Raw genomic sequence first — 288358 nt, 5'->3', positions numbered from 1 at the left:
GAGGGGGCAGCTAGATGGCGCAGTGGATAGAGCACCGGCCCTGGAGTCAGGAGTACCTGAGTTCAAATCCAGCCTCAGACACTTAACACTTACTAGCTGTGTGACCCTGGGCAAGTCACTTAAACCCAATTGCCTCACTAAAAAAAAAAAAAAAGGAATGGGAGAGGCAGCTAGGTGGTGCAGTAGATAAAGCACTGGACCTAGATTCAGGAAGACCTGAGTTCAAATCTGGCCTCAGACACTTGACACTTACTAGCTGTGTGACCCTGGGCAAGTCACTTAACCCCCATTGCCTTGGGAAAAAAATGAATGGGATAATTTCTGCAAAGTAACTTAAATTCCCTAGGGAAAGATTTATAATAAAAGCATGTTTGAGGGATTAATATGGTGCTCAATCAAATAACTATCCAAAATTTATCCAGGTAATGTGGAAATTAAAATTCTTCTGTTGATAATATCAGGGAGTTCAAAATATGGATTCCTCAAATTTGGAATTCTGTAGACAAAACTCATGATTTAAAGATGGTAGATGTAAAATAGACCTTTTCTTGAGCAATTCTCTCTTTTTTTGTTACCTTGACTCATTCACTCCATAAGCATTGAGTTTCTATTTAGCATTGTCAACAATCACTGACTACCATATATTCCAGTAGATTGCCTATGCAGCTCTCCAAATATCCCTTCTCTTGGTTCTTGATCAGATGTTAAGTAAATAAAGCCATAATCATGGAAATTAAAACTATATAGCTTAGCCCTTACAGGGAGTTCTTCAGAACTTTGGAGATAGTTCTGGAAGCACAAATTTGGGGAGGGGATTGGTAAAAAGAAAAAAAATTTTCTTCCTTTCAAAAAAAAATTATAATTTTTTTCCCATCATCAGAAGTCCACTTTCTCACCCTCTTACCTCAACCACACTCCCAATTGAGAACAAAAGAAAAACAAAATTGCTATTAAAAATGTAACCCTCAGCTAGTTTGCACCTTGGATAGAACACTGGCTGTGGAGTCAGGAGAATCTGAGTTCAAATCTGGCCTCAGACACTTACTAGCTGTTGTGACCCCAGGCAAGTCACTTAACACTGATTGCCTTAAAAATGTAACCCACAGATAGCTGTCATGCCCATTATACCTAACATGGAGGTCTCTATATCTTGTACCATTTCTATGGATATAGCTTCCTTTCATTGGCTACCTGTATCTTTAAAACTGGTGAGGTGGAACCAATTGCTCTTTTTCTGCTATACTTTTCTACTTCTCTTTCCTCTCTCTCTCTCTCTCTCTCTCTCTCTCTCTCTCTCTCTCTCTCTCTCTCTCAGCCACTCTTTTTTATATTATTTTTAAAAATGTAATTTAAAAAGTTCCCCCCAATTACATGCATGAAAGGTATTTTTTTTGAGTTCCAAATTTTTCTTTCACCCTCCCTTCCCTCCCCACTCCCAAAGCCAACAAGCAATCTGATATAGGTTATACATTACAATCATGTTAAACATATTTCCACATTAATCATATTGTAAGAGAATTGGAACAAAAGGGGAAAAAAAGCAAGAAAGAATAAGCAACAACAACAACAAAAGTGAAAATAGTATGCTTCAATCTGAATTCAGACTCCATAGTTATTTTTCTGAATGTAGGGAGCATTTTCCACCATGAGTCTTTTGGCATTGTCTTAGATCATTGTATTTCTGAGAAGAGTTAAGTCTATCACAGTTGATCACCACACAATGTTGTTGATACTGTGTACAGTGTTCTCTTGGTTCTGTTCATTTCACTCAGCTTCAATTCATGTAAGTCCAGGTTTTTCTAAAATCCATCTGCTTATTTCTTACAGCACAATAATATTCTATTACATTCATATAGTCATAGGGACAGCTAGGTGGCACAGTGGATAAAGCACTGGCCCTGGATTCAGAAGAACCTGAGTTCAAATCCGGCCTCAGACACTTGACACTTACCAGCTGTGTGACCCTGGGCAAGTCACTTAACCCTCATTGCCCCACAAAAAAAGAAAAACAAACATTCATATAGTCTTTCCCCAATTGATGGGCAAATCCCTCAGTTTCCAATTCTTTGCCACCACAAAAAGAGCAGCTATAAATATTTTTGTACACGTAGGCCCTTTTCCCTTTTTTTATGATCTCTTTGGGATATAAACCTGGTAGTGGTATTGCTGTGTCAAAGGGTATGCACAGTTTTATAGCCTTTTGGGCATGGTTCCACATTGCTCTCCAGAATGGTTAGATCAGTTCACAGTTCTACCAACAGTGCATTAGTGTTTCAATTTTCCCACAACTTCACCAACATTTATCATTTTCCTTTTTTTGTTATATTAGCCAATTGGATGGGTGTGAGGTGGTACCTCCGAGTAATTTTAATTTGTATTTCTCTAATCAGTAGTGATTGAGAACATTTTTTTCATATGACTGTAGAGAGCTTTAATTTCTTCATCTGAAAACTGCCTGTTCATATCCTTTGACCATTTCTCAATTGGGGAATGACTTGTATTCTTATATATTTGATTCACTTCTCTATATATTCTAGACCTTTATCAGAAACATTGGCTGTAAAAATTGTTTCCCAGCTTTTGGCTTTCCTTCTAATCTTGTTGGCATTGGTTTCGTTTGTGCAAAACTTTTAAAATATAATGTAGTCAAAATGATTCACTCCACATTTCATAATGTTCTCTGTCTCATCTTTGGTCATAAATTCTTCCCCTCTCTATAGATCTGGCAAGTAAACTATTCCTTCCTTTTCTAATTTGCCTATGGTATCACCCTTTATGTCTAGATCATGTACCCATTTTTACTTTACTTTGGTGTACAGTGTAAGTATGATGTACTAGTATGCCTAGTTTCTTCCATACTATTTTCCAGTTTTCCCAGTAGTTTTTGTCAAATAGTGAGTTCTTATCCTAGAGTCTAGAATCATTGGGTTTATCAAACAGGAGATTGCTAGATTCATTTACTGGTGTGCTTTGTGTGCATAACCTAGCCCACTGGTCTACCTCTCTATTTCTTAATCAGTACAAAATAGTTTTGATGGTTGCTGCTTTATAATATAGTTTTAGATCTGGTACAGCTAGGCCACCTTCCTTTGCCTTTTTTTCATTAATTCCCTTGATATTTTTGATGTTTTGCTCTTCCATATGTATTTTGTTATTATTTTTTCTAGCTCTAAGAAACAATTTTTGGTAGTTTGGTATGGCATTGAATAAGTAAATTAATTTAGGTAGAATTGTCATTTTTATTATATTAGCATGGCCTACCCATGAACAATTTATTTTTTTCCACCTGTTTAGATCTGATTTGATTTGTGTGAAGTGTTTTGTAATTGTGTTCATATAATTCCTGGGTTTCCCTTGGCAGGTAGACTCCCAAATATTTTATATTATCTACAGTTATTTTAAATGGAATTCATCTTTCTATCTCTTGCTGCTGGACTTTGTTGGTCATATATAGAAATGCTGATGATTACGTGGATCTTCAACTTTGTTAAAGTTGTTAATTGTTTCAAGTAGTTTCTTAGTCCATTCTTTAGGATTCTCTAAATATACCATCATGTTATCTGCAAAGAGTGATAGTTTTGTTTTTTTCCTTGCCTATTCTAATTTCGTCAATTTCTTTTTCTTCTCTTATTGATAAGGCTAACATTTCTAGTACAATATTGAATAATAGTGATGATAATGGACATCCTTCTTTCACTGCTGATCTTATTGGGAATGCCTCTAACTTATCCACATTGCATATAATGCTTGCTGATGGTTTAAGAGAGATGCTGTTTATCGTCTTAAGGAAAGTTCCATTTATTTCTATGCTCTCTAGTGTTTTATTTTTTGAGTGTGTGAGGCAATTGGGGTTAAGTGACTTGCCCAGGGTCACACAGCCAGCAAGTGTTAAGTGTCTGAGGTCGGATTTGAACTCAGGTCCTCCTGAATCCAGGGCCGGTGCTCCATCCACTGTGTCACCTAGCTGCCCCCTCTCTAGTGTTTTTAATAGGAATGGGCACTGTATTTTGTCAAACACTTTCTCTGCATCTATTGAGATAATTATATGATTCTGGTTAGTTTTGTTACTGATGTGGTCAATTATGTTGATAATTTTCCCAATATTGAACCAGCCTTGCATTCCTGTTATAAATCCCACCTGGTCATAGTGTATTATCCTGGTGATAAATTGCTGTGATCTCTTTGCTAATATTCTATTTAGGGGGCAGCTAGGTGGCACAGTGGATAAACACCGGCCCTGGATTCAGGAGTACCTGAGTTCAAATCCGGCCTCAGACACTTAACACTTACTAGCTGTGTGACCCTGGGCAAGTCACTTAACCCCAATTGCCTTACCGAAAAAAAAAAACCCAAAAAATATTCTATTTAGAATTTTTGCATCAATATTCATTAGGGAAATTGGTCTGTAATTTTCTTTCTTTGTTTTTACTCTTCCTGGTTTAGGTATCAGCACCATATTTGTCTCATAAAAGGAATTTGGTAGGATTCCTTCTTCACCTACTTTTCCAAATAGTTTGTATAGTATTGGAATTAATTGTTCTTTAAATGTTTGGTAGAATTAACTTGTAAACCCATCTGGCCCTGGAGATTTTTTCTTAGGGAGTTAATTGGTGGTTTGTTCAATTTTCTTTTCTAAAATGTGTTCATTTAGGGATTTTATTTCCTCTTCTGTTAATCTGGGTAGTTTATATTTTTTGTAGATATTCATCCATTTAATTTAGATTGTCAAATTTATTGACATATAGTTGGGCAAAATAGTTCCTAATTATTGCTTTAATTTCTTCATCTTTGGTGGTGAATTCACCCTTTTCATTTTTGTTTTTGTTTGTTTGTTTGTTTTGTTTGTTTTTTGTGGGGCAATTTGTGTGTCTTTGCCTTCTGGAATATCATATTCTATGTTCTCCATTCCTTTATAATTCCTTTAAAAAGTTATCTGCTAAATCATGTGTGATTCTATGACTCCTTGGTACTTGAATTCTTTCTGGTTGCTTGGTTTTTGGCTATGATATTTTTGAAGTTTTTATTTTAGAATTTCTTTCAGAGAGTACCTGGGAGATTTATCCTATTTCTACTTTGCCTTCTGGTTTTAAGAGATCCTGGGCAATTTTATTTTAAGATTTCTTGAAAAAATGATATGTAGGATCTTTTTTTTTGGTTATGGCATTTAGATAGTCCAAGTAGAGTCCATCATATTCTTAGTTCTCCATTTCTCAATCTGTTTTCTAGTTCAGTTGTTTTTTGCTATGAGAAATCTTCCACTTTTTTCTATTTTTAATGTGTTAGTTTTGTTTTTCTATTTCTCATTGTTGCACAGAGTCACTGACTTCTATTTGGTCCATTCTAATTTTCAGGGAGTTTGTTGCTTGGAGAAAATTCTGTACCTCTAGTGCCAATCTGTTAATTTCATTTCTAATTTTCTTCCATAATTCTTTTACATTTTTTCTTCATTTCACACATTTAAACTTTTTTTAACTCTTTAAAAAAAGATATATTCATATCTTATAGGAATTGTAGTTGAATTTGTGCACAAGCTGTGTTTTTCTTTGATGTTTTTCTTATAGATACTTTAGAGTCATTATCGTCTGGGTTTATGTCTTCAACATCCCTGTCATTATAATGGGTTTTTATGTCGTAATTATTTTTTGTTTGCTCATTCTTCCACTTCCCTTTCTGATTTTGGAGTTTATGTTAGGGCTGGGCTCTGCAAACTTCTGAAGGGGAATGTCTGGGCTGTTTTGCTGCTTTCTTGGGCTATTGAATATTGTGTTATTCCACAGTTCAGGCCAGAAACCTTCAATCTTTCAGTGCTTTCGAAATGGTCTGATCCAGGGCAAAGTCTAATTGCTGCACCCCATCCTCCCATCTTAGTCTAAACTCTGAAAGTTCTTTATCTGAGTTTGAATTTGAGCAACAGGCCCGTGGGCTTGCTCCATTTGGAGTTTCAGTATACTGCTATTGGACTCAGCCAGACAGAAAGTTCTGTTGGTTCAGAGTGACAGAACTGTAAGCTTCCCTTTGGTCTGGGGTTTCTGCCATGGTTAGTCTTTTGAAGCCTCCTGACTGGACTGGATCTGTAACTGAGACTCTGTTGCGTTTTTGGCATGAGTCACAGAGCTGCTGTTGCTTTCGAAATTGTTCCTTACTCAATAGACTTGGGTCCATGTCCACCCTCATCCTGGAACATCACCTCTAGTACAGGTCACCTACTCAGTTTGCCAAAGATTTGTGAACTGGAACTGGTTACTAAGTAAGAGACATGTCAGCTGGCACCAGTTCTTGTACCTTGCCTAAACTCCTTTGTGCTAGATCTGGGACCTCTTCTCTGGGCAAGTCTATTTACCTTTTTTGTATCTCAGGCAACTTCTAATACTGACCTATTAAGTTATAAACCATTGAGATCTACATCAGGGAGGATTTTCAAATTCTGATGAAATAAAAAGTCCAATTCCTATGTTGCAGAGCTGCTGGCTCAGGGACCTGGGGTACCCTCTCTCACCTAGGGGGACTTAGCTCTGGGTTCATAGAGACTGAGTTCATTTGTAGTTTTCTTTTCTTCTCTTGCTTATTACACATTTAACCGAGAGAACAACTCTTGGGACAATCACTTAAATAAATCATAGTTTTGGCCTATATCTGAGATCTCTCCAAAGAGATTATCAGAGTACTCAATGTAAAGAGTATATCAGGTATAGGACAGCTATTATTTCCTCCACTGCAAAAGAAATGCTTAAAACATAAAAGACTCATAAGCATACACTGACAAATACTTACAATGTGATACTATAACACTACATATTATACTCTCTTGAGAGGTTGATAATTAAAACAGTAAACTATAAAACACTTTGTGGGATTGCTGAACAAGCCTTTCACCTTCACCATGACTCTATACTGTCTGAGCAAGTCACTCAGCTCTTCTGTTGAGCAAGGGGATAGTTTCTAGTAAGTAGTCATCTTCTCTAAGAAGCATCATAGTAGCTACAGGAAACATTTCTCCCTAAACAATCAGCACCCAAGCCCATTAGTTGCTGATCTTTCTAACTTATAAGGATGGGGTACTTAGGTGGCCCAGTGGATGGAGCACTAGCCCTAGAGTCAGGAGGATCCAAGTTCAAATCTGGCCTCAGACACTTGACACTTACTAGCTGTGTGACCCTAGGCAAATCACTTGACTCCAATTGCCTCAAACATTTGGGACCATCTCCTGTCACCCTGATATATATCTTGCTACTAGAACCAGATGGCTCTGAAGGAGAGAGTAAGGCTGGTAACTTTGCACAGCCCTGACTCACTTAAATCCAATTCACTGCAAGTCCTGGCATGACTTCCCCAATGTCATGGTCCTCCTGGAGAATGAAGGACAAACAACAACAACAACAACAACAACTTATAAGGATGTAGCCAAGACTATACTCATCTCTGAATCTCAGTTCTATCACCTGTGCTCAGGAGAAAAAACAGAAGAGCCCTTTAGGAGTTTAAAATCTAGCTGCTGGCTCACTTAGATAAGCACATGCTCTTGCTATAAATCATAACTGCCAGAAGGTGGGAAGCCCCTCCCTGCCCTTAAAGGAGATGAAAGGGAAAGCTGTCAAAACCTGAGCCAATGTTCAGAAGAGAGCAAGAGCAGAAGGTATCTCTACTTTTAATTTCCACTGAGTGGTTAGTTGTTGTAACTCAGGAGCAATTCTACTTCATACAGCCCCAACTGGAACTTCCCCTAAACCCCAAGGCTGGGGGAGGAGTCAACACGTAGGGACCAACCAGAGACTAAACAGAGACCTCTGATTGCACATACCCTTTATCAAGATGCCAAAGCATATGCCTCACTGGAAGCAGCTAGGGTGAAAGCTCTGCCCTCCAGGGCCAGTAGCACAACCAGAACACCAACAGCTGACAGAGCACAGGCCTATCCCCAGGCATATTCCATGGGATGGTCATTCTCACCGCTGTTCACATGAAAGAAAGATCTTTGATTTCAGAGTGAGGATCTCACCATGTGGATACATCTGAGGGAATTGTCTGTGGCACATAGATACTAAGTGACTCGCCCAAAGACACAACAAATGAGACTCAGAAGCAAGATATGAACCTAGACCTTGTCGACACCAAGCCCAGAACTCTACAAGGTACCAAGCTGAAAAAAATCCATTCATAGCAATGTCATTTGCTAATTTGAGGCATCACAGATAACTATTGAGAAAATCAAACACACAGTAAAAAGAACCATTAATTGCAACCTTTGTTGACGATACTAGTGAATCCCCATCCTCACCCCTTGCCACCTTCACTATACATACATGACATGACATGACATGACATGGTACTCAACCTCTTCGGTGGTTACATCATTTAGGGAATAGTTTAGCACACAAGTTGAAGACCAGAACTATGAAACTCAGAAAACTTGGTTCACCCCAGCTTGAACACCAGTAAAGCCATATACCTAGTCCTATGCTTTTCAGCTCTTAAAGCCTCAGCACTGTGCCATGAAAACCATGAAGACTAAAATGTATGATTCCACATCTGACTTCCAGTGGTGGTTTTGACTTCAACTTGTGATTGTCTATGGTAGGAATTAGAATGCAATCATTGTGTTCCCATCCTATTCTGATGAAATGTGTCTACTAGTTCTATTTTGTGAAGTGATTATAAATAGGTTTCTCAGACACAAACACTTGTGAGGAGAAACCACACCAAAAAAACACTTCCACCAGCTGGGCCTCTCCAGACAGATCAGAATCAAAGCCTCTACTTGGTTGGCACCAAGCACACTGGGTGTTTTTGAAATGAGCCTCATTCCTGCTTGGCAGTGCACATATACTGGCTACCCATAAAAAGGACATGTTATCCTTCCTTGGCAATATATACAAAAGAAGTGGACTTCCTGGATAATAAAACCTTAACCTTCATTTAAGGCTCCTTTCTCAGTTTTCTACTGAATTAAGGAGAGTGATTGTTGCCTTTGCAAATGGTAATAAACAAGGGCATCTGTAGTGAATATAAAGCTCCCTTTTGGTATTAGGTGCTAAGTTAACAATTTATAAATGTATGGGCCATTTCCTACTAGAAAGCTAATGAATTCCAGGGCTTTGCTTAAAACAGGATTCATGCACAGCCATCTTCCATGGGAACAGAGAGGGGAAAAGGCAAGTTATCATTCTGTCACTTTGCCAAAAGCCTACACTGACTTTGGCAAGTGAGTACACTTCAAAACCCCATCCATGGGAAGGAAATTGTTGATAGTGTTTCCAAGTGCACTCATAGCCAGTTTATGCAGTTTCAATATGCTAGAGCATGCTTTGAGTGTAGTGTGCCCTAGAAAAAACACACACATATACATATACAGCATTATACTTTAAAAAAATGACTACAAAGAGTAGGATAGGAACAGATTTATTTTCCCCCCTTATTTTTATTGATAGCCTCAATTTTTAAAAATATCACTTCTAGGGTCAGCTAGGTGGTGCAGTGAATAGAGCACCAGCCCTGGATTCAGGAGGACCTGAGTTCAAATCTGACATCAGACACTTAACACTTACTAGCTGTGTGACCTTGGGCAAGTCACTTAACCCCAATTGCCTCACCAAAAAAAAATATCACTTCCATTTACAAATATATCCCTCTTCCTTCACCTCCCCCAAGAGTACCTAGGTAGCACTGGGATAGACTGTTGGTCCTGGAGTCAAGAAGAGCTGAGTTACAGATACCAACAGAAGTACAGTAGAAGATGGGAGGCCTGAACTTGAAGGGAGTGTTATTTTTTTGGGGGGGGGGCAGGCAATTTGGGGTTAAGTCATTTGCCCAGGGTCACGCAGCTAGTAAGTGTCAAGTGTCTGAGGCCAAATTAGAACTCAGGTCGTCCTGAATCCAGGGTCAGTGCTTTATCTACTGCACCACCTAGCTGCCCCAGGAGTGTTATTCTTATTTGCATTGGAGGTTTTCTCCTTCCCAGTTGGGAGACTGGGCTGAGAACAGGAATTAGAAAATGCCTTGTGCTGATATAGATGGAAGTGGTTGCTTTGGAGTAGATGGAAGATACCCAGCTAGTCTGTAGAAGCTTTTCCTTGGGGAATCCTGTTGTACTCTGCAGGAAATGGAAAGCTCAGGGCACTATCACACTCACAGTCTGAGGTCTTTCTCACCTGAGGAGCAAGTATTAGTTTAAGTACCTGGACATGTTTAGCCTGGGCAAGAGACTTAGTTTGGACATGATAATTGTCCCTCCCTTCCATCTACTAAAACGTGGCTTCCCCCTGATGACATACTTTCTAGTGCTGGCTGTACCTTTATTCATTCTCTTCTGCTCACTGGGTGAGACAGGAGAGCAAAAATGCTCCCTGCTCCCCATTACCACTTTGAAGTTCTCCCCCTTCCCTATCACTCAGTAACTTCTCTGTCTAAGCTTCATCATCTGTAAAATGAGTGAGTTAGACTGGAAGGCTTCTGTCTGAAAATATACACAATTGTTTCCCATCTCTGGAAAGAAGGGAAAGCGTGAGGTACCTTTTCTCACATTTTTTCACCTTTTCTCCAGGGCCAAGCTTGGTCATTATGATTACAGTATTCGGTTTCTTTTCCATTTACCTTGTTATAGTCATTGTGCATATTGTTTCTCTGATTTTGTTTACTTCACTTTGTATCAATTGGTGTAAGTCTTCTCATGAGCAGTTTCTAAAGATATATAAAACAGGAGTGGCCACATGGCAACTAACATATTCCAAGTTCACTAACGAGAGAAATGGAAATTAAAATAAAAGTTTTACATTGCTCCATACAAACTGGTGAAGATGAGAAAAGATAAGAACAAATTCATATTGGAGAGACATGACTCCTTCCTCCCTCACAAAATTGTATACTTTGATGGACAAGGTTTCTGTAATAGAGCTATTTGCTCAATTATTTTTCTTTGTCATGGGGGGGGGGTTCAATGTGGAGGAAGTTAGGTATAAAATAACTGTGATTATAAAGAATGAAGAAATGTGCTTTTTTATAATTCAAAATTTAACATACCAAATAAAATGAGCATGTCCACACACAAAGTAGAAAAGAGATTGTAAATGAAACTGTGAATCTATAACATATAATATGCTTCTCTTTTTAAGTATACAGTAGATTCAAGATAGTAATGTTCAGGGTTGTCCTGCTTGTCAGTGTTTCCTTCTGACCTTCTTTCTATTTCTTTCTGTGCATTTTAGAAAATGCTTCAATAGCCCTCTTTTCTTTCTTTCTTATTTTTTTGGCAACCATATCACTTTTCCTCCTTTCCCTCCACTTTCTCTCCAGTTAAAAGAAAAAAAAGAAAAGAAAAAACCCACTTGTAACAAATGTGTGTAGACATGCAAAAACGTCCCCACATTGTTCATGTCTGAAAACATGTATTTCATCCTGCACATTGAATCTATCATCTTTCTGTCAAGAGGTGGGTCGCATACTTCATCAGTCCATTGGAATTGTGATCGGTAATTGTACTGATCAGTTTAAAATTTTTTCTAAGTTATTTTTCTTAAAAATGTTGTTAATTTATAATTTTTTCTCTCGATTCTGTATTAATTTCCAGGTTGCTCTGCAACCATCCATTTCATCATTTCTTTTAGTGCAATGATTGATATTCTACTACATTTGTATATCATAATTTGTTCAGCCATTCGCCAATTGATTGGAGTACTCCTCTTACTTTCCAGTTCTTTGTTATATTCCCCCATATGTGTATGTATAATATATGTACACACACATATATATGTATTAAATACACATATTTTTATTTATAGGTCTTTATTCTTCTTTTCTTGATCTTTGGGGTTTCATCCTAATAGTGGTATTGCTAAATCAAATGGTATAAAATATAACATATCTTTAAATACATATGTGTGTACACACATAACATGTTCTAGGAAACAAAAATTTTCTTCTGTGCACAAAATTTGGTTTATATTCCTTCCCTTCTAAGCCTTCCCCTTTTTTGGGGGGGGGGCGTCACAGGCAATGAGGGTTAAGTGACTTGCCCAGGGTCACATAGCTAGTAAGTGTCGTGTCTGAGGTCAAATTTGAACTCAGGTCCTCCTGAATCCAGGGCCGGTGCTTTATCCATTGCGCCACCTAGCTGCCCCCAAGCCTTCCCCATTTTAAACCTCTCTAAACTTCATTTTTTACAAAGTTAATTGGATTATATTCAACCCAATTAAACTTGGTCAACAAAATAGACACTCTGTTTTTGCTGCCTTGCCAAGCTTAGGGAAGGGAAACAGTTTACTTGAAGTCATCACATTCCTGGATAAGTTTCAGATACAGTTGGGTTAAATCATTTGTTTAAAGACACATAAAATCAGTGGCAGTGCTGAAAACAGAATGCTCATCTGGTTCTTTCTAGAGTTCTATCAGACCACACTATTTCTTTTGTTGTTGTTGTTTTAGGAGAAAGAGGGGCACATGTAGACAGCAATTGTTTCAATAGTTTATCTACTCTAGATGTACAATGCACATTTGAGGATGTGTTAAATCATTAGGATGCTAATGATATTATATTGTTCAGTCATTTTCAGTTGGGTCCAACTCTTCATAACCCCATTTGGGGTTTTCTTGACAGTTACTGGAATGGTTTGCTATTTTCTTCCCCAGCTAATGATATTAAATAATGTGTCTATTGTGGGGGTTGGAAAGTCCCAGGATATACCCTTTCCTTCTCCTCTACCCTACCCTTCTATTTCTTCCCATGTATTGTTACTGCTGATTATATTTTTACTCATCTTGAGTAGAGATATAAGAATATTTTTTACCTGGCAATAGTCTGTCACTGACTAGAGTTTTTCTGGGTTCTAGAAATAGTTTTAATAGACTAGTTTGGATAAAAATAGGCAAAATTACAGAATCTAAGAGTTAGAAGGAATTTCAGAGGCTACCCAGTCCAACTTATATGGGAGAAAGAATCCCTTCTTTAACAAACACAATAAGTAGACATCCAGCTGGTGCTTGAAGACTCCCAGTAAGGGGGAACCCATTATCTTACAAGGAAGCCTTTTCTATTTTCTGATAACTCTAATTTTTTTCAGTGAAAAATCTATGCATTTTATTCTAACCTCTTCCTCTCAAAAGAAATGTGTGTGTATTTAAAAATAGGCCCAGACTTGCTATTTCATTAGTAAAGGCTATGTACATACAGACAAAATTGTACTTCCATTGTCATTGGCTCAACATTAAAAATAATGATTTCAACCAGATAGGAAATCTAGCATGCAAATTTCCTCTACTAATACAGATCCACAACAAATATGTAGCTTATAGTATTAATATCTTGTCTGGGGAACTTAGAGACAAATGGTTTTCCCCATAGACACTGGTTTACTATGTGCCATAGGGAGGATTGAAATAAGATTATTCTCAGGGGCAGCTAGATGGCGCAGTGCATAGAGCACTGGCCTTGGAGTCAGGAGTACCTGAGTTCAAATCCGGCCTCAGACACTTAACACTTACTAGCTGTGTGACTCGGGCAAGTCACTTACCCCAATTGCCTCTCTAAAAGAAAAGAAAAGAAATAAGATTATTCTCATTGGTCAGGCTTCTATCCATTACACCATATTGACTCTCAAAAAAAGTTCTACTAATAGCTTTTTTTGTTTTTGAGCTTTTTTCTGTTTTAATTGTTAGTGGGCAAAACATTTGCTATCTAATTGTTAATATAATAGGGGTTTGAGGGGCAGCTAGGTGGCACAGTGGATAGAGCACTGGCCCTGGATTCAGGAGGACCTGAGTTCAATCTGGCCTCAGACACTTAACACTTACTAGCTGTGTGACCCTGGGCAAGTCACTTAACCCCAATTGCCTCACAAACCTATATATATATAATATATATAATATTATATATATATATAAAATAGGGGTTTGAAAACTGATTGGCATTCTGGGATTGCAGTTGAGGTATAAGCTTCTCCTCCCAGCTCCAGGAGAGATTTGAATTATTATGATTTGAGTCATGATGTAGTGTTGGATTATGCCTGGGAGTTTTGGGAAAAGGATACATAGTCCAGAGGAGGACATATTGAGAAGAAAGACCTGGTACTGTGAGACCTGAAATAGCAGCAGCAGCAGCTGTGATAGAAGGAACATCTTCAGCCCCAACCTGGGACTTAATGAGCTGAGGGGGAGAGGGGTAACAAAAATGGTGATCAGGGGAAGAGACAGGCAGGCAGACAGAGGTAGTGGGCCATTAGTTCATTGAAGGATTTTGAAATAGAACTTGGACCAAAGTCTCAAGTTGCCAATTGTAATTGACAAGAAGTGACACAAGTTCTGAAAGGTTTACTCTTTTTCCAACTTCCCTTCCCTTTGCCTCTGTAATAGATGCTATTATTCAGGTTGTCCCCAAAATCAGGGTGTGTAAAGCTTAAAACTGCACCCTGACCTTTGGGACATCCAGTAACTTCATGTTTCTTTTTATCTATCTTTTTCCTTTATCCTGATTTTGCTTCATTTGGCATCATAGATCATGAAGGCTTGTATCGTATGTCTGTACAATTAGTTCACATTGAGCAATAGGAAATGGGGGAAGCAAAGGGTTAGCTAGAAATACACAGAATGTAGGGTGCCAAGCAATTGGGGAAGGGCTGAATAAATTATGGTATATGAATGTAATGGAATATTATTGTGCCATAAAAATTATTAATGAAACATTTTCAGAGAAACCTGGGAAAACTTGTACAAATTAATGCAAAGTAAAATGAATAGAACCAGGAGAACATTTTTACTGTAACAACGCTATTGTAAAAAGTTAACTACTTTGAAAAACTTTCAGACTCCAATCAATTCAATGATCAATCATTATTCCAGAGGACCAAAGAGAAAAAATGCTACCCATCTCCTTGACAGAGATGACAGTCTAAAATTGTAAAATGAGACACATTTTTGGATATGGCCAATATGGGAATTTGTTTTGCTTGCCTATTCATATCTATTATGAGAGTTTTGTTTTTCTTTTCTACTGGGGGAGGGTGTATAAAGAAAAATAAATAAATGCACCACTGTTGAAAAATAAAATTAGGAAGTTTTTTCTGACTACAATCCTAAATCTGCCTTTCTATAACTCCTATCCATTACTCTTAGTTCTCTCTTCTAGGGCCAAAATGAAGAAATCTAATTCTTCTTTCATATGACAGACCTTCAAATACTTAAGACCATCTATCACATCCTCTTCTACCCTAAAAGACTTTTTTTTTTTTTTTAGTGAGGCAATTGGAGTTAAGTGACTTGCCCAGGGTCACACAGCTAGTAAATGTCAAGTGTCTGAGGCCAGATTTGAACTCAGGTACTCCTGACTCTAGGGCCAGTGCTCTATCCACTGCGCCACCTAGCTGCCCCCCCAAAAGACTTTTTCAAGCTAAATATTACCAGTTCCTTCAATTGATATTCATATGTCATGGAATTAAAGGCCTTAATCATTCTTATTGTTCTCCTTTGTATGCAATGCAGTTTGTCAATTCCCCCCCCCCCCCCCCCCCCCCCGTTTTTTTGTGAGGCAATTGGGTTTAAGTGACTTGCCCAGGGTCACACAGCTAGTAAATGTCAAGTGTCTGATTTGAACTCAGATTTGAACTCAGGTCCTTCTGACTCCAGGGCCAGGGCTCTATCCACTGTACCACCTAGCTGTCCCCTGTCAATGACCTTTTAAAAATGTGGTTCCCCAGACTTAAGATAATAGTCCAGATGTGGCATGATCAGGGATCAGAATGCAATAGGACTCTCACCTCTCTATTCCTAAATGCTATACCTCTTTTAGTGTAGTCCTTCTATTCCCCCTTTCCCCTTCCATACTTTGACTAGAGAAGGATCTTGTGAACTTTGGAAGGTCAAAGGATTTTGAATATTTTCTTCTTATTTGAATCTATTATTTTCCCGATCGAGCTTCCCATTAGCATACTGGTCCTAACAACTTCCCTGGATTAATTAGCTGATTGATGAAGCAATATCTGCATTGGAAGTCAATAACAAACCAGGGGAACTTCATGAATACCCAATGAAGAGAAGAAAAGAACTTCTAGCATCCAGGAACTGTGAGTTACTCTTTTTGTCAAATGTGCTTTCTAAGCTTGAGCTTAAGTCTACTTTTCCCTGGACAATGCATTTGTAGGTAGGAAAAGTGTGTCATAGACTTTGGTCGGGGGCGGGGGGGGGGGGGGGGAGGGAAGGGGAATGCTTTGAACAGAGTGTTGTTACTATACAACCATGATAAATACCTCTTTCTAAAAGCTAAAGTCTGGCTGACTAATAGATATGAACTGAGAGTCACTGGGGAATTTCTGCACACTGATAGGAGCAATAGTATTATAAAGACACCCTCAAACACATCAAGGTAACCTAGAACCCCAAGGGGAAGTGTAGTAGTCATATTCTAGTGACCCAGCCTCACAGTACAAGTGGGTGTTAAAAGAGAAAAATCTAAAGCACGCACTACTTTTATAAATCACTTTGCAAACCTTAATACACTACATAGATATGAACTATTGCTATTATAAACTGTTCATTTTCAAATTATATTGACCAGTAAGTTGAGGCAAATAAATTCAGCTCTCTCTCAGGAGGTTGTCCTCTTTGGCGAAGCCTTCACAACCAAAGCCAAATGAAGGAATTTAGAGAATGTTTATACTTTTTTGTATCCCCAGAGTTTATCACACAGTAAGTGCTCCGTAAGTGCTGGTTGATGGAGGAATGGATTGATTATTTATAATATTCAGAGAGCTATGTGGATCATTGCATCAATTTTCCTTTTCCCTTTGCTGCAAGAGCCTGTATCCTCTCTGGGCCCTAGTGTTTGTAATTAATAGTAGAAAAAGAGAAGGGAAAGCATCCAGTGTTCTTGAGGTTACTTGGTGCCTTTGAAAATCTAGATATTTTCTTAAGAAATTAGTTCCGAAATGAAACCACAGATAAAAGTAAGAACAAGACATCCAGTATTTCAAAATGTTCTGGACTTAAAAAAAAGTTCTTGAAAATAAATGTCCATAAAACCAAGACAAAAATGTTTTTCGGCACTAAACTTGTGTCTTTCTGTTTCTACTAGACATTGAAAAAACACTGAAACATGACAAATTCCCAAAGTATGTTTCTCTAACCACTGTGATGTTTGCAGGCAGACAAACAGAATTTATGTAAGTTCCTGGAAAAGAAAAGGTTGAGAACAGCACTTAACTCTGTAAACCATAGGTTCACTTGTCCTTTGTCTTTGACTCTTGAGTGAATCTGGTTTAACTATCTTGGCAGTTCAAGACCAGGAATCAGAAACTCGTTTAGATGTTTGCTTTCATAACTATAGTACTACTATGTTCTCACTATCAGCCTCAGATTCCCAGCAGGGTATCTAATAGCTAAAAGGGACCATACATACTTGACCAAGAAAGAAGCCCATCTACTATCATACTGACAAGTGGTCATCCAGCCTCTCTTTAAATATCCAAAGTGAGAGGTAACTCTTTACCTCCCAAGGAAATCCATACTATTTTTTGATAGCTCTAATTGTTTAGACTTTTTTCATCATTACCCAAAGCCTAAATCTTCTTTCCTGCAACTTCTAACAAAAGCATCTCATAGGAAATGGTACTTGAGCTGACCCTTGAAAAGAGGTAGGAGTTCCAAGAGGTAGAGGTTATGAGAAAAAGAATATCAGGCTTGGAGGATGGAGGTGGAGAGAAAATGTTGTGTACAGCGAACATTGAGTAGGTGGTGGTGGTGGTGTAGCTGTGGTATTCATAATATGGAGCAGCTAGGTGGGTAGAGTTGTGGGTTTTGAAGTCAGAGACTCATTTTCCTGAGTTCAAATCCACCCTCAGACATTTGCTACCTAAGTGACCCTGGGCAAGTCTTTTAACCCTGTTTGCCATAGTTTTTCATCTGTAAAATAAGCTGGAGAAGGAAATGACAATCCACTCTAGTATCTTTGCCAAGGTCAAGAAGAGTGAGACAAGACTGAAACAATTCAATAACAACAACAGCAAACAACCAATTTATAATATAGCTGCCTATAAGGCTAGACCTGATGAAAAGATTCCTCTGGGGATAGATTTTGACAGTTTATGCCATTTTACAAGTCAGTAGTATGAATCTGATAATGTAGCACATAATTTTTAAAAAGCTACAACTAAAAGTTTATGCTTCATAGCAAACTTCTAAGGAATCATCTTAGAGATATTGTCATAAAGGACTATCATATAGTCTCCATTTTTCTCCACGCAGCTTTTTAGAGGGTTCTTTGACCTCTATAGAGAATGGTAGGTATGACCTTCTAGTCTAAAGAACACAAAAGTAGTTCCTAGGAGCCAGGTTCCTAAAGCAGTAATTATTGAGGATCACTATGGCCAACCTGGAAGTCTAGCCAGAATAAAACAAAGAAAATTATCAAGGTTCACTTCCTTCTCCCAGGCTACAGCCTTCCCTCCCCTAAGTATTATAGTCCAGCTCCAAAAGATAGAGGTGAAAGGATACAAATAGGGAACTTTCAAAAGCCTGCAAGCTATCACTAACTGAATGGAAAAATGTTTCAAATCACTAAGAAAACAAAAGTAAATTAAAACACCTCTGAAGTTTCACTTCTGAAGTTAAAACACCTTTGAAATGGACAAAAATGAGGAAAGATGGTAAATATTGGAGGAACAGTGAAAGGCATGGCTTTCTAATGTTCTATTATTGGAGCTATGAATAGGTCCAACCGTTTCAGAAAGCAATACGGAAGAATACCATAAAAGTCACTAAATTGTAGATGGCATAGTGAAAAGAGCACTAGACTTGCAGTCAGGAAAGCCTGAGCTTGAATCCTGACTCAGACACCTACTTGCTGTGTGACCCTGGGCAAGTCACTTAAACCTGTTTGCCTCAGTTCTTCATGTGTAAAATGAGTTGGAGAAGGAAATGGCAAACCACTCCAGTATCTGTGAAGAAAACCCCAATTGAGGTCACAAAGAGACTGAACAATAACACTACCACTGCCAAGCAATGTGCTATAAGATGAGGACACCAAAAAAAAAAAAAAAAAAAGGCAAGACACTCTTTGCCCTAAAGAGGTTTACCATCTAATGGGGATACAACATGCAAATATATACAAAACTCCTGGTTTTTCAATGCTTGAGGAAAGATCAGGAATCAGGAAACATGTAGGTAAAAGAAGCAAGCAGAGTATATTACAGTATCTATTACTAAACAAGCACAGGGAGGGGAAGTTGGGGAGTTTTTTGGAAACTTCCCTCAGTCCTTAAAGAAGTAAATGTAACACACAGTTCTTTGTTTCAAGATAGCTACGGAATTCTTGATGATCCACCTCACTCCCATTTCCACTGTAGCTCTGTCCTCATTTCAATTTTTTCTTTCCATTTCTTTTTTCCAGGCCTCTAGCTGCCAGTGCTTTCCAATGTCCAATTTCACCTGGTAAATCTCAAGCTAGCCTAAAGCTACAGCCTCCCTAATCCTCACTTTCATTCACCCCTCTCAAAGGCTGTGTATGTCTCTTTTAAAACGTCAATGAATGACCCAAGTCCTCACCAATCGAAGAGTGAAATGGTTCAAATTATTCTCATCACTGAGAAGCAAATGTTTGTGACTCTGAACTTACAAATCACAGAGTGCCCATCAGTTCTCAAACTCATATTAAATAGGTGTTTTTTCCCATTATTCATAGCTTTATTGTCACTTTGTTATTTATAGTTCTCGTCAGGAGAATATTGGTTTTGAGAAAATGGGCTTTTACAATAGTGAACGACTTGAGATGATTGAAATTACTGAAAGCACTATACTTCACAAATACAATCTATCTTGATCCCCTCCTCAGATCTAGGCTAGTTCATTGTCTATCTGTAATCAATCAATTAATCAACAAGTATTTAATAAGCACATACACTATGCCATGCTTACATTCTAAGTGGAGAAATACTATATACATATATAGGTATATAAGAGAATTATACAAAGAATTATAGATACAAGGTAACCTTAGATGAGAAGACACTAGCATCAGAAAAGAGTAAGACTCCTTCAGAAAATATCATATAAACTGAATCTTTTTTTTTTTTTTGCAGGGCAATGAAGGTTAAGTGACTTGCCCAGGGTCACACAGCTGGTAAGTGTCAAGTGTCTGAGGCCAGATTTGAACTCAGGTTCTCCTGAATCCAGGGCCAGTGCTTTATCCACTGTGACACCTAGCTGCCCCCATATAAACTGAATCTTAAGGGGGATTCTTCCAAATGGAGGTGAGGAAGAACATTCCAGGCAAGGGAGACTTCAGTTCAAATGTATGGAAGTGGGAGATGGAGCATCACATAAGGAACAGCAAGCAGACCAATATGGCTGCTCTCCATGGTGTGTGGAAGAAGAACAGAAAGGCAGAAAGGGGCCAGGTTGTACAGAGTTTTAAATGCCAAACAGAGAATTTATATTTGATTCTAGAGGGAGCTCTTGACATTTATTGGTCAGATCTGAACTTTAGGAAAATCACTTTGCCAAATACATGGAAGATGGATTGGAGCAGGGAGAGAGTTGAGACCGTTAAAAGGACTATTTCAATAGTTCAGATGAGATAGGATAAGGATGTGAACAAGGGTGGGGGTTATGCTAGGAGAATATAACTGATTGATGTTATGTAGATAGAAATGACATAATTTGGCAACTGAATGCATATGTAGGGTGAATGAGAATAAGGATTTAAGAATGATACCGAGGTTCTGAATGTGTTAATAGAAGGATGGTGGTTTCCTTAACAAGCAATAGTAAAGATAAAGAAAGGGAGGTTAGGGGAATAATGTTGAGTTTCAGATGCCTACAGGATATCTGGTTCTAAGTATCCAATTGTCAGTTTCTGGTGTAGTCGAAAATAGGAAAAAATATCGAGATTTGGGAGGGGTCATCAAGTGAGAGAGTGTAGAGATAAAAGAGAAGGGGCCCGGATTTGAACTCAGGTCCTCCTGAATCCAGGGCCAGCGCTTTATCCACTGCTCCATCTAGCTGTCCCCAGTACACTTTTTTTTTTATCAAAGAAGTATTTTATTGTTTTCTAGTTACATGTAAAGATATTTTTCCTTCTTTTTTAAATAGAATTTTATTTTTCAAAATATATGTAAAAACAAATTTTAACATCAATTTAAAAAAAATTGTTCCAACTTCTCTTCCTCCTCCATTTCCACCCCCCACCCACGAGAACTCAAGCATTTCAAAATAAGTTATACATGAGTAGTCATGGAAAACATTCCCACATTAACTAGGTTGTGAGAGAAAACAGTCAAAAAACTCCCAAAACTTCAGACTGAGGAATTGTCAAAGAGAAAAAAATTAAAAAAAAAAAAGTTTTTCCAGGGGCAACTAGGTGGTGCAGTGGACAGAGCACCGGCCCTGGAACCAGGAGCACCTGAGCCCAAATCCAGCCCCAGACACCCAACACCCACCAGCCGCGCGACCCTGGGCAAGCCACCCAACCCCAATTGCCTCACCAAAAAAAAAAAAAAAGAAAAAGAAAAAGAAAAAAAATGTGTTTCCAACTATTTTCAGATACTATCACTTCTTTCTCTGTAGATGGGTTGCCATTTTCATAAGTCCTTCAGGGTTATATTGGACCATTGCCTTGCTGAAAATAGCCACATGCTTCCCAGCAGATCATCTTACACTATTGCTGTTATTTTGTATATAGTGCATTTCACTCTGCTTCAGTTCATGTAGGTCTTTCCAGATTTTTCTAATAGTATCCTGTTCATCATAACCTAAATAAAGTACCTTAAACTTGACAAAGAATTTTCTTCATATTAGCCCAGCAAAGTCATCATAACTATTTCCCTCCATCCTATTCCCTTCTCATGATATTTATTCTATTTTCTATCTTCTTTTAAACCCAGTACACTTTTAAAAAACCGACTTTATCACTCTAGTTTGGAGAAAGCATTTTTGCATTGCAACTGATTTCACTGAGGATACTTTATAGGAATCAGTTCATTAATTATAATGACATTAATAATCTGTGAACAGGAACATTTGGAGAATCATAGATCACATGCTTTAGACCTATAAACAAACTTCTTGTTGTTCCATAGTTTCAGTTGTGTCTTATTCTTTGTGATCCCATTTCAAGTATTCTTGGCAAAGGTTCTGGAGAGGTTGTCCATTTCCTTCTCCACCTCGTTTTATAGATGAGGAACTTAAGGCAAACAGGGTGGAGTGACTTGCTCAGGGTCACACAGCTGGTAAGTGTCTGAGACCAGATTTGAACTCAGTTCTTCCAGACTTCAGGTCTGGTGCTCTATCCACTGCTACTTTAAGAAATGAACTTTCTTGAAAAATAAAGTCCAACCCTCTCATTTTACAGATAACAAAGCAGAAATAGATAAAGTTTAAGGAATTTGCACAAGGTCACAAAGATAGGATAATAGACAATTCTGGAAGGGACCTTATAGATTATCTGTTCCAAACTACCTATTTTACAAGTAGAGGAAACTGAGACCCTAAGCTGTAAAGTAACTTACCCAAGTGGCACCTAACCGATAGATTGCTGGGCCTAGAGTCAGGAAGACGGGTTCAAATCTCCTCTTAGACACTGTGAGAAAATGGGTAGTTGTCTCTTCTCAATGAGGATATAACAGTCAATCATACTCCTCCTGTCCTGTTTTTAGGACAAAGGTCTCAGATCCTCTCCTCCCCCTCTGGCTAACAAAATCACATGGTTCAAGGAGCCCTGTTCTCAATAAGGTCTGCTCTGGAGTTGTGTCCATATGAGGAAGAATAAGGTCCACTCCTGAGTTATGCCCATATAAGAAAGAGAGATGGTAATACTGCATTCCAATTAGCTGGTTTCTGGGTGTAGATTGTAACCCTTGAGTAATCAGACCAATGATGAAAAAGAGAAAGGTCCATTCACATTGGGGACTAGGGTTTAAAACCGGGCCTGTGAGCCCCCTTTCTTTGCACCCACTAACTGCACACTAGGGTGCCTCCTTCTCACGAGAAGGAAAGAAAAGAGCCTTTGTCACATCACTGCTGAGTTTCCGAGAATTATTGAGAAGAGAATTGTTTTCCCTCACAGACACTTAATTGCTGTGTGACCATGGGCAAAGTCCCTTAACCTCTGTTTGCCTCAGTTTTCTCTAGCATAAAATGGGGATAATAATAGCACTTACCTCCCAGGGTTGTTGTGAGGATCAAATGGATGATATGCATAAAGATAATGTTTATGTATTAGCCCAATGTCTGGCACATAGAAAGTGCTATATCAATGCTTATTTCCTTTCTTTTCTTTCCCTTCTCCTCTAAGATCACCCAGCTAGTAAGTGACAGGGCCAGGATTCAAACCCAGGTTTTGATTCCAAATCTAGCACCATTTTTACTCCTCCATTGCTATAGTCAATAGTAAAGAGACCGATAATATCACAGCTGATGTCTTGACTTGTTCAATAATTAGATTTAAGTGAGGCAGAGTTGTACAATGTCGAATTCTTAACTCCAAGTCTAGTTTTTCCCCTTCCATGCTGTCCTATACCATTCTATCTTGTCATTACAAAAGAAGATCCTTCCTTTGCTTGAATATTATTCAAAACATCTTCCATGACACTGTTGAACACTCTGAATGACCATATGTTTCTCTATTTTATATTGTCTGTGTTGCCAAAATAGAGTGGATTAGTAAGCAAAATCATATGTAGTCTTATTTGTTATTGAATCTTATATGATTTGGATTTATATATACAAATTCCTTCACTGAAGTGAGCCTTCAAGGTTGTATTTTATTCTATGATGTCAGATGCTTTCTTAAAATAAATACAATGATAGCCTACCTATTTCCTTCTTATATATTCATTAATGATATTGTGAGATTTAAAATTGGATATTAGATCATAAATCTCCCCTCTTTAACCTTTCCCTTAATTTATCTCCCAGACTAGTAAATGGAAGAAGCTTCTGGTTTTCTAGTTAGAGCTTTATTGTGTGGTAGCTACCAGGTGATATTGATTAGAGGGATAGGAAAGTAGAAATACAAAACAAATAGTCTTAAGTCTAAGCTTAGTCTATATTACATATAAAACTCACCAAAAGCCCAAGGCCACCTTTGGGGAGAGAGAGAGAGAGACTGAGTCAAGCGCGTGCTGCTGCTAACCGTGAGCCGGGCTGAGTCGAACTCCAGTCAGCGTCTGTCTATGCAGCGCAGCCAGGAGACCAGCAGAGCAGGAAAAGGATCCCACTTCCGTTCTCTCCTTGCCTTTTAAGCTCGCACCCCGGAAGTCGAGTGCTTAGCAGGCGGACTGGTGTGCGTAGCTCATGCCATTGGTCTCCTCCCCGAAAGGGTGGTCCTTAAAAAAAACTGGCGTCTCTCCATTATCGCTAACCGACTGTTAAAACTTTTTACCACAATATCATTAATATATACTTAGACTATTCTCATCAAGAATTTATAGAGATCTTCTCTTTTACTTTTTTTTTTTTTTGGATAAAAGCCCATTTCTGATCTTTTCCATTCTCTTAAGGGCTTCCCCTTTTTGAGATATAAAGAGGCATCATTTCTGAACAGTTTCACTTTGTTTTTTCCTTGAGCATTGATTTTTTTTCTGTATGTATTTATGTATTCATATCCTATTAATCTCCCCAATGCCTCTATTTATTTGTTTGTTTATTTTTTTTTTAAAGTTCAGTTCCAAGTTCTCTCCTGCCCTTGAGCCTCTCCTCTACTCATTGAGAAGGCAAACAATATTTTATTTTTTTAATAAATAAAAGTATTTTATTATTTTCCAATTACATATAAGGATAGTTTTCAACATTTATTTTTATAAAATTTTTAGTTCTAAATTTTTCTCCCACCCTCCCTCCCCTCCCTCCTCCCCAAGATGGAAACAGTCTGATATAGGATATATATGTGCAATCACATTAAACATATTTCTACATTAGTCATTTTGTGAAAGAAGAATCAGAGCACAAGAGAAAAAGCTAAAAAAAAAAAAAAGGGAAAAAAACCAGCCCCAAAGTAGAAACAGTATGGTTCAATCTGCATTCATAATTCACAGTTCTTTTTTCTGGATGTTGAGAACATTTTCTATCATGAGTTCTTTGAAACTGTTTTGGATAGTTGCACTCCTGAGAAGACCCAAGTCTATCACCACTGTTCATCACACAATGTTGCTGTTACTTGTACAATGTTCACCTGGTTCTGCTCCTCTCAGTCAGCATCAGTTCATGTAAGTCCTTCCAGTTTTCTTTGAACTCCTCCTGCTCATCATTTCTTACAGCACAATAGTATTCCATTACAGTCATATACCACAACTTGTTTAGCCATTCCCCAATCGATGGGCATTCCCTTGATTTCCAATTATTTGCCACCACAAAGAGAGTTGCTATAAATATTTTTGTACATGTGGGTCCTTTTCCCTCTTCTATTATCTCTTTGGGATACAAACCTAGCAATGGTACCACTGGGTCAAGTGGTATGAACAGTTCCATAGTCCTTTGGGCATAGTCCCAAATTGCTCTCCAGAATGGTTGGATCAGTTCACAGCTCCACCAACAATGCAGTAGTGTTCCAGTTTTTCCATGGCTTCTCCAACATTTATTATTTTCATTTTTTGTCATATTAGCCAATCCGAGAGGCATCAGGTGGTACGTCAGACTTGTTTTAATTTGCATTTCTCTGATCAGTAGTGATTTAGAGCATTTTTCATATGCAATAGATAGCTTTGATTTCTTCATCAGAAAACTGCCTGTTCATATCCTTTGACCATTTCTCAATTGAGGAATGACTTACATCCTTATAAATTTGATTTCATTCTCTGTATATTTTAGAAATGAGGCTTTTATCAGAAATACTGGTTATAAAAATTGTTTCCCAGTTTTCTGTCTCCCTTCTAATTTTGGCTGCATTGCTTCTGTTTGTGCAAAACCCTTTTAATTTAATGCATTTTATAATATTCTCTATCTCTTGTTTGGACATAAATTGTTTTTGTCTCCATAGATCTGAGAGGTAAACTATTTCTTCCTCTCCTAATTTATCTATGGTATCACCTTTTATGTCTAAATTATGTGCCCATTTTGATCTTATTTTTGTATAAGGTGTAAGATGTTGGCCTATACCTAGTTTCTTCTATACTATCTTCCAGTTTTCCCAGCAGTTTTTGGCAAATACTGAGTTCCTATCCCAGAAGCTGGAGTCTTTGGGCTTATCAAACAGTAGATTACTATAGTCATTTACTACTGTGTCTCCCGTGCCTAAGTTATTCCACTGATCCTCCACTCTATTTCTTAGCCAGTACCAAATAGTTTTGATGATTGCTGCTTTATAGTATAGCTTCAAATTTGGTATGGCTAGCCTACCTTCCTGTGCATTTTTTTCATTAGTTTACTTGATATTCTTGACTTGTTGTTCTTCCAGATGAATTTTGTTATTATTTTTTCTAACTCTATAAAATAATTTTTAGGTAGTCTGATCGGTATGGAACTGAATAAGTAAATTAATTTAGGTAGAACTGTCATTTTTATTATATTAGCTCAGCCTGTCCATGAGCAATTGATATTTTCCCAATTATTTAGATCTGATTTGATTCGTGTGAAAATTGTTTTGTAATTGTGTTCATGGAGTTCCTGGGTTTGTCTTGGCAGGTAGACTCCCAAGTATTTTATACTATCTACCATTACTTTAAATGAAATTTCTCTTTCTATCTCTTGCTGCTGAGCTTTGTTGGTCATGTATAGAAATGCTGATGATTTATGTGGGTTTATTTTATGTCCTGTAACTTTGCTAAAGTTGTAAATTGTTTCAAGCAGTTTTTTTGTTGATTCTCTAGGATTCTCTAAGTATACCATTACCTCATCAGCAAAGAGTAAAAGGCAAACAATATTTTAACCCAATGCCATTATATATGAATGCCATTATTATGTTTTCACTAGTACTTAAGCTATTGAGGTGGTAGCCTCATTGTTGATAAGAACAAATTGCTATGGAATGCCAGAAAATCTGTTTGTTTTCATATATGTTTGCTAGTTTCATCTACAGATGTTCCTAAAATAATCTGCTTTAGCTGGATCTAATGCAAAGTTCTTTTTGGGCTCTCTTCTCGTTAGCCACTTTTCTTTGTTAGCCCTGAGAGGATATTGGTATTCTCAATTTTTTCTTCCCACCAGAAGGGGTGCAGTTGAAATCCTCACAAACCATGCCTCCACTGGGCCAGTAAGAAGATAGAACTTTCTTTTCTAATCCCTTCTTTATTTCCTTCAAGTAAAGAGATGAATTTTTTTTCCTCTTGGACTAGTGCCTGCTCCTATAGAAGCAGAATGGCTCCAATTAGCTCATTCTTTTAGTAGAAATTTAAATGAGCTCTGAGAGACTGCTAAGTGGCTCAGTGGATAGAGTGCCAGGTTTAGAGTCAGGAAGAACTGAGTTCAAATCTGACCTTAGACATTCACTAGCTGTGTAACCCTAGGCAAGTCACTTACCCTTGTTTGCCTGTTTCCTCATATGTAAAATAAGCTGGAGTAGGAAATGGCAAACTCCTCCAGTATCTTTGCCAAGGAAAACCCAAATGTGGTCACAAAAAGTTAGATATGACTGAAAAACAGCAAGTGAGATATGAGTTAAAGCTATTCTTGGGAGAGTTATATGATTATTCACAAAACTAAACTGTGACAGCTCCCAAGGATGTGTTTTAACTTCATCCCAGAACTTCATGGTCCTAGCATAGATAGTTATGCCTTTTCTCAATCTTCATTCTCCTAGATCTCTTTACAACTTTTTATACTGTTGATCATTCTTGCCTCCTTGATACTCTCTTCTCTTTAGGTTTTTGGGGCACTACTCCCTCCTAGTTTTCCTCCTTTATCTAGGTCATGCCTTTTAACCTTAGGTATTCCATAGGGTTTTGTCCTGGGTCCTATTCTCTTCTTTTCTCCCTCTATACATCTTCATTTGGTGATCTCATCAGCTTCCATGAATTTAATTACCATCTCTATGCAGAAGATTCTCAAATTATCTATCCTGCCCCAACCTTTCTGCTTATCTCCAATCTCACATCTCCAAATGCCTTTCAGATATTTCTTTTTTTGTTTAGAATTTTATTTTCCAAACTATATGTAAAAACAAATTTTGACATCAATTTTTAAAAACTTTGTGTTCCAACTTCTTTTCCTCCCTCCCTTCCCACCCCCCACCCCCAAGAACTCAAGCAATTCAATATAAGTTATACATGAGTAGTCATGGAAAACATCCCCACATTAGCTAGGTTGTGAGAGAAAACAGAGAAAAAACAAAACTTCAGATTAAGGAATTGACAAAAAAAAAGTGTTTCAATCTGTTTTCAGATACCATCAGTTCTTTTTCTGTGGATGGATTGCAATTTTCATAAGTCCTTCAGGGTTATATTGGATCATTGCCTTGCTGAAAATAACCACGTGCTTCCTAGAAGATCATCTTACACTATTGTTGTTATTTTGTATACAGTACATTTCACTCTGCTTCAGTTCATGTGGGTCTTTCCAGGTTTTTCTGATAGCATCCTGTTCATCACAACTTTTATATAGTACCTTAAACTTGACAAATAATTTTCTTCACAATAGCCCAGCAAAATAGGTACCATGCATTTTGCCATTATAGTCAATCATCATAACTGTTTCTCTCAATCCTATTCCCTTCCCATGATATGTACTCTATTTTCTATCTTCTTTTACCCTATTCTTCCTCAAAAGTGTTTTACTTCTGACTCTCCCCTCCCCTGCTCTGCCTTCCCTTCTTTCACCCTTCCCTCCTTATCCCTCTTCCCCTCCTTTCCTGTAGGATTAGATAGATTACTCCTCTCAATTGGGTGTGAATGTTATTCCCTCCTTGAGCCCACTCTGATGAGATTAAGGTCTTTGAGCTAATTCTGTGTTCTAAATTTTTCTTCCTCCCTCCCTCCTCAACCTTCCCTATGAAATCAAGCAATTGAATATGTCATACATGTGCAGTTATGCAGAACATCTTCACCTTCCTTGAAAGTGTTTTGCCTTTTACTGCTCCCTCCCCCAATCTGCCCTTCCCTCCTTTCCCTCTTCTCCCCGCCCCCCCCCCCATCTCCTTCCCCTTTCACTTTCCCTCAGGGCAAAAATACATTACTATACCCACTTGAGTATGTATGTTATTCCATCTTTTTTTTTTTTTTGGTGAGGCAATTGGGGTTAAGTGACTTGTCCATGGTCACACAGCTAGTAAGTGTCAGGGGTTTGAGGCCGAATTTGAACTCAGGTCCTCCTGAATCCAGGGCCAGTGCTCCATCTACTGCACCACCTAGCTGCCCCTGTTATTCCCTCTTTGAACCAATTCTGATGATAGTAAAGTTCACTCACTCTCCCACTCCTTCCCCCTCTTTCCCTCACCTCCATAAGCTTTTTTCTTGTTTCCTTCATATGAACTACCTCTCCCCAGTCCACCTCTCCCCTTCCCCCTCCCCATGTCCATTCCTCCTACCCTCCAACCTCATTTTAAAGATGTCATCATGGGTTAGCTAGGTGGTAAAGTGGACAAAGCACCAGCTCTGGACCCCGGAGGCCCTGAGCCCAAATCTGGCCCCAGACATAAGACACTCCACCTTGTTTGTCCCACAAAGAACAAGGATAAACAAAAAATGAATGCTTTACACATATCATCCCTTCATATTCAGTTCAGACCTGTGTTCTCTGTGTATTCCTTTCAGCTACCTTCATACTGAGAAAGTTGTTATGAGTTCAAAGTATTATCTTCCCATGTAGAAATGTAAACAGTTTAATCTTTGAATATCCCTCATGATTTCTTTTTCCTGTTTACCTTTTTATGCTTCTGTAGGGTCTTGTATTTGAAAGTCAAATTTTCTATTCATTTCAGGTGTTTTCATAACAAATGCCTGAAAGTCTTCTTTTTCATTGAAGTCCCATTTTTTCCTCTGAAAGGGGCAGCTAGGTGGTTCAGTGGATAGAGCACCGACCCTGGAGTCAGGAGGACCTGAGTTCAAATCCAGCCTCAGACACTTAACACTTACTAGCTATGTGACCGTGGGCAAGTCACTTAAGCCCAATTGCTTCACAAAAAAAAAAAAAAAGATTATATTCAGTTTTGCTGGGTAGGTGATTCTTGGCTGTAGTCCCAGTTTCTTTGCCCTCTGGAATATCATATTCCATGCCCTCTGGTCCTTTAATGTAGAAGCTGCTAGATCTTGCTTTATCCATCTATATCTATATCTATATATATCCATCTATATATCTATATATCTTACTGTTCCACAGTATTTGAATTCCTGTTTTTCTAGCTGCTTTCAATATTTTCTCCTTGACTTGGGAGCTCTGGAATTTGGCCATAATATTCCTAGAGGTTTTCCTTTTGGGATCTCTTTTGGGAGGTGATAGGTGGATTCTTTCAATTTCTATTTTACCTTCTGCTTCTACAATATCAGGATAATTTTCCCTGACTATCTCCTGGAAGTTACTGTCTAAACTTTTATTTTGGTCATGGTTTTCAGGTAGTCCAGTGATTTCAAATTATCTCTCCTGGATCTATTTTTAAAATTCATTTGGATTTGCTTTACTGTGTCTTAGTTTTTCATAAAGTCACTAGCTTCCATTTGTTCAATCCTAATTCTTAGGCAATAATTTTCTTCAGAGAGCTTTTGTATCTTCTTTTCCATTTGGCTTTTCAAGCTGTTGACTTTTTTCTCATGACTTTCCTGCATCACTCTTATTTCTCTTTCCATTCTTTCCTCCACCTCTCTAAATCTTCCTTCTATCTCTCCTACTTTCTCTTTAAAGTCCCTTTTGAATGTTTCCATGGCCTGAGACCAATTCATATTTTTCTTGGAAGCTTTGGATATAGGGCCCCTGAAGTTGCTATCCTCTTCTTTGTGTTCACCTAGATCTTCCTTGTCACTAAAGAAACTTTTGATAGCTCTCAACTTTCTTTGCTTGCTCATCTTGCCATCTTTTATTTGACTTTTAACTCCCTCTTACAGTGGGTCCCTACTTCCAACCTACACTGAGCTGGAGAAGGAAATGGGGAAAACCCCAAAAGGAGTCACAAATGGTCAGACACAACTGAAATAACTAAACAACAACAAAACTAGAATTAAGTGGGGCGGGGGGGGGGGCGGTGTTAGGAAAGACTTGCTGTAAAAGATGGGATTTTAGTTGTGATTTAAAGGAAGCCAGGGAGGTTGGTATTTGAAGTGGAGGAAGAGGAGCACTCTAGGCATCGGGGACAGCCAAAGAAAATGCCCAGAGCAAAGAAGTTGAGTGTCTTGTATGTGAAAGAGCAAACAGACCAGTGTCACTGCATCAAAAAGTACATGTTGAGGGAAGCCTGGAAAGCTTCAGAGGGTCCCAAGTGTTTTGGTTTGAGGAAGGGCAGGTTTTTCTCTCACCTGGCCTGTTCTCTGGTCTGAAGATAACCTCAAGCCTACTTGTTAATTACCCAGCCGGCAGAACTATGTGTGCTGTGATTCTTAGCTTCAATGAGGCTGTGCCCCTCACCAACCTGGGCCTCCCGCAGCTCAGGATTTTTTTCTGGTTCCCTGCTAGGGTGGGATAGCCAAATTCCTCCTTGGGTCCCGCAGACACCCTTATTCTCCCCTGCTCCCAGCCAGCTGTTCAGCCCTCTCACCCAACCGTAAGCTCAGTTCCAGAAGATGCCTGTGCTGCAGCTGATTTGGAGGCTCAGGGGTCAGTTTCTCTTGCGCAGCATGTCTGGGGTCTCTGTTGGTGTGATCAAGGGGTTGGACTCTGCTTGCAGCCCAGCACAGCCCCCTTTAATCTGGAAAATAATCTCAGCTATCTTTTTGTGGGTTTTGTAGCTCCAGGGCTTGTTTTATTGCTGTTTTGGGGGTTGTGTCAGGAGCTCTGTGCATTTAATGTCTTTCCTCTGCCATCTTGGCTCTGACTTTTTAAGCTTAACATGTCCAAAACCAAACTCATTGTCTTTTCCCTTTTCCCCTACCCCAGTCCCTACCTTCCCTTTTGCTATAGAGGGTAGTATCATCCTCTCAGGCTCACAACCTAGCAGTCATCCTCTGCTCTCCCCATCATACTCTAACCAGGCCTATCAATTTCACCTTCACAACATCTTTCAAATAGACCTCCTTCTCTCTTCTGACACTGCCACCACTCAAGTGCAGACCCTTACCACCTTTTGCTTTAGCTTGATGGTGGGTCTGCTTGCCTCAATGCTTGCCTACCTTAATGCATCCTCCATTCAGTCACTAAAATTATTTTCCCAAAGTACAGATCTGATCATGTCACTTGCTCTACTACTCAATAAACTCCAGTGGCTTCCTATTGCCTCCAGGATCAAATACATAATGTTATGTTTGGCATTCAAAGCCCTTCATAACCTACTCCCCTCCTACCTTTCCAGTCTTCCCTCAACATGTACTTTTTGATGCAGTGACATTGGTCTGTTTGCTCTTTCACATACAAGACACTCAACTTCTTTGCTCTGGGCATTTTCTTTGGCTGTCCCCCATGCCTAGAGTGCTCCTCTTCCTCCACTTCAAATACTAACCTCCCTGGCTTCCTTTAAATCACAACTAAAATCCCATCTTTTACAGTAAGTCTTTCCTAACACCCCCCCCCCCCCATTCTAGTTTTGTTGTTGTTTAGTTATTTCAGTTGTGTCTGACCATTTGTGACTCCTTTTGGGGTTTTCCCTATTTCCTTCTCCAGCTCATTTTATAGATGAAGAAACTGAGGAAAACAGGGTGAAGTGACTTTCCCAGGGTCACATAGCTAGTAAGTGCCTGAGGCCAGATTTTAACTCAGAAAGATGTGTCCTAGCACTCTATCCACTCTACCACTTAGCTGCCCCTTAATTTTAGCGCCTTTCCTCTGTTAATTATTGCCCATTTATTCTGTTTATAGTATGTTTGTATATATTTCTTTACATGTTGTCTTCTCTATTAGGTTGTGAGCTCTTTGAGGACTGATACTGCCTTTTGCCTCTTTTTGTATCTCTGGTACTCAGCACAGTGCCTGGTATAGGCAGGCATTTAACAAATATTTATTGATTGATTGAGATACCCTGTGAAATAGAAAATCCCTTAGAACAATTCCCCCCCCACCTCAAATATATCATCTCAAGTAGTGAGCAATGGTAGATATAAACAAAGCATTTTTAATGTTGCTTACAGGTGCCAAGCATAAACTCATTTTACAAAATGGAATCAGGCTTATAAGGTATTATATACAATACAGGATACAACAAAAGACAGTGTTGTTTTGTGGTTTTTAGTTTTGCCTAGATTGACTAGGGAGGAGAGAGAGGCAAGAAAAAAGATGATGAAGATATCCCTCAACTTCTTAGCTTTGCAAATGGGGGAAGAGGGAGGAGGGAGGAAATAGAGAATACATAAATTCAATAGATTCCAGAAGCAACTCAAGGCAGACACATTCAAGCAAATCACAAATTCTTTTCAGGCAGATCACTCCTTAAGCAATCAATGAACCTATGAGGGCCAATATGGAGCATTATTTGGGTGACTCGCCTTAATATTGGGGTCCCAGAAATATGAGGGACCTTTTAGGTTCTATCTCTGCTCTGAACTGCCCTTTTTAGATATTTCTCCCAGGCCAATAAGAAAGGAGCCTCTAAGCTTTAGTTCACAAAAGGATCAGATTTTATTACTTGGGAATTAATTAAACAACAAAGGTAAAATTAATAAGAATCAAAGATAAGGAAATAGGAAAATAGAAATACAGATAAATGCTCTTAACTCTACACTTAACCTATGCAACCCCAGACTGTTTCCAATTAAGCTAGTTCAAAGAAATTTAGGGTTTTCTGTAATTAACTCACCAACCCCGGACAGTCTACAGTTGCTCACACCACACCAAGACAGAACAAACACGTGACACCGCAAGGGGAGTCTCCAGACAGAGAGAGCCGAGAGCAAGCTTGAGTTCCAGAAGAAGCCTAGCGTTCTGGAAGCAGCCTAGTGTTCAGGAAGCCCCCCTCACCTCCCTTCAGGGAGTGTTTCTCTAATTTTTACCACATTCCCTGCCTTTGTTTCTTTAGAAAACCCTTATGGGTTTGCCGATGAAACAGCCAAAAATAACAGAATATAATACCCTATGCTAGCAAACAATATGTTAATGCCAATATAGAAAAGGGAGAGAGGAAAGTTTTGTCCAGAGGGGCTGTCCCTCATGAACTGACACTTTGACACTGGCTTTGCAGAGGGAGGGCCTCTGCAGAGAGTACATGTTACAGATGGTGTATATAATAACAGAAGGAAAAAACAACAAAACAAAACTGTTCATTTTAAGTCTCTGAGCTCTTGTCTTCTTGGAGTGGTAAGATGTCATCAGGAGAAAACTGGACTCTGGTCTGGAAGGCTGGATTCACTTCTTTAGCTGTTGAACAGCTGGATTTTCACTAATCCTTAGCATAGCATTGTCAATGATCAAATTAATACATTCCATTACAAACCATAGAAGGGTCCAGATACTCGGGATTATAGTATATCCTTTAGTCCAGTTTGAGTAACATTGTCCTTCACTGGCAATAAGCTTACACTGCTGGATTGTCTATCTGCAACCTTGTGTCCCTCTTCTCACAGCTTCAAAATCCCTGTCTCTCTTCTTTTATATGGCTTCTACCTTTCAGGGTCCTTCCGTTTCTCCTTCCAGCTGAGAAAACTTCATTTCCCAATAGCCCCCACATAAGACTACATATTATTTTGTGAGGTTATATTTCTTGTAACCTCTTAGTATCCTCTTCAATGATGTTTTGAAACATGAGCTTGTACTCTAAGCATCTGTTGGCTTCAGTTGCCATGTCTCTTCCTTTGTCTAGGAGACAATATTTACTGGTCAGGCAGTTTCTGGTTTCTTTTGGCCAGGGAAATGTTTTGTCCTGTTTTATACTTCTCTAAGAAATGATGATAGTGACTAATGCAGAAATATGTTTGATATGATTGTACATATATAACCCATATCAGATTACTTGCTGTCTTGGGGAGGGGGGAGGAAGGGAGAAAAATTTGAAACTGGAAATCTTATGAAAACAAATGTTGAAAACTATCTCTACATGAAACTGGAAAATAATAAAATACTTTTATAACTAAAAAAATAAATTTGTATGGAAATTGCATGTAAAATACAGAGTACTACAAAGGAAATAAATTATAATAAAATATGGTTATCAATTGAAAAGTTAATTTTTAAAAAATGGTGATAGTCAAAGTCAGTGCCTTTGCTTTTGGACATTTCTCATTTTTTGGAGTCCATAATTTACTTTGAAATGATGAGACCAGAACTACTATTCTATATAGCATGTTCTTAGCTTTATCTTTCCTTATAATTTGGTGTTTATTTTTAAATCAACAAATATTTAAGGAAAAGTCATGCTACTGTCAGAAAAACAAGTCTGAAGGCATGCTTCACCATCATTTTCATATGCAAAGGACAACATTTTCTATGTTAACAGTGCTGAGCAGTGCTATCACTACAGTGGTCATTAATACACAAGATGAGAGCTCTCTGAAAATTCCCATTTGTGTTTATCCCTCAGGTCATGAATGGGAGATAGTACTCAAAGGGGCTTGAAGGACTTTTTAGCTAGATAATTTCTTCTCTTTACAAACAGAATACTTGTTATTCTGTAAGGAATTTTAACTACCAGATAGCTGGAACAAAATCACCTTACAATTTAAACCATTTGTACAATGTTCCCTGTAACAGTCATCTTTATAGAGATTCTTACTGGTATAACAGCACTTACTCTGACTCTCACCACCTAAAGGCCAGGTATGTTAAATTTTACCCATCTCCTGGGGTTTTTCTGATACCATTTAGGGGCACTGAGGGCATCTACTATCAGTTCTAGCCCCCATCCACAGTGTTCCTCAAATTTTAGGAGGGTATGCTGTACCCTTAGTTCCATTTAATTACTTAACATTCAGATAAGTTTTTTTGGGGGGGCTGGATGGGGCAATGAAGGTTAAGTGTCTTGCCCAGTGTCACACAGCTAGTAAGTCTCAAGTGTCTGAGGCCGGATTTGAACTCAGGTCCTCCTGAATCCAGGGCCAGTGCTTTATCCACTGTGCCATCTGGCTGCCCCCAGATTAGTTTTTACGAAGGAATATTTACTTCAAAGGAAAAGCAAAAATAAACATACAAACATTCCCTTAACACTTTGGACGCATTCCCCATCTACTACCTCATATTCTGGGGAGGAGAAAAGGATTAGGCATACAATTTAGCTCAGTTCCTATATAGCATAGTCCCATGTTCCAAGTCCAAAGCCCTGGCTAGGCTCAAATCCCAGGTACCCTGACTCCTCAAGGCTTCACTGCTAGGCTGGCAGCAACATCCAGCCATGGATCCTACCTCCAAAATTGCTATGATAAGTTTCCATGCCCAGGTAGATTCTACTACTTGCACCTAGAACTGAAAAAAGACTAATTAAACAGACCAAAACAAAGTCTCAAGACTGTTTCTCGTGGGGTGGATATGATAAGAGGAGAGGAGAGGAGAGGAGAGGAAAGGAGAAGGTAGGCTTCCTAGTTAGTCTGTTCATGGCACCATACTCTGGGTGAATATGACTTTTGCCTTCTCTGGATGTTGCAGTAAAGAGAGTGTCCCAGTCTAGAAGTTTTTAAAGCTGCCAGTAGAAAAATCTATTGCTACATAGCAACTGGTTTTGTTTTTGTTTTTTTTTTGATAAATCCAAAGATTTCAGCTATTGGGGCAAGAACTCACTATTATTTGACAAAAACTCTTGGGAAAATTGGAAAGCAGTCTGGCAGAAACTAGGCAGAGACCAGCATCTCCCATCATATACCAAGAGAATCACAAAATGGGTACATGATTTAGACATAAAGGGTGATACAACAAGCAAATTAGTGGAGCATGGGGAAAAACCCCTCAATTCTATAGATAGGGTAACAGTTCATGACCAAATAAGAGAGAAGTTTCTGGGAACTAAAATGCATAATTTTGATTACATAAAATTAATTTTTTTGCACAAGCACAACCAATGCAGCTAAAATTAGAGGAAAAGAAGGACACTTGGAGGGATGACTCTTTGCAGCAAATTTCTCTGATAAAGGTCTCACTTATCTAAAATCTAGAGGGAGCTGAGTCAAATTTATGAGAATAAAAGCCATTCCTTAATTGATAAATGGACAAAGGTTATGATTAAGCAGTTTTCAGAGGAAGAAATCAAAGCTATTAATAGCCTATGGAAAAATGCTTTAAATAACTAATAATTAGAGAAATTCAAAGTAACAACTCTGAGGTATGACCTCATACTGTCAAATTGGCTAAAATGACAAGCAAAATGACAAATGCTGGAAGGGATGTGAGAAAACAGGTACACAAACATTATTTGTGGAGCAGTAAATTAGTCCCACCATTCTGAAAGCAGTTTGGAACTATTCATACCCTTTACCTCAGATATATTGCTACTAGGTCCATACCCCAGAGATCAAAGAAAAGGGGAAAGGGCATGTGTGTACTCTGTGTGTGTGTGTGTGTGTGTGTGTGTGTGTGTGTGTGTGTGTATGTGTGTGTATTAGCAGTTTCTCGTAGTAGCAAAGAATTAGAAATTGAGGGGATAGTCATCAATTGGGGACTGACTGAACAAATAATGATATGTGAATTCAATGGAATACTATAAGAAATGATGAAGGGCAGCAAGCATTATATGTAATGGAGATAAGTTAGAGGCCTTCCCAATAAGACCAGGGGTGAAACAGGGATGTACATGATCACCTCTATTATTTAATATTGTACTAGAAATGTTAGCTTTAGCAATCAGAGAAGAAAAAGGAATTAGAGTAGGCAAGGAGGAAACAAAACTATCACTCTTTGCAGATGATATGATGGTATACTTAGAGAATCCTAGAGAATCAACTAAAAAGTTACTTGAAACAATTAACAACTTTAGCAAAGTAGCAGGATATAAAATAAATCCACATAAATCATAAGCATTTCTATACATGACCAACAAAGTCCAGCAGCAAGAGATAGAAAGAAAAATTTCATTTAAAGTAATAGTAGACAATATAAAATACTTGGGAGTCTACTTGCCAAGACAAACATAGGAACTCTATGAACACAATTACAAAACACTGTTCACACAAATCAAATCAGATCTAAATAACTGGAAAAATATCAATTGCTCATGGATAGGCTGAGATAATATAATAAAAATGACAATTCTACCTAAATTAATTTACCTATTTAATGTCATACTAATCAGACTACCTAAAATTATTTTATAGAGCTAGAAAAATAATAACAAATTCATCTGGAAAAACAAAAGGTCAAGAATATCAAGGGAATTAAAAAAAATAATGCACAGGAAGGTGGGCTAGCTGTACCAAATCTGAAGCTCTACTATAAAGTGGCAGTCATCAAAACTATCTGGTACTGGATAAGAAATAGAGTGGCGGATCAATGGAATAGGTTAGGCACAGGAGACACAGTAGTAAATGACTTTAGTAATGTATTTGATAAGCCCAAAGACTCCAGCTTCTGGGATAGGAACTCAGTATTTGCCAAAAACTGCTGGGAAAACTGGAAGATAGTATGGCAGAAACTAGGCATAGGCCAACATCTTACACCTTATACAAAAATAAGATCAAAATGGGCACATGATTTAGACATAAAAGGTGATGTCATAGGTAAATTAAGAGAGGAAGGAATATTTTACCTCTCAGATCTATGGAGAGGAAAACAATTTTTTTTTTTTGGTGGGGCAATGAGGGTTAAGTGACTTGCCCAGGGTCACACAGCTAGTAAGTGTCAAGCATCTGAGGCTGGATTTGAACTCTGGCCCTTGTGAATACAGGGCTGGTGCTTTATCCACTGCACCACCTAGCTGCCCCCAAGGAAAACAATTTATGATGAAACAAGAGATAGAGAATATTATGAAATGCAAAATGGATGATTTTGTCTACATTAAATTAAAAAGGTTTTACACAAACAGAAACAATGCATCCAAAATTAGAAGAGACAGAAAGCTGGGAAACAATTTTTATAGTCAGTACTTCTGATAAAGGCCTCATTTCTAAAATATATAGGGAACTAAATCAAATTTATAAGAATCCAAGTCATTCCCCAATTGAGAAATGGTCAAAGGATGTGAAAAGACAGTTTTCTGATGAAGAAGTCAAAGTTATATATTGCCATATGAAAAAATGCTCTAAATCACTATTGATTAGAGAAATGCAAATTAAAACAACTCTGAGGTACCACCTGACACCTATCAGATTGGCTAATATGACAAAAAAGGAAAATAATAAATGATGGAGAAGTTGTGGAAAAATTGGAACACTACTGCATTGTTGGTGGAACTGTGAATTGATCCAACCATTCTGGAGAGCAGTTTGGAACTATGGCCAAAGGGCTATAAAGTTTTGCATATCCTCTGACCCAGCAATAACACTATTAGGTCTTTTTCCCAGGGAGATCATGGAAAAGGGAAAAGGACACACATGTACAAAAATATTTATAGATGCTCTTTTTGTGGTGGCAAGGAATTGGAAATTGAGGGGTTGCCCATCAATTAGGGAATGGCTGAACAAGTTGTGGTATATGAAGGTACTGGAATACTGTTGTGCTATAAGAAACGATGAGCAGGTGGATTTCAGAGAAACCTGGAAGGACTTGCATGAACTGATGATGAGTGAGACGAGAAGAACCAGGAAAACATTGTACACAGTATCAACAACATTATGTGTTGATCAAGTGTGACAGACTTGATTCTTCTCAGCAATACAATGGCTCAAGATAGTGCCAAAGGACTCATGATGGAAAATGTTCTCCAAATCCAGAAAAAAAAGAACTGTGGAATCTAGATACAGATAGAACCATACTATTTCTATTGGTTTTTTTTTGTTGGTTTTGAGGTTTTTCCTTTTTCCTCTGATTCTTCTCTCATAACATGACTAATGCAGAAATATGTTTAATGTGATTGTACACATATAACCTATATCAGATTACTTACTGTCTTAGGAGGGGGAGGGAAGGAAGGGAGGGAGGAAAAATTTGAAACTAGAAATCTTATAAAAACAAATGTTGAAAACTATCTCTAAATATAACTGGAAAATAATAAAATATATGAAAATAAAAGAAATGATGAAAGGGATGGTTTTAGAAAAACCTGTGAAAATTCATATGAATTGATACAGAATGAAGGGAGCAGAATCAGGAGAACAATTTATCCAGTGACAGCAGTATTATAAAGATAATCAACTTTGAAAGACTTAGTAACTCTAAGTAATGCAATGACCAACCACAGTTCCAATGACTCATTATGAAACATGCTATCCACCTCCAGAAAAAACCAAACCAAACCTGATGTACTCAGAGTTCAGGTTGAAGCATATTTTCTTTTCTTTCTTTCTTTTCTTGATTAAAAAAAAATGGCTAATATGGACATTTGTTTTGCATGACCACATATATTTGTAATGGGTTCTATTTTTCTTGTCTTCTCAGTGGGGTTGGGAAGGAAGAGAGTTATAGAGAGAATTTGGAACTGAAAAAATTTAAAAATTAAATAATAAAAACAAAGTCTACTACTACCCACATGGTAATATAATGCAGAATGTCTTCTCCCAAAAGCTGGTCCCTCTATCTTAAGTGATCTAGGTATGCTTAAAGCTTAGCAAATTGGTAAAGACAAAACATAGGAATTATCAGTGTTTGAGGGATTGTAGAAGGACAGGCACACTGATGCACTATTGATGGTGGTGTAATTTGATCTAATCATTCTAGAAAACAATTTGGAGTTATCCTACTAAAGTAACTAAAGTATCCATTTTTTCCTCCCAAAGGAACCCATTCATTGGCATATATCCCGAGGTCAGTGACTGAAAAAAAGAGAAGGAAAAGAATGTTCCGTATACACCATCATATTTATAGAAGCACTTTTTAAAGTAGCAAAGAAGAAAAATCTGAAATTGTAAAGCATGTATAAACAAAAGTTGAGAACTATCTTTACATGTAACGGAAAAAATAAAATATCTCATAAAAAAAATAAAGTAGCAAAGAATTGTAAACAAAGTATACTCACATTGGAGGATGGCTAAACAAGCCAGGATATGAGTATAATGGAATGGGTAAACAAAGAAGATGAGCATGGAGTAGCATGAGAAGACATTATTTGATGTAAAATGAAGTAAAAACAGGGAAAAAAAACATACAAATGACTACAGCAATGTGAATGGAAAGAATAATAACCAAATAACTGAAACTGAATGTTGTGAATTTATAATGACTGAGATTAAGCCTCAAAAGATATATGAGAAGGAAAACTATGTGTGTGGAAAACTGCACCTATCAGGCTTTTTAGATGGTTAATTTTGATAAACTGTTTAGTTTCTCTCTCTCTGTCTCTTTGTCTCTCTCTTTAAAATAATTGATTGTTTTCTGGGAAGGGATAGGAAGAGGGACATATTGTGAAATATTGGTGATATAAAAAGGATATTTTTTTAATTAAAAAATTGAATAGGTCAAGGATACAACCTTCCTACCTCTTAGATAAGTGAAAGAAGTTAGCTAAGAAATTTTACCCTTTCATCCAAGTTTTATATGAGTTAAAACCTATGCTTCCCCAAACCAGCCCTTGGGACTTCTGAGTCTGTTAGATCAAGTATAATGACAGGCCAAACCATACCTCCCCCAAATGTCCTAAAGAATGATCTGAAAATTATAACATCATAATGCTCTTCCATTACTTGAAATGCCTTGTCCCACCTGGGTGTTTGGTTCCATTGTTAGCTTATGGTTGTATTGCTGCTTCCATTATGTTTAGGTCTTTGCGAATTATGATGCTGATGTTATTATTTTCATTATCATTTTTCCTCTTCAGTTCAGCTTTCTACATCCCACATGTGGTAGGAGCAACATCTGAACCCCTTCTCTCATTCAGGTTAGGCTAGTTTTATCTTAAAAGGTTTTGACCTCTTTCTCTTCTTTCAAGATGGCGGACAAAAAAACCCCAAGAGGAACTTAAGAAAAAAAGGACAAAAAGGAAAAGAAGGCCAAAAAGGAAGATGTGGTCGAGAAGGTGGTGAAAAAGCCTCGGAAGCATTGCAGCAGCAACCCGGTCCTGGCCAGAGGAATCGGCAGATACTCAAGGTCTGCCATGTATTCCCCGCAGGCCATGTACAAGCAAGCGCAAATACGCTGTAGCCAAAACCTGGGTTGAAAGGAAAAAGAAAGAGAAGGTGCCTGCTACCATCTCAGAGCCAGTTGGTGGGGATAAGAATGGAGGAAACCGAGTGGTGAAGATCCGCAAAATGCCTAGGTATTATCCTACTGAGGATGTGCCTAGAAAGCTGCTAAGTGACGGCAAAAAGCCCTTCAGCCGCACATGAGGAGACTCTGATCTAGCATCACCCCAGGCACGGTTCTGATCATGCTCACTGGCCGCCACAGGGGCAAGCGAGTGGTTTTCCTGAAGCAGCTGGCTAGTGGCTTGCTATTGGTGACTGGATCTCTGACTGTCAACCGTGTTCACCTGCAAAGAACTCATCAGAAATTTGTCATTGCCACTTCTACCAGGGTTAACCTTTCAGGTGTGAAAATTCCAAATCATTTTACTGATGCTTACTTCAAGAAGAAGAGGCTCCGTAAACCTAGACACCAAGAAGGAAAGATTTTTAAAATTTAATTTAATTTAATTTTATTTTTAGTGAGGCAATTGGGGTTAAGTGACTTGCCCAGGGTCACACAGCTAGTAAGGGTTAAGTGTCTGAGACCGGATTTGAACTCAGGTACTCCTGAATCCAGGGCCAGTGCTCCATCCACTGCGCCATCTAGCTGCCCCAGAAGGAGAGATTTTTGACACAGAAAATGAGAAATATGAAATTACAGAGCTTGTGCAAGACTGACCAGAAAGCAGTGGACTCTCAGATCCTGCCCCAAATCAAGAAGATTCCTCAGGTAGTGGCTACCTGCGTTCTGTATTTTCTCTCTCCAATGGAGTCTTTGCTCACAAAACTGGTGTTTTAAATGCCTGTCAGAGAACTCTTATTTAAAATATTTGGAATAACAAAAAAGTTTTAGATTTTGAGAAATTCCTTCAGAGTTGGTCGTTTCAGCAGACTAACGGCTTAGAGTATTGACTTCACTTTCTCATCACCCGAGTACAAAAACATCACTAAGACCTGGAGGCACTGGTGTGGAAGTTTGGCTGGAATATCACAACGAATAAGGTAGGTTATGGGAGTTTGGCTCAGCCGAATCAACTTGAGGTGTCCTCATTGTCTCTTCTTGTTGAATATCCTTCTCCTTCTCTGGCTAAGTAAATCTCTATTTGTTAACTCTTGCATGTGACTCATGCATGTCTCATTTTGTTTGAATATCAAACTTAAAACTACCAGGGAATTGGCCTGAACCAATAAGTTTATCTTGGAAAATAATGAGCTTCTTGAAGTGGGGAGGAGGATGGGGCTGGGCAGTGCAGAAGAAGGGAATTGGCTGTAACTTTTGGAAATGCCTAAAGAAATGGTGGTTCCTTACTCTGAGGTAGCCCCAAACTGTGAGATTAGACTAAATTGGCCTGCACTCAACAAGAAGAGAACATACTGTGTTCTTTTTTTTTTTTTTTTTTTAGTGAGGCAATTGGGGTTAAGTGACTTGCCCAGGGTCACACAGCTAGTAAGTGTTAAGTGTCTGAGGCTGGATTTGAACTCAGGTACTCCTGACTCCAGGGCCATGCTCTATCCACTGCGCCACCTAGCTGCCCCGAACATACTGTGTTCTTAAAAACCATACCTTGAAAATATAATTGAGGTAAACTATTTTAGGCCCTCCATCTTTCTTGGGCCTCCAGCTTGGGCCTCCAAATTTTCCTAAGTGATCTTTTCAGAATCCAATTTACCTCCACCAGCAGTCTGGAAGGACTGGATTTGGGGAGATGAAGAAAGACAAACTCAGAACTCCTGCTCAGCCCTTGCAGAGAAATGGATGTCTTTTTGTTGTGAATGTTATCACCCAAGGGTGGCCTCTTTCAAAAAGGCCTCTCTCGGCCTTAAGGGAAGAGAGGAGAACGAAATAAGCATTTATTAACCTCCTACTAGCCTGCAAATAAGCTCTTTTATTATCTCACTTGACTCTCATTTGAGTCACATTAGAAAAAGTTATATCTGTGTAAATGATTTTGAATGACTTGTTGTCCCACAGTCCTCAATCTTATAATTATATATGGACATAGCTAGCATTAAGGAGTAGCATAAGGGATTCCAACTGTGAGACAATGCAAACCAAGACAGATCCCTGGAATTTTAGGATTGTCTAACAACCGTGCTGAGGAAACTGAGGTTTGTTTGTTTTTTAAACTTGGAATTTGAGAGACTAACCACAATTTTGCCACAAGGATTTTGTTCTGATTCTTTGGTGCTAGCCAGTGGGGAAGTGCTTTAAAAGACAATGCTATATTCTTCCCAGGAGCCCAAAGACATTTATAAAATTAGGGATATGGACAAATGTGCCAATTGCACCCCCATTTAATTAGCTGAGGTCTTGCAGGGTGTTGCATCAATTTAAAAAGTTTCCACTCTCACTCCTCAACTGTGAACTATAATTCTCTCTCTGTTGGGCTTCTACTGAGGGGCCTGTGAAAAGCATAGGACTCATGGTCCAGAAACGTTTTTTGTATTGTAGCAGAAAGGGACACAGCTTGTATATGGGAAATAGAGCAAATTTATTGGCCTAGAGGAGGAATCTGAATACAGGAGGGCAAAGGCAGCTCAGACCCTCCTTCCCCCTCTCACCCTCAGTCACTTTCTTTATAGATCTTTATAGGAGTAAAGTCAGCCCTGCCATGGAGCAGAGTCAGGGTCCTGGAATGTCTGGGCTTTAGTGCTCGGACCTACAACAACACTATTCCAACATGGAGCAGAAGAGCTTGGGCCTTGGTAATGGTTGTTGCAGACCCTGGTGGTGAGGGCTTCAGTCAGAGGCAGTGGCCCTGAAGGGTTCTGGCTGGGGGACAGCGGGCAGAGATGCAGACCCCATCAGCAGTAAACAACAGCAGGCAGAGACATGGGCTCTAGTACCAGCGGTAGCATCCCAGTGGTGAAAGAGTGGGTGCTGGCATAAGCAATGACAAACGGCTGACCCATTGCAGCCCATTGATTACTGTAAAGTAAAACTAATTACCCATCCATGTTGCTGCCAGTGTAATACCTGATGATTATGGTATACTTCCTCTCCAGGGAGGGCTTAGAAGACAAAGGGATGGCATTATTGGGAGGGAGCTTGATTTATGGCAATGAGGGAGAGGTGAAAATATCTAAGCAGCCTCCTCAGAAGTGAGGCAGTTAGTTCTTCAGAGGCCTTTCATGGGGCAAAGATTTTGGATTTCACCAGGGTGACAGTATGGAGTAATTCTCCATGACCTGTCATGAGGATCAACAATTATGAAGGAAGTATCATTGATATTCCTATTATTGCTTCTGCTAAATGGTTGCCTTTTCACATTGAGAGACCCACTATGACCTGCAAAGATTTTGTACCACCTACTATATGCACTGAATCATTTAGCTTGGTCCTCCCTGGGAACTTACATGCTTTTGTTTTGGTTGTGTTTCTGTTTCAGTTTTTCTCTTTGTCCTTTAATGCTACCTGTATCAGGCCTCTACTGCTACTTGTATCAGGCTTCTTGAATACTAGAGGTCAGAGTAAAACAGTAACAGACCCCAAATCATTTCCAAGAGGTGGAAAGTGCTCTGGAAGACCTCAAGGACTTCTCTATTATAACACAGAATATCGTAGGAATATTAACCCCTCCCCCATGCAGTTTTGGCTAATTTTTTTGCTTAAACATTATTGAGACATTTCTCCAGATTTGTCTGGCTCAGGGAACTAACAACTCAGACTATTGACTTCATATGAGTACAAATCACCAGTGTGAACCTGGGGGAGGGTGTTCTATGAGATTTGGCTGATGGTTCACAATACAGGCAAGGGAGCCTTTGCTTAGTTGAATCCACATGAGATGTCCTCAATGATTATCCTTGTTTGTTTTTGTTTTTGTTTTTTTCAGGCAATGGGGGTTAAGTGACTTGCCCAGGGTCACACAGCTAGTGTCAAGTGTCTGAGGCCAGATGTGAACTCAGGTACTCCTGAATCCAGGGCCGCTGCTTTAACCACTGCACCATCTAGCTGCCCCCCAATGATTATCCTTGTTGAATATCCCCTGCTATGACTAAGTAAACCTCTATTTTGTTACCTGTGGAATGCCTTAAATAAGTGTCTCATTTTGTTCCAATACTGAACCTAAATTACTCAGATCAGACCCTTTCCAGAAGACCACACAACACTGCAGATATACACCAGTCATCTTATTCCCAAGAAAGAATGGGAGGATGGGGAACTCAGTTCCTCTTAAGTTCTCTATAAGTGTTGTGGAGTTTTCAGTTCCCATATAAAGGAAGAAGGGATACTTCTAAACAGCCTCTATTTGCCTGTTATTAAAATTTTGCTGAAGGCTTTAGACTGTGAAGGGTTAAAGAAATGCCGCTATTTTATAGTTGATTATAGATTACTATGTTACCTTTAATTCTTTAACAATGTTGCTTTTTTTTCAAAGTAACTATCAGGTATCTGTGGAAGGCAAAGTTATCTGGCCATTAATCATTTCCTCTCCACCACCTCCTTCCTTTTGAAAAGGGACAGGGGTGGCTAGGTGGTGCAGTGGATAAAGCACCAGCCCTGGATTCAGGACTACCTGAGTTCAAATCTGGCCTCAGACACTTGACACTTACTAGCTGTGTGACCCTGGGCAAGTCACTTAATCCCCATTGCCCCACAAAAAAAAAAAAAAAGGACAGAGTTGATCCGCCCAAGACATACCTATCTCTTCCCATATGGCTGGTTCAGGACATGACCTTCTCTTTGGTCATCAGTTGCTTCACTGCTCTCCCTAGCTCTTAAATTACAACAGTTTGCTTGCTTTTAACCTGGAAGCAATACAATGACCCTCAGGACCACTTCTATTATTTTGTTAGTTTATGTTAGACAAAAGGTATTAATATAAGCATCACAGCTCAGAGACCGTAGTTAGAAAAAGTGACAGGTTTGTATCTATATCCTATTTAAATTCTAAGTATTTCCACCTAATCCCTGGCTTCCTCTATTCCCTTTTGCTTGTTATATAATAAGTATATAGACAAGCAGGATCCTCTCCTACTAGCCTACACATAAGCTCTTTTATTATCACATTTGAGTCCCATTAGAGGGGGTTATATTTGTGTAAAATATTTGGTTTTGAATGACTCTTTGAAAATGGCAAAACAGCTGAACCAACAGTCCTCAGTCCTATAATTACATATGGACATAACTAGTATTAAGGAGTAGCATAAGGGACTCCAACTGGGGGACAATGCAAACCAAGGCAGATCCTTGGAATTTTAGGATTGTCTAACAACTGTGCTAAAGAAACTGAGTTTTGTTTGTTTGTTTTCAGGGAAGGAGAGGGTCCTAGGGGATATATTTAGGGGAAGGTATTTATTCTGAAACTTCCATCATAACAATCCTGTAATACTTATATACTATAAATATTATTCTCCTAATAAAGCCTTTATAATCTCTAGGTATCTTTATCTCGTTTCCCCCTTTTACAGAAGAGTTGGTTCCCTGAGCAAGACTACATTTCCCCTTCCCCCTCAGGATTCTAGGAATACTCCTGAGGGGCTATAGGGATATCTTTTGAAAAAGTTTAAATATATTTTTATCTATATCATTAAAATTGACCAATTATATATATATATTTTTTGGGGGGGGTTGGTCAATGAGGGTTAAGTGACTTGCCCAGGGTCACACAGCTAGTATGTGTCAAGTGTCTGAGGTTGGATTTGAACTCAGGTCCTCCTGAATCCAGGGACAGTGCTTTATCCACTGACCAATTATATTTACAAGTTTTTCTAACATTCATTTAAAAATATTTTGAGTTCCAAATTCTCTCCCTTCCTCTTGCCCCTCCTCTACCCCTTGAAAAAGCAAACAATATGCTATTGATTATCCATGTGAAATCGTGCAAAACATGCTTCTATATTAGCCATGTTGCAAAAGAAAACAATGCACACAAAACAAAGAAAAAATAGTGTTTTTTAAAAAGACATGCTTCAATCTTCATTCAGAATTCATCTGTTCTCTTTCTGTAGGTAGATAGTATTTTTGATTATGGTTCTTTTAAGATTGTCTTGGATCCTTGTCTTGATCAGAGTGGCTGTCTTTCCCAATTGATCACTGTTACAAGATTGCTATTACTGTGTATAATGTTCTTCTGGATCTGCTGACCACTTTGCATCAGTTTAAATCAGACTTCCCAGGTTTTTCTGGAACCATCTTTCTTGTCATTTATTAAAGCACAATAGTATTTCATCATAATCATACTTGTTCAGTATGTTCCCCAATTATAGGGCATCCCCTCAATGTCCAATTCTTTGCCACCACAAAAAAGAGCTGCTATAGATTTTTTTGGATAACAAACATTTTTATTTAAAGTTTTGAGTTCCAAATTTTATCCCTCCTTCTCTCCCTTCCCTCATCTCCCCTGAGGCAATAAGCAATCTGATACAGGTTATATATGTGCAATTATTTAAAATATTTCTTCATTAGTCATTTTGTACAAGAAAACATGAATAAAAGAAAAAAAATGAAAGAAATAAAGTGAAAAATAGCATACTTCAGTCTGTGTTCAATCTACATCAGTTCTTTCTTTGGAGGTGGATAGGATGCTTCATCATCAGTCCTTTGGGATTGTCTTGGATCATTGTATTGCTGAGAATAGTTAAGTCATTCACAGTTCTTCATCAAACAATATTTCTGTCACTGTGTACAATGTTCTTCTGCTTCTGCTCACTTCACTATAGATCAGTTCACATCAATCTTTCCAGGCCTTTCTGAAATCATCCTACTTGTCCTTTCTAATAGCACAATAATATCCCATTACAATCATATACCACAGCATGTTCAGTCATTTCCCACTCGATGAACATTCCTTTGATTTCTAATTCTTAGCCACCACAAAAAGAGCTGCTATAAGTATTTTTGTACAAAAAGGTATTTTTCTCTTTTTTGGGATGTCTTTGGGATATAAACCTAGCAGTGGTATTACTGGATCAAAGGGTATGCACAATTTGATAGCCCTTTGGGCAAATTGCTCCCCAAAATGGTTGGATCAGTTCACAACTCCACCAGCAGTGGATTACTATCCCAATCTTCCCACAGCTCCTTTAAATCCAACATTTTCCTTTTTTGTTGTATTTGCCACTCTGATAGGTGTGAGGTGGTACTGCAAGAGTTGTTTTAATTTGCATTTCTCTGATGGATAGTGATTTAGAGTATTTTTTTATATGACTATGGATAACTTTGATTTCTTTGAAAACTGCCTGTTTATACCCATGACCATTTATCAGTGGGGGAATGACTTGTATTCTTATAAATTTGATTCCGTTCTCTATATTTGAGAAATGAGACCTTTATCAGAGATACTTGTTGCAAAAATTCTTTCCCAGTTTTCTGCTTTCCTTATAATTTTGGTTCCATTGGTTTTGTTTGTGCAAAAGCTTTTCAAATTTATGTAATCAAAATTATCTATTTTATAATACTCTCTATATCTTCTTTGGTCCTAAATTCTTCTCCTTTCCATAAATCTGACAAACTATTCCATGCTCTCTTAATTTGCTTATGGTATCACCCTTTATGTATAAATCATACACCCATTTTGACCTTATTTTAGCATATGGTGTGAGATATTGGTCTATACCTAGGGTCTGACATACTGTTTTCCAGTTTTCCCAGCAGTTTTTGTTAAATAATGAGTTTTTGTTCCAAGAGCTTGGATCTTTGGGTTTATCATATACTAGGTTACTATTGTCATTTCCTATAGTGTAATTCATGCCTGTTCTGTTCTACCATAGATCCAATGTTTTGCTAGGTCAACCTGGTCACTTAGGACTTAACTCTTCACAAGGATTAGCTGTTCATAAAATCTGACATGGACTCTAGCTGCTGGACTTGTAGTGGCTAGCTCTTCTGACCTTTCAAAGCTCACAAGATTTTAGTTTAGTCTTATATCCCTTAAGGGCAGGAAAGAACAAATGCAAAGGGACAAAGAACAGAGATTTGTATTTACAGGTCCTAGTGGGGAGATTAAGACTTAAAGCCTTTCTCTTTACCCAGAGCCTTATAGTATGTCTTCTTCACTTGGAATCGCCAGTCAGGAAAGAAGGAAAACCCTGGCCTGTTAATGCTTCTTAAATTCATGACCCATTCCAGCTCAGTTACCAACCAAAAAATCTGTTTCTTCACCCCCTGATGAGCAGATCAGAAAAAGTAATCTCTGTGCATTCCCTGAAGCCCACATGGGGCTTGCAACAGCTGAGCATGCTGAACACTCTGATAAAGATTGGGTTTGACTAATCCCCTGTTACATTAGTTTTGCAGAAGAGAAAACTGCCCAAGGTCGTTGACTAGGCTCAGAGCTGGGATTCAAACTCTTGTCTCCTAACTCCCAGTACAGTTCTTTTTCTACTATACCAGGCTACTTCTTCAAGTTTTAAATTGAAGACAATGAGTCCATTTTTACTTCTCTTGAGTTTTAAAGGAATATCCAGGTGTTTGAAAATAAGAGATTGAGTCTGATGTTCAAGTTATATAGGACTCCTTTTGCTTTTTCTGGCATTATGGTGTCTGTACTTTGTGACCTTTTCATCTTATTTTCCACCAGACTTTTGGGATAAAGAGGTTTCTTACTGAGAAACAGAAGCAAAATCATACTGTTCCTTATTGGATTTGCATGAAAACTGGTGATAAGATCATGTACTACTCAGACACTAGAGAAGAACCAAGTCAAGTTTATACAAATGTGATGACATGTATTTATTTTATACCGTGTCTAAACACTTTACAATGTCATCCTGATGAGAAGTAAATGCCACTATCTTCCCATTTGTGAAGCTGTTTGTTAAGGTACTGTCAGAAATGAACTTGTTGAAGAAATCAACCTTGCTATTTTCTTTTCATGTATTGTGTTGATAAATTCAGTAATAAGTAGGTATGTGATATAAGAAAAGACATAGGGGGTAGCTAGTTGGTGTAGTGGATAAAGCACTGGCCAGCTTACTAGTTGTGTGACCCTGGGCAAGTCATTTAACCTTCATTGCCCTGCAAAAAAAAGATATACTATAGAAATGTTTATTGAAGGAAAAATAACTACAAAACAATAAAAAAGGAATATTTCAAAAATTTTAAAAGAACAATATTGGTCTAAAGAAAAGCTAGAAGACACTTCTACCCACTCCTTTGCAGAGGTGGGGAGGTCCATAGATGTGGATCATTGAATATGGCAGATGGTTTTTTTTAATGTATTGGTTGATTTTACTGAATCCCTTCTCTTTGTTTCTTTTTTTTTGTTTTTGCAGGGCAATGAGGGTTGAGTGACTTGCCCAGGGTCACACAGCTAGTGTCAAGTATTTGAGGCCAGATTTGAATCCTCCTGAATCTAAGGCCAGTGCTTTATCCACTGCACCCCCTAGCTGCCCCCTCTTACTTTCTTTTCTAAAAAAAAAAATCCATTGCTTTAAGGAATAGTTGAATAGGAAAAGTTATGGGGAGATAATAAAGGTAAGGTAAAGATAAAAATTAGAAGTAAATTTAAAATGAAAGGTAAAGGTAAGGAATTAAAGGTAATAGGGAGAAATCTAGGTGGTATATAAAGAAAAAGTTATCTATTAAAAATCTATTTTAAAAGACATAGGAAATTGACCCAGATATGAATATGAACCATTCCCCAATAGATGTGGTCAAAGAATATAAAGTTTTCAAAAGAATAAATACATACTATCAATAACTATAATGCTCCAAAACACTCTGAGGTATCACATCACACCTATTTTGGTAAAGATGATTACAGAGGATAACAACCATTTAGAGAATAAAGAGTAAAGAACATAGGGGTTGGGATAAGGGTTGGTCATCCCATGGCTACCAGCAGTGCAATTTTATCTGTAGCCAATGTCTGCCACACCTGCAGTTCCTTTCTTCAAGAACATGAGAGATGACTTGTGAATGAACACGCTGGGAGGGGAGGTAAGGCAGTTTATCTGAAACAGCAAGGCAATGAGAGAGAGAGAGACACAGAGAGAGAGAGAGAGACAGAGAGACAGAGAGAGAGACAGAGAGAGACAGAGAGAGACAGACAGACAGAGAGAGAGAGAGACAGAGAGAGAGACAGAGACAGAGAGACAGAGACAGAGAGAGAGACAGAGAGACAGGGGCAGAATGAACTAACCAAGTTAAAGCACACCACCTTGACAACCATTTCTCCTATGACCTTTATGAAGAAAGACAACAACCCTGAGCTGAAGAACCTTAGGAATAACAGCATCCCCTAAACCATCAGACCTGCTGCCAGCCCAACCCCTAAAACCATTATTGAGGTAAGAAATCTTTATGGAGAAGGGGCCAACCTTTCCCTTCACTATGAGCAACAGCTGATAACTTTTGAGCAATTGCTAGTAATAACCCAGAAAAGAAAGTTCTTGTCTCCAAAGTCTTTGGCACTGCCAAATCAGCCAATTAGTCAATAAACATTTTATTAAACATCTATTATCTATTATGTGCCAAACCCTCAGGATACAAAGAAAGGCAAAAGAATCCCTGCTTTTAGAGTTCATGGTCAAATGTAGAAGACAACATGCAAATAACTTTGTACAAATGACTATCAATGGGATAAACTGGAAATCAAGAGAGGGAAGGCACTAGCATTAAGAAGGATTGGGAAAACTTCTGTAGAAGGCAAGATTTTTAGCTGAGATTTGAAAGAAGGCAGAGAAACCAGGAGGCAAAGGTAAGGAGAACATTCCAGGTATAAAATATGGCCAGTGACAATGCAAAGAATAGGGAGATGGAGTGTTGGATGGCCAGTGTTACTGGATCCAAGAGTGGGGATGTTAGGTTTAAGAAGAATTATAAATTGAGGGGGGAAGGTTATGAAGAGCTTTGAATGCCAGAGGTGATTGGGAGCCTTTGTAGTTTATTGAATGGTGTGGGGCAACATGATCTGACCTACGATTTAGGAAAAATTGCTGTTAGGTGAATGGAGGGTGGACTGGAATGGGAAGAGACTTGTAGCAGGCAGACTAACCAGCAGGCTATCATGATAAGCCAGGCATGAAGCAATAAGAGCCTGTACCAAGGTAGCAGCAGTGTCAGAGGAGAGAAGGGGGCATATATGAGAGATGTTATGAAGCTAAAATTGATAGGTATTGGCAACAGATTAGATGTAGGGAGTGAGAGAGAGTGAGGGATTGAAGATGTTACCCAGGTTATGAGCCTGGGGGACTGGGAGGCAGGTGACAGTAATAGGGAAGTTTGGAAGGAGGAGGAGTTTAGGAGGAAGTGTTGAGACATCTAAAGCTATCATGTTTGATTTGTCCAATAGGCAGTTAGAGGTGAGAGACTGGCAGTCAATAGAGAAGTTAGGGCTGCAGAAGTAAATTTGAGAATCATCAGCCTAGAGATGATAATTGAATCTATGGGAGTTGATGAGATTATCAAGTGAAATAATATAGAGGGAGAAAAGAGGAAGGCTCAGCACAGAGCCCAAATGGTTCAACATCAGAAACCGATATGATTTTATCAGTGAAAATGACATTAAAGAAGAAACATTACCATGTGGTTTGCTACTGAACTGTAAGGAGTGAGATTTTTCCATCTGACTTGCAACTGAAGCCTACCAAATGTATTGTCTCTCCCCATTAAAATGTGAGCTCCTTAAGAGCTGGGACTATTTTCTCTTTGTACACCCAGTGATTAGCAGAGTGCTTTACATATAGCAAGTGCTTAATAAATGCTTTATTCATTCATTCAGATAGAAACAGTTACTTTTAAAGGTACTATGGGATGGAAAGCACACTAATGCATGGTAGGTGGAGTTGTGAATTGGTCCATTCATTCTGGAAAATAATATGGAATTCTTTAAGAAGTCATGAAACTTTTCATTCCCATTTTTACCTTAGGAACCCTCTACTATGCACAAATTATGAGGTTGAGGACCTTCTCATGTATAATACACACACACACACACACATACATACATATATCCGAATGTTCATAGTATCACTTTTTGTGGTAGTAAAGAATTAGAAGCAAAGTAGGAGCCAATGGATGGGAAAAGGGCTAAATAATTAGTCTCATATAAATATAGTTGCTCCACTTGCCTTTCCTGGTCCATTATTTCTGGCAGGCCCTGGTCATGCTTTACTCAACTCCCTATTCCCTGACCATCTTTTTGAAAACCTTGCTTCCTAGATCATACATCATTCACAGAGGATTTTATCCCTTCATCTCTGGAGATTCTGCTCTGTATTGACACTGTCTCTTGATGCTTCACTTGGTTTACTATTTCAAGTAGACTCTAGTCTTCCTTCTCTTCATACCCCTCTCCATTTCTGTAATCATGATGAAACAAACTGTCATTCCTCCTGATAAGAGTGTGCCAATCTGCTCCCCTGTAACTCCACTCACCATTCATGTATCTTTTCAAAGTAGTCTCCTGCCTGGTCACTTTCTCTTAAGCTTCTTGAGGGCAGGGGCTATCTCTGTGCTTTCAGAACATAGTACTTGCCACATAATAAGCACTTAATAAATGTTTCTTTATTAATTTATAAGAAACGATGAAGGTCTATATGAACTAAGGAAAATAAGGAAAGTGGAACTAGGAAAACAATTTATACAATGACTACAATGAAATAAAAGGGAAAAAAGGTAACCAATCTTGTATTAAATGTAACAGTCTTGGTCCCAGAAAACAGATGAGAAAATACAAAGGAGACTAAAGGTGAGGAATGTTGTATGCGTGCATATCGTCAGCTAGATTTAGCTCAAGTTTTATTTTTTTATAAGGGAAATTTTCCCAGTGGAAGTGGGAGAGCCACATGGAAATGACTGTGCTGTAGAAAACACATCAATCAAACTTTGAAAAGAAAAAGAAAATGAGAGACAAGTTTAGGTGAGAGGGCTTAACTGTAACAGTGACTATCCTGGACTTCACTGCCTGAAAGCCAGGTATGTTACATTTCACCTCTTCCCTAGGGTATTCTGGTACCCTTTACTGGGCTGGGAGGGGTTCTGAGTCTCTTGATATTATTGGCTCAAGTCCCCACTATTAGTATTCCTCAAATTTTATTGGTCTTCTGCACCCCAGTTCCATTTAACCACTAAACAGATTGGCTTTAGCACAGCTAAAACAAACATATAAACATCCCCACAATACCTGGGAGACATTTCCTTCCCCCCCAACCCCCCCATCCATATCATCTCGGTGTCTGATGAAGAAAGGGAGTTAGTTTTTGTTTGTTTGTTATTTGTTTGTTTGTTTAACTAAATTCCTTCTAAGTTCCAAGTCCTGTGCCCCTCTGGGCTGTATCCTGACATCCTGGCTTCTTAAAGCTTCCCTGTTGGGCTAGCAGCAAAGATCCATCCTGGAATCCTGCCTTCAAAGTTGTCATGGCTCTGGCCCCAGCATCTGGGATGTCCATAGCCTGTAACTAGAACTGAAAAGGACAAACTAAGCAGACCAAAACCCAAAGTTGACTTCTCTAGACCACAAGACCTAAAAGGGGAAGGAGATAACCCTTCCCTCACACAACTTCATGATGCTTATCCTGACTATACCACTCTGGGTAGTTTTTAAAGATGCATCCAGTTGGGTTACAGAGCCAATCTGTAACAAGCGGAAGCTAGCACCCACTAGGGAGAGAAACAGGATATCTTCTCCAAGAAGCACATCCCTGACTTCTCCCACAGGTGCCTCCATCTAAGGTAATCTGGGCATGTACAAAGTCCTTTTACAACTGGTTATTTAGATTTGCAGATATTATTCAACATGTAGAAAGGGTTGATAAGGGAGTTCCTTGTTGAGTTCAACTCAACTTGATGAGTTTTCCCAGCAAGGATATCCAGACTTTAGAAAATTTGATAAACACCTACCCATAGATAGTATAGACCTGCTCACTGTCACTTGGTTAAAATGAGAAAAGCGAACCCAAGACTTGGCCTAGATACTTCCCCTTTCTTCCCAATATGTGTAATTGGAAAATTTGTGCTATGGTGAGCAGTCCAGAACAGATAAAATAATTTTTAAAAAATCTTGTGAGCTATGCACTCCCCCTCCCATGCGTGGCAAGTAGTCTAGCTTCTACCTCCCTTTCCCCTCAACACCAAATGAACCAACAAGAGATATAGGCTCTCCCAACATCAAATTTACCCTTGGAGTGGATTACACAGTGGATAGAAGGGGCCTGGAGTCAGGAAGATCTGAATTTCAATTTGTCATCAGACTTTAGCTGTCTGACTCTGGGCAAATCATTTCACCCTATTTGCCTCAGTTTCCTCATCTGTAAAATGAGCTGGAGAAGGAAATGGCAAACTACTCAAGCATCTTTGTCAAGAAAACCTCAAATGGGCTCAGGGAGACTCTGAGAGGAGGACATGACTGAAATGATTGAACAAAGTGAATTAGAAGACAGCTCTTCACTATCCAGTAAAAGATTTAACCTTCTCCACTGAACTCAATGTGGCAAATCCCCTTTGGTGGAGCCCCACTCACCTTGGGGGGAGGGGGAGGTATTGTCTTTTTGGTTTTGGTTTTGTTTTCAAGCTAGACAATATGACTTAATTGTGAGTTAAGAATTATTTGGTTTGGACTGCTTGTCCCAGGGTCACACATACATGTGGAAAGTCCTCATGGCACACAAAACTGGGAGGTAGGAACTTCCCTTTTGGGTTTCTTTTTTCCCTCTCCCACCTGTTTGAGTCATGGAGAGGTAGAGGCAGTCAGCTTTTGCACTCAACAGCTACAGGCAGCCTGGGTCTCCCTCCCTCGCCAAAAGCTCGGCCAGACATCCAAACCATGCTCAGAACCTCAGACTCCATGTTTCTGGGTAAGAACTTTTGTGTTTGTGTGTCTATCCCTTGCCAACAGTCGACTTTTCCATGAGATGGGCAGCCGGCGTCTCCCTCCCTTGAGAAAACTGAACCTAATGTCTGAACCATGTTCAGACCATTCTCCTTAGACAAGATGATATCTGGGTACACCCATGGGGCAGAAAGGGAGTGTTCCAAAAGGTTCACCTCTGGGGTGCATCCTAAGAGATTGGACTAAATTAGAACTTACAAATTTGAAAAAGAAATTCATGATCTATTATTGTAACAGTGTTTGGCCAAAATATCAATTGGAATCCCAAGAAAATTGTCCTTTACATGAATCTTTCAACTATAATACCATTTTGCAATTGGACAAGTTTTGCAGGTGTGAAGGGAAATGGACAGAGATTCCATACATACTGGCTTTTATGGTTTTAAGCCAGAAGTCAAAAGGAAAGGAACAGAACAAAATATGCACAGCTAAACCAACCGAATCTAAGGAGGCTATGGATAACCCTAAAAGGCCTCCTTCCTCACAGGAATTCAATGATTTCTTAGATGACTGCCTCCTGCTGATAGAAAATCACAGCAAGTCCAAGTGATTAGCTTACCTTTCTGGCACACCTTCCTCCTCTGTGACCCCATCCCCTCCTGCTCTTCAGCCTCATTCCCTACCTGTTTCTCGCTTCACCCCTTCTTCCCCACCTACTTCCATCCCTATGGGTCAACCACTGTCATACCACTCTATGACTGGGACTCCTCTTTGCCCACTGGCTGATCTCAGAACCAATTTTCTGTGCCCTCCACAGCCAAGCTCCAACCACACTTGGAGTGGATGTCAGTACTCTTCTATTTGCCTCACATCGGGTGCCAATTATGTTGTGGGGAAATAGGTGGGGGTTTGGAGTAGGGTTAGAGGTAGGGGTCCTCTTTAAAGAATTACACCCTCTTGCACACAAATCCAATTAGAATAAAGTAATAGTTTATTTAGAGTGCTAGGGAAAGGAAAGCAAAAGAGAAATCCTTGGACTTCTCATGAGGAGAAGGCATATAGCATAGAGGTGTGTCTCTGAGATACCTATCTCCTCAAGCAGGAGACAGGCAGATACTTTTATAGAGGACTGATGGGGGTGATCATCTGACTGTGGAAAGTTCCCTTATTGGGAGAGGATCATCCCCCACTGGTGGTGGCTGGGGAAATTGGGTGAGGGGTGGCTTTGGATCTCTCAAACCATCTCTCTCCTCCTCCTGCCACAAAGACAGCAGCCACACCTAATCTCATCTCCCCAGGGTTGGGGGAGACTGGAATGAAGGGTGGTGGTCCTGGAGCTAGCTCAGTCCTGATCCAGTGCCACTTATCTCTTTAGGTGTGTTTGTTCTTTGGTTTAGTTTCTCAAGAAGGTTCTTTGATGTACCCCAGAGAACTTCTGGGGTACCCAGGGCCATTCAAATGAGGTAACCAGGTACATAACAATAATAGTGCTGGTGGTAGCAACTGCATGATGTCCAAGTGACAAGGTAACTTCCATGCTCGTTTACTCCTGCCTGACTTCTCCCCTCTTAGATAGATATTGTTAATAGTGAGGCTACCCAGACAACGTGTAGTTAGAAGAGGAAGCAGTATTTCAAGGGGATTTTTTTTTTGGTGAGGCAATTGGGGTTAAGTGACTTGCCCAGGGTCACACAGCTAGTAAGTGTTAAGTGTCTGAGTCTGGATTTGAACCCAGGTCCTCCTGAATCCAGGGCCAGTGCTCTATCCTCAAGGGGATTTTTTAAAAACTGTAGTTAACAAAAGATAAAGATACTCTTTCTGAAAATACTGCTGTGGAGTCCCAAATTACTTGTTAGGCTACTGTGGACTGCAGGATTTTCTTTGTGAAACAGGAATATCCTCCCCGTTTCTGAACCCTCCAAGATGCCACTTGTTAATTTTTTGGACTCCCACGTTGGAGAAGTATTTCCTTGGATTCCAAAGAAGCTTTTAAAGTCCCCTTCAGTAGTGTCCAGGGAAACGAGCTCACAGTTTTCTGTTTTGCTGCTGAGGTCTGCAGGGATGCAGGGTGGGGGAGAAGGAAGTGAGGTAGGAGGGGGTGCTGGAATGAGGAGGTCGAGCCTTCAGAAAATAGACAGTTCCCTGACCCCCACCACGCTCATTTCAGAGATACTCTAATACAGATAAATCACACCCATGGGCCAACCTGACACTCTACTGGCTCGGACTGCGTTGAGAATCCAGAGTGACATTTTACTGGGGTTGAATTGGGTTGTCAAAGTTTGGGGGAGCGGGGGACGAGGGAGCTGGGGGTTTGGACTGCGGCGTTGATTTGAGTTTAGGGTATCACGTATACCGGCGGAGATGTCTCTGCTTCGGGTGCCAAGTGAACCCCAGAGGGCGTTCCTGCAAGACGCGCTGAGTTCCGGGTAGTTTCTGGGCTAGTGAGTTAGTTGGAGTTTAGGGTCCGAGGAGTTGTAGACCCGAAGCCTGGGAGAGAAGATGAGCAGTGTAGACATGTGATCATCCGCGGCTGCTGCTGTGGTGGCTGTGGTAGTGGTGGCGGCGGCGCTGGGGCTGGGGCTGGGGCTGCCCAGAAATAGCAGCAGCTGGTTTCCGCTCCCTGGTTGGCTAAGAGAGAAAGACAGAGACACACAGAGAAAGAGAGAGAGAGAGAAAGAGAGAGAGCCCGAACAGTAGAGAGGAGCCGGCAGCGGCGGCGGCGGCGGCGTTGGCTGCGCGGGACACCCGGGGGACTCCTCCCGGAGGATGCAAGCCCCCTGCCCTGCTCCAGCCCCAAGCAGATGATGGCGATACGGGAGCTGAAAGTGTGTCTTCTCGGGGTGAGTCCTGGCGTCAGCGGCTCTTGCCTGCGGAGACGAGCTAAGGGGACCGGCTTTTTTCCAGCCGAGAGGGGGCGGCTGTGGCCTCGGGACCCCCGCCTCTGTCCTCGAGCGGGAGATGCCTTCAGGGGGATCCCACTAGCCCCAGCGAGCTGGGGGCCTAGACTCCCTTCTGGCCTTCGTTACTCCCGCGCCTCCCCCCCCCCCCCACGCCCCAGCTGGGGTCCCGGGACGAAGCGGGCCCAGGGAGCTTTCTTGGCTTATTGCCCGCCCCTTTTGGCTACCTTCCCTGGACCGGCTTCCTGTAACTGGGTAGCCCTGGGACTGGAGGGTCCCCTCGGGGGAAAATGCCCCCGGAACCGCTCTCCATCTGCCAGCGAGGGTACCGGGGAGTCCCGTTTCCGTCTTTGGAGTGCTTTCTCCTCCACCCCCTTACTCCAAGCCTTGTTGGAGGGGCTTTCTCCATTGCCTTTGATAATTTCCTTCCGGCTGAAAATAAATTAGTTTTCAGAGTAGCCTGAAATTCTCTTTCATCCTCATGGGAGTGATTTCGTTTATTTATTCATTTACTTAAAAAACCCCACAAAAACTAACAACCCAACAACCCGAGGTTAAGATATCCATTAAGTGTTTTCAAACTGAGTACGGCAGTGGTTGAGAGGGTGGATAAAGAATGTGGTTGGTCTGGAAACCTTTTGTGTCGTGGATAAAACAGCAGGCTAAGAAAGTCTTCGCCCCCCCTCCCCCAAACTACTACTTCCCCTCTTTCTCAAATCTGTTCTTTCTTAGCATAAAGAAGAACTGTTTAAGCTGCCAATGATGGAAAAGCCATCGGAGAGGCTGGCCTGTGTCATTCACAAGGAGGTCCACTCCGAAAGTTCCAACGGGACATTCGCCCAGGGTTTAGGGTTCCAGGGGCTTTTCCATCTCATCCCATCCCACCTTAGAACCCGTCCTTCCCCCTACCCGTTCTTTAAAAAGAGTAGTGTCTTGGCACCCTTCCCCTCCCCACTCCCCTCCCTCCCCTCCACCACAGATACACTTTGCAAAGATGCAGCAGCTTTTGACATCTGTGGACTCCTGCTAGCTGGCTCCAACTAATCTTGTCTCCAAGAAAACTGCCTCCCTCCACCAACAATAGCAGCAAGGGAACACTCATTCTTGTTAGCCTCAAAGAAATGTTAACTATGAGCTGTCACTAGATTTCCAAGAAGTGAATAAGAGGAAATGATCTTTTAAGTCTCCATCCACCCTGTGGCTTTTGTAGGGAGAAGACTGGGATTGACTAGTGTTTACAAAACTGTAGTGCCCTCTGGACTGTGTTTTGAGGGGGGTTCTGGAATCTCCGACTGGATTGTATGGCTTAGCTTCCTTTTCTCCTATCACTTTTGCCATATCCTCAGCAAAGAGCTCCTCAGCCTCTTTTACCCAATTGTGCAAATAGTTCTATGTTTACGTGCCATTTTAGACTCTCTGGTGACTTTTATCAGAATGCACATTTGTAGGTTCTTTTTTCCCTCACCTTTAGCCAGAGAGTCTAATATTGTCTAGACAGAAATTCCAGGGATTTCATGTCTCCTTTTGTGGGATAATTTCAGTTTTAGAAAGGCTATCAATGACTTAGAAGGAATGTGGTGCCTTAAGTAGTTGAAGGTATTGGAAGTATACTTAAATTGTATGACTCGGGCTAGAGGGTGAGAAAGATGTGAAATAGGCCAAGTTTGCACCACTGTTTTGTGACTCCCCTTTGACAAAGGATAGTAGGATTTTAGAATAGGAAAATATCTTCTATATAATTTAATCCAACTCTTCCATTTTACAGAGAGGGAACCTGAGGCCTCAAGAGATGAAATGACTTGTCTGAAATCAGAGGTAGTTTGAATCCAGATCTTCTGATTTAAATCTAATACTTTCTCCAATACAATAGGTAGCTCTGCCCTCTGAAGGAAACCCAGAATAAAACTATTCTCCTCCCTCACAAAAAGCTCTTCAAGTATTTTATATCCATCATGTCCCTACTTAGTCTTATTCTCCAGGATAAAAATCTCCATGTATCTCAATTGTTCCTCATATGACATGATTTCCAAACCCCTTCTATCTTGTTGTTCAATTATGTCTGATTCTTCATGACCCCATTGGTGGTTTTTTGGGCAGAGATCCTGGAGTGGTTTGCCATTTCCTTCTCCAGCTCATTTTACAGTTGAGGAAACTGAAGCAAACAGGATTAAGTGACTTGCCTAGGGTCACACAGCAAGTGTCCAAGGACAGCTTTGAACTGGAGAAGATGTCTTCCTGACTCCAGGCCCTTTGCTTTATCTGTTATGCCACATAGCTGCTCCATCTGCCCCTAGTCACCCTCTTCTAGATACTCTCTGGTTCAGGGGTTCTTAACTTGGCTATGCAGATTCCCAAAGGATATATGGGTAGATTTCAGGGATATCTGTGAACTTGGATAGAAGAAAAATATCTTTTTAAAAAATTAACCTTTAACTGGAATATAACATTTCCTTCAATGATGATTTTTAAAATTTCATTAATTTGAGGAGTCTGTAAGTTTCACCAAGCTGCCAGAGAAGTCCATGACTCACAAAAAAAGTTAATAACTCCCGCTCTAGTTAGATAATGGTTCCCTTAAAGTATGATGTCTAGAATTGTGTATATAGTACTCACAGAATTATAGATCCTCTTGAGGTTAATAGCCTTTTATCTCCCAAAGCACCTCGTTCTCTACTGCTAATTAGAAGGCTTAGGTACTATTCTCCTGTTGTGTGATATTGTTGCTTATCTATAAAATGGGGATAATAATACCTCACCTGTAGAGAGCTTACTAGGTCATCTTTTGAGATTCTTTCCAGCATTACAATCCATAATTCTGTCACTGGCAAACCTATGAGTCTAAGATGATTTTTAGTTAATCTGAGGAATTAATTTGTGTAATAGGAATTCTACTTTGATGTTTCATTAGGATGTGGAAATAATCCTGGGTTCTTGAAGGATATACTAGTGAAATGTCAACTTTGATGAGTTTTACTGTACTGGAAAGGCTGGCTTCTAATGCAATTGAGTTTGCTTTCCAAGGACAACATGGGCTAAGGATGAAGAGGCTCATCACCAGTATGTTGGCCATTCATTAGGTGATGAATTCTTTGGTCATGGCAATCCAAGAAGGAAAAGAAAAGTATAAATTAGCCCTTTCTCAGTCCACAGTATCCTTCATCAGATTCTGTAGTGAAAATGACAAGGTAACAGGGACACAATGACAAGGATCACATGGTAGACTACTGAAGAAACTGAGCCATAGCAAAATTGATATGTATTTTTTCATAAATGAAACAGATTTAAGGAAGTTGCAGCCAAATGTAAGGATGGTTCACTGGCTGTCTTGTAGAATCAAATAAAGGAGCAGGCTTTGTTGTGTTTTTAAAGTCAAGAAGAAAGATCATTTCATGGTTCATTTTGTCATCTCCCACTCCAGTGCTCATGATAAGCATAAGAAAAAAACTAAGATGAAAATAATTGCAGGTTATATACCAACATTTGTTGTAGAGGATGAGGAGGTGTCAAAAGTTTACAAAGAACTTTATAAGACCCCTAAAATAAATCATTATACACTTGAACACTTTGGTGGTTTTGGTACAAAAATGTACATGGGAAGAAAAGTGCAAAAGATAGTTTTATATGATTATATATGAATACAGATTAGTATTTATATATAAAAATATGATTTTATATCAGGAAATTAAAGTTCTTTAGAACACAACTATTTCTTTGAATGCTTTTTTGGAGAAGGCAGTCAGGAGTCATTGAACATGGTAAGCACCAAATAATAGCACAAAGAATGAAATGGATTATGTTTTAGCAGATTAGAAACAACTGGCTACTGAGTTAGGAGTCATTCTAAATTAGCATTCATACCATCTACTTGTTAGAACAAATATCAAAATCAGTACTTAGAAGAAAGTAGAATATAAGATGTGTCATAATTAAAACAGTTCTAAAAAGTTATTTAAATAAGCTCTTACTGTTGAAAAATGAAAAACAGAAAAAGGGATAGACTTTAACAGAGACTATGACCTTAAATCATTTGAAGCAGTTGCCACGCTTGGTAGGCTAAAAGAACTTAAAACTACTACAGGCAACAAACACTTTATTTCTTTGCCAGGTAGAGATATAGTAGTTCTAAAGGTAACTCTAACTTAGAATATAAACTCATTTGTAAAATTTTATGTAACTGAGTGGTGGATGATTATGAAAAGCATTGCCTTATAAAAAAGCAAGGTAGAGGAAAAAAATGGCTCATAGAATACCATGGTCTCAGAGGAATCAAAATGGTGGGTCATATAAAGAAAGATGGAAAAATGCATGATGGGGGTGTAGTGGCTATATCATGTTCCAGCAATAATTATAGTAACTAACATTTATGCTGCAGTTTAAGATTTTTATCAATGGTCATTAGAGATATTAGTCTCTGTTTTTCTTTTTTTCTGTTTTGACTTTCCCTAGTTTATGTATAAAGACAATTTAAACTCTAACATCAATATAAATTGATGAAGGATGAAAAGAGCAGGTCTAGGAGAACAATTTATACAATAACAACACTGTAAAGACAAGCAACTTTGAAAAAAATTCCCTGCCAGTTAGATGACAGATTTTGGCCGAATGAGATACACATACAAGTGTGACACACATACACACACATATGTTTGTATACAGCCAGTGAGGGAATTTGTTTTACTTGACTCTGCACATTTCTTATAAGAAATTGATTTTTCTTCCCCCCCACCCCATGGAGTAGGGAGTGGGAAGGAGAGAAAATAGATTTCTGTTAATTAAAAAAGTTTAAAATAAAGAAGTTGGGGGTATTACAGGTGTGGGATATTGCAAGCACTTTCAGATGAAGTCACTATTAATTTTGTTAAATTGTTTTACTTTGAGGATAATCTGTAAATGTTTGTAATATAAAAACAAAAAAGACATCAATAACACTAAAAATATTTACAAAGGGGGCAGCTAGGTGGTGCAGTGGATAGAGAACCGGCCTTGGATTGAGGAGGACCTGAGTTCAAATCTTACCTCAGACACATGACACTTACTAGCTGTGTGACCCTGGGCAAGTCACTTAACCCTCATTGCCCTGTCAAAAACAAACAAACAAACAAAAAACCAAACATTTACAAAGCACTTTATAAGAACCTCATGAGGTTTCTATTACAGGTGTTTTTATTCCCATTTTTCATATGAAGAAACTTGGACTCATAAAGACTAAATGACCTGCCTATTGACACACATCTAGTAATAGAAACTCAGGATATGAATCCAGGCCTTCCTGATCTCATGTTCAACATTCTTTATACCATACCATACTGTCTCTACAATGTATCTCTATTAATTGTGTGCACAAAGAAATATAAAAGAAATGGTAAATACTGGAAAAGGAGGAAAGATAAGTAACAAGAGTATGATAACAGTTGAATAGCTATTGTGCTACATTGGTACATATACAATGCCAGGAAATTTAAGAGGCAAACCCCCCTGGATGGTGGATAGACCCTAAATGTAGGACTTATGGATGGATTGCAACCTCTTTTGTTGAAGAGATTATCCACACTGATGAGATCATAAATCCATTGAAGTAATGAAGAATGGAGGAAAGGAGATTGATTCTTGGGTTTCATTCTCTCCTTCCAAGTAATGTGACTGTTTTATGGCCTTCTGAAGACAATGTCTAACCTTTGTTATCTAATTCTTAGGAGGGAGTTACAGGTAGGAGGTGTCCACGATATTTTTTTTTTTGCAAGGTGGATCCTTGTAATGGCCCTCTAATCATTCCCTATTTTTTTTTTTTTTAGTGAGGCAATTGGGGTTAAGTGACTTGCCCAGGGCCACACAGCTAGTAAGTGTTAAGTGTCTGAGGCCGGATTTGAACCCAGGTACTCCTGACTCCAGGGCCGGTGCTCTATCCACTGCGCCACCTAGCTGCCCCCAATCATTCCCTTTTGATCACTTTGTACTCCTCCTACTGACCTTAAATGTACCTTTCTACTTATTTACACTGTGCACAAATATTATTAACACAGAGTATTATTTGTTGAACACTGTCTGCATCTTGTAGTTTTGAAGCCTTTTCTAGGCACATAATCTCAGGTTCAAAGATTTAGAACTGAAAGGCATCTGGTTCAACCCTTTATTTTTTATTTTAAAATAAACAAAATTCTTTATTTTTAAAGTACTTTTTTTTTGTTTTTTGTCTTTATATTACAATCATTTCCTGTTACCTCTCAAGAATGAATCACTACTTGAGATTCAATGACATTGATAAAAACAAACAAACTACAAGCACACAATTAAGCAAAAACATCCCAAAGGGAAACCTATTACTTCTTTACTTTCTTCTCTGCTCCACCACTCTGCCATGAGAAAGGAGGTATGTTTCATTATCTTTTCTCTGGAACTTTCAGTGGTTTTTCCATTATCTATAATTCATCTTCCTTTTTAGTGATATTGTAATTCACATTATTGTAGTCACTGTGTATATTTTTGGCTCTGCTTATTTTTCTCTGTATCAATTCATACAAATCATCTGAGGTTTCTCTGAATTTCTTATATTCTTCATTGTTTACAGTAATATTACATTACATTCATATGGCATGGTGTTTTTTAAGCCATTTCCTAATCAGTGTTAATTCATTTTGTTTACAGATCTTTGCTGTCACAGAGTGCTACTATAGATATTTTGTTATCTCCTGGACATTTGTTTCTGTCTTTGGCTTAACACTCTTCTTGGCATATAGTATGCATTTAGTAAAAGCTTGCTGATCAATTGATTTGACTTCCTTAGTGTAGATACTCAGAAATGAGATTTCTGGGTCAAAGAATATGGACAGGATAATCCCTTTTTCTGTATCTTAAGGTTGACAAAGTGTTTACTTAAATTTTTTAAAAATTCTGAATCTAAGCATCAAAAAAGGACCTTTCCATATACATAGGAGGGAATAAAAAGGGGATACTTTTGAAATTCCTTCTGTTCTTTTCTATACATTTTCTTTTCTTTTTCCAAGTGATTGACTTTCTCTTGCATAACTTCCATTTCTATTCCCAAGTTTTCTTCTACCTCTTTTAGTTGGTTTATAAAATCTGTTTTGAGCTCTTCCAAGAGGGCTTTTTGGTCTTGAGACCAATTCCTCTTCCCCTTTAAGGTTTCACGTGTAGGCGTTTTTGACATTGTTGTCCTCCTCTGAGTTTTGATCCTCCCTGTCACCATAGTAATTTTCTTTCTTTTTTTTTTTAATAAAGTATTTTTTTCCCCATTACATATAAAGATAGTTCTCAACTTTCGTTTATACAAGCTTTCCAATTTCAGATTTTTCTCCCTCCCTCCCCTCTCCCCTAGACAGCAGGTAATCTGATATAGGTTTTATATATATATATATATATATATATATATATATATATATATATATATATATATATATATATATATTACATAATAACATTAAACATATTTCTGCATTAGTCATGTTATAAGAGAAAAATCAGAGCAATGATGAAAAACCTCAAAATAGAAAAACAACAGCACCAAAAACAAAAGAAACAGTATGGTTCAAGTAATTTTCTATGATGAAGGTATTTTCTGTTTCTTATTCATATTTTGGCCCCTTTCATGCCTTTTAAAGTTGAGTTCTGTTCCTGGAGTACAGTATGCACTGTCCCAAACTTCTGTTGCTGGAGTCCAGGGGCTCAGTCACTGGCTTTCTGCTCTGGGGCTTCAGCCACTTGCAGCTTGCTGCACTGGAGTGGCCCAGCCTAGTTAGGCTTGTTGGGAGACTCACAACTGGCTTGCTGAGCTAGGACCTCAGGTCCTCAGTTGCTGATGTTGTGGCTAAGAGCCTTTTGCTAGCTTGCCCAGATACCCTCTGTGCTGAGTTGTGCTCCTCTTCTACCCAGGTGAGACAGACCTTTCCTCAAGACCTTCTAGGTTGTCTTAAACTGGAAGATTGTTTGTAGGTTTTGCAGTTCCAGAATCCATTGAGAGATTTAATTTAATGTTGTTTCTGAGAAATTTGGTAGAGCTCAGGAAGCATCCTGGCTTTACTCCACCATCTTGGCTCTGCCCCTGGAACTCCTTTTCCATTCATTTTAAAGATTTGAGTGGCCTTCTTTCTTTGGCATTTGTATTGCTAACTTCTTGCCAAATCTCTTCCCACTCCCAATTAACTGGGAAAATAACAAAAAACTTCATTGTAAAAAACATAGTCAAGCAAAATGAATTCATTATGTGGCCATGTGCATTATATGCTACTTTCTATAACTTGTGTCTTTTACCTCTCTATCAGGAGAGAAATAACATGTTTCATCATAGGTCCTCTAGTTTGTCACTGTATTGACTGGATTTCTTAAGTCTTTCAAAATCATGAAAAAATCAATTTTGCTGTGTTTTTATAAATTGTTCTCCTGGTTCTGCTGCTTCATTGTCAGTTTATACCACCTAGGATTCTCTGAAATTATCTCTTTTATCATTTGTTAACAGTGCAATAATGCTCAATTATATTCATGTACCACAATTTGTTCAGCCATATCCCAGTTGTCTAAAGTCTATCCAAATTCCCCAATTGAGAAATGGTCAAAGGATATGAACAGGCAATTTTCTGATGAAGAAATCAAAGCTATCTATTGCCATATGAAAAAATGCTCTAAATCACTATTAATTAGAGAAATGCAAATTAAAACAATTCTGAGGTACCACCTGACACCTATCAGATTGGCTAATATGGTGTTAAGGGTTAAAATTCTAGCTAAACTGTCTAAAATATCTAATGAGTGGTCGCCAATAAATTATAAGCTTTAGCAAGAGTTAGACTTTTAAGCATTTATTAAGGAGAATAAGAATTTGGTAAAGAGAGAGAAAGGCCTAGATTCCTATCTATTAAAGGGAGAGCACATTTCTAGCTCCGCTCTCCACCAGAGTCCTCAGGAAAGAGCGCGAGACTGAGCGCCAGTCTCTGCCTTCCTCCTCCCACTAGCCCGCGTCACTTCCTGACGCCAAAGAAAAGACTCCTGGTCTTGCCCTCAAAGACCTTCGTTTCATGGGCGGAACTCTTCTACAGTAAGTCTCCAGCAGGTGGCGTCATTCCAATCGTTACAATGGCAAAAAGGAAAAATAAATGTTGGAGAAGCTGTGGAAAAATTGGAACACTAACGCATTGTTGGTGGAGCTGTGAACTGATCCAACCATTCTGGAGAGCAATTTGGAATTATGCCCAAAGGGCAATAAAGCTGTGCATACCCTTTGACCCAGAAATACCACTATTAGGTCTTTTTCCTAAAGAGATCATACAAAAGGGAAAAGGACCCACATGTACAAAAATATTTATAGCTGCTCTTTTTGTGATGGCAAGGAATTGGAAATTGAGGGGTTGCCCATCAATTGGGGAATGGCTGAAGAAGTTGTGGTATATGGATTTTTTTTTGTTTTTTGTTTTTGTTTTTTTTCAGGGCAATGAGGGTTAAGTGACTTGCCCAGGGTCACACAGCTAGTAAGTGTCAAGTGTCTGAGGCCGGATTTGAACTCAGTTCCTCCTGAATCCAAGGCCAGTGCTCTATCCACTGCACCACCTAGCTGCCCCACAAGTTGTGGTATATGAATGTAATGGAATACTATTGTGCTGTAAAAAATGATGAGCAGGTGGATTTCAGAGAAACCTGGAAGGACTTGCATGAATTGATGATGAGTGAGATGAGCAGAACCAGGAGAACATTGTACACAGTATCATCAACATTAGGTGTTGATCAACTGGGATAGACTTGATTCTTCTCAACAATACAATGGTACAAGATAGTTCCAAAGGATTCATGATGGAAAAGGCTCTCCAAATCCAGAAAAAAAAGAACTGTGGAATATGGATGCAGATTGAACCATACTATTTCTTTTGTTTTTGGTGGTGGTGTTTTTCTTTTCTGAGGTTTTTCCTTTTTTGCTCTGATCATTCTTTCATAGCAAGACTAATACAGAAATATGTTCAATGTGATTGTACATATATAACCTGTATCAGATTACTTGCTATCTTGGGGAGGGGGGAGGGAAGGGAGGGAGGGAGAAAAATTTGAAACTAGAAATCTTATAAAAACAAATGTTGGATACTATCTCTACATGTAACTGGAAAATAATAAAATACTTTTTTTTTTGCAGGGCAATGGGGGTTAAGTGACTTGCCCAGGGTCACACAGCTAGTAAGTGTCAAGTGTCTGAGGATTTGAACTCAGGTCCTCCTGAATCCAGGGCCAATGCTTTATCCACTGCGCTACCTAGCTGCCCCAAAATACTTTTATAATTAAAAAAATAAATAAAGTCTATCCAAGACACCCTCCTGAATCTAACCCCTCTCCTTTCCTCATCAGAAAGCTCATTTTGCTTGCTGTTATTACCTTATTAGTATTCTCCTCCCACATAATGACTTCTGCTTTCCCCATCTATACTTTTCCCCTGTTGAGTTTGATGTTTTTCTACATCAAATTCTTTGTGTTCGTTTGTTCAGTTTTCCTTTGTCTATTTTAGATAAGAATGAGGTTCACCTAAGACTCGTTCTTCTCATTTCTTTCATACTTGTATACTCTTTTTCTCACACTTTCCAATAGGGAGTTGGATGGCCTACTTCCCATTCAGGTGACCATCTTCCATTTTAATCACATTCCTTGCATCATTTAGAATTGAAACATAATACTAACTAATATTTTTTTTTACAGATAAATAAGAGAAACACAGAAGTTAACCTGGTTAACTCAGAGAACTTGCCCAGGGACTTACTGGTAATAAGTGGCATAGCCAAGATTTGAACCCAAGGCCTTTGACTCCAAATCCAGTGAACTTCCTTTTTCCCCCTAGTTCTTATTTATTTATTTATTTAAAACAAAAAAAATTTTTTAATGCAACAAACATTTATTTTATTTTTTTCCAGTTACATGTAAGGGTAGTTTTCAACATTTATTTTTATAAGATTTAGAGTTCCAAATTTTTCTCCCTTTCCTCCCCCCTCCACAAGACAGCAACCAATCTGATATAGGTTATATATGTACAATCCACAAGTGCTCTTTTTATCAGTTATTTCTATGGGAGTGGATAGTATGCTTCATTATTAGTCCCTTGGGATTGTCTTGGATCATTGTATTTCTGAGAGTAGTTAAGTTATTCACAATTGCTCATCAAACAATACTGCTTTCACTATGCACAATGTCCTCCCAGTTCTGCTCACTTTGCTATAGATCAGTTCATATGAGTCTTTCCAGGTTTTTGTGGAATCATCCTGTTTGTCATTTCCTATAGCACAATACCATTCCACTACAATCATATAGCACACCTTCTTCAGTCATTCCTCAATTGATGGACATTCCCTTGATTCTCAATTCTTAGCCTCTATAAAGAGTTGCTATATTTTATATACAATTTTCCCCTTTTTCTTTTTTTCATGATTACTATTGTTAACTGTTTCCCTCCATCTTATTCTCTTCCTCATGATATTTATTCTATTATCTATCTTCTTTCACCCTATCCCTCTTCAAAAGGGATTTGTTTCTGTCTATCCCCTCCCCCGATCTGTCCTCCTTTCTTTTGCCCCTCTCTCTTTATCTCCTTCCCCTCCTATTTTCCTGCAGAGTCAGATAGATTACTTCACCCAATTGAGTGTGTATGATATTCCCTCCTTGAGCCAGTTCTGATGAGTGTTAGGCTCATTTACTGCTCAGATTAAATAGATTACTCCATCCAATTGGGTGTGTGTGTTAATCCTTCTTTGAGCCAACTCTGATTAGATTAAGGTCTTTGAGCCTATTCTGATGAGTGTAAAGTTCATTTACTGCCATGCTCCTCCCCCATCTCTTCCCCCACTCAATAAGCCCTTTCCTGTTTTTTTTCATGTGGGATTTCACTCCATCCTACCTCTGCCCTTCACCCTCCCCCAGTGCATTTCTCTCACCCCTCAATTTTACCCTAAAGATGTCATCATGGGGCATCTAGGTGACACAGTGGACAAAGCATCCACCCCAGACCCTGGGGGACCCCAGCCAAAACACAGCCTCAGACACAAGACACCTACTGAACAACCCCAGGTATGTCGCCCAATTTCAATTTTTTATGGTTCTCTAGGGTCTTATATTTGAAAGTCAAATTTGCCATTCAGTTCAGGTATTTTCATCACAAATACCTGAAAGTCTTCTTTTTCATTTAAGTCTCATTTTTTCCTCTGAAAGATTATACTCAGTTTTGCTGGATATGTGATTCTTGGTTGTAATCCCAATTCCTTTGCCCTCTGGAATATCATATTCCATGCCCTCCAGTCCTTTAATGCAGAAGCTGCTAGATCTTGTGCTATCCTGACTGGGGCTCCACAGTACTTGAATTCTTTCTTTTTGGCAGCTTGCAATATTTTCTCCTTGACCTGGGAGCTCTGGAATTTGGTTATTATTCCTTTTAGGATCTCTTTCAAGAGGTGATCAGTAGATTCTTTCAATTTCTATTTTACCTTATGCTTCTAGAATATCAGGGCAATTTTCCCAGACAATTTCTTGGAAGATGATGTCTAAGCTCTTTCCTTGATCATAGTTTTCAGGTTCATTACACAGGTAGACCAATAATTTTCAAATGATCTCTCCTAGACCTATTTTCCAGGTCAGCAGTTTTTCCCAGAAGATACTTCACATTGCCCTCTATTTTTTATTCATTCGGATTTGCTTTATTGTGTCTTGGTTTCTCATAAAGTCACTGGCTTCCATTTGTTCAATCCTCATTCTTAGGCAATAATTTTCTTCAGAGAGCTTTTGTATCTCCTTTTCCATTTGGCTTTTCAGGCTATTGACTTTTTTCTCATGTCTTTCCTGCATCACCCTCATTTCTCTTTCCATTTTTTTCCTCTCCCTCTCTAACTTTATCTTCAAAGTCCTTTTTGAGGGCCTCTATGGCCTGAGACCAATTTGTATTTTTCTTGGAAGCTCTAGATATAGGGGCCCTGATGTTGACCTTTTCCTCTGAGTGTGCACCTTGATCTTCTTTGTAACTGAAGAAACTTTCTATGGTCCTCACCTTTCTCTGTCTGCTCATCTTGCCTTTCTTTTGCTTGACTTTTAGCTCCTTAAAGTGGGACACTTTCCCCAGGCTGCACTATCCCAAGTTTCAGGAGGTCCCAGGTGGTATGATTTAAGGAGGATCAGGTTTTTCACTCACCTGGCCTGTTCCCTGGTCCATAGATGACTCCAGCCCAACTTGCTAATCAACCAGCTTTATGTGTTGTGGTTGTCACCTCCAATGAGCCTGTGCCTCTCCCCCATCTGGGCCAGTGCTACTCAAGCCTACCTTCTGGTTCCCAGCCATGGTGAAAAACCCAAGTTCTGCCTCAGCACCAGCATAGACCCCTGTAATCTCCCCCCTGCCAAGGGCTCAGCCCTCTCACCAGACTGTGAGCTTAGTTCCAGACAACACTGGTACAGCAGCTGATTCAGAGGCTCTGAGGGGTCTCTTTCTCTGGAGAGGCCTTCCTGGGACTGGATCTGTGTCAGTGTGACTGTGGGGTTGAACTCCACTCCTGTCTTGGCACAGCAGCTCCCTCCTTCTGACCTTCCAAGCCATCCTTGGTTGGAAAATGATCTCAGAACATTCTTCTGTGGATTTTGCTGCTCCAGGCATTGTCCTATGGTATTATTTGGATGTTTTTTGGAGTGATTGTGTCGTGAGTTCGGGAGCTCACTGCCTTTCTTCCACCATCTTGGCTCCACCCCAGAAGTCCTCCAGTGTGCTTTTCATGCTATCTTTGGTAGCCTTACCTTCTACTTAGTCTATCTGTCAATAACCTCTATCCTATACCCTCTAGCCTACCTCTCTCTCCTGATTGGCCTTTCTTAATAGAAGTATAACAAGTACACTACCCATTATCTGAGCTATTATCTGAGGTCTCATTTTATACCTCAAAATGAGGTCTATAATACAACCCCAACACTCCAAGCTTCCATGTTGTTTTCTAAATAGCTAAATCCCTCAGTAGAACTAATGATGCTCAAAATGAGAAAAGCAGAAAGAGCCAAACTGGCTTTGGAAATATTGGCTCATGTGATCTAACTAGAGAGTCTGGAAGATGCCTAACTGGTCAGTTTTAGGTGTTTGGTGAAGATTTGGAGCATTCTTCTAGGCTAAAATTGAGTTTTAGCAGAGATACAAGAAACCTAGGCAATTATCCTTAGCTTTATGGTTATAAGGGTCTCCCCTTCTCTTGGTAACAAGGGTGTGATAGAGCCAGCTGTAACCAGTTAAATTATCAGTGTGAGCATTTACACTCCAGAAATCAGCAAATTTTATAATCAGGACTTGATTTATTGCCTTGTTGATTATCTAGACTTAAGAAAGTGAGATAGAAAATTTGATGACAATGCAGATTAAATTTAAAAGTATTCCCTGCATGCAATTTTTTTAAAAAAGAAAGTTGGTTGTTAAACATTTACCAGCACTTTCTTGCTTAGTGATATCTACTGAGAGAGCTTTATTATTTCTGAATTGGGGATGTATGTTGCTGTCTGAGGTAATAATGAGGCATATTGACACTCTTTGAGCTACCTTTGTCTCACCTAACCCTGGATACCTAACTACCTAGGCTCTTTATTTCCTTGTGTTTCCAGGATTTCGCAGGAAGTTGGATTGTCTGAGCTCCTGGTATTTCATAGTACCACTGGAATGGGATTGTTATGGAACATTAATGGCCATGTAGCTATCTTTGAATAGCTACTCAGTGGTCTTGGAAACCCAGGGACTCAAGGGCATTACTTGGGTTTATTTAAATTACCTGTTGAAAATATTCAGCTTCAATTTTTTCATCTCAGAAGTTTTCTTGAAAATAAGTTGAACAAGTGGCAGAAGGGTTTGATGAACTTGTGGTTTGCTGTTGACCCCATACTCAGTATGAGAAAACTAGAAGGTGTCAGGAGTTTTAAAAAACCAGAAATGCTTCTTAAGTATTGCCTTGACAAGGCTGACCATACTGGAACAGACAAGTACTGAAATACAAGAGTGTCCATCCAATGGGATTACAGAGTAGTATTTAAAGATTAAAGCCACAAAGGGGGCGGGGCAAAGGGGCGATTTGGGGGAGGGGAGTTTTTGGAATGGATGGAACAGGGAAGAAGGACACTGGTGCAGGTTACATTGCCAGGATCAGTTTAGGCTGGTTTAGGGTGGCCTGGGCTGTTCTAGGCACACGGTTCAGTCCCAGGACAAACCCAGAGGCATTTGGGGAAGAACAAGACTTTGGTCCATGTTTCTTTTTGGTGATTGCTCAACTCAGGTCTTCCTCTAGATATGGGAGTTCAGCCAGTGCTACAGCAGAATCAAAGTCATTTTCACCATGCCACTTCCTGAGATGGTCATTCAGAAGGGTGGAGTCGCTATGGTGCTATATTGTGGGTTGGCATAAGAAATGAGATGGGAATTTTTTTGGAGTTTTGCAGAAGCCACAGATGAGACACAAAGGCCAGTAGACAACACGGAACCTATGACCAAATACTTAACCCAAATTTTACAATAAGGTAAACATTCCATAGAAGAAAAAGAAGAAATTCAGACTTCTCTGGTACAAAGGGAGGGCCAAAATTTTTTTACTTGTGTTTTCCAGATTTGGGGGGGAGGGGATGCTATGCCCCTAATACCCTGTGATGTGGAAGAGATAACTGAAAAGTGTTGTTGTATATGGTGGCGTGGATCTGTGGTTTCTGCTACAGGGGAGGCAGAAGTTGGTGGGTCTCTTGAACTTGGGAGTGCTCTAGTGCAGGGCTTCTTCAACTTTTTCCACTAGCAACCTCTTTTTGACCAAGAAATTTTTACTTGACCCTGGGTATATAGGTATATAAAATAGGTATACATAACCTTTTAATGTTGCCAAATTTCTTGTGACTCTCACATTCAGTTACATGGGCTTGCAACCCAGAGTGTTTGCTCTAGGGTATTCAGTACCAATATGGTAAATACTGGGAAAGAGGAGGGTCACTAGGTTGCCCAAGGAAGACTAACAGGAAAAGGGTAGAAATGGATTAGGTTAAAAAAAAAAGGATTAGGTTAAAGCTCTTGCATAATCAGTACTGGGGTTTAGTCTGTGAGTGCCCATTGCACTTCCATGTATGGTCAGATAGGGCCTCCCAGTTGGGGGGAAAAAAGAAAGAAAAGAAAAAAAAAGAAAGTAAAGTGTTAAGCACATAGGTTGTAAATTGGTACTGGTATTAGGAAATAGCTTGGATTACAACCTTAAAAATAATGAGTTAGGAAAAAGTGACACTGGATATAGTTTCAGGCCTGGAGTTGTGAAGATCTAAGTTCAAATCTGGTCTCAGACCCTTACTAGCTGTGTGACTCTGGGCAAGTCATTTAACTTCTGTTTGCCTCAGTTTCCTCATCTGTAAAATGAGGATAATAATAACACCTGCCAGGATTGCTGTGAGGATCACAGCTATTGTCAGTCACTTAAAACATTATTATCTTTTAAAAGCCCTAAAAAAGCAGCAGCTTTCAAATCCCAAAGGTTTCCCAGTATGCATTTTCTAACATCACCACCACGTGACATGGATGAAGGAGAGGTGTGAGGATTTTCTCCTAGTCTATTATTTATTCTGTAGCATGTGGATATAGATGTGTTTAAAAGCTCCTTCTGGATAGAATCCCAAAGAGCTTTATATTTGGCCTTTGAGTTGTCTTGACAACTAGTTAATGTAGATATTTCTACAACTTCCAGGCTGACAAGCCCAAATAGAGTCAAAGTGCTCTGCTTCGCTCCTCTCCTCTCCTCTCCCTCTCTTCTTTTCTTCTCTTTATCAATAGCCTGTGGAAATATAGCCCTTTGTGCTTTTGTCAAAATTCTCACAAAGGAGGAGTTGAAATCTTGGTATCTTTCCAGAACCTTTTCTACATCTGTATCCAACTTGTGGTCCAGAAACAAGCTGTTTTACTAGGATCCTTTCAGAAGCTCCTCAACAATATTTGCTTCTGATTGATCAAATTTTCCCCTGGATTAAGTTGGATGCATTATGGACCCCCATGGTTGAGTTGGTGACTCTGGGTACTTCTCATGCAAAAAATTGAAGGTATTTCTTAAGAACGTCCCTGTGGGGCAGCTAGATGGCACAGTGGATAGAGCACCGGCCCTGGAGTCAGGAGTACCTGAGTTCAAATCCGGCCTCAGACACTTAACACTTACTAGCTGTGTGACCCTAGGCAAGTCACTTAACCCCAATTGTCTCACTAAAAAAAAAAAAAAAAGAACGTCCCTGTGGAGTGGAATGTTGGATGCTTCTGTTTTTCCTAGTTGCTAGAGTGAGCATATCCTCAACTATTGGCCCCTTTCTGCTGTGGAAAATAGCAATGATTCCAATAGAAGAGAGGGACTTTGAGTTAGAAGGTAGAGGCATGGCAGATTCTCAATGTCTCCATAATGGAGTGATGATGCTGATGCCAGATGTATACACATATATACATATAAATATGTATGTATATACATATGTGTATACATCTATATATAGGTGCGTGTATATATACATATGCATACACACACACACACACACACATATATATATGTACTTGACCTATTATTTTACTGCTGTAGGTAATACCTAGGAAGGGAGGAAACTTCTCTCCCTAATGCAGATCAGGACTTGCTTTCTATTTTAAGAGTAGTATAGTAAATTCATTATATTACCTTCAAAACTTTTCTGCTTGTCTGTGTTTTCTTCTGAATTTTCTTCAGTTTCATGCATTAAAAAATTATTCAATGACCCTCCTTTCTTTTTTTCTGACAACACAATTCCTAGCCTCTTCTTTATGCCCTTAATTCTCCCCAACCGAAAAGGGAGAAAACCACAATTTAAAAAACTATGTATGTATATATACATATGCATAAATATATACCTATATATGTAGATATATAGACATACATATATTATATGTGTGTACACACACACACACACACATACACACAAAAAGTCAAGGAAAGCACATTCTCATATTGGTCATGTTCAGAAATTTGTGTCTCACTCTGCATTTACCTATCAGGAAAAAGTGGGTAACCTGCTTCATCACTGGTCCTCAGGAGTCATGGCTGGCCATTTCATTGAACAAATATTTAAAGTGTTTCAAAGTTGTTTTTCTTTTAAATGTTGCTATTATATAAATAGTTCTGTTGCTGCTCTTTTTACCGTGAATCACTTCACATAAGTCTTCCCAGGTTTCTGCCAAATTGCCCTTTTCATCATTCCTTATGGAGAAACAGTAGTTCATTACATTCCTATTCCATAATTTGTTCAGTTTTCTTCAGCCCTTGATTTCTAGATCTTTCCTACAATAAATTGAGCTACTATTGATATTTTTGTAAATATGTTTTTCCCTCCTTTTTCTTTAATCCCTTTGGGGGCATATGACTGATATGGTATTACTAGATCAAAAGGTATACAGCTTAGTGGTTTTTGGAGTATGGTTCCAAACTGCAACCTATTCATAGTTTCACTACCAGTGCACTGTGTGCCTGTTTTTCCTTATCCTCTCCAACAATTGTCCTTTTCCTTTAAAATTTTTTTAGGGGAGCAGCTAGGTGGCACAGTGGATAGAACACTGGCCCTGGAGTCAGGAGGACCTGAGTTCAAATCCGTCCTCAGACACTTAACACTTATTGACTGTGTGACTCTGGGCAAGTCACTTAACCCCAATTGCCTCACTAAAAAACAAAAAAACACACACACACACACAAAATATAAATTTTTTTTTGTCAATATAATGACAACAATCATCTAAAAACATTTCTATTATATATATCTTGGATATGAGACCTTTATCAGAGAAACTACTGCAAAGGTTTTTTTTCCAGTTACTCATTTCCCTTTTAATTTTAAACTGCATTGATTTTGTTCGTGGAAAAACTTTTTAATTTTATGCAGTCAAAATTATTCATTGATTCTATTTATTCCTTGTTTGGTCATGCATATTTCCCCTAATGATAGTCATTTCTTATAATTCTTTTATGTTTACAATGTGACCTTTTATACCTATGTCATATATTCATTTGGGGCTCATCTGCTAAAATGCTTTCCAGTTTTCCCAGCTTTTGTCAAATGGTGAGCAGGAACAATGAAGACTATATTCAGCTTTAAAAGACTAGTTTGGAAAGTCCCGTGACATTATTGCTACCTATAACTTGTAGCAATAATTTCAGAATCCTTTGCCCTGAAAACCCCAAATGGGGTCATGAAGTGTTGGACATGACTAAAACAACTGAACAACAATTATTAAGACAAAAATTTCAAGTTAAAATCAGAGTCCAATCCTCTCATTTTACAGATGAGGAAACTGAGGTAAAAAAGGTCAGATGATTTGCCCCAAACTACACAGATAATAAGTAGCAGACTGAGTATCTGAACCTGGGTTCTTGGACTCTCAATCCAGAACCCTTTCCATAATATCATGCTGCTACCCTACAAGAAAAGATTTTAAAGACTTGACTAGCTTATTTAAATTTGTTGTTAATCCTATCCACCACCCTTGATGAAAATTGGCAAAGTAAAATGGGGGAAATCCAGAATACTAAAAAAATACATTATTGTTTTTACAAACCTAGTTTTCCCTGTATAAGTGCCCCTCCTCTTTCCCAGAGGGCCATTCTTTATAACAAAGTATTTGGAGAACAAAGGGAAATGAGAAAAAAAATTCAACAAAACTGATCAACACAGTGAAAATATCAGTCTTGTATACAGTACTCTGTATTCACAGACTCCCACTTCTGCAAAGGAGCGGAGAGGTATCTTCTCATACATGCTCAGTGGGCTTAGGTTTGTTCTTTATAGAAATCCAGTATACCTTAACACTCTTAGGGAACCAACATAACTGGAAAAGGAAGACTGTGCTAACTATGCCATTGTCCTCATTCTTTTCTTGTTGTTCCTCCTTCATTCTTGAAGAGGACCAATGACATCATGAGGGTGATGTCTTGATTTGCATGTGAATTTAATCTAAAGGGCAGCTAGATGGTACTGTGCTGGAGCACTGGGCCTGGAGTCAGGAGGACCTGAGGTCAAATGCAGCTTCAGACACTAGCTGTGTGACCCTGGACAAGTCAACTTAACCTTGATTGCATCCAAAAATAAAGAATTAAATATAAGTGAAGCAGAGCTTTGCAAAGTCATCAGCCTCACTCTCTCCTCCATAGTTATTAAAGTCCAGTGGTAAGACATAAATAATAATAATAATAATAATAATGGCTAGTATTTATATAGTGTCTACTATGTGCCAGACACTGTGCTAAGTGCTTTTAAGAATATTGTTTCATATGATCCTCACAACAGCTCTAGGAAGTAGATGCTATTATAACTTCCATTTCATAGATGAATAAAGTGAAGCAGACAGGTTAAATGACTTGCTCAAGGTCATATAGCTAGTAAGTTTCTGAGGTTAGATTTGAAGTCAAGTCTTCTTGACTCCAGATTCAGTGCTCTATCCTCTGTATCATCTACCACCAGGTGCATTTGGAGTTAGGAGACCTAAGCTCATATTCTAGTTGACACTATATGACCTGCACAAGTCACTTAATCAATTTAAGCCTCAATTTCCTTATTTATAAAATGAATATTATAATCTGGGCACTATTAATCATTTAACAAACACTTATTAAGCACCAATTAATTGCCCACTACTGCACTAGAACCAGAGATACAAATCAAAAAAAGAAAAATAGTCCTTGCCCTAAGAACTTGATATTTTAAGGGGAAAGGCAACTGTGTATATATCTATATAGCTATAGCTATAGCTATCTATCCATCCATCTATCCATCCATCTATCCATCTATCTATCTATCTATCTATCTATCTATCTATCTATCTATCTATCTATCTATCTATCTATCTATCTATCTATCTGAGTGAGAGAGAGAGAGAGAGAGAGAGAGAGAGAGAGAGAGAGGTATATACAAAACATATATAACAGATACAAGGTCTCCTCACAGGGTAAGACACTAGCAATTAGGAAACCAAGGAAGGTCTGATGCAGAAGATGATACTTGATTATTGAAGCCAACCAGGCATTCTAAGAGGAAGCAGTAAGAAAGGGCACATTTCAGGCTTGTGGCAGTCTGACCAGTCCTCAGTCTCCTTAGTTGGATATTTGTCCAGGTCATGCCCATTAACCATGGGTGTTACCCAAGGCTCTGTCCTGGGACCTCTTCTCTTCTCCCTCTATACTATTTTCGTTGGTGAGCTCTCATCAGTTCCCATGGACTCACTTATTGTCTCAATGGAGATGATTCTCAGATCTTTTTATTCAGCCCTAATAACTCTCCTGAGATCCAGTCTCACATCTCCAACTGTCTACTGCACATCTAGAAGCAAATGTCCTGTAGATACCTCAACATGTCCAAATCTGAATTCCTTATCTTTCTGTCCAAACTCTCCCCCCTTCCCAAGTTCCTTATTACTATTTACATTTTCCCTAACCTCCTACTCACCCAGGCTTGCAACATAGGTGTTGCAATTCTAGACTCTTCACCCTCTTTTGCACCCCTCTATGTTCTCTAATTGTATGTAAAATATTTTTAAAAGTTTGATTTCCAAATTCTCTCTTTCTCCACCCCTCCCCACTTATTGAAAAGGCAAGCAATTTGATAATGATTTTACATGTGAAATCATGAAAAACATATTGCAAAAGAAAACACAAAGAAACCCCAAGAAAAAGAAAGAACATTAAAATAGTATGCTTTAGTCTGTATTTAGAGTTCACCAGTTCTCTCTCTGGAGGTGGGTAGCATTTTGACCAATTATTTGTTAAGCCCTGTTGATTCTACCTTTGTAGTATGTGTTTTATTCTCACCCTTCTCTCCACTGACACTGTCACCACTCTCATCAACTCATGTCTGAACTATTGCAATAGCATTCTGATTGGTCTCCTGATTTAAATCTTTTCTCACTCCAGTCCATCCACCAATAATCTTTGCCACTAAAAGAGGCTGAGGCTGGTGGTTGATTGCTTGAGTTTAGATATTGTGGGCTGCAGTAAGGGTTAAAGTCCCATTGTGTACTAAGTACCCCACAGATCTAGTGAGTCCCTGGGAATATGGGGGTTGACAATAAGTGGCATAGGATTTCAGGGGAGGGAGCTAGTTCCTACCATTGAACAAAAAGAATTTGAAATCAGGCTTGGAAGATGGTTAAGATTCAAATAGGTAGATAAGAAAGTGAAGAGCATCCATGGAAATGTAAAGGTTGGCCAGCTCTTGTATGTAGGAAGCAGTGAGAGCTGAAGCTAGAGTGAAAGCTGTAGAGGGTCTTGAATACCAGGAGTTTATACTTTATTTTTATTTATTTATTCATTTATCTATCTATCTATCTATCTATTTATTTATTTTGGTGAGGCAATGAGGATTAAGTGACTTGCCCAGGGTCACACAGCTAGTAAACGTCAAGTGTCTGAGGCTGGATTTGAACTCAGGTCCTCCTGAATCCAGGGCCGGTGCTTTATCCACTGTGCCACCTAGCTATCCTAACAGGAATGACATTCCCGATCCATTTGTAGTAGAATGCTAGACCCAGTAGAGATTTGCTCTGATTCACTCACTGCCATCATGACAGATGACACATTTCCAGTATAGTTGATTGGGTTAGGGTTGTAATTTCTAGCCTAAGAGTTGAGACTCCATTTCTTTAGTGCTAATTATTACTGTTGTTGATTGTCCTTCATTCTCCAAGAGGACCATGACATCAGGATGATAGCGTGACTTGCAGTGAATTGGATTTAAGTGAGGCAGGGTCGTGCAAGGTAACCAACCTCACTTTCTCCTCCAGAGCCATCTGTGTCCAGTGGCAAGATATATAGCAGGATGACTAAAGATGGTTGTGGATGTTTTAAAGCAGTTGGGGTTAAGTGACTTGCCCAGAGTCACAAAGCTAGTAAGTGTCTGAGGTAAGATTTGAACTCAGATCCTCCTGACTTAAGGGCCAGTGCTCTATCCAATGCTTCACCTATCTGCCCAGAGCCAAAAATGGTCCAAAGAGAAGAGCTGGCTATAGACTAATACAATTTAATACTGAATTTCCTTTCTACAACCCATTGACCATAGACATTGTATGACTTTTTAGGACAATAGGATTTCATGGAGAAAGTAACACTAAAGAATCTATAATACCAACATCTCATTTTATAAATGATGAAACTTAGGCCTAGAGAGGTGAAGTGGGTTGCCTAAGATCATGTAGGTAGTAAATAGTAGAACTGGAATTCCAACCCACGTCCCCTGACTTCATTCCCAGTGCTTGCATTCCAAAGGTGAGTCAGTCCCTGGGCACCACCAGGTGGATTACAATGTAATGTTCAGAGGTGTTTTTATTTTCTGCAGGTCTACCTGTAATAACAAGTTGGGATTCTTCAGTCCTTCTAAAATTTGGGGATTTTTTGAGGGATATGGGGAAATATAATTTGTTTGAACAACAAAAACCCAACCCCAAAGCAGTTATTTATTGATTTGTATAGTTTAAAGACCTTTATAAAGTAGCCAAGTAGTCAACCATGACTTCATGATTCCTGGCTGAGTTTCCCACTATGGCAGACCATTGTTGGTATAGTACAAGAAACATAGGTTCTGCAGGCTACTGAACAAATGACCAATGTCAGAGAAGCCTGAACCTGATTTATATTGAATTATTTTAAAAAATGAAAGCTTACATTTATTTAATGCTTTGTAGGTATGTAGGACTTTCATGCCTTATTTTACCTAATCTTCACATCAATCTTGTGATGTAGGTAGTCTATAAATTTATTTTCCTCATCTTATAGAGGAGGAAATGAAGTCTCTGAAGGGTGAAATAGTTAGCCCAAGAGTCCCATAACTAACAAAGGCTTATGACTGTTTCTTTTTTTTTTTGGTGAGGCAATTGGGGTTAAGTGACTTGCCCAGGGTCACACAGCTAGTAAATGTCAAGTGTCTGAGGCCGGATTTGACTCCAAGAAGGGACTCCAAGGTCCCTTCTAGTTTTAAATCCTATGAACCTGTGGACTAGAATCCTGACTTCATAGTGCTAGATCCATTGTTATTTCTACCTGCATCATGCTGCCCTTTCTATGGACTTTATGATAAGTTTTTTTGTTTGTTTGTTTTTGCAGGGCAGTGGGGGTTAAGTGACTTGCCCAGGGTCACACAGCTAATAAGTGTCAAATGTCTGAGGTTGGATTTGAACTCAGGTCCTCCTGAATCCAGTGCCAGTGCTTTATCCACTGCGCCACCTAGCTTCCCCCTTCCATAGACTTTATACAATTAAATTACTACCTCAGGGTGGCCTTTTCACTTTTTTCCCCATACATACACATATACATAAACATAAACACACACACACACACACATATATACATATATTTATATTTGTGATCAATTACAAAGTCTAACCTTGATTGAGGAGGGGGGCAGCTATTATGATAACTACTGTTCAGGGAGCAGAGACTTCTCTCTCCCCCAACCCCCACAAAACCAAACCCTCAAATACCAACCCATCCAACCCAATGGACACCTGACTTGGATGATTATTTTGGAATGCCGTTAAAAACATTTTCATTTGGGACTAACTGAGAAGAAGCTAGTTTGAATTATAGAATGTTGAAGCATGGTATAAAGGAATGATCATTGAGTTACCTGGATTGAAATCTTTTTTTTCCTTTTATTATTATTTTTTTAATTAATAAAGTATTTTATTTTTTTCCCGTTACATGTAAAGATAGTTCTCAACTTTTGTTTATACAAGCTTTCCAGTTTCAGATTTTTCTCCCTCCCTCCCCCCTCCTCTAGACAGCAGGTAATCTGATACAGGTTATATATATATATATATATATATATATACATAATAACATTAATCCTATTTCTGCATTAGTCATATTATAAGAGAAAAATCAGAGCAACGATGAAAAACCTCAAAATAGAAAAAAAACAACAGCACCAAAAACAAAAGAAATAGTATGGTTCATTCAGCATCTATACTCCACAGTTCTTTTTTTTTCTTGGATTTGGAGATCCTCTTCTATCATGAGTTCCTGGAACTCTTCTGTACCATTGCATTGGTGAGAAGAATATAGTCCATCACAGTAGATCAACACTCAATGTTGATGATACTGTGTACAATGTTCTTCTGGTTCTGCTCATCTCACTCATCATCAGCCCACACAAGACCCTCCAGGTTTCTCTGAACTCCTCCTGCTCATCATTTCTTACAGCACAATAGTATTCCATTGTATTCATATACCACAACTTGTCCAGCCATTCCCCAATTGATGGGCATCCCCTCAACTTCCAATTCCTTGCCACCACATAAAGAGCAGCTATAAATATTTTTGTACATGTGGGTCCCTTTCTCCTTTCCATGATTTCTTTGGGAAAAAGACCCAAAAGTGGTATTGCTGGGTCAAAGTGTATGCACAGCTTTATCGCCCTTTGGGCACAATTCCAAATTGCTCTCCAGAATGGTTGGATCAGTTCACAGCTCCACCAACAATGCATTAGTGTTCCAATTTTCCCACAGCTTCTCCAACATTTATTATTTTCCTTTTTTGTCATTTTAGCCAATCTGATAGGTGTCAGGTGGTACCTCAGAGTTGTTTTAATTTGCATCTCTCTAATCATTAGAGAGTTAGAGCATTTTTTCATATCGGAATAGATAACTTTGGTTTCTTCATCAGAAAACTGCCTGTTCATATCCTTTGACCATTTCTCAATTGGGGAATGACTTGGATTCTTATACATTTGATTTAGTTCCCTATATATTTTAGAGATGAGGCCTTTATCAGAAGTACTGGCCACAAAAATTGTTTCCCAGCTTTCTGCCTCCCTTCTAATTTTGGATGCATTGCTTCTGTTTGTACAAAAATGTTTTAATTTAATGTAATCAAAATCATCCATTTTGCATTTCATAATATACTCTATCTCTTGTTTGGTCATAAGCTGTTTTCCTTTCCAAAGATCTGATAGGTAGGCTATTCCTTTCTCTCCTAATTTACCTATGGTATCACCTCTTATGTCTAAATCGTGTATACATTTTGACCTTATTTTAGTATAAGGTGTAAGATGTTGGTCTATGTCTAATTTCTGCCATACTATCTTCCAGTTTTCCCAGCAGTTTTTGTCAAATACTGAATTCCTATCCCAGAAGCTGGAGTCTTTGGGTTTTAACAAACACTACATTACTAGGGTCATTTACTACTGCATTTCCTGTGCCTAGCCTATTCCATTGATCTACCACTCTATTTCTTAGCCAATACCAGATAGTTTTGATGACTGCCGCTTTATAGTAAAGCTCCAGGTATGGTACCGCTAACCCACCTTCCTGTGAATTTTTTTTTCATTATTTCCTTGGATATTCTTGATTTTTTGTTTTTCCAGATGAATTTTGTTATTATTTTTTCTAGCTCTATAAAATAATTTTTAGGTAGTCTGATCGGTATGGCACTGAATAAGTAAATTAATTTGGGCAGTATTGTCATTTTTACTATATTAGCTCTGCGTATCCATGAGCAATTGATATCTTTCCAATTATTTAGCTCTGATTTGATTTGTGTGAAGAGTGTTTGGTAGTTGTGTTCATAGAGTTCCTGGGTTTGTCTTGGCAAGTAGACTCCCAAGTATTTTATATTATCTACTGTTACTTTAAATGGAATTTCTCTTTCTATCTCTTGCTGCTGGACTTCGTTGGTCATGTATAGAAATGCTGATGATTTCTGTGGATTTATTTTATATCCTGCTACTTTGCTAAAGTTGTTAATTGTTTCAAGTAATTTTTGAGTTGATTCTCTAGGATTCCTTAAGTATACCATCATATCATCTGCAAAGAGTGATAGTTTTGTTTCCTCCTTGCCTATTCTAATTCCTTTTTCTTCTCTGATTGCTAAAGCTAACATTTCAAGGACAATATTAAATAATAGGGGTGATAATGGACATCCCTGTTTCACCCCTGATTTTATTGGGAAGGCCTCTAATTTATCTCCATTGCATATAATACTTGCTGATGGTTTTAGGTAGATACTGTTTATTATTTTAAGGAAAGCTCCACCTATTCCTAAACTCTCTAGTGTTTTTATTAGGAATGGGTGCTGTATTTTGTCAAAAGCTTTCTCTGCATCTATTGAGATAATCATATGATTTTGGTTGGTTTTCTTATTGATGTGGTTGATTATGTTAACAGTTTTCCTAATGTTGAACCAGCCCTGAATTCCTGGTATAAATCCCACCCAGTCATAGTGTATTATCCTGGTGATCACTTGCTGTAATCTCCTTGCTAATATGTTATTTAATATTTTAGCATCAATATTCATTAGGGAAATTGGTCTATAATTTTCTTTCTCTGTTTTTGATTTGCCTGGTTTTGGTATCACCACCATATTTGTGTCATAAAACGAATTTGGTAGAACTCCTTTTTCACCTATTTTTCCAAATAATTTGTATAATATTGGAATTAATTGTTCTTTAAATGTTTGGTAAAATTCACCTGTAAACCCATCTGGCCCTGGGGATTGTTTTTCTTAGGGGGTTCATTAATGGCTTGTTCAATTTCTTTTTCTAATATGGGTTTATTTAAGGAATTTATTTCCTCTTCAGTTAACCTGGGCAGTTTGTATTTTTGTAAATATTCATCCATTTCATTTAGATTGTCAAATTTATTGGCATACAGTCGGGCAAAATAATTCCTAATTATGGATTTAATTTCCACTTCATTGGTGGTAACATCACCCTTTTCATTTTTGATACTGGTAATTTGGTTTTCTTCTTTCTTTTTTTTTAAATCAAATTAACCAATATTTTATCTATTTTATTGGTTTTTTCATAAAACCAGCTCTTAGTTTTATTGATTAATTCTATAGTTTTTTTGCTTTCAATCTTATTAATTTCTCCTTTAGTTTTCAGGATCTCTAGTTTAGTATCTAATTGGGGATTTGTAATTTGTTCTTCTAGGTTTTTAAGTTGCATGCCCAATTCATTAATCTCCTCTTTCTCTTTTTTATTCATGTAAGCATTTAGAGCTATAAATTTTCCCCTAAGTACTGCTTTGGCTGCATCCCATAGATTTTGGTATGTTGTCTCATTATTGTCATTCTCTTGGATATAGTTATTGATTGTTTCTATGATTTGTTGTTTGGTCCATTCATTCTTTAGAATGAAATTATTTAGTTTCCAATTGATTTTCATTCTACTTTTCCCCGGCTCTTTCTTACATGTAATTTTTATTGCATCATGATCTGAGAAGGATGCATTTACTATTTCTACCTTTCTACATTTGACTATGATGATTTTGTGCCCTAATACATGGTCAGTTTTTGAAAATGTGCCATGTACTGCTGAGAAAAAGGTATATTCCTTTCTATCCCCATTCAATTTTCTCCAGACATCTATCATGTCTAACTTTTCTAGTAATCTATTCACCTCTTTCACTTTTTTCTTATTTATTTTTCAGCTAGATTTATCTAATTCTGAGAGGGGAAATTCAGATCCCCCACTAGTATAGTATTACTGTCTAATTACTCTTGTAACTCATTTAACTTCTCCTCTAAGAATTTGGATGCTATACCACTTGGCATATACATATTTAATATTGATATTACTTCATTATCTAAAGTACCTTTTAGCAAGATGTAATTTCCTTCCTTATCTCTTTTAATGAGATCTGTTTTTGCCTGTGCTTTGTCTGAGATAAGGATTGCTACCCCTGCTTTTTTTACTTTAGCTGAAGCATAATATATTCTGCTCCAGCCTTTTACCTTTACTCTGTGTCTATCTCTCTGCTTCAAATGTGTTTCTTGTAAACAGCATATTGTAGGATTCTAGCTTTTAATCCACTCTGCAATTCTCTTCCATTTTATAGCAGAGTTCATCCCATTCACATTCACAGTTATTATTACTGACTGTCTATTCCCTTCCATTCTATTTACCCACTTTGTACGTTCCCCCCTTCTTTTCTGGATTGAAATCTTATCCCAGCAATTTACTAGCTATCAGACCTTGAGTAAGACCTTTATCCTATGTGGGCCTCTTTTTCCTTTCTTGTAAAATGAAGCAGTTGAACTAGATCTCCAAGATCCTTCCAAGAAGAACTCTTTTGTATTATGAACATAATACTGATCCACATGCAAACATTTCAATGAAAAGGAGAATAAAAAGATGGTAATTTAGGAACCTAGGGACTTATGTTATATGTGGGTTTTTAAAAAATGTCTATAAAATTTATATAGAAGCAACATGATATAAAACTGGTCAACAAGCCAGGAAGGCAACTCTCAAAGATTACAAGTTACAGAGAGGTTGAGAATTTGCATTGATTGTCCAGGAATCTCCTCTATAAATGACATCACAAATTATTTCCATTTTCTATTGGTTTAAATAGGGCGGTAACAAAATTGTTCTATTTGTGCTCCCTTGGAGACAGGTAGGTGTGCAGTGGATTGAGAGTTGAGCCTGGTGTCCACATGCCCTAAATTCAAATTTGGTCTCACACATTTACTAGCAGTGTGACCCAGGACAAATCACTTAACTCTCTTTCCTTCAGTTTCCTCAACTATAAAATGTGGATAATAAAAGCACTTACATCTCAGGGTTGTGAGGATCAAATGATATAATAATTGTAAAAAGCACTTAGCACAGTTCTTGACACATAGTAGACCCTATATAAACATAAATGTTTATTCCCTTTGTCTTTTTATTTTTTCTGTGTATTCAAAAAATGGCTTAATGATGTTTTCTTTTTTCTTTTCTTTCTATCCATTTTTTTGTACATCTGCTACTCTGTACTAATTTACCACTCATTCCCTGTAACAATTAAGCATAGTTACGCAAAACAAATCAGCACATCTAGCCATTTGTAAAAATGGGCAGCTAGGTGGCACAGTAGGTAAAGTGCCAGGTTGAAAGTCAGGAAGACTCATTTTACTGTGTTCAAATCTGGCCTCAGAAACTTATTAGCTATGAGACCCTGGATGGGTCACTTAACTCTGTTTACCTCAGTTCTTCATCTGTCAAATGATCTGGAAAAGGAAATTGCAAACCACTCCAGTCTCTTTGCCAAGAAAGCTGCAAATGGGGTTATGAGACTCAACAACATTTTCTTTTCTTTTCTTTTCTTTTTTTTTTTGTGAGGCAGTTGGGGTTAAGTGACTTGTCCAGGGTCACACAGCTAGTAAGTGTCAAGTGTCTGAAGCCAGATTTGAACTCACGTCCTCCTGAATCCAGGGCTGGTGCTCTATCCACTGCGCCACCTAGCTGCCCCAACATATTTCTTTTTGCGCCTGTAGTCCACAGCCCCTCTGCTGAGAGGAAGGAACCAGGCTTTATCATCAATCTGCTGATGTCATAATTGGTCATTGCATTGATTAGAGTTCTTAAACCTTTCATAGTTTTTTCCCCCAAAAAACCTTTCTAGCTCCAAATATTATAGTTATATTAGAATAGAAGTTTAGAATTGCGAGGGACCTTTGTTATTGTTCAGTCATTTTTTAGTGCTGTCCTACTCTTTGTATTATATACTAACTCTCCTTGGGGGTCAGTCATGCCATTGGGATTATCCACCATGCTTTCTTTTTCCATTCTTTTTCTTCTGCTACTTTTGACTTTCCAGCCACTCCAGTGATAATTTGTTTCTCCACCAGATAGGGGAGAGGGGAGGAAGGGGAAAATGGAAAGCTAAAGAAGACAGTAACAGAAGATATGATGTCTATGTCAGTCACTTTTGATACATATCACCATTTCTATAAATAACTAGAAAGTGAGATTTTTGTCTTTGGATTTTATTCATCTGTGACATTTTGTCCCTCTACCAGTTTTAACAATTAATAAGCAGTTTAGAGCCCATCCTTTTTGATGGAAATGTACAAACTGTGACCTATGTGGTGATCCAACAAATAGCAAGCTATCATGGATTGTATGTGAGTTTGGTGATGAAAAGTCCCTCCCCAAATGGTGCATATTATATGGTAATAATAAATAACTGTCAACATTTAATGTGTTAATGCTGGCACTGAACAATGATGCCAGAGGTTTCATTGGCAGGTGTAAACTTATGCCATCTCTAAAGGGTAGAATGCAAGTACTTTGAACATAGGGACCATTTCTTTGTCTCTAAGGTTCCTAGCACAGTGTCTTTCTACATAGCATACATCTATCATGAGGAGGCAGTGTGGCATGGTGGAAAGACTATTGGATTCAGAATCAGAGGATCTGGGTTCAAATCTCAACTCTGCTACTATAAATGTGTTCTGAGGCAAAGTTAAAACCTATCAGCATTTTAGTTTCCTCATCCACTAAATCTGTGACCTGCTTAGCTAATGTGATTAGTTAAATGAAAAATAATAGAGCTATTTGATAAAGTAAAAAAGAATATATTAACTGCCCAAAGGCAAGTTTAAAAAGTCTTGAAATTAGGGAGAAGCCACTAGTGGATTTGGTTTAGGTAGAAAAAGAGCCAAAGGTTAGAATATTGTAAAGAAGCGGTGGGAAGAACCTGGAAAGCCATTGAGTTAGGGTTTGGGTCTTGAGGGGAACAGTTCTAATCTAAAGCAAAGATAATTTCAGGGCCCCACAACAACAGCACCACCACCACCACAACAACAACCACTAACTACTACCCACTACTTAGTACATGAGAGTAACAATGCTGGCTTTGACAGGAGTCTGAAAAGAGTAACAACTGAGATTGTAGGATTGTGCTGATTAATTTGAGATGTTCAATGTTGTTGTTCAGTCGTGTCCAACTCTATGGGGACTTTTTGTCCATGGGGTTTTCTTGGCAAGGATACTGGAGTGGTTCGCCATTTTCTTCTCCAAATGTGTGCCCATTTTACAGGTGAGGGAGGAACCAAGGCAAATAGGGGCTAAGTGACTTTCCCAGAGTTACACCGTTAATGTCTTAGGCTGGATTTAAATTCAGATCTTCCTGACTCCAAGCCCACTGTTCTACCCATTACACCAGGGCTTAAACTTTTCCCACCCATGACCCCTTTTGCCTGACAAATTTTTATATGGCCCTGGGTATTTAGGTATATAAAATAGGTATACATAACCTTTGAACTGTCACCAAGTTTTTCACAACTCCCACATTCAGTTATGTGACCCCATAAGGGGTTGTGACCCCCCAGTTTTTGCACTGTACTACATAGCTTCCCCCAAGATGTCAAACAGCAGTCTGGTTGTTGAGCTAATTTTTTATCAAGATTAGTCTGCCTTAATCAACATTATCATTATTTACCTGTATTGAGTATAGCACTACACCTTGACTCAGTTCATGATACTTTCCACATGACACATTCTGTTCAGGAAACACTGTGTGGAAACAACCAAGTGATGAAAGAGTCAGGAATGAATAGCTCACAAAATCATGAAATAATATAATAGAGATTGAACAGAAAAGAAGATAAAGTTAGAAGAACTGAATTGTGGCTGGAGAGGAACCTCCCTGGTACTGAGGCTTTAAGTTATGATAGGATTATTTTTAATTTTTTAATTTTTTTGTGTGTTTTTTTGGTAAGGCAGTTGGGGTTAAGTGACTTGCCCAGGGTCACACAGCTAGTTAAGTGTTAAGTGTCTGAGGCTGGATTTGAACTCAGGTTCTTCTGACTCCAGGGCTGGTGCTCTATCCACTACACTACCTAGCTGCCCCTTATGATAGGGTTATGAGTTTGCATCAACTGCTGGAAAAACAAGCAAGTGATGAAAAACCACTTTTCCAACATCTACAGCACTTGTGTATTTTCCATGTTGTAAATCTTTCTTCATTTTTTCCACTTCTATGTGAATGTGATCACTTGCATTGGAGTCCATCCAGAAAATACTAAGTCCGTGGGAGTCTAAAAGTGACAGATGAACTGAGCCCCAGATACAGTTAGTCTTAAAAAGACATTTTCCCGTCAGTAATTAATATCTGATGCATAGTGCTGATGTCATAGAGTAAGGTTAGAAATATCTGAGGCATATGCCTGGACATTACAATGAATCAGGAAAACAAAAGAATGAGCCTGGGTGAGAAAATATAAACATTTATTTTAATGGTGGTAAGAACTAATGTAGAAACACCTGATAAATTCAAAACCCACTGCAAAAATTACCCCCCAATTGTGCTATTTTCACATTATTTGATCTTTGAAAATTAACTTTATAACCAAGAAGTATTGATTCAGTACTTTTTTATGTGTCAGAGATACTGTTAAAAATTGTGTAGGGTATGATTCCTGTCCTCAAGGATCTTGAATCTATCAGGGAGATAAAATATATCTGAAAAAGTTAAATGTAAAAATATATGACTAAATATGAGTGAAATGTACAATAAGTGGCTACAATCTGTAGGAGAAAGGGGTTAAGGAGAGATGTGTGGTAGAGCTGAGACTTGAGTTAACTCCTGTGGGATGGTTCAGGTAAGAAATGGAAAAGAGGGAAGAGAATTAGAATTAGAAGAGAATTAAGTATAAAGGACATATGAAGAAAGGATGTATCTTCATCTGGAGACAGAACTGATAAATATACTATAATGTAATATAGTATATATATATATATATATACATATATGTATGTATACCTATACCTAAACTATACCTATACCTACACCTATACTTATACCTACACATACACATACATGTACACATACACATACACACACATATATTTCTAGTTGTCTAATGGTGTTTAATCTGTTACCTAATCTCTAGGGAGGAGTAGGGGAGGGAAGAAAAAAAGGAAAAAAAAGAAATTTACATGATAATTTTATTATCTATTTAAAAGAAATAGCAAGTTGTATATAATAGATTTGCAGTTTCATGCACAATCATCTTTTTTATTATACTGTGTTATGGAGATGCTTGTTTTATTCTATAAGTTAAAAATTATAAATAAAATAATATAAAACAATATAGTATAATAATATAATATATAACAATATATTATAATATAATAAAAAGAATATGGCAGATGATATTTTAAGTGAAGGAAGGTATGGTAGCAGTTAAAAAAAGTTTATTATAAGATTATGATTTTTTAGGTCTGCTACTTCCTTTATTGTTGTCCATTGCTCTCTGTAAGGCTGTGAGGCAATGAAGCATAGTGGGTTATGTACAAATCCTGGCTTTGGAGATTCGTTGTACTCATGCTGAAGTTTGGTGTTTTCAGGGGCAGGGAGATGATTTGGAAAGGTATAGAAAGAATAAAGGGGAAGAATGTATCTTTTCTCCAGGAAGCAGAATCCTTAGGGAAGTGGCTCTTTACTCTGGCTACCTTAGCTACTTAACCTTGAGTGAAAGTAGGGGTGAGGCTGGAGTAAAGGCAGGGGAGGAGCTGGTGAGCTTGTTTGCCTGGTATTTCAGCCTTGGCGATGTTTTGCCCTGGCAAGCTTTTTTTGGTGGAGGGGTGGGGTAAGCAGTGGGCAGGGCATCCTTGGCTGAGGGTTGAGGGCTGAAGTATGTTCGTCAAGCAGGGCAGGTCGTGCCCTCACCAGCTCTAAGGGGAAAAGTGAGTTACTTCTTCCCTATCCTTTTTTAACATCTTAGAGGAGCTAGATGACTAGACAATGATAGAAAAGAATAAGCATTGGGGGCTAATAACTTGAGAAAATAGTTACCTGTGTGAATACAGGAGAACTTCAAATACTTAAAATAAACATCATTATGTCTGGAAGCCCTGATTAATCTTTTGAGAGTGTTTGTTCAAAAAAGCCATGAGGAACACTCTCTGTAGCAAATCCTGAGGTGTGAATGGGAGAGACAGTTGGCTCAAATGCTCATTTTAAACAATGAGCCTGTGAGGCCAGGAAATGGTGGAATCAGGGATTTGGCTTGAAAATTTTCTTACAGTCTTGGTTTTAGTGCTTTCTTGAATGGTTTCCAATTCCTTTCCATTATTACTTTTTTCCCTCAGAAATTTCAGGTGGAATTGTTTAGTGAAATGAGATAATTACCTTCTGACAGAACTGTCCTTATATAAAAGTTTTGGGAAAGGAGGAAGAGGCTATTTGTAAACGGCTTACTGTGTTTCCAAAATAACAGTTTCTTGGGAGATTTTCTAAAATTAATACTTGGTTTTAAACTAGGAATATAAATCGTATTCACTTTGGCTGTTTTTCAGAACAAGTTTTAAAGCTCTGTGGTCTGCACATATTTGAATCACACTTAGTTCCCTTTAGATTGACAAATCCCTTTCCAGATGGTATGTAAATATTGTTCTTACTTATTAAGCTACAGAAGTCACTGGATGGAAGGCTTGCATAGAGAGGTTACCAATTCAAACTGAAACTTTCCTGACAAGAGAAAGCTCTTCCTGGTCAGCCACGATAGCCAGAATAATGGAAGTGAGAGAACAATTCAGGGTCAACAAGGCCAAAGTTAAGCCACCAAACCAAAGTGACAGGCAGGTACCAGGGTTAGTTAAGAGGCTGGCATGGGAGATTTGGAGATGAAGATATAAAGTGAAGTAACACAAAGCAAATGGAATGTAAGAAGAGTCACATGGCCAGACCCAAGTTAGGAATGCTAGAGGTGAACCTGAAGGGATTGGAGAAAGTACTACCTCCCATTAAAGGTTGATTATCCACAGGATTGATTAACAGCAGAAGGAAAAGAAAGGAAAAGGACTTTTTATACCTGGCTTCATCTAGGAGAATTTTCACTTTTTCTAGACCCTGGTTTGTAGGTTAGCCTACCTACTACTTAGCAGGCTCCCAACAAAGGGAAAAGAATTGCAGGGTCTACTAATGAACCTCACGAGGTCTCTTGTACCAAAAAGACTTTCCAGCTGAAAGCAGAGGTGAGGTCAAACTTAAAATCATAGAATTCAACAGACTTTTTTTTCCCCAGTAAGAAAACAGTACCTCAGAAGGATTGATAAAACAACTCTGTGAGGTAGGTGCTGTTATTATTCTCTTTTTACAGGTGAGGAGACCTAGGCAGACCGAGGTTAAGTGACTTATTCAAGCATGAGAAACAGCCAGTAAATGTCTGAGGCAAGACTCAAACTTACATCTTCCAGACTCCAAGTCCAGCACTCTATCCTCTGAACAACTTAGCTCTGCTGGGCACATATGACCCAGAAACATGGAAATATTGACAGTGCTTGGTGTGTGATCAGCTAGTTTCTGCCCTTTATTGTTTTCCGGATTTGGATTATGATTTAAGGATCCAGGAATATTGAGGGTGAGATCATTCAGTCAGTCAACAAACATTTATTAAGTACTTATTATTATGTGCCAAGCCCTGTGCTAAAGTTGGGGATGCAAAGAAAGGGAAAAACACCCCCTGCCCTCAAGAAGCCTATATTCAAATGGAGGAGACAACACACAGTTATGTCCATAGGAGGTATATACAGATGAAATTAGAAGTAATCTCTGAGGCAAGGTACTAATATGAAGTGGAACTGGGACATACTTTTTGTAGAAGATGGGATTTTATTTGAGACTTGAAGGAAGACAGGAAATCCAGAAGGTAGAGAGATGAAAGGAAGCCCTGTTCCATTGCACAATGCTGCTTCTTACTTTTGCTATATAAGTTATTTTCTGTGAATAAATGAAAAATTGTTTTGTGTAGGGCACTTTTTATGAATCTAGGACTTGCTTACATCTGCACCCTAAAATATACAGCTATTATGATGAATGAACGAATGAAAAAGGACTATGTTAATAAACACTGGGTGTAATAGAAAAATCAGACAGTCACTGCTTTCTTCTAAAAGGAAAAGACAACAAACCTAGAAAAGATGAAAGAGTCCCCTGGTCCTTTAGGGTGCAATAGCAAAATAGATGATAATGGTGATGTATCTTTTTTTTTTTTGGTGTCATTTCCACTGACAGAATAAGTGGAATTATTTGACAGTGGCAAGGACTTTGATGGCCAGAACTTTTTTTCTGGATATGTAGTCAATGCAGCTACAGTATATGCAGAAACAGTTGCTAGGCTACATATTTCAGTAAATGTTCAATATCAATTTATGGATGGATGAGTGATAAAAAAATTCTCTCTTGACTGTATGTACTCCCCTCACTTTCAGCTACTTTGATCTGTCCATTTCCAAAATATTTAAATCTCTTTTTGTCCAGTTTTAAGTTTTATAAGGATTTACAGATACTGAGAGCAACTAATGTGGCAGCTTCGTGGCACAGTGGATAGAATTCTGGTCTTGGAGTCAGGAAGACGTATCTTCTTGGTTTTAAATCTGGCCTCAGACATTTACTATCTGTGTGACCCTGGACAAGTCACTTAAACCTGTTTGCCCCAATTTCTTCATCTGTAAAATGAGCTGGAGGAGATGGCAAACTTCTCTAGTACCTTTGTGAAAAACAAAAAACAAAAAACAAACAAACCCAAATGGGGTCATGAAGAATTAGACATGACTGAACAACAACAGAGTAATAGAGTATCATTTACCTAAAAGGCACTCAGTTAATATTTATTGATTGTTATCGGGTAGATACTTAATGCTAATTAATGTTATTGTTTAATAATGATGATGATGATGGTGATTTTGAGGGGCATAAAAGTGATAATAAAGATGTTTTATATACTAAGTTCCTACGTTTCTCTCCAAGTGTAGTGGTGACTTTACTCTGAAAAAATGTCTACAGTTTTGTTTCAAATAATTGTTGGCCATTTGTTTCTTTCATATGGAAAATTACTGATTTTTCTTGTAACATTTGAAATTGTTTTGGTAACTGGATGTTTTAGGAAGCATTTACAAAGGAAAATGTGACGATCACTATGGGTTCATTAAGAACAAGTTATGCCAGATTAATAGCATCTTCTTTTTTTGAGGGGGGAAGCAATGAGGGTTAAGTGACTTGCCCAGGGTCACACAGCTAATAATTATTTTAAGGAACCAAATTCTGAATCCCTTTATTTGTGGTATTTTTTTTGGACAGGGCAATGAGGGTTAAGTGACTTGCCCAGGGTTACACAGCTAGTAAGAACAGCATCTTCTTTTTGACAGAGTTATTAGATCACTAGAATACTGCAGATGCAGTGTATATGAATTTTTGCAAAGGATTTTAGGAAGTTTCTCATAATATCTTTATGGACAAGATGGAGAAAATTGGATTGGATAGCCATATAGTTAGGTGGATTTGGTAGTGCCTGAATGATCAGACACGAAAGGTGGTATTTAATGTAACCATGCCAAGTGGTGGGAGCATCTCTAGTAGACAAAGCCATCACAAGAAATTTTTACATTTGGCAAGAAGGGTGTCCTTAATTTGGGGAGGGATGGGGTAGAAAAAGATTCTGGATTTCTGACTTGGAAGAAGGTAAAGTGGAAAAAGGAGCTTACCCCAGAAAGTCATGTTGTAGTCATTATTTGGATTACCTCATCCCTACCATGCATTTATATATTGGGTCACCTGAACTTTTGCTTATTTATTATATGTTTGTGTATAGGTATACATGCATACATTATACAAAATGTACATATATTGTTTTGTCTATTATCTGTCTGTCTATCCATGTATCCATCCATGTATCCATCCATCCATCCATGTATCCATCCATCCATCCATCCATCCATCCATCCATCCATCCATCCATCCATCCATCCATCCATCCATCCATCCATCCATCCATCTATCTATCTATCTATCTATCTATCTATCTATCTATCTATCTATCTATCTATCTATCTATCATGTAGGAATAGGGACTAGACTTGTGATTTCATTGGTATATGGAACTCTAAGATGAGGGAATTCCCTCTATCAGCGCCAATTAGCAACTTCTCTGCAATATATGGTCATAGAGAATTGTCTGGGGGATTTGAGAGTTTAAATACTTTGTCCAGGGTCACCCAGCCAGTATGTATTATGGGTGGGTCTTGAATTCTAGTCTTTCAGGCTTCAAGGACAGTTTTTATGCATTATGTCACACTGTCTCTCATGTTTAATGTATATGATATATGTACACACACACACACACACACACATATATATACAGATACGGATATTTTGCATAAAGAATTTCAATAATCGATAGATGGATTTACATGTTCAGAATGTAAGCCAATTAATTAGTTTTAAATAGCAAGCCAAGGTGACACTCATTATTATGACTTTCTACTGATGATAGATTATGGAATATAACAAGGTCAAGAACATTAAAATTCAAACACAATCCTGTGAAAAGTGCAGTTCCATATGTCAATTTAATCGTACAACTGTTTTTTGCCAGCATAGTTGCTGACTCCATCTGTTTCAATTTAAGATTCGCTCCAATCATCCCTTCATAACTGGTTTAAAAAAGACCCAAACACCCTTTTTTCCTACAGGCAACACAGATGATAGTCTGTGGCTTGTTCTGGGGGGAGGGTTGGGAGGGCGGAGGAGTAGGATGAATGGGTAAAACAGAAATTATATTCTCAGCTGAGTAGATATGGTGCAATGCTGATTTCTCTTTGAGAAACAATTTGCCATCTGACATCAATTTCAGTCTAAGGTAGGCAGTGCTGAAGAATGCTGTAGTTCCTTGTGACTTCCTAAGCAAGTCACCCTCTGGCACTTCTATTCCACCAAAATGTAGTCAATACAGGAGAGGTGTTTACTTTGTCATTCTGGTCATGAGACACTACCAGGTATCACAAGAAATGAATCTTCTATCAGTGACAATTTGGCAGCAAAAAAAATGGAGTCAAGAACAAGTTGTTCTATAGCTATTTTGCAATTTTAAGGGATGATTATTGTTTTTTCCTGTGAGTGGTTGAAAATACTACATAACAAGTAAGGATCACTAAATAGGTCAGAGGAACCCAGGAGATCTGGCTTTCCTTTTTTTCCTGTGTAATTGAATGGTTATAAATAGTGTTTTGTCTTCCTGAACACGATAAACAGCAAGACAGGATTACCAACAACTAGGTCCTGGCATGTAGCCAAGTCCACCAACATTTGAGTGATGCTTGCTGCTAAGGCAACTCTACTGGGGCTTTCCATATGTGAAGAATGGGTGACACCAGGATATCTAAACAGCTGCTTTTTGGCCATCAAAAATAGGACAGCTGCAAATAGGATAGGGTCAGGAGCAACACAACAAAGCATGAGTTCAAATAACATGGTAAAGTTTTGGATTGCTGGGGAAACTGGTGGATGGGCCAGTCTAGAATGAAGTCCCCAAATGAGGTAGTTCTTTCAGAATAAACACGTTGAGGATTATGGGGATTTGAAGAAATTGAGTAGCAACAGCAAAGTTCTACAAATGTAACTCACGGATTTGAATTTTACCTGTTCAGAGTTTATGCTAATGCAGACAAGAACTTAGTTAAGAGTGATCACTGTATGATCCTCGGGAAAGGATCTCAGAAGCAGTACAAATGAATGGCATAAGCAAAATTATAAAATGATTTTTCCCCCCTCCTAACTAGATGAGATGATCTACTATTTTCAAGTCTTTTAGAACTAACCATTTATATACAAGCTGTGGTACTGTTTTGTTTGAAGTGCTGGATTGAAATTATTGGCACAATGGATAGAGGGCTGGGCCTAGAGTCAGGAAAACATGAGTTCAAATCTGACCTCAGTCACTTATTGGCCATGTGATCATGGGTATGCCACTTACCCTGTTTGCCCCAGTTTCCTCAACTATAAAATGGGGATAATAATAGTACCAACTTCCCAAGGTTGTTGTGAGGATCAGATGAGATAATATTTGTACACCATTTAACACAGTTCATTGGCACACAGTAGGTGCTATGTAAATGCTAGCTATTATTGTTGTTATTATTAATTTAGTCCAACATCCATTAGGCAATAATATTACCATGGTTTGCATTGCTGTGCGTACGTGAAATCAATAAAATAACATTTCTTTGAAAATATTATATAATTCAAACTTTAACCATTAATGGTTTTTTTTTTAGTACCTACTAAGTCCTAGGTCCTCTGCCACATGGCAGGGACCCAAAATCTGCAATATGAATCCCTTTTCCTCAAGGAACTTTTAATTTAATTAAAGAGACAAGATGTTGACAGAAAAAGATAAATTACAAACCAATGTAACCAGAGCCATAACTAGGAATTGTTTGTTCCTAGAGTATGCCTAGGTGAGGAGGGAGCTCACCTGGAGTGTAGCTGCCAGGAGAAGGAAACATTCCTTGGAACACTGTGTGGTTTAAGTAATGCTGAAGAACTGTCTGCTGGTCGGGAGATTCAAGTGTTAGAGATGTAGCCTCAGCTGTGGAGGGCTGGGGGGGTGGGTGGGGAGGAAGGAAGAAAACATCAGGACAAGGTTGCTGACTCTGAGGGTAAGGCTGGGCAGAGAAGAATTCATCTGAGATGTGCCCCTGAGTGGGAAGAATCTTCCCAGGGTATGGTTCCTTCTTTGGCAGCATCTCTGAAAGGCTGATTAGCTTAGCTGAGCCTCTAAAATATAGACAGACATTAACCTGGTTGGCATTACCAAGGAGAGTCTCAAATTGGCTTCTGCAGGTCTCCAGTTGTGTCCTTCCAGTTTGGTGGCATTGGCTATTATTCATATTCTCCATTCATTCATCAAAGGCAGCTGGGTGGCCCAGGAGATAGCGAGTAGGTCAGGAAGACTTATGTTCAAATCTGCCTCAGACACTATCTACTTGTGTGATCCTGTGCAAGTCATTTAGTCTGTTTGCCTAGATTTCCTCATCTGTAAAATGGGAATAATAATAGCACCTACTTCCCAAAGTTGTTTTGAGGATCAAACAACATAGTAATTATAAAGCACTTAGTTCAGTACCTGGCACATAGTAGGTACTATATAAATGAGCTATTATTATTGTAGCCATTTGTTGGAGATATTTCAGGTTCAGTTGCAGACCACCATAAATAAGTGTATATTACAATAAAGTGAGTCACACAATGTTTTTTAGTTTCCCAGTGCCTATAAAAGTTATGTTTACAGTATACTGTAGTCTGTTAATAATATTATGTCTAAAAAGTTAATGTATATACCTTTATTAAAATACTTTATCGCTAAAAAAATTGCTAACCATCATCTTAGCCTTCATCGAGTCATAATCTTTTTGCTGGTAGGGGGTCTTCCTTTGATGTGGATGGCTACTAACTGTTCAGGGTGATGGTTGCTGAGGGTTGGGGTGGCTGTGGCAATTTCTGAAAAAAAGAGAGCCATGAAGTTTGCTTCATCTTTTGACTCTTCCTTTGACTTGAACACTTAGAGGCCATTGTAGGGTTATTAACTGACCTAATTTCAATATTGTTGTGTCTCAGGGAACAGGGAGGCCTGTGGGGGAGGAGAGACAGAGAGAGAGAGAGACAGTGAGAGAGAGAGAGAGAGAGAGAGAGAGACAGAGAGAGAGAGAGAGAGAGAGAGAGAGAGAGAGAGAGAGAGAGAGAGAGACAGAGAGACAGAGACAGAGAGAGAGAAAGAGACAGAGAGAGACAGAGACAGAGTGAGACAGAGACAGAGACAGAGAAAGAGACAGAGACACAGAGACACACACAAAGAGAGGGAGAGACAGAGAGACAGAGACATGGGGCAACAGCCAGTTGGTGGAATAGTCAGAACATACACACTTATTAAGTTTGCCATCTTATATGGGTATGGCTTGTGGCAACTCAAAACAATTACAACAGTACCATCAAAGATCACTGATCACAGATCACTGTAATACACACTTTGTAAAAAACACAATATCTGCAAAGTGCAATAAAATGTGGTACGCCTGTATTTCAACATTTATCAGACTGCTATGATGTGAAATGCACAGACATATGTCCTACAGTGCATTCTGATTATTTCTGCCATGTGGAAAAATGACCAATGATGTGATGTGGGCATGGAGCTTGGTGCTGCTGACCTGTTGGCTCACCACTATACATGACCTCCTCCTCTCTCCTGTGCTCATGCATGGATAGTGAGACTTCTCTATGGAGGAGCCATGTAGAAAGCACCCCTGAAGTATCCTACTATTATTTTTTAACCTTTCTTTGTTCAACTCAAATGCATATCCTCCTTTGAGATTGTGTTTCAAATCTCTTTTCCTTCTCTTACTCTTGCATTTCTGCCTCATGTAATCAATGAGGGACACAGAACATACTCCATTTTTTTTTTAATGGCAGCTGGGACTATGGGAATGATGCCTAAATTGGACAGGAGGGCTTTTTTCAGTTCACTGGTTAGTATGCCTTTTGAAAGCTGACTAAAAGCCCTAGATATCAGCTAGGACACAGAGGGAGATATCTTTAGGCTTAGAAGTTTTCTTTTTTTCTTTAAAAATTTTTTTTCTTTTTAAAATTTAAAATTTTTTCTTTAATTTTTTCTTTAATTTAATTTTTAAATTTTATTTATTTAAAATTTTTTTAAAGAAGTTTTCTTTATTGCTCAGATTAACATACTGTGATTTCATCTTTCCTTTTAATAATCTCCTTAAATTATTTTTCTCTTCCCTTCTGTATATTAGCTTGTGTAAACAGATTTTATTTCTTCCTACAAACATTTGGGAACATTCATCACATATGTGCTTCCTTACAATGTCAAAAGGAGTTAATTTCATTCTGGAGGCAATAGGGACCCACAGGGGTTTATTTATTTAATTTTTTTGATAGGGCAATGGGGGTTAAGTGACTTGCCCAGGGTCACGCAGCTAGTAAGTGTCAAGTGTCTGAGGCCAAATTTGAACTCAGGTCCTCCTGAATCCATGGCCAGTGCTTTATCCACTGCACCACCTACCTGCCCCCAGCCCTCTATAGTCTTTAGAGGTACTATAACCTTCCCCTCTAAGGTTTCCTTGTAACCACTCTGCATATATCTTGTATATATTCATTTATCTCTGTTATCTCTCCTTTTAGAATATGTGCTCCTTGAGGATAGGAACTGTTTTTGTTTTTTCTTAGTATTTCTCACTGAAAGTCTTCAAGCAGAAGTTGTATGTCTCCTTATTGGTATGTTATAGTGTAGATTCCTTTCAGGTGTAGATTGAACGCTACTTCACTCCCAAGGGCCATTTCAGCTTTAAATTCTTTGGTTTTGTGACTTTCTCAAGGTCACACAGTAAGTATCACAGTCAAGAGCCACATCTAGATACCTTCTGAGTCCAAGACCAGTGGATGCTCCTATTTTAGGCGTGATATCTTGGGGTTATCTTTGGGTTCTGTAAATCACATCTTGGAAGCTGCTGCCTTTGCATATATGGTGGTTGCCTTTGGGAACCATTGGGAACATGGACGATCATTCTGGAAATGGGCAACATCACAAGGAGAATGGTTAGCTCTATTCAAGTGTTCTCTGCTCAGATTCATTATGCTTAATGCTCCTTACTGATGAAAGATATTTTCTATAGCATCTTTCTAACACTTGTCTATTTCAGGTATACTTTGCCCATCTCAGTTATACTTTTACATTGATATTGTTGTTTCATTTCTGAGTAATTTACATGCTAGTGTCTAGGGACTTCTTGAGTTTTTACTTCCTTTTAAATTGGGTGATTTCGGATGGTGTTTAATTTGCATTATTACACCACAGTGACAGTATCTTGCAGTGAATTTCTCATCATTCCCCAAGTGCAAAATGCTCCCTTTGTTTTCCCAGGATGGTTGGACAAGCAGAAGACCAATATTGTCATGAAGCAGCTTCCTTTGGATCATATTATCTAAAGATTAGCAGGGAAGGGTCAGAAAGTAGAGATTCTCATAAATATCTCTGCTTTCTGACATGGGGTGAGGGAGAAACTTTCCAAAAGTTAGACCTCCAAAAGATGATGGGTTGCCTTTGGAACTGGTGAGTTTACCCCACCATAGCTTTTCAAGTAAAAGCTGAATGATCATTTGTTAAGCATATTATAGTAGGGATTTATTTTTCCAGTATGGGTTAGAGTAGATGTCTATTGAAGTGCTTTCTAACTGTGAAAATCTGTGAATTTGTGAAATACTCAAGTTGTCTTGCGGTAGATCTTTCACCAAGAAAGAGGCTAAGGAATAGGTCTTTAAGTCAGAATCTTAGTAAATAAGTAATATGTATCACATTGTGACATTTCTCACTTCTAGACTCTGAGTCATGGCAGGTGGTTCTCAAACCATATCTTCCTTGTGTAATAGACTGAATGCACTGAGAGGAGAAAGGAAGGGGTGCTCAAGAAAGAACAATGATTTTAAAAAAGTTCATCCACCTCACAGTTTTGATAAATTGCTCCTTCCTTAGGTCTACCTTGTCCATTCTCCACCTTAGAAGGGCAGTCCAAACAGTGTCCTTTCTTACATTGCCCTAAATAATTATAACACCTTACATTTCTATAAGATGGTGAGAATAGTCACATTGATGGGATCACATCTCCACTGTAATATTGCTTTGTTATATTTCTACATAAATTATACCAGAGTATCTTAAAGTTAGAAGGGGTCTCAGAGCAGTAATCCCCTCTTAAAACCTTCCATGATAGGGAATTCACTCTAAGAGGAGCCCATTCTATATTGGGCCAGGTCAAATTCTTAAAAAGAATCACAAAGTTTCTTAGAAAAGAAGATTTTTTGGGGGGGTTGAATTCAAATATGCTTCCTGGGGAGAGTGGAGGATAAAAAAGAAAGAAACATTTATTGTCTACTATGTGCCAGGCACTTTACAAATATTGTCTCATTTAATCTTTTTTTTTTTGAGGCAATTGGAGTTAAATGATTTGCTCAGGGTCACACAGCTAGTAGGTGTCAAGTGTCTGAGGCTGGATTTGAACTCAGGTCCTCCTGACTCCAGGACTGGTGCTCTATCCACTGCACCACCTAGCTGCCCCTATCTCATTTAATCTTTACAACAACTCTGTGAGGTTGGTGCTATTCTTATTCCTATTTTACAGTTGAGTAAACTAAGGCAGGCAATAGTTAAGTGACTTGCTCAGGATCATACAGCAACTAAGTATCTAGGGCCAGATTTGAACTCAGGTCTTCTTGATTTCAGACCCTGTAGCTGGAACCCACTGCTACTAACTCTACCTTTTGAGGCCATGAAAAATAAGTCAAATTTATTTTTGATAGGATAACCTTCAAAAATTGAAGATACCTATTATGTGTCTTCCCTTCCCCTAGCCCCTCATTTCACACATACACCCTCATACTTCTCCTGGTTAAACATTCACTATTCTCTCAACTGACTATCCTACCCACCTGCTTCTGGAAATCTCCAAGCTTATCAATAAGAGGAGTTTATCAGTTGTGTGACCCTAGGCAAGTCACTTAACTGCAATTGCTCCCCCCCCCCCAAATAAGAGGAGCTTATCATCAGAGGAGTGCTCTTATGAATGAAACACAATAGGAATATTTCATCTGCTCCAATTTTGACACTATTTTTCTATTGATGCAGTCCAGGATCCTAAAATTGAAGTTTTGGCTGCCAAGTTATCCTGGTGTCTCATTGCATTTATAATCCAGAAACAATTTTCAGGTCTATCATACATGTTGTAGTATAGCTTCTCCCATAAAATATTTGTGAAATTGATTTTTTTGAACCCAGATTTAGAGCTTTATATTTTATTCCTATTGTATTTCATCTAATTAGGCTACCCTTTCAATGGCCTAGTTTCCCCTCTGAGCTTTATGTTTTTTCCCATGTGAACAATGTATTTTTTGAAATTTCAAAATTTTCTTATTCTGAATTTGTCAAATACCCAACAAACGTGGACATTTCCATACAAAAGCAACACAAAGAGGATTGCATATGAAACTGTAAATCTTTATTGTGTAAAGCTCGTATTATTTAAAAAAGTATAAAATAGATTCAGCGTGCTAATTTCTGATCTTTCTTTTCTGTTTTTGAAAGGGTTTTTACAATGAAATATTTACTTTACCCTTACCACCTCAGTCTCTGGAGGAATAGGATCAAAACTTATTTAAGTTCCTGTGTATCATGAGTCTTACCCCATTCATAACCAGCTATTTATCATATTAGTTCAAACCACTATTTTTACAAATGAGGTTCAGTGACTTGTCAAATGAGATAATATTTGTAAAGTACTCAGCATGGTGTCTGGCATATAGTAGGTGCTCAATAAATGCTCCTTCTTTTCCCTTCCTTTTATCCAAAGCTTCACAGACAGCAAGGAGTAGAGCAGGGAATTCATTTAACCCAGGTTGTGTAACAACTAATTTGGTATTCTTTCCATTACACCCGTGGTGTCAAACTCAAATAGGAATGAAAGCCGCTAATTGAGTATCCCAGTAGCAGCATATTGGCTTAATTTTTAAACGCAGTGTATCTCTGCTCTTTTGTGTTTTTATTTATTTTGTAAAGTATTTCTCAATTACATTTGAATCTGGTTCCAGATGCACTTAGGACCATTGCAGGGTGTGTGTTTGACACTTCTGTATGACATCAAGCTGACTCAGTTTTACAAGTGTGAGCACCCTGCCTTTCGTATTCCCAACCCACTGATGTAGCACAAAACACCTTTCAGTATAGTCGGTGCTTCACAAAACTCAATTGAAATAAGGTTTCTTCTTTTAGTCTTCTTTCTTGTTTTTGTAATGCTGTGAGGAAGAAAGATCTAGATTCCTCTAGATGAGAGGGCCCATTTTTATTTTGGCCCAGGTATGTACCCTCTGTCCTCTCACTGAACTTTGTGCCTTAATGTTTTGAATTATTTGCACAGCATAAATCAATCAGGGTCTACCAGGACTGTAGTCTAGGGTCAGTTTTACTGCTGCCCTGGCTAGAGGCAGAGAGATGGACATTTTCTGGTTATTTTTCCTTCTCCATCTGAATTTTTATATTGTAATATTAGTTATTTAATTCTTAAAACATATTCATTTCTCTCCTCCCCATATCAACCAGATTATCTATTTGTCTATTATATCTATCTATCCATCATTATCATCTACACATTCATTTAATTGGGAGGGGAGAAAGCATCTTGAATTCTTCATAGAATTTATCTATTTGCTCATACTCTTCAACAGATGTTGGAATTTTGTCTATCTTTTAAAAATTAAGTAAGTTGCTTTTTTTGTTATTTCAAACATGACAAATACTAACAAATGAATATTTTCATATATAAATAACAGAAAAGAGGCTTTTACATGAGACAAAAAATCTCAATTATATATAGTTTATTTTTTTAAAGTATACAGTGCATTCATATAGCACTTTAGTTTCAAAGCTGTCCTGATTGTATTTCTCTCTCAATCTCCTTCTGTTCTTTTCTGTGCATTTTTAATGCTTCATTCTACTATTTTTTTGCCCCGCTATCACTACCCTTTCTTCTCCCACACCCTCCCCCGCCAAAACCCACCTTTTTCTTATAATCATAAATATAGTCAAGCAAAACCAAATCCACACAGTGGCCATATTCTGAAATGTATGTCAAATTCTACGCCTTAAGTTGGTTACTTCTCTCTCAAAAGCTCTCTAACATACTTCATCATTGGACCTTTGGAATCATGGTTGATCATTGCATTGATGAAACTTTTTGTGTCTTTCAAAGTTTGTTTTCACAATGTTGTAGTCATATAAATTTTTCTCCTGGTTCTTCTCACTTCATTCTACATAATTTTCACACAAGCCCTCCCAGCTTTATCTGAGCCCTACTTACACTTTTGTCTTCTTAAGCTTTCACATTTATCTATCTATCTATCTATCTATCTATCTATCTATCTATCTATCTATCTATCTATCTATCATCTATCTATCTATCTATCTATCAATCTATCTATCTATCTGGGGCAGCTAGGTGGTACAGTGGATAAAGCACTGGCCCTGGATTCAGGAGGACCTGAGTTCAAATCCGGCCTCAGACACTTGATACTTACTAGCTGTGTGACCCTGGGCAAGTCACTTAACCCTCATTGCCCCACCAAAAAAAAAGAGTTATCTATCTATCATCTACAGTATCTATACATATGTATGTGTATAGATGTATACATACATGTATATATCTATATGTATGTATGTGTGTTTGCTTATGCTCACCATGAGGGCTTCATGAGATGACTCTTATACTATTTTTGTTTTCTTTGGGGTTTTTTTTTGGTTGACTTGGAATGTATCATGTCAAGTTCAATTTACCTTACTAGCTGTGATCTTGGGCAAGTCACTTAAGCTCTATGGGTCTTATCTGTAAAATGAAGATGTTGGATGAGATATCCTCTAAGGTTCTTTCCTAATGCAAATCTATGATCCCAGGACCCTGTGAGTGTCTTTATTTGGTTCTTCAAAAAAGGTATAGAAAAATGAAATACATGAGTTTTAAGTACATATACTTATATAATACATAATACTTACACAATAGATGTATATTTCATAATTTTAAATTAATGAAGTAGAGAATGGAAATACTTTTCTTCATAATTTAACCCTAAACCAATTTTTCTTAAATATCCAGATGATTTAAGTTGAAGTATTTTCTTGAATTTTGTGAATTTGTTTCAGTTCTTCACTTGACTTTCCAAGTATAGATATAATCACATAGTAGAAGAAGTAATGTTACTAGGGGCAGCTAGGTGGCGCAGTGGATAGAGCGCCAGCCCTGGAGTCACGAGTACCTGAATTCAAATCCAGCCTCAGACACTTGACACTTACTAGGTGTGTGACTCTGGACAAGTCACTTAACCCCAATTGCCTCACTAAAAAAAAAAAAAGAAGAAGAAGTAATGTTACTTTATGAATTCAATACAATTTTGTGATAGTTAAGACTTATGTAATAACCAGTGTCTTATTAGAATAAAGATGATAGATTCAATGTCTCTATTACATGTCCCAATCACTTTAATGTAGGTTAAAATGTTCTTTTCCCTGTAAATTAATATCGTGTTTATACATCTCTTAAATAGTTAAACTGTTATACTTTCCTGGATCTCCAACTGAGGCATCAGTTCAGTCGAGGAATGATAAGGTAGGTGGTAGGAAAGGGACCCTTTTTTGGTACCCAAATGAATGAGAAGGGCTCAGATTGTCACTCCTCTCTGTCACCAATTCACATTGAGTTGGGAGGTAGATTATGGCGTAGCTGAGTGGGTGTGGGAAGCCACTGGAGCTAGAAGTCTCTTTCCCTTCTTCTCCTTTATTGGTCTCTGAGAAAAATTGCTTACTCAGCCCACATGCAACACTAGCTTTGTGACTCATTCCCTGACACATTTCAAGTTTGGGAAACAGCAGAGGAGGCTTTGGCAGTGGTTCTGACAGCAGCGCCAACTGCTGGGGTAGCAGCAATTTTTGTTTTTCTTGTTCTCCAAACTTCCTCAGTCTCCTGCTTGTGGTCACTTTGACTTTCCTCTCTCTTGCATCTTGAACTTTTTTTGCCTAGCTATGTTTAAAGTTACCCCTGAGTTAGCATCCTACAGATTTGGTGGAATAGGGTCTTATATGGTATCATTCAGAGCTCATGGGGAATGTCAGCAGATAATCAGAGATCAGTTTCATTGTCTATTTTATTGGCTTCAGGTTCATGCCCTTGAATAAAGTTAAGTATCTAATATTGTTCCATATGTATTGTTCATGAACAACATCATATTGTCATTATATGGGTTGCTACTTTCACTTTTTATTTCACCTTTTATAGAGTTGCTGTTTGTTTTTGCTTTGCTTCATTTCCTATATAAATACAACATGTTTCAGGGCCATCTGTCTACATGTAAGGGTTGAATATTACATTTAAATAACAAAAAGACTTAGGTTAGATATAAAGAGGAACTTAATTTTTAACACATTTTTATCGATATTTTAAAATTTTGGGTCACATTCATTTCCAAACACTTTCTACAACCATTTCTTAACCAGTGACTCAGCCCTAATAATAAACAATAAAAATAACAGAGGAAAGTAAAGCAGTTCAGTAAGAGTAACCAAGACATCAACTGAGTCTGGCTGCATATGCAGTGTTTCATACTCATAGTCCTCTATTTCAACAAAGAAGGGAACAAGGTACCTTTTCTTATTTCTTTTCCAGGGCCAAACTTGGGCATTATAATTACATAGTATTCAACTTAATTTTGTTGTTGTTATTCTTTCCATTTATATTGTTGTAGACATTGTATATATTGTTTTCCTGCTTCTGCTTACTTCCTTCTGTATCAGTTCTTCCCATATTTCTCTGCTTTCTCATATTCAATGAATTTCATATATTAATCCTTTCTTATGGCACAGTAATTTCACTGTGTGTATCTATCATCTATGTCTGTCTGTCTGTCTATCTATCTATCTATCACAGTTTATTTAGCTGTTCCCCAGTTCATGAGCATCTACTTTTGTTTCCAGTTCTTTGATAGAATGAACTTCATTTTAAAGTTTGGAAGATACTGTGAAAGTCCTACTAAAATGTCTCATTGATCTTGTACTTGAATGGAGTTGGACAGTCCATCTCCTACATGCACCCCAAAATAACCTCAGACTGATAATGACCAAGAAATCCAGTGAGAAACTTCAGTGACTTCATCCACTCTAGAACTGAACAAAAAGTCAGCTAGAAGCCCACATGCAGTACAAAAGGGGCAAGACAAAAATGATAGAAGCCTTCCAGTGCAACTAGAGATGGGTCAGAGACAACAATAGCCAGTAAGCTTTTCTATATAAAGAGAGCAAGAGCAGAGAAGCTCTGGTGATTGAAAATTTTCAGTGAATCTTGGAAAATTAGTGTGGTTCTTGGAATAATTGTGTGTTTTGGTATTGCAGCACTTAGACCAGTGCATCATGGACTCAGAGCACCAAGGTATATGGAATTGTGCCCTGAGATGCCATGGAGAGCTCTTAAGACACATCTCTCCAGATACAGAGCAGCCTAAAACCTTCCAGTTCTATTAGGATAGCTACATCCTGGGAGGTGCAGGTCAGCACAGGAGAAGGTAAGGGAATAAGCATTTATTAAATGCCCACTTGTACCAGGCACTGTGATAAGCACTTTACAAATGAGATAATAACCTCATATGATCCTCACAACAATCCTGGGATTACATAGGTGCTATTATTATCCTCATTTTAAAATGGAGGAAACAAGCAGCAAAGGTTAAGTGACTTGACTAGGTTTACACAGCTAATAAGTATCTAAGGATGGATTTTAACTTGGGTCTTCTTGACTACTAGCACTCTATCCACTGAACCACTTAGCTGTCTCAGACTTTCTGCCACAGAAATTTAGGTGACCTAAACTGAGACCAAGTAGGGCCAACCATGTCCCTCTCTTTCCAATATACAACAGAGGCAAAAGCCTGAGCCTAGCACTAAGCCTCAATTCAGCTGAGGTTGAAGATATGAGTAAACAAACAAAAAAAAGACATTGACTACTCTAAAGGTTTATTATAGATTAAATATCTCCAAAAGTTCAACCTTGAAGAAGATACTAACTCTATAACAACTTTAGAGACTCAAAGGAAAAAATGGATTTTGCATAAGGACTACATGAATATCTGGAAGAATTGTTGCAAAAGAGTAAAAAATGAAATAAAAGCTCTAGAGGAAAAAAATTAAAAGAATAAATGGCTTAGAACAGAAAGTGGCCAAACTTAATCTAAGTTATGAATTCTCTGAAAGTTAAAATAGACTAAACAGAAATAAATGGCTCCATGAGACAACAAGAAATATTAGAACAAAATCCAAATATTGAAAAAATAGAAGAAAATGTAAGGTATCTCTAATGTCCCAGCTCTACATCTTGGATCTTATGATCTAGCAGCAAAAAACTCTTAATCCTGAAACCAGGTCAAGGAAAGATAACTTAAGAATCACTGGACTCCCTATAAACCATAATGAACAAAAAGAGACTGGACATTTTATTTCAAGAAATCATAAATGAAAGTTATTCAAATCTATTAGAATTGGAGGGCAAAGTGAAAATATAAAGAGTCTATCAGTTACCTTCTGGAAAAAAATTCATAAAGGAAAAGTCCTAGGAATGTCATAGCCCAAATACAGAGCATCTTGACCCAAAGAAAAGACATTGGAAGCAACTAGAGTTAAGTTGCTAAGGAATCATAATCAAGATTACACAAGATGGGGGTAGATTCTATTACAAATGAGAGAAGATCTTAGAATTCAATATTCCCAAAGGGCAAAAGATATAGACATACAACCATGAGTTATTTACACTGTAAAACTAAGTATAATCCTACAGAGAAAAAAAGCAAATGTTCCTTTAATGGAATAGAAGACTTTCAAGAATTCCTAATGAAAAGACCAGAGCTGGGTAGATTCTTTGAAATGAAAACATAAGAGTCAAGAGAAACTAGAAACGCAAATTTATTCAGACAACTAGAAGGAAGCATATAATGACGTGGTACTAATATTCTTATTAGGAAGAAGAATCAAGTGTCTTTTAAGAACCTTAATGTCTTCAAAGGATATTGAAGAAGTTAAATAAGATTTAGAAGATGAAAGAAAATGGAGGCTAAAAGGAATACACTAGTATATCAAGGAGGAATAATGGGGTGGAACTTACTATTTCTCATAATTGGCATGCACAAAAAGAGGCATATATAAATACAGAAGAAGGAATGGGGAGTGAACATCAGATAAACATCACAAGGAGGATTGAATGCCAACATCAAATTCAATAGGACAGCTGGGAGGGATGGTAGCAAGGGTGGATCATAATAAAGCTGAGATGGGATGGTACTTTGGACTGTAATTTAAAACCAAGTTACACTATCAATTCTTAAATTGCTATCTACTAAAACACACACACATATTGTATTTACATTACATGAAAGAGCATTGTATAGTAAATGGAAAACTTCCTCAGTTAGGAAGACCTCAGTTCAAGACCTGACTTTACCACATACTGGTTATGTGACCCTGGGTATGTCATTCAGTGCTCCCGGCAACTCTCTGAGATTATAAATTGCATAGTAGATGCCAATGGGTATGTAGAAGAAGTTGCTCACCAGGTGCTCCTTAAACCCATGAAATCATGGGTCTAGTTAATAAAAACTTGAGAAGCTTGGAGCATGTTACATACATTACCATGTATTATATTCACAGGCTGCTTTTCTCTGTTGTCAAGCAATCAAGTAAAATCCTTGACTGTTAGATAAATTCAAAATCAAAGTATTTGTCCAGTTCTCTCCCTCCATACCCTGCATTCTTCTCCTGCACCACACAGAGAATAGAATGAGGTGCATATAGAAAAGCAGGGAGAAGGTGTCATTACTCTCTGGTCAGCATTTTTTCTTACTAAATCATTTTCTCCTCAATTTAGTTCAGTAAACACAATTTTGTAATGTCTGGAAAACTATTGCATTCAGACAGAATAATGTATGATATTACTGTTCCACAGTCCTAGGGTTTGGTGTCAGGGTGCTAGCTATTCCATGAATTTCAAAGCTCATTAACAACTGACATGCAACTAAAAACATTGCACATGTTTCTTTCTTTCTTTTTTTTTTAAGTGAGGCAATTGGGGTTAAGTGACTTGCCCAGGGTCACACAGCTAGTAAGTATTAAGTGTCTGAGGCTGGATTTGAACTCAGGTACTCCTGACTCCAGGGCTGGTTCTCTATCCACTGCGCCACCTAACTGCCCCAATTTTTAATTCTTTTTTTTTTTCATTGCACATGTTTTAGAAAGGTTGTCTTTGAATGAAAATAGTTGTGTATTTGGTATTTGTATTCTGGTCATTGTGAAAAAAAGGGCAAAATAAAGAGCAATGGAGATACAATAGATACTTGCTGCTACTGGAAAATAAATCTGGCTGGTCTGGGACTAGAATGATTTGATTGTAATATCAAGCAGTTCTCCCCAGGAAACAGCTAGTGGGTGTAGTGGATAGAGCACTAGGCTTGGAGTCAGGAAGACCTGAGTTTAAATCCAGCCTTAGATACTAGCAGTGTGACCTTGGACATGTCACTTAATTTCTGTTTACCTAAGTCTCATTTGTCAAATGGAAATAATAATAGCCCTTACCTCTCAGGGTTGTTGTGAGACTCAAATAAGATAATAACTATCAAGCTCTTATTACTATTATGTGCCCGGCATATAGTAAATGCTATGTAAATGTTAGCTATTATTGTTAATAACCTTTATCTGCCTCAGTTTCCTCATTTGTAAAATGGGGAGGATGGCAGCACCTACCTCAGGATTGTTGTCAGGATAAAATGAGACAATATTTGTAAAAACCTTTGCAAACTGTAAAACAGTATGTAAGTGCTAGTTATTATTATTATTATTACAATTATTATTTCTATTCCAGTCCTGCTCCAAAGATTTTTCCTTTGGTCAGCAGTGTGACAGAATACTGCTGATGCTAGTTCCACATTCTGGTTGACCTTGATTTTCCTGGCCTTTTGCCTATATGTTTTGCTCTTCAGATTGATTTAATAGAAAATTGTTCTTATGCAGAAGCATCTTACCTTGTGGTGCAAATTCAGGTTTGGCAAGTGTAGGGGCTCCAAGAATATCTTTGCTAAATATACTTTAATGCACTTCGGCCTCCTTTCTCCTTTTTCTTTGTCTAAACAGCTGCACAAAAAGACTCAGAGAATCTCAGGGTATACAAAGTGGCTTATATCACAGGCTTGTGGCAAGATTGTATTGTTTGTTATTGCCTTCCCTATATCAACCCCTACTCATGCATGGGCAGCTAGGTGAATAGAGGTGCTGGGCCTTGAGTCAGGAAGACCTGAGTTCAAATATGACCTCAGATAGATACTAGTGGTGTGACCCTGGACAAGTCACTTAACCCTGTTTGCCTCTGTTTTTCTGTAAAATGAGCTGGACAAGAAAATGGCAAACCATTTTGGTATCTTTCCAAGAAAACCCCAAATGGGGTCATGAAGAGTTGGACAAAACTGAACAACAACAACAACTCATGCTTTTCATCCACTTGGAAAATTCCCTCCAACAAAGCAATTTTGAAAATGTCATGGTTACAATTTCTGATGGGGGCCAGATTCATGAGTTGGAAACCAATGCATAGAATTGGCATCCAAGGTCACAGGGAGAGGTAGTGTTATATAGTAGAAAACCTGCTGTTGTTCAAATCTGAAAGGCCTACATTTGGATTCAATAGCCAACACTAGCTTTTGGTTAAGGACAAATCATTTAATACAGTGTCCTGTGCCTCTTGAAATTCAATTTCCTCATCTGGAAAATGGAGATAATTAACAATAACTATAGTACCTATCTCATGGGATTTTGTGAAATTCAAATCAAATAATATGTGTAAAGTACTTTGTATTCTTTAAAGTGATTTGAAATGTCAATTATCCTTATTATAGGGCAGAGTCATGGAAGAGCTTAACTTCAGTTAGTGAAAAGTGGTGGATGAACAAATAGTTGAGTTGTGTTTCTTAATGAAGGTGGGTGTGGGTTACACGTTTAGAGAAAGTCCATGTTGTCTTCCTTGTGCTCTGAGTTTGTACAAACCACTAAGTGAAGAAATATGTTTTCTTTATATGCATCTGACTAAATGATTATCTCCAAACTTCTGGTCTGTTTGCAGCAACCCCAAAGCCTACTTTCTGCTTCTGGGGAACAGAGTACTGCTCCCCAGAGTCAAAGTACAATTAAGGGAAAGGATCCAAATTGAAACCAGAAGGATGATTTCACTCATGGAACAAATTATACTGTATATTAAAAAACACACATAACGGCTCAGAGTCCATGTGCTTAATAGAGAGCAAATAGGTTGTATTTTTCAGAGGTTAGAATGTAACACTGAAGACATCTTCAGAAAGCTTGAGTGTGAACAGAATCAGTGTGGGCACTCATTTCTGTTGCTTTTTTTCTTTTTAGTGAATTTATGGGCTCTGATTTAGATTGACCTTGACCCACTGTACAGATTAGATATACTTGAGTATCCCCTTGTTTTTGCCATAGTCAGGCAGATTGTCTATGTCTGGGAAAGTTATTGACCGAAAAGGACCATAGCTTTTTTTTTTTTTTTGGTCTTAGTTTTTTGGTCTATTTTCATAGTGAGAAAGAAGATAACCTTTCTGTGTAAGTATTGTGTTTCATTCTAAGCATCCAGAAGATGGCAACCATGATGCTGAAGGACTCTGAGACCACATCACATGTGGATTGGTTCAAAGAATGAGAACTACTTAGTCTGCAGAAAACAAGGCTTGAGGTGGAGGATGCATTGGGAAGGAAATGATAGCTGTCTTCCATTTATCTTTAAAGGAATCCATATGAAAATGGCACTGGATTTGGCTCTAGAGGGCAGAATCATGAGCAATAGGCTGAAGTTACAAAGAAGCAAATTTAGGTTTGATGACAGGAAACCTTCCTAACAATTAGAGATCTCCCAAAGTAAAGTTGTTGTTTGTCCTTTGTTCTTGAAGAGGATCATTGGGGTGATGTCATGATTTGCAGAGAATTGGATTTAAATGAGGGAGAGCTGTGCAAGCTCACCAACTTCACTCTCTCCTCTGGATCCATCTGGGCCTAGTGATAAGATATACATCAGGATGACTGGAGGTGACCCCGGGATGTTTAAGGTAGTTAGTGTCAAGTGACTTGCCCAGGGTCATACAGCTAGTAAATGTCCGAGGTCATATTTGAACTCAGGTCCTCCCAACTTCAGGGCTGGTGCTCTACCCACTGCACCACCTAGCTGCTCCCCCCAAAGTAAACTAGGCTACTTTGGGAGGTAGCTGATTGGAGAGCTTTAATTAGAAGCCAGGATGACTGCATGTCAGGTATGTTATACTGGGGATTCATTTTCTAAGTGTAGGTTGGACTATGAAGTCTGTTCTAGTTCTAAAATTCTATAATTTTTGATTACAGATAATTTCTCTAACACCATTGGCACAACATACCATATTCTCATAAATGTGGCTATTTCCTCCTACAGTGCAGATCCCAACTCATCCATGCTTCCCCATCTTATGTGACTTTTATTTTTTCCAGTTTATTTTTTATGCTCAAAATAGTATTTTATTTTTTCCAATTACATGTAAAGACAATTTAAAACATTCATTTAAAATTTTTTCGAGTTCCGAATTTTCTCCCTCCCTTCCCTCTCCCTCCCAAGATGGTAAGCAATTTGATATAGGTTATATATGTGCAATCACGTAAAACATATTCCCCTTATGTGACTTTTAAACATAGCTTCTCATATGTTCACCAAAGGAAGTCTGCCCAAAATGCTGAAGACTTCCACTTTTTCTTGCCGGTTTTAAATAGCCAGTGAGCATACAGACCGGTCTATCAATTATCCTTAATTCTTCTCTTGTGACCATTCTATCACTTTTGATCATGTTTTTAAAAATTGACATCTTTTGTTCTGATTTTTCTCCATAGTTCCTTATTTATTCTGGTTGCAGACTGCTCATATCCATCAGGGATATGATACTCTGAGTGATACTTATGGTTAATTTTTTGTTTGTTTTTTGGGGCAATGAGAGTTAAATGACTTGCCCAGGGTCACACAGCTAGTAAGTGTCAAGTGTCTGAGGCCGGATTTGAACTCAGGTCCTCCTGAATCCAAGGTAAGTGCTTTATCCACTTCTGGTTAATTATTGAGAGACTATAGGATTCTGTGACACATCACCCACAATGCCAGTTTAATATTGCTATTTTTAAAATGGTCCTTTGTTTTCAGGAAAAGTTTGAGATAATTAAAGGAGCTTTTAATTCTCCAAAGGTAATCTAGCCCACTCTTCTTCATATAAAGACAGCTAGGGGATATAGTAGATGGAGTTCTGGGTCTAGTGTCAGTAAGACCCGAGTTCAAATCCAGCCTCAGAGCTGTACTAGCTGTGTGATCCTGGGCAAGTCACAACCTCTGTCAGCCTGAGTTTCTTCATTTATAAAATATAAATAATAGCACCTATCTCTGGGGTTTGTGGTGAGGATCAAATGAGATAATATTTGTAAAGCACTTAGCACATTGCCTGACACATAATAAATATTTAATAAATGATGATTTTCTTCTCCTCCTGTTTAATTCCAGGATCAATTTATCACCCATGTGCAGTGTCTGTTTTGATTCAGCAAAGCAAATTGTCACCTTAAACTCTCTCTTCCTTCAAGTTGTCTGTTATGCATATACCAAAATATAAAACGTTCCTTGAAAAATACACTAGAGATAATGTTGAGTGAAAGCCCCTTAATCACTGATATTAAGTAAGGCATAAAAACAAGGCAATGTATGCTCACCAAAGGTGTTTGCCACTATCATGGAGGAGATCTAAATCCAAAGTGGGATTCCCTATAGATGGCATAGTCCTTTAGGTCCTTCTTTGACATTGTGCTGGTGGCATCAAGCCATGCAATATTGGTATGCCTCTTGGATGAGATCGATAACTCTCAACAGAATTTGACTTAACCATCCACGCAGGAAAAAAAATAATAGCAGCTAACAATTACATAGCACTTATTATATGCCAGGGCATCTAGGTGTCATAGTGGATAGATAGAGTAAGGGGCCTGGAGTCAGCAAGGCTCATCTTCCTGAATTCAAGTCTGGCCTTAGTCACTTATTAGCTGTGAAACCCTGGACAAGTTACTTAACCCTGTTTGCCTCAGTTTCCTCATCTGTAAGATGAACTGGAGAAGGAAATGGCTGAGAAAACCCTAAATAGGATCACCAAGAATCAGATACAATGGAAACATCTGAACAACAAGAACACTATGTGTTAAACACTTTACAATTATTTTCTTATTTGGTCCTCATAACAACCCTGAGACGAAGGTGCTATTATTATTGCCATTTTACAGGTGAGGAAACTGAGGTAAACAGAAGGTAAGTGACTTGTCCAGGGTCAGACATCTAGTGTCTGAGGCCAGAGATGAGCTCAGGTCTTTCTGACTCTAGGACTCTATCGACTTTGCTGCCAGTGAATAAAGAATGTCTACCATCCAAATTATGTCATACTGTTAGAATAGTGTAAATGTTTTGGACAGATACTGCTGTTGAAGAAGAATATTCTGTTCCCTGTATTTTGGGCACAGATCTTCTAGGAACAAGTTTATTAGTTAAATTATTCTGATTCTAAGCATCTTGCCTAGAAAGAAAGTAATCCATCATGCTTTTGAAAATCACTCATCCCAGTCATCCCCAATTACAATTTGTAGTATTCCAAAAGACAGAATTCCACAATGATATAACACAGTTACAGAATTCAGACAAAAGCTGTTAGGATTTTAATTCATTGAACAAAAAGTAGTCACCTGACTTGCAGCCTCCCTTCAGGAATAATTTTTCTAAAACTATTGAATCCTTCTTTAGTCACTCTTGCCAAGGATTCATCCTTCAGTCTTGTCAAAGGTGACTTCAAGAGATACTTCACTTAAGCAAATTAATTAGAAATTTCTTTCTCTTAGTCTGATCATTGCTGTGATCCAGAGATTTCCCTGGGCTGTCCAGGCCTTCAATAAGAATGATATTTACAGCTGTCAGTTGAAGGACCTTGTTTGGGAATTGTTAGTTAAAGAATGCTTGGTTAAGATTTCTCATTCAGGTAGAACCAAGGACTTTTGACTTTGTATTATCCTAATATTTTGTAATGGGTAGCCTAAAGAAGAAATGCTTCAATGCTGAGTTAAGTGAGCAGAGTCAGGAGAACACTGTACACAGTTAAAGCAACATTGTGTGATGATCAGCTGTGATACTTAGCTCTTCTCAGCAATACAATGATCCAAGACAATTCCAAAGGACTCATGATGGAAAATGTTCTCCACATTCAGAAAAAGAACTATGGGATCTGAATGAAGATTGAACCATACAATTTTTGCTTTTTGTGTTGGTTTTTTTCTTTTTTGAGGGTTTTCCCTTTTGTTTTGATTCTTCTTTCACAACATCACTAATGTGGAAATAAATTTATTGTGATTGTACATATATAACCTATATCAGATTGCTTGCTGTCCTGGGGAGGGGGAAGGGAAGGGAGGGAGAGAGAAACATTTGGAACTCAAAATCTTGTAAAAATGAATGTTGAAAACTACCTTTACATGTAACTGAAAAAATAAAATATTATTAAGATTAAAAAAAAGAAAATTAAAAAAAGAAGAAGAAATGCTTCCATATTGCAGATGCTATAACATATTTACTTTAAATCCAAGGTTCTTAACTTGGAATTCATAAACTTTTTTTTAAACATTTTGATAACTTTCAGTATAATTGGTTTCCTTAAAAAATATGATTCTGAGAAGGGGTTCTATATTCTTGATCAGACTGCCAAAGTTGTGTCACCAGACATACAAAAAGATTAAGTACTCCTCCTCTAATTAGTCATTCTTTTGGGGCAGTTACTAATAAGTGGAGAGTAAAGCTGGCCTATTGGTTGTGGGGCGGAAAAGTAGGAAGTCTCTTCCTTTTTTAACAGGAATAAACTTGTTACTAAAGAAACATTCTTTCATCTGTATTTTTTGTAATATCTTACAATAAATGTGGTTTCACACTATTGATAGAAGATAGATTTATGCTAATGCCAGATATCTTCTTGTTGAAAAGAAAGTCCTGTGGAATAAAAATAACCAGCATCACTTTGCATAAAAACATATATTTGCATGATCACTAATATAATGGTGAAATACCAAAGATCCAACTGTGTGTTAAGGAATAGAACCCCTCTCCCTCCTCCTACTTCTTTTATCCTTTCTTCACCTTAGCTCTTGTGTTTTTTTCTGTAAAAGACCCTCTTATGTCCCTGGGGTTAGGATGGTTTTCTCCTAGGACTCTGATCTTGAGGACTGAATCTGAGATATATTAGGGATGGGGAGAGTATGGTGTCAAGTTAAGCATTCATTAAGCATTTATTAAGCACCTTTTATGTGCTAAACATTGGAGATACAAAGAATGGCCCCAGATCCCCCAGAACCAAAAACCCAAACCCTAAAACAGTTCCTGCTCTTGAGGAGCTAACAGCTTTGTATAAATTAACAAGATAGATAAATCGAAGATAATAGAAGACAGATGAAAGGCCCTACCATTGGTTCCAGGGGCTTGTAGGGAACAGATAGCAAGTAATTGGACTAGAAGTCTCATCTTCTGAGTTGCAGTTTTGCTTTAGCACTTGTTGACTCTTTGACTCTCTGAACCTCAATGTCCATAGCTCTAAAATGGGGATACTATCTGTTCTGGCTACTTTAATGGGTTCTTTTGAAGATCAGATGGGATAATATACATTGAAAGGATTTTGAAAATTACAAAGGGAAGGTAAAGAACTGTTCCTTTGCTTAGCGTTTTCTGAGGTAAAATGATGTTGATACTCTCATACAGTCTCGCCATGATCAATCTGATTTTAGAAACAGGTCAGATAGAAAAATTTCCCTGTGATTCTTTTTCACAAGGTAAACAAAAAGATTTGCTAAAATAAAAGTACAATATGCAGCAGTTTGTATCGATTTACTGTGTACATGCCATTTCCCACTGTAGAATTTATGTTTTTTAAGGGTAGGAACTCTTTTATCTCTGTGGCCCTGTGTGTACAAGGCATGGCCTTGTACATAGTGGGCACTTAATAAATCTTTGTTGAGTGGCTGAATAAATGACATTTGATCAGAAAAATTAATTTGGAAATCTAGCATTGGTTGGGTATGACGGAATTCAAGGAAGCATTTAGATAATCTGTGTCTTTTATCATTGGAGAAACAAACAAATCACAAATTAAACAATTACTTTATTGAATTTATCCTTAGCTATAAAGTTATTCATAGGCACTTGTTATAGCATTGTTTGTGTGGCACATACAATTTCTAGAAGCATGGAGATAGTATTCTTTTTGGGGGCAACCGTAATTAAAATGCCTAAGAACTTCTTATTAGAAATTAGTAGACTAACATATTAGTCAAGACAGTGTTTAGTGGCACTTGGTCATTCTGTACCCTTTGTCCTCTAGGAAAACCCTGAAGAGATTGTTTTATTTGCTTGTATTATTTCTAGCATCACAGTGATATAGAAATAGTAAATGCTCTATCCTATGATAATGATGACTCTGAAATAAGAAATCCTGTAGAAGAGATAATAACTTTGTAGATGTGGTCTGGTGGGCCTCAACTCACTTTTCTTGAGTTTGTAAAGTGTGTATTTTTCAGCAAAGTGTGTATCTTTTAAAAAAATTATTGTTGTCTTTTGTATATTATATTAGTCCCCATGAGCAAAACCAAGTGACACAACAAATACCTAACACACAGTTCATACAACATAATCCCTGCTCTCTCTCCCTCACCCCCATCTCCCACTAATTTCCTAAGAAGGGGAAGTATGTGTTTTTACTTTTTTTCTCAGTGATCAGAACTGATCATTGAAATGAAACTAAATCAAGCTTCTTTTGTTTGCATTGTTGTAGTCACATGCATTGTTCTGGTTCTACATCATTTTAATACAGATCTTCCCATAGTTCTCTGAATTTCTCAAATTTGTCATTTTCTAGTACATTGTTGAATAGTTGCAATCTAGTGTTAGCTTCATTGGTTTGTTCCATTCACCTCATATGCCAAGGCTACTTATCTGATTGACCTTGACCTCGATTAGTAGGAACTTCCTGTTTTGATATAATCTTTTAAATGTTTGTTTATTTTTTTAAATATAGGATGGACCTGTTCCCTATGATTAATGACATGTCATTTACCACTTAACATTTTAAATGTGACAGTATGTTACAGTGGAATTGTCACTGCCTCTGGTATTAGATCACCTGGATTCAAATACTACCTTTGATACTACTTGCTTGACCTTGGATAAGTTACTTAATCTTCCTGGTTTTCAGTTTCCTCATCTGTAAACTAAAGAGGTTGGACTAGATGGCTGCTAAAATTCTTGCCAACTTTAGATCTATGATCCTAAGTGTCAAGGAAATATCTAAAAAAGACCTCACCCTACCCCTCTTTTGATCTTTAGCTTACTTTAGGTGGGAACAAATGAGGATGCTTTCTGAGAATAGGAAAGTCTATTTCTGTGAATTGAATGCTTACTTTCCACTGACCTAATGATTGAGAGAAGGGCTCTAGGATCTTTGGACAAATCTGCCTTTCTCAACTCTTCTCCTCTTCTTTTTCTCTCACTCTTCCCCCTGAGCTCTTGTAGGTTTTATTTTTTGCATGTTTGCTCAGGTAGAGTAAGGGTTTTATAATGAATCATATTAATTTTTGCTCTGGAAACCCATGGGGTAGTGATCATTAGTTGTTATGATGGTTACCATACCATTCTCACCAACATCTGCTCAGAGTTTACTTTTGAATCTGTTTTTTGTACTTATAAAGTATCGCTCTCTTGTTTAAAAAAATTAGTCATAGTCTATACTCTTATTCTGCTGATCTGTCTTTTAATAAGTTGTTCTTTGTCAGAGAATTAAGGTCAATAGAGTAACCCTTGTGTCCTAGGTTTTTCCTGATTCAAAGGAACCAACTCAATTCCTGAACCTCCACATTCAAGAAGCACTTTCAGAAACAAGATAGGAGAGGGGTAGCCCTGGTGGTCGTTCCCATAACGGTTTCTGTAACATACAAGCAGAGGGGGAGTGGGGAAAGAGAAAGAAGCTACCTTTTTTTAAAAAATTATTATTAATTTATTTTAACATTAATTAAAACTTTTTGAGCTCTAAATTCTCTCCCTTCCTTGGCCCCCACCCATTTAGAAGGCAAGAATGTGATATCTATTATACATGTGAAATCATGTAAAACATATTTCTATATTATCCATGTTGTAAAAAAAGAAAAATAAATGAAAAAATATGCTTCAATCTTCATTCAGACTCCATTAGTTCTTTCTTTGGAGGTAGATAGAATTTTTCATCATAAATCCTTTGGAATCATCTTCGATCATTTTATTGATCAAAATAGCTAAGTTGTTTACAGTTGATTGTTGTATAATATTGCCATTACTACGTACAATGTTCTCCTGGTTCTTCTTACTTCACTTTGTAACAGTTCATTTAAATCTTCTAAGGTTTTTCTTAAACCATCCTACTCATCATTTCTTATAACACAATGGTATTTTATTGTAATCATATACCACAGTTTGTTGAACCATTCTCCAATTGATGGGCATCCCTTCAATTTCCATTTTTTTTTTGCCACTACAAAAAGAACTGCTATAAAACATAGGTCTTTTCCCTTTTTCTTTGATCTCTGTGAGATACAGACTTAGAAAGAGTATCCTCAGTTTTATAGCCCTTTGGGCATAGTTCCAAATTGTTCTCTAGAATGGTTGGATCAGTTTGCAGCTCCACCAACAGTGCATTAGTGTCCCCAATTTTTTCCACATCCTCTCCAACATTTGTCAGTTTCCTTCTCTGTTATATTAGCCAATCTGATAGGCATGTGATGATACCTCAGAGTTGTTTTAATTTTAATTTCTCTAATCAATAGTGATTTAGAGCAGGACTTCTTAAACTTTTTCCACTTGTAACCCCTTTTCACCTGAGAAATTTTTACATGACCCTGGGTATATAGATGACCTTTTACTGTTGCCCAATTTTTTGCAACCCCAACATTTAGTTACGCAACCCCATATGGGGTTGTGACTCACAGTTTAAGAAGATAGGATTTAGAACATTTTTATATGACTATAGAGAAGCCAACTTCCTATACAAGAGTTTTAGCTCTAAAATGGAGATGAAGAAAAATGCACTTCTAGTATACGTGTAAATGTATATATTTATATATAAATATTCACCTATATATATATATATTTACATTTCTGTTAAATTTCCCTCTTCCCTCTCCCACCACCATGCCCAGGCCCTCCCTGTCATCTACTATGTTAAAAGTTTTGGTATGTATTTATCTCAGCTAAATACACTTTAGCTTGGAATGTTTGTTACCATTCTGCTGGTGGTAGGGTGGATAAACATTCAATTATTCATCCAACTGGTCTGCTTGGCATAGGAGAGGTTTTCCTAAAGGTTACAAAGATCAATATAGGAGTAAGATATTGATTGAGTGATTTGGTGTAAGAAGACTGGAATTTTAGTCTTGACTCTGTGACCTTCTAGCTGTGAGACTGGAATGGAATAAGCATTTATTAAGTCCCTAGCTCTATAGACAGGTGTGTAAGGTAGGTGCTACTATAATCTCCATTTTATAGTTGGGGAAGCTGAGGCAGGTAGAGGTTAAGTAAGTGACTTACCCAGGGTCACATAGTATGTAAGTGTCTCAGGTCAAATTTGAATTCAGGTCTTACTGATTGTAGGTCCAGAACTCTAACCACTAGCCAGCTGCCTTTGGGTAAGTTCATTTGCCTCTCTGAGTCTCAGCTTCCAAATCTGTAAAGTGGGGATAATAATATTTGTACCTCTGACCTCAAAGGATTGTTCAATTCCAGAACCATTTATTTAATGCCTATTTTATTCAAAGCACTGTGCTAGTTACTAGAGATACAAAAATTAAAAAAGGAACAATTCCTGCCCTGGGGAATCTTATATTCTAGGGGGAGGAATAAGGTAGAGAGCAGATGTATTCAGTGTGTACTCGGGTAAATAAATACTTTATAATACTTTGCATATACTTTGTAATTTCTAAAGGGAGAGAGTATTGAATAAGATAATGCTCTGTTGAGCATTTGTAGAGTGAACTGTGTAGAGTGTGTAGAGGGAACCTGAAGTTGCCAGTCTTTGTGTTTATATCTTCTTTCTTATCCCACTGAGTCAGCCTGTATGTGGATTAATATGGTGATGATATTTAGTGACAGAAAGCTGTAATCGAAACATCAAAAGATTTTTAATAAAATTACATGATTTTAAAGTAATACCTTCTCAAAAAGAATTTAGAATTGTGAAATAAGATCCAGGAAGCAAATTCTAATATTCTCTTCCTTGTGCTGTGTTATGACCTTGGGTGCTCTGTGCTATCTTTGAATGTTCATTCTTTTCTGGGAATCTTTGTTTTTAACTCCCAGTTCTTTATCAGTCCTCCAACTATTAAAAGAAGTTATCTTCAATTAAAACAGTGTGTTTAAAACAGAGTTATTATTCCCCCCACAGGCTGTCTTAAATGCTCTCTGTGGATTTAAGGGGTGCATTGTCCCTTATTATCTTGGGTGTTATCCTTGTCTTTGGGTCTCCTACCATATCTTCACAATTAAATTCCACATTAACCATCAATTTCAAGTTTATCTACTCATTTCTCTAAAGCAGAGTATTTAAATAAGCTTTCATGGAAGGGAATGAGAGTTTACACTTTCACTCCAAGACTAGAATTAAATGGGGCAGCTGGGTGGTCCAGTGGATAGAGCACTGGCCCTAGGGTCAAGAGGACCTGAGTTCAAATCTTACCTCAGATACTTACTAGCTTTGTGACACTGGGCCAGTCACTTAACCCCAATTGCCTTAAACATCTGGGGCAAAAACAAAGGACCAACAACAAGAAAGATTACATGGAGGCAAGGATTAAGTTTGGGATTAATTTTTCCTTAAATCGTAAGAGAGAGAGAGAGAGAGAGAGAGAGAGAGAGAGAGAGGTTTCCAGGAACTTTATACCCATTCCCTTGGTTTTCCTAAGGTTTTGAGGAGAAAAAGATTGAACATATTTTTAATTTCTTTTATAGACAATTTCTTTATCATTTAGGAGCAGCAAGCCTGGTGGAGGATAGAATATGTATAAGGGCCTGCTGCTCGGGAGCTCCATTTTTTTTTTATACAGTAAGCAAATTTTTTATTTGGGGAGTCAGTGTCCTGTGTCTTAATAAGTTAAGTGCCCTGCCCTAGTTGCCTAACAAATGAGTTTGCATTTTGTTGCACGTGAAGAAATAAAGATGCTGGAAGGACATTGTTTCCTCTGACAGGAAGTATTTCTTAAGTAAAAAACTGCTCATTTTTGGACAGGGGGCAACCCCTTCCAAAAGTCATTAAATAAACTCAACTGTGTGCTTAACCACAGAGAGTGTACTTTGGGGCAACATGTTCTCTGAAAAATGTCAAGGACCTATAATAAGAAAAGACGAGAAGTTCCAGAATGTTCCTTCCTCTTTTTTTTTTTTTAAATCTTTTTTTTTTTCCTCTTTCTTTGGTTTCTGTACTGAAATGGAAGGGGAGGAAGAGATGTGAATGACACAAAGATGATGTGTATCCAGGATCCTAAAAGACAATGAAGTTGCTTTTCTTAGGACTCATTGCTGTAAAGGGCATGACATTTACATCCTCAGTTCATTAATACACTCAGCTTTCTGTAGGGCACTGTAGCACCTTATACTTTGTCACTTAATGACTATTAAATTTGACAGCCCTGTGTTGCTGACTCTTCCTTTGTCACTGACCAGGCAGGGTTCAGGTTAGCTTGAAACCTTCTGAATTAGAACACTTGCTTATAAGCCTTCTTGACAATCTGTTTATCTTTGAGGAAAGACTGGCACACTAATGCATCATTGGTAGACCAGTGTATTTAGAAAGCAGTTTGGAATTATTTTAAGAAATTGACTAAAACATCTATTCCTGTGGACTCTGCTAGGTATAAACCCCAAGGAGGTCAATATACTATATACCAAAAATATTTATAGCGACACTTTTTTTTTTATAACAAAGAACTGGAAAAAAAGTTGATGTCTATTGTTTGGGGAATAGTTAAAGGAACTGGGATACATGAACATAATGGGACATTACTGTGCTTTATGAAATGATGAATATGATGAATGCAAAGAAATATTCAAAAACATAAATGGATGAAATGTGAACTAAGCAGGGCCAGGAAAACTTTTTTTTTTAAAACAAGCATTTCTTAAGTTCTTGCTATGTGCCAGTTACTATGCTATGCCCTTTATAAATATTATATTGTGATTCTTTTTTTTTTTGGCTGGGAGGCAGTAAGGGTTAAGTGACTTGCCCAGGGTCACATAGCTAGTAAGTGTCAAGTGTCTGAGGCTGGTCTTCCTGAATCCAGGACCTGTGTTTTATCTATTGTGCCCCCTAGTTGCCCTGTATCATGTGATTCTTACAACATTCTTATGAGGTATGTGCTATTATTATCCCCATTTTACATATAGAAATGGAGGCAGATAGTTTATTGACTTGTCCAGAGTCACACAGTTTATAAGTGTTTGAGTCTGAATTTGAACTCAAGTCTTCCTGACTCTAAGTGCAAGGCTCTGTACTACCTAGCAATATAAACAACTAAACTGTTTGCTAAACAGTTGAAACTAAATGCTGTGAAATTATAATTGACCTCCAAAAAGAAATATGAGAAGACATTTCTCTTTACTTCTTTGTAGATATGGAGGACCATGAGTGTGGAATATTGTGTAGAGTATCAGTTGTTTTTTATATATTAGTTTTACTGAACTTTTGTTTTCTATTTTTAAATTCTTTATTATGAGAGATGGTTCTCAGGAAGGAACTAGTGGGTAGGGATAGAATTGGAAATGTTTGGGATGTAAAAACAAAATCTATTGATAAAAATTTATTTTAAAATAAAGAATCTCATTACCCAAGAATACATAGGCTTAAGGAAAAAACACAAAGCCAGCATTTGAGGAAAGCACAGTCTTTATTTAGAAGGCATGATACCATCTATTCTGGAGGCTGGAAATATTCTGGTATGCAAAATGAGAGAGGGTCAGGGCAGGCCTTTTTAAAGGGAGAGGGGTGAGATGAGTTTTGGGGGAGGAACTATAATGGGCACTCTAGCAGTAATCAGCTTATCTCCTCTTGCTGTTCACCTTGGAGTGAGAGTTTGGGGTGGGGTGTAAGAGGATAGTTTCAAAATTACATATTCTGAAAAAAATTACATATTCTGAAGAATTTAATTTAGCATTTAACTTTTTTTTGGTGGAGCAATGAGGGTTAAGTGGCTTGCCCAGGGTCACACAGCTAGTAAGTGTCAAGTATCTGGGGTCGGATTTGAACTCAGGTCCTCCTGAATCCAGAGCTGGTGCTTTATCCCCTCTGCCACCTAGATGCCCCAATATTTAACTTTTCTTCTTATTTAAAGATTGATTTAGAATTTTATTTTTCTAAATTACATGTAATAACAAATTTTGACATCAATTTTTAAAAAACTTTGTCTTCCAACTTCTCTTCCTCCTTCCCTCCCCTCCAAGAACTTGAGCAATTCAATATAAATTATACATGAGTATAGTCATGCAAAACATCTCCACATTAGCCAAGTTGTGAAAGAAAACAGACAAAAACCAAACTTCAGATTAAGGAGCTATAAAAAAATTATGCTTCAATCTGTTTTCAGATACCATCAGTCAGTTCTTTCTCTGTAGATGGATTGCAATTTTCATAAGTCTTTCAGTTATCTTGGATCGTTGCATTGCTGAAAATAACCAAGTCATCCATAGCAGATCTTACTATTGCTGTTATTATGTATGCAGTACATTTCACTCTACATCAGTTCATGTAGGTCTTTCCAGGTTTTTCTGATAGCATCCTACTCATCATTTTTTTGTTCGTTTCCGATAAAGTAACTAAAAAAAATATTTTTCAATCTGTATTCAAATACTATCTGTTCTCTCTCTGTAGATGGATTGCATTTTTCATAAGACCTTCAGAGTTGTCTTGGATCATTGCATTGCTGAAAATAACTGAATCATTCCAGCAGATCACCTCACAATATTACTGTTATTTTGTATACAGTAGATTTCACTTTGTATCAGCTCATTCGGGTCCCTCCAGGTCTTTCTGATAGTATCCTGCTTATCATTTTTTATAGTAAACTACATTTATATAATACTTTAAAGAGAGATTTCCTTACAGTGAACCCATGAGGTTGATTATTGCAACAACAGTAATAGATCACTTTTATATTGTACCTTAAACTTGACAAAGAACCAATATTTAACTTTTCATACATGTATATAACCTATCTCTCAGCTCATTTGTAAACTTCTTGAGAGCAGGGACCTGGGACTTCTGGGTCTTTGAGCTTTTCATAAAGCCTAGCACATTAGTAAACACATTGCAAGTGAAATTGCTGAATGAACTGCTGCTATAAGGGTAATTGCCTCTTCTCTTCCTCATACCTCTTCCCCAGTGCCAGGCAGTGGGACAGGGATTCTCCCAGTTCTAGGCCATCGACAGGGACTGGGAAGGTGGAGAGGAAGTGGATGTTCAGGGCACGACAGGAGGTGCACAAGCAGGAGAGGATTGTAGTAGGGAGTGAGAGATGAGCATGGTCACTCTGAGAAGGGAAGTGGTTGGGAGCTATACTGGTAGGTCTCTTGCTGGTGAAAGATGCACTGCCATTCTGGGGCAACTGCCTAGTCAGCCCCTTTATTTTCTTCCCAGGACCTCGGGGATTGACTTGTCTGCTTCCCTTCCCATTGCTACCATCTGTTGTTTTCAACCAGGGTTTCTCCTCCATCATTGGTCATTGTTGGAAATGTAACTGAACCGCAGACAGACACACAGCCCTTTGTGGACCAGGGGGAAGTCTCACAGTGTTTTTCCCTGTCCCTCATCCCAGGCGAGCAAGCATGTGGCTCTTTGTAGCTATTTTTTAAAGGTGATTTTTTCTTTAGTTTGTTTTTATCTCTAGTAATTGTGAGAAATAAACCATTTAAAGACCTTTCTGTGGCTGCCTCCTTTCCCCTACTCCATAGTTTTTCCCTACTTCAGCCCTATAGGGAAGGTTTCATCTGGGCACTAGTAGTGTGAAATAATGTTTCAGTAACATTTCAAAGGAAAAGAAAAGATTCTGTATTGAGTTTTCCCCTTCCTGGAAGGGACTGAGGGCTGTGGGGTTAGGTAGGAAAAGCCTGAGGCTGTTGGAAAGGGATACTGGTACTAAACTGATACTGAAAGGGATACTGTTGTAGAAGGGATACTGAACTGAAGGGGTGGGGGATGGGAATGGGACTTCCGGGGAGTTTGCCTTCCTCTGCTGTGGCCTCCTCTCCTCCCTTGCCACTCTAATCTTGCCACCTCAGACTACACCCTGGAACAGCCCTGGAACAGCCCTGAAACAGCTGAAAAGTGGGGCAGGGTGGGGCTGGCTGCTTCAGGAAGTCAAGAACTAGGGAGAAGTGATAGCCGATCGGAGGGAAGGGAGAGGTCCCGGTGGTCACCAGGCCTGGGAGGAAGGGCTGGTTGTCTGTAGCATGTGTAAGCTGGGGACAGTGTGAGTGTGTGTACTACAGTTTCATTCCAAGGTGGAGGAAAGGGGCATTAAGAAGGACAGTGACAGACTCGATCTGGGTTCTTAAAGTTTCCCTGGCAGGGCTAGGAATATTATCCAGTGTTCCAGATTCCCAGTCCATAGGATTGTTCAGGATTAATTATGTGACAGGAACCTGACTACTTCTGACCTCACTCAGACTCTTTTGTGTATGACTGAGGCTCCCTAGTGGTGGCTTTGTTATAAACTCAGTCAAGGAAGAGAGGAACAAAGGACCGAGAGGGAGAATTCTGCAGAGGTATCCTTCCTCCCTGAAGAAAAAAAAGTTGGCTAGCATGGGGCCTTTGTGTCTTAGGTTTATATCAGTGGCATCCCTTTGAGGTTCTGCAATGGGCGAAGGGGAAGGGTGTGTGAATTGTGCAATTGTGCAATTTCCTAGCCTCTCTTGGAGCTGAGCCTTACTGGGGTGGGGCCTGCTGTTGTACCCTGCCCCAGCCCCCATGCCATGCTCCCCACCCCTTTGTGGCATATGGGGTCTAGACCAGGGGTTCTTATTCTTCATGGACCCCTTTGGCAATCTGGTGAAGCCTGTGGACCCTTTCTCAGATTGATGTTTTTAAATGCTTAAAACAAAATTTATAAGATGATCAAAGAAACCAATTATAATGAAATTCACTTATCAAAATATTGAAAGAAACAAATTCATGGACTCCGGGTTTAAGAACTCCTGGTATAGAGGCATCTAGTGGTGCTGGGATCACCCTGCAGTTTTGTTTCCCCAAATGATACTTATCCTAGGGCTATTTCTCCAGGGATGCTGTCCCTTTGTTTCTACTCATTTGCTGTTAATACTTTTATATAAGTGTTCTACAAGCAGTAGTATACAGGGTAAAGGGCACAAGATTTGGAATCAGATATCCTCTAATTTCTAATCCCAGATCTACCAATAATCACCATTAATAAACATTTATTAAGCACCTACTTTATGCCAGGTACCATGCTAAGCACTGGGGTTACAAAAAGAGGCAAAAGACAGTCCCTACCCTCAAGGAGCTTACAATCTAATGAGAGAGACAACATACAAACAAATATATACAAAGCAAGCTATACATAGGATAAGTAGGAAATAATGAACAGAGGGAAGGCTCCAATTACAAATGGGATAAAAAAGGGACAAGACCAGAAATGCCAGTCATTTGAGTTCACTTTTCACAAATTATAGTGGCTTTAAAGCCTAAATCAGAACTGGATTCTCAGATTTCTTGAGAGCTGGGTTGCTTTGGTGCCATCCCTGGTGATATTTCTATTGAACGTATGCTTGTCCCCTTAAGTTTCTAGCTTCTACTAAAGCTCTTTGATGATCTAGTCCAAGGCTTCTTAAACTCTCTCCATTTATCACCCCTTTTTGTCTGAGAAATTTATATGTAACCCTGGGTAAATATATATATATATATACATATATGCATGTGTTTACATATATACACACATATATATGTGTATGTGTGTGTATATATAGGGTTAGGGGAGAAAGTGAGAAAGTTAGGGGAGAAAGCCCAAGTAATTAGGAGGCCATGGCAGTGGTTCAGTTATGAGTCAAGTATTTTGGTAATTTTTGCAAATTGGTGCTGCTTTGAGATTTGAGGGACTCCTTTGGGATGAGATAACTAGGCAGTGACCTAGAAAGACAAAGGTTGGTGTAGACGGAGGTGGCCCTAATAGGTGCTATAAAAAGACTGGGGCCCAGTACTATTTGGCCACAGTGTGTCCTGGTTCTCTTTTTTCACCCATTAGGCTGTTGTCCTTTTGTAACTTAAAAATTTTAAAATAATTTTTATTGATAACTTCTATTCTTACATCACCTACATTTTATGATTTATCCTTCCTCCTAACCCCTCCCAAAAGAACCCTTATGATAAAGAATAAAATGTTCCACAAAACTAATGAAAATATAAAAAAAGTTTAATGTTATATATTATGTTGTCAAACATTGATTAAGCTCTTACTGTGTACCAGACACTGTGCTCAATGCTGAAGATATGAAGAAAGGTAAAAATGCTTGTCTCTGCTTTAAAGAGCCCACAGTCTATTGGGGGAGACATGTAAAAGCTGATGTCCCACTTCTGGAAAAAAAGAGAGGAGGTGTCTTCTCATATTTCTTCTTTGGGACCAAGCTTGGTTATTATAATTTCACTATGTTCAATTAAAATTGTTTTGTTGTTCTTTCCATTTACATTTTCACAGTTCTGTAGATATTGTTTTCCTGGTTCTACTTATTTCACTTTGTATCTGTTTTTATGTCTTTCTACACCTCTCTGAATTCATCGTGTTTTTTAATAGCATGATAATATTCTATCACATTGATTTATGACAATTTGTTTAGCCATTCCCTAGTCAATGGACATATACTTTGTTTCCAATTCTTTGCTACCACAAAAAGTACTGCTATAAGTATTTGGGGGTATTTGGGTCTTTCTTTTTATCTTTAATCTTCAGGTTTATGATCTGGCAGTGGGTAATCTGAATAAAAGAGGGAGGAAATTTTAGTTACTTTAAAAAAAATAATTCAAAATGCTTTTCAGAATAGTTGGACCAATTCACAGATGCACCAATAGCATATTAGTGTGCCCGTTTCCAAAGTCTGAACATTGGTTATTCCCATCTCTTTTCATCTTTTTGAATTTGCTAGGTGAGAGGTGAAACCTCAGGGTTATTTTGACTTGTATTTTTCTTAGTGATTTGGAGCACTTCTTTATATGGTTGTTAATAGTTTGCATTTCTTTTGAGAAGTTTTTGTTTACATCCTTTGACCACTTATCTTTTGGGGAACGGCACTTGGTCATATATATATTTGTTAGTTGTTTACCTTTTGTGACTTTTAACCATAAAAAGACCAATCCAAAGGATTCTTGGTTCATTTTAGTTTTATTTTACCTTCATAAAGCGTCCCAGCATTTCATTAAAATTTTTACTTAAGATTCTATGATTACAAATTTATATTTTCTGAATAAATGCAAAAGAAAAGATGAGAAAGCAAAGTCTTTCAAACATGAATACTTGAGTGGTCACAAATTAGTTTTGCCAGTGAAGAATAATTTACACTGGGAAATTATTGAATAGTAATCTAGTCATTTTCAGAATGAGTAGAGGGACTTGGCTAACTAGACCTCAGGGCATAGCTGACTATTAACTGTACAAAAAAAGAAGGAAAAATTCACTATCCCACAAACTTTTTTTTTTTTACACTCAATTATATAATCAATGAATTGCAGAACCAAAACCAAAAGCCAGTCACCAGTTTCAACCTTGTTTCAACCAGTAGCTTCCTGATTTGTATGTTAAATTAGAACAACTATATTTTAGGGTGACTGGGATGCAACACTGTGGCACATTAAAAAGAACTCTGGGTTTCAGTCCACACTCTGCTTCTTAACAGCTCTGTAACCTTATTGATACCTCAGTTTCCTGATATGTAAAATAAAAGGTTTGGGGTTACATTATTTCTAAGGCCCTTTCTAGCTTGGATAATTTGTCATTTTAGACAGTGCTATGTAAAGATGTCAAGTCTAAAAAATGCAGATTTAGAACCCTTTTTGCACACTGAAAGATTGACAGTGGGTTTTCACTGTTTTGGAGAGAAATTTAATCTAGGAGAGAATCCAGTTTATGCACAAGTTTAGGCTGACAGCTAAGGGGCTGTCTGTGCAGAACCTCTAAACTGGGAATCAGGAAACTTGCTTTCTGGTTCTTTTTTTTTTTTTTTAACAGGGCAACGGGGTTAAGTGACTTGCCCAGGGTCACACAGCTAGTAAGTGTTAAGTGTCTGAGGCCGGATTTGAACTCAGGAACTCCTGAATCCAGGGCCGGTGCTTTATCCACTGCGCCACCTAGCCGCCCGCTTTCTGGTTCTTATTCTGCCATTCTGTGACCTCAGGTTCTTTTTTTTTTGCGGGGGAGGGAGGAGGGCAATGAGGGTTAAGTGACTTGCGCAGGGTCACACAGCTTGTAAATGTCAAGTCTCTGAGGTCACATTTGAACTCAGGTCCTCCTGAATCCAGGGCCGCTGCTTTATCCACTGAGCCACCTAGCTGCCAGACCTCAGATTCTTTACAGGTAAAAGAGAGGGGATGAGGAACCAGATGACCTCTAAGGTTCCTTTCAATTTACTATTGTCTTGTTTTGTCTGTACCTTTAATTGGAGGAACTCCCTATTAGGTGGTTAGAGGGCTGGACTTGAAGTCAGGGAGACCTAAATTCAAATCCTTCCTCAGATGCTTCCTAGTCACTTATTCTTCCTCTGCTTTAGTTTCCTCAACTGATAATAATAGCACTTACTTTCCAGGGTCATTGTGTGGAGAAAAATGAAATAAAGTTTGTAAAGGGCTTTATAAATCCTAAAGTGTTATACAAAACACACACACACACACAGCATTTTACAAATGCTATTACTGATGCAGAGAAGCAATTGTTCTTCAATTTATGGTCTTAGAGACTTGTCTGGAAAGTCTCCTGATATCCAGTTTAGAGCTCTGTCAGCCTGAACTTGTGCATAAATTGGATTCTCTGTTAGATTAAATTTCTCTTCAAATACAGTGAAAACCCAGTGTAAATCTTTTGGTGTGCAAAAGGGATAAATCTGTATTTTTAGTTTTCACATCTTCACATAGCACTGTCTAAAATGAATCATAACATCCTAGTTTAGGTGACTTACCCAAGGTCACACAGTCAGTGTGTCAGGGCCTGGACCTAAACCTTTCTGGGAATCTTTCTGATTCCCAGGTCCATTCTTTATCTCCTCCTTGAGCTTGCCTCTCATCGTTCCGTGTTTATATGAAATCAGGAAGGGAGGAGGGGGGAAGCTCTTAAATCAGTGGTGAGATCATCAAAGATTGAGTGGGTTTTGGTGAAGAACAGCAATCAGTAAACTCTCCTTTCCCATTTTTAAAAAATAAACTTCTCTTTCACCTACTAGATTCTGTGACTCTTCTTGCTTTAACCTTTTCTGTTTTCTGCAGATGAGACTCATGAATGAGTCACCCAGGAGTTTTCCTTTTGCATTTATCTGAAGTGTCTCAGATGACATTGCATTGGGAGGTGGGCCCAGTTAGGACATCCTAACTGACAGCCGGGGAGTGGGATGGGGTAGGGGGTTCACCATAACCCACAGTCCAGCAGATATTGTGTAGGGTCTTCCTCTGGTGGCCAGGAAAGGTACAACAGTTCGTTTAGGCAAATGGAGAATGCTGGTGGAGTTGATAAGCTCTCTGTATTTCCTGGTGATGTCTCAAAGCAGCTAACCAGGATAAGGTGGTGGGGGGTGGGGGAGATTTGATGCAGATTTATTGCAGAACCTCTTCCTTTTCTGGAACATTTTCAAATAAACACCAAAACTTAATGACTGAAAGCTCCCTTTTAACCCATTTTATTCTGTTTCATGTGAAAAATATGAGAGATACAAATACTAAGAATTAAGTTGTGAAAAGAAAGCAAGGTGGACTGGCAATTAATTTGTTAAATCCAAATTCAGGCAGGCAGAGCTAGTCCAGATATTCATAACAACTCAGAATTTGAGCTTGGGGGGCGGGTGTGGAGAGTAGAAGGCAGAAGGTCTTAATTGACTATCCTCCTCTCTCCTTTAACGTATACTCTGCTCCTTTCCACCCCTCCAACCCACATTAAATGGTATTCTGTGGGTTGACCTTGCAATGTCTAGCATACAACCTTTGGGATTTGATGCGTTGTTTTCAGCTAAGCCCTTGGATAAAGCAAATTGATCTGACTGCCTCCTCCAAGGAAATGCTTTTCTGTATCATAGGTAAAGCTGTTAAAACAATATCTTAGTCAAAGAGTGTAGCCATATAATACAAATTTGGAGATTATTCAAACAACCTAATTTTATAGATGAGGAAACTGAGTCTCAGAGAGAGTGGGTTGCTCAGTCACCCAAGTTATGGGAATGGAATTCTAACTCTCTACATTTTACATGGACTTTGCATTGGGGGAGATCCTTTTTTAGCTATAGCTACCCGGGTCGTCCTGAGCTCGGTGGGTTCAGGGACTTAATTTTTCTTTTAAGGGCATTTAATCCCTTTACCCATTATCATTGGAAAGTGTGTTTCTTCAGCTAGGTGGTAAGGCAGATGGAGCTCTGGACTTGGAGTCTGGAAGACCTATATTTGAATCCTCCCTCATGCTGTTGGGTGATCAGCCTTAGGTTCCTCGCCTGTAAAATAAGGGTAATAATAACATCTGCATCACAGGGTTGTTGTGAGCATCAAATCAGACCTTAAAGATCAATGTAAATACTGGCTATTATCATCATCATCTCATCATCATTAAATGATAACTGGGAATAATCTTTCGACTTCTGTGGTTGCCTCTCCAAAAAGGTCCTGGTGTTAAAATATCTCCATATCTTATCTTTGATAACTCCTCAAAGTCTGTTTTGTCTATAATCTGAGATGAACTAGTGTGTGGGGGGGGAAATACACCTAAATTTTAGTTTGTTTTTAGGTATTATGCTTGGGAAGAGAGAATTTTGAATTTTTAAATTTGAATAAAATGATAACAGGTTTGAATTCACCTTGTGATGTTTAGAATTTTGCCTTTTGTCTTATTGGGTTGGCGGGGTCTCAAAGGAAGGTGATAGCGCACTGAATAAGATGCTCCTCTCTCTCCTTGCCCCTTCTGCGTGATGTACTAAGGTCTTCTGGCCTGCACACCATCTATATGAAACAACATAAATAAGGAGGTTAGATGATGATCAAGGGTGTATTGTGTTGGGGGTGGGGCAGAAAGCTAGAGGGAAGGAACAAGGCAAAGCAGCTTTGTAACCGGGATGTAGGCTGGGGGGACTCAGGCAGTTAATTAACCAAGATTTATTGAGTACCTTCTGTGGGGAAGGCATCATAGTAAGCTCTGCATGAGGATACAGCATTATGGATGCGTTAGTATAAAGTGTAAACATGATCACGAGCTGGTGTGCCTGCTCCCCTAAGAAGCTCACACAGTAGTTTGGATGATAAAACATTATGCCTATTAAAAGTTGGCTAACAATATTAGGCCACTCAAAAAATGGTAAGTTCCAAATGAGTAGTAAAGACATTAAATTCTAAAGGAGTCCAGAGGTGTGAAAGGGAATGAAATTACTATAGTTTTTGGTAGAGAGATATGGGGCTTAAGCTGGACTTTGAGGGATACATAGAATTTAGTTAAATGGAGAAAAAAGCAGAGGGCATGTTGGGCAAGGAGAAAGCTGTGAGCAAAGTCAATGGGTCATTCATTTCGTTTGCCTTCTGGGCAAGAAGGGACTACTAGATTTAATGAATGTAGTTCAAAATAATTCCTAAATGACCAAGAAAAATAGATCACCCTCAGTTACCTTGGAGGCTTCCTTCCTTTTTCTTTTCTTTTTTTTTGGGGGGGGCAATGAATTAGTGAGGCAATTGGGGTTAATGACTTGCCCAGGGTCACACAGCTAGTAAGTGTTAAGTGTCTGAGGCTGGATTTGAACTCAGGTCCTCCTGAATCCAGAGCTAGTGCTTTATCCACTGTGCCACCTAGTTGCCTCCTTCCTTCCTTTTTCTTTTGGGAAACAAAACCCAGGGGTTTTAACTATTTTGGATCATCAATAAGAATGGTAATTCTACATATCACTGAGTTATGGGTGGATTAGTACAAAGTATAAATATCATGGAGAAGGGGTCAAGCATGTAGATGGGTCACTGACTTTCCCTTGAATAGGGCAATGAGGACTCTCTGAGTCATGGGTTGGACTGGAGTACTTTTCACCCTATTCTCCTAACCCTTCCCCCTTCCCTACCACCCCAACAGCTGAAGGACAAAAGGAGGAGTTATAGCTTTCCTTGGCACATCCCTCTTTAGAGGATGACCTCTGAATTATTTTTCCCTTTTACTAGTTCATTTATTTAACTAGTTCATTCATCAATCATTATCAGGCATCTAGCACAGTACTAACAAAGGTAATTATAATAATATCCAGCACTTATATAGTGCTTTAGGTTTGCGTGCATGCACACACACACACATACACATAAAACTAATTTTTATCCTCACAACTACCTTGTAATATAGGTACTATTATCATCCCCATTTGATAGATATGTAACTTAGGCTGAGATAGATCAAGTGACTCACCTGAAATTATATAGCTAAGGAAGTGTTTAATGGGGGATTTGAACTCAGTTCTTCCTGGTTTCAAGTCTAGCACTCTATCCACTGGCCTATCTAGCTGTTTAATAGAAAGATAAGTTATGGAAGGATCTCTCAAGGAACCTGCAGTCAATCTATCAGGGTTGAGATGACATGTACACTGTGATGTTTAAAATCCAACAGGGGGTGGCACCCTGATTCTCACAACACAAATAGCTACAATACAACTGAGAATATACCAAATGCATAAGAAAAATATTAGCCACCTTGTGAAAGAAAACACAGACAAAAAACAAACAGAAAATATTCCGCTTCAATTCAGAATTTATTAGTCCTATCTCTGGAGGTAAATAGCATTTTCATCACAGGTTCTTTGTAAATGTCTTGGAACATTGTCTTGATTAGAGTAGCTAAGTCTTTACAGTATTGCTGTTACTGCGTACAATGTTCTGGTTCTGTTGACTTCACTTTGTTCATATAAGTTTTCACAGGTTTTTCTGAAACCATCTGCTCTTCATTTCTTTTGGCACAATAGTATTCCATCACAATCATTTACCTCAACTTGCTTAGTCATTCCCCAATTAACAGCATCCCTTTGATTTCCAATTCTTTGCCACCACAAAAAGAACTGCCCTAAATATTTTTGTACAAATGGGTCCTTTTCCTCTTTCTTTGATCTTGAAAAGTACAATTTTCTAATGACTAGCCCCTTCTTTATTATGTTGCCCAAGGTACATGTGAAAATACAAAGAAATGCAAAAGGAAAAACAAAATTACTTTTTTTGGAATACTGTTTACCACCATCAGTCTTCCGGAGAATAGGTCTTCCCTAGGGCTACACATACTTGAGAGAATTTTATTTTTTTTCTACCTTTTTTTTTCGGGGGGGTGGGGGAACTATATTTTCTCTCTATTTCTTGACTTGAGAGCCAGAAAAAGAAAAGAAGGATTGCAAAATTGGGAGATAGGCCTAGGCTTCCTGAAAATGCTATCTAGTATTCTAGTATCCTGGGCTCTAATAGACACTTTGATTAGCTAACAACAGATGGGGAACACAATTAGGGGAGAGATAGAGGAGCAGAGTGGAAATAATTGGGTGGAGCTAGGGAAAAGTAGCTTCCACAAGCTCCCAGAATTCATTTGGTAAATAGGAACCCAGTGAAGTAAAGATTTGTATAGTCATCTTTGAGGAGGTTGTCCTGGTGCCAACTTGCCCTGTCTTCCTTCAAATCTCTTCCTTTCCCTTTCCCTGATTTTTTGTATTTAAAAATCCTGCCTTCTCTACTTCTTAATTATCCCAGAACTTCTTTCAGCACCGGGGGCCTCCTACCACTCCTGCAGCTGGCTCATTCTGGCATATTCCTCATCTTGCCTATCCATATCCATCAGTTCCCACTGGAGTCTCCATATTATGGAAGGGCCCAGGCTGGTCTGCTTCCCTTCTCCTCTTGCCCTTGTCTTGACTTTCTGGACTTTAAAACCAAGCCCTGACCTCAGATACCTTCCTCCTCTTCCCACTTGACCCTTCATCTTTTCAGTTCTCTTTTGTGTGATGTTTCCCCCATTAGAATGTTAACTCCTTAGGGACCGGGCTCAGCTTTCTTTTTGCTTACATTTGTATCCCTAGCATTTAGCTGTACTTGGCATATAGTAATTGTTTCATAAATGCTCCTTTTTTCTTTCCTTCTTTCTTCCCCTAAACAAAATCATCCACTCATAAAGCAGTAATTAAACCAAAAGCTACCCCCTCTACCTTGGAAAACAGAGATGATATCCAGTGAGTTCTCGAAGTTCCCAAGAGGCTTAAATCACTTTTTAGCTTTTGAGGCTCCTGGCCTTCATTGAAAGAAAGAAAGAAAGGAAGAAAGAAAGAAAGGAAGAAAGAAAGAAAGGAAGAAAGAAAGAAATCAAAATAGGACATTTCCACAACTAAGATATAATTTGAATTTTTAAAAACCTTAGCAAGTGCTTTAAAACCTTTTGTATAGATATTTGTACTAATTCTTGTGTGTGTGTATAAAATCTACTTTTTGTAGAATGTTGAAGCAGATTGAGACCCATCTAACAATACCTTTGTTGTAGTTCAGTTGTGTCCTATTCTTCATAACCCCATTTGGAGTTTTCTTGGCAAAGATGCTGTAGTCGTTGGCCGTTTCCTTTTTCAGATGAGGAAACTGAAGCAAAAAGGGTTAAGCGACCTGCTGAGGGTCACATAACTAGTATCTGAGGCCAGATGGCCTAGAAGTCCCTTAGCCCCCATTGAATGATAATAGCTTTTTACCTTCTTGCCTTTGAGGTCTTCACTGAACTTGAGGGCAAGGCCAAATGGCTTCCTTGCCCTCTTGTAAGAAGAAACATGATAAAGTGGAAAGAGCTCTGGATTTAGAATTAAAGGACCTGTGTTTGAAGCCTAGTTCTCTTTCTTACTAGCAATGTGAAACCAGATAAGCCATTTATACTTTCTAAGCCTCAATTTCCTTACTGTAAAATAAGGGAGTTAGGCATGATGATCCTGAAGTTGTCTTGTAGCTTTAAATCCCATAATCCCCCTGATTGGCCCTGTTGCCAGCTGGCACATTTTTGCCATTTCTGGTAGCTAGAGATGGATGGTCCAAAGCCGATGGAAACTAACGTGTGTGGTGTTCAGGGTGACATTAGATCACTGGTGTCACGACTCATTTGGAACCAGCCATGGGAGGCAAGGGCCAGTTTCACAGAGATGAGGTAACATGATTCCTCTGACCTGAACAAAGTCAGTTTCCAGTTTCTCTGGACTGGCTTAGAAGAAACTATAGCAAGGATATGCACGCCCACAACCGACTTTTAAAAGCAACCACCAAGGGGAGGAAAAAAGAACTGAGCCATGGTATTAGCTGCAATCTGGCCTAACTGATCTCAGAAATAGCTGCAGCATTGATTGGGGACCTTCCAAGCTGTTTGTAAAAACTGTTGTCACCCCCTCGGAGCTCTGTGCATTGATTTTGTACACTGCAGATAAACAGCTTTTTTTTTTTTTTAATGGAATTTTATTATGGCATCTGAGTTAGAGGAAAGCAAACGAGGATCGGGATTTAAGGATTTGGAAGGATGGGTGTTTGATAAGAACCAGGTAGGGAAGATACCTGGATAAACCTCTCTCTGTAATTTTTCTAAGAGTATAATTTTAGAAATTAGGCAATCCCAGAGTTTCCTATAAGGGAACTGTCCATTCCTAAAGGGAGAAGAAGGACAATATCTCTTCTTTTCCTTTGTAAACCCTAAAGACCCTTCTATTATATTCCTCTTAGATGGAAAATTCTACAGTATCACCATTATCTATCAAATCTAAAACCTTAATTGTGACTTCCCTGGGCTCACAAACAGGAGTTGTCCTGGAGTAACACCATAAGTCTGTTCTATCCTTTTCTTTCCTTACTTCTCCCAATAGCTGGTGTTACTCCGGGTCAACATGACCGGATTCAGTGTCCAGCCACCACTGTGCTCTCTTTTGTTCCTCTCTTTCCTCCCTCTAGGCGGTCTATACCTGCCTTTCTCCCAGAGAAGAGCTAGTGACTAATGTGAAATCATCTTCCCTTCCTTTGTTTTATTCCCCACTGATCTTGGCTTGCTGGCATCAAACTCCCACTTTTCCTAACATGTTGATAGTAAATAGTAATAACAATTCACATTCATATAGTACAACAAACCTTTGAGGTAGGTAGCATAAGTATTGTTATCCCCTTTTTTGCAAATGAGGAAACTGAGGCTTGGAGTGGTCTTTCTTTCTTTCTCTCTTTCTCTCTTTCTCTCTTTCTCTCTTTCTTTCTTTCTTTCTTTCTTTCTTTCTTTCTTTCTTTCTTTCTTTCTTTCTTTCTTTCTTTCTTTCTTCCTTCCTTCCTTCCTTCCTTCCTTCCTTCCTTCCTTCCTTCCTTCCTTCCTTCCTTCCTTCCTTCCTTTCTTTCTTTCTTTCTTCCTTCCTTCCTTCCTTCCTTCCTTCCTTCCTTCCTTTCTTCCTTCCTTCCTTCCTTTCTTTCTTTCTTTCTTTCTTTCTTTCTTTCTTTCTTTCTTTCTTTCTTTCTTTCTTTCTTTCTTTCTTTCTTTCTTTCTTTCTTTCTTTCTTTCTTTCTTTCTTTCTTTCTTTCTTTCTTTCTTTCTTTCTTTCTCTCCCTTTCTTTCTTTCTTTCTTTCTTTCTTCCTTCCTTCCTTTCTTTCTTTCTTTCCTTCTCTCTCTCTCTCCCTCTCTGCAGGGCAATGAGGGTTAAGTGACTTGCCCAGGGTCACACAGCTAATAAGTGTCAAGTGTCTGAGGCTGGATTTGAACTCAGGTCCTCCTAAATCCAGGGCCTGTGCTTTATGTGCCAACTAGCTGCCCACATTTCCCCTATTTTAAAACAAAACAAAGTCTAATTGAGCTCTGTGATGAATGATATTCTTTCAATTGGACTACAGAATTGGCTATTTCAGGTGATTAACATCTTGGTCCCTTTTTTATTTATACTGTTGCTGAATGTGTTGCTGCAAATATTTGGAAATTATGTGAATAAAGCAAACACTTTTCATTGGAGTTTCTCAAGCTAAAACCAGATGATCACTTGTTGGGTATGCTCTAGAAATGACTTTTTGAAGGTATGGGGTGGGCTCGATATCACCTGAAATCTCTTCCAACTCTATGTGAACACTGGCTACTAAGGGTCACCCCAAACAACGCTGCATGGAGAAAACTCATAATCTTTTTTTTTGAAGGCAATTGCAGTTAAATGACTTGCCCAGGGTCACACTGCTACTAAGTGTCTGAGGCTGGATTTAAACTCAGGTCCTCCTGACTCTAGGACTAGTGTTCTATCCACTTTGCCCCAGAGTTCTTATAGTCTTTAGTTTTGAAGTGGTTGTCCAAAAGAGTAAAATATAGGGAAAATGTATCTGATGTAAAACTTTGTAATTAAACAGAAGTGAGATGTAATTGGGCAGTAATTAGATGCTAAAGAAGAGAATTTTAGAAATGCAAAGGTTTGAACTGATATGCCCCAGATCTGAAAGTGACTGTTGGAAAAATAGCCAGCTTAAGATCATTTTCTTTTTTTGGGAAGACCTAAGTTCAAATCCTGCCTCAGAGGATAATTAGCTGTGTGACCCTAGGCAAGTCACTTAACTTCTCTTTGCATTGGTTTCCTTGATTATAAAATGGGGGTAATATTAGCATCTACATTTCACTTGTTGTGAAGATCAAATAAGATAATATTTATAAAGCACTTAGCACAGTCCCTGTACTAATAGGCACTTGATAAATGCTTGTTGCCTTCTTAATCCCCTCTAAAAGCATATTTACTGTGAACATCTGAATTGAAAACTTTTTAGCCCTAGCTTAGGTTCAGGAATCTTTGAACTTATCTGTGCTCTCATTAATTTCTAGGATACTGGGGTTGGAAAGTCAAGCATTGTTTGCCGATTTGTGCAGGATCACTTTGACCACAACATCAGTCCTACAATTGGGTAAGTGCTCTATGCTATTATCCTCTTTTACATCTTTCTTTTCCTAGAATCAGGACTAGAAGGACCCTGATGATTCATCCTATTAATTTTCTTGATTTGAGATTGTCCCAGCTCTTAGTGCTTCACGCTATCATTGCTCTTCCAATTATTGTGCATTTATTTTTAAAATATCCTGTATATACTCATCTGTGAACATTTTGTTCCCTCCTAGGAGAATGTAAGCTTTTTTGAGGACAGGGATGGTCCCATTTTGTAGCCATATTCCTCAGGCATATGTCAGGTGCATAGGTTCTTAATAGATGTTTACTTGCTTGCTTGTTTGTTCTTAGGGAGGCATGAGTTGTTAAATGAGTTAATGAATGAAAAAGCATTTATTAAGTGCTTTTACTTATTAAGTGCATCTATTACTGTGCCAAGTATTGTACTGAATTCTGGGACAATAAATATGAGCAGGGCAGCCAGTTCCTTCCCTTAAGGAACTTAAATTCTAATAAGGAAAGATAACACATAAAGGGGTACGGTGGCCAGGGATGTCCCAGGGATGGTCACTGGAATCATAAGACAACTGAATGACATGTCCTTTCTGGGAATGCTAGGACTGATTTGATTATGTTCTGCAAGTTGGAAGAAATGTGAAAGAGAGAAGGTTACATACAAATGGCACAAAGGTGGATAGGAAACAGTGTGATGGGACTGTGTCTGGGCTAAATATGGCGAATGCTGCTGACCAGTCAGAATTCTAGGTTCCTGGGGGTTGGGGTAGCTTGAATTTTAATGGGAAGTATAGGCTGGAGGGCAAGAAAGTGAAACCTTTAAGGTCACTGGGAAGAGAATGAACCAGATGAGAATCAATTCCATCTTTAATGTTCATGGGAGAGATTTCCTAGAAATACTTCAGGCCCCAGATATTTTCACCGTCCCAAATATCCTTCTGTCTAGTCTGCATCCCTCATACGCTGGGTTAAAGCCATTTCCTTATTTACAGGTAGATGGCTAAGTTCAGTACACCCTTGTTTTTTCCAGGCAGAACTTGATACCCAGAAAAAACAAAGAAACCCCAAACCTTCCCAAAACAACAAACTAACTCCTTAATGAGTCCTGTACTAAGAGCAAATGTCAGTAAACTTATTCATGCATGCTTGGGATTTCTTTGGATATCCTGTGGAGCAGACTGACTCAACCATTTCCTCTCCCTTTCTGGATTAATCCTATGCCAGCAATTCTTCTCTCCTTGTATTTGGATGTGCTCATATACGGAAGGGTGGTGGTGGGTTTAGTTTAACCCCACAGGTACTGTTCTTTGAATTGCGGGTGATCTTATTTTCTTTCCTATATGGCCATTTGCAGATGTGCCTCCAATATGCTGACTTTCTCTTCAGCATGTTTTTAGGCAAGTAAAGCAGGTGATTTTGTACAACCCCCACATATAACATACACAGTACATATATAACACAATGCACATAGACATACACAAGATAAAGGAAAAATGCTCACAACAGTGGATTGTACATAGTAAGTGCTTAATAAATGTTTGTTGAATTTGTTGTTATTCAGTTGTTTCTGATTCTCTGTAACTCCATTTGGAGTTTTCTTGGCAAAGATACTGAAGTGGTTTGCCATTTACTCCTTTAGTTCATTTTGCAGATGAGAAAACTGAGGCAAATAGGGTAGGTTACTTGCCCAGGGTCACACAGCCAGTAAGTGTCTGAGGCCAGATTTGAATGTGGAAGCCCAGCACTCTACCCACTGCCCTCTACCTAGCTGCCCTTGTTGAATTTACTTGATTTGAATTTCCTCCCTGATTTGTGTAATGGGAGCTCCCCCCCCCCGCCACATTGCTGTCTAATTGATAGTTTCTTGTATAATTATGTAGTTTATTGCTTTGGTTCCAATATAGTACTTTTATTATTGTTTTACCTTGGGAAGGGACCATAAAAACTTCATTATTATCATGATTTTAAGTTGCTTTTTTTTTTAATATTACTCTTCTTTTCTCTATTCCTTCTCTCTCCCCTACCCCCACTTACCATATTTAGATGACTTTCATATGGGCATGAAAGCCATTTTAGTGTCAAATGTGGCTAGTAATCAAGTCTTTGAAGACCCTTGAGGTGAAATTACTTTTTTCCACCATCACCTTAGGTGCTTTTCACTGTTCCTCTCCTCTTCCATGTTTTCTGGACGTATTCAAGTTATCTAGTGAACTGCACAGCATGAACTCCCGCCTGCAGTTTCCGTGCCTTTAAAAGACTTCTTGTCAACTGTAGTCTCTTTGCTTGTTGTCCTCACAATTTCAAAGCTCATGGCCCCAGTCAGTGACAATGTGAGGGTTGCTCCTGACTGCACTTCCTTCTGGACTCTTTTTCTGCCTCAATCTCACCCCTCTTTGTCTCTATTCACTTCTTTTGCTTTGCCTGTCTATAGCCTTATTGTACTCCCTTTTTGCTGGCAATGTGGATGAACCTGAGTTTTCTGGAAATGCATAAATTATTCCAAAGCTTCACTTTAGCCAATGCAGGAAACACACCCATTATAATAAACCCTATCTTCTCTATTTTTTTTAGGGGATGTGGGATTTCATTGATATGAGAAATTTCCAATATAGAAACTTCCTCAGCTGAATTCCTCAGGACATTTTAGTCTTTTGGAGTTGCCTGGGAGCACTCAGAGATTAAATAAATGTCTTGATCCTAAATCACAGAGCCTGGTGTGTCAAAGGCAGAACTTGACCCCAGATTTTCCTTCTCCCTACTCATTATGCCATACTGCTTTTCTTAATCTTAGTTCTATTGATTGTCTTTCTTTCTTTTTTTCATTATAAAAGTATTTTATTATTTTTCCAGTTACATGTAAAGATGGTTTTCAACATTTTTTTTTTTAGTGAGGCAATTGGGGTAAAGTGACTTGCCCAGGGTCACACAGCTGGTAAGTGTTAAGTGTCTGAGGCTGGATTTGAACTCAGGTCCTCCTGACTCCAGGGCTGGTGCTCTATCTACTGCGCCACCGAGCTGCCCCAACATTTGTTTTTATAAGATTTCTAGTTTCAATTTTTTCCCTCCCTCTCCTTCCTCCCCTCCTCCCCAAGATAGCAAGTAATCTGATATAGGTTATATATATATACAATAACATTAAATATATTTCTGTATTAGTCATGTTATAAGAGAAGAATCAGAGCAAAAAGGAAAAACCTCAAAAAAGAAAAACAATAGCACCAAAAACAAAAGAAATAGTATGGTTCAATCTGCATCCATATTCCACAGTTTTCTTTTTTTCTGGATTTGGAGAGCCTTTTCCATCATGAATCCTTTGGCGATATCTTGTACTGTTGTATTGCTGAGAAGAATAAAGTCAATCACAGTTGATCAACACATAATGTTGATGATACTGTGTACAATGTTCTCCTGGTTCTGCTCATCTCACTCATCATCAGTTCATGCAAGTCCTTCCAGGTTTCTCTGAAATCTACCTGCTCATTGTTTCTTTCTTTCTTTCTTTCTTTCTTTCTTTCTTTCTTTCTTTCTTTCTTTCTTTCTTTCTTTCTTTCTTTCTTTCTTTCTTTCTTTCTTTCTTTCTTTCTTTCTTTCTTTCTTTTTTTTTTTTTTGGTGAGGCAATTGGGGTTAAGTGACTTGCCCAGGGTCACACAGCTAGTAAGTGTTAAGTGTCTGAGGCTGGATTTGAACTCAGGTACTCCTGAATCCAGGGCCAGTGCTCTATCCACTGCGCCACCTAGCTGCCCCTGCTCATTGTTTCTTATTTCTTATTATATTCTTATTATATTGTTTATTATTGTTTCACAATAGAATTCCTTTACATTCATATACCACAACTTGTTCAGTCATTCCCCAATTGATGGGTAGCCCCTCAATTTCCAATTCCTTGCCACCACAAAAAGAGCAGCTATAAATATTTTTGTACATGTGGGTCCTTTCCCCTTTTTAATGATCTCTTTGGGGAAAGGACCCAATAGTGGTATTGCTGGGTCAGAGGGTATGCACAGTTTTATAGCCCTTTGAGCATAATTCCAAATTGATCTCCAGAATGGTTGGATCAGTTCACAGCTCCACCAACAATGCATTAGTATTCCAATTTTTCCACAGCTTCTCTAACATTTATTATTTTCCTTTTTTTGTCATATTCACCAATCTGATAGGTGTCAAGCGGTACCTCAGAGTTGTTTAATTTGCATTTCTCTAATCAATAGTGATTTAGAGCATTTTTTCCATATGGCAATTGAGAGCTTTGATTTCTTCATCAGAAAACTGCCTGTTCAATATTGATTGTCTTTCAAGGAGGAGTGTGGGACCTTAGAAATATTTATAAAACTATTTAAAAAATGCTATTTGACTCCTTTCCCTATCTGAGGTGCCAATAATTAGCTAGATAAACAAATTTTTTCCTACTCAACTTTTGCTGATGACGCTGTGAAGATCTAGCTTTATGCCTTGGGTCTTGCTGCTGACTTTTGATCAGGGATTTCATTTCCTAGGAGAAAGCCTTAGTCCAGGAGAATGTCTATTGGGCCCTAGGGCTTTCTCTTATCACTTTTTCTAAACTTCCTTGCCCCAGCTTAAGGTAGTGTGTCTCCCTAACCTTCTTGGTCCCTGAGCCTGTCTGGTTCTGTGGGTTTTGAGATCTGTTGTAGTGGTGTTGTGGAGGATAGAACACTGCATTTGGAATGGGAGACTCTAAATTTGAGATCTGGTCTAATCATTCACTAATTGTGGGACCTTCTGCAAGTCATTTCACTGCTCCTAGGTCTGTTTCTTCTTTGAAATGAAGGAGTTAGACTGAATTGTTTTCAGTGCATCTTCTAGTCCTAAAGCCTAGGTACCTGTCCTCCATAATCTGTTATGGTTGCCATGTAGTTCTGTGACTGTAGTGATCTCTTTCTTTCTTTTCTTATTCCTGATATTATATACAGTAGACCACAAAAATGCATTCTAAAGAGTTTATTAGTGAGGGAAAGTAATGCATACAAATTTAGAAACAGTTTATCAGTATAAGATAATTAGAAGTTTATATAGAAGAAAGCTTTCCAATCCTAGACTTCCTTCCGTCCTTTCCTTCCTCCCTCTCTCTTTCTCCTCCTCCTTCTCTCCTTCCTTTATTGTTTTTTCCTTTCTTTCTCTGTCCCTCTTTCTTTTTTTGTAATGTAATATGAACAAATTTTTATTGAATTAAAACAACTTTTGGGGGAAACAATATTGGATGTCTTTTAGCTTCTAGATTCTATTTAGAATCTTGTTTACAATATGGAATAAAGTCTAGTTTTAGCAGTATGCTTTACGAGACTGGAAAAAAACTTATCTGAAAGTTGTTATGCTGCAAGAAACTTCTAACTTCTAAATTTTATTTGTTTTAACAGAGTAATTGAAAAGCACATGCAATTATAATTAACTTTCTAGAATCCAAGAGATAATGTGCTAGTTTGAAGATTCTTACATTTCCTTTTCAGCAGTCTTTACTTTGCTGTTTTAACATAAGAAGGCAAGAAGAAATAAAACTCAATTTTTCTGTTTCTACCAACTCTGACCGAAAGGTTGAAATTAAATCTTAGTGGGGCAGCTAGGTGGTACAGTGGATAAAGCACCAGCCCTGGATTTAGGAGGACCTGAGTTCAAATCTGACCTCAGACATTTGACACTTACTAGCTGTGTGACTCTCGGCAAGTCACTTAACCCTCATTGCCCTGCCCCCCCCAAATCCATAAAAAAAATTAAATCTTAGTTAAAATTGGGTTTCTTACCAATCAGACTTTCTAAATAGGTTTTAACTAAAATTTCACCCACTTAGCTTGCCCCCTCATTGTCCTCTTGACAGAATCTGTCCCAAGGCAGATTTCCTTTTTGTCATCTAATAGGGTATTTTCTTCAAGGGGAGGGAAGGGGTGGGGAAGAAAGGGAATAAGCTTTTATAAAGAACCTACTATGTTCAGGCATTATGCTAAACACTAAAAATATTATCACATTTGATCTTCACAATAATTCTAGGAAGTTGGTCCTGTTAGCATCACCATTTTACATTTGAGGAAACTGAGGCAAAGAGAGATTAAGTATCTTGCTCAGGCTCACACAGTTGGTTAGTGTCTGAGACAACTGAAATTCAAGTCTTCAGCCCTCCAGGCTCAGCACTACCTAGATGCTTTTTCACTCTCAAAATACTCCATGCCAAATTTGGATTTGCTTATTTAATTGCTATGGACTGAGTTCATCTGCCACTTCTACAATCCTAGGTTCATTCTGAACCAATCAGGAAGATTTCTTCATTTGCCTGGCAGATTTCTGGTTGTTCCACCCCCATTCTTAGCTAATCACTGGCTACCTCACAAAGACAAATGAGATAAACAGTCCCACAATAAGGAAATACTGCTAAAGCAATCCTGCTGTTATCTTGAGAATCTCATTACTGAAGCACTTCCAATAATCCACAGAGACAAGCTCATCTCTCCTGGGCACAAATGATTCATGAAATGATAGAAAGTCAGGGAGAAGAACAGGAGCCTTGATAATAGAAACTAGACTGTATGATAATAAGTATAGTGTTATGGTTCTTTTATCACTTGTACTTTGAAGTTAGTATTATGATAAGCTCTTCTATGGATTTTAGAAACATTTCTTCCTGTATTGCTCAGCTTTCTATGGTTCAGCGCCTTAGGCCCTTGTTTAAATGAGTAAAAGAAGCATTTAATTGTAACGGAGCAGAAAGGGTCCTAGACTTGGAATCGATTAGTCATCAGGCATTTTTTGATTACTATGTACCAGGCATTGTGCTAATATAGGCATTATGGAGATCTAAACAAGAAGCATATATTCTAGTTGTCAGCAGAGATTTAGATCAACTCTTCCTTCTGACCTCTATTAGCTGTGTGACAGTGGACAAGAGATTTAACATCTCTGAGCTTTTATTTGTAAAATGTGGATGATAATGCCTGTAATGCCTATACAATAGACATATAAAGCTCAAGTATGATGATATGTATATATATATACACATATACATGTACTCATACACATAGACATAGAATTAGACATAGACATGGACATGGACATAGATATAGATACTTTGTAAACCTTGAAACCCTTTTTTTTGTAGCTCCTGTTATGATATCTCCATCTCTCCCTTCTCCCTTTTCTTTTTTTTTTCTTTCTTTTTTTTTTTTTTGTGAGGCAATTGGGGTTAAGTGACTTGCCCAGGGTCACACAGCTAGTAAGTGTTAAGTGTCCGAGGCCGGATTTGAACTCAGGTACTCCTGATTCCAGGGCCGGTGCTTTATCCACTGCGCCACCTAGCTGCCCCCTCACTTTTCTTTGGAGAGGGGTACTTTTTATCTGCACTGAGTTTTTCAACAAATTCCACTCAGGAAATATTTATTGAGTACTTATTTATAAAGTTCCCTTTAGGTACTGAAGGAAATACAAAGCAAATACAATACTGTCTCTTCTGTAAAAAGCATAAAATGTTTTGAGAGGCACTTTGGTCTGGGCAGAATATATGAGGGAGACTGGAATTGGAGAAAGCTTCATGGAGAAAATAGCCCTTGAGAGGTAAGACTGGAAGGATACCAGGAATTTTTGTAAATGAGATTATTTTCTTTATCTGTTCTCAAAATTAACAGTATACAACAAGTGGAGAGGATTTTAGCCTTAGAGCTTGAACCAAATAAATGCATATAGATGGTCATGTATATTAATTAGCCATTTATACTCATTCTGGGATAGAAGATAAGTGATATTTTAAATCCCTCTTTTTCTTACCCTTGAAACAGATTGATATTCCTCTCTATCTTGCCCCTCCCCTCACACACACACACACACACACACACACACACACACACACACACACACACACGACATTGAAACTTTTAGGCTTTTCCAAGATTTAGATTACCTTCTAATTTCATTTACCATTATTTATTGAGTAATTATACATGTGAGATTTAAAATTGGATATTAGATCATAAATCTCCCCTACTTAACTTTTCCCTTAATTTATCTCCCAGACTAGTAAATGGAAGAAGCTTCTGGTTTTCTAGATAGAGCCTTTATTGTATATAAGGTGTTGTTGATTAGAAGGATAGGAAAATAGAAATACAGTACAAATCGTCTTAAATCTAGGCTTAGTCTATATTCCTTATAAAAACTCACCAAACCCAAAAGGCTACCTTTGGAGTGAGGGAGACCGTCTGTGCCGCGCCGCCAGGAGTCCCGCCAAGCAGGCAAAAAGGCCTACTCTCGTTCTCTCCACCCCGGAAGTCAAAAAACCCGGCAGGCAGTCTGACATGCGCAGCAGGCGGACTGTTCATCTCCTCCCCAAAAGGGTGGTCCTTGAAAAACTGGCGTCTTTCAGTTATCCTAACCGACTGTTAAAAACTTTCATATTTTACCACATACATCAGAATGACTGGAGATAGCCTCAGATGTTTTAGGGAAGTTAGGATTAAGTGACTTGCCCAGGGTCACACAGCTAGTAAGTGTCTGAGGTAAGATTTGAATTTGGGTCCTCTTTACTCCAGGGCCAGCACTCCATCCACTTAACCCCAATTGCCTTAAAACATCTGGGACCATCTCCAGTAATCCTGATATGTATCTTGCACTGGACCTAGATGGCTCTGTGGTAGAGTGAAGCTGGTGACCTAGCACAACCCTTTTTGACTTTAATTCCAATTCAGTGCTAGTCATGACATCACCTCCCTGATTTCATGGTCCTCTTGGGGAATGAAGCACAAACAAGAATTGAGTACTGAGGGCAGCTAAGTGGGGCCTGGAGTCAAGAAGACCTGAGTTCAAATTTGACTTCAGACAGTACCTGTGTGATACTGGGCAAGTCACTTAACCCTATTTACTTCAGTTTACTCATGTGTAAAATGAGCTGGGGGTGGCTAGGCGACACAGTGGATAAAGCACCGGCCCTGGATTCAGGAGTACCTGAGTTCAAATCTGGCCTCAGACACTTGACACTTACTAGCTGTGTGACCCTGGGCAAGTCACTTAACCCCCATTGCCCTGAAAAAAAAAATAAATAAAATGAGCTGGAGAAGGTAATGGCAAACCACTACAGTATCTTTGCAAAAAAAAAAAAAAAAAAAGCTATTCAGTGGGGTCAAAAAGAGTCAGACATGACTGACAATGACTAAACAAAACAAAATCATGAGTAAGGCATTATGGTGGATACTTTTGTCATCTTTACTTCTATTGTTAAAGCTGGTTTATTCAATTATCATTCGTTGGTGCTAGTGACATAAAGTTAATTGATTAAGTTTCTGTTTAGATTTGCTTCATTCTGTGGCCATGGTCTACATGGTGCAGTCCAGTCACCTTTTTAGAAGGACACAGACTACTATATATGAACATTAGCTACCATTGTTATGGTTTACAAATTGCTTTTATTTATCTTAATAAGAACAAAAGCCAACGTTTAAATATCTTCAGAGTTTTCAAAGTACTTTAATATATTATCTCATGAGATCCTTACAACAGCCCTATGAGACTGCTACTGTTATTATCTCCTTTTTAAAAATGAGGAAAATATGACTGAAAGAGGTCATACTTTGCAAAGTGATTTGCTGAAGGTCACATGACAAGAAAATGACTGAGACAGAATTCAAATTGAACCCTTCCAACTGTAAGTTATGGGCCACAAGTGCAGTGGATAGAGTGACTGGGGTCAGGAAGGCTCATCTTCCTGATTTCAAGTCTGGCCTCAGAGACTTACTTTGTGTGACCCTGGGCAAGTCATTTAACACTGTTTGCTTCAGTTTCCTCTTCTGTAAAATAAAGTGAAGAAAGAAATGACAAACCACTCCAGTGTCTTTGCCAACCAAGAAACCCCAAATGGGATCATAAAGGGTTGGACACAACTGAAAAACTGAACAACAAAGTCTGAATACTTCACTTCCTAATATAGTCTGTCAAATTTTTAAATCTTTTAAAGAAAACTTTGTCTCTTCCCTATTGCTTCTGGCCAGTATTTTTGTTTTGTTTTCCAATGCCAGTATCATAAAAGAAAGATAAAAGCAATAACCTAAAAGCACAAATCCGGGACTTTGTGCAAATTGTCATCAGCTGTCGTAGGAAACATAGCAATGGGCTAACAAGTCTTGTTCCATCACTAAAAGGGTTAATGACACATTTTCAACTATAATTAAAAGCACAAAATCTGAGCTGTGCTAATGAAGCTGATTGCTTTGACATGTTTGCATATATGTGTGTACATATCTCTCTCGATTGTAGCAAAGAGGTCCTGTCGCTTGCCTGACAGATTTTGTCTTCTGCAGAAATTGGAAGCATGATGAGCTATAATGCAAATACTAAATCCCCAGCCCTCCCACTCACCCACCCATTCCCTTCACCACTTTGGAATGTACTTCAAACAGAAGAAAGACACCCAAGAGCATTTAAGATAAAACTCAAGCTATGCTCCAAATGACCTTTAGTTCATGGTACTTATTACGAATGTTGTTATAACCTTTGTGTGTCAGAGGTACTCATATGATACAAAGGACCCAGGGACACCCTGAGAAATTTCTTACTTCTCTGTTTCATTCTCCTACCCTATGTTTTTTTTTTTTACATTGCAGTTAAATGATTTGATTCAATTAAACATACATTAAGTGCCTACTGTGCATAAGGCTACTAAGTGCTAGAGATACAAAAAAGGCACAGGTCTGCCCTCAAGGATCTTACAGTCAAATAGGAGAGACAGCATTCAACCAATATATACAAAGCAAACTATAAATGGAATAAATAGGAAATGATTAAAGAGGGAAAGCACTGGAATTAAGACTATTAGTTGTTCCTTAAATCAGGTGTCTTTCCCTGTCTCTAAACACTTGTACTGGTTACTCCTCTCTGGAAAAAGTCTTCAAAGCTACTTCATCCCTGAAATATTCCCTGATCTCCCCAGCTTAAAGTCTTCTTTTCTTCCTCAAATTTCCCTTTTCCTGAATCTTCTTTGTGCCTATTTCATCTTAACTATTTTATTCATTTGGATTTTTGTCATGACTCTGCATTTCCCTTCTCCCCCATGTAAGCTCCCTGAAAGCAGAGATATGTCATTTTTTAAATGTTTACATCCTTAGGGCTTTGTATACATTAGACACTTCACAAATGTTTGTTGAATTGATTGAATTTTGAAAATGATGATCAATATGAACCCCACAAGTATCAGGGAACTAAACCATGGTATAGAATCCAGTGTTATTTGATCTGAAAAGCAAAGATGATGCATTGATAATCATAAAATTTTATAGCTGAATAAACTGAAGTCCAGAAAGGTGTGCTTAAGGTCACACAACAAATTAATTGTAGGGCTAGAACTCAGGTATCCTAACTCTCAATATGATGCTCTTTCTATTAGCAACATATGTCTGTTAAGCACTTTGAGGTTCAAAAAGAGCATTCCTCACAACAACCCTGTGAATCAATTAGTACAGATACAATTATTCCCATTTTATAGGAAACTGAAGCTCACTGAGCTTGTGACTTCCCCATGGTCATACAAGTAACCATATCATAGCTGGGATTTGACCCAAGAGCACTGGCTGCAAATCAGAATTTTTTTTCCTGTACCTCAAAAACCCTCTCAGTTATTTTCTTCTTATTAGTGGAGTATTTCCTCCAACATTTTCTCTTTCCTAAATGCTACTGGAGGAGGAATTTGCACCATGAATGATTGAGTCCCATCCCCTAAACTAGAGTTAAGGGAAGAAACAGTCCTGTGAGGTTTGACTCATACCCACATGGTTGGCCCCAGAGGGATTTGAGGAGGGTCAGAGTGGAAGGGACAGTTTAGTGAAGGAGAGAAACCATTGATTTTGCCAAGTTCCTTAAACACATGTGAAGAGCTGATATGGGCAGGTGCTAGAATAAAGAGGATATCAGACTGAATATAACTGACAAAACATGATGTTGCCAATCACAGATCTGGTCAGAGTTATCAGGGACAGATTGTCTTCCTGACCACTGGACTTACTTCCCTGTAAAGTCACAGGTGGACAGAACTGTAGCACTAGGTTGAAATTCCATGGGGCACCTCATTTGGCATCCAAAGCTGGGATGCTGAGAGGCCAAGAAAAGGGGTAATTGTAGAAGATCTCTGGATAACTATAGGATTGACCTCTGACTGGAACCCTGTCATCCTAGACCTCCTGAAGGAGACATCACAATTCATCTATTGGCGTCTAGAGGAAGAACAATGCTGAAAGATAGAGGGAAGCAGCCATGGCATTCAGCAACCAGAGACATCTGCACTGGGGCTGAGAACTAAATGTAGGGGGTGCTGGAGTCAGCTCTACCCAGCTTGTTAAATTTTCAGTGTGAGCATTTATACTGTAGAAGTCAGCAAACACTCCAAATCAGGAATTCATTTATTGTTTTGTTAATCATCTAGACTTTAAAAAGTAATGGAGAAAATGGGAATCATGCAAATTAAATCCCAGAGTATGCTGTTTGTACACCTGGTTGTTAAACATTTACCAATACACCTCTGACTAAAGGCCAAGGAGGAGGATCCAACCCCTGCTCGGGGACTGCAGGCAGAACAATGCTGAGCCTGATAGACAGAGGAAATATAAAGCCAGGTGTAGACAAGAAACGCCAAGGGGAGTCAGCTCAGGACCCTAAAAGGTTCAGGAAGAGACAGGTCTTGACCCATATTAGAAGCATCAAAGAGGCCTCTGGATAAGCATTTCCCATAGGCAGGCAGCATTATTAATAATATCTGAATTATTCATCAGGCAACAAATATTAAATGCCTAAATATGTGCCAGGCACCGGAACAAGCCCTGGCGGGTACAAAGAAAGGCAAAAACAGTCGCGACCCTCACCATCAAATGGTGAAGACAACATGCAAACAAGATATAATCAGGATAAATGAGATAATCTCAAAGGGAAGGCACTAATCTTAAGGGGAACCAGGTTTGTTTTCATTGGTGTATAAATAAACTCATTTCTTCTTTCAGTATTGTGAGAGATGTACAGAGAATTGGTGATAACACCAAGTCAATTCAATTCAATAAACGTTAATAATAATTCATAAATAAACATTTACTAAGTGTCAGGCACTATGCTAAGTGATGTCAGATAGTGAAGTACTCCAGATTACCTATGTTTAGTCCAATGATTAATCTATGGCTGTTGAATAGGCTACCTGTGGGGTGTGTATTAACCATCATTTGTGAAATTCATTCAACTTCAATAAAATTTTACTACATTCCTATTCTATGCAAGGACTTCACTATACACAGAGTAAAAACGGCAAACTTCTTGACTTCAAAGAATTTACATTTTTCAGGGTGGGGGGATAAGACATAAACCCAGGTAAGGTGATATACCAGTAAGGTATAATGGAGGACAAAGGAGAAATCCAGACAAAATGCTTTAGGAAAATTTGAGGAGGGAAAGAAGACATTTAGCTGGGAAGATTAGGGAAGGATGAGGTGATGAGCCTTCAAGGAAGAAGAGGACATTCCCTACAGTGGGGCAGCCTGCCTGGAAGTTCAGAGACAGGAAACTGCACGTCTGATTTGAGGACCAGCTAATAGTTCAGTTTGGTCAGAATGTGAAGCACACAGAGGGGAGTAATGTGAATAACATTGCAACAGTAGGTGGGAAGCAGATGATGAAATGGCAGGCCCTTGCTTAAAGGCAATAGAGTCACTGATGGTTTTTGAGCAGGGAAATGACTTGGTTAGATGTTAAGAAGATAATTTTTGGCAGGAGTGGGAAGGATAGATTGGAGATGGGAGTCCCTGTGATATAATTTTCCAGCTGCAATTTTGTATTTGTGTGTATGTTTTTTTGGTAAAGTTAGATGGCCATTTTCCTGGACCAAAAAAAAAAAACACCGAGGGAAATTTATAAAAAAACAGTTAAAAAGAGGGCATTTTAGCTGAAGCTATCAGTTACATAAAAGCCCGTATTTCTATAGCACTCTGAAGTTTACAAAACATTTTAAAATGCCTACCTATTTAGTGACTATCTGATCAGTTGTCCAGAATTCCCTTTGTACAATACAACTCTCCATTGTTTGGACAGCCTTTAAGTGTGTGTGTGTGTGTGTAAATCAAATCACTCATTAAAAAGAGATGCACATTCTCAGCATTTATAATGTACCATGTAATCATGCCTAGTGAAACTTACAAGCTGAAAAGGTGGGGGTACACTTCCACTTTAGTTGTCAGTTACAATGAAATAATCATTTCCTCCATTGATCATTATGTTTCTGTTTACTTAAGAGCTATTCTGTGCTTACTATGAAGTTTGTATTTCAGTTCTTTTCAGTTGTGTACAACTATCTGTGACCCCATTTGGGGTTTTCTTGGCAAAGGTACTGGAGTGGTTGGCCATTTCCTTTTCTAGCTTGAGGGAAAACAGGATTAAATGACTTGACCAGGGTTATGCAGCTAGTAAATATCTGAGGTCAGCTTTGAACTTAGGAAGATGAGTCTTCCTGACTCTAGGCCTGGCAGTCTATCCACTTCACCACTTACTGCCCCATTATGAAGTATTGTCAAGACCAGAAGAATGTAGGTAAATATTGTTTCTTTTGGGGGGGGGGAGCAATGGAGGAGAAGGCCACCTTTAGTGTAGGGAAGCCTTAAGTAGGTAATGAGGGAAGGAGATAGGAGGTGGAGAAGGATACCTCATTGCCAGGGCATGACATCTGGGCCCATAAGAAGGGGCTGAGCTGGGATGGATGGACAGAATAGTTATGAGTCATGAGGGAGGTGCCCACACTGGAGTATGTCAGCAAGGTTTAGAGTCTGAGAAAGCAGGTCAGAGTTGGCATTTAGAGGTGGGGAGGCCCCATAGGAAGCAACAACAGGGTATATACAGGTAGGGATTAGTAGGATTCCAATTCAAACAATATATGAAGAAACACATGGCCAATGAATGGCATCTGCACTAGGAAACTAGGAAACAGAATCTCAAAATCTGTGGGCAGGTGAATTCATAGAATAGAACCTCGTAGGTATTGCTATTGAGCCCAAGACTGAAGCTATCGTTCTTCTACCCTATTTTTTGTTTGAATTTTTTTGAAATGAATTTTATTGATTTTTTAAAATCACTTACATTTCTTAGTATATTCTTCCCCTTTCCCCATACAGGAATCATCCTTTGTAACAAAGGAGAAAAAAATTCAGCAGAACTAACCAACACATTGAAAAAGTCTGACATTGTATTCAGTATTCCACACCCATAGCCTCCTCACCTCTTCAAAGAAGGTGAGGAGATGCCTTTTCATTTCTGCCCTGTTTTTAAGTGGCCTTCTTGGTAATAGGCAGCTTCTGGCATGAGTTAGGGTTCTGTAAGTATCCATCATTGCATCAAAGGGGTAGAGCCTCTGGTGAGTACTTGAAATTCTAATATTTAAGGAGTGTGATACAAAAAAGGAACTGGGAAAGAAGCAAGGAGAGAATGTATTGGCCGTTGAGAAGACATACCTTGTAAAAAAGATGTGGAGGGAATTCTACACTTCTTGTGAAGTCTTTCAACACTTTAGGGAATTGCTCCCAAATTTAGCACCTTACTGTGAAATGCCCCAAACTTATCTGGATCAAGGATGATAGACACAGAGTCTGTCCCTGCATCTGTACTCAAAGACTTCTCAGCTTGGCTAGGCCTTCAATAGCATTTTCAATAAATGTTCAGAGAACTTGTGTTCCCTTGGCCTTGTCTTCAAGAACCTAGGGTCACACACACACACACACACACACACACACACACACACACACACACACAAAAGGGGGGGGGGCGGCTAGGTGGCGCAGTGGATAAAGCACTGGCCCTGGACTCAGGAGTACCTGAGTTCAAATCCGGCCTCAGACACTTGACACTTACTAGCTGTGTGACCCTGGGCAAGTCACTTAACCTCCATTGCCCCGCCAAAAAAAAAAAAAAAAAAAAAGAGCCCAGGGTCACACATCAGAGGAGGACCTTAGGATAGGGAAGTCTTTCATATGAAACAAGAAAGAGCAGGTGGCCTGTGTGGATGCTACTCAGGAAAAAATGAGGAAGAAAGAAAACACCCACTGGCATGTGTCATCATTTTTTGAGGATCCGACATGTTTATTATTGTGCAGGAAATAAGAATATTTGTTGTGATATTTGTTATCCATAACTCTTTGGGCATGGAAGTATTATCCAAAGGCTGGGGAAAAGAGATAACAGCATTTTTGCAGGTGCTATTAGCTTTGAATTTACTCACAACACAGCACATTAGTTAGGCCACTTTGCCATTTCTACTGTTGCCATGACAAAACTGTAATGGTATCAACATATCAACTTACCTGTGAATCAAACTTGCTGTGGCATTGGCTTTTTTCTTTTAAAAAAATTCATGGTTTATTCTTTTTTAAGAGCTGAAAAATATTATGGCCCCAACAACAGGGTTGCTGGAAACATAATCCTACAAAATGTGTGAAAAATCTTTGCTAGATTTTCTAAAAGACCATTCCATTAGTGTGGAAGACCCAAGATTTTTTCAGAGTGATATATGACCCCAACTGTTCCTTTTTCTTCTCAGGGGTTTTCTCAAGAAACCAGAGTCCTGATGAGGAGTAGAGTGGGTTTGTTTGAAGCGTAGTGATTTCCAGGACTAACCTAGTATTGATTCTTAATTACAGTGCTTCTTTCATGACCAAAACTGTGCCTTGTGGAAATGAGCTTCATAAGTTCCTCATCTGGGATACAGCTGGTCAGGAACGTGTAAGTACCAGTTCCTATAAGGTTTTTTTTTTTATCATGTTTTTGTTTTTCAAAGACATTTTTAGAGAATAATGTTATTTAAGGAGCTCATCTCATCATCAGTGGGGGAAAAATACTAAGAATAAAAAAATGACATATGCTGTGTGTATCTTTCTATGTATTTAGTATTGAGACATGATTATACTTTCTAGGGGTGTAGAAGAATAGTCTGGATAAATGAAACACACAGATGGACATAATCCTCATTTTAGATATGGTGAAAATGTTAGCTTTCCTGCCCCAAACTAGATCTTATACTACAGAGATAGACAGTGTGTGGTATCATAAAGCAAGTCCTGGATCGGAAGTCAGAAGGCTACTCTGTCCACCACATAAAAATGCTACATTGGGGACAGCTAGGTGGCGTAGTGGATAAAGCACTGGCCTTGGATTCAGGAGGACCTGCATTCAAATTCGGACTCAGACACTTGACACTTACCAGCTGTGTGACCCTGGGCAAGTCACTTAACCCCCATTTCCCTAGCCCCCCAGAAAATGCTACCTTGATCAAATCTGTTAACCTCTCCAAGTCTTAGTTTCATTTATAAAATGGGGAAAATATTGATCCAGCAACATGACTGCTAGGTTTATATCCCAAAGATATCCCCCCAAAGAGAAAAAGATCTATTTGTACAAAAATATTTATAGCAGTTCTTTTTGTGGTGTCTAAGAACTGGAAATCAAAGGAATGCCCATCAATTGGGGAATGACTAAACAAACTGTGGTATATGATAGTGATGGAATATTATTATGCTATCAGAAATGACAAGCAGGATGACTTCAGAAAGACCTGGAAAGACATGTATGAAATGATGCATTGTGAAGTGAGCAGAACCAAGAGAACATTGTACAACAGAGACAGCAATATTGTTTGATGAAGAACTGTGAACGACTTGACTATTCTCAACAATACAATGATCCAAGGCAATCCCAAAGGACTATTGATGAAACGTACTATCCACCTCCAAAGAAAGAACTGATATTCATGGGACAGAATGAAGCATGCTATTTTTCACTTTCTTTCATTTTTTTCTTTTAATCAAGTTTGCTTGTACAAAATAACAAATATGGTAATGTTTATAACCCATATCTGATTGCTGCCTCAGGGAGGGGAAAGGGGAGGAAAGGAAAGAGGGATAAAAATTGGAACCCCAAACTATAAATAAAAAAGTTAATTATTTTAAAATATATAAAATGGGGAAAATAATCATAAACTTTTTTCACAAGCCCAGTTGAAGGATCAGATGAGATAGTCTTATGTGTGAAACTCTTTGTAATTATGAAATGCTTTATAAGTGAATGAGGCAGTCAATAACCATTTATTTGGTGCCTACTCTGTGCCAGGCACTAGGGATTAAAAAAAGAGGCAAAAGACTGTCACTGTCCTCAAGGAACTCGCAATGTTGAGTGAATGTAAAGTGTTGTTGTTGTTGTTTAAAAACCTCAAGGATTTATGAATTTGACCTGCTGGCCACTCTTTCACTGATGTAGATCCCTGAACCTTTACAGCTGAGTATATGGTCTTTAAGAGTTGCTGTGGCCAACAGTTCATCACTGAGGCTAACCTGATGATGAGTCTTTCCAAATTTCGGTTGGTCCTTGACAGTGGAGACACAGTCCTTCACCAGATCCATATTCACATACTTTCTGGGTTGTTAGAACCAGGTGGAGCTTATACTCCACTGACATAATCTCTGAGAAACCAGTGTCACCTTCACCCTCAGACACGCCGTTAGTGAAGTGGTTTTCATTATAACGGGAAAATTGGCCTTCTTTCCCTTCTCTTGTTCCTGTTATGTTGGAAGTGCTAAAATTAGCAGTGTTAAAGGGATCAGCCTCAAACCACACCAAAGGGTAGAGGGAAGGAAAATTCATAAATTGGATGACCAGTCATTGAATACTTACGTTGATCTGTGTAATTTTAATTTGGGGTGAGCCGTTTCAGACTACATTTCCTAATTTTTATATGTTAGGGTATTTTTAAAAAGATATTCGTCTTTCATTAAAAACTATTAGATTTACTTTCCGTCCTACAAATGGTAATCACATCAATATGGAAAAAGACTGTGAGTCAATTAATCCCAGTATAACCCAGCAAATCCTGGTTTTCATCCTCATTCGCTGTATGGCCCTGGTCAAGTTACTTAATCTTCCTCATATGTGAAGTAAGGATAACAATGCTTTCACTGCATATCTCAAAGGACTGTTGCGAGGAAAGTATTTTGTAAACCTTAAAAGTACTATGTTAATGTGAATTATTTTTTGTTGTTATACATAATTAATGCCAATTTCCTGAAACTCTGGGCACATACATAACCACTTTCTGGGACTTCTTTATTTTTCCCCCTTTTCTTCTGGTTATGCTTTTCTTTCTTTCTTTCTTTTTTCTTTTCCTTTTTTTTTTCTTTTTAAAACAAGGTCTTCCTATTTCACCCAGGCTGGAAGAGTAGCAACTACCCACAGTCTTGAGCCCATTACTGATCATCATAGAAGCTCTAACCTGACCAACCTGGTCCAGTTTGGTTCTCCTTAGGCTGCCTGGTGGCCCTCACTTCTGGAGGCTCACCATATTGGTGATAGACATATCAAATAAAGACACCCAATTGTCTTTAGTCTTACTGCAGCTCAAAACTCTCTAATTCAATCAATCTACCAGTTTCAGCCTTCTTAAGGAGCAAAGATTGCAGGTGTGCTTCATCGCATCTGCCCAAATATTATTTATAAATATATGTTTATTATGAATCTTAACCAAAAGCAATACCAATTAAACAAATAATATACATTTAGAAAACTAAACTGATTTTATTTTTAAAAATTAACAAACATTTTCTCCTTCCAATTCATCCATAATTGAACACTACAACAATAGTAATAGTAAAGAAAACCCTCACGAGGAATATGAGTAGGTCAGAAAAACAAATGACCACCTTTACTATGTCCAAAAATATATCTCATCCCGCATTTTAAGTCCACAGGTGACAGTGGGTAGGGGTAGCATGCCTCAGTTCCAGACCTTTGGAATCATGATTCGTCATTCTAGAGATCAGAGTTCAAGAGTCTTTCAAAGTTATTTTTCTTTAAAATGTTGTCATCATAATATAGATTATTATTTTAGTTCTTTTCACTTCAGTCTGCATCAGTTCATAGAGCTCTTCCTAGTCCATTTCATTATTTCTTGTAGTTCAATAATATTCCATTCCATTCATGTTGTTTAGAGTACATTATCCAAAAAGTGGGCACCCCTCTTACTTTTCATTTTTGGTTCTATAAAAAGAGCTGCTATAAATATTTTTGTATGTATAGATCCTCTTCTCTTTTCTTTGATTTGTTTGGTGAATAAGTCTAGTAGTGGTATAGCTGGGTCAATGGGTATAGATAATGACTTTTGATACATAGTTCCAAACAATTGCACACATGTATATATCACTTTCCAGTTTACAAAATACTTTTCTCACAACTCCATGAGATACTTAGCTTAAGTATTATTATCATCCCCATTTTACCAGATAGGGAAACCAAGGCTCAGAGAAGCTATTATTATTTTTTGACCAAGGACACAGATCAGGTCACAGACAAATTTGAAGGCTAGGATTTGAACCCAAATCTTCTGATTCCAAATATAGGACAAATATTTCAGAGTATAGGTGCCTGCCTTGCAAGGAGAAAAGAACATTGATTTATTTTTTTCACCAAAGTGAAATCTGTTTGATTTTGACTCCTGGGTATTTCATGACTGCCTGTTTTTTTTCATGACAGATTTCGAAAGAGTTGGTTTATTTTGATGAAATTTGTCACTAATCTGACAAAAATTGGTTCCATGTTATATATTTGCAGTTGCATTCATCATCTTGAAGCAAAATGGTGGCTAATCAAAGTTTCCAAATGAGCCATGTTTGCAACAGTTTTTAATGGATTTCCATGAAAATAAGTGTGGAGAGGCCACAGAGACATATGACTGCTTTGAGCCAAGTTTTTTTTCTTAATAAATTCAGGCAGTTGCAAACGTTTAATAGGTGTGACTGTAAAATAAAGATAGGTATATATTGTTTACTTAAGGAAATCATTCTTATGCTTTATAGTCATACTATATATTTCTTTTTGTGGTAGAGAATTCTGATGTCATAATCAATTGTGGAGTATTAAACTTTTAGAATTAGATGCTATGTGAGAAGTTTTTTTGTCAGCTTTTATGATTCCTCTGATCTATTTAATTCCTCCACAGCAACGATTAATTATCATTAAGCTTGGCAGAGGGCTTGCCTTGTTTTAGTTTCAAGTCTCTCCAGCAATGAAAATTCCTCAATTTTTTTGGCAGCTTGTTGACTGCCTTAATTGCGCTTGTAATGAAGTGGCCTATTGCTCAATCTAAAAATAAATTTCCTGCCAAGGCCCATACCCATTGCTATTTGTTCATTCTCATTAATTAATGAAAGATCCCAGTTCTTTTTAGCATCCCTTTATGTCCGTAAATATTTGCCATTCCTTCTCATGGCTCTAGATTGTACCTAGCCACCATATTTGTGCTTTTTAGAGGCATTTTTTAATAGTATGGACCTAGACTTCCACCTCCTTCTTCTGTAAATGAAGAATGGCAATTCTTGCCCCAGTTCATTGCACACAGAAGGTCATTAATAATGTTGAATGATTCATACAATCATAGCATTAGAATTGGAAGGAGCTTTAGGAATCACCTAATCCAACCCCATAATTTTATGGTTTAGAAAACTGAGTTTCATAGAGATGAATGAAATCTGCCAAGGTCACACAGGGGAACAGGGATTAAAATCCAGGCCTTCTGTCTTCAATTCCAGTTCTCTTCTACATGGCAAATGGATCATTGTAATTAATGTATGATTATTCATAGTGTTGTCATTCAGTAATTACTAAAATAATTCTCTGGTATATTTGATGCACATTTCCATAGTTCCACCTCATAAACATAAAACTTGGCCATTGGTTTTATTGATTGCCATCCTCAGAAACATATATGCATGTATATGATAAGTATTTATAATTTTTTGGTTGTTGTTGAGTTCTAGCAGTCATATCTGACTCTTCATGACCTCATTTGGGCTTTTCTTGGCAAAGATCCTGGAGTGGCTTGCCATTTTCTTCTCCAGCTCATTTTACATATAAGGAAATGAGGCAGACAGGGTTAATTGACTTGCCCAGGGCCACACAGTGACTGTGGTCAGATTTGAACTCAGGAAGATGAGTCTTCTTGACTCCAGGCCTGGCTTTATCCATTTCACCACCTAGCTGCCCCGCCCCATACACACACACATATATATATATGTAGCATATGTATATATATGTAAATATACAAAAAGCAAGAAACAAATAAATAAATGGACCAGCAAAAATGTATATATTTATTTAGTAAAAATCATACCTTGTTCAAATTTGAAAAATCCTCTTTGAGGATTTTCCAGACCTTTCACTCTCCAGATGAGAAACCTGAGACCCAAAGAGCCAAAATATTTCACAGCCCAAGGTCACACAGCCCAGTTAGTGATAGAGCTAGAATTTGAACCCAGATCCCCTGCCACCAAAGTCAGTATTTTATTTATACTTTTTACCCCTCCTCCTTGAACTGTATAAGCTCTGGCTTTTTCACTGGAAATGATAAAACCAGACTTAACTATGTCAGTAATGTTTAAAACAGCTGGTTTCCGCCACCTAAGCATTACTAGTATAGCTCCAGCTATACTTTCCAACCTCGGTTTGAAATGAACAGATATATTTTCCACACAGGACAGTTGATGACAACCTTTTAATATCCAGAATAAAAGAGTTTTGGCCATTCTGAAATTCCCTGAAGCTGTCTGCTTCCCATTTCATCATGCATGCTGTTGTACCATTTAAATGTCTCTGGAATTAAAACAGGTTGGCGCCTGCTATCAGAAGCATCCCACTATACTTTTCCAGGATGTCTGTAGCTCCACACTCAGAATATCCAGCAGGAAATGTGATGTCAATCTAATGACAAAATGACAACTAATAGGAAAACCAGGGGTGAAACAATTTCTGTATTTGGTCTTTTGTGTCATCATCTTTTCCTTTTAATGAGGTACTATTTGCCAATGAAAGAAATATTTTTAAAGGACAATCTGATGATGTTGAACAGAATGGAACTGTTTGAGTAGAAATCCAAGAATCATCTTTGTTTCAAAAAAAATTTCATTAATATATTTGAAAAAATCCCAACTGTAGATTGGTAGGGTTCTAGTTTCATTTTTTTCTGTTTTGACTTTTATTGGGGAATTTTCAAAACTGTGTTCATCAGAGTAGATTGTTATGTATTTTAAAAATACAAGTTTGTTTCTAAAAGGAAGAAGAAATATATAATTTTCCCCCTGGTTACTTTAGGAATTACTTTTCTCCTTTTTACCCTTCATTATTGCCAACTACAGAGCCAGACAGTCATCAGATATAGATCTAAGTGACAGGAGGCAGAGTTCTTTGTGCAAAGACTACCTTTAGAAATCCCTCTTTATCCTTGTTAATAAAAAATAAAAAACCAAAAACCTGAATTAAATTTGGTCTGGTTCAAGGAAGGCCCTTTTTTTCTGGTTCCCCTGTATTAAGATTCATTCCAGATATCAGAGTGAGATGAATATAACATTACAGGGATTACTGTTTTCTTTTTTAAAATTTAAATGTTTAATTTAGTCATTTTATCACTTTCCCCCTTGCTTGTGCCTCTTCTTCCCCTAAACAATTCATGCTCTGAATTTGAGAGGGTTTGATTTTGAAATATTTTTGGCTTACATTTTTTTCTATCCATAGTCTTAGCTTAGTATTGGCTTCAATTATTATTGATTCTCCTCTGTCTCTCATACCTTAGAGGGCCAGCTTTTTTTCAACCTATATCTTGTTGTCTACATCTGTCCAAATGTTTTATCTTCCTTCACTCTTACTAAAACCCACATATTTATTGTAACCCATGAAATTTTACCCAACACAAATTTCCCAGGTAGCCAGGGTCAGTTTAGAGAAGCAACCTTAGTAAGGGGCATGATTGACTTTGTAAAGCTTTCTAATTTGTTTTCAGTCCTCCTGAAGGGATAAGATGCATCCTGCCAGTGGGTTGGAGACCGGATAAAGCATTAAGTGGAAAAAAAATGAATAAATAAATAAATAAGTGTTAAGTGGTTGTGGTTGTGCAGTTCTATCTATACCTACTCTGGCAGAGTCTTTCTTTCCCCTCTTCCTCAGTTATCCTAGAACCTTAAAGCTTTGGTTTCTTGAGTATTCTTTTCCTGATAAACACCGGTGAGATTAGTACTGACATTTACTTTTAATCTTCCTGGATAATCCATCCTGGAGATTTCTGAGTTGCTGTGGTTGGCAATTGCATTAACTGTAAATGCTGTTGTCAGCACTCGTTCCTCATTCACTATCAGAGTGGAGAATACTAAGTACTTAGCTCCTTAACCTCTGGATCATGTGATGCCAGTTAGTTGCCTTTCATCTCCCTAAGATTTATTGGTGGATGGAAAGTGCAGACTTAAGCTCAGAGTTATGGCCCATCCTACATTCCTATTCCCTCCCCCGCAAAAAATAATTTTTGAAGAGAGATTTGTCTTTAAATTTTGAAATATTGCCCCTTCATCTGTCTTTTTCATTGAATTCATAAAAGACCAAAAACTGGGGAGTATTGGAATTTAAAGTGTTGGTGTTTGCAAGTTACCAAAGTGAGCAGTTTGTAAGCAGAAGAAATGACCAAACCATTATTAGATGGAAATTGATGGATTTGTGACTTTTGGCATTTTCCCTCCAGCCAGAGAAAGACTCATCCTCAAAATGGTATGATTTGCAAATGATTATTTCAGCAATATCTTCATACTTGATGTAAGTGTTGGTTGCTTCAATAAATATTAAGGATAAAGATAGGATGATGGTCCAGGTTCTTTTGTGGCCCCCTAATTGTTCTTCCTGCCTCAAGTTTCTCCCAACTCCAGTCCATCCTCTGTGTCACTTTCCTACTCTCTGTTAGCTCTAGAATCAAACATAACTTCCTTTGTCATTTAAAGCCCTTTACAATCAGCCCCAACTGACTTCTCCATCTTTATTGTGCCCTACTTCCCTTCCCAGATTCTACACAACAACCAAACTGACTTTCTTGCTGTTCCTTGTATGCAGTACTAGCTACAACTAGTCTCCTCTCCTTAAAACACACTCTCTCATTGACTTAGAATTCCCAGTTTTCTTCAAGATCAGCTGGGGCACCCACCACCTTCTAAATGAAGCCTTCTCCACTTCCCCTAGCTGCTAGTGCTTCTACTTCTCCTTCCAAATTACCTTGTATCCATCCTATGTGTAACTATGTATATGCACCTTGTTTGGGGGGGGGGGTAGAATGTAAATTCCTGGAAGGCAGAGACATTTTTCCACTTTTGTCTTTGAATCCTTAGCACCTACTGTATGTAATGCCCAGAACATAGTGGATGGTTAATAATTTCTTATTGAGTGATTGATAAAATTCTCATATTCAGAAATCCAGTAAGGTACTTCCAAGTCTGTCAAGCTAACATTCCTCATGACAACATTAGGGGAAATGAAAAGTTAAAAAAAATAAAAATGCCATTAGACTCAGATTAATCTCAGTGACCTATCTTGGTCTCATGGAAAAGAAGAGAGAAACCTATTTTCCTTTTCTTGGCTGAAAGGTGGGGTATGCAGTGGTATGGAATGGTGCATATACTATTGAACAGGGTTGCTTTGTTGGTTGACTTTTGCTTGTCTTTCTTGGTTCTGATGGATAAAGTATAATGAGAATGAATTGATTTTGGGGTTTTTTTAAAGGCATAAACAAAAATAATCAATTCGAGTGGCACAGGAATTCATCACTATCTCCTTTATTTTACCCATTCCTATTTTAGTCCTCCAAAAAATTGCCCCAACACCCCTACCCCCATTGGAACCTTCAAGACTTGTTTTTTTGGGGTTCTTTTGGGGAGGGTGGTGAGGCAATTGGGGTTAAGTGACTTGCCCAGGATCACACAGCTAGTAAGTGTCAAGCGTCTGAGACTGGATTTGAATTCAGGTCCTCTTGAATCCAGGGCCAGTGCTTTATCCACTGTGCCACCTAGCTGTCCCAAGACTTGTTTTTAATGTCCCTGAAACTGTTTCTGTGGTTAATCTAACACTAAGAGCTATAAAATTTGAGTTTTATGAACTATGATGATGACATAATGCTCTTTGATGAATCTACTTGTTTATTTTAGAGCTCATTTTGAGAACAGAAGCGAATTTTTAGGAGTCTCCAAAGGTTACATTACTTCAAGGGGTTGTGTGCTATAGATGTCACATTTGGCAAAGCTGCTATATGGTGTCTGGCATGGTGCTGCAACTGAATATGTCCTTTTAAAATAAGTAATAAACATTTTTATTTGTAGTTTGAGTTCCAGTTTTTATCCCTCTTTCCCTCCCTGTTCTCTCCCCTCCCTGAGGCAGTAAGCAATCAGATATTGGTTATACATGTACAATTATGTAAAGCTATCATATTAGTCATTTTGTACAAGAAAACCTGAATAAAAGAAAAAAATGAAAGTAAAAAATAGCATGCTTCAGTCTGTGTTCTATCAATATCAGTTCTTTCTTTGGAGGTGGATAGTATGTTTCATCAATAGTCCTTTGGGATTGTCATGGATCATTGTATTGCTGAGAATAGTTAAGTCTGAATAGGTCCTTTCAAAACCAAAGGAAAGCCAAAGGTTTGTGTTCTAAGTGACACCATCCAAGTCAGCCAATATCTGAAGTGAATGTCAGACCCTAGAAACATCAAAACAAGTTCAGAAGTAAAGCAGGATTGATCTTTTTATTGCTTTCTCTTAATAATGAGAGTGTAGCCTATGGTTCAGCCCTTCACTCTTCACAAACACCATCCAAAGTCAGGGGAGATTTGGAGTTAATCAAGTACATGAGGACCTTTTATACAAGGTGCACGAGAAAGCATAGAGTCTATTATGAGGCTCTTGAATGAATGAATTTTTCCTTTCTTCTTAGTCTGATCTGTATCCATTGACCATAAGTAGAACAAAGCCAGATGATTTCACTTGCAACAGATAAAACACACACATGCTGCTTGATGCTGCTCCTAGTTTTTGCCAGAAGGGAACTATTCTAACCATCTCTGTCCTATTGCCTTGGCCTACTGATCTCAAGATGAATAATATAAGAGCTGTTTTGATAGGAATTTCAAAGCCATACCCTTTAAAGGGGGTAAAATCTATGAGGTGAGATGAAATTAATCCCCTTTTTCCAAGGGCAACAAGCTATATAGGACAGTGGGAAAAGATAGAGTCGGTAAGGTACTGAGAATCTGAAAAGAAAAGAAATTTTAAATGCTTAAAATTGGATATTGAATATGCAACAAGATGTGGATTAGGGTTTAGTGATGGGGATCAGGGTGGCAAATGTTGACTTTGGTTTTTTTTTTATCAAACCGATATCTCAACAAACCAGGCAACTAGATGGTGAAGTGGATATAGTGCTGGGCCTGGAGTCAGGAATACCTGAGTTCAAAGCTTATTTCAAGATACTAGCTATGTAACCTTGGACAAGTCATTTAACCTCTGTTTGCCTCAATTTCATCAATTGTAAAATGGAGTTAATAATAGTATCTAACCCCCGGGGTTGTTGTGAGGATGAAGTAAGATATTATTTGTAGTGTGCTTAGTATGATACCTGGCACATAATAATAGTTTCTTTCTTTTTTTTTTTTTTTTTTAGTGAGGCAATTGGGGTTAAATGACTTGCCCAGGGTCACACAGCTAGTAAGTGTTAAGTGTCTGAGGCCGGATTTGAACGCAGGTACTCTTGACTCCAGGGCCGGTGCTCTATCCACTGCGCCATCTAGCTGCCCCATAATAATAGTTTCTTAATAAATGCAAGCTATTATTATTATTACTAGGAAACTGATGAAGCACTTTAAGTTGTTAGTTAATATTATTGGTACCAGTACTAGTTACTAGTATTATAGTATGTATATGTGTGTAAATGTATATATATATGGGGGCAGCTAGGTGGCGTAGTGGACAGAGCACTGGCTCTGGAGTCAGGAGTACCTGAGTTCAAATTTGGCCTCAGACACTTAACACTTACTAGCTGTGTGACCCTGGGCAAGTCACTTAACCCCAATTCCCTCACTAAAAAAAAAATGTATATATATGTATATACACACATATACATATATATAATGAATTAACAAATTTCCTTCTAGAAAAGTACTTGTATAAAAATGAGTATAAATATATATATATAGTATAGTAATTAGTATTCTTGTTACTAGTACTACTACTAGCAATAAATATATACTATGTAAATAAATATATACTAGATATACACAGATTCTTTAGCATTGTCATCTTCAGGAAACTGTTTTAGGATTCAGTCCCTTTGTTACCTCAGTAACTCAATTCCTTTGTATATGGCCAAATATAGACTTATTAAATGCTGAATCTTCTGTATAGCTAAATAATTTCTTAGGTATAGAAGTTTCCATCCTTAAAAAGTCATTTATGATAGAAAACATCATAAACTAAAATCAGTAATGGAGGCTAAGTTTCTATGTTAGGGGAGAAAAACTTTTTCTAAAGGGCCAAAGAAGTGACTGTGGACTAAACCCTAGGGTGATTATGAGGGAGGTAGAAGGGGAAGACATTTTGTTGTACGATGATGGCTGGTATTTTGCAAGATGCAGAATTTAGTGACTGAGTGGAAAGAGGACAGTGATGGATGGAGAGAGAAGGACATCCTCTATATATTACAATGAATGTCAGAAATCCTAAGGGAAGCTCTTAATGAAATGGAAGGAGACAGAGTAGAGGTAGTAGTGATAATGGCTAAGAATACAGATGAGGAGGGGGCAGGTAGGTGGCTCAGTGGATAAAGTACTGGACCTGGATTCAGGAGGACCTGAGTTCAAATCTAGCCTCAGACACTTGACACTTACTAGCTGTGTGACCCTGGGCAAGTCACTTAACCCTCATTGCCCTGCAAATACAAAAAAAAAAAAAAAAAAGAAGACAGATGAGGAATAGGAGAGAAACTGACCAGAGTTCTTTACAAAGTGATGGTGGCGCATTGTTGTTTTTAGTAACTGATCTCAACTCTTTGGCTCTTCTGCATTACCTCCCTGTCAAACCAACCTACTTTTTAATCTCTCTTCTTTCCAGAGGACGGTAAACTGCTCTTACTTATTTCTTTATTGTTCCTCTTCCCCATCTGCCCTGATTCATGGCTGGCCTGTGTTGCCTGCCTATTCCCATATCCTGGGGAAGGATATTGGAGGGGAGGCTCTTGGTAAAGCTTCTTTACAAGTGGGCTAATGACATTTTATTATTGTGTGTTTTCATCCAGGCTTCCATAAGTAGCTTCTAATTACAAGGCTTTGCCTGTGTTTCTTGCACTGCTGCCAACTTTCTACTTTTGCCACCTTGGAAAATGCTGTGGCCAAGTTGACGGACAACAACAGGAGCCTGAGAACAGCTTTCAGGACCAGAGAATTTGTGGGGCATATTTTCATCTTTTATTACAACACTGGAGAATAGAATTTTTCATATTTTTATTTTAGCTCCCTGAGGGTAGTCAATTTTGTAGAGCAGGCTAAAATGCAGGTGGAAGGGTCGAAACAGACTTAATTGTTGGAAAATGATTCCTTTCATATTTTATGAGTATTCTGTTTGTAAAGCCATTCTTTTGCTGATAGATAGGCTCTAACTCCTGCCTTCTCCTGGTTTATATTTTAGAATCATATCTGACTTGAGGTTGAACCCTGATGATTTCAATGGTGTAGATGCTGGGGATAGGCCCTGGGAATTTTTGCATATACTAGAAGTTTATTGACAATTGCCTCATGAGTGATGTAGATGTGTATTTTTCTACCCACTATCTGATAGAGTATAAACTTCTTGAGGGGAGGCAAAGTTTCTTTTTTGTATTCCAATTGACTAGTACAGGGAAAGTAAGTGCTTAATAAATGTTTATTGATTGACTGATAGTGTGTAAAATAAAGGTGCACCAATACATTTAGCATAATACTACTTACCTGATATACTTAATTGTTAAATAGAGTTACAAGGCATATTTTGTTTCTTTTTTCTTTTTCTTTTTCTTTTTAATATAATGGCTGATATAATTTACCTAGATCTAGGAAAACATTTGAGAAAGTCTCATATGTTATTCTTCTAGACAAGAAAAATATGGGCTGTAAGGGGCTAAAATTCTATCTAGTCTTTCTAAAATATCTAATGAGTGGTCACCAATAAATTAAAAGCTTTAGCAAGAGTTAGACTTTTAAGCATTTATTAAGGAGAATAAGAATTTGGTGAAGAGAGAGGGAAAGGCCTAGATTCATCTATCTATTAAAGAGAGAACGCATTTCCAGCTCCACTCTCCACCAGAGTCCTGATGAAAGAGAGCTACAGCTCCAGCCTTGCCACCTCTTCCTCCCACCAGCAAATGTCACTTCCTGACACCAAAGAAAAGCCACATGTCTTGCCCTCAGGTGCCTTCTCCTCATGGAGAAGCTTTCCTACAGTAAGTCTCCAGCAGGTGGCGTCATTCCAATCGTTACAGGGCTAAACAACAGGATAGGTACATGGATTTATTATTAGTTCAATAGCAGCACCCAAAGAATAGACATTACTAGCCAAAGAGTAGCCAATACCAACTATGAAAAAAGCCTCTATTGGAGAACTCTAGAGAGCTGAGCTTCTCCCTCTGATATAACATTCTTTTTTCTTTTTTTGCGGGGGGGGGGGGGCAATGAAGGTTAAGTGACTTGCCCAAGGGTGCACAGCTAGTGTCAAGTGTCTGAGGTGGGATTTGAACTCAGGTCCTCCTGAATACAGGGCCGGTGCTTTATCCACTGTGCCACCTAGCTGCCCCTGACATAACATTATTATCAGCTGCCTGATAAGATTGCATCCTTATCAAATTTACAGATGATACAAAATTGAAAGTGACATATGATATAACATGATAAAGCTAGATTCTAAAAAGATCTTGATAGACAAAGCTGACTCTTATAATAAAATGAGATGATAAATTCTGTCACTGGAGGACTTAGGTAAAGGTTGAATGACCACTCTCTGGGAATGTCAGAGAGGGGATTCTTGTTCAGGTATCAATTGAAAGAGTTGACTTCTGAAGTCCTTCTAAATCTGAGATTCTGTTTCTCTGGGATTCTACTTTGATACTTGAATCAATCTTTGTTTCCATCAATGTGGGTACTTCCTCCAGTGGTGCAGATCATAACCCATGGATTCATTCTTGTCTTAGGCATCTTGTTTATGTCCTCTCATAACTTCTTGACATGGAGACCAATCAACATATTGAGAGCCTTTCTCTCTATCTCTTGATATTATGTGGGTATGGAAACAGTATGTTGGTTGTCTGTTATCTTTCACTTCTGCTGTCTAAGAAGCACACTTTCATTCTGGTCATGTCTCTTTGGTGGTATCTTTTATACCACATTTTTTTGTTTTGTTTTGTTTTTGTGGGGCAATGAGGGTTAAATGACTTGCCCAGGGTCATACAGCTAGTAAGTGTCAAGTGTCTGAGGTGGGATTTGAACTCAGGTCCTCCTGAATCCAGGGCTGGTGCTTTATCCACTGTGCCACCTAGCTGCCCTTATACCACTTTTTGCATGCATTTTTAAATTGGTAATAAGTTATCATCTATTTAGACCCTAAAGCATGGATCCAAACATGTTACCTCCTTCCCCCTCTTCATAAATTCCAGTGGCTTCCTATCACTTCTAAGATCAAATACAAAATGCTGTGTTTAGCATTCAAATCCCTTCATAATCTAGCCCCCTCCTACCTTTCCAGTCTTCTCATAACTTTCTCTCTCCTATGTACTTTCTGATCTAGTGACACTGGCCTCCTTGCTATTCCAGGAACAAAACACTCCATCTCTCAGCTGTGGTCATTTTCTCTGGTTGTCCTTTTTGCGTGTAATATTCTCCCTCCTCAACTCCACCTAATGACTTCCTTTGGCTCCTTTAAGTACAACTAAAATCCCATTTTTTATAGGAAGCCTTTCTCAACCCCTCTTAATTCTGGTGCCTCCCCTCTTATTTTTTTCTATTTATATAGCTTGCTTCATAGATATTTATTTGATGTTGTCCTCCTCATTTGATTGTAAGCTCCTTGAGGGCAAGGTCTGTCTTTTGCTTCTTTTTACATTAGCACAGTGCCTGGCACAGTGTCAATTGAGTAATTGATTGACCCATCACACATCTCTTCATTGTTCTTGGGGGCTGACCCACAAATTTGTTGCCTTGGAGATTGTGGTATTTCCCAGTTCTCAGCCATATAGCATAACTAGAATACTGGAGCTGAAAGGATAGTTTTTTGTTTCAGAGAGAAGCTTGGGGTGATTGAAAACATTGCAGACATTGCAATCCAAATGCCATCAACCCTCTTCTTTCCCTACTTTTCAATTCTGAGGCAAGCTCATTGTATATCTACTATGTCTATCTAAGGCATACATACATTTATCCAAGTGCATCTTTAATTCTGGCAATTACCATTCTTTATCTGCTCCACCCCCCCCCCCCCCCCGTGTAGATAGTTAGGCTGAACTATTTTGAGTGTATTACTAAGTGCCTGTTAAACACTTCTAACTACTTTTCTCCTACCTGTATATCTATGTACTAGTTGTATGCCTCTTTCTTTACTATACTAGTTGTATTCCTCTTTCTTTAAAGGAAAGGACTGTTTCATCCCTATTGTGTCTCTAGAACCTAGCAAAGTGCTATGTATATAGCAGGTACCTACTAAATGTTGGATGAATTGAATCAAATACAGGTTTTTGCATCCTATGGCAAAGGATAGAAAAGTCTGAGAGAATACTACCTGTATGCCTTATTGTCTAGGTTCACACAAAATATGGGGGTAAATGGAAGCCTCTTTTTTGGTTCCTGGCCTATATTTTCTATCTTTAGGGCACATTATGTTTCCTTTATCTTTCAGTTATTTGTGGTCTCTTAGATCAGTATTTCTTGATAACATTCTTAATTTTATTATAACATTTGTTTTGGGAAGAAGTTTGATGTGAATGTGGAAAATGAGAAAAGGAGCTAATAGATAAATATGAATATAACAGTGTAGGAGAGACTATGATAGTTTTTTTCTTACTTAGGATTACATTAGTTTCTTCAAATATGAAGAAGTATGATCATGTCTGATAGGAAAAGAAGATGACTTAGGTCTGTGAGTACATGAATTTTAAACTTTTAGATAATTGCCATTTGTATGTCAATTCAGAGAAACAATGAGGTAGGGTGCAGTTCAATGTCTCCATGACTTCTGAGCAATCAGTGGCCTTAGTTTCTTCATTTATGAAGTGAGAGGATTGAATCCAAAATGTCACTTTCAGCTTAAATTTTCTATAACTTGATGACTGTGAATACATTGGCATTACTATAGTACTTAAGGGTCTTAATTCACGTCTATGGTACTCAGTTTTGAACATTTCAATTTACGTGAATAAAAAAGAAAAGTTCAAATTTTAGAGATAGCATGGTGTCCTGTGTGGAGCACTGAACTTGGAGCTTGAGGATGTAGTTTTGAGTTCCAGCTCTGACAATTACTAGTGTTTTAACTATAAGCACATCATAACTTTTCTTAGATTCAGTTTCCTCATCTGTAAAAATGGAGATGTGTACTATATGTAGCTCAGAGAATTGCTGTGGATAAACTCTAAAACACTATATATGTGTGTAGATAGGGGGATAGTTTATATGTGTGTGTATATGTATATATATATAAAATTAGAGAAAATCTATATTTATATTTTATTATTTTTATCAGTGAGGGAAAGGCAGAAGTTTGGATGTAGTTTTAGAGACAAAGATTGTCTACCCTGCCCCTCTAGTGTTACTGATTGAAACACCAAAATAATGTTCGTGGCTTTGGTGCTATCATCCGAGGCAAGTTGGGAGTTAAAAGGAATTTACTCATCCTATCAATCAAGCTTCATGGGGGGAGGTTCTCATTGAGGGGAAGTCAAGGACTCTGCTTTGCTGGCTAGGTGTGACTGTAGGTCTGACTCACAAAAGAGACAAAATAGTTCTGAGGCTTGCCCATAAAAAAGTTGACTCACAATACTACCCTCTGAGGAATAAACCACCTAGTAGAAACAATTCAATAGAGAAGCAGCAGATGGCAATAAAATTTCAGTGGTGAAGCAGCCTAATAGCAAATTCATCAAGAAAGACCAGATGGCAGTAAACTCTCAGTGGAGAAGCAGCAGATGGGAGCTCAATAGAGAAAGCAACACAGTAGATGACATCATTAATTCTGTGAAGAAGCAGCAAGAGGCAGTTTCAAGGAGCAGAGAGGTGTTTCAACTGGAATGCAGCCCTAGAAGTATTAATTGTCTGTGTTATGAGTATTTCTTTTCTTACCAGTGATATGAAATCTGTGGGAGGTAGTATCTCTGATTGTATTCCCTTTGGTATTCCCCTTGCTATTCTGTGTCTTCTAGTTTGGTCTAATAAAAAAAGAACATTACATTAGAATTTGTGAGCTGTGGTTTTGATTAGATGCTGATACATAGAGTACCTGGAACTTGAATGTAGTACTCAGGAGACCTGTAGAAGGGGTACCTGAGCTAAATGATTTGTCTCATAACTTGCCAAAAGAGTATGAGGAAGGATAAAAAGGTCATGTTGTTTCTAAATCAAGGAGACTTTCTAGTAAGATTCTTAAACCCTATATATCTTTTTTTGTTTGTTTGTTTTGGTGAGGCACTTGGGGTTAAGTGACTTTCCCAGGGTCACACAGCTAGTAAGTATCGAGTGTCTGAGGCCGGATTTGAACTCAGGTCCTCCTGAATCCAGGGCAGATGGTCTATCCATTGTGCCACCTAGCTGCCCCCCAACCCTATATGTCTTGAACCTTGAGATGGCCAAGCAATTGATTCTGGAAGGTGGTTTTTGTTGGATTTTAATATACCTTTGTCCAATCTGGATATCATGGTTTTTGTTCAGAGTTAGATTTCTACAGTTTTTCTGCCTAGAGAGTGGGTCCAAATAAAACTTGCAAAGCATTTGCTGAATGGTACTGAAAGAACTCTAAGACATAAAACTTTCCATTCACACCCTGCCAGCTGAAAATGTTGGGAATGTCAAGTATTTTCTTTTTTACCACTTCCCCCTTTCTCAGAAACCTAATAGAAGCCTGGCCTTGTTTTGATTTCTTGCTCTTGCCTCTTTTTCATAGTCTAGGGTTTGAGGGTTGTTGCAGGGTTTCTGATTAAGTTCACAGGACAGGAGGCAGCCCTGAGAGTAGACCAGAGGGACCTGTCCAAGCCAAGAAAACTTAGAAGGCGAGGTTTCAGTCCCAGTGTAAGTGGGTCTCCAGGGATAGGCTATTCTCTGAAAATGAAACACATAGCTAAGTTCCAGAGGACATTGCCAGAGAATTCTAGCTGGATTCTTTCTCATTTGTAAAGGTACAGCCCAGCTGGAGCCAGATGCTCATTCTAAGCTATCATTTATTTTCCACCACTGCTCATTTTTTACATGGAATGTCAATATGTGGAATTTTGCTCTCATAGAATTTATGATACCACAAATCTGCATTTAAGGAATTTTCCCCGAGGCTCTTTGGGTGGTCTGAATGGCTTAGAAACTTTCCTGGGGTGATGTTGGGTCTTGGACATCCCCCCCACCCAACATATGTATACCCAGGCTGGAGTAAAGCTTGGGCTGGTAAAGGATGCCATTGCACCATCATTTTTTTGCAGGTTACTACCATGCTCTGCATGGTGCTAGTCTCTGTCCATCAGTTAGTCAATAAACATTTATTTAGTTCCTACTATGTGCCAATCCCAGTGCTGAGCACCAGAGATACAAAAACAGGCAAAAGAGAGGCCTGTTCTAGCAAACAAGGACTAAAAGAAAAAAAAGTTCCTACTCTCTAGGCGTTTCCATCATTTTGTTTTATTTTTAAAATTTTATTATTATTATTATTATTATTTTTGGTGAGGAAATTGGGGTTAAGTGACTTGCCCAAGGTCACACATCTAGTAAGTAAGTGTTAAGTGTCTGAGGCTGGATTTGAACTTGGTTCCTCTTGAATTCAGGGCTGGTGCTCTATCCACTTCCCCTGTTTCCATCATTTTACTGAATGTAGAGCAAGATTTATTAACCTGGAGTTCGTGAATTGCCAAACAGTCTGAGGATATAGATATCAAGAGTCCATGAACTTCCAAAGGAAAAAAAAATCACATTTGTTTTCCTGAATTGCAACTGAAATTTAGCATTTCCTTAAGTTATAAATTTAAAAAACAAAACAAAAACTGCATTATCCTGAGAAAGAATCCATGGGTTTTTTACCAGGCTGCCAAAGGGGTCCAGGACAGAAAGAAAAAAGGGTTCAGAGTTTCTAATATAGAGAGTGGAAGGAAAAAGTGGAAATTATACTGTAATAGATGACAACTAGATAGGGAAGCAGGGAGGATGCAGGGCTGAGGGAAATGGGAATTCCCACCAGTATTAGGCTGGAGCTCCTCTTTTGTGTTGAAGGCTTGCCTTGATCACAGAACAAGTCCTGAAATTATAGACCCGGAAGTGTGAGAAATCATCTAGTCCAACTATCACATTTTACAGCAGAGGAAGCTGAGAAAAGAGCCAGAGAGGATGCAGAGACAGCAATGATAGGACTGGAATGAGAACACAGATTTTTTGATTCTTCTTTTAGGGTGCATTTTATCTACTACCTGCTACCCCACCCCCTGTGGTAGGTCAGAGAGCTGGAAGGAGGGAGCCAAGGGCCAAGATGGGGATGAGTTAGAAGAGAGGGAGGGGCTAAACCTTAGTAGCCCTACTCTGATTTATTGGCTTTGGGAATGAATGTTTTTCTTTTAAGTGTTAATAACGTGGCAATTGGAAACAGCATTTAATGCTCATAAGTTTGCTTCAGATAACTTTTAAATGACTTAGCATTTATTTGAATACTAGGTCATAGGGTCATAGACTGAGTTGGAAGGGACATTCCATTAGAAACCACTAAGTTACAGCAGAGGAAACTGAAACTAGCCTGGGATCACCCCGCCATCACTTGTAGATTACTTTGTGAGATGGAGAGGCTAGAGAATGGAGACTATAGGGTGATATGGGATAGAAGGGTTTTCTTTTTTAAAATAGTTTAGTTTGCTAGGGCAAGGAAGAGGAGTTAGAAAAGAGAATGATAGGATTGAGATTGACCCTTCACTCCCTTCTAGTCTTACTCCCTGAAGAGTAAAGGAGTCAGGACTTCAGGCCTTCAAGTCCTGGAGAGACCTGGCTGAGGGCTAGTAAGTTATTTTGGGAAGCCTGTGGGATCCCCAGAATTTTAGGGTCAGTAGTGATTTTGGAGGCACTATAGTATAATACCAAGAGCAGAGGCCTGGGGGGCCAAGAGACTTGGGTTAGATTCTTTTGTTATTATATCATTTACATTTTCCTTCCCAATAATAGATATCCTTTGTAACAAATGACAAAAAAGAGAAAAAGGCCAGATCATCAAAAATAAATTCATTAAAAAAGCCTGATATTATATCCAGTGTTCCACACGCATAGTCCTGTACTGAAAAAATGTAGGTATGTACCTTCTTATATTTCTTCTCTGAGACCAAGTTTGTTCATTATATTTTTTTTCAATTAAACTTTTATTTTTTTATTCAATAAAAATCTGCCTTATTTTTCTCTTCTCTCTTCCCTTCATCTTCCATTGGGAAAGAAAGAAAAACAAAACTTCAGTTACAAATAAGTATATTCGAACCAAATAGATTCTCCCATTGGCCATGTCAAAAAAAAAGTCTCATTCTTTACTTTGAATCTGTCACCTCTCTGTCAGGAGGTGGGTAGCATGCTTCATCATGTCTAGAATTGTGGTTGGTTCTAATTTCACAGCATTCAGTTTCAGTCGTTTTGTTGTTCTTTCAATGTATATTATTGTAATCACTGTGTATATTGTGTTCCTGGTTCTGTTTATTTTCTCTGCATCTGTTCATACATCTTCCCATGCTTTTCCATTGTCATATTCAGCATTTTTTAGAGCACAATGATATTCTATTACCTTCATGTAATGCAAGATTAGATATTCTCCAAAGGACATCTATTTTGTTTTCCCTTATTTGCTAATAGAAAAAAAATGCTGCTATAAATTAGTAGATGTAGGGCCTTTCCTTTGTTATTGAACTTCTTGGAGTATATGCCTAACAATAGGATATATGGATCAAGGAGTAAGGACATTTTTAGAATATGCTTTTTAAAATTATTTTATTTTTTTCAGTTAACACAATTTATTTTCTCTCTCTCTCCCAAAAGAAAAAGAAAACTCTTGTAACAAATATGCATAATCAAGCAAACGATTCATACATAGGCAATCTCCAAAAATATACATCTAAACCTACACCTTGTGTCTATCATCTCTCTTCTCTAGACAATGATTTCCAAGCTCTCATTCCATTTTTAAGACACTGTGACTGGAAGGAAGTGAGTAGTGATAAACAAGTTGGCCATTTATTCATTTTTATGAGGAACACTAAGGAGAGAACCCAGAATATTTTTTGTAGGGTAAAAGGTTAGCAGTTCAAGAGTCCCTGTGGGGTTGCTTCTGAATGATTAGAAGGTGTCGGAAAATTATCTGGATGGATGATTTACTAGGCCTTTAGGCTGTTCTCTTGTATAGCTGGTGAAGAAAAACTGCAAATTGGCATCTTTTGTACTAGTCCTGAAATGTTCAACCTTTCAAGGACAGGTTTTTGTTGTTTTTTTTTTTTTAACATATTCTTACTGATTATGTTTTACTTCCAAATGGCTTTTTAATTTGATTGCTCTCACTCTTCCCTTCCCCTAAACACATTATGTCATTTTGTATATTAACGGTACTAGGTGGATTTTATTTAATATTTGTGTTAGGTCAGAAGTGATTTATCTTTCCAACCAACACAAAAACTATCCTTTGGTCACAGCTGTTGGGTTTGGTGGCTGACCTCTTTAACTTTTGATTCATTAACATCCAAGTCCCCAGCAAAGAAGAATCTTTTGAGGAGACTCCCCAGCAGTATTTATTTAAAAATGATTCCATTTCCAGGAAGGAGCTAGAGAGCAATGCATTATAAACAGAGTACTCTTCAATAATTCACAAGATAGGCTCACCGGTGGCCATTTAAGGGTCAGTTTATGGCTTAACCATTGAAAATGAGCTCTCTATTTTTTTAAAAAAAAGTCTATCCTTTGCTGTTCTTTCTGTTTGAGCTTCTATCATGTTAGCTTCCTGAAAAGTCCCCTTCATCCAGTCTTTCTTGCTTTGGGGGCCTGAATAGAATATTGTATGAGTGGCCACTTAAAAAAAAAAATAGACCTTGTACGTGACATTAGCTCAGCCAGGTTATTTCACGTGAATCTTCTGGACTCGGTTTAATGAGAAGTGGGTTGCATAGAAATGAAATTTGACTTTTCTACTTAAAAACAATTCTTCTGATTTTCATTTCAAATCACCAAACACTAATTATTAACATTTTATTATTATTTGTTAACACATTCTGACATTTTTATTTACTCTATATAGACTTTGTATTTTCTTACTTGTTTATTTATTATTCTTTTCTTCCCCGCCCCACCCCCAGCAATACAATATAAATTCCCTAAGGGCAGAGACTATACAAGTATTTCACTACATTATATTATTTTTTGCTGTCTCTGGGATGGATTCAGTCTGATTTTCCCTGTATACATGAGGGGAATTGACTGGCCCAAGATAGATATCCAGGGATAGTGGTTCAGTGGACAGAATGTTGGACCCAGACTCAGGAAGATCTGAGTTCAAATATGGCCTCACACACTTCACTTACTAGTTGTGTGCCTTTCAGCGCTGTTGTAAGGATCAAATGAGATCATTGTAAAGCACTTAGCAGAAGGGGCAGCTAGGTGGTGCAGTGAATAAAGCACCAGCCCTGGATTCAGGAGGACCTGAGTTCAAATCTGGCTTCAGACACTTGACACTTACTAGCTGTGTGACCCTGGGCAAGTCACGTAACCCTCATTGCCCTGCCAAAAAAAAGGTAAAGCACTTAGCAGAGTGCCTGGCCTGCACCAGGCATTATATAAATAAGTGCTAGCTATTTGTATTTATTATACTCACTCATTCAACAAATTCATGTTTGTTGGGGGCAGTCTAGGGGACTGAGAACAAGCAAAGGACAAAGAATAAACATGCTTAATCCAGGCCACAGCCCTTAAGGTACTTGAAGAAAACTATCATGTCATTGTTGAAGAATTTGAGATTTTGATTGTTGTGGAATTTTGAGAATTGAGATGTAGAGTTGTAGAATTATAGATTTTGATTTAAGACCTTTGAGCTCATTCAATCTAAAGGGACCTTTGAGCTCATTCAATCTAAACCCCACCCTCCTCATTTTACAGATGAGGAAACTGAGGTGGATCGAGGTTAAGGGACTTGCTTAGGCTCACACAGTGAACTGGATGCCTCTAGAAGGTATATTTTGTGAAAGCATAAAATGGGAACATGTGAACTTTAACAACTGATTGTCTCCTGCAGACCAAATCACTGACTGAAAAGAGCCAAAAACGTGAGATTCATTAGTGCTTATTATTTATTGATTACTCCCCCTCCCTCAAATTTGCTATGGCAAAATACAAACTCCTTGTATACTCTTCTCCAACAGGGGGTGTCTCATCTATGATAATATCATTCACGCACAATATTCTTTGACAAATGTAGCCATAGTGAAAACTGTTCCATGATCATCTCATTATTAACTTTAAGCAAAGCATAAAACATTAAAGGAGAAGTTCACCAAAGGTATTCACTACTGTTAGGAAAGATGTCTTGGACAAAACCCAAATGCAAGAGAGAGAGAGTCCTTCTAAATGGTGAGATCCTCTGGGTCCTTCATTGCTTGTGTATGATTTTGTGCTGATGGCCTAAAGACCCACCAACATTATAAGACCGGGTCCTCTGTGAAATCTGAGTGTTCAAAAGAGATTAGCCTAATAATCCTTACAGAAAAAAAATAAATTCATGAAAAAAGGCCCTTATATAGACTGCCTTGCAGTTGGATGGTTAACCCACTGAGTACATGTAGTATATTCAATACATACATACATCTGGGATAGGTAACACAGATGGACAATGAAGGAGACTCAGAATTAAATGGAAGAAAAAAAGCAGGGTGGGTTGCATTTGGGAAATTGTGCAATCCTTTTAATGATTCCAATTGCCTCTCCAGGGCACTAACCCATCTTTTCAACATCAATGTTCTTTGGTTAATGCTCTATGGTTGTAAATCTTGGAGTAGCACAAACTCTGAATGATTAAAGTTGCAGATAACCCAGAGAATAATAGAGATTCACATGAATTGCAATACTAATCTGATGATAAGTTCTGCTTGCATAGCAGTGTAAGGGATTTTCTTTTTCAGGAAAAGTATGATTCAGAGGAATTGGTCATGTGGAAAGAGAAAGGCATGACAGACTGAATGCTCCAGTGGTAAACTTTGATGTCAAAAAGACAAAGAGGAAGGTCTTCAGTACATTGATAGGTTCTCTTTAGAGGGTCTATGGAAGAACAAGGACAAGGATAAGCAGGCATGGGTAGGTTGTGATTTGCACTTAATGTAGAGAGCACTGTGTCAGTGAGATCACATATCTATTGAAGCATTTAAAAAGTATTATTTGTGAAGCATTACAACTCATTATCCATTACCCTAGGAGCCAATCTAGTTTCAACCCATTCATATTGGTTAGGATTGGCATAAGAGCCTGAACAAATGAAACCTTTAGGTCAAATTCTTGAATTAATGCTGAATCTGCACTGAGACCCCCAAGGTGATTCTCTGATCTCACAGAGAAGTGACTTCCTCAGGTCAGAAATATCTCAGGTTGATCTGGTTTGGTCAGATCATACCTGGAACATTATATGCACTTCTACAATAGCTTTTTGGAAATACATTGATAAAGTGGAAAATGTCCTGAAGAGGGCAATCAGGATGATGAAGGGGCTGCTGTTCATGCAGGGCAGTTGAAGGAAATGGGGATGAAGAGAAAACATGAAAGTGCACATAACAGCTGTTTTCAAATATTTGATAGGCCATCCTGTGGAGAGAATAGATGTATTCTTCTTGGCTTCACAAGGCAAGGCTAAGAGCAATTAGTGGCAATTGCAAAAAGTTAATTCAAAATTAATCAGTTAAAGTTTGATTTCCATAAAACTTCTTAACTATTGGAGCCAGTCAAAAGTGGAATGGGCTGCCCTAAGAGCTAGTAATTCCCCTTACTTGTCCTATAGCTCATAGAGAGATCCTTTTTCAGATACAGATTGATCGGAAGTCCCTTCTGATTCCTCAAATTTCTGTAATTCTGTGACAAGAATCATGGTCTAGGGTTTAACTTATCTGGTTTGGTCAGGTCTTTGGAATGTACCCTGTGGTGTTTTCTCATGGCATTTGATTACTCTGACCTTGGATACCATGGCCTCTTGCTCTAAGAAACAGATGATTGAAAAAAGTCAACCAATTAGCCATTTAGTAACATTTCCTCTATGACTGAACTTACATGACTCTTAGTTTTCCAAAGAGTGTATTGTGTGATGGATGCAACATGACTTCTGGGATTTGGAAAAGAAACACATTTTTTTTAGCTGCTGTCTTTGTCTTCCTTTTGAAACCAAGGATAGGAAATAAATTTTATTTTGAGCCTTCAGGAAACAGATTTTACAAAATCATAAGAACTTTTCAGTGTATACTACCTTCTACACTGATTGACTAGGATGACTTTAGAGAAAAGAGGTAATTCTTTAAATATTGCAGCACTAATTATTCCCCAAAGATTGATTTCAGCTGTTGGTCTGCAGATCATCAAACATGCCAACAAATAAAATTAGAATGCACAAGCAGGTGTGTGTTGTTAAACTCCAGAACACTATTCTTTATTCTGCAAACAAGAAAAACTGTGGTAGACCTTGAATCTCTCCCAGGACTGTAAACCAATATCAGCAATTAGAATTGTGGAGTTTCTGGCTTATAAAATAGCGATTAATAAAATTGAGTTGCTCTCTTTCTCTGCCTCTCTCTTGCTCTTTCTTCCTCTCCTCTCTTTGTCTCTCTGTTTCTCTCCCTTTTTCTCTTTTTCTTATGCTCTTTCTCCACAATGGATAATATGATATTAAAACAATATGTTTAATATATCACTATATTATATATTACTTTAATATCACACACATATAATAGGACCTTTCTTTCCATGAGGAAGTCAGACAGTATAACAGAAATTATTCAGTTCAACCATTCTTTGCACTGGGTCTGCTATATAACTTGGACAAATTACTTAACTTTTCTGTCTCTTATTCTGTAAAAGAGGGGATATGATTTTTGACCTTCCTGGATCCTGTGGGGAGCAGAAGGAAGTAATTTTTAAATGTTTCCTGTTTTATAGAGCTTTGTACCCTTGCCTCAGGAGCACATGCTCTTGAATCAGCAGCTTGGTCAATTCCTTTGATTAAACTTTCTTCTGCTGACTAGTGGCTCTACTCTTTGGCCCTGGAATGACTTTGGGTTATTTGCTTTTCACTTAGTTCCTCTTTTGCATTTGATCCCACCCCCCACTTCCTCACGTGAACCCCTCAGAGTTCTTGTTCTGAATGGGCTGAAAAAAAATGTCAGAATAGAAGCTATATTTAGGGGATTATAATCTATAAATAATACTTCTTGTCTATCTAGGGCACTGCAACTGTGGGGGAACTTCAGAACTTGGGGGCAGGAAGTGTATCATTCTTGTAATTGTAATCATAGTACCTGCCATACGTTTGAGATCCAAAACCAGAGTGAAAGGTAGCACCCTTAGAGACCTGCTTTTTGCTAATGATGCCCACTTGCTTGTCACTCAGAGTATGAATTACAAACCTTGATGGATCGCTTCTCCCAAGCTTGCACAGAATTTGGCCTAATCATAAATCTTAAAAAGACGAAAGTCATGTGTTAGAGTGCTATGTCGCCTCCATTGATACACATCTGTAGCTACCAGTTGGATGTCGTAAACCAATTCTCGTATCTTGGCTCTATTGTCAGTGAAAATTTGTCACTTGATTCTGAGATCAATCAGAGGATTAGGAAAGCTACTTCAACCATGACTAAGCTTGCCAAGCGTGTCTAGGCAAACAGTAAACTGACAAGATGAACCAAATTTGCTGTCTATAGAGCATGTGTCCAGAGTACCTTACTGTATGGCAGCAAAGCATGGACTACATATACTAAACAAGAGAAGAAGCTTAACAGCTTCCACATGCACTGCCTTCGGGCATATCTTGGTCAGATAGGATCACCAACACAGAAGTGCTCCAACGCATGCAACTTCTGAGCATCTACACACTACTGAAACAAAGATGGCCATGCTGGCTCAGTCATGTGCACTGCATGCAAGATGAGCGCATTCCTAAAGACCTACTCTATGGAGAGTTAGCCTCAGGCCAAAGACCTGCTGGATGCCCCCAGCTTCGCTACAGAGATGTATGCAAGTGAAACTTGAGGGCTCTGGGAATAGACATTGGCAGCTGGGAAGAGATGGCCAAGAACCTCGCCAGATGGAGTTCAGTACTCAGGAGCAGCTTGCCCGCAGCTGAGATGGGCCTTCAAGCTTGGAAGAAAGAAAAACAAATGAGACGCAGGAACCAACGGGCAACAGAGAGCACAGTTTTCCCATGTCCTCGTTGCAGCAGGAGCTGCGGCTCCCGTATGGGACTGCACAGCAACACTGTGGCCTGTGGCTCTTCAAGGTGCTGATCCATGGTCATCCTCAACTGGTGGAAGCCTACTACTAGTACCTACCACATAATAGGCATTTAATAAATGTTTGTTAATAGATTCCTATGGAGCAAAGTGACCTCCTACTGATATGTAGCAATTTTTTATGGAAGATATTTTAAGATTCTAACGTACATTCTTCCTTAGATTTTCAGTTTTTTATGATCATTTTGAATGATGAAAAAATCATATCCACTTCCAGAGAAAGAACTGAAAGAGTATGAATGTAGATGGAAGTATATTTTCAAAACCTTTACTTTTCTTGGTTTTTTGTCTGTGTTTTCTTTCACAACATAGCTAATATAGAAATATGTTTTGCATGACTGTACATGTATAATCTATATGTAATTGCTTGCCCTCTCAGGGAGTGGAGAGAGGAGGAAGGAAGAGAATTTGGAACTCAAAATTTTTTAAAATGAAAGTTGAAAATTATTTTTATATGTAATTTGAAAAGAAATAAAAATTTCCACATTAACAACAAGAAAGAGAGAGAGAGAGAGAGAGAGAGAGAGAGAGAGAGAGAGAGAGAGAGAGAGGGAGGGAGGGGCTTTTGGCCTTTATATTACAATCATTTCTCTACTGGTGCTGTTAGGTGGAGCAGTAGATAGAGAAGAAATCCTACCTCAGATATTTATTAGCTGCTTCACCCTGTTCAAGTCAGTTAACTTCTGCTTCAGTTTCCTTAAGTGAAAAATGGGTCTACTAACAGCACCTATCTCTAAGAGTTGTTGTGATGGTAAAATGAAGTAAAATTTGTAAAGTACTTTACAAACATTAAATCACTATATAGGGGCAGCTAGATGGTGCAGTGGATAGAGCACCAGCCCTGGAGTCAGGAGTACCTGAGTTCAAATCCAGCCTCGGACTTGATACTTACTAGCTGTGTGACCCTGGGCAAGTCACTTAACCCCAATTGCCTCACTAAAAAAAAAAACACAAAAACAAAACAAAACAAAAAAACAAAATCACTATTTAAATGCTAGTTATCATCATCCTCTTCCTCATCCTCATCCTCCTCATCCTCAACAAGAACCACCTCCTTCTTTTCCAGGTTGATCACTGCTATCTTTATACAGTGATTGTGAGATATGTAAATCTAACAGGTTTGCAAGTGAAATACCTTTCCTGGACCCAAGTTTTTACATGAGGCTAAGGAATCTCAACAACTTCCATAGGAATTTTATTTCATTGAGAGCCACAGAATTGGATTTTATTGTGCTTAAGAATCTATTCTGATGAATTTATAACTGATCTATTTGCTTTCCAAGCTGGGTTCAACATTTCTTCCTGAACTGAGACTTTATAAACAAATCTGCCAAATACAAAATATGACTTTGTATTAGGGATAGTTGTTCCCCTCTTTCTTTTAATATTTAAATGAATTTCTTCTTGCTTCATAGACATTTGGTCTTTAAAACTGCAGGGAAGGAAAATAGATTTGGAGGTCTTCACTGGTAAAAGTAGAATGAATTTCCCCAATTAGAGAGAGCTGGTAATCCACAAGAAATAAGTGGAAGGTGACAGTCATTTAATCAATAGATAGATATATTGAATATTCATCAGGTTCATGGCTTACTACTAAGTCCTCAGGATGGTGTCCTTATAATAAAAATCTCTGGGCTGCCTTGCTTCCCTGCTCTGCCAGGTCCTGCTCTCCCCTTCCTTCCTTTCTCCTTCCCTTCTATCTTTTCCTTACTTCATTTCTTCCTTCCTTTCTTCCTAATAAGAATCTTATCATCAATGATATTCTTTTTGTTAAGTCTTTTGAATGAAGTACTATCCATTCTATGCCTTTTTAGGGTTCTTAAGATAGTCCAATGTCCTGTGGAGTCAAACTGGTTTAGGAGTGTTTTTAAGGTCTCTATTCTCTGCATTCTCAATGGTTCTCCATTAAAGGTCTGGTGATATTTGACATTCTTCTGCCACCCTGTCCTACACACTTTATCTTTCTCCTTGCTATTATGCTATTTTATTGCTGTTATTTCCCTTGCTATTCCCTATGCTATTATTCCCTGGCTATTACTATTATGCTATTGCATAATTGTCTTGTCAGTGATGTAGCAAAGTGAAATTAGATGAATGAAGAGCAATAGAGAAAAGAAAAATCTTTTAGAAAGACATTTAAAATGAAATTGAAGTTTGGAGGTCTCCAAAGAAGAGATCACAGGGTTTTTGTAGGTCTGTACAGAGCACAGGGAAATGTTTAGTGAAGAGGATTTTGAAATTATTTAATATAACTTTTGGGGAAATACCAGTGGAAACCACTATCTTAGACAGATTTGGGACTAGAATGTTGCATTTAGTCTGGAACTACATTAAATGTATTTATTTTGGTCTAATTTTATTCATTCTTCCTTAAACAGTTTCATTCATTGGCACCCATGTACTATCGGGGATCTGCGGCAGCTGTTATAGTGTATGATATCACTAAACAGGTAAGATTGCCAAATTGAGAAATAATACCATATTTCTCCTGACTTAGTGTGCTAGGAAGGCAGGGACTCACTTCCTTGCTTGGGTCTCTCAAATGTACTGCGGTGGAGTTTATTAGTATGCAGCCTTGCATTGGCAGGAAATAATGATCCTCAGGAGCCACAGTGGGCTTTTCCATATTGCTTTTATTTCCCAAAGGCCTCAGTGCATCTAGATACACATCATATCCTGAAATAAATGAGCAAACCAAACCTCATAGAGAGTGGCTGCTTATTAACTTTAAGAAAATATTTTCCTCTGACCATTTATTTGTAGATAGAACTTTGAGGGTCTTCTTGATCAAGTTTTTACTTTTGAAGGCAGAAAAGTATTTGTTTTGCAAAGTTTCACACGTAGTTATAAAATTTTTGTTTTCTGTCAATATTCCTATGTCATTACTACAGGAAATTTATGATTTTAAAACCCAGAGATAATATTTGTATGTATATATATGTATATATACATATGTGTGCTTATATATTTAAATCTGACAAAGTGAGGATATAGGATATGCATTAATGGATCCTTGCTGCAGTTTGCTGACATTTTATTTCTCTCATACAAATTGAATTATTTACTTTTAGTTTTGAAAGGCTGACTCAGAACACTAAGGCATTAGTTTAATGACCCATCACTCCTACCATTTATGAATTTGTGCCACTTTTGCTTCTATGTTCTGTGTTCTTTGGCTCAAGGACTGGAGGGATGTTGTGAGTGAAGGGCAAAAAGGAAAAACAGACCTCAGAGAACATAAGCTGTTCTTCCTATTGAAGCAAACATGAAAGGAGTCCTCTATCCCTAGCAGGATAACATCAGCCCTGTTATCCCTATTTATATAGTGCAAAGGACACAACTTTAAAGAAACATTAACTTACAGAGAAAAGCATTAGTAGAAAAGCTCTTAAAAGCTTTTCTTTATCAGAAGTTTAATTTTATGCTGTGAATGTTTCATTTTTTGGGTGGGGGTGGGGCAGTGAGGGTTAAGTGACTTGCCCAAGGTCACATAGCTAGTAAGTGTCAAGTGTCTGAGGCTGGATTTGAACTCAGGTCCTCCTGAATCCAGGGCTGGTGCTTTATCCACTGTGCTATCTAACTGTCCTGAGTTTTATATTTTAAAAGTATTATTGAAGGCTTTTGTTTTTATGTCATGCTCATTTTTCAATTGCCCCCTCCCCCCAGGCCTTAACATAGAACCCTGTCTTATAATGGCAAAAACAACAATCCCAAATAATTCCAATAACACAAAACTGGTCAATACAGTAACTGTATTTGCTAACATTTTGTACCAAGGTCCCTTACTTTTCTATTGAGAAGAGGGAAGTGTGTTTCTGGAATGTTTCAGATGGTGCAAAAGAATGTATTATATTTTCAATGATAGTTTTACATTTATGTAATACAGAAGTAGCACTAACATTATTCAAAAGAACCACATGAAAACTTTCTTCATCAAACTGTAGTGCACTTGTAATGGCAAGGGACTGTTGGGTTTTAAAAAAAAGATCACAAAGAAACTTTATGAATAATTTGCTTGTGCTTTTGATTTAGGATTCTTTTAATACCTTGAAGAAATGGGTGAAAGAATTAAAAGAACATGGTCCAGAAAACATTGTAATGGCCATTGCTGGAAACAAATGTGATCTCTCGGATATTAGGTAATATATAAATATATATACATATGTTTAGTTATGTGGGTACAATTATAGATTATCCCATTAATACCTATGTACAAATTGAGATGATTTTGCCAGTGGTGTTACTTCTTAATCTGATCACTTATTTAACTGGGTGTCTGATCATTTTGTTCTGGATCCTCTAGTCCAAGCTATTTATTTTAAAGATGAGGACATTGAGGGCCACAGACATCAAGCAACTTGTCTGAGGCCACATGGCCACTCTATAAGAGGAGCTAAGTTTCCAGACTGTTAGTCTAGTGGTCTTTCTTCTATTAATCAACCTCGAATAAACAGCTATAAATTTGAGCGTAAGAGCTGATCAATAGAAAAAATTCTGTCTGCTAAATATTGGTCATCAGCTGTGACATATAAGAGTGACTTAGTTATCTGACAGTCAAATGTAGAGCAACATCAGAGTTCCAAACATAACTGGGTACCTGGCAGTAAGACTCTGATCACCCTTAACTATCCAAAACATAACGACATACCTGGAAATAAGGAACAACGTCTTTGAAGGGTAAAAGAATATTTCTATGGGCATTCTAGTCATAATGCTTCTTCACTTTTCCTCTCATCGTGGTATCCCTGTTCTTCCTCATAAATAGCTTTAGACATTTGTAATGTGGGTTTTAAAGTCTCCAGATGAAATGAACACCAGCAGGCCTGAGTATGTAGGAACCTGATAAAAGCACTCTAAAATGAATTGGAAGGGAGCAGGCTAGATATGTAGAAAAAAGTCACATGGTGAATATCACAGCTTCAAGCTAAGATCCATCTGACTGGTATTCCAGTCTCATTGAACAGAGACAAAGTGGTGAGCCTTATTAAGGGAAGCCATTGAGGCTGAACAGTCTATAGCAACAGACTGTCCACAAAATTGCTCCTTTCCCATTGGACAGATGAAGCACCAATCCCATGTGTATTTGTTACACTCTTCCCTCCAGTAATCCCAGGGACTGTAGGTGTACATATATACCGAAAAACAAACATACTTTGTGTCTGTGTATTTCATTAATGCCAATGAACAAAAATAAATCAGCTTGGGACAATTTCCAAGTAATATTCTACAAACAATAAACATACTTTATTCAAGTTGTCCTATAGCATTCCTCCCATTAACCACAAAATTCCTAGAAAATTCCATCTAGGGGTATCAGTTACCTTTTCTTACCTCACACTTGATTCTCAACCCTTTGGGATAAAGCTTTGGACCTAATCACTGCACTAAAACTTCTCCAAGATCTATTAATCACCAGATCTGATGACCTTTTCTCAGTCCTTATAATTGACATTTCTGTAGCATTTGGCACCATTGATGACCCTCTCCTCCTAGACACTCTCTCTTTCTTGGCTTTTCATGATGCTGCTCTCATCTGGTCCTTCTCCTACCTGCTGGGAAGCTCTCTTTCAGTCTCTTTTGTAAGATCATTATCTCTGTTTCATTCTAAATGCATGGTTATACCCCAGGTGCTGTCCTGGGTCCTGTTCTCTTCTGTATCTATGTTCTTTCACTGCTCTCATTGGTTCCTATCAATTTAATTATCATATCTATGCCACTGATTCTCAGATCTACATATCCTACCCCAGTCTTTCTCTTGAGCTCTACTCCTTTATCACCTGTTGCCTGTGGGACATTTCCAAATGGATTTCATACAGGATCTCAAACTTACTATGTCCAAAACAAATTCATTTCCCTTCCTCCAAATTCTCCCTCTTTCCAAATTTCTCTATTTCTGTTGAGGACATAATTATCCTAGGTTTAAAACATCAGAGTTTTATCCTCGACACTTCTCTTTCCCTGCATACTCACATATCCATCAGAGGCAGCTTAGTAGCACTGTGGATAGAGTGTTGGGCCTGGCCTCAGGAAGACCCTAGTTCAAATCCTCAGACACTTACTAGCTATTTGACCTGGGCAAATTATTTAACTGTTGCTTTCCTCACTTTTCTCAACTGTAAAATGGGAATAATAATAGCACCTATGTCTTATGGTTGTTGTAAGGATCAAATGAGATATTTGTAAAAAGCACATAGCCTTTGTCGTTGTCGTCATTGTCTTCTTCTTCTCCTTCTCTTCTTCCTCCTCCTCCTCTTCTTCCTCCTCTTCCTCCTCCTTCCTCTCCTTTTTCTTCTCCTTCTTCTTCATCTCCTTTTTCTCCTACTCCTTCTTCTTCTCCTCCTCCTCTTCCTCCTTCTTCTCTTCCTCTTCCCCCTTCTCTTCCTCTTCCTCCTCCTTCTCCCTGTCACTCTCTGTCTCTGTCACCACATAGTGCTCACCCTAGTTCAGGTCCTCCTCATCTTTTTGTTTTGACAATAACCACTAATTGGTCTCACTGCCTCTAGTCTTTCCCCTTTTCAATGCATCCTCTACATAGCTTCCAGTGATCTTTCTGAAGCACAATTTTAACCAGTTCATTCCCCTGCTTAAGTTTCCAGACTCTTAGTCTAATGACTATTTATTTATTTAGTCTGTTTATCTACCTCAAATAAACAACTATAAATTTGAAAGTAAGAATTGCATCAATGATTCTCAGATCTACATATCCTACCCCAGTCTTTCTCTTGAGCTCTACTCCTTTATCACCCGTTGCCTGTGGGACATTTCCAAATGGATTTCATACAGGATCTCAGACTTACTATGTCCAAAACAAATTCATTTCCCTTCCTCCAAATTCTTCCTCTTTCCAAATTTCTCTGTTTGGCTTTTTTTTATACCTGATAATATATATATTTTTTATTTTTTATTTTTTTTACATTTAAGGTATTTTATTTTTTCCGTTACATGTAAAGATAGTTCTCAACCTGTTTGGCTTTTAAAGACCTTTATGATCTATTTCCAATTTATTTTTCCAGGATCATTACACATTATTCTACTTCACAAGCTGTATATTCTAGACAAATTGGGCTGTGGACTATTCCACATAACATGATAGTGTAGTTTCTCTCCATACCTTTGCATAGACTGTCTGAAATGTGCTCCTTTTTCTTCTTCACATCTTAGAAACCCTTGCTTCTTTCAAACTCAATTCAAGTTTTGGATTCACCCAAGTTACTGACGCCTTCTCATTTTCCATGATTTTTTCTTTATAGATTTTCTAGTCCTTAGTCCTGTGCATAATATGTACTTAATGAATTAAATTAATTCTTTAATATAAATATTATTGTGTAAGGTACTGTATCTGGCCTTATGGAGAAAAGAAGGATGAATTAGACATGTTCCCTATCATCAAACAGCTTCCAATATGATAAGAGAGATAAGACTTGGACACAGATATATTGGAAAGTAGGTTGTGATAGGTATCATAAGACAGGTATAAACAAAAGTACTTTGAAAGTACAAAGGAGGGAGAGAGAGATTTTTCTTAGGGGGATTAAGGAAGCTTCATAGAAGAGATGGCACTTGAAGAGGACCTTGAAGTATGTGTAGGATTTCCACAGGTCTCAACCTGTAAGGTTGGGGAAGACATCCCAGGAGAGGGAAAGCATAAAGGATGATTTTTCAGGAAAGTGGTCCTAAGCTAATAAATAATCCTTTTAAAAAATAGACTAAAACCCTCAATAATTTTTCAGTTGTCATTTCCAGAATCCTAAGGATAATAAATCTCTTTGGGTTATAATTAAACCCTATACTATTATCTTGCCTTTACAGATAAGCTTAGGATAGATATTTCAGAATTATTTCTTTCCTTTTTCTATTACTCCATACGAGAATGTGTTCTATCTTGACATTTGATTTTTTTTTTTACTGATATGGTCCTGGATAGAGTTCCTGGGACTTTGCTATCATACAGAACTGTCAGCTATGACCCTCCTAGAATCGAATATGATTCTAGTCCATCACTTGATATGGCAGCTGTCACCCTTGTTGCTCAGAGATTCATGAAAATGTGCCACATGTCACGGAGAGATCTCTACCTACATAATGTTCATTCAGCAGGAACAAGAATTGACATCAACATCCTTCTCTGCAGGAAGGGAGAGTGAATTACAGACTCACTTGACTATGTAATGCATTTTAAAACTAAGTTTTCCTTTCACTTATGGCATAGTCCTGCCCAATTTAACCAATCCAACAAGCATGTATTAAGTGCCTACTATGTATAATGCACTGTGATAGGCACTGGGGAAAACAATGATAAAATAAAACAACAAAATAAACCAGTCCTTGCTCTCTAGAAGCTTAGATTCTTCTTGGGTCATACAAGATATAAATGAATTGCTAGATATATGAGTATTTGAAGCTAGAGAGAACACTTATGTATTTAGTTGGTATTATTGTTGTTATTTCTGCCACCAGAACTATTTGAGGTGATCCCTTTGGTTGGACAAGATGAATTCATGTTCTGCATGGCATACTTGTTTAGTTAAATCAAGCATTCCAAATCAAGTGAACCTCCAACCTGTAAGTCAATATTAGAGTTAGGTCTAGATGATTTCTTAAGACTTGAGACATGATGTCAAAATGTTTGCACCAGCTCATCCCTGAAACAACGAAACAAAGATCGACCTTTCTCTGAAAAGGAGTTTATAGGGGCTTAGATATAATAGAAGTTTGAGGATACCTTTATCCAGTCTCACAGGCTAGCTGCCTCATTAAATAAATATGTAATAAGGAAGCAAATAATGAATTTGCATCGCCTCTATTCCCTTGGTTATTTTGGCTCTCAGGAATGTTGGAAGCCAATTCCCATAAATACCACAATAGGCAGTACACCGTGCTCCAGATTTTGCTAATCCATACATGATTAAACCAAAATTAAATAAACAGTGAAGAATAGGCCTCTCTCACACACACTTAACACCATTTGACAAATTGCTCTGTTTCTTTGGGATTTCAAAAGCCTCATGTCAAATCGTGGTGTGTTGGTTTTTAATAACAACTAGAGATACCATGTAATAGTTTATATAGCCCTGGGTCTTAGCCAGATCTTTGGGTTTCATTCAGAGTGCTGCTATCTTTACTATAATTTGAAGCCAGCTGTCTCATCTATAATTTTCAGGATAGTTACTTTTTATTTACTTTGGGATCATCTAATAGTTTTAAAGGGGTAAAACTTTAAAAGTGGATGTGTGTCAGATATTGTGAGGTTTCCTGTTTATTGGGCTTTTGGGGCAGGGGAATGGCTAAACTTTTATGGAAATCAGCCTATCATTGAAGTTATGGGTCTTAAGTTAAAGAAGTGGGGGGTGGTGGTGGTAGAGATAGTCCTATAGAAGAGCTAATTCTTATGCTGGCAACTTATATTAGATGGTGTCTGTGAGCAAAGGGGTGAATTAATTGCCAGAGGGTAGGCAACTCAGGGACATTTTGTTGGTCAAAATAATGAAAACTGGTTTAGGGAGAGTAGGAAAGCTACTGGTATGGATGAGCATGGTATGTGTGGGGGCTATTAAAGAGATTAATTTATCTAAAGGTTTGTGTTGGGAAAAATAAAATAATGGCTAGAGAGCCATTTTAAATTCTTGAATGGGAAAATAAAAATGGAAGTGATAAGTAGAAGGGATCAGAGAGAGGAGAGACTAGAGGCAATAACTCTAGGTTAAAATTCAGCAATTAGCAAATATTTATTGTGATTTAGGTTGTACTACTGTGACCTGACAGGTTAGAAGGAGAACATGGAGGCATTACAACAGCTTGTAATTTTCATTTAACCTTACTATCATGAGTCTTTTGTAATTTATATCCATTACATCCCTGTGAAGTAGGTAGAGGTAGGGATTATCCCCATAGCCCAGAAAAGAGGCAGCTAGTTGGCACAATGGAGAAGAGTGCTGGACCTGGAGTCACGAAGACCTGACTTCAAAACCAGTCTCAGCTACTTCCTAGCTATGTGACTCTGGGCAAGTCACCTAATTTCTGTCTGCCTCAATTTTCTCAACTATAAAATGGAGGTAATAACAGCCCCCACCTTCCAGTGTTATTTTGAAGATGTAATAATAATAGCTAATATTTATATAACATCTACTGTGGGTCAGCCACTGTGCTAAAGGCTTTACAGATCTCATGAGATAATATTTGTAAAGCACATTATAAACCTTAAGGCACTATATAAAGAATAGCTAAAATAAACTGAAAAAACCCCAACAACTCTAGATTATGTCACTTTGGAACCCTGATGTTAACATTTTCCTGTGCAATTTGGACCTGGGAATTAGAGGAGGGGACAAGGGAGAGTTGTCAGGATTTGTGAATTTGCAGTCCAAACATTATTTCCAATCTGCTAGCTGTCTATTGTCTCTAGGATAGAATATAAGCTCCTGTCTGATACTGAAAGATCTTCGCAATTTAGCTTCTGCCTACCTGTTCAGGGTTACTGTCCTTAGTGCAGCCTACATTCTAGCTAGACTCTTTGATTGATTTTTCTTCAGGCACAACATACCAATCTTCTTGTTAATGCCTTTGCTGAGGTTGTACCATCCCCTGTGCCTGGAATGCACTTGATCTTCCTCTCTGCTGTCTCTTAGAATCCCTTGTTCTCTTCCAAGCTCAGTTCAAGTTCTCCTTCCTAAATAAGGCTTCCTCTTATCCCTTGAGTTGCTAGTGTTCACCAGAAATTACTGTATATTTACATATTATTTGAACTTAAATTAATTAAAATGTTACTATTTGTGTTTACTTATTATATTTTGTATTTTCTTATATGTAAAAATGCTGTTTTCTTTTTCTTTTTTTTTTTTTGGGTGGGGCAATGAGGGTTAAGTGACTTGCCCAGGGTCACACAGCTAGTAAGTGTCAAGCGTCTGAGGCCAGATTTGAACTCAGGACCTCCTGAATCCAGGTCCAGTGCTTTATCCACTGCGCCACCTAGCTGCCCCCAAAATTCTGTTTTCTTAAAGTTATTTCATTTTTCTCTTTGTATTTCCAGCCCAGAGCACAGTTCCTGCCACATTATAGATGCCTAATAAATTCTTTTTTGCTTAATTCTTGCAATAGATGAAGACTAAAGTTAGGGTTGCCAGGTTGCTCATTAAGTCTATAATTTCTACGCAGACTTTGGAAAATGGAATGGATCCTATTCAGTAGTTAATTTTTCTGCATTGATTATGAACATTGTGTATCCACCATTCAAGCCAATCTCAAAAGTGATAATTAGGAACATTAACACATTTTGGTGTCCTATAGACTTTCAGAATTGGAGATGCAGGATGTTAAAAGCCCAAGATGAATCCAGATCAAATATTTAAAAACCCTCAAGCATAAAAAACAAATGATAAGACCATCAAAAGCTTCAAAATTATTATTGAAGTGTCAGAATCAAATAGTGACATTTTCCTAAGGTCCTATCTTATGAGCATAACATAGTTCACATGGAGTGAACTCTAGATTCCATTCATGGACTATACTCTAGATCCCATTCCTGGAATGAACTCTAGATCCCATTTATGGGATGTACTCTAGACACCATTCATGGAATGTACTCTAGGCTCCCTTCATAGTATGCACTTACCTTTTTTTTTTTTAACCTTGGTTCCATAGAATATCTAGTTTCATCAAAGCTCAACTAAAATATCACTCCTTAACACAAGTTCTTTTTGGATCCCTCCCCTATGAATTCTATTGCCTCCCTCCCAAAAAATTATCTTTATTTTTTGGTATATATTTTGCATACAAATACACTAATATGTGTATTTGCTATCTCCCCCAATAGAATGTGAACTCCTTGAGGGCAAGGACTTTTAAATTTTTGTGTTCTCTCCTAGAACAATGCCAGACCCTTAAAAGATGATTATTGATTTATTGATAGATAGCAATTTTTGCTGACATGTGGTGCATGAAAAAGAAGTTTATACGAGGTCATTCAATGACAGTTGGTAACATGTTGGATTACAAGGAGGCTATATCTTTTGCTGATAGTTGATGCCAAGAGACTGAAGTAGGTCACCACACATCTGCTGGTTAATCATGAAACTGGAAGGAGCAAAAAGGAAGGTCAAGTCTCCCTAAGAGGACTGAATCTCCTCTTCAACCAGGCTCCACAGATGGCAGATTATTAGGGTCATGGGCTTTTAGTTTTGGAAAGGACTTGAGAGATCATCTGGTCTAAAAATCTTACTGTGTAAAGGTGAGGAGACTGAAGAAGCCCATAGAGGCTACATAATTTGTACTGGGTCACATAAATAGTAAGTGCCAAAGGCAGTATTTGAACTCAGATAAGGCCAACACCACATCCAATCCTATGGCAACCAAAATATAGCTGTCAAAAATGTGAGTTAACATACTGCTACTGAGGGGCATCTTTAAATACAGAAAATTTTGCCAGAAGAGCAAGTGTCTATTTTCCTTCTAACCTGCATGCTACCCAGAAACTCCTGAGTTTTCCTGGAGTTTCTGTTATGAATTCCAGGGATCCCAGGGATCATTTTCAAGCATTGAATTTTTCCAGATGTTTGGACTCCTAGCTTAGAGTCTAACCATCAAAGATTGGGCTTCAATAGGAAAAGGACTCATAAGATAGGTATACAAGGAATGAGACCCAAAGAGGGAGGGAGAAAAGGTACAGCTGTCAATTCCTGAGATCTGGACCTGAGCAATTTTTCCTAAGCCACCCTCTCTCCCACTTTCCTAGGTATTACCTTCACTTTCCTTAATGAAAAAAATTAAAACCCTTTTATTGCTACCCTTTGTCTTTCTATAACAGTCATCTACCCCCTCTCCCTCCAAGATCGAACCCTTGCTTGTGACAAAGGAAAACAAGCAAAAACATCTGGTACAGAAACTCATCTGACATTGCATGCTATCTTTTGTCCTAGTAATCCCCCACATCTCTGCTCTGAGAGATGGGGCACGTTTTGTTATCTCTTCTTCACAAGACCTTCTTTGGTTACCTTTATTTTCTGCCCAGGGATAGGCTAGGAATCCTATTAATAAAAACAATGCTCAAAGACCTTGTTCCTTAAGACCTTTTCTTTATGTCAGCTCCTTGGGGGAAGGGATTGTTTTGCTCTCTGAATTCCCAAAGCTAACGTAATGCTTTATTCCTCATAGATAATAACTAATTTGTTGAATTGAAGAAAAAATAAAAATCTTTTCTTTTCTGGGAACTAGGGTCTTCTTTCAGACCTGAAGTGGTTTTCCATGAGAAAATACCCAGTTTGAGTCTACAGTGTGAATTTGACACTGCCTGCTTAAACTTGACACTGGGGCTTTGGTTGCAGGTAAACAGTAGCTCTGGATCCACATGATTAAGCAGGCAGGGTCCCATGGGAACAGTTTCTCACTCCCATGATAGAGATGTTGAGTGGATTAGCTACACGTTTCTATATATAGGTTAAGTATGATTGGGTCTTTTCGTATAAATGTAGTAATTATTTACCAGCTAAAAAAGTTATTTCTGGTCTTTGTTCTTCCCCACAGGTAAATTGCATCTAGCATTAGTAAAAGTTTATTTTTAAACATACACTCTGCTGCTTCAAAACTGTCATTAAAAGAGTCACTTCTTCTGTGTTACACAAATATCTTGGATATTTAGAGAAAATATGAGAGGTAATGGGAGCATAACAAACTCTAATTATTCACTTCAGTGGCTGTCCTTGGTATCAGGGAAGGCTAGAAGAATCTGCTTCATCACACACAACAGCCTTCTCACACATCCCACAGCTTGCCTCGGCAGGATTTTGATGGAGTGTTATGAATATTTCCCATCATTTTTGGCCCAGATACTTTAAACACGTGGGATGGTGGTGACAAAAACTATTTCACCAGACATTTAACTACCATATACTGCTCACTGTTGCCATGCTACAATATTGCCAGCTTATTTGCCATCTTAAACTTGACCTTGGATAGGGGCCACGATAGTGGGAAGAGGGTAAAGAGGGAAGAAAACTTTTTTTTTTGAATGGTAAATGTCAACTTCCCAGAGTTTGGCCAATTTTGAAATTTCTGTATGTTTTTTAAAATATACTAGGGAGTTTAGAAATACAATATGTTTAATACAGTGCATGTATGAAAAAGGGGTATCTTCCCGTGTTTGATGGGGGGGGTGTCTCGGGGCAGGGAGGAATGCCCCCGACATATGTTTATTTCATCCTGTCCTAGATGTAGCAGATCTTTCTGATGTGTTATTTCATAAGTTTAAAATTATAAAGAGGTTATAGGGAGGGCCTAGGTGACCTCTGACATTCCAGTTTCATTATCAGAATCATTCTAAGTGTAATAATATTTAGCTCTCCACTTTTTAGCCCGAATCTTAAGAGAAGTATGACCTGCATTACTAATTAGGGGAGCCTCAGAGGACATCTGGAATAGTTCTGTTTTAATGGATAAGCTGGGAAAGGGCTTGGAATGTAACCTCCCTCTGAAAAGGGAACCTTAATCGTCAAAACTCCCATTATCATATACAACTTACAGGACTATAGGATTTAATATTAACCAACATTTATACAGTGTTTCGGAGTATATGAAGTACTTTACATACATTATCTCATTAGTTCCTGAAAACAACCCTGTTAGGAAAGTATGGCAGGTATTTTTGTCCCTATTTTAACACTTGAAGGTGCCTTAGGGATAATCTAATAAAAATAACAGTTGATATTTTTATAGCACTTTAAAACTTGCAAAACACTATATACATCACATCACTTAATCCTTATAAATCTTTGAGTTAAGTGCCATTATTTTCCTCATTTTACAGATGAGGAAACTGAGGTAAGAAAGGTTAAATGACTTGCCTGTGGTCACATAATTAATAAGTGTCAGAGTCTGAATGAAAGCCTGGCACTTGCCACCATGCCATCCTGACTTTTTAGTATGACTCCTGCATTACACTGGTGAGGAAACCGTGTCCTAGAGATGGGAAGTGATATGCCTAAGATCACATGGAGAATAAGTAACAAAGCCTGGATTTGAATAAAGGTCATAGGCTCAATTATAGATATAGATTTGGAAGGGGAATTAAAAGATGGGCTCATCACATGGCAAGGGTGAGGGATGACAAGTAGACAGCCAAAGTGCCTCACTCATCTATCTCCTCCCAATGACAAGAGAAAAGGAAAAAGGCCTCCAGCAAGTTGGGTGTTCTCCATATAATGGACTTAGAGTTGGATATAGATGACAATCAATCAATAAGTTTTTTTTCCAGGTTTCATTAATGGAATCATTCTGTGATTATAAGCATAATGATATTTAGCTCTCCACTTTTTTAGCCTGAATCTTAAGAACAGTATGGCCTGTGTTACTAATTAGGGGAGACTCAGAGGATGTCCTGAGTAGTTGTGTTTTTAAGCACCCATGATGTACCACAGGCACTGTGCCAAGTCCTGGGAATACAAAGAAATGCAAAAACATGGTCCCTCCCCTCAAGAAGCTCACATTCTGATGGAGGAGACAGCATGGAAGCAATTATGTACAGATAAGATATATACAGAGTAAATGGAATGTAGCCTCTGAGGGAGTCACTCCCCTGTGGTAGGGCCAGGAAAGACCTCCTTCATAGGCTGAGATTTGAATTGAGTCTTGAGTTACAGAAGATAGATAGGCATAGATGGGTTGCAATCCACATTACTGGAAGAAAGATTCAATTGAAAAGATCCCAGATCCATTTGATTATCTGAATATCAGGACCAAATGAGTCAGGGTTATTGATTTGAATGGCAGTACCTGAACTGTGAGTCTCTTATATGCCCAGGATCATCATAGCATCTAGTGCTAGAGGACTCTAAAGACCATCTGATTCTCATTTCAGAGAGGAGGAAACTGAAACCCAAAGAGTTGATTTGATTAACTAAAGGCATGGTGAGTTGTCTTAGCAGAGTAACAGAGCAACAGAGCCATTATTGAAAGCCAGATTTCCTGACTCTAAATTTTATGTTCTTTTTACTCTACTACAAGTGCTATTGGAGCTAGAAAAATTCCTTGCCTTAGAGCAGGAATTCTTGATCTGTGCACTTTGGTTTACATACATAAATACACACATATGTACATATATAGATATGTATATATGTATATACACACAAAAGGAAACCACTTACATAGAAATAAAAATATCAATATATATTTCTTTATTTCTATGTAATTGGTTTCCTTTTGTATTCTGTGTCTTAATTTAAGCATTTAAAATATGTTATTCTGAGAAGGGGTCCATGATGCACACAAAAGATTAATAATTCCCTTTTTAGAGCTATTTTTTTTCATTTCCAACTGCCTGCCAGAGAATGTCTCACCAGCATCTCAAACTCGATATTACCAAAACTGAACTTACCATATTACCCTCAACACTTGCCCCCGCCCCTAATATTGCTCTTTTTATTTAAGGCATTATAATCTTCCCTGGGACCAAGTCTCATAATGTCAAAGTCATCTTTTGATTCTTCTTTTTCTTTCATTTCCATATCCAATTTAACTTTGGCTATTTTAAAAAAACACATGCCTTCCTTTCCATTTCTACTACAATTTGTCTACTTTAGTCCTTCATAACAACTTGCCTTAACTCTTTCCTTAATGATTGGTCTTAATGCCTTCAACCTATCCTTCCCATAACTCCCTGTATAATTTTTCTAACATTTTGGATCACATTAGGCCTCTACTCAAAAAACTTTATTGGCCTTCTATTAATTACAAAATAAAGAGGTGGGGCAGCTAGATAGCGCAGTGGGTAAAGCACCGGCCCTGGATTCAGGAGTACCTGAGTTCAAATCCGGCCTCAGACCCTTCACACTTACTAGCTGTGTGACTGGGCAAGTCACTTAACCCCAACTGCCTCACAAAAAAAATAAAATAAAATAAAGAGGCAACTAGGTGGTAAAGTAGATAGCAAATTGGGCCTAGAGTCCGGAAGACCTGAGTTTAAATCTGACCTCAGACATTTACTTAGCTGTGTGACCTTGATCAAGTCACCTAACTATTCTCTGTCTCAGTTTCCTCAACTGTAAAATGGGGACAATAATAGCACCTCCTTTCCAGGGTTGTGAGGATCAAATGAGATAATATGCCTAAAGCACTTACCACATAGTAGCCCAGCACATAGTAGGTGCTATATACATATTGGCTGTTATTATTAAGTATAAATCCCTAGTCTTGACATTTAAGGCTTTTTGTAATCTAGCTCCAACTTATTTTTCTAGCCTTATATATTAACCCTCTCCATGCACCCCCATGTTCCATCCTCACTTGGCTATTCTCTGACTTTAGTTCTTTTTCTTTTCTGTTCTGACTCTCTACCTTTGCTTGTGCCTCCCCACATTTCTTTATAACATTCCTTTCCATAGCCCTGATCAGGTCCATCTGTTGGACTCTCTTCTTCTCTTAAGGCCCAACTCAGGTGCCACCTTCTCTATGAACCCTTCCTTGATGACAACCCATTTGCAAATGAAATAAATGTATCAATCCATTCTTAAATTCCGTATCACCTTGCCTAGGTCTTTTTTCTTCACACTTACCCCATATTCTTCCATATTGTGATTTTTTGCATACATGCCTTTTCCCCTGTTAGACTCTAAGAATTTTGAGGGCAAAGTTTAACCCACATCAATCTTTGTAACAACCTCAGCACCCAGAGCACTGTATCAAACAGTAGGCACCTACTACTACCTCAAGAGGCTTCTTATTCCATTTTTAGATAATATAAATTATTCAAAAGGTCTCAGTTTCCTTAATAACGATGTACGGTTTTGTGAAACCAAACTCCTTCCTTTGGTTTTTAAAGGCCTTCACAGCACATTTCCAACCTATATTTCTAACCTTTTAAAAATATATTACTTACTGGGGCAGCTAGGTGGCACAGTGGATAGAGCACCAGCCCTGGATTCAGGAGTACCTGAGTTCAAATCTGGCCTCAGAAGATTAACACTTACTAGCTGTGTGACCCTGGGCAAGTCACTTAACCCCAATCACCTCACTAAAAAAAAGGGAAAAATATATTACTTACTAAATCAAATTTATAAGAATCCAAGTCATTCCCCAATTAAGAAATGGTCAAAGGATATGAATAGGCAGTTTTCTGATGAAGAAATCAAAGCTATCTATTGCCATATGAAAAAAATGCTCTAAATCACTATTGATTAGAGAGATGCAAATTAAAACAGCTATGAGGTGCCACCTGACACCTATCAGATTGGCTAATATGACAAAAAAGGAAAATAATAAATGTTGGAGAAACTGTGGAAAAATTGGAACACTAATGCATTGTTGGTGGAGCTATGAACCGATCCAACCATTCTGGAGAGCAATTTGGAATTATGCCCAAAGGGCTATAAAGCTGTGCATACCCTTTGACCCAGCAATACCACTTTTGGGTCTTTTCCCCAAAAAGATCATGGAAAAGGGAAAAGGACCCACATGTACAAAAATATTTATAGCTGCTCTTTTTGTGGTGGCAAGGAATTGGAAATTGAGGGGATGCCCATTAATTTGGGAATGGCTGAACAAGTTGTGGTATATGAATGTAATGGAATACTATTGTGCTGTAAGAAATGATGAGCAGGAGGAGTTCAGAGAAACCTGGAAGGACTTGCATGAACTGATGATGAGTGAAATAAGCAGAATCAGGAGAACATTATACACAGTATCATCAACATTATGTGTTGATCAATTGTGATAGATTAGATTCTTCTCACCAATCCAACAGAACAAGAAAGTTCCAAAGGACTCATGATGGAAAAGGCTCTCCAAATCCAGAAAAAAAAAGGAACTGTGGAATATGGATGCTGCTTGGACCATACTATTTCTTTTGTTTTTGGTGCTGTTATTTTTCTTTTTTGAGATTTTTCCTTTTTGCTCTGATTCTTCTCGTATAACATGACTAATGCAGAAATAGGTTTAATGTTTTATATATATACATATATGCATATATATACATATATATGCATATATATACATATATATACATATATATATATATATAAAATCAGATTACCTGCTGTCTAGGGGAGAGAGGGAGGAAAAAGAGGGAAGGAGAAAAATTGGAAATTGGAAATATTATCTAAATAAATGTTAAAAACTAAAATTAATATATATATATTACTCCCTTTTCTGAACTCTGCAATCCAACCAAACTGTCCCCTTGCTTCTCACACACAGCCCCATCTCCTTTTTTTGTACCTGCTCTCCTTCCTTTCCCACATCTCTTAGAATCTCCTATTTCATTTAAAACTCAGCACACATGCTCCTTTCTGTAAGAAAACTTTCCTGATATTCCTGCAGCTACTGGCCCCTTCCCCAAGTTGTTTTATATTTATTTTGTTTATGTTTCTTTTACATGTAGATATTTCCCTGTCCTCCCCAAATGAAAGATAAGTTCTTTGAGGGTAGGAACTGTTTCCCCTTTTTTCTTTGTATTCCCAGTGCCTAGAACAGTGCCTGGAAGGTAGAAAATGTGTAATAAATGGTTGGTGATTCACTGTATTCTGTTCTGGGTGCCACATTTTAGGAAAGGTATTGTCAAACAAAACCTCACCCAAAAGAGTGTGAACACATAATTTTTCACATATTTCCTCCCTTTAATTTCTAATAATTTTTTGTTGTTGTTCAGTCATGTCTGACTCTTTGTGATCTTGAAAACCACTGCAAGAAAATCCTAAGTGAGGTCACAGATAGTTGAACATAACTAAAAATGACTCAACAACAACAACAGGTTCCCACAAACACACTCTTCATAAGTGCTCTAGTTTGTTTAGAAATGCTATCCTCCAGATGAAGTTAAGAAATAGCAATAATTGTTTATAGTTATCTTTTCCTTCGAATCAACCAATAAGCATTTTAAGTGCCTACTATGTGCTAGGCAAAGTGGTAGGAAATGGACTCTACTAGAATCTTTTGGAGGGTATGGACCACATCTTTCATTTCCTTTTTGTTTCTCAGCTCTTACAATTGTACCATCTACATCTATACTAAATTCTTTACAAATCATTTTTGTATGTGTTTTACCTCTTTTCCAGGGAGGTTCCTATGAAGGATGCTAAGGAATATGCTGAATCCATAGGTGCAGTTGTAGTTGAAACCAGTGCAAAATGTGCTATTAATATTGAGGAACTCTTTCAAGGAATCAGTAAGTACATTGACTTGTTGTTTTCTCCAATGTGTGTATTTTCAAAGCTCAGATATGTAGCCATCAAAAGGAACTGATAAAGAGCTCATATAGCAGCCTTATGATCTTTAATAGGAATTCAGCTCTAAAACTGTGATTCTGTATTCTCACCCACTGATTTATAGATGTAAACAATGTAGCATAGTAGCAAAAAAAAAGTGTCAGTGTGATCTTAGGATGCCTTAATAGCCACATTTCCAGAATGAAGGCAGTGGTAATTCCTCTGTACTTGGCTCTGGTTATACTGCATCTGTAGTATTATCTTGGGTTCTGGGTGTAGGGGGGCATAGCCAAACTAGACTACCCTGTGGATGGTGAGCAGGGACTGGAGACCCTGCAAAATGAAGATTAATCGAAGGAACTAGGGTTATTTTAGCTTGGAGAGAACATTTAGTAAGGATATCATAGCTGTCAGTAAGGATGAATGGAAAGAGAGTGATAGATTTAGTCCTGCAGATAGAGTGCAGGGCTGGAGTCAGGAAGACTCATCTTCATGAGTTCAAATCCAGCCTCAGACACTTACTAGCTGAGTGACTCTGGGCAAGTCACTTAACCCTGTTTGTTTATGTTTCCTCATCTGTTAAATGAGCCGAAGAAGGAAATGGCAAACTGTTCCAATATCTTTGGCAAGAAAACCCCAAATGGGGTCACAAAGTGTCTGACACAACTGAAATGACTGAACAACAAGATTTAGATTAAATATAAGGACAAGCTTCCAAATAACTAGAGATGAAAGTGGAATGGAGTTTCCCAAGAAGACTTCCCATTCATGAAAATCTTTAACATTCCGCTTAAATGAATATGTTTCAGGGATATTGTTGAGAGAATTCTACTTCAGACTGAAAGAAATGATCTCCGAGGTCTCTTCCAACTCAGAATTGTGATCTTTTCACTTTATTGAAGTAGAGGACCATTGTGATCAAATAGAAAGAAAACGGAATTTGGACTTAGGAGAGACCTGTATTTTGACTTCTTGTTCTGACCTTGAGCAAGTCACTCAAACTCTTTCAGGCTCTATTTCTTCATCTGTAAAGTGGGGGTAATAATACTTATAATAATATCTAGCATTTATATAGCACTTTAAGGTTTGCAAAACGCTTTTAAAATATTCTTTTACTTTATCATGAAACTCACTCAATTTGTTAATAGTCATTTATTAAATACCTAAGCTAAGTACTGGGGATACAAAGAAAGGCAAAAGAAATGCTTGCCTTTATGCTTCACAATCTAATGGGGGAAACAAGCAAACTTATATGTACAAACAAGCTATCTATATAATAAATAGGAAATAAATAAAAGAGGGAAGGCACTAGAATCAAGAGAGATTGGGAAAGGCTTTCTGTAGATGGTGGGATTTTAGTTGAGACTTATAGGTAGCCAGACAAACCAGGCAGAGATGAAGAAGAAGATAATTTTTAGACATGAGAGATAGCCAAAGAAAGTGCCTCGACAGAAAAATGGAGTATTTTATTCATGGAACAGAAAAGAGGCAGTGTCATTAGATTGAAGAGTATGTGGGGAGGAGGGCATGAGATGTAAAAAGACTAGAGAGCTATGGGTGTCAGCTAGAATACTCCCCAGGGTTCTGAGGAAAGCTTATGAAACTTAAAGGACTAAGCAAGTCTCATTATCCCAAGATGTCACAAAATACTAACAACAATAAAAATCCTAAAATGAAATAATTTCAATTTGCTTATATTACTTTTTTTTTGGTGAGGCAATTGGGATTAAGTGACTTGCCCAGGGTCACACATCTAGTGTCAAGTGTCTGAGGTCACATTTGAACTCAGGTCCTCCTGACTCCAGGGCTGGTGCTCTATCCACTGCTCCACCTAGCTGCCCCACTTATATTACTTTTTAAAAATACCTTGTTTCTAAAGTATATAATCTATACCATACAGAACTTTCTGTTTTGGGGGACCTCAAGGGCCATTTGTTGGTAGTTCTTGATGGGGAGGTCAGCCATGATAAGGTAAATAAAAAAAGCGAAAACCAAACCAAAACACCAAAAACAACCTAAAACCTCTAGTAACTACTATTATCTGATTGGACAATGACAGAAAATCTTGTCTCCTCCCCAAAACAAACTGTAAACTAGGTGGAGCAGCTGTTCATAAAAGACTTGTCAATTTCCTTCCCCATCCCCTGCTTGGTATTTTGTTATCCTTATAGTTTTTAAAAAAATGTTTCTGTTTCATCATAAATGGCATTTGTCAAAGGGTAAAGTCCTGGGGTGGACAGCCTCTTAAGGGTCTTCATTTATAGCAAGATCTCCTGAAATACCTGGTTATTATCTACCCAGAAAGGTTTTCTGTTCTGGCCTTTATAGTTTGAGGTACTTTTTGAATAATTAACCCAGGAAACCTCTCCAAAGGAGTTCTTTAAAATATGTGTGTATGTGTGTATGTATACACACACACACACACACACACACACACATATATATATCCATAGTCAAATATATGTGTGTGTATTTGTATTTAATATATCTTCACATGTATATGTGTTAACTATATGTATGTACATACATATACACATATGCACACATGTATGTATTTAACATATTTCCCAGTTACAAATTTTAAAAACATTCATCAAAAAAACTTTTGAGTTCCAAATTCTTTCCCTTCCTCTGCCCCTGCCCTACCTCTTGAGAAGCAGGCATATTTCAATATTAGTGATGTTGCAAAAGAAAACACATACACAAATGAGAAAAATAAAGAAAGTTTTTAAAAAGGATGCTTCAATCTGCACTCAGAGTTCATCAGTTCTCTCTCTGGAGGTGGATAGCATTTTTCATTATGGGTCCTTATCCAAAGGAATTAAGGAGAAACCTCATTCAGTTATAATTGACTTACCCAGGGATGATGCTGAAAGTAGAAGTGGCTGGGTGAATCTTGGACCTGAAGACAATTGAGTATCCTCCTCATGGGAAGGCTCAAAGCTTAGTGAACAGTTGTTTTCAAATTGACTGGAACCTGACAACCCCAGAAGGGAAGGTTTTGGTTTGATGTTTGTGCCTGAGATCATTGTTGGCCTCCCCCAGAAAAGCACAGGGGGCAGTTATTTCCCAGAACAGATTGGGTTTCCATTGAACTAGTTTTTTTCTTCATTACTTTAGACTCAAAGATCAGGACCCACAAAAGGGAGTCTTTTGTTTGCTTGTTTTGGCCTTAACAAGAACTTGCTGGTGATAGGAACCGTGACCTAAAATAAGCTATGCAGAGATCTAAAGAGGAATGTTACTAAGACCTCTGAATCCCCTTGTGTTCTTTAGTTCCTTGCAGTCAATTTCATCTTCCCTTTAACCCTAGATGCTCAAAGCCAACATAATATAAATAATTCTGTAAAAGGATTCCTTTCCTGTTCTCACTTCATATTCTTCATAGTACAGGAATTTTGCAGGGCTTGTTGATTTTAGCTGTTGAGTTCCAGGATGATGAATTATTGGAAAAATCCCCAATTCCCACATCACTGTTTCTTTTCCAGTAAAGGACTATGGATTTGATGTCTAGGTTTGAAGAATTAATTAAGGTCCTCTTCAAGTGTACAGCTGCAGTCTGTTTTAGTTATCATCCAAGCAACTGCAAATTGAACTTGTTACAGTAACCCTTCTGCCCCCTAAGAACTAATTTATATTCTTGGGGGCAAGGGAGGTACCTAGGCCACTTGTCCAAATATTGAATGATTTCATTCATTGTGGGTAGTTTTATGTAGGTGACCAGTAGCCACCAAATGACTTGTAATGATCATATGATATAATGCATGTAAAGTACTAAAAGCTTAAATTTTATCAGATAAATGTTTGTTGTTATTATTACCACCAAATTATTGTACTGGATTTGTATATACATTGTGCTATAGGTATATTTAAATGTTTCTAGTGAGATTTCTCCATTAGTTCTGAGAGACCTTCTAACATGGGGAGTACCTATCATTAAAATAAGTAATAAAATAAGGACCTCAAAAGATATGAATGATGTTCCTCTCAGGTCAATGTACTATGAATTTTTTGGAAAACATTAATTAAGTGGTTACACTGTTCCAGGCCATAAAAATTCAAAAGTGATACCACCCTGGGTCTGAATGAATTTACATTCTACTAGGGTATTAGTTTACATTTATATAGCACTTTAAGGCTTGCAAAATACTTGACATTTATCATCTTATTTAGTTTTCACAACAACCCTGTGTGGTAGGTACTACTATTATCCCCATTTCATTGATAATGAAACTGAGAATCAGAGAAATTTCATCCTAACTCCACCCAGCCTTTCCACTGTGCCCTCTGGAATGCCTCTTTGATAGGCAACAAACTTCCCTTCATCTTAAATCTCTTCCTCTCCCACTCTTTCCATCTCTAATCCTTTTTTTTTTTAAAGTGAGGCAATTGGGGTTAAGTGACTTGCCCAGGGTCACACAGCTAGTAAGTGTTAAGTGTCTGAGGTCAGATTTGAACTCAGGTACTCCTGACTCCAGGGCCAGTGCTCTATCTACTGCACCACCTACCTGCCCCCTCCATCTCTAATTCTTACTGAAATCTGACTTTCCTCTGATGGCACAGCCTCCCTGGTCAACTTTTCTAGTACTGGTTGCACGTTCACTCAGTCTCCTCTGCTCACTGATCAAGGCTGGGGAATTGGAATTCTCCTTGCTCCCTATTGCCACTTCTGGGTTCTCCCCCTTCCTCCTTCACTCTGTAACTTCTTTTCCTTTGAGGTTCATGTTATTCATATCTTCTATCCAATCAAAATCCTGGTACCTGTTGTCTATATATATATATATATATATATATATATATATATATATATATATATATATTGACCCCTAGGTCACTCCCCTTCCTCCCTCAATGAGTTTGATACCTGGCTCACAATTTTTCTCTCCTCTCCAACTCCTACCCTTATAGTAAGAGGCTTCAATATACATATTGATTCTTCCTCAAATACTCTAACCACTCAGTTCCTCAAGCTTCCATGAGTCCCTCCTCCACTCCATTTCATCCATCCACAAAGATAGTTACACCATTGATCTTGTCATCACCCATGAATGTACCACCTTCATGTTCCAGAATTCCAAAATCTCCTTATTCTACCATAACCTGTTGGCTTTTCACCACTCTCTCTGACTTCCCTTGCATAACCCTACTTTATATCTTCATTATTACCTCCAATCTTTTGACCCTTCAATTCTTTCTCAGGCCATTTCCTCTGCATTAGCCATTCTCTCCTTTTTTCCCCATCTTGACCGCTTGGTGAACCAATTCAACTCTACACTGTTCTCCTCTCTTGAATCTCTAGAGTCTTTATCATATTTCTGACTACACCCAACCAAGCTCTCACCTCAGATCAGTCCCACCATTTGTCACCTTCATGCCTACATGTGTGTTGCTGAACAAAGGTGGAAAACCATTCTGACTGGGTCTACTACAAATTTATGTTACATAACCTCAGCTGGGTCCTTGCTGCTGCTAGGCAATACTAGTGTACATCCCTTATCCACTCACTATCCCACTCTCCACAACAGCTCTTCCAAACCTTGTCATCCATCCTCAAACTTCCCAAGGCTTCTCCTCCCCGCAGTCTCTCAGCTGAGAATCTTACCTCATATTTTATAGGAAGAAATTGAGGCCATTCACCATGAATGCCCTCTTCTCTTCCCACTTTTGTGCCTTCTATTACTTTCTCCTCCTTCACCCCTGTTTCATGTGATGAAGCCCCCTTACTCCTTATCAAGGCTAAGCCCTCTTCTTGTTCAAGTGATCCCATTCCATCCAGTCTCCTCCAGTAGATTGTCCCCTCTGTCATCCCCACTCTTTCACTTATTTTTAATCTCTTCCCTCTCTACTGGTTCATTTTCTACTACCTACAAACATGCCTATGTCTCCCCTATCCTTGAAAAACTCATTTGATCCTTCCATCCCTGTTAACTATCATCCTATATCTCTCCTGCCCTCTGTAGCTAAATTCAAAAAAGTGGTCTACAATAACTGCCTCCACTTTCTCTCCTCTCTCTCTTCTTTCCTACCCCAATCTATCTGCTGACCTCCAACTACTTAACTTAGTGATCTCATTAGCTCCCATGGATTTAATCACCACCTCCATGCTGATGATTCCCAAATCTCCCTTTCTTGCCCCAATCTCTTTGCTGACCTCTGATTTTGCATCTCCAACTACCTTTCAGACATCTCATATTGGATATCTAGTAGCCAACTTAAAATCAATATGTCCTAAACAGAACACGCTCTCTTTCCCCCTAACCCCTCCCTGCCACTCCTAACCTTCCCTATCGGTGTAGAAGGCAACACCATTCTCAGACGCATAACCTAGAAGTCATCCTGGATCCATCACCATCTTTCATCCCTCCATATCCATTCTGTTGCTAAGACCTGTTGGTTTCACCTTGAAACATATCTTCAATTCTCTCCTGACACTGCCACCCTCTAGGGCAGGCCCTCATAACCTTATACCGTCATTACTGCAATAGCCTGCTAGTGGGTCTGCCTGCCTCACTCCAATCCATCCTCCATTCAGCCACTAAAGTGATTTTCTGAAAGTGCAGGTTCCATCATGTAATACCTTCTCCCTCCTCTTCCCCCCAGTAATCTCCAGTGGCTTCCTATTGCCTCCAGGATCAAATGCAAAATGCTCTGTTTGGCATTCAAAACTCTTCATAATCTTGTCCCCTCCTACTTTTCCAGTCTTCTTTCTTCCCAATACATACTCTTCGATCCAGTGACACCGGCCTCCTTGCTGTTCCACAAACAAGGCATTCCATTTCTTGGCTCTGGGCATTTGCTTTAGCTGTCCCCTTTGCCTGGAACCCTGTCCCTACTCTCCTCTTTCTGGCTTCTTTTAAGTCCCAACTAAAATCTTACCTTCTACCTCAATTCTACTTCTTTCCTTCTTTTAATCCCCCCCCCATTTATCTTGTAAATATATTTGTTTGCATGTTGTCTCCTCCATAAAGATAGTAAGCACCCTGAGGGTTTTTGTTATTTTCAGTCATGTCCAACTCTTTGTGACCCCATTTGGGGTTTTCTTTTCTCTCTCTCTCTCTCTCTCTCTCTCTCTCTCTCTCTCTCTCTCTCTCTTTTTTGGTGAGGCAATTGGGGTTAAGTGACTTGCCCAGGGTCATGCAGCTAGTAAGTGTCAAGGGTCTGAGGCCGGATTTGAACTCAGGCCCTCCTGAATCCAGGGTCGGTGCTCTATCCACTGTTCCACCTAGCTGGATATTGGAGTAGTTCATCATTTCCTTCTCCAGCTCATTGTATAGATGAAAAACTAAGGCAAATAGTGACTTGCCCAGGATCACACAGCTAGTAAGTATATGAGTCACATTTGAACTCAGGGCTTCCTGACTCCAGATTGAGTCAGCTGTGCTACCTGGCTGCCCCAAACCTGAGGGTAGGGACTATCTTTTGCCTATTTTTGTGTCCTCAGCACTTAGCACAGTGTCTGGAACATAGTACTTAATAAATGTATATTGAATGAATGAATAAAAGGTTAAGTAATTTGCCTAGTGTCTGAGATGGAATTCCAGCCCAGGTCTTCCTGCCTCCACGTTTATTACAATGCTTAAATTAAAAAGTGCTATGCCACCATGATGATTGTTAGTAATCAAGAAAAGCTTGACAAAGGAGGCAATATTTGAGTTGGGCATTAGGAATCCAGCAGGCATGTCATCAGGCTAAATAATACCTGAATAAAAGTATTAAGTCTCCTGAGGCTGGGCCACTATAGGACAAAGTGAAAGATAAGCTGAACAAATCTTTGAAGAAATGAAATAATGAAATCTCTGAACCTTGGTTTCACTTAGATAGCTACTTATTTCAGGAAAACATGCGTTTTTGCCTACCCTGCCTGAGTAATTATGCTTTTTCTGAATGGACAACAGATGCATGATTTTGCCCATCTTTCTTTCATCTTAGTTAAGCAACATTTTTTTTCAATTCATCTCACTTTGCCTTGCATCTGTCACATAAATATTAAAATAAAATTTTGAGCTATGTATCCTTTAATGTAATTTTGGTCTACACACACACACACACACACACACACACACACACACACACACACACACACACATACCTCTTCTCTCTCCCTTCCCTAACCTGAATTTCCATAGGATGAACCCTAACTTTCTAGACACTTTAAACTACAGTCACAGGTATATCTAAATTCAAGGTAACCAATATTTCCAAGCTCTTTCCTGCTTGCGTTACATGTCTTCCAACCTTGGTCTTAAAATAGAAATAGACACTGCTGACACCTATGTTCCCAGAAGCAGTGTCCCAAAGAGAAAAATGCTTGAAAGAAAAGGTACAAAAAACAATTAAGAATAAGTAGAAAAGAGAAAAAACTCTGCCTTCTGAAAATGTGCGCTGTTAAAAATAAATTCACATTGATTGGGATGAAGAAACAAATGTCTCTCTGTTGCATTTCAAAAGTATTTGTAAACCAGAAATGAGGCCACTGTCTCTTCTAACGATGAGCTAATCTATTTGCTAACTGAAAACGGCTCACCAGCATATATTTTTAAAAAGTCTCAGGCTACAAGTACATAACAACGACTTGAAAAACTGCTTGGTTATTCTAGTGTCAGATTCCAGTAAAGGTACTTACTCTATGTGTTTGACTTACATAATCTATTATTGTCCTTGGAATCTGTGGGCCAGATTGGGCCATGACTGGTAAGGTTGCCAGGCATCCTGGAAGAGCAGTTTTTCTCCAAGACAGATTTCAAAATCACTTCTTTTTTCTCATCATTTTCTCCCAGTGCATAGAATTTGTTCTCTTTTGTGTATTCTTAACCCTGGGTTGGTTTGTTTTTCTTCCTTGGGCTCTTGACATTAACCTTGGCAAGCCCAGGGTAGTTTTTATACCCTTGATTTAGCTGTTAAGGAATCTATATGTGTTTATCTCTTTAGATTAAAAAAGAAAAAGATTTTTGGTTTTAAAATCAACCCTAACCAACCATTTTTCCTTTTTGGTCTGGTAGATGAGCATGTGGGCTGCTGATGACATGTGGCTGTGAGTCATGGAATTACCAGGGTTTCTGATGAATGAGAGTTGAGGGTTGCCTGAAGGACAGTGTAGGGATGCGTGATCAGTGGGAGTACACTGCAACATTCCACTAATACAAAGAATTGCATAGAAATGGCTTAAAAGATATCGTCAAGGAGTTCTAGGGCCAGAAAAGGAGGTAGATTAGTCATAGAATAAGGAGAGGGAGGCATAAGTGACTAACAGCTTTTGTGCTCCATTGGTTTCCATGGAATGTCAAGAGTCTCTGAGGATGGCTCCCAGCTCTTTGGATGGACCTACCCTGAGGATTTATGGGAAAGCACAGACAACTTTTAGAGGGTGAGAAATTGTGGTTGGGCTCTGACCAGTTTAGTGAGTACCCACATGGATAGAATCACAGATCCACTCACATATTGAACCTCCTATTTTGTTTTTGCTGGCTTGTCACAGAAAGTCTTTTAAATTCCTTAAAGGGCTTTCTAGATGGAATTAAAATTGCTTCCCTTTCCCAACATATCACCTGCTTGCATAAAGGGATTTAAGTGTATGGTTTCCGTATTTATATAGTAGGAGGTACCATTCTTACTCCCACTTTTCTATTTTTCCTCCAGTCTGGAATGCCCCACCCCTTCATTTTCAGATACAAAGTTCCTATCTATGCTTCAAGACCCAGATCAAACCTCAACTCTGCCCTCCCTTGCTACTCTGGCCAGTATTATTCTCTCCCTGTTTAGACCTATCCTACCTGTCATCTATATCCATCATTGGGATGCTTAATTGTATTGTTTTATGTTGTCTGTTTCCTATGGATTTAATGTCTTAGGTTTGAAGAACTAATTAAGATCCTCTTAAATTGTATAATCCTGAAGTTTGTTTTAGTCATTTTCTAAGCAACTGGGAGTTCAACTCATTGCAGTTGTTTCCTGAGTCTGTCTTGTCTCCCAGAGAAATTTCAGGCTACTTGATTCAGAAGCCTTGTCATATACTTCTCTTGTAATTCCCATAACTCTGAGCCCACTGCTAGGTGCTTGACTTGTGGTATGGTAGCCTTTGCAGAAATATTCAAAAGGACCTAATAAGTGGGAGGTACAGGGTAGAAAAAAAAGGAGCCAGTATTGGGCTTCAGGCATTCACATAATTAGGGCACAGTGTGGCCAATATAACAAGGAGCCTGCTGATGCCCTATTTCCCTGCTGGTTACTGATCTTGTTCCCAGTAACAGGCTATCAGAAGAGAAATCTCTCCCTGACTCATGTGAAGTTGTAATGCTCCTAGAGGATCCCTAAGCTTGGAAAATATCAGCTCAGAAAGGATAGACTAAAATGGGAATTTATGGGAGATGTAAATAAATCTTGCATTAAATATTCTACTGGGTCCCTGTGTTCATCAGGGCATGAAGACTAGCAATGTGGTATGGTGAAATGAGTGTTAGACTTGGAGTCACAACACTTGGATTTGTGTCTTGGCTTTTATGTTTTTAAACTTTGTGATTGTAGGCAAGATACTGAATTTCTGAAAACCTCAATCTCCTTCTCTACAAAATATTACAAATGGGTGATACTCCCACTAGTTACCTCACAGAGATGTTTTGAGGATCAAATGAGATGAGTATAGGTGAAAATGGTCTCCAAAAACTGAAAGTCACTATTCAAGTTTTTTATTTAGCATTATAAATCATATTATCATTCCCATCAATTTAGCAAACATTAAGCACCTACCATGTGAAAGGAAGGCTGTTGCAGGAGTCTTGGCCAAAGGTGAAAAGGGTCTGAACTAGAGTTGTGTCTTAGTGAGTAGAAAGAAGGAGATGTATAAGAGAGGTGTTGTGAAGGTAGAAGTCAGTCAGTTACTCAACAAGCATTTATTAAGCACCTAATTTGTGCCAGGCACTACTCAAAAGTGCTGGGGATATGAAGAAAGGCAAAAAATAATTCTTTCTCTTGTAGGGAGAGACAACAGGAAAACAACCATGTTTAAATAAGAGAGATAAAGGATAAATGGAAGAGAATCTAAGAGGAAAAGCACTAAGATTAAGGACTGCAAAAGGAATCTTACATAAAATGGGACTAGCTGAGATAGAGCAAGAGAAGCCAGGAAAGAGATGAGAGAGTCCTAGACAGCAAAAGTGCCTGGAGTGCCTTCTTCATGATATTGCAAGGAGCCTAGTGCCACTGAATCTGAGAGAGAGAGAGAGAGAGAGAGAGAGAGAGAGAGAGAGAGAGAGAGAGAGAGAGAGAGAGTGTATGTGTGTGTGTGTGTGTGTATAGGTTTTCAGTAAAGTATAAGAAGATGGGAAAGACAGAAAAATCTGGAAAGACTTAAATGAACTGATATGAAGTGAAGTTAACAGAGCCAGGAGAACATTGTACACAGTAACAGCAATATTGTTAGATGAAGAACTGAGAATGACTTAGCTATTCTCAGCGATACAGTGATCTAAGACAATCCCAAAGGACTCATGATGAAGTGTATTATCTACCTCCAGAGAAAATACTAATATTGGTTGAATATAGAGTAAAGCATGCTTTTTTTTTTCACTTTTTCATTCTTTTTCTTTTATTTGAGTCTTGTCATACAAAATGACTAATATGGAAATGTTTTACATGATTGCGCATGTATAGCTTATATCTGATTGTTTACTGTCTCAGAGAGAGGAAAGAGGGAGAGAAGTATAGAATTTCGAACTCCAAACTTTAAAAAAACAAATGGGATTACAAAGAGTCAGCCACGACTGAACAACAACAAACAGTCCTCCATTCCCTTCCTGGTTTTGCTTCTGACTCTCTGAATTTCAACATTATTTCCTCTCTTCCCTCTGCATGTACGTTACCCTTCCTTCCTGCTTTTCATCTCTTTTTTGTGTGTCTTTCCCCATTAGAATGTAAGTTCCTTGATAGTTGGGTCGGTCTTCTTTGCTTGCTAGGTGGCTCAGTGGGTAAAGCTCTGGGCCTAGAATCAGAGGACCTAAGTTCAGATATGACCCCAGTCACTTACCAGCTATGTGACCCTGGCCAAGTGACTTTTATTGGACCAAGTTTTCTCAGCTGTAAAATAACGATCCTATTGGCACCTACCTTCCAGAGTTGTTGTGAGAATCAACTGGGACAATATTTGTAATAAGTGCTTAGTACAACGCCTGACACATAGTAGGCACTTTATAAATGTATTCCCCCTCTACCACCATCCACACTGCTTTACTGTAATGCTTGACATATTGTAAGTTTTATGAATACCTAAAGACTATGCCACAAAGGTTACAATTCCATTCACTAATCCTTTTGAGTTAATTAGGATGGAACAATTGATTTTTTGGTTCTGATTTTATTTTATCTATCTCTATCTCTATTTCTCTGTCTATTATTGCCATACATACATACATACATACATATATATATATATATATATATATAATTTTCCCCACAATTACATTTTTTTTCAGGGTAATGAGGGTTAAGTATCTTGCCTAGGGTCACACAGCTAGTAAATGTCAAGTGTCTGAGGCTGGATTTGAACTCAGGTCCTCCTGAATCCAGGTCCAGTGCTTTATCTACTGTGCCACTTAGCTGCCCCCTGACAATTACATGTTAAAGCAATTTTTAACATTTGTTTTTTGAAAAATTTTGAGTTCCAAATTCTACCTTTCCCTCCTTCCCCTCTTCCCTCTCTGAGATACATGTCCAATCATGTAAAACATTTCCATATTAGTCATTTTGTACAAGAAGACTTGAATAAAAGGAAAAGAATTAAAGAAAGTGAAAAATAGCATGCTTCAGTGAGTAATTAATATTAAATACAGAAACTGCTTTCCCAACTGGTTCACTCTTTATCTTAGCTCCTAGCAAATACTGGATGGGCATAGACACGTACTGTTTTTGCTTTTTCCCCTCCAAAAGAAAATCTAAGCTCTAGCCACTCACCATCCCAGGCCACAGGAAATATAACCATCTTTAGCAGATCCTGATCCCTTATCCTAAAGGCAGAGAGTCCAAACAACTGTGGCTCCACCCAGGGTCTGCTTAGAGATTTGGGGTCCAGCAATTTCAGGAATGAAGGTGGAAAGTCGGGGTTTTGCCTTGACTCTCCAGGTCTATGACTGGGCAGTTATGACCCATGAATATTTAATGACTGACAGCGTTTTCATATTAGATCATTTCCAGGAATGTCAATTCAATGAATTGCTCATCATTTGAGTAATTCCCCTCAAACTACCCAACAGCTGCTAGCACAGGATACGGACCTCAGCTCCATTTTTATTTTTCTTGAATAAATGTCATTTTCATCCCCAAAGAGAAAGAACACCACCTTATCCTCTTGATTTTGCTCTCTTTTGGTTACCCTACTAGCTGCTTAACTTTTCCTTCTCAATCTCCTTTGCTGGATCATCATCCTTCTCCAACTCAGTCTATAGATATGTCCCCTTAAATCCCCTAGGTCTTGTTTCTATCCCTTCACACTCTCCTTTGGTAATCTCATTAGTTCTACATGGGATCAATTGTCTTCTCAACGCTGATGACTCCTAAATCTAGGGAGCCAGCCCTAATCCTTTTCCTGAATAGTTTGATTACCAACTATTTGCTAGATGTCCATCTCTGGATGTCACACAGGTGCCCATCTCAAACTCACATATTCAAAAGGAAATTCACATTTCTTCTAAAACTGATCCTTCTGTCAAACTTCCCCATATCTATTGAGGGTATCACCACCCTGCCAATAAGCCCCTGCCACTCCCTATAAAATCCTCTGTTTGGCTTTTAAAAAATAATTTTATTGATATCTTTTGCTTTTACATCACCTATATTTTCCCCTATACTCTTCTTCCCTTGCTACCCTCCACTCCCAGAGTACTATCTCATATATAACAGAGAATTATTGTTTGACTTATAAAGCCCTTCACAACTTGGACTCTTTCCACCTTTCCAGTCTTTATAACCCCCTTCTATGTACTCTGCAATCCAGCAGATGCTGGCCTTACTGTTCTTTGCACAAGGCACTCCATCTCTTGACTTTGTACCTTTTCACTGGCCATCTTCCATGCCTAGAATGTCTCCCTCATCACCTCTGCCTCCTGGCTTCTCTGACTTTTGTCAAGACTCAGTCAAATCCCACATTCTACTGGAAGCCTTTTCTGGTCACTCCCACTGTTAGTGCCTCCCCTCTGAGATTACTTTCCATCTACTCTGTATTGCACTTGTATGTACATTTTTCTGCATATTTCCTGTATTAAACTATAAGCTCCTTGAAGGCAGGGATCATGAGGTCTTGTTGTTGTTTGTTGTCATTTTGCTTTTCTTCATATCCCTAGGACTCAGTTCAGTGCCTGGAATAAAGTAAGTGCTTAATAAATGCTTATCAACTGGTGCTGTTAGTCACTGCAGGTTCCTCAATTCTTCCTTTTCCTTCACTCCTCACATTTAGTTAATTATGAAATCTTGTTGATTTTATCTCTTCAGTATATTTTACATTTGTCCCTTTATCTCCATTTATTCAATCTCTACCCTGGTTCAGACTTTCATCTTCTTTCTCCTGGATTATTACAACACTGTCCCGGTTGACCTCTCTACTTCTAGTCTCTCCCCTTTCTAATTCAGCTTCTAAACAACTGCCAAATTAATATTCCTAAAATGAAGATTTAGTCCTGTCATTCTCTTACTTAAAAAACCTTTGTAGCTTGCTCCTTGTTCCTCTGGACATCAGTAATGGGCTGGTTAAAATACTCAGCCTGGATTTGGGGTCCTGGATTTCTGAGGCTCCCTCTCTTATGGTTAGAACTCTACTTTCTGCATCTAGAATAGAAAAGAATAAATGAAAAGACCAAGGATGTGGGTCCATTTCTCAGGAGTCATATTGCTTGAGAGGGTTCAAGAAAGAGCCTCTAATACCTTTGTCTGTGTCTTACTGGTTGCCATTAAAACTCTCTCAGATGCTAATTGAGCAAAGAAACAACTGAAGCTGATTAAAGTCTTTTGGGAGGCACCAACAGTTCTGACTTTGCAGCCATTCAAAAAAGGCTCCTCTCAACCATGTGTTTAATCAACTGGAACCAGTTAAAACATGTCCACCTATGCTTCACAGTCTTTCCAAGGCACTTTCTTTACATGTTATCTTGATTCTCCCAGAAACCATCTCCCCAGTGCCCTCCACACAGAGAGGTTGCATCAGGCATGCAAGTTGATGGAGTATGTGCATGCACTAGACCCTCATTACATCTATAATTAATCAAATGGGTTCACATTTGCGTGGAGGCCCTGTCATCTAAGAAAAGATACTAGAGGGAGGTAGGGACAGAGGGTTCTATAAAGGGGAATAAGAACTGGAGTTCAAACATGAAGACAGGGATTTACAAATGGGGATCTCTTATAGTATTATTCAGAACACTGTTTCTATTAATACCAAGGGCCTCATTTACATGCCTAGAATATCATCTTATTGATGCTATCACAATTATGGAGGTAGGGGAGATGAGGCAGCAGTGTTATCAATAGCCACAACCAGGGTACCAACCTTTATTCCACTCTGAGCTGTCTGTAAGTATGACACAAATTCAGGGAAAGCCTGAACATCTAGGCTGGTTTGGGGGGACTGACTGGTTCTATTGCAGCAGCAGGACAGTATGGATTGAAAAGAAAGAGAGCAAGGAATGCGGGTGAGACTTCTTTGTGGTGGGTTGGTGCAGGGATTTGGTTAAGAAGGACATCGCTAAACTGGAGAATCCAGAGGAAGGCAGAAGGAATGTTGAAGGGCTTCCAAATCATGCTATTTATGGATTATTTGAAGAATAGGAGGGTGTTTAAACAAAAGAAGACATGGAAGGGGTAGTATTAAAGCCATCATCAATGATTTGAAAGACTAACTTATTGAAGGGGGCTTAGACTTGTACTACATGGTTCCAGAGGGTAGAACCAAGAGTAATAAATTCTAAGTTAGAAGAATGCTGATTTCTTCTTAGTGTGACAAAAAGTTTTGTAACAATTAGCAGCAAATAAACCTCAGTATTTAGAAAGCTTCATGCAGAGCCTGGATGGGCACTTGTTGGGACTACTGTAAAGGGGATTCTTGGTCAGGTAAGTGTTGAACTCACTGCCCTTCAATATCCCTTCCAAATCATAGATTCTGAAATTTTGGTTTTCTGGGTAGTTTTCCTAATGTGTTTGTATATGTATTGTCCTCTGCCATCCATTTGTTTGCTGGAATTTTGTGTGTTGTGGACAATGCTGCAAATTCCGAGGTCTTTTTTTTTTTTTTTTTTTTTTTTAGTGAGGCAATTGGGGTTAAGTGACTTGCCCAGGGTCACACAGCTAGTAAGTGTCAAGTGTCTGAGGCCGGATTTGAACTCAGGTACTCCTGACTCCAGGGCCGGTGCTCTATCCACTGCGCCACCTAGCTGCCCCCTGAGGTCTTGAGCACAGATATCACTAAGGGCTCAGTTATGTCGACTCTACGGCACAAGGTCAGTGTCACTTATGTCCTTAAGGATACCATCTGAGCCTTTCTTTATTCTCTCAGCTGCTCTTGGATCAGAGATCACTGCATCCTGACATTAGGAGTAGTTCTTATGCTGAAGCGGTATTTCCAATACTATTGCAGGCAGCGAAGCTCAGGGTAGGCAGCTAAGATGCACCCATTTCCATTTCCCCAATAACCCTCAGAAATGTAATTTTTAAAAGCAAATACAGCTATAAAAAATTCCCTAGGAATAATATTTATGGGGCAAATGTGTTCAAATTGAATAAAAAGGAAACCTAATGATAGAAAAATTCAAATATCCTCATGTTGAAAATACTTAGAATTTTGAATTACTTGGTAGACACCCTTACATAGTCTTCTCTTCCCTTCCCTCCCCTCTCCTCCTCTTCCCTCTCTTCTTTTCTTTTCTCCTCCCCTTTCCTCTCCCTTCCTCCTTTCCTCCTATCTCCACCTCTCCCCCTCACCCCTCTTTCCTCTCCTCCTCTCCCTCCCTCCCTTCCCCCTCCTTTCCTCTTTTCCTGAATGAACCTTCGTAGGCAATACTTTGACAGATGTTACCTATCTAGAACTACCTATCCAGTACTACTATTCTTGTACATTTCAATTCAATTAAGTTCAAGAGGCAATTATTAAGCACCTGTTAAATGCAAAACCAGAGTCATACCACTTCTCTTTTTGTATCCCCAGTGCTTAGCATGGTGCTTAATAAATGTTTGTTGACTAATGATCAGCAGAGTCAAAATGGATTGCAAACAATCATCTAGTACCATTTTGTAAGGATATAAATGACTTTCTGTGCAGCCAGTGTAATGAATTGCAACTTGGCAAAGATGAACCATACAGTTCCCTATTATAGTCATTATATTCAATATACACTGCCACAGGTTTGTCCACAGTGAAGACTAGAAGTCAACCATCTAAGCTTCATCCACCATGTCTGAGGCCCATTTTTCTGGCGGTGCATAGTTACTGCTTGTGGGTATTTGGATAGGCTGTGTAAGGGAAGAAAAGAGTAGACAGAGAAATTGAAGGAGAGAGGAATGGGTAAGAGAGAGAAGCGTAAGAGAGATGGTGCTTGAAATAAGTCCTTGATGGCAAGGAAAAAAAAGAAATAACAGAGGGAGAGATCCTTTTTTTTCTTTAAAAAGAAAAAGAAAAGCCTTAATAGTTTGTATAGAGTGACAAATCTATTTTAAAAGCTTTCACCGCTTTGGAATTCTTGTTTCTATAGAGTCCTGTTCTTTAGTGTTAATGTGAAGTCAGATAATCCTGATTCTTATATGACAAAACCTCCCTCAGCTGGAGACAGGACCACATAACACACAGTTTATTTGATTCTACAATGAAATAAAAATTCCTCTTAGTGTGTACTTCTGTAGAGATCCCTATTAGGCTGTATCCGTCCTAAATACCAGCTTTACTGATGCAGGTATTGAGTTCCTAGTCTTTGCTGGTTTAATTTTAGTTCTGTTCTCTTGTCTTCTTTGCTGGCCATATCAAACTTCACCCAGGAGTCCTTACTCATATAATGTCCATTCTCTTTGGAGGAAATTAACCCATACATAAAAATAGCAGGAGCAAGAATAATCTCCTAATTGCCATGTAGAAAAATGTCAAAGCTGATTCACCATTAGATTATTTTGAAGGTCTGGGGCCTGCCCTTTTAGTGTGATTGGTTAATATAATCCCTTGAGAATAATTACTCCAATTTCTCCACTGCTGCCTTCTTGCATTCACCAAGGTAGCAACAGTGGCCTGTGTTGTGGAAGTTTTAGAGTATAAATGAGGCCACATATTTATTATCTTCAATATCTTCCTGACTTCCTGGTTTTCTTTATTTCTGAAGCAGTGTTCGTTCTCCCTTTTTTTCCAAAGACTATGAACCTAGGTTGTCAGTCCCTGTTTTCAACAGTAAAATATTGCTCAGTCCTCAAAGAGTTGTTTGATTTAATAAACACAACAGACATCAAATCAGAGGAGAGAAATGAGAGCTAGAAAGCCAACACTGGTCTTTAAAAATAAACAGATAGGTAGAGTTAACTACTAAAAAATGTTGGGGCTGCTAGGTGGCGCAATGGATGGAGCACTGGCCCTGGAGTCAGGAGGACCTGAGTTCAAATCCAGCCTCAGACACTTGACACTTACTAGCTGTGTGACCCTGGGCAAGTTACTTAACCCCAATTGCCTCACCAAATAAATAAAAAAAATGTTGAAACAATGGGGGAAGAATGAGTGAAGTAGAGAAAGAGAAGGAATGGGTAGTATGACAAAGGAGAAAGGTGAGCCATGCAAATGGGAGACCTGCCCCCCAAATACAATAGGAGTGAAGAATTCAAATGGAAAAATTGGGACAAGACAATGTATGCAAAGGAAATGGCTTCTTTTACACTACACATGACAAAAATCAGGCTGCAAATAAAAACGCTGCTTAGTTTTTGTTCAATATAATCATGTTTTAGCCACCCAGGTTGTGGTTGTGCTGAAATTCCACAGGCTTAGATCTTGCTTTCATGCATTAAATTTCTGAAGAAACCTTTAAAAGCTTTTTTTTCTAAGTCTGCTAACTTCCAAGAGACCTGAACTTTTAAAATCTTTTAACTTTGCCCAGGCAGACAGAATCTCACCCAATCCAAATCTCATTTTTGAAAATACCCCAGGGCTTTTTCACAAGTATGACCTGTTATTAAGGTGGAGTACTTAAAGGTATTTTGTTGTAAGAACAGAAACATACAGATGATGTTCCAAACCTCTTCAGGTTCTTTTAGCCTGCCCTTCCCACATGTAAACAATACTGATTTAACACTGTTCCATGGTGATCACCTTGGTGCAGAACACTATGTATGGCCCTTTGCCAGATTTCCTTCTTTGGTGACTCATGTACTTGACCTTAGAATGAATTGTAATGTCTTCGACCACGGGATAGGAGATCTTGCTCCTTTTCCCCCTCTTTCTAGCTATTTATACTCTCCTTTTAAAAGTGCAGCTCTTCTTTTATTAGTTCATCTTCCTCTTTTTATACTCTGAAGGGAAAGCATGCCCCCTCCTTCTTATTGTATTTGAAATGTGACTATTTTCAAATCACATGTTGATTAAAAAAAAACAACCAGAATCATTGTTCCAGTAGATCAAGGGGGTATTGCAGATCCTGTTTATGTGAGTTTCAATTGAACCTTCAGCAAAATCAATTATAATAATATCCTTATGAACAAAATGGAAAAAAATGTTAGCTGGATAATGGTACAGTTAGGTGGATCAATAATTAATTGGATGGACCCACTATGGAAGACTTATGGGAGGAGATGGACAAGAAGTCACACAGGATAGGCAAGCATAGTTGGATTATAATCATCTTTGGAGGGAATACTTGGATGAGGTCCATAGAAACATATTGAGGTGATTAATTGAATGAGCATATGCAAATCAATCAATCAATTAGCATTCATTAAGCACTTAATATATGTGAAACACTCAGGAAAGTGGTGATTATTGGATGATTATCAGCTTGGACAGAGTTTGTAATGGCTATCACTGGACACTATCCTTGGTTTTATCCAATCTAATATTTTAATCAGTTGTTAAGGGAGGACAAAGAAGGTATGGTTATTCAATAGTGGATGACACAAAGCTAGGAGGGATAGTTAGGAATGGAGATTCAAAAAATGGACTAGATGACTCTAACAAGGATAAGTCTTGCACTTAAAAAATCCATACAAGTACAGGATGAAGGAAATGTTGGCTTAATAGCAGTTGCTGTGGAAAACAACAACAATAATCCATAGAGGATTGATCTGACTTCAAGAATCTGGTTCAGTATGAGTCAGCAGTATCACATGTTTTACCAAAAAACTAATGCCATCTTAAGCTGTGTTAATAGAATTATAGTGTCTGGGAAGCAAAGGTGATAATCCTACTATACTCTGTGAAAGTCTGATTATGGGGTGCTATGCCGAAAGAACAAAATTGGTAAATTGGGATTGTTCAGAGAAAGGTGGCCAAAATGGTGAGAAGTCTTGCAAACAGGTAATATATAAGGATTGTTTGAGGGAAGTGAGGATGTTTATCCCAGAGGAGGAAAAGGGTTAGGAAAAGTTTGACAACTGTCTTTAAATGTCTGAAAGTTTCTTATTTTGATTATGTATTCAAGACTAAGAAGCAAAAGAATATGATAGCATAATAGTTGATAACTTCAAGGACACAAACTACAGGAGTAAGGATTTACCACCTGACAAAAACTGATGGGAAATTTAGAAATCAGTTTGAGAGAATTTAAGCTTAGACCAGCATTTCACACCATATATCATAATATTTCAAGTTGATATATAATCCATATTTTAAAAGATCATATTTACAGGAGAAGAGAATATACATTTAATAGCTATGGATAGGGGGAGAATTCTTGACCAAAGGACAGAGATGATCATAAAATATAAAATAAACAATTTAGTCACATACAATTGAAAGGTTTTGAATAAACAAAATTAATGCGGTACAATTAGAAAGGAAGGGGCTAACCAGGGGAAAAATGTGTCAAGTATCTCTGATTAAAACCTGAAATATAAGATAGAGTGTCCCAAAAGGCTTAGAGAAGTTTAAGCAAGCTTAAAATTAGGGATAGCCTGTATTCATATAGGGAATTCATATATACATATAAGAACAAGAATCATTCCCTGATTAATATGGTCAGAAGAAGAAATGAAGGCAATCAACAACCATATGAAAATTGTCCCTAAATCCTGGAAAGACTTCTGTGAACTGATACAAAGTGAGTTTAGTAACAGCAATATTGTACAACGATGAACTGTGAATGATTTAGTTGTTCTTAGCAATACAATGATCGAGGACAATTCTGAAGGACTTGTGATAAAAAATGCTATTCACCTCCAGAGAAAGAACTGATGGAGTCTGAGTGCAGATCAAAGCATACCTTTTTATTTTATATTTTCTTTTCTTTGGGAGGGGGTGTATGTTTTCTTTTTTCTCCTCTTTTTAAAAAATTTATTTATTTAGAATTTTTATTTTCCCCTAAATACAAGTAAAAACAATTTTAACATCCATTTAAAAAACTTTGTGTTCCAAATTCTCTTCTACCCTCCCTCCCCAACCCCCCTCTTAAGAATGCAAGCAATTCAATATGTTATACATGTGTAGTCATGCAAAACATTTCCATATTAGTCAAGTTGTAAAAGAAAACAGACAAAAAGCCTCAAGAAAAATAAACTAAAATAATTATGCTTCAATCTGTATTCAGACACCATCAGTTCTTTCTCTGGAAATGGATCACATTTTTCATTATAAATCCTTGGATCATTGTATTGCTGAGAATACCCAAGTCATTCACAGCTGATCATCTTAGAATATTGCTGTTACTTTGTATACAGTTCATTTCATTTCGAATCAGCTCATATCTTTCCGGGTTTTTCTGAGAGCATCCTGCTCATCATTTCTTATAGCACAATCATGTCGTTCCACAATTTATTCAGCTATTCCCCAATTGATGGGCATTTCCTTAATTTCAAATTCTCTGCACCAGAAAAGGGAGGGCTTTTTTGTACATAAAGGTCCTTTAACTTTTTGGTTTTTGTCAAAGAGGTCAAAGAGTATGCAATGTTTTATAGCCCTTTGGCCATAATTCCAAATTGCTCTACAGAATATTTGAATCAATTTACAACTCCACCAACAATGCATTAATGTCTCATTTTCCCCATATCCCCTACAACATTTGTCATTTTCACTATAGCCAAAGGTCTATGGGACTGTGCATACCTTTTGACCCAGGAATACCACTACTAGGTCTGTATGCCAAAGAAATCATAGAAAAGGGAAAAAGACCTACATGTACAAAAATATTTATAGCAGCTCTCTTTGTGGTGGCAAAGAATTGGAAGTTGAGGGAATACCCATCAATTGGAGAATGGCTGAACAAGTAGTGGTATATGAATGTAATGGAATACTATTGTTCTGTAAGAAATGATGAGCAGGGGCAGCTTGGTGGCGCAGTGGGTAAAGCACCAGCCCTGGATTCAGGAGTACCTGAGTTCAAATCTGGCCTCAGACACTTGACACTTACTAGCTGTGGGACCCTGGGCAAGTCACTTAACCCCCATTGCCCCTCAAAAAAAAAAAAGAAAAGAAAAGAAATGATGAGCAGGCAGATTTCAGAAAAACCTGGAAAAACTTAAGTGTACTGATGCTCAGTGAAGTGAGCAGAACCAGGAGAACATTGTACACAGTAACAGCAAGATTGTGTGATGATCAGCTGTGATAGACTTGGCTGTTCTCAGCAGTGCAATGATCCAAGACAATTCCAAAGAACTCATGATGGAAAATGTTCTCCACATCCAGAAAAAAAGAACTGTGGATTCTGAATGGGGATTGAACCATACTGTTTCTACTTTGGGGTTGTTTCTTTTTCTTTTTTGAGGTTTTTCCCTTGTGTTCTGATTCTTCTTTCACAACATGACCAATGCAGAAATATGTCTAATGTGATTGTACATATACAACCCATATCAGATTGCTTTCTGACTTGGGGAGGGGGGAGGGAAGTGTAAAGAATTAATTGTTATTTGAGGTTTTTATGCCGCAGTGTGCACTGGCCTGGGGCTCTGCAAACCACACGGTGCTCCACCCACTGGTTGTAGCCATTGCCAGGGCTCTGGCACCTCACATCATCACCACTCTCCAATGCCTACATGGGCCTGGCAAAATTATAATGATTGGAAGTCTAGTGAGGGCAGTCATGTGACTGTCAGAGCGGCCATCCCATTGGCTGGGGCTGTGTGGGGTGTTTCTAGGTTTGGGGGAGGAGAATTGGGCATTCTAGGTGGAAGCTGGAAAGCCACAGGCGTTCTGCTGCATATTTTCAGCTGATTCCTGGGCGGTGGTATTTTTTCAGGTATTATAATTTCCCTTTCCCCATGTTATTTCCTTTCCCTTGATCCTACTGATCCTGTTTGTGGTTTTTTTTTAAGTTCGTTCTTGTTAAAATAAATCTTGTTCTGTTTTGAGGGAGGCTGCTGGTCTCCTTCCTTGCCCCAATATTGCTGCGAGCCACTTAGCTAGCACTCCCCAATTAAAAATTGGTCCCCACAGAAGGAAGGGATGGAGAAAAATTTGGAACTAAAAATCTTAAAAAAAATGTTGAAAACTATCTTTACATGTAACTGGAAAATAATAAAATACTTTTGTGATAAAAATAAATCTTTATTTAATTTTTTAAAATGTCATTTTCCTCTGCTCTCCTATTATCCAATCCAATAGGTATGAAGTAGTACCCTAGAATTGTCTTTATTTGCATCTTTCTAATCAATAGTGAGTTAGAGAATTTTTAAAATGTGGCTATAGATAGCTTTGATTATTTCATCTGAGAACTGTTCATATCTTTTGTTCATTTATCAATTGGAGAATGGCTCTTGTTTTAATAAATTTGACTCAGTTCTCCATATGTTTGAGAAATGAGGCCTTTATCAAACAAACTTGCTTCAAATGTTTTTCACAGTTGCTATTGTTAACTGTAATTCCCTTCATCCTATTCCCTCCCTATGCCATTTTCTCTATTCTCTATCTCCTTTCTCCCTGTCCCTCCTCAAAACTATTTTGCTTCTGACTGTCCTGTCCCCCAGTCTGCCCTCCCTTCTATCACCCCTCCCCCTCCCCTTCCCCACCTACTTTCCTTCAGGGTAAGATAGATTACTATAACCAATCGAGTGTGTATGTTATTCCCTCTTGGAGCCAGTTCTGATGAGGGTAAGATTTACTCATTCCCCAGCACCTTCCCCATCTTCCCCTCCACTGTGTAAGTTTTTCTTGCTTCTTTAATGTGAGATACTTTACACCATTCCACTCTCCCTTTCCCTTTCTCCCAGTGTATTCCTCTCTCACCCCTTAATTTAATTTTTAACAATATCATCCCTTCATATTCAAGTCACACCTGTACCCTCTGTCTAAATATACTCCTTCCAGCTGCCCTAATAATGAAAAAAGTTCTTGAGTTACAAGTATCATCTTTCCATGTAATAATGTAACTTTTTAATATCCCTTATGATTTCTTTTTCCTGTTTACCTTTTTATACTTCTCTAGAGTCTTGTATTTGAAATTCAAATATTCTATTCAGTTCAGGTCTTTTCATCAAGAATGCCTGAAAGTCCTCGCTTTCACTGAATTTCTATTTTTCTCCTGAAGAATTATACTCAGTTTTGCTGCATAGGTAATTCTTGATTGTAATCTCAGTTCCTTTGCCCTCTGGAATATCATATTCCAAGCCCTATGATTCTTCAATTTAGAAGCTGCTAAATCTTGTGTTATCCTGACTGTGGCTCTATAATACCTGAATTGTTTCTTTCTGACTGCTTGCAATATTTTCTCCTTGACCTGAGAGCTCTTGAATTTGGCTATACTATTCCTGGGAGTTTTCATTTTGGGATCTCTTTGAGGAGGTGATTTGTGGATTCTTTCAATTTCTATTTTACTTTTTTGGTACTAGAATATTAGGGCAATTTTCCCTGACAATTTCTTGGAATATGATCTCTAGGCTCTTTTTTTTATCATGGCTTTCAGGTAGACCAATAATTTTCAAATTATCTCTCCTGGATCTATTTTCTAGGTCAGTTGTTTTTCCAATGAGATATTTCACATTGTGTCCTATTTTTTCATTCTTTTGTTTTTTGCCTTGTTGGTTCTTGATTTCTCATAAAGTCATTAGCTTCCATTTGCTCAGTCCCAATTTTTGTACCTTCATTTCTGTTTGGCCAATTAGACTTTTCAAGGTACTCTTTTCCTCATTGGCTTTTTGTACCTCTTTTACCATTTAGCCTAGTCTGTTTTTTTTGTTTTTGTTTTTGTTTTTTGGTGAGGCAATTGGGGTTAAGTGACTTGCCCAGGGTCACACAGCTAGTAAGTGTTAAGTGTCTGAGGCCGGATTTGAACTCAGGTCCTCCTGAATCCAAGGCCAGTGCTCTATCCACTGTGCCACCTAGCTTCCCCTTAGTCTGTTTTTTAAGGTGTTATTTTCTTCAATATTTTTGTGTCTCCTTTACCAACCTATTGACTTTTTTTCATTATTTTTTGCATCACTGTCATTTCTCTTTCCATTTTTTCCTTTACTTCTCTTACTTTTTTTTTTCAAAATCGTTTTTGAGAACTTCTATGGCCTGAGACCAATTCATATTTTTCTTGGAAGCTTTGGATGTAGGAGCTTTGACTTTGTTATCTTCTTCTGAGGGTGTATTTTGATCTTCCTTATCACCATAGCATCATAGCATTTTCCGTTTGCTCATTTTCCTAGCCTATTTCTTCACTTCTAGCTCTTTGTTAAAGTGGGGTACTGTTTCCAGGGTGGAAGAAGCACTGTTCCAAGCTTCAGGGGGTTTGTGCAGCTGTTTTCAGAGACACTTCTAGGGATTTGTAAGTTTTTAGTTCTTCCAAGGTAGTATGATTTAAGGAAAGGTATGTTTACTACTCTCCTAGCCTGTGCTCTAGTCTGCAAGCAACCACAAGCCTGCTTTTCTGCCCTGGAACTATGAACAGAGTCCCACCCCACTGTGGCCACAAGCTCCATTGTGCTTGTGCTTCTCCCTGGCCTGCGTTGCAAGACTGTGATCTGGATGGGCATATGGGCAAAACAACGGTTCTGCCTCAGTGCTAGCAAAGAGATTCCTGTAATTTCCTTTTGGCCAATTGTCCCCCCCCCCACTTACTGTCTGTGGGCTGAGTTCCAGAAGCAGTTGTTTCTGCTGATGATTCAGAGACTCCCAAGGCCTGCTCCTGGTTGGCTGGGACTGGGGCTGGGGCTGCACTGGCACGGCCTGTACTGGGCTGTGCTCCACTCTCACCCCAGGACAACAGACATGCCCTGCCAACTTTCTAAGTGGTCTTTTGCTGGAAAATTATTTCACCCTGTCTTTTTGTGGACTCCACTGCTCCATGAATTGTCTAATGGCATTATTTGAAGGTATTTGGAGGGGTCTTGGGGAGAGCTCAGGCAAATCGTTGATTTTCCTATGCCATCTTGGCTCTGCCACCTGTGCTGTGGTCTGTATTTTCTTTTGCAACATGGCTAACATGGAAATATGTTTTGATTGACTGCACATGTATTATCTATATCAAATTACTTGTCTTCTCAAAGAGGGGGGAGGAAAGTTATGGGAGGAAGGAAATTATTTGAAACTTAAAATTATGAAAAATCAATGTTAAAAATTGTTATTGCGGGGGCAGCTAGGTGGCGCAGTGGATAAAGCACCGGCCCTGGATTCAGGAGTACCTGAGTTCAAATCCGGCCTCAGACACTTGACACTTACTAGCTGTGTGACCCTGGGCAAGCCACTTAACCCCCATTGCCCTGCCAAAAAAAAAATTGTTATTGCACATAATTGGGAAAAACAAAATGTAATTTTAAAAAATCTTTCATCACTAATAATAAGAGAAGTGAAAAGTAAAACAATTCTTTTTCTACCTTATACTTATCAGACTGAAAAAGAAGACAAAAAAAAAATGAAAATGATAGTTGTTAGAGGTAGTGGAGCTATGCTCCAAAGCAATTTGGGACTGTTGGATAGGGGAAGTCCTGAGAACATCCATTATATTCCATTGAGGTGTGTAAAGTAATGCTTTGTGTTAAATGGCAGACATTCAAACCTCCACCTCCCCAAAGCAAGACCAGTCAGGCCAGTATTAGAGCACATTAGTCTAAAGTGGTACTAAACGGAGGTTGACTGTGAAGAATGTTCTACATATTCCTTTAAAAAAACCCCAAACAACAAAACTAACAACAACAACCTCCCCCCCCCGCCTTTCCCCCCCTATTTGTATGCTTTAAGATGTTTAGGGGGAAATCCCTAAAATTTGTTAATATTTCTTTTCTAGGCCTAGACCTATTCAACTTCAAACCCTGCTTCATAACTCATTTAGGCATCCACTAGCAGCTTGCTACCAACCTACCCTCCACTTTCCCCCTCTTGCTTTTGCTCTGGGAACAATATTCAAATGAATACTACCATTCCTTTTTTATGTGTCATGGAACCTTTGACAGTCTGGTAAAGCCGATGGGCCCCTATTCAAAATAACATTTTAAAATGCATAAAATATAACATGTAAGATTACAAATAAAACCAATTGCATTGAAGTAGTTATTAAAATATATTTTTTAAAAGTCCACAGGCATCAGGGTAAGAACCCCTGACCTAGATCAAGTGTTGCTTACTTGGCAACGCTTTTTTTATATGTTATGTATTCCCCTATTAGAATGCAAGATCTTAAAGGCAGGTACCATCTGCCATTTAAATTTTTTTTCTTTAGATTCTTGTATGCGATAAGTGCTTTTTAAGAAAACAAATTCTAATAGTGTTAGCTCCAGAAGTTACAAAGGAAGTGAATATATTTAACCAACCTTGTATGACCAGTATCTTCCTTTCCTTGCTCTCTTTCTGCTCATCTGTAGGAAGAGCAAATAGGAAAAGCTGAAGGGGCATTTTAATCAGGACACATGGAACAGAAAGTCAATTTTCTTTCTTTGTGAAAAGAGGCAGAGAAATTCTGACAAATAAAAGTAGTGCTCAGAGAGATAAGTGGGCATATTAAAGAGACAAATCAATGCTTTGATTCATTCAACAAATATTGAGTTCCCACTATGTGCAAGTCATGGGGCAGGATACAGAATTCCATAAGACCTGGTTTCTATCCTCAAGGGGCATTTTCACTGATCAGTTAAATGCATGCTTATGCCTGAGGAAGATAATTCTAAAAGAAGATTAAAATGGAGTTTTCTGTTTGGGTCTGGGACACTACACAGGATTAGATAAAGTGATTATTGTTCAAAGTTCAAGTTTTGGAAAGAAGTTACCAAATGGTGGGTTTGTATTTTTTTAAAACTATTGTACTAAATTGTAGGAAATATAATTTATCTTTAGTGATTAGTTCATATTTGTGTCTTTTATTTCACTAGAGATCTTATTTTTAATAGGAGAAGTATCATTTACTCTCATTGGTTGACAGTGTGACTTTGGGCCTCACTTTCCTCATCTCTAAAATAAACATGTTGAGTTAATTCCTAAAATCCCTTTCTTCTCTATAGTTCTGTGATTTTAAAGACTGGATCATTTGTTGTTGCCTGAGCTCTTTGTTGGTCTGTGAAGTCATAAGCTAGGTACCATTATTCACTTGGGGGTGGCTGCAGCCATTGTGTTTAAGGATAACAAACCTAAAGTATAGAGGGATATAATAATGACAGGGCTGGAACAAAGACTATAACTTTCTAAAACTGACAAGGAATTAGAGATTTTTTTTTTTGGGTGGGGCAATGAGGGTTAAGTGACTTGCCCAGGGTCACATAGCTAGTAAATGTCAAGTGTCTGAATCCAGATTTGAACTCAGGTCCTCCTGAATCCAGGGTCAATACTCTATTAGTATTTTTATTATATGATTTTGTAAAAGTAAAAATCATAGAGGACAGTGTGGTTAACTCTCAGCTATTTGAGTGCTGATTATTTAGTTTATGATTTCTTAGGTTAGGGTCCTAGGTAAAATGGTTATGTGCTCAAGTTTGGTTTTGGCACAAGGCTCTGTCCTATATTCTTGCCAAGTTTCCCTCATTCCTTTTCTTCATTCTACCTTTTACTTCCTCCCCACCTTTATTTTAAGGTCAAGGTAATATAAAAAATTATGGGGGCAGCTAGGTGGTGCAGTGGATAAAGCACCAGCCCTAGAATCAGGAGGACCTGGGTTCAAATCCGGCCTCAGACACTTGACACTTACTAGCTGTGTGACCCTGGGCAAGTCACTTAACCCCCATTGCCCCGCAAAAAAAATAAAAATAAAAATAAATTATGTATTAATTTTGTGTTTATTAAGCTCCTACTATGTGTCAGACACTGTGTTAAGCACTGAAGAAACTAAAGGGGCAAAAGATAGTCCCTGCTCTCAAAGAGCTTACAATCAAGCAGGAGAAACAACATGCAATATATATATATGTATCTATGTATGACACACATAGATATATACATACATATATAAATTCACATCACTCTGCTATGTGCTATACCACAAGAATGAATTTTTATTTATTTGTATTTATTCAACAAGGGAAAAGAGAATTTGAAAAATTGGAAATAGTAAAAGCTCACATTTTTATGGTATTTTGAGAAATAATAAACATTTTTATTTAAAGTTTTGAGTTCCAAATTTTGTCCCTCCTTCCCTCCCTCCTCTCCCCTCTCTCTGAAGTGGTAAGCAATCAGATATGGGTTATGCATGTGAAATTATGGAAAACATTACCATATTAGTCATTTTGTACAAGAAAACTTGAATAAAAGAAAAACTGAAAGTGAAAAACAGCATGCTTCAGTCTGTCTTCAATCAATGTTAGTTCTTTCTTTGGAGGTGAATAGTATGTTTCATCATTGGTCCTTTGGGATTGTCTTGGATCATTGTATTGTTGAGAATAGTCAAGTCATTCACAGTTTTTTCATCAAACAATATTGCTGTCTCTGTGCATAATGTTCTCTTGGTTCTGCTCACTTCACTATACATCAATTCATATAAGTTTTTCCAGGTCTTTCTGAAGTCATCCTGCTTGTCATTTCTTATAGCACAATAATATTCCATTACAATGACATACCACAGCTTGTTTAGCCATTCCCCAGTTGATAGGCATTCCTTTGTTTTCCAATTCTTAGCCACTACAAAAAGAGATGAATAGCTTACATTTATGAAGTATTTTACCATCTACAATGTACTTTTTGTGAGACATGTGGTATAGCTTTTGGTATTTCTATTTTAGGGACAACCTGAAGCTCAGAGATTGAATGATTTACACGAGGTCACAGGACCATTAAATGACTGAGCCAAGACTTAAACCAAGTTCCCTAATGTCTAATCCAATGCTCTTTCTACTATACTATACTGCTTAATGCCAAGATAAAGTAATTAACATAGAAAACTACCAAGCTCTGGGCTAGGTTATACTTAAACTTCAATGATCTTTTCTACTCAGGTTACTCGGACTTAACTTGTCCCCATGATCTTCCCACTCTGTCTTTCTCCTGGTTCCTCCAAAAGAATGCTGTTTTTCATCCCAGGATACCCCGTGCTGAAGAAGATTGCATCCAAAGAGGAGCTCTAGGTTATTTTCACTCATCCATTCAACAATGCCAGCTTTATTCTTTAAAAAAAAAAAAGCCTCCTGATTGCTTGGTCATAGAATCATAAATTTATAGCTGAAAAGATGGTGGGCTTTGAGACTACAGCACTGACATTCTACCATTTCCTTACTAACTTCCACTTCAGCTGTTTTTTTTTTTAATGGGATGTATTATTTCAACAGGGGATTCCTGTAAATAATTTCTCCCAACATTTCAGATTAGCAGTTCTTTTCAATTTAGAACCTTAGCAAGCTTCCCAGAGCCACTTAGTCAATACATGTCCTCTGTCTTATTGAGGAAAAAACTAAAAACTACAAATGGGTAAAGATATTGGTTTCATAAAAAAAAAATCAAAATAATCCTGATACATATTTTATCCCCAGAATTTTAAAAAAGACAGTTCAGCTTCTTATACTCCCCTCCATTTTTCCCCCTTCATTTTCCCATACGTCTTTCCAATTTTTTCGTCTTCTTTTCTGGGGATTCTTTCCTTTTTTTAATCTCCTCTTGAGTTCTCTCCTACCTCTACACTTCCACGTGGCGATCTTTTGGTTCTCTGTGACTCATGTTACTGCCATCATGGTGTTTGTAACTGAGAAGGAAGGTTACTCTTTAATTATATTGATATCTTTTTTATTCACATGACCTTCATTTCTAAATTTGTCATCCCTCACCATAACCAACAAGTCACCTGTGGTAACAGAGAATAAACAAGAAAATAGTTCAGCGAAATTAACCAAATATATAAATTTAGTGCATCCAATATGCCACACCCATATTCTCCTATCTTTTCAAAGAAGGAAGGGAGGGAGGCCCATTTTCTCATCTCCTCTGGGGGGCAAGTCTGGTCATTTTAATTTCACAACTTATATTCTTTTTTTTAAACTACAGATAGATATACCATAAGAGGAATTAGACTTAATCTGTTTGGCCCCAGAAAGCAAAGTTAAGAGCAGTAGAAGCAAGTTGAAAAGAGGCAGATGTAGGGTTGATCAAAGGGGAAAATTCCTAACAACCAGAGAAGCTAAAAAATAGTAGGATGGGACAGGCTGCCTCAGGGTGGAGTTGGTTATCCCTTGGGTTACCTTTCGTCTTCAGGCAAAGGCTGGATGACCATTGCCTCAAGCAATGAAGGTTGGATAATGCATAGAGTCCTAGCCTCTGACTTAGGAAGACCTGGATTCTACTAGCTGTGAGACCATGATCATGTCTGAGCTTCAGTTTACTAATCTCCAAATTGCAAATAAGAATCCCTAGACTACCTTCCTCAAGGAGTTGTTATGAGTCTCAAAAGAGGTGACATCTGTAAAACACTTTGTAAACCACACCAAAAAGTGCCATAGGAATATTACTATTATTATTATTATTATTAAGCTTTTTGAGAGAAGGATTTTTTTGTTTCCTTTTTCTTTGTACCCCTTGTACCCAGTATAGTGCCTTAAACAAACATATAATTGGTGTTTAATAAATACTTGATGGGTTGGATTGACTTTTCTAGAGATTTCTTGATCCATTCAAATTTGGGTTGAATAGCCATGACCTCTAAGGATCCTTCCAATTATGAGGTTCTGTGATTAGATGTTTCTATGATTTTAAGTAGAAGGTTAATTTTGATTAATGAAACATCTGAGTCCATACCTCAAATTTAACAATGGATACTATGATATTTGTATTGTATTCTAGTGGTTTCATGTGGGTCTCCTACATAGTAGGTGCTATTATTAATCCCCATTTTATAGTTGAGTTAGCTAACGTAGACAGAGGTTAAGTGACTTGCTCATGGTCAGCTAGTAAACTTTAGCAGTTTAAACTTGCACTAAGACTTTTGTATAACATCATAATGACTCATATCTATATAGCCCCAAACCACATATTTTGAGGAAGAACACACCCTGTTATAAAAACCTAGCAGCTGGAATTCTATAGTGACTTAGTATGGCAAGAGGAGAAGGAAGTGACACCTCCAAATGATGCTTTAACTCAAGACACATATATGATCAACAAATAACTACTTTCTCCTCTACCCTCCCCAACAGATATCTTTGCTTTCACCATTACTGAGTCATATGTGACACTGACTGCTTTCCTAGCAGTAATCTTCCCCATCTCCCCCATCTGCAGGCTATATGTTGCCTTTTTGTAACATTTCCCTTTAGTTTCTACTTTTTTTCACTGAAATACTTCTAATATTCTTACTACACCTAAAGTTCACCCTTTCAGTTCTGTTGACCAGGGTTATCTTTGAAGCTCATCACAAGATTTCACTAGTATAAAAATGTTTCTAGAAGAGAGGTTGGGGAGAAACATTGCCTCAGATCCTTTACCTCACTAAGGATGTCTTTGAATAACAGGACATTTTGAAAGAATTACGCTTGTGAAGCAATGTGGTGCAGTAGAACAAGCACTCATTTTGGAAGGAGAAGTGCATTTATTTAGTTCATATTATGTGCCAGGCACTGTGCTAAACAGTTTACAAATATTATCTCATTTGATCCTTATATTTGACCAAGGGAGATAGGTGTTATTACTAATCCTTGTTTTATAGTTGAGGAAACTGAGGTAGACAGAGGTTAAGTGACTAACCCAGGGTCACACAGCTAGTTGAGTATCTGAGGCTGTATTTAAACTTATGTCTTTCTGAATCCAGGCCCTGGGCCACCTAGCTGCCTCTGATTTCAGAAGACTTGGATTAGAATCCCAGATCTGTTAGAACCTCCCTGTGGTAATTCATGTCTTTTAGTAAGGTATAAGTGTTGGACTAAATTCTCTGAGGTCTCTTCAAACTCCAAACCTATGATTCTATCACTTTAAGTAAGTACGCAGTAACAGTTTATAAGAAGAGGAGAGTTTGTTTATTAACAGTTATTATTAGTAAACAACAAGGATCCCCTATGATTAGCAAATTCATGAACATTCGTTAGTTGTCTAAAGTAGTTGTAACCATACTAGTGAGCAAATTTTTTTTTGACAGAATAATGTGGAGATATACCCATGGGGGGAAAAAAAAAGACTCTTTTGACAGATCTTTGTCAGGAGGAATATAGGTAGAGGCTCCCTGATGGAAAGTTAAAGGAAATATAATGATGTTCTTATGACATATTTCTTCCTTTGGTCATACTCCCTTGTCCTCCCTCTTCTTTACCCTCCTCCTCCTCGTTTTGAAAAGGAAATATAAATTTTTTTCTCCACATAATTTTCCTTTGGCAAGCTGCCATCAAACAACCTAATCTCTGAAGGCCTAGTATAATTTAGTGGTTGCAGCTTCAAGATAGGATTCTTAGCATTTAACATAACACATTTTGAGGGGAGAGGCAGATTTCTGACTCATGGGGGATTTCACGACAACAGTTGACATGAAAGGCCTTTGCACTGCCGGCTTTCCGGGCACAATTGGAATTCATGGAAATAGCATATTTAAGGGGCTTTTATCTGTATTCCACTGTGTTTGGTGAGGCCAAACTGGGGCAGAAGCAAAGATAGAATTAATGTGCTTGAGTTCTCCCACTTCTGGAATGGAATTTGTTTTTTCCTCTTTGCTGAAGAAGAGAAAATAAAATCTGAAAAATCCTACTTGTGTCTGATAAACACTAGGAGCTCTAGTAACCTAAATACTTTACCCATTACAGTTGAAGATAATATAGTAAAATCTCCTCTTGGCAACTGAAAATAAAATCCTATTACCTTTATATAGCACTGCCATTTGTTGGGAGATTAGCTCAGTAGATATATTCATTTGGAGATAGTTGGGACCAAAATCACCACATAATTTCCTTTTGAAATCTAACTTTTAGAGGAGCCATCTTCATATCTTTCAAGACTAAATATCTCTAAATATTTTAGTTTTTCCCAAGGAATGTAGTTTTCATGAATTTTCTTTTTAAAATATATTTTCATTTCCCAATCTTTCTCTCTTCTTTCCCCTGCTTTTTCCATCCATCTATGGCTCTCAGCACCTTCTTTTAAAAAAAAAATTACTAAACAAAGCAAACACATTTGCTACTTTTGAAAATGTATGTCTTATTTTGTGCCTGTAGTCTACCAACTTCTGCTGATAGGAAGGAACCATGCTTCTCCATCTTAAATAACAAAATTCTTAAGGAGAACAAAAATATTTATAGTTATCAGGCATAACTCTCAAGAGACATCTTATATTCTCCTTACTAGATTTATTGATTCACTGAACATTTTACAGGAATAGTCCACCTACCATTAATTTTTACTCGAACTTAAGAAAGCACAAGGGGGGCAGCTAGGTGGCACAGAGGATAGAGCACCAGCCCTGAATTCAGGAGGACCTGAGTTCAAATCCGGCCTCAGACACTTAACACTTACTAGCTGTGTGACCCTGGGCAAGTCACTTAACCCCACTTGCCCCACAAAAAAAAAAAACAAAAAAAAAAAAAAAAGAAAGAAAGAAAGCACAAGGAATATTGATTTTTTTAAAAGGAAGAATTGGTGTGAATGACATGACAGTGGAGTTCTGAACCTTAGAACTGGGCTTGGTTATTATGCGTGCATGTCCATAAGCATTTATTACTTGCTTATTATATACCAGAAATTATGTTAAGTGCTGGGGATACAAAGAAAGGCAAAAACATGATCTCTGCCCTTAAGGAACTCATATTCTAAGGGAGGAAACAATATGCAAATAACTATACACTATGCATAGTGCATGCACATATTTATTTTCATGTTGTTTCCTCCATACACACACATACATTATATATGTAAATGAAAGGTAATCTCAGAGGGAAGGGGAGGGAGAGTTGAGGGAAGAATTTTTTTAAAAAAGACCTTGCAGAAGGTAACATTTAAACTGAATCTTGAAGGAGGCCAGGGAAGCTATGGGGAAGAACATTCTAAATGTGGGTTACAGTCAGTGACAAGTCATGGAGTCAGAAGATGGGGTGTTGGGTCCAAGGAACAGCAAATGGACCAGCAGTATGTGGTGAGGGGTAAGGTAAAAGAAGACTGGAAAGGTATGACGGGCCCAAGTTCTGAAGGCTTTAAATGCCCCAAACAGCATTTTATACGTGATCCTGGAGGTAATAAGGAACCACTAGAGTTTATTAAGTAGGGGGGAGGGAGGTCACATGTTAGGGAGACTTGCACATTAGGAAGCTCACTTTGACAGCTGAATGCAGGATGGGTTGGAATGGGGAGAAACTTGACACAGGGAGACCAACCACAAGGTTATTGTAGTAGTCTAGGTATGAGTCACAAGGTCCAGAATCAGTACAGTAACAGTGTGAATAGAGAGAAGGGGACACATAGAAGAGAAGTTCTCAAGGTATAAAAAACAAGACTTGACAACCAATCAGATATGTTGGGTGAATGGGAGTGAGGAGTTAAGGATGATGCTGAGGTTGCTAGCCTGGGGGAAATGGAATAATTGTGGTATCCTTAAAAGTAATAAGAAAGTTGGGAGGGGGAGAGAATTGGGGATGGGAGAGAGAGAGAATAAGTTCTATTTTGGACTTGTGTTTGAGATGTCTGTAGCACATCCCATTTGAGATGCCCCAAAAGCAATTGGCAATGTAGACTGGAGGAAAGGCTAAGGCAATAGAAATAGATAGGTAGACAGATAGATAGATGGATAGATAGATAGATGGATAGATGGATGGATGGATAGATAGATGGATAGATAGATAGATAGATAGATAGATAGATAGATAGATAGATAGATAGATGATAGATAGATAGATGATAGATAGATAGATAGATAGATAGATAGATAGATAGATAGATAGATAGATAGATAGATGGATAGAGAGATGGATGAATGGATTGATTGATCTGGGAATCATCTGCATAGACATGATAGTTGAAACCATGGGAACTGATGAGATCACCAAGTGAGATAGTACATAGAAGAGAACCAAGGACAAATGCTTGGGAAATACCCATAGTTAATGAGCATGCGTCGGATGAAAATCTAGCAAAGGAGACTAAGAAGGAGTACAGTCCAGTAGGAGGAGAATGATGGGAAGGCAGTGTCATGGAAACCTGAAATAGAGTATCCAGGTGGAGAGTATGGTCGACAGTGTCAGATGCTACAAATGGGTCAGTAAGGATGAAGACTGACAAAAAGCCACTAGATTTGTTCTTTGAGAGGTCATTGCTAACTTTGGAGAAGGACCTTTTAATTAAATGATAAGGTCAGAAGACAGATTGCAGAGAGTTTAGAAGGGAGTGAGAGGAAAGAAAGTACAAGCATCCAATATAGATGGTGTTCTCAAAGAATTGAGCTGAGGAGAGGAGAGAGAGTGGAATGTAGCTAACAGGAATGGAAGGATCAAGAGAGGATTTTCTTTAAGAATGGGAGGACCTGGGTGTATTTGCTTGCAAAAGGGAAAGAGCAAGTAGATAGATACTGAAGATTAGAGAAAGAGTGAGGATGACAGAAAGTTCAATTTATGGAGAAGACAGAATGGGATGGGCTCAGTGGTACATGTGTCTGAGTTGGCAAGGAGAAGGGCTATCTCATGTCAAATAGGGCAAGAGGAGGATATAGTGGGAGGAAGATGTCTGAGTGATGTGAGATGAGGTAGGGAGAAGAGGGAACTCTCAGCAGATAGTTTTGAACTTTTTTGGTGAAGTATGAGGTGAGGTCCTCAGTTGAGAGGGTTGGTGGATGAGGTGCTGTGAGAGGCTTGGCGAGTAGTATGGTGAATTGGTTAGGGAGGTATAAAAGGACTGCCTTGTAGGGAGCCCTCTTGAAGTTATGTAATCTGCATTTATAATGGACTCAGCATGATTTCATGATTTTTTTCAGCTCCATTCAGCAACTCATGAATAAAAATGAAGAAGGTAGATGGTGGGAATAACCCAAGGTGGGACTTAACAAAACATGATCCATGATAGGTCGAAGGGAAAAGGAGTTCCAATGGAGAAGATACTGTAGAGTTGAACTAATTCGCAAAAAGATCAAAATAGGGAAAGGAAAAGGGTAAACAGTCCAGGGTGATGGCCTATAAAAGAAATAAGGGGTAGAAGGATCAGAGGTCATGATGAGAATGAAGGACAAGATTAGGGGTTGTAATGCATAGGGAAAGATGGAATGTTAAAATATTATGACCAAATAAAGCCATCGCAATGTTCATGAATATGGAAGTAGAAAACTTGTGGGTAATGGCAGACTCAAGGATATGATCCATCCCTGTGTGTAGCCTACGTGGAGTGGAGGAGTATTTAATTAAGTAACTATTGGAATGATGCCCCCTGCTAGAGACTTACTGTAGGAAAGCTCCGCCATGAGGAGAAGGCCTCTGAGGGCAAGGCCATGCAGCTTTTCTTTGGCGTCAGGAAGTGATGTTTGCTTGTGGGAGGAAGAGGGGGTGAGGCTGATGCTCTGACTCTCTTTCATCAGGACTCTGGTGGAGAGTGGAGTGAGAAATGAGCTCTCCCTTTAATAGATAGATGAATCTAGGCCTTTCTCTCTCTCTTCACCAAATTCTTATTCTCCTTAATAAATACTAGATATTTTAGACAGACTAGCTAGAATTTTAGCCCCTTACAATTATAACTGAGTAGAGTGAGGATGCGAGAACTTGGGGTATTTGAGGGGGCATCAGTGTGTATACTGAAGTCCCTTAGTGTGAAGGCAAGCACTGTAGTGGACAGAAAGACTGAGCCAGGCAATTATGAATGAACTATATGTGTGTATAACTGTATGATGGATATAACTATTTTTCAATAACATTGTAAAATAATATTGGTTAGGGTAATCTTTAAATATCTGAAGGCATCTCATAGGTTATAGGCACTGAACTTCCATTTGGACATAGAGGGCAGAATTAGGAGCTAGAAGCTGAAATAAGGCAGATTTAGTCTTCTTAAATGAAAACCCTTCCTAACAATTAATGCTGCCCAAAAGTTAAATGTGATTCCTCAGGAAATAGTGAATTTTTATTTACTGGAGGTCTTTAAGCCAAGGCTGGATAACTATATGTCAGTTAATCCATAAACATTTATTACATGCCTACTATGTGTCAGACACTGTGCTAAAGCACTGGGAATTTTAAAAAAGAGACTCCTTCAAGGAGCTTACAGTGTAATGAGAAAGCACACAAACATATACAAAGTAAGCTATTTGTAGAACAAATAGGAAATAATAGAGGAAAGACACTAAAATCAAGAGGGGGTTAAGGAAGGCTTTCAGCAAAAGATAGGATTTCAGTTTGGATTTAAAGGAAACCAAGGAAGTCAGTAGGCCAGGTGGAGCATGGGGAACAGCTTGGGAAAATGCCTGGAGCCTAGAGATGGAGTATCTTTTTCTGGGAACAGCAAGGAGGCCATTGTCATTGCATCAAAGAGTATGTGTCAGGGATTAAGGTCTAAAGAAGTCTGGAAAAATAGGAAAAAAGCTAGATTATAAAGGGCTTTGAATGCCAAACAGAGCATTTTGTATTTGATCCTGCCGGCAATTGGGAGCCACTGGAATTTATAGGCAGTGAGGGAATACTAAACTGGAGTTTATTGGCAGTTAGGTGGGGGGATGAGGTATGTGACATGATTGGACCTGCACTTTAGGAAAATCATTTTATGGACTGAATGGATGATGGATTGGAGTAGGGAGTGTGAGTGAGATTTTCCCCATCCCTTGGTTATAAGAGATTTACTATAATTTTAAGTGATTTAATTAAAATAATAATCAATATATTAACAAAAAAATTGTGATTCATATAGATTGCATAAGGTTAGAAGGTCAAGTCCTTTTTCCATATTTCTCAATTTTCCTATGACATAGTGTAATAGATCTTGTGATATCCGCCTTAGGAAATGTCACAGGGTCTGTAGGTGGTCAGTAATACTGTTCATGCCGCTTTCCACTGGCCTACCAATGATCCACCCTATTGATATCATAACGCTGATCCCCTGTTATTACTCAAGACTATGTTCTAATTTTAGAGAATGTCCCCAAGGGTATATAAACCTATGTAGTTTGTACTTCTGGGTCTTTCAGGCCCAAAGCCTGGATGACCGGTTTTGTTGAGGGACTGGCCCTCTCTCAATAAACCTATTTGCTTCAGCCTGGAAACTGTTATTTTCATTCTTCCGTCGGACTTAAAATTTTTTTTCGCGACAGGAGAGGCTTGAGGCAGTCAGATCCACCAGCAGGCTATTGCAGGAGTCCAGGAGTGAGGTGATCGGAGCCTGCTTTAGAGGAATGGCAGTGTCAGAGGGGAAAATGAAGAATATTCAGGAAATGTTGCAAAGGTGAAATGGCAGAACCTGGCAATGGATGATGTATGAGAGATAGTGAGGAATCGAGGATAACTTCTGGGTTGTGAGTCTGAGGACTGGGAGGATGGTGCCTTCTACAGTAATAGGGAAGGTAGGAGGAGGGGTAGAGTTTGGAGGAAAGATCATGAGTTTGGTTTTAGTAATATTAAGTTTAAAAAAAAGATGTCTATTGAACATCCAGTTTGAGATGTGTGAAAGCCAGCTGAAGATGTCATGGATGTTATGGAGGTATTCTTATTCATATTCAGGTTGGACTAGATAGCTTCTGGGGTCCCATTCAACTCAAGATTCTGTGATTTTCACTGGTCAACTTTGTATGATGTATTCCTCTTTCTTTCTATGATAAGGAAAAACTCCATCAAACCCAGGAAATTTGATGTATTATGGATAGGACCTTACAATCATCAGAATAGAGGAAGCCTTTCCTGATTCTACCTAGTTACTAGCCCTCTCTTCTTCTTCAAATTATGTTATATTTACTAGTCTGTATAAATGTTCTAAGTGTGGGATCCCCCAATCTTCTCTTCTCTCCCCACCCACTTACCCTTAATAGCCTCATCAGTTTCGATTGATTCAATTATCTCTATGCAAACGGCTCTGAAATCTATATACCCAAGCCTTAATCTTTTCCCTAAATTCCATTATTATGTCACCAATCACCTGCTAGACATCTCTACCTGCATGTCCCACAGACATCTCAATATCCCCTAAATGCAATTTATTACATTTTTCCCCCTTCAAATTCCTCCTTCCTCTAGACTTCCTCATTTCTGTTGAGGGCACCACCATACTTTCAGTCATATAGGTTCACAACCTTGGCATTTTCCTTGCCTCTATCCTTTACCTCATGACACTCCATATCCCACCCTGTATTCTCTCAATGGTGGAATCTTTTTAGTCCCTGGCATGTCTTCCCTTCTCTTTACTCCCATAGCCTCTCACACAGTTTAGATTCTTGTCACCTCTTGCCTGGACCATTATAATAGCCTCTTAGTTGGTCTCCCTACTTTTAGTCTCTCCCCTTTCTAATCCTTGTTACCCTCTTCTGCAAACTTCAATGGTTTTATTCTCTTTCTTACACTATGGTGCCCAGAAATTAACATAAAATTCCAAATATGACCTGATAAGGGCAGCATACAGAGGGACTATTGCCTCCTTATTTCTGGATGCCTTGGCTCTCTTATAACTTACCACAGCATCACAATAGCTTTCATGGCAGTTAGTAATGATGTGGGGGTTTTTTGTTGTTTTGTTTTTTTAAGTGAGGCAATTGGGGTTAAGTGACTTGCCCAGGGTCACACAGCTAGTAAGTGTTAAGTGTCTGAGGCCAGATTTGAACTCAGGTACTCCTGAGTACAGGGCCAGTGCTCTATCCACTGTGCCACCTAGCTGCCCCCAGTAATGATGTTTTAATTGTCAAATCTAATGGCCTTTTCTTATTTGTCATCTTTATTGATCTTTCTGCAGCATTTGACACAGTTGATCGCCTTCTCTTTTCTAGGTTTTCATGACATTGCTCTCTCCTCTTTTTCTATCCAACTGTTCCTTCTCAATTTCCTTTACTAGTTAGTTATTTTTCTTTAGTTGTCTGTATTATGCCTACCAACCAAGAGCATCCCCCAAGTCTATGTTCTGGGTCTTCTCTTTTTGCTCTATAACATCTCACTTATTGATCTCATCAACTCTATAGTTTCATTGATTTTTCTCTATGAAGATGATTTTCAAATCTATGTACTGAGCTGAGCTGAAGCTCTACATTACCACATTAATTTTAGACATCTTGAACTGGATATCCCATAAACATTTCAAACTCAACGTGTTCAAAGCAGAATTCACTATCTTTTCCTCTGAACCCTCTCGTCTTCCGAACTCCCTATTATTGTCCAGAGTAGGTACCACCATCTGCCCAATCTGCCATACCTGCACCTTAGTGTCATCCCTGAGTCCTCACTCTCACTTACCCTACATATCTAACCTTTTGCGAAATCCTCATTCTACCTTAAGAACATCTCTCATATGTCTTTTCTCTATTCACAAAGTTGTAACCCTAGTTCGGATCCTCATCATGTCTCTTCTAGACCATTAAAATAACATCCTAGCTGGTCTCCCTGCCACAAGTCTTTTCCTACTCCAGTCCATTGCAGCTCAGATGCTAAGGCATTTTTTCTTTTTCTTTTAAAATTTTTTCTTTTTTTTTAAAAAACATTCTTTTAACATTAACTTTTTGGCGGGGGGAGGGCAAAGAGGGTTAAGTGACTTGCCCAGCTTCACACAGATAGTTAAGTGTCAAGTGTCTGAGGTCAGATTTGAACTCAGGTCCTCCTGAATCCAGGGCCACTGGATTCAGAGGCAGCTGCCCCCATTAACATTCTTTTTAAAAAATTTGAGTTCCAAATTCTCTCTCTCCTTCCACTGAGAAGGCAAGCAATATGATATCATATATATATATACACACACATATATATATGAAATAATGCAAAACATATTTCCATAATATCCATGTTGCAAAAAAGCAAGTAAACTTTTAAAAGTGAGAAAATTATACTTCAGTTCGTACTCAGAGTTCACCAGTTTTCACAATATGGATAGCATTTTTCATCATGATTCCTTCGAAATTATCTTGGATCATTATATTGATCAGAGTAGCTAAGACTTTCAAAGCTGACCATAATTGCAATATTCCTGTTACTGTACACATTGATCTCCTGATTCTGCTTCCTTCACTCTGTGTCAGTTCAGAGAGGTCTTCCCAAGTTTTTCTTTGTTAAGGGCTAAAAAATCTCACATCTTCAAGGTAATTTTTGCAAAGTATAGATCAGACCACCTTTCCAGTGAGTACTAGTGGTTCCCTGTTACCTCAAGGATCATCTATAAAGCCCAATGTTTGGCATTTAAAGCTCTTCATAACCTGGCCTCTTACTACACTCTCTGATACAGTTCTATAGGTCTACTTGGACTTCTTAAAATGTAACACATCATCTCCCATCTCCATGTTTTTTTGTTGACTGCCCTTGATGCCTGAAATGTTCTACACCCCCCTCAACATTTCCTCTTAGTTTTCTCAGTTTCCTCCAACTCTTTGCTCAAGTCCTCCATTCTACTAGATACCATTCCTGTTCCTCAGTAACTGCCTTTTCTAATCAGATAACCTTCCATCTTCTCTGTGGATATCATGTATTACCTAGTTATCTACATGTTGTCTCTCTCATTAGAATGTATAATTCTTGAGGGCAGGGATTGTTTTTGGCTTCTCTTTGTATCCCAAGCACTTAGCATAGTACCTGGTACATAATAAACCCTTAATAAAAGATTGGACTAAAACTCCAGATAATAGTAATAAATAACAAGAATAACAATAGCACTTACTATGTTCTAGGCACTGTGCTAAATGCTTTACAATTATTATGTCATTTGATCCTTACAACAACTTTTGGAAGGTAGGTGCTATTATTATCCCTATTTTATAAATGAGGAAACTGAGACAATCTGGGGTTATGTGACTTGCCCAGGGTCACACTGCTTGGAAGTGTCTGAGGTCAGATTTGATTTCTGGTGTTGCTGACCTTGGGGCCAGTGCTTTATCTACCATGCCACTTAGCTTTTTAGTTAAACAACTGCTGTGTTTATTGTACTTATTAATTGGATTTTCAGAATCCAGGTGTAATAATATCATTGAAGTTATTCCTCTTCAGTTTAATCACAGTAGAAAGGGGATAGGATCTTTAGTCACAGTACCTAGGCACTTTGGATTTAAATTCTGGCTCTAATACTGCCCATGTAACCTTGGCAAAGTTATTTTACCTCCTCTCTGGGACTGTTTCCTGAAGTATAAAATAAAGGATGGATTTGATAACCTCTAAGCTCCCTTCTAATTCAAAACATGATCTTATGACTGTTTAGGCAAGGTCATTCAACTAATTTTGAATCTACACAATTGTTCACTAGCGTCCTATCCTATCTACTATGCAGAAATTCCAATAGGTGTACAAAGTAGGTCTAGGGTGGATTAGGGAGAAGGAAGGATTGGACATGGGAAAGGTGGGAGGATAGGGGATTAGAGTAAGAGTGTAAATTTTTTCACTTGTGATCTTTGGAGTAGTGCCCCTTGAGGGGCAATGAGGGTTAAGTGACTTGCCCAGGGTCACACAGCTGGTAAGTGTCAGGTGTCTGAGGCTGGATTTGAACTCAGGTCCTCCTGAATCCAGGGCCAGTGCTTTATCCACTGCACCATATAGCTGTCCCCCTGAATGGTGCAATTCTGAAAGATGGTGAGATCTAGGTGTGATTGCCCCAGTGAATGGCTGAAGTGCAATGGATCTCATTGAAATCAAGAAAGCTAATGGTTATTAGAATGCATTTGGTAATCCTAGAGGATGGTGGCAGGGTGAAGAAGACTGTCTGTCTAGTCTTAAAGTCACTGAGTGTGGTGAAAGTGTGACTCTGAGGTCTTTTGAATAGAGCAACATGGCAGGAACCCAATCAGTTCTTCTTTCTGCCCTTTGTGGAAATGCAAGTCGGTTTGTGTTTTCTACCTTTATGGGTCCTTTGGCACTAGGCTGTGGAAGGACTTTATTTTTTAAAGGAACACCTTTCTTCTCCTCTACTAATTCAGTGAAGTGTAAATCATGAAGGTAAACATCTCTCCCTTTGAGCCATTGTTTTAAATGGCAGAGAAGCATTTGGCTTTTCTAGAATTTTTTCATCCTTATTACTATTTTATACTTCATATAAAACCCCCTAAGATAGGCATTACTTTAAAAAACAAATCATGAAGCAAACCAAGAATTTTATTTTTGTTTGGAATGAAAATATAATTGAATTTGAAGTCTTCTTGTATGGTTTTACAATAAATGATTTCTATGTTTTGATAGCCATTCAAGGAATGGTGAACTAAATATTAATAAATGCAACTGAAATACTATGATTTCCAATTCATTCCTTATTTTGACAAAAAGCAATTGGGAATACTTATGAAAGTTTCTAATAAAGATCATAGTGCATGTGAATCCTTCATCTATTTTTTTAAAGTGAGCTAGGCTGGGGGGTGGGTGGGAAGAAGTAGGGAAAGAATAAAAACAAGTAGGTGTTAGGATAAATATGTGGCATGAAGATGGAGGGGAGAAGTAGAAGGTAGATAGGAAAGATAACTATTTTCCTCCCATTCCCAGTATCAAGAGGAGCTTCTTCAACAAAGATGTACTTTCCTATGCTCTTGGATTTCTGCATCCAGCAGAGATAAGGGTAGAAGAAAGAAGAGGCTTCTGATAGATGCTCTTCCTTTTGAATGTGTTTAAATATTCTATCGAGGTTACTAGAGATCATTCGGATGGTTTTATAAGAAACTGTGTGAAGGAATGCTGACAGGAGAAAAATTCAAGAACCCAGCCTTGACTTTCTTTTATGTTCTAGGTCGTCAGATTCCACCCCTGGACCCTCATGAAAATGGGAACAACGGAGCGATCAAGCTTGGGAAGCAAACACCACAAGCAAGCAGGAGATGTTGCTGACCCCATAGGATATCATCTGATGTACTTGAAGAACTCAACTCCCATTTTCTTGTGCACTGACTGAAGGACTTCCCACTCTTGGTGACTTGGTGCCTTGTTTTACCAAAAAGAAAAAAATCCCATCTCTGCATTCTGAGAAATATACAGGCATCAACAGCCAGAAAGTTTCCCTGGGAAAGGATTTTGCAGAAACTCTTGAAAAATCCTTAGTCCTACTATTTATATTGATGGATTAGATTATACCAAAATCATCTTGCCCCTCCCCTCTCTCTTTCTCTCTCACTCTTCTTACAACAGTGGTTTTTAACTGAGTGGGTAAAGGAAGGGAGTGGGTGGATGACAAGTATATACTGAGTTCTCTGTTAAATCCTCCCAATACTCAAGTTTTGTAAGAAAGAGAATGAATTCTTGGTGGCTCAGTTTGTGTGTGGTGTTCTGGGGTGGATCATTCTTCTCTGACTGCCCCATTGGCCTGGTCAAACTGCAGGAGTCTTTTCAATGCCACAGCCCTTTGAGGATGACCCAACCACTCACCTGTGAAAGTTAGCTTGTGAAGACATAACTTTCTATATAGTTTTAGAACTGAGTCTGTTTTTTCCTTTTTAAATTTTAGATCTCCTCTAAAAATTTTTTCTAAAAAAAAGAAATAGAATTTCGCCTGTACTTCCCACATCTTCTGTAGAGAACAAAGGAATATTGTCCAACTATCCCCCAAACTACAGGTTTGAATAATTCAGTGAAAAAGAAGATGAAGGAAAGATTTATTTGAAAGGAAAAAAAAGGATATAGAAGGAAAAAAAAGAAAGGAAGAAGAAATCTTTTAAAATCCTGCTTTTTTCCCCTCAATGTTCAAGCATTGCACACATTTTGAGTTTCAGGTACATATAAATGGACAAACTTGAGAAAATTGCCACAAATGACTTAGAGGCTGAGAAGGCCTAGTTTTTTTTGGGAAAAGATGGAAGGCATTTCTATATAAGAATGCATATGAGCAGAGACTAAAGTAGAAGAGAGACATTTTTAAAGAGGTACTACTTATTGCATGTTGTCTTGATGGGCAGGGAGCTCAATGCACAGAGTATTTCCTTGCTAATAGAATATGTCATGGTTTCTTAATCAAGGTTGAGAATTGAAGTAAAAGAAGCTACAGACTAAACTACAGGGTAAACTTCTGATAAGGGGAGATTAGTTAGATAATTAAACAATTAGCCAGAGTGAGTGGCAGATGCCTTAGGCTTTTAGACAATTTAAAACTACTAGATTAAAAAAAGCATTCCAATAACAAAACAACAACAAAAAAGTCATGACAAAAAGACAATTCTATGGACTCCCCCACACTCTCTCAATGCAGTACTCCATCATATCTGCACAAACAATAGACCTTAGGAAGGCCTTGCTGACCCAGATTCCTTGGCTTCTTCTGTAACACAGAAGAATTTAAATATCAGTTTTCTGGGTTTTTTGGGGTTTTTTGGTGAGGCAATTGGGGTTAAATGACTTGCCCAGGGTCACACAGCTAGTAAGTGTTAAGTGTCCGAGGTCAGACCCGAACTCAGGTCCTCCTGACTCCAGGGCTGGTGCTCTATCCACTGCACCACCTAGCTGCCCCTAAATATCAGTTTTCAAAAGAGTACTGGGATCCAGTGGAGGGAAGAAGTGAAGGCTGAGAGGGAAGAGTAGGAAAGCTCGTTTTTCTCCAAGTCCAAATCCTATTTGCATTCCAAGTTTCTTACAAACCTAGTATTGAATAGTGGTTGACCTCTCACTAAGACTTAATTGGGACAGTACTTTTAGAACCTCTCAGGTGCGGTACTTTTGGTAGGGTTGATATAGGATTAAAATTGGATAAGACCTCAGGAGGACCTGAGTTCAAATCCAGCCTCAGATACTTGACACTTACTAGCTGTATAACCCTGGGCAAGTCACTTAACTCTTGTTGCCCTGTAAGGAAAAAGAAGGAAAAAAGAGTTTTATGGGACCTTTGAGGTCATTCAGACAAACCTCCCTCATTTTTTAGATGAAGAAAATGAGACCAAGTTAAGTAATTTACCCAAGGTCACATATTGTAGCTGGTAGGAAAGGTGGGCTTTAATCCTGGGCCTTTTACCTTTAAATCCAGCTGTCTTTACTGTGAGAAGAAATCCCACCCTTCCTAAAATATTTAGTCAGACACCATGAAGTCAAGAAAAATTTGTCCCATTTTTACCCTTTCATGAGCACCTTAATTGTGGTCTGGGAAACAATCATATCACTCACAGAACTAGAAAATGGAAAGGACTTCAGGGGGCATCTACTCCAAACACTTTGTTTTAGAGAGGAGGAAGCAAAGGCTCAGAAAGGGTAAATGGTTTGTCATGTAAAAGCTAGGAGAGAAATTAAATCTTGGCTAAACACCTGGAGTTTCCAAGGCTTAGGAAACAAACATACTACCATGCCCATGGCTGTTTAGCCCCTGTTGCACTCTGATCCTTTTTTTTCCCTGGCTTGAAGCAATGTCAGTGTCCCAAAGAAGCATTTATTGAAGGACAAACATGGGTGTCACAACGATCCCTATTTTGCGATTAAAGAAAAAAAGCTGTAGATAGAACAACAAGGGGTACAAAAAACCAAGCTGACAATAATAAAAGATAAAATACAAAGCACTACACATTACAAAAAAATTACCGAAATTAGAAATGACAGATTACAGAAGATTACAAATAAAAAAGACTTTATTTTATTTTATTTTTTACGGTGCACACAGCCAGTTTGATTCTCCAACTGCATTTCTGGAGTTGGTTGAGCTGGTTTGTTAGTTCTTGAGTCTTAGTGGTTGGAAGGGACTCCATCCATTCTACCTGTCTTGGTACAGGATTGAGTCTCAGTTACTTCAGACAGAAGCGGGTCCATCACAAATAGTAAAGAGGGATTCTGGCTGTCTGGGAAAAGACTTTATGAGATTTCCTTTGTTGTCCATAGTTCACAGTCTGCACTGAATTTCCTTGTAGGCCTGACATAGATCTGCACATCCTTTTGGAAGTAAATAATTTGATATTAGAAACTGAAAATTCTCTCTGGATGACATGCAAGTCTATATCAAGCTTTTCCTCTTTCAACACAGAACCTGAGTTAATGTCTGAACTAAGCAGGGAATAGGGCAGAGAAAGTAAGAAACCATATCCATTTGTCACATACCTAGGGAATTACACTGGCCAAATTCTAAAATAAAGAAGGCTAATTCTGATGACAGAACGTGAATATTCTCCCACACACCCTCCCAAATATTAATGGACACAGGGATCTCTTCAGAAGGGAATAGGATTTAAGGTGATTGTCTTTACCTCTGATACTGTTTCTATCAGAAGCAGTTTAGGGGGAGAAAAGCCTTCATCATCACTTAAATTGGGAAAGAGCTGATAGAGCATAACTGAGCAAATACATTTACATGTCTCTTGAGCCTTCTTAGGAAAGGACTTAGACCCTTTGGAGGAGTCAGGATTTTTATGAGAGTCATTTAAAAAAATTCAGGGTTGCCTGAGTTAACACATGAACTGTAACCACAGTATATTATGAGGTGACCATCTAAAACAATGCACCTCCAAACTCTGGCCAGAGCATTAGAGGTGACATAGCACCATTTTAATCATTCCCCAGACTTCTCTTCCTCCCTTTCTCCCTGACTTCCTCCCTCCCTCCCTCCCTCCCTCCCTCCCTTCCTTCCTTCCTTTTTTCTCTACCTGCCCCATCTCTATCTCTTCTTGTGTACATATATACATATATAAATATGATTTTACATTTCTTAAGCTAACATGTTATACCTTTTGTTGGCTGAGTCTGGCTTATAGATATCTATTGTATATTGTAAATACGAATTTTTATAGTGCCCATTTCACATTTAAGAACAGAAAGGCCAAAGATAGAAAGTAGTGACATGCAAGAGGCTGATATAGCTACCTTGTTGACTTGCCATTTTAAAAACTTTAAAATGGTACATTAATGATACTAAGTATTCATTTTCCATTCAGGCTGCAAGATTTTGAGGGCCCCGAAAGTTATGCCTCAAAGTGGCTTAATCTCATTCCTTACAGGAGATATGCCCAGTGTTAGTCAACTAGCATTTATTAAGTGCCTATTATGTGCCTGGGACTGTGCTAAGTGCTGGTGATATGAGTATGAAATGCTTCCTCCAGACATAGCACTATAATATGTGATAGCTGAAAACAAGCACCTGTTGCTAGGTCCCCACTTTACATTGCTCCTCAAGGAGCAGGGCAAGTTAAGCAATAGGCTAACTCTGACATGTATGCAGACATATGAGGTATATCAGTGATATATGTTTACTATTTTAAACCATCTTTTAAACCAGATCCAGTGTTCAATGTCAGCATTATGATTTGCAGTGCATGTTTCTTTCTCTCTTCTATCTTTGCAAAGGGCTTTGACTGGGCTGGACCCAGTTCCCTGCATAGAGGGTGATACTTTTACCATGTCAGGACTTTTTTCCTTTCAATAAACAGTAGTGCATTCCCAACCTCTCTTAACAGAAATCCCCAAATTCCAACAACAACAGCAACAAAACTGTACCTGTTATTTTGTTTTAACATACACTGATTCATACTAATAAATATTTTAAGTATTACCAAATGTTGTAATCTTTTAGAACTCTGGTTAGTTTCAAGCACTTGGCTATAGTCAAAATGAGGATTGCTAAAATCAACTTAATCTAATCAATTCAACAAGCATGTATTAAGTTTATTGACTTACTACGTATTACTACATGCAAGATTCTGATCACTATTATCACTAGGAATATATATAAGAGCAGGGAAGGGAAAGGTTATATAATACATAACCAGTGGTCACAGAATTTCAGTTTTCAAAGATTTATTAGCTGTTAGAGATCAAGTAAGTAAGATGTTTCATGAATGCTAATTTATTCAAACAATGTATATAGATACTTATTATCCCTATACACATTTTTTAGTCTATTGTTACTTTTGGTCAATGAGTACATATGAAAATAGAGTCACAGCTTGGAGGAGATGGCAGATAAACAATAATTCTACAAATCTAATTTGTACAAAGCACAGTAGTGCTAGATGGTAGAGGAGATATGAAATCTCGATAGGACATAGCCCTTGATGTCAAAATTAAAGTCCAATAGACATAACTTGTGCTATGAAGTATCATAAAGTATAATTCATGATGAGTGCATAAGAGGGGTACAAAGTTCTACTGGAGACAAAAAGAGGGAAAGGTCATTAGTAAATGAGGTAATCAGAGAAGCATTCCTGAAGAAGGTAACATTTGGATTAGGCTTTAAAGGTAGGAATTAAATAGGTAAGAATGGGACTGGGAAGAGAATTTCAGGCATAAAGAAGAGCATGAACAAAGGTAAGAGGATGGGAAATTTTGGTGTATGTATAATTGGGTATGTGTACTGAACCAGCCTGAACCAGCTGAAGAGATCCAATTTTCATTGTGCACAATTACACCTTTGAAATAGGCAAACTACAAATCAGAGGTTGATTTATTGTTTTATTGATTTCTGGACTTAAGAAAGTGATGGAGAAAATGTTAATAATGCACATTTAAGTTAAGGCAAGAACTCACCTGAGCTCTCCCAAATTCTCCTTCAAACAACTTTAAAATAACACCTCAAAATGAATTCTGGAGCAGCAGAACCAAAAAAAAAAGGATGAGGTGAAGCAATTTCTAGCCCAAGACAACTTAGAAGGAAAGGTCTGTTGTACTGGGGTGAAAGAGGAGTGCAGCTCAGTGCAGGCTATGCCTCAGCAAGCCAGCAGTGAGGCCCTGGACCTTCATGCCAGGGAGTTAGTAGCAGCTATGCCTTGTGCAAGCCAGCAGCAGGCCTTGAGGGCAACTGAAATGGCAGCGGCAGCTTCTAGAGTTCTCAGCCCACTGATGGTAAGGGGGTTGGACAACAAGTTCAGAAGGAGATTACAGGGGTCCCTTTGCTGGCACTGGGTACAGGACTCTGTTGCATTGCTCATACTTGGATCAGGGTTATAGTCCTGGAGGCGAGGAGGAGCACTAGCACACCAGAACTTGCAGTCAAAGGGCAATGGGGACCCTGGACACAGTTTCAGGGTAGAAAAGTGCTTGTGATCACTCACAGGCCAGAATACAGCCCAGGAGAGCAATAAACACACCTCTAACATAAATATGAAAGTCAAGAAATAGGCTGGAAAATAAGCAAACAACAACCACCACCAAAAAGGAACCTGACCATAACAAGTTACTATGGTGACAGGATCAAAATACAAACTCAGAAGAAGACAATAAAGTCAGAAGAGCTATATGCAAAAGCCTCAAAGAAAAATGTGAATCAGTCTCAGATCCAAAAAAGAATTCCTGGAAGAGGTCACAAAAAGAGGATTAAAAATCAAATTAGAGAGGTAGAGGAAAAATTGGGAAGAGAAATGAGAATGATGCAAGAAAATCTTAGGGAAAAAAGAGCAAATAAGTTGGTAAAGGAAATACAAAAAGAAATACTGAGGAAAATAACAACTTACAAAAACAGAATAGGCCAAATGATAAAAGAGGCACAAAAATCCACTGAAGAGAAGCACTCCTTAAAAAGCCTAATTGTTTAAATGGAAAAGGAGGTACAAAAATTCACTGAAGAAAAGAACTTAAAAATTAGAATTGAGCAAATGGAAGCTAATAACTTCATGAGGCATCAAGAAACAATAAAACAAAATCAAAAGAATGAAAAAAAAACAGAAAAAAATGTGAAATATCTCATTGGAAAAACAACTGACCTGGAAAATAGAGAAAAGAGAGATCATTTAAGAATTATTAGACTACCTAAAAACCATGGTCAAAAAAAAGAGTCTAGATATTATCTTTCAAGAAATTATCTAGGAAAATTGCCCTGATTTTCTAGAACCAGAGGGTAAAAATAGAAATCAAAAGAATCCAACAATCATTTCCTGAAAGAGATCCCAAAATGAAAATTCCCAAGAATATTAGAGTCAAATTTCAGAGCTCTCGGGTCAAGGAGAAACTATTACAAGCAGACAGAAAGAAACAATTTAAATATCATGGAGTTATGATAGGGAGAGAAAAATAGCCTTTAACTGGAACATACAGTATATAGAAAGGAATAGCTTGAGAAAAAGATAGAAAGGTATGGTGCAAGCATATTATGGGCAGCTTTCAATACTAGGCTAAAGAGTTTAAACTTTACACTGCTGGAAACAGTAAATAACTGAAGGATTTTTAAAAAAGGGATGATTTTTTCATCCATTTTACTCAGATTTATAAAGGGGCCTTCTCATAAAAGGGGAAGGAATTTTTAAGGATTGGTGCAAGACCACCATGTTTCCAGCCAGATAAAGAGCCAGTGGTGAGACAGAATGAGTGAAAGAATGAAAGATGCACAGTACATAGGCTGATGGACCAAGGTGCAGGATGAGATCAGTGAAGGGCAGGCCACAAATGGAGTGATTAGCTTTAAGAAGAAATAAGGATACCTATCCCTCTTTATCTGAGGTGGGAAGAGAGGAGGAAAGGATAAGTTATGATGCTGAGAAGTTTTGAGAAGTGGAGAAAGGGAAATGTGGGAACTCAATATTTGATTATCTCAGTCTTGGAGAAGTGGGAGTCTAAGTTGTTTGATATGAGTGAGGGGGATAAGAGTACAGTGGGGGACTAGAGGAAAAATGTAAAAAATTGGAACAGGCCCTGAAGGGAATGATTTCAATAGAAATCAATATAAGAAGTCAATAACCAGCCCCCAATTTTTAGGGACAGTAAGTAAAAGTGTTACATTTTTTTATAATAAGCATTTTTATTTATAGTTTGGGGTTCCAGTTTTTATCTCCCTTTCCCTCCCTCCCCTTTCCCTTCCCTGAGGCAGCAATCAGATATGGGTTATACATGTATGATTTTATAAAATAATACCATATTTTTCATTTTGTACAAACTTGATTAAAAGGAAAAAAAATGAAAGTGAAAAATAGCATGCTTCAGTCTGTTCCATCAATATCAGTTCTTTCTTTGGAGGTGGATAGTATGTTTCATCAATAGTCCTTTGGGATTGTCTTGGATCATTGTATTGTTGAGAATAGTCAAGTCATTCACAGTTCTTCATCGAACAATATTGTTATCTCTATGTACAATGTTCTCTTGGTTCTGCTTACTTCACAATATATCATTTCATACATGTAAAAGTGTTACATTATTGATGGAATGCCCAATACTACCTGTGTGACCCTGTGCAAGTCACAACCTCTCTGGACCTCAGTTTCCTCACATGTAAAATGAGGGCTTTAGATGTGATGGTCTCTAAAGTCCCTTCAAGGTCTAGACCTATAATGCTAGTAAAACTCATTTCCTTGGGTTTCTAGAGTAGAGAGGAGAGGCAAATTACAAATGAAAATTCTTTCTGTTATTTCTTACTTACTTACCATGGTACAGTTAATTTTCTTTACTTATTTTCCCAGTACCCAGAGATGTCTCACTTGCAGAGGTATATCATCTTTCTCATCTGTCATATGAAGCCTCAGCTCAACAACCTTTATGTCTGCCCATTATCACACCATACTGCTTGTTAACTTTTACAGATCATTCATCCCAAAACTGGTCATTGTAAAAAAGACCCAACCCCACCCCCCACAATACACACTCATAGAACCTCCTTACATTTCTACTTGCTTTAACAGACTACTAGCAGATCTTAATTTTCCCTTTATATTGGCCAGTTAATATGAAATAATTTTTTGATTCGCCATTAAAATTACCATATCATAATGTCAGTTGCTAGTTCTCATTAACCTTTATATTTACTCCCCTCCTCCTTTGACATTCATTTTAATGTTTGTCATACATACATACATACACAGAAGTAGCAGCATTTGAAATGGCATCTTCTTGGCAATAACATACATAGCAGCAGCAATATTCTTAAATTGGTGCCACCAATGATGGATGAGCAAATCCTTTTCTGTTAAATGAAGTAGGGAGTTTCTATCATGACTAATTGTTTTTCCTGTAACCTGACATTTTCCTTGGAAAATATGTGTGAAATAACAGTGCCTTCTTATATGATTAATTCCCAAAGAAAATTAAAATATATAGTTTGATAGAAAGATTTTTGTACCTCCACATCTGACTGTTGAAAGTCAATCTTATTTCTTGCAAGTACTGAGGTCAAGTTACAATCACATTCCTGAGCCCTGTGGATTTTGCTTCTGGAAAATATGAAGAGGCAGGGAGAATTTTGCCAACCCCTGCACAGAATGTGTAATGTTTGTCTCTCTGCCTAGTCAAGTAATTTGTTAATGCTCAAAGTGCAGGCTGATTTCCTAACTGGCAGAAAAAAATAAACTATTTTGAAGAAGGCTTATCACTCTCCAGGGGTAATGAAGTAAAATAAAAAAGGACTTTAATGTAAAACAAAGAAGAAAAAGGAACTGAAGAGCAGAGCTGAATCTTGACCAAAGTGATGAGGTTGGACAGTAGAAGAATGTGACATGGGGGAGAAAGGAAATAAGAAGGGCCGAAAGCTTATAGTTTAAGTAATAGATATGAAGCTCTTTCCAAACAGGAAGAAATGGAGGTCTGTGAGGAGGAAGCAGCTGCTTGTCATCTAAGGAATAGTGATATAGTATGATAACTGGGTCAGAGAAAGAGACCAATAGTGGTGGTTAATGATCCCTTGCTCTGACAGCTCTTTGTCAGCCTGACAACAACAAGAGAACAGTCTGCTATCTTTGAGAAGTATGCATCCAGGACAGGATGGAGAACCTCCCAAGGCTTGTCAGACCTGACAATTATTACCCATTCCTGGGTATTTTTTTTTTGGACACAAATGATACTGCCACAAGGAATCTAGAAATCAATGCTGAGGATTATGAAGTCTTGGGCAAGAATCTGGCTACCTTAGGGAAACAAATGGCATTTTCATCATTGTTACTAATCAAAGACTAGGGCTTCAGATGAGAATAACAAATTATAAAAGTGAATGTTTGGTTAGGAAGGTAATATCAGAGAACAGAAATTGTATTTTGGGGCCAATTTTTAAAAATATAGGAATGGCAGGCTCATGGACAAAGATGGAATAAATCTAGGAAGGGCTAATACTAGAGAGAGAGAGAGAGAGAGAGAGAGAGAGAGAGAGAGAGAGAGAGAGAGAGAGAGAGAGAGAGAGAGATTTGTTTGGTGTCTCACAAATGTAATCAAAAGGATTTTAAACTGAAATATATCTTCCAGACTAGAAACCATACAGAGCATTTACACCATAAGAAGAATAGTAGTCAAGATAATCATAGATTCACAGTAAATAAAGTAAAAGAAGGAAGCCAGCAATAAAATCTATGGCTTCAGATGTCTATATAAAATGTTCAGAGTATAGGAAACAAATAAGATGAACTACAGACCTAAATGTAAGGAGGCAAATTTGGTGTATTCTCATAGATATCATTAAGATTTTATAGACTATGACCCATAACCATAATATAGCCCTGAAAGGATATAGCTTATTTAAAGGGAACAGGAAATATTAGGAGGGAAGAAAAGGGAAAAACGTTGAATACTAAGAATATATACTACTATGGGAAAATCCAGAAATGGGAGGCACAGTGGAGAGCTTTGGGGTCAATAAGAGTGGAGGTAGAAATATAAATAACATTGTCATGGGCATATGCTGCATACCATCTAGACTGGTAATTTCTATTATATATCTTCACCAAGAAGGAGAAACTCTTTGGGGGATACAAAGAATGAAGTAACTAATCCATTTTAGGATTTAGGGAGAAGAGGAAAGTTGGGCATAATTAGACATGCACCCTAGATTTTTTGGCAGATCAGATTTCAAAAGATTCAGAAAATTGTAGGTAGGATTCTATGGCCTAAAATTATCCAAAAATTACCCAAGAATGAATTTTGAAGACGCCAAAGAGAAAAAGTTCTAATGGGGATAAAAAGGGGACTTGCTTAAGTTCAGGGAACCCATCAACAAACAGATTTGAAAAAAAACACATATAAATGATGGGAGGGCAAATAATGGAGCATGAATTGTATGAATAGTGTTAAAGTTGTTCAAGTTCAGAATGAGCTGAGGCTTTTGAGGAAATCTAGGGATTTAAAAAATGTTTTTAAAGCTATATTGCAGGAGGGGGGGCAGGAAGCTAGGTGGTGTAGTGGATAGAGCACCGGCCCTGGAGTCAGGAGTACCTGGGTTCAAATCCGGCCTCAGACACTTAACACTTACTAGCTGTGTGACCCTGAGCAAGTCACTTAACCCTAATTGCCTCACTTTAAAAAAAAAAAAAGCTATATTAGGAAAAAGAGTAGTATCAAACAAAAAATAAGACCACATTATTGGAGTGAATTACATGTTGATAAAAGATGGTAGAGAGAAGGCAGAGGTGGCCAATTAATTTTACTTCTGTTTTCTCTTCAAAGGAGAATAATCTCTGGACTAGAAAACTCAGAAGAAAAATTATTAATTAGGAGTTAATTCTGGAGATAAGTAAGGAGACATTAAGAGAGTACCTATCTTTCTTTGATGAATTCAAGTTACCTCGGCCAGATGATATGCTTGGGTACTGATAATCCTAACCGAAGCAGTTGATTTTTTTGAATCTATTTTTTTATACCTGAAGATATTTCTTTTAGATGCTTATGAAATTTAACATTGAACATGTTAAATTTAATAGGGAAGCTTGGAAGAGGTATGGATATGGTGGGGGGAGTGGAAATAATGTGATGAGGTATGCAATACAAAGCACAATTTATCCATGCTTACTCATCCCATGAGATTCACTTTGTTACATACAAAAAGAAAAGGGACAGGGACAAGGTTCTTACCAATGACTTTTCCAGTGTATAGAGTGTGTCCTGTGCAAAAACATAAGTGATCTTGGGAGGCAGGGGATGGGCATGCTATGGATAGAGAGGAATTACTGAATGACACTTGGGCAACCACTGTGGGTAGTGGTTAGATTATAACTGGCTTGAGGAACCAATGCTGGCTCAGAAGGAAGGTGGTTAGAAGCTTGCATGGGAAGGGAGAGGGGGGATGTTGGAGAATAGGAATAGGCTTGGTTGTTTTGGAGACAAATCTCATAATTGGCTATCATGGAGAGAGTGGGATGTGAATCATCTTCCCTCTGATTCATTATTTATTACACATTACTTTGGGTCATGCTGCAACCCTCACTTTGGAGACCACTGGTCTAGGCTGTGCTTTTCAGTTGAATGGAGAACCTGTAGAGCTTGTTTGTCAGTATATATACATACATACATACACACATATATATATACATACATACACACACACACACACACACACACACATATATATATATATATATATATAAAACAGTGTAGATACTCAATTAGCTGGCCCTAAAATTCAATGTCTAAAGCTAACTCACAGTCCTTTGTCCTGGGCAATTATTTGACTTTGGGTAAAGTATTCCCAAGATCCTCTCAGTTTCGCATATAAATGCATCGGATTCAAGACAGAAGCTAAACAAAGAAGGCAAATGTCATTGTTCTCTATCCATCTGGTCTGCATTCCTAACTTTATTACATATATCTGTTAGTATGTGTTTTGGGGTATATTTTGGACTATAAAAAACCCCATTGTCTCCCTAGAGCTACTTTACTTTATTTATATTGGCTCTTCTATCTTCTTTAAATTCCTTATAGCTGGGCAAAGGATATATACCATTTTTATCCTAGGAGGTGGGTGCCCCAGACAGGCCTGAGGCATAAGTTAGGGAGGAGGAAAAAAACAAAAAAGGAAAAAAGGAGGAGTAAAATGGAGGAGTGAGAGCAAAGTGAAAAAAAGATACATATTACAAAATCATCATAGAATCTTAGAGTTAGAAGACACCTGTGCCACTGTGCTAAGGTCTGAGGGCACAAGTATAAACAAAAAGAATGACAGACCTTGCCCACTAAGAGTTTACATTCGAATAGGGAAAGCAACATACAAAAGGGACCTGTAAAGCAAGTGGGGTGCTGTGGGGTGGGGTGTGATGAAGGAGGGGAAGATGTAGGGATATGGTGTCAAAGTCTGGAAAGTTGAGCATAGAATACCAGGAGAATGAAGACTGATAAGCCTTGACCCTTCCCAAAATGGGGCTGCCCCCCCTCAAAGAAGAACTCACTGTGATGGCAGAGGGATATTCCAGGCTGAGGAGGCCACTGAGGCAGATGGATGTTCTAGGATGAGCAGGTCCCAGGTGCTGAGTGAAGATCCAAGGTGAGATGGCAGTTGAGTGGTGGCTAATTCCTGGAAGTAAGGAAGCAAAGCCAGGAGGAGAAAACAAGCATCTCATCTATAAAATGATGGTGACAAGTGGTCATCCAGCCTTCGCTTTTAGGCCTCCAGTGATAGTAAACCCACTGCCTCTGGAGTCAACCTATTTTATTTTGGGATAACTCTAATTGCTGGGAAGTTTTAAGTAGAAAGGAGTGATAGGGAACTGACCCAAAATTACCTCAATTCAAATTCTTTTTACTTCTGCCCAAGGGGCAATCTCCAAGAAGTATTTTCTCTCTTTCCTACTAAACTTCATCCCTTCCCTTGCTCTTCTCATACACATCCTTGTACTCATTTTCCTCCTCCTCCCATTCTCTTCTTTTCTTTTCCTCTCATTGTAACCTACTGTACAAAATCAAGATAAAAATTCCTTACAATTTCTCTGTTGAGGAAGGAGTTCTGACTAGGAAATCAAGATCTAACCCAAGAACAAGGCTGGAAATGCTGACTCACTCTCCTTAGTTCTAACAGGAAAAGCTCTTTAGTTTAACTGTAACAATTATTTCATCCAATAGCTCTTGGCATAGCTCTCCTTTGATCAATATCTTTGTGCTCACTTAAATTGTACTATGGACATCCCTGGGTCTTTCATGTTGAGCCAACGGCCCAGATTTGACTCAATTTGCCTGACCTATGCACTCTAGCCCTTGGATTCTTGGTATAAATCTATACATTCTGACTTTGGTCATGCCTGAAGCCCTGATTTGGCTGCTGAGAATTTTATGGGTTTGCTGCTGCTTCCTAATAATGGCCAGATGCCATCTAGAATAATACCTTAAGAGTAGCCTGTTGGGGCAGCTAGGTGGCACAGTGGATAGAGCACCAGCCCTGGAGTCAGGAATACCTGAGTTCAAATCCGGCCTCAGACACTTAACACTTACTAGCTGTGTGACCCTTGGGCAAGTCACTTAACCCCAACTGCCTCACTAAAAAAAAAAAAAAAAGAGTAGCCTGTTTTCTTTGGCAGTAAAATACCTAGTAGACATTTAACACATCCTTGCAAATTATAAATGAAGATTCCTCCTCACTATAAGTAAGATTCTGAGCTAGATCAGGAAGTACCTTATAAATCTACTCACTTTACAAACAAGAACACCGAAGTCCCAAAAGGCTAAGACGTTAACTCTAGGTAATAGAAATGGTTCATGGGGGCAGCTAGGTGGCACAGTGGATAGAGCACTGGCCCTGGAGTCAGGAGTACCTGAGTTCAGATCCAGCCTCAGACACTTAACACTTACTAGCTGTGTGACCCTGGGCAAGTCACTTAACCCCAATTGCCTCACCAAAAAAAAAAAAAAAAAAAGAAATGGTTCATGGCACAGCTAGGACATTGAACACTTGACTTCTGGTCCATGTTCTCTGTTTCATGCTGCCCACCTGAAACTTTATTTTCAATGGGATGAAAATTTGAAAGTAACATCCAAATAGTGTTGTCCAGATTTCCTATTTGTTAATTCTGTTATAATATTTAGCATTGTTTAAGCTTAAGAGACAAAAAGAAGGACCCTAAGGTTCACTTAGTGCCCTCTTTAGCTTTAGGAGGCTTATTTTAGATGAAAAGTTTAGAGTTTAGTCACAATTGTTCTGATCCCCTAGTTAAGAAAATTCTCAAAATTTAGGCAGAGGTGGTGTTCTCTGCCTAACTATATACACCCCCCCACACACACACACACACACCCTGGACATATATCCAACTCATGTTGACTCCTGGCCTCTTTGTAATGGAGGCAAAATTCAGTTTATTGGAAACATTTGGATAACAAAATAGCAAATTATATTATACTATCTGTGGATACATAGGCCTCAGAAAGGGAAAGAACTGACTTTTTCTTAGGACTTCCCTTAGCCTGGGTGTTCTGCTCAGAGATCATCTTAAAAACCAATGACTTTCCTGTTTCTCTCCTATCTTTGTCACAGCTTAGACCCCTTTACTCCCCAAAGGTGAACTGAAATGCCATTCTTGCTCCAAACTCTAGACTCTCAGAATCTCTCCCACAGTTTTAATATTTACTCTCCTCAGCAAATGGACTGGCATGTGTTTGTCAAAGTCCATAGTCCAAGATCTTGTATGGCTCTTTACTAATTCAGGGAGGTTCTGCCTTTTCTTTTTTAAAATTTCTTCCCAGTGCCTTATACTAAAGGGTCTGTGTGGCACAGTTTGTAATGAAAGCTGGCGGTTACCATTTTTCCAGATGATAACTCCCACAGTAGCATGAAAAAAACCTAAAAAACAACAACAACAAAACCAAGCTCTCTTCCCTTCTGCTCTGTTCCTGAGATAACCTCCTCTCTTCTAGATCTGGGAAGAAATACAACTCCCTGGGTCTTTAGTGGCTTAGGTCCCCCTCCACCTCTTCACCCCCTTGAGAAGCATCCAGTTGCCAAAATAACTGCTATATTCAGGCAATAGTAATACAGGTAGTCTATGCAAAACAGCCGGATTAATTTGCTAACTATCATTTGCACACAATTAACAAACTATTGTAACTAAAATGTGCAATGCATGTATGATGTTAATACAAAGCAAATAAATGAACAAAAGAAAAACACAATAAAACAGGGGCATGCACCAATTAATACAATCAAGTCTTCTTCCCTTCCTCTTCCTCTGACTTAAGGAGGAGTTTGACAAATTTTAAGCATCTGGCTGATTTTGGACTTCCAATTCTCCTATCAGTGTCCTAAAATATCCCTAGATCAGTTGGTGTCAATGTCTGCATCATAAGCTACCTTATGATATATTGATTATTTACTCAATCTTTGAGGCTTCCTTAACTAGGGTTTAAACAAAAGTTCAACTTGCTGTATATAATTTAGCTGCTGCCAAACTTTGTTTTACAAAGAAAATAGAAAATAGTTGAAAATAATTATTCTCTTCTAATTGGAGAAGATGCTACTTAGGGCAGCACTGCAGATAGATTTCTTAAAATCAATTTCTCCACCAAATGTATTCATATCTGATTGTGGTGGAACTCAGTTTCCTGAAGAAAAAAAAGGGTTGCAACTCAATATTGATTAACACTCTTACTTTACCTTTTATGAGTGGTAAAATTTTTTGCAGGCTGAATTTGTTCTATTTTGTTCTATACTTTCTTTGACTGTCTAGGTATTCCTCTAATTACAAATACCTAAGATGCAGATATTGGAAAATTACTGTGATGTAAAAAATTAAAGACATCAATAAAATGATTTTTTAAAAAAGATATAGCAACCAATGGCAATTCTAATTGGGAATATAAATTCATAGTAGGAACATATTAGGAAGGAGAATGGGACAAGATTACTAACAATATTCATAGAAAATCAAATAACAGTGCAGGAGAAAATGAGTACAGGTATAACTCATTTTATTGTGCTTTGCTTTCTTGCTCTTTGCTGATATTATTATTATTGTTGTTGTTGTTGTTGTTGTTGTTGTTTTTTCGAGGCTATGGGGATTAAGTGACTTGCCCAGGGTCTCACAGCTAGTGTCAAGTGTCTGAGGTCGGATTTGAACTTAAGTACTCCTGAATCCATGGCTGGTGCTTTATCCACTGCGCCACCTAGCTGCCCTGCTGATATTATTTTTTACAAATTGAAGGTTTGTGGTAACCCTGCAGTGAGCAAGTTTATTGACACCATTTTTCCAACAGTATGTGCTTACATCATGTCTCTGTGTCACATTTTGGTAATTCTTGTCATATTTAAATCTTTTTCATTATTATTATATTTGTTATGGTGGTCTGTGATGAGTGATCTTTGATCTTGCTATTGTAATTATTTGGGGGAGCCATGAAACATGCCCACAAGACAGCAAACTTAATTGATAAATGTGTGTTCTGACTATTCCACTGACCAGCTGTTCTTTTGTATCTCTCCCTCACCTAGAGACTCCCTATTCCCTGAGACACAACAGTATTGAAGACTATTACATAAACATAGTTGATAAAGCAGTGGCAGAGTTTGAAAGGATTGACTCCTATTTTGAAAGAAGTTCTACTGTGGGTAAAATGCTATCGAACAGCATTGCATGCTGTAGAGAGTACCATCTCAGGGAGAGGACAGGAGAGAGAGGAAGGGAGAGAATTTGGAACTAAAATTTTTTTTAAATGAACATTAAAAATTGTTTTTACATGTAATTGGGAAAAGATAAAATATTTTTCAATGAAAGAAGGATATTACTGGGGAGGAAATAGCTGCAAGGAAAACAAATGTCCTGATTATAAAGTGAGGATCAAAAGGAAAAAGAAAATAAAAGACAAAGAAGTGGCATCTAAAGAGATAACCATTATCTTGGGAAAAGCTGAATAAGTTGTTATATATGAATGTAATAGAATGTTATTGTGCTATAAGAAATGACAAGACAATTTCAGAGAAACTTGGGAAGTATGAACTGATGCTTAATGAAGTGAGTAGAACCATCAGAACAATTCCTATGATACAAACATTATAAAGAAAATCAATTTTATAAGATTTACAAATGCTGATCAAAGCAACTCCATCTCCAGAGAACCAATGATGAAGCATATTATGCAACTCCTGACAGAGTTGATGGACTCAAGGTGCAGATAGAGACACACTCTTTTGGATGTGGCCATTGTGTGGATTTGTTGTGCTTGACAATGTTTATTTGTTACAAAAGTTTTTCTCCCCCTGTATTTTTTTTTTTGGAAAATTTTAATATTTTATTGTTTCCAATTGCATGTAAAAACAATTTTTTGACATTCTTTTTAAAAATTTTGAGTCCCAAATTCTCTCCTTTTGTCCCTCCCCACTCTTTTATTTATTTATTTTTTTGCGGGGCAAAATGAGGGTTAAGTGATTTGCCCAGGATCACACAGCTAGTAAATGTCAAGTTTCTGAGGCCGAATTTGAACTCAGGTCCTCCTGAATCCAGGGCTGGTGCTTTATCTACTGTGTCACCTAGCTGCCCTCTCCCCACTCTTTTTAGAGAGGAGAGGAATTTGGCAGGGGTGGGGAGATGGCATTAGCAATAATTGTACCAAAAAAAGTGGGCCATTAAAGCATTTTTTAAAATGCAAAGAAGAGAATAGAAGGAAGCACAGATAAGCAGGTCAGTTTTGAAAGTAAAGTGTGGAATCTATTATATGTTTTTTAAAAAGCAAATGAAACAAAATGAAGGCTCATAGTTTTACGTATAATCCTGTTTTTGTGTTCCACTGTGATTATAGAAATGTATTTTTTGTGTTTCGATTCAGAATTTTAAAAAAATACAACAGCCTGTCTCTCTGCTTCTAACCCTCAAATCTTCTGTCTCCATTGTTTTCCAATAGATGAGCTATATCTTCTTCCATAAACAAATACAATGAGAAAGCTAAATCACTGGATTGTCTAGACATTACATTATCCCTAATCAAATGAATAGCCATTTGCATCTTCATTGTAATCCTCAATAAATATTTACCAAGTGACAAATATTTACAAAAATCCTACTCTGCTGTTTCTTTGTAGTGTGGAAGTAACCTTGGGTTTTTGAAGACTTTTGCCCATGGAACCAGCTTAGTTAAATTCAGAGGAACTCTTTACCAGGTTGTCAGCAATTTGATGAATTTTCAGAGATTGCTTGGCTTGAAGATTGTCTAGGGATTCAAAGCGGCATTGTAATCTTCATGGTACAAGGACCATCTGTATTTTCAAAATTGTCCTTGCATCTGCAGATATAAAATCACCGCCACTTGAAGAATTGGAGAAGTGTCTTTATAATTCTGTGCAAAATTGAGCTAAAAAGATAATGTCCAACGAGGAGCTTTCAACCAAGTAGGAACAAGACAAATAGAAGGCTATACAAAGGCTGGGGGCCCACAGCTGTGGAACGTTGTATACATAATGTCAGATTTTTTCCAAATGAGGATCCGTTTTACTCAATTTTTTTTCCTCTTCATCTTTTTTCTTAAAGATTCTTTATTATATGGGATAGATCTCTGGGTAGGGAAGGGGAAAATAGTGGTCATGTAATAACAAAATATAGCAATAAAAATCTATTTTAAAAATAAAGGAAACCCCAAAGGGATCAGGTTCTTATAATTCAGGAAGTATTCCTGTCTTCCTGGGTTCCAATATTATACAAGACTGGACCAGGCCCTGAGAGGGATACAAAGAAAGAACAAAACTGGCCCTTGCCTTAGAGAAAAGTAATTGTTTTGTTGGGGCAATAAGAATGACTGTGTTGCACAGGAAGCAATTTTAAAACATAAGACAAACTAAATACAATCAAATCCTCAAAATGTATCATGTGGACAGTAAGTACTAGGTGGATAGACCTCCAGAGCTGGAATCAGGAAGACCTGAGTTCAAATCTGGTCTCAAATATTTACTAGCTGTGTGACCCCGGGCAAGTCACTTAACTTCTGTTTGCCTCAGTTTCCTCATCTGTAAAATGGAGGGTGATAATAGCACCTACTTCCCAGGGTTGTTGTCAAGATCAAATGAGATTAAAAATTATAAAACACTTGGCACAGTACCTGGCACATAGTAGGCACTATATAAATGCTATCTATTATTATTATTATTATTAGCTATAGTAGGCCATAAGAGTTTTATGTTGGTCTGGAAAACTCTGATTGCAGAATTTTTAAAAAAATTGAATTTTATATCTTCTGAGGGCATACTGCAGGCATTTGAGAGAGTGGTTTCTTTTTATTACTCTTGGAATTAAGAAGTAAAAATGAGACTGATTATATTATAGATGCCAGTATTTAACTCAATTTAATAGGTTTTTACTGAGTGCCTTCTGTGTTTTGGGGCTGGAAAAAAACCACATGCAAAAGAAACAGTTTTTATGAAAACAAAAGTTTCTATGTTAGAAAATTAGTTATTGAAATGAAGTCCTTCTATTGAATTCTATTTGACTTACTGTCATTCATTTGACAACATTATTAAATAATTACTCTGCTTTATTCCCTCCATCCTTCTCGGAGTCATTACTAGTTTCTATCAGTTTTTTAATGTGTGTGCTTTGAGCCTTCCCAGTGAGCCTGTTACTGTGGTTCTGAGCTGCTAGGCTACAAGGAATCTGCTAATAGCTGGGTAATTGGAGCTGTGGCTCTGATTATTTTTAACTACTGTAACTGCCTGTGTGTTTTGGGTTTAAAGGATGTGCTAAAAATATATGCTGGGACACATCTTTGATTTCCATTTGTTCTTATGAATATTGATTCAACCCTTGGCAGTTTGGTAAAATTCTAATTTGGCTTCTAGCCAGAAGGTCAGCATTTAGAAGGACCAGTGATCACTGTCCTAGCAATACTGGCTGTGACCTGGGCCCAGTGTGATATTTTGCTGTCTCTCTTCAGCATGCCAGTGGTTGAGATAAAATTATTAACAAATCCACAACAACTCTTGATCTTGCCAAAGCACCACTGGCCAAGAATCTCTAATAATTAACACAGGATAACATTGTACAGGGTCGACTTAAATTCAACAAATGAAAGCCCTCCCAAGCCACAAGAATTCAGGGAGTGGAGGTGGCAGCCAGGTATCAATACAAAAAAATAAGTCCAATCAAAGTCCCCTTTCCATGAGGCAAGACTCAGGGACCGTTGTATTCAGAACTGAGGAAGATCAGCTTATGTGCACAGGAGGGCCAAGTCTTAAGTCATATATAGTGAAGGCATTTATTATGGCTTGTGATGGTGTCATGGATACAGTGATGGAGAGCAGTGTGTGAGTGTGGATACAAGATAATAGTGCAATATCAAGAGAGAGAGGCTCAATGTATTTCTAGAGGTTGACATATACAGGATGTCATATATAGGTTTTCAAGCTTTAATAGCTTAAACTGGCACTAAGACTTTGGGTGGGATATCTTGTAAAATAGATTATGTACATCCCAGGATTTGCTAAGCAGCCATTCATTTGCATGGAAAGATAATTACCGAACATTCTACCCATGATAAAAATATGCAATATGGATAAAATTCCATTAATTACCAGTAAAAATATATGTTTAAAAGGCTGTTTTTACAGGGCAGCTAGGTGGTGCAGTGGATAAAGCACTGGCCCTGGATTCAGGAGGACCTGAGTTCAAATCCAGCTTCAGACACTTGACACTTACTAGCTGTGTGACCCTGGGCAAGTCACTTAACCCCCATTGCCCCACACAAAAAAAAATTTAAAGGCTGTTTTTAAATCCTAATCAGTCAATAAGCATGTGCCTGGCACTATGCTCTGCGGATACAAAAAACCCAACATTAACAATCTTTGCCCCTAAGGGACTTACATTCTTCCAATGGATATTATCTGGTTATAAAAAGTTTGTTGAAAAGAATGCTCCTAGAACCAGGAGAACATTGTTCACAGTAACAGCAACATTGCATGGTGATCAACTGTGAGAGACTTAGCTCTTCTCAGCAGTGCAATGATGCAAGACAATTCCAAAGAACTCATGATGGAAAATGTTCTCTACATCCAGAAAAAAGAACTGTGGATTCTGAATGCAGATTGAACCACACTGTTTCTACTTTTGTTTTTGTTTTTTCTTTTTTGAGGTTTTTCTCTTTTGCTCTGATTTTTCTTTCACAACATGACTAATGAGGAAATATGTTTGATGTGATCGTACATATATAACCTATATCAGATTGTTTTCCGTCTTGGGGAGGAGGGAGGGAGGGAAAAAAATTTGGACCTGAAAATCTTATGAAAATAAATGTTGAAAACTATCTTTACATGTAACTGGAAAATAAGAAAATATTTTTATTATTAAAAAAAGAAAAGAATGCTTCTTTATGACAAGTACTTTCTCTGGTCTCTATGTAGCAGGCACTCTTCATTACCAAAGTAACTGAGTTTTGTGCCATTTTCATTAAAGTGGGAGGGAGAGAGAAGAGTGTAGCTCAGTTTTTAAATTTAATTCAGCAACTATCTAATGAGTGCCTACTTTAGTTCCAGATCTGTGAGATACCACAAAGTAAGGATGTAAGACAGGATCCTTGGGAAAGCTGGGTGGTACAGTGGATAGAGCACTAGCCCTGGAGTCAGGAGGACCTGAGTTCAAATCCAGATTCAGACACTTGACACTTAATAGCTATGTGACCCTGGGCAAGTCACTTAACTCTGATTACCTTGCAAAAGGGAAAGAAAGACATGGCCTTAATAGACATAAGTCATGTCCCCTTGACACAGTCATAGAACATTTTTTGATCAAAGGTCAAAATAAGTGGTATTTGCTTTATAAGGTCAGAGTAGGTAGAGAACAAAATGAGCCAGAGCAGCTATTACTCTTCAATCTACTTTGTCTTTATGCCATGACACTATTTAAATAAACTTATAATCTATTCCCTCTCATCCCTTCTTTGTTCCTTTCCACAAACATATATTAAATGCAGAGTAGTGCTTTAGTGAGACTATAAAACAAATGAATGCAAATATACATGGAATGCACCCACAAGGGGGTACTGTTGGCCAGTAGCCTGACTCTGTTTTTTGTTTGTTTTGTTTTGGTTTTTTTGTTTTTTGGGTTTTTTTGTTTTTTGTGGGGCAATGGGGGTTAAGTGACTTGCCCAGGGTCACACAGCTCATAAGTGTCAAGTGTCTGAGGCCGGATTTGAACTCAGGTCCTCCTGAATCCAGGGCTGGTGCTTTATCTACTGTGCTACTTCGCTGCCCCACTGATTCTGTTTAATGGTAAGGACCAGGCATTGGCATTCTGTGCCCACTCCAGCAGTTTATACACTCCATTTAACACCAGAAGGCAAATGGGTAAAACACCAATCTCTCCAAGTTACTCAGAGAGCTGGAGGTTCTTGTAACATTTGTGAGTGTCTTAGTTCATCTCATTAATCTTAGGGATGTGTTCTATGTGGATTTATCCAATTAATCTCTTAGGTCAGTGTGGTAGGCTATGGTCAGGCATTATAATGGAGGAAGTAGGTTCAAGGGGGCAGCTAGAATTTCAAGAAGGAAGTTCCTAGGCTGCAGTGTAGATAGAATTTCATAGGGGAAATCCCCAAATTGTAGCACAGATAGGATTACAAAATAAGGTGGGCTGGGAGATGCTGATATACCATAGCCTCCTGCCCCAAAGACCTAGTGGGTTCTGATCTGGCCATGTTTGCCACTAGTCAGTCAAGCAATAAACATTAAGCACTCACTATGGGCAAGGTACTCTGCTAAGTGCTGGAGATGCAAAGAAAGGGAAAAGACAGTCCCTGCTCTCAAGGAGCTCATAATTTAATGGTGGAAACAACAGACAACTAACGAAGTGCAAATGAGTTATATAAGGGCACATTTGAAATTTTAAATTCAAGAGGGTGAAGGTGCTAGAATTAAGAGGGATTGGGAAAAACTTCCTGTAGAAGGTGAGATTTTGGCTGGGAATTAAAAGAAGTCAGGGAGGCCAGGAGGCAGAGATGAGTGGGGAGAGCATGCCAGGCATGAGGACAGCCAAAAAAACCCCAACAAAACAGAAGCTTTGAGATGAGGTGTCTTGTTTATGAAACAACCAAGTGGTCAGTGTCATTGGATTGCAGAGTGGGGGGATCTAAAGTGTGAGAAGACTAGAAAGGTCACAACAGGGAGGGCTTTAAATACCAAATAGAGGACTTTATTTGATCCTAGGGGCAACAGGGATCCACTGCAATTGATTAAGTGGTGAATGGAGTGAATTCTTCATATAACATGTTGCTCAAAATTCACCTAGGCTACAAAATAAAAGGGAAAAAATAATCTAAGCCCTGAGCAATTTTGCCAAGCCAGCAATTGTATTTCTTGGATGTGGAGCTGACCTTAGCACCTATTTATCAAAAATGTTGTTGTTGTTTGTCCTTCATTCTCAAAGAGGACTATGACATCAAGTTGATGTCATCCCTGCAATAAACTGGATTTAAGTGAGGGAGGGCTATGCAAGGTCACCAACCTCACTGTCTCCTCCAGAGCCATCTAGGTCCAGTGAGTGGCAAGAGATGTATCAGGATGACTGGAGATGGCTCAGAATGTTTAAGGCAATTGGGGTTAAGTGACTAGCCCAGGGTCACACAGCTAGTGACTGAGGTGAGATTTGAACTCCGGTTCAAGGCCAGTGCTCTATTAATTGTGCCACCTAGCTGCCCCACTTTTCAAGAATAATTAAATAAAAAGCTACTGAATACTTTGCTTCCTCTGATGGTGGCATGGGCAGCCTCTCCAGCACGTCTCAGGTTCTCTGCCTCACTCCACAGCGTAATGTTTGCTCCCCACCTCCAGCTGAGGATGACTTATGTACTTGCCATCAGTGTGGTTTAGTGCTTGTCCCAGTGGAAAAATCCCCAGTTATATCTCTGCCTTACCTACCTCTATACCCATCTTAATTTCTTTTCTGTTATGAATTTTTGTTTTTATTTTGTCTGTTATCATGATTGTAATTCCCTATTTTGCAGTTTATTCCCCCCAGAAACATTGATTCACCTGTAGAGAGAGCGTTGGGCAATTTAATACATGGTATTTCAGGCCCATGATTTCCTAGTATTAATTCCATTAGCATTTTCTCAGTCCTTTGATCTCTCTGCTACTTTTGACTGTTTGAACAGTTACCAAAGTGATTTTCCTTAAGTACTTTGTGATCATATCATTCAATAAACTCTGCTGCTCTAAGGTCAAATACAAACTCCTCTGTGTAGCATCTAAAGCCCCTCACAACTTGGCTCCAAACCCCCTTTTTAGCTTTATTATACATATTCTACATTTTAGCCTTATTATAGATCCCCTTTGTGTACTCGGGCCTAGCCAACAGGTTTTCTTACTCTTCCTTATGGAACACTTTCCATCTCCATCTCTCTGAATTTGCCCTTACTCTACTCCTTGATTGAAATGCTTTGTCTCCCCACCTCAGCCTCTTAGAATGCCAAGCTTCATTTAAAGTTCTGCTCAAGTATCACCTTTTACATGTAGCCTTTCTTGGCCCCCTAGCTCTTAGTGTCTCCCACTCTAAAATTATTTGTTATTTCTTTATTTATTACATACATATTTTTGTATACCTTTGTTGTCCCCTCCAACAAAATGCAAACTCCTTGAGGGCAGAGATTAATTATTATTTCTCTTTGTGTCTTCAGCATTTTGCACAGGGACTGGCATATATGTACTTACTTAATATGTATTTAATAAACATTTTCTGAGCAATTGAACTCATTGATTGACCACTGCTTCCTTCTGAGTACTTTCTCCTTCCTTGGCTTTCATGACACTTCTCCTTCCTGTTTCCTGCCTAAGTGTGTGACCATTCCTCAATCTCCTTTGCTGGATCATTATTTATCTTCATAACTACGAGTGTCTATCCTCTAAGGTTCTCTCCTGAATCATCTTCTCTTTCCAGGTTTTCTCCTTTGATTATCTCATAAGTTTCCATGGGTTTTATTACCATTTTAAAATAGATAATAAACAAATGTGTGTATCTCTAACCTATTCTTTGTCTTATGAAATCTTGATGGTTACGAGGAAGAAAGAAGCCTGGCAGAGGGAGTACAAGTCAGAATGAAGCTGTGCTCGTTGGAGCCCCATGGCTGTGTTCATGGAGATTCTGATGGTCTGAAAACTGCTTCTGAGCCACACTGTCATGTAGCACATTTGGAAGGGAAAGTAAAGAGAGAGGCTCTATTCCCTCATATCTAGAAACCTACACAGCTAGTGCCTGCCTCAGCTTGAAGGAGAAAATCATATGCAAAGCCAGTGGCCTATAGCCAGATCTATAACCTTCACAGATGTTAGGGATACACAGGAGGGAATAACCAGTTAGCTAATGAATCTTGGCTTAGAAATAGCAGCTTAGTTTTGCTCCTGGGTCCTGGGCTTTGCAAAATGGCTGAAAGAAATTTTTCTTGAAATTCTTCTTCTCATCAAATGGTGAAAATGTGTTGTCATGCTGTGAGAAAGAGTTAAATAACTAGGATAGGAAAAGTCCCTTTAGATATTAGTTCAATTTAGCATAAAAGGATTTGGATGATTTCCCCCTCCTGTGCTCAATTCCTCAAGTAATTTAATCTTTTCTCTTGGGCTTAAAATGAAGTCACAGGATATAAATGCTTACTTTCAAGTGATTCCTATTTGATTTTGCATCTGTAGATATGTCACGAATCGTTATGATAATCAAATCCAATGCAGACTCATTTGAACTGTCATTTTCATGATATATAGTTATATAAATTGAATACCAGCTGCTGTCACATCCTTTTCAGAGCCTACCTATAACAAAACATCTTTCCATATGTCCTACTTTTAAAAAGTAAACATAATTCTATGTGGTTGCAATGTTGCCTATGATTATTATTAAGTTTTAAGCCAAAGAAATCCAGAAAGGTGGGTGTTTAGGTAGGTAGCTCATTTCAAAGCTATAGCGATGAATCCCATGTACAGCACCTAGATGCAATGTTATAATAATAGCTATTATTCACAGTCTATGAGCTATGTTCCAGTAAACCTCCTCAGAGGGGGATGGGAAATTTAAAACCTCTTTTTAAAAAATTTAAATTGAATAATATAAGTTTTGGTAAGTGGCAAATGGAGGCAGTGGATTAAATAAGACAATGTATGTTAAATGCTTTGGAAAACTTCAAATGCTATAAAAATCATATTATTATTATCATTAATATTAGACAATCCTACACTTGGAGGAAGAATTCATGGGTTCTACCCCTCATTCTGATACTTACTAGCTGGCTAAGCATGGGGCAGCTGGGTGGCACAGTGGATAGAGTACCAGGCCTGGAGTCAGGAAGATTCATATTCCTGAATTCAAATCTGGCTTCAGATACTTACTAGCTATGTGACCCTGGGCAAGTCATTTAATCCTATTTACCTCAGTTTCTGCATCTGTAAAATGAGCAAGAGAAGGAAATGGCAAAACACTCCAGTATCTCTGCAAAGAAAACCCCAAGTGGGGTCAATGAGAATCAGTCATGATTGAAAAACAACTGGACAAGAACAAAGCATGGACAAGTTGTTTAATTGTTCTGAGACTCAATTTTCTCATTGGCAAAATAGGAATAATAATAATGCTTGTATCATTTGTATTTGACCCAGTCAGCTGTCTTGAATTACTTCTTCCAGTATTATTCAATAGCACATGAGTAGGAGCAGAAAAGAAAGACAGTGGGAGTAATCCAAAGCTGGGTTTTGGTAAGGCATTGACTGATGAAAGGGCAATGGATCTGAGTGTAAAGGACAGGTTAGTGTTGAAACTGGTTAATTAATAGGTCAAAATAAGAGACAGGAGAGTGAAGCAAGAGCCTGGGTCATGGCATAATAAAATACAGAGTGAAGCAGGAACTGGAAGTCAAAGTGAGGATGAAGAATATATTTAGGAAGAAAGTGGCATGGTAAAAGATGGAGTGATAAGAAAATGTGGTCAGATAATATAATTTTTTAAAGATGACCAAGGAAGTACAACACCAATTGGTGAGGTAAGATTGAAGGTGTATCCATCCCTGGGAGTGAAGGAGTAGGGCATGAGAATTGTGATGATTAGGGACATGGGTGGTCAGCAGCTGAGGAAGTCTGTGAAGCAGATACTAAACTCCTCGAAGGAGAGAATAATCTGGGAACTGGTAGATAACTGCCACCAGGTTCTGGATCTGGTGATCTATCTGGACTGAATAAATTTCAAAGTGTAATAGAACCTTTGGAGCATGCCCATGTTAGCTAACACCATGTCCTGAGGGACCACGTAGGAAGGCCCAGATCTCCTAAGAGGGAAGCATGCTTTATTTGTGAGTATAGCTTCCTCTGGTTGGCTGGTTGACTAGAATCAGCAATGTCTTTAAGATAGACTGAGATGGTACTTTTTTTTTTCTATTGAATTCTCTGGCTCACACTCTTTTGTGTGCTGGGCAAGAATGTGAAGATTCCCCTTCATTCTCATCTCAGGCACCATGAACTGAACCAGTGAGAGGAGAAGGATTTCTTTCCTGTTCTCTCTCTCTTTTACCCCAACTCTGAGAAATCAGCTGAAAAGTTTGTGTTTAATCTATGTTGAATGTCCTTCTCAGTTTGGGGTGCTGGAGGTGATCCCCACCAGATCTGGGAGCTAGAGCTAGGTTGGAGCCAAAATTGAGGGCAGGATGGTGTAGGCAGCCAACCGGGCAGGGCAGTCCGGAGAAGTCGGAGTGCCTGAGACTCCAGCACAAGGGGATTTGGGATTTGTAACTGGTACTTAAATAAACTATGGACCTAATTCCCTTCTCCTCCTCAGAGACTGAAATGATTCCTGGTGAGAGAGGCAGATTATGCCTCTCCTGTTGGGGGAGTAAATTCGTATATTTGTGATTATACCTTTTGAAGTAAAAATTTGAAGTAAATATTGAAATTAATAAGAAAACGAATCTGTCAGTGGTTAAATAGAACTGGGCACAGAGACACAATCCCCCTACACTTGGGGGAGGACCATTATTGGAGGCTGGAACCATTCGCACAGAGCTGAAATACTTAACCTCCCCCCACCAATTGTTTGTAACAGTTTTTGTGAACTTGGAACAAACCCTTCAGCCCTATGAAACTTAATGATACTTGAACCCACGAGAGAGGAAAATTGAGAATTCTACCATAGAATTTTAATCAAATTTGACAAAGAAAAATAAAGATACCAAACTGAAATGTTCGATGAACTAAAACTAAGGAAATCATTCCCAACATATATTAAAAGTTCTTATAGGATGAACAAGGATGAGAAAGATATTAGAGACTAATAAAAAGACCATCAAGACAGTAGATAGTACTTTTTTTTTTTCAGCTTCTGACTTACAAGATGACCAAGAAGAGGAGGAACAATGGGCGCGCCAAGAAGGGCTGCGGCCAAGTGCAGCCCACCCGCTGCACCAACTGCGCCCGCTGCGTGCCCAAAGATAAGGCCATCAAGAAGTTCGTCATCCGCAACATCATGGAAGCCGCGGCCGTCAGGGACATTTCCGAGGCCAGTGTTTTCGACTCGTATGTGCTCCCTAAACTGTATGTGAAACTACATTACTGTGTGAGCTGCGCGATCCACAGCAAGGTAGTGAGGAATCGGTCTCGTGAGGCACGAAAGGATCGGACACCCCCACCCCTCTTCAGACCTGCTGGTGCTGCCCCCGACCTCCTCCAAAGCCAGTGTAAAGATCTATCTGCCTATCAAAATTCCTGAACTAATCAGAGGAAAATAAAATGGTTGGTTTACCTTAAAAAAAAAAAAAGATAAGTAGGTAGTGTTCTGCTCCTTTTCCCTTTAGGAAATTTGGTTAAGTTCATTATACCTCAGTTTTTTCACCTATGAAATGGAGTTAGGGGTCAGCTAGGTGGTGCAGTGGATAGAGCACTGGTCCTGGATTCAGGAGGACTTGAGTTCAAATTCGGCCTCAGACACTTGACATTTACTAGCTGTGTAACCCTGGGCAAGTCACTTAACCCTCATTGCCCCACAAAAAAAAAAAAAAAAAGAAAAAAGAAATGGAGTTAATAATGCTTGCTTTGCTGCTTTTTATGGTTGTGAGGCTAAAATAAGTATGAAAATACTTTATATTATAATTCAGCAAGATGATGGTCAAAGGTTGTTCACTGAGTTCAGTGATATGATTGCATTTTAAGTGTAAAGACTTATAATAATGACCTTAGGACAAAATAATATATCAGCAAAAATGTGAGAGAAGGAAGTATTAACAGCTAACATTCATATAGTGCTCTGAGGATGACAAAGCACTTTATAAATATCATCTCACCTGATTATCACAACCTCCCTAAGAGGTAGGTACTACTATTTTCTCCATTTTACAAATGAAGAAACTAAGACTGAGAGAAGTTAAATGATTTGCTCGAGATCATACAAATAGTGTGTGAGCCAGGATTTGAACTCATCTTCCTGACTCTAGTGCACTAGCCCTTATACTACCAGGCTGCTTCACAGTTCATGAAAAAGTTCATGTCATCTATTCAAAAATAAGAAACTCTGAAGAAGCAAGTTTATTTCTATCCAATAATATGTAATTTATAAAAGCAGAACTATAATTTGTACATAACTATAGACACCAGGAAGGTAGTTAGAGTTAGAAGAATTGCAGAAGAGATCAGAGGAAAGGGCATACTAGTATTTTGTGAAGGGCTGGAAGTCAGCAACAGAGCTATAACTAGCAATTTTTGTGCCTGAGGCAAGTGACATGATATATGCTCAATCCAGTTGAAGATATGGCAGGGAAGCAATGAGTCAACAACAAAACAAGCCAGTTGTTGGGGAGACACCTTCAGGAATGGTGTAGGAAGGGAAGGGCAAAGCAAAGAGAGATGGGAAAGCCACGGTCAAGTCTAAGAGGATCTTACCCAAGGTGATCACATTAGGATAGGCATAAGATACCTTCCCATTTTAAGTAATTGTTCTAGCTAACTAGGTGCTAAACCCAATTGTTTCTAGACTGCTGAAGGATGGCAAATGCTCAATGCCCTCTAAATTTCCATACTCTGGAAGAGAGTTATGGTTACCCTGCCCTAGTTCCAGCTCTGGCTAGTAATGGAGTGGTCAGTCTAAGAGAAGTGGTCAGCCTACAGTGCCTAGGGACACACATAAACACAGATAGGAAAAACAGTGAGTGGCAGCCAGATAGGAAGAACGGAAGGGGTGCAGGCTGGGCAGAAAATGCTGACGAGAGTAGAGAAATATCGTATTCAGTTAGTGATCAAAAACCAAGAGGCCTACCTACAGATGTGGGGAATGCAGAATTGAATGGAGTGGGAGAAACATTTGATCAGAAGTGAGTAGGCCTTGATAGCTGAGGCAGTTTAAATGCTCCAGGTCTGGCTGTTTTTATTTTCTCCCTGTCCTGTCAAGTATCAACATAGAAGACTCATTCAATATGGAGAAAAAGAGGAGCAAAGCATGGTCACAGCTTCATATGTTTCAAAATATTTAAATCAGACATGAAGCATGTAGAGGAAGAAAGAGTGATGTGTGTGATTTATTTTCATCTAATTGGCGTAATAATCCAAATTGTTGGCAGCACTTTTTATGAATAAACATTGATGAGCAAACATATGGTAGAAACAGATGAAGGGGCTAGATTCAGATCCAGAAATAGGATGCAACAGCTAAGGAAGTTCGGAGGGGGATCAGTTGCAAGTCTCTGAAACTCGAAGCTATTTGCTTTGAGAAGCCCAGAAGTTATTGCTGTTTTTAATTTTGTTGTTGTCTTTCAGTCGTGTCAGACTCTTTGTGATCCCACTTGGGGTTTTCTTGTCGAAGATACTGGAGTGGTTTGACCTTCTTCAGCTCATTTTACAGATGAGGAAACTGAAGTAAACAGGATTAAGTAACTTGCCTGGGGTCACATAGTTAGAGGTCAAATTGGAACTCAGATCTTTCTGAGTCTAGGCCTGGCACTCTATCCATTGCACCACCTACCTGTTATTAATAGCATGGCTCATTCATTCACTTGTTTGTGCGTTCATTCTTTGTTCATTTGTCCATTTATTTATTTATTTAAAGTTTCACGTTCCAAATTCTATCCTTCCCTCTCTCCCTCCCTCTCCTCCCCAGTCCCTGAAGTGGTAAGCACTCAGATATAGGTTATACATAGCATGGTTTATTTAACAGGTCACTTTCTAAGTTCTGTCAGTATCTGTCAACCAGAATTGTTTTTGTTCTTTGACATAGGTCAAATTCACTAAGGTTTTTTGAGGAGAGGAGCCTGTTTTAAAAGGAAGACTAGCACATATTAGGCATGATGTAAAGGTTTGTTGAAAACCATGATAGAGTAAAAATCACTACAAACTATTGCTATTTAAATTGCTATTTAAAATATTTTCACATGCTAAAAATATTTTAACATACTAAGATAGGTACCTTTCTAAGATTATGAAGATCAATTCTGCATCTCAAGAAACTCATCATCTAGGGTAAGAATGGAAAGATCTTATTGTGTTCGACAAATCAGAGGATATGAACAGGGAGTTTTCAAATGAAAAAAAAAAGTGAGTTACCAGCAACTTTATTAAAAAATGCTCAAATACTAATTAAAACAACGTTAAGGTTCTACTCCACACCTAGAAAACCAGCAAAGATGACAGAAGAGGAAGTTAGCAATTGTTGAAGGGATTGTGTCAGGACAGACACAGTAGTATACTTTTTTTTTTTTTTTTTTTTTTTTTAGGCAATGGGGGTTAAGTGACTTGCCCACGGTCACACAGCTAGTAAGTGTCAAGTGTCTGAGGCAGGATTTGAACTCAGGTACTCCTGAATCCAAGCCGGTGCTTTAACCACTGCGCCATCTAGCTGCCCAAGAAGATTCCTTTTTATTATATGCTTTTTTTTTTTTTTTGGTAGGGCAATGGGGGTTAAGTGACTTGCCCAGGGTCACACAGCTAGTAAGTGTCAAGTGTCTGAGTCTGGATTTGAACTCAGGTCCTCCTGAATCCAAGGCCAGTGCTTTATCCACTGTGCCACCTAGCTGCCCCAGTAGAATACTTTTAATGGAGCTGTGAATTGGTTTAACCATTTTGGAAAACAGTTTGGAACCATGCCCACAAAGACACTAAACTGTACATATCCTTTGACCTACTTATACACTCTTAGGCATGTACTCCAAGGAGGTCAAAGACAGAGAAAGGGCCTAGATGTACAAGAATATTTACAGTTAAAGAGTTCTTCATTTTTTGTGTGTCATGGACCTCTTTGGCAGTCTGGTGAAATCTACTGACCCCCTCTCAGACTAATGTTTTTAAATGTAAAAATTAAAATACATTGGATTATCAAGGAAACCAAAGATATTGAAATAAAGATATAATTTTTCCCCCAACCAAATCAGAGAGCCCAGGGTACAAACTCCTCATAGAGTAGCACTTTTTGTTGTAACAAAATGCTGAAAACAAAA

At 38.3% G+C, this 288358-nt stretch overlaps 1 protein-coding gene, 1 long non-coding RNA gene and 2 pseudogenes across 2 annotated transcripts; 3 read left to right on the top strand and 1 right to left on the bottom strand.

The window, feature by feature from the left end:
* Positions 1-20279: 20279 nt before the first annotated feature.
* On the top strand, positions 20280-50354 carry LOC122747566 (annotated as a pseudogene).
* An 8924-nt stretch (positions 50355-59278) lies between these two features.
* Positions 59279-259909, top strand: RAB31 (RAB31, member RAS oncogene family). The gene is made up of 7 exons (XM_043963819.1): positions 59279-59700; positions 145096-145175; positions 161801-161882; positions 192110-192181; positions 193764-193870; positions 209765-209874; positions 255189-259909. Exons 1-7 carry the CDS (start codon positions 59662-59664, stop codon positions 255284-255286), a joined length of 588 nt encoding a protein of 195 aa, XP_043819754.1. The 5' UTR covers positions 59279-59661; the 3' UTR covers positions 255287-259909.
* LOC122726228 lies at positions 258160-269041 on the bottom strand. Its single transcript, XR_006352784.1, has 3 exons — positions 268747-269041; positions 268414-268538; positions 258160-258295 (listed from the first exon to the last, which is right to left on the bottom strand). It is a non-coding gene; the product is annotated as an uncharacterized LOC122726228 (long non-coding RNA).
* A 15233-nt stretch (positions 269042-284274) lies between these two features.
* LOC122737033 lies at positions 284275-284621 on the top strand (annotated as a pseudogene).
* The last annotated feature ends 3737 nt before the right edge of the window (positions 284622-288358 follow it).

Source organism: Dromiciops gliroides, chromosome 1 (genome assembly GCF_019393635.1).
Source record: "Dromiciops gliroides isolate mDroGli1 chromosome 1, mDroGli1.pri, whole genome shotgun sequence".
NCBI lineage: Eukaryota > Metazoa > Chordata > Mammalia > Microbiotheria > Microbiotheriidae > Dromiciops > Dromiciops gliroides.
This window is presented reverse-complemented; position numbering and strand designations above follow the sequence as displayed.

Bases quoted from the DNA above. Each gene is read 5' to 3' on its own strand.
- RAB31 (XM_043963819.1), top strand. From the start codon at position 59,662: ATGATGGCGATACGGGAGCTGAAAGTGTGTCTTCTCGGG. The intron at 59,701-145,095 runs GTGAGTCCTGGC...ATTAATTTCTAG, and splicing joins TGAAAGTGTGTCTTCTCGGG to GATACTGGGGTTGGAAAGTC. The intron at 192,182-193,763 runs GTAAGATTGCCA...CTTTTGATTTAG, and splicing joins TGTATGATATCACTAAACAG to GATTCTTTTAATACCTTGAA.